Genomic DNA, 273,257 nt, shown 5'->3' on the forward strand with positions numbered 1-273,257 from the left:
GGTAATGTAAATGGATACAGCCACTATGGAGAACAGTATGGAGGTTCCTTAAAAAACTAAAAATAGAATTACCATATGATCCAGCAATCCCACTACTGGACATATACCCAGAGAAAACCATAATTCAAAAAGAGACATGCACCCCAATATTCACTGCAGCACTATTTACAGTAGCCAGGTCATGGAAGCAACCTAAATGCCCATCAACAGACGAATGGATAAAGAAGATGTGGTATATATATACAATGGAATATTACTCAGCCATAAAAAGGAATGAAATTGAGTCATTTGTTGAGATGTGAATGGATCTAGAGACTGTTATACAGAGTGAAGTAAGTCAGAAAGAGAAAAACAAATATCGTATATTAATGCATATATGTGGAACCTAGAAAAATGGTACAAATGAACCAGTTTGCAGGGCAGAAACTGAGACACAGATGTAGAGAACAAACATATGGACACCAAAGGGGGAAAGCCGCAAGGGGGTGCTGGTGGTGGTGTGATGAATTGGGCAATTGGGATTGACATGTAGACACTGATGTGTATAAAATTGATGACTGATAAGAACCTGCTGTATTAAAAAAAAATTATAAGTAGTTTTATGTGGAATACAAAAAAGAAAAAGAATCACCTGCCAATGCAGGGGACACAGGTTTGATCCCTGGTCTGGGAGGATCCCACATGCCATGGAGCAACTAAGCCCCTGAGCCACAACTACTGAACCTGCTTGCCACAACTACTCAGACCGAGTGCCACAACTACTGAAGCCCGCATGCCTAGAGCCTGTGCTCCACAACAAGAGAAACCACCGCAATGAGAAGCCCATGCACTGCAATGAAGAGTAGCCCCCATTTGCCACAACTAGAGAAAGCCCGTGCAGCAATGAAGACACAATGCAGACAAAAATAAAATGAATTAAATAAATAAGTAAAAATAAAACCACTGATCATTCCTATGAGAAAAAAAAATTAATGGATTTCATCAAAATTCAAAACATTTGTCTGTGAAAGAATGTTAAGAGAATGAAAAGACAAACTAAAGTCTGGAAGAAAATACTTGCAAATCACATATTTGACAAAGTACTTGTATCCAGAATATATGAAAAAGTCTCAAAACTCAAGCGTCAAAACACAAACAACCTTGTTCAGAAATGGCAAATGATTTGAGCAGATACTTCATCAAAGAGGACACAGTGATATCAAATAAACACATGAAAAAAAGACTCACATCTTTAGCCATTGGGCTAATGCAAATTAAAACTATGATGAGATAACACTAGATACCTGGCAAAGATACAGAACAACTGAAACTCTCATTCATTGCTGTTGGTAATGCAAAATGGTATAGCCACTCTGGAAAACAGTTTAGCAGTTGTTATAAAGTTAAATATACACTTAACATATGACCCAACAATTCCACTCTTAGGTATTTACTTTAGTGAAATGAAAACATATATTCACACAAAAAAACTGAGCATGATTGTTTATAGCAGCTCTATTCATAATCACTCCAAACTGGAAATAGTCCAACTGTCCTTTAACAGCTGAATGGATAAACAAACTTGAGATCCATCCACACAATGGCATACTACTCGGCAATGAAAAGGAGTGAACTATTGATATGTTAATTGGATGTCTCAAAGATATTATGCTGACTGAAAGAAGCCAGTCTTAAAATGTTATATACTGTATGATTCTACGAATACGGTATTCTTGAAAAGACAAACTTACAGTGACAAACAGATCAGTGGATGCCGGGAGCTAGGGATGGGAAGTGGAGTAGCTACAGAGGGGCATCATCAGCAGTTATTTAGGATGAGGGAACAGTTCTGTATCCTGACTGTGGTGGTGGCTAAATGAATCTCTACACATGTTAAAGTTCACAGAACTGTACCTAAAAAGTCAATTTTACCATATGTTAATAAGAAAAAGAATCATTAGGGGCAGCACCTTCCCAAGCTCTCTGTGTCACCAAATGCTGTCCTTGTTCTTGCATTCTGTTGCCACATTACCATCCTTTTCAAAAGTGATCTACGCCAATCTAAAATATAGCACAAATGTACCTATCCACAAAAGAGAAACTGACTCACAGACACAGAGAACAGACTTGTGGTTGCTGAGGGGGAGGGGAGGAGGGAGAGGGATGGCCTGGGAGTTTGGGGTTGGTAGATGCAAACTATTACATTTAGAATGGATAAACAACAAGGTCCTACTGTGTCGCAAAGGGACCTGTATTCTATATCCTGTGATAAACCATAATGGAAAAGAATATTAAAAAAATCATGTCTATATGTGTATAGCTGAGTCACTTTGCTGTACAGCAGAGATTGGCACAACACTGTAAATCAACTATACTTCAATAAAAAAATTATTGCCTAAAAAAAAAGAAAATTATAAAAAATTTGATAATACTCGGTTGGGGAGAGTATGGGAAAATATGTCCTCTTATACACTGCTGTATTGAAATATGGCAATATCTAGCTAAATAAAAATGCACATACACTCAGGAAAAAGTGATCCATATCCACTTCTTCTACCTACTCCATAATATTCAGCATACTGTTCTCTGTCTCACTAAAACTGCTCCCTAAAGGCACTCAAAATCCCTATTCCTCTGCCCACATGGACTTCCTTAATAATTCTGGCTCACTCTGCCATGTCATGTCTTGACTCTTATAACTCTTTCTGTATCCTTCTTCTTGGCACATATTCTAACACTTGTATTATTCAAAAAATGTCTCAGGTGCATATATTGATCTGTCATAACCAAAAGTCTTTTTCTTCAAAAAGCATGGAGATAGAGGATAAACCTCAGACTTGCTGGAGCCACAGTAATCAAAACGTTATGTTGAAAAAAGAGCCAATATTAACCCTATGAGTGTGAGACTTTTGGGAGGATAGCTTAGGACAAAATACCTAATTCTGATTGTCTACAAAATGATTAATTACAAAATTTCATTGAAGAATATACATACCATAACCAATCATGCATACATGTGCACACACACACTCATCTACATGAAGAATGCAATTATCATTATCCATTCAAAATGACTGGTTGTGGTCATAGCGAGGTGGGGTGATAGTTTTTAAATTCTTTTTTAGATTGAACACACTCATAAAATTTCATTTTCATATCTCTTTTACACAACTTCCAGCACGTTTGCTTTGGCCTCTCTTGTAATTTAATTATTTTGATCAGCTATGTTTTTGCAATCAAGTGCTGAAAGGGGCCAGAATATTTTGACATTGGTGAAGTTGTAAAATATTTTTACTCCAAACATTCTATCTTCAGCCAGACTTGTCTCTGTGTGGTTTTCTCTGCTGGAGTTGCCCATTCCACATTCATTCAATACACACTGATTGACAACTTACCATGTGCCAGGTACAATGTTAGATGTTGTCAGTAAAGTGATGAATAAAACAGACATGGCCACTGCGTTCATGGGGTCTACAGTCTAGTGGCTGTAAGCAGACAAATGAGCCAGTATTTGCAGGACCTATGTGTAAGGAAATGTAAGTTATGGATGCACATAGAAGAGGTGCCTGACCAAGTCACTGGAAGTCAGAGATGGTTTCCTGGAGGGAATGACTCTTGTCTGAGTTTTCAGAATAAGTAAGAGTTAAATAGGCCAAGAATGATGGGAATGGATTGACAGAAGAAAAACGTGACAACATTAGGTCCAACAGTCCTAGGATTCTGGTACCATTGTAACCTGACATCTCAGAAACATGACTTCATTCTCCTGTGAAGCCTTCCCTTGCTTCTCTGAAACACAGGATCTTCTGTCCTGTGAATGCAGCAGAATGTGTTGCCTGCGTCTATTTTTGGCACTTCTATGCTACCAGAAAGCAGAATAACTTTTCATATGGGTGATCCACTTAGGATCACAGGCTCTGGGATAAGAGTCCCTAAGTTTGCTCTGGGTTTGAATTCTGACTATGTGATATTTCACTACTTATTATCCTCTTTAGAGACTTCAGTTTCAACATCTATAAAATATGAGTAATAATACCTACTTTACAGGGTTATTATTGCAAAGGTTAAGCGAGCTCATAAATGCAACCATTCATTTCTTTAGAACAGTGCATCACTATTGCTAAGCACCCAAAATAAATGTTACCTATTACTAATATATGTGCATGCCATAGTTTCCAAGCTAAATTATAAGTTCCTGGAAGGCGAAACCAAGTTTTTATCAAAAAAGGCTAAGAGTATTCTACATAAAATTTTATTTAATTCCTTCAATAATTCCGAGTTTGATATTATTTTTCTTTTTTTTAGCTACATTTTAAAAAATTTATTTATTTTATTTATATTATTTATTTTTGGCTGTGTTGGGTCTTCGTTGCTGTGCGGGTTTTCTCTAGTTGTGGTGAGTGGGGGCTACTCTTCATTGCAGTGCACAGGCTTCTCATTGCGGTGGCTTCTCTTGTTGTGGAATGTGGGCTCCAGGCGTGTGGGCTTCAGTAGTTGTGGCACATGGGCTCAGTAGTTGTGGCTCGCGGGCTGTAGAGCACAGGCTCAGTTGTCGTGGCGCACGGGCTTAGTTGCTCTGCAGCATGTGGGATCTTCCTGGACTGGGGCTCGAACCCGTGTCCCCTGCATTGGCAGGTGGATTCTTAACCACTGTGCCACCAGGGAAGTCCCAATATTATTTTTCTCTTGTTTCAGATGTGAAGGCTGAGGCTCAGAGATGTTAACTTAAGGTTGACAGCAAGTAAATGGGAGAATTAATCCCATGTTCCTCTCACCATAAAGACCCTGCCATTTCCATAACATAATGAAATAAGAGAAGGAAAATGTGTCACTCTGGGGTTTTGGGTTACAAACAACAGAAATGGAGATTGACTTATTTAAGCCAAAAGGAAATGATTGGAAGGTCATCTGGTACCTCTCAGATTAGTGGGACGGCTGGAGGGCAAGGTCTGAGAAGGGAAGTTGAATGTCCAGAAACACAGCCTGTTTAGTATGCTACCATGGCCCTCAGTCTGGGGCACCAAGGCAGAATCTAAACAGTGCCTGCTTCTTCTTGACAATGCTGTGGTTTTATCCAAAACAATAAATACACTTTAAATCTAGGAAATGGTGATGCTGGCTTTATCTGTTCTGCTTGGTTGCACCTGGATTCCAAGCCAACCTACTGGCATAAGTGCAGAAAGGAAAGATTCAGGTTTCAAGTGTTGGGTATTTCTTTGTAGGCTTCTGGGAACTGAGATGATACAGAACAAGCACAAAGAGGAGAAGGGGGCTGGGATTCTAGTTGCCATGAAAGAATCAAGGAAAAGTTCAAGCATAAGGCAAAATGAGGAAAACAAGGAAACATAAACACAAATATTAAGTCTAGGAAAAGATCCTAATGAGCATTAAGAAAACAAGACTAGTTTTATATAGTTTGTGAATAAGAAAAGAAACAGAGAATCAATATCTAATAATATGGGAGATCCTGATTTAGAGATCAAAATAGAAACAACCAGGCTAATTACAGGAAGAGCTTAGAGGGGGCCAAAGGAAGAGACTTTTGGGGTACTGTGTCAGAAAGCATTATTCTAAAAGGAAATTAAGAGTTCCAGTTCTCCTCCCCCCTCCTCCACAAAACTAAAAGGCTGTTGGGCCTCACATTTTCCAGCAAGATCACAGATTCCTAACTGGGTCACATGAACACTAAATCCTTTCATATTTTCTTTGATGTGTGTGCAAGGTGGGGCGCCCAACCTCTCTCTGAGCCCATAGCTTCAGGGACAGACACACAGACAATGGACAGGGAAGACAATAACTATCTAACTGCTCAAAGTAGCATAATTTAACATTAGAGTTCAGTGCTGGGGTTTTTTTGTTTGTTTTTTCATGAAAATACATTTTATTTTAAATATAGCAGTGTGTACATGTCAATCCCAGATCAGTGCTGTTTTTATACAGATCCTTCACCATAAGCTGTGTCTGCAACAAGAGATATAATCAGGATTTTTCTCTACGTGAATTGGGGGAATTGTTAAAATCATTTTAACTATCATTTACGGAGGACTTCACATCAAGCATTATTCTATGTGCATTCATTAAATCCACATAGCAGTCTATGGGGTGAATAAAATTAGTCTCCATTATACAGAAGAGGAGGTGGAAGCTAGTGGGTTTAGATAATGTGCCCAAGTTCACGCAAAAAGAAAGCTGGGACTTTAACTTAGATCTGTGGAACACTTCAGCAGTTTAGCTGATTTCTGTTGCAGATGAAAAATACTGACCCTTTAAATCCTAAGGCATATGTTGTTCAACATAGCAGGGGATCTGGAGGGCAGACTGTTGAGCAGTACAGTGATGTCTTCAAGGACTGAAGTTTCTATCTTTCTACTCTGCTGTATGTGTTGGTGCTATCTCATGTCTAAGAGCATGAACAGTATGTAGCAGTTTAGGCATCCCATGAAGACATGACCACATTTGTTTAAAAAGAGGAGGGAGGGGTCTCCCCTGGTGGTGCAGTGGTTGAGAGTCCGCCTGCCGATGCAGGGGACACGGGTTCGTGCCCCGGTCCGGGAAGATCCCACATGCCGCAGAGCGGCTGGGCCCGTGAGCCATGGCCGCTGAGCCTGCGCGTCTGGAGCCTGTGCTCTGCAACGGGAGAGGCCACAACAGTGAGAGGCCCGCGTACCGCAAAAAAAAAAAAAAAAAGGAGGGGGGGATGTCCTCCATAAGTCTCTTTTTTATTAGTGAGAAAATCTCCCCCTGCCAATGTCTCCAGTAAGTTTCTCCACATATATACTATTGACTAGTATTAAGTCACATGTCTACGCCTAAATCCAGTCGCCTTCCAAGATCATGGAATTACTATTATTGGCTTAGATCAATCATGATTCACTGCCTGAGGCTGTTATAGGGGTCAGTTTCCCTTAGCAAGCAAAAGAAGGGGGTGCATAGGGAAATGGGTGGTGGTGACGGCGGTTGGGAAGGCAAGAAAATTTCTCTGCCACAGATACTACAAAAAAATTCTTGTTCTAGAAACTAATTTAGTTCTAATACGAGTGATGGAAATGGAGGAGAGAGGAGGAAAGGAAAGAAAAGGCAAGGAGGGGGAAGGAAAGGGAGGTAACACTTACTGAGCATTTATTGTATAAATTATGTTAGCCCCTTTCGCATACTTCACCATATATTCTTTCTATGGTACTTTTATTGTACCCATTTTCTAGAAGCTCTATAAAGACCTTCAAATCGCACTGCCCCAAATGGAGGAATGATCATTTTAATCCAACCTGATTGATTAGAAAGTACATGTTCTTTTGCTCTTAGGGGAGATTGATTAGAAGTTATTCACTTTAGATTCAAGTATAAAGGAGACTAATATCAAAGGAAAACTGCCATCTTTTCCTGGAAAACTAGTCTAATGCCTCGTGGAACCTTCAAATCTCTCAAAACCCCAAATTAAGCTAAGTCACTAGTTCATTACTTATATTCATGGCCTGCTGTGCCATTGTCTATGTTGTATTTCTTGGTATTGGGTAAGTAAGGAAGAGGAGATTTTTCTGACCCTCCACTGGATCCTTATTACCATATATCAGAAGCTATGACAACCATAGACAGCATTGGTAGGGAACCAAGAAAAAAAAGAAAATCAGAAAAATCACAGGCAGGAATGGTACAAGAACTCCAAGAGGGGCTTCTAATATTTCCTTGTTATTGAAAATTACACTTCATAAAAACTCTTGTTCATTTAAAGTTTGAAGAGTGACAGAAAAATGGCTTTCAGACTTAGGTCTGCTAAATGTAGAATAAATCAAAAAAGATGGAACAAGGAGAAACTTCAAGAAAAGCAAAACAGAAAGTCAGTATGCAGTATAAATAACACTTCATCAGTGCTGTAGTGTCTTACAAAACAGCCTAGAAAATTCCACGGTGTAATCGTAGTATACAGTGCAGGAGAGAATAATTTACTATCATTAGGGGTTTGTAATCCCCACCATGGAAAGGGGAATGTTCACATATAACTCTTTAATGATAGTGGACTTGCAGGCATAAATCCCTAAATGATGAGATGTGAATACATTTTAGAAATTCAAGTTTCTGTTGGGTAAGAAAAAGTCAGGCTGTCTGGTTTGATTGGCTTGCATATCAAAATCTGTTGCTGATCTGCTGAGAACTGCAACCTTGGGAGTGAGCTACATCCATTCTACATCTGAAGAAGGGCGACCCTCAGGGGTAGGGCATAGTGGTTTAATCTTTTACTCATCAGGTACACATCAACACTATAAACACACAAGTTCCAGTTAGTGGTAGTCTATGCCAAAGGCATGGCAGCCTGCCACACCATCCAAAAACACTCTCAGAAATAACTCAAGTGTTTCCTGTCAGGAAAGCTTTTTTCTGTGCTAAGTTTTAGATATTCAGCTTAGTGTGGATCTAAAACAAAAATGAGGAACAGGAAAAATTAATAATTTTACACTCCACCCTCCAAACTCCCTTTTCCTCTCTTAGCAAAGTTTCTTGTCTCAATGCTCTTTAATTCTCAAACTCTCTTCAATGAAATCATCTGTAAAGCAAAGATTTGAAACTTATTAACACGGAAGTGCAAATGAAAGACAGGAGTGTAAACGTTACTTCTCCCAGAGGCATTTTTAAAAAAAATTTTAACCTCCATCCAATCTTTAAGCTAAGCAAGATTTAGAAAATTTTCCTAAGGGGTGTTCACCAGACAAAGATGCCTAGATGTTGGACGAGAAGTAGGGAGTTCCCAGAGGCTGAATTAGATCATATGGGGTGTGTGTGTGTGTGTGTGTGTGTGTGTGTGTGTGTGTGTGTGTGTGTGTGTGGTGGTGCACATTGGTGGGGGGTGGGAATCATTACAGCAGGTTGTGTGTTCAGCCTGATTCCCACCCTGATTTCATCTTCTTTCAGCACCTGCAGCAGGATTGATAATGCATGTTCATTCCTCCCTCCTTCAAGTACTCTAAAAGAGGGAAAAACTTTTACTTGTAAAAGCTTAGTACTGCTATGCAATGGCATCCCTCTCTCTCCCCCGCTCCCCCATGAAAACGAAACTATGTATCCCACTGTTACACCCTGGAAATGCAGGTTGTCCCCAATGCCCCATCTCTGCTCTGCTGGCAGACCACCTAGTCAGCTGCAGTCTCATCTTTCAGATTTCTCAGGTGCGAGCCAGATGCCACTCTATGGGCTGAGCACCAGAGAACACATAAACACATATCAAACTCTCCAAAATGCCCGTTTCCCTAGAATTACTGTTGGAGACGTGGTGAGGACGGAATACACAGTACACTAATAGCACTTTCAAAAATCCTTTCTGATTTTACACTCCTCAGACACTTTAACTTCAAATGTTTTATGCAAACAAGTGGGTGCCAGGCGACGGTATTGAAGCCTGTAATTAGGCATCTTCTTGCAAACCCTGTTTGTATAATCTTACACTGGGGTATGGGAGGAGTTGGAGCCTATTTTCTTGGAGCCATGGGTAAAACTAAGACTGGAATCATTTCATTTTGACAACCTGTTACTTGTGGGTATGTTGGGGGTGGCACGGGGTCCCATGACTAGAAGCAGTGTCCACAGGAGACAAGAACCAGCCTATCAAAGCACAGTGTTCGGAAGAAATCAGTCCTGGAAGAACCATGGCTCCTTCTGGTTCTTTGAAAAATAGGCAAACATTTAGTTTACACCTGAAGAGGAGGCTTTCCTCGTCTGCATTTTACTGTTTCATGTTGGCTTTCCTCGTCTGCATTTTACTGTTTCATGTTGGCAAATTCAAGAGCACATGCTGCTTTCTTTATTGGACACTTAGAGTGGCACATCCCTGTTGATGGGGTACACATGGTGGGAAGGAGAGGCTGAAGAGCCAGAGGGGAAAAGAGGCAGAGGTGTTCCCAGAAGTTCCTTTGGAGAAACTTTTATGTTAGCCAGCAGGAGCAACAACAACGATAAACCATCCTGCAGGGGACTGACTTAGGTTTCTGTTCTAAAACAGAACTTTTGCCATCAGAGGGTTTTTAGTATTCCGGTCTGCAGCAGGAGTGGCTTGTGGTCAGTCTCAACATTGCTAGAGAAGCACAGAGTTTTCTTAAAAGTCCCAAATTGTTTGTGTTCTTTTTAAACAGAATCAAATATAGAGATATCTCACTTATCCAACCCCACAGGGAACTGGATAAGGCCATTCCACAGAAATGCATTTATTCAGATAATATTTAAGTCTGTGCCATGATTTAATAAAGTTTGTAAAAGTGTTTTTGGTGGGGTTTTTTTTTGTCCTCCCTATTTTATTCTGGTCCTTACAACAAGCCATAAAATAAGGCATGGGAGGCTTTATTATCCCACTTGTAGCCTGCCTTGCCCCCATGACACAGGCAGAATACCTCGTGTTTGCCTTCCATGGCTCTGGGTCTTCTGATCCCAGGTGTAGTTTAGAAGTCTTTTCAATATATCACATATAGGATACCTTGGTAAATCCCATTTTTATTCACTATTAGTGAAGAGAAGAGTTGAAGTAAATTCATTAAGTGTTTTCAGCCAACTTTTTAAGTGCCAAGTTCTATTAGGTACTGTTGAAGTTATTTAGGTTTAATCAAGAATAGAGAGAGAGATATTGGATTTAGAAAACTCTGGGACGCAATTAGTGGTGTGGCTGGAATGCCACTGGCTGTGGCAGAGGCTGGGAGGCAGGTCACTACTAGGGGGGCAAGTTAGGAAGGAAAAACAGAAGTGAGAATTGGATGGGCAGATCAGGAACCTGAGAGAGGGGGGCAGAGTAGAATGGAGTCTTTATTAAGACAAGCCAGAGCTTCTGGAGTTTTAAAAGGATACTTATAGAATGACAGACATGGTTCCTGATGTCAAAGTTTTTACCATCCTAGGCTGACCCAGAAATTTCTTATTTCCTATGACTATATCATCAAGTTTCATTAGCTTTTGAAAAAAAATGAAATTATCTTACTGGAATTTTTGGAAGTCTCTTTCTATTTTAAGTATTTTCAATACCCTCATTTGGAAACAAGTAAATCCTACTCTATCAAACATTTAAAGTTGAATCTTGCGTTCTCTATTGCCCTTTTGAGAGGTGGAGAGCAGAGACATTTGCTGAAAAGAGAAAAGGCAGTACTATATCAGACTTCAAAAGCAGCATATTCCAGGGAATTCCCTGGTGGTCCAGTGGTTAAGACTCCTCGCTTCCACCGCAAGGGGCTGGGGTTCAATCCCTAGTCGGGGAACTAGGATCCCACAAGCTGTGCAATAACCCTCCCCCACCGCCACAAAAAGCAGCATATTCCTGAGATAAATGTCTAAGCAGAAGGAGAAATAGGCGCATCCTTTGAACACCAAAGAAAGTCTGCCTTCGTCACACTTGGTATATTTCTTCCACATAAAGAAATCCATGTCTGCCATCTCCTGACCCCTCTTCTGTGCTTTTGCCTTCTCCTTTTCCTCCTCCCATGGGCCGGCTACATTCTTGAGCTGACTTAATCAGCTCCAGTGTTGACCGAAAGAGTTCCTACCTTAGTTCAGGACTCCCAGCTCCTTCCAACAGTGACTTCATACTGATGATGGAGCTTTGGGAGACTGAGGTTCTTGTTTTTGAGTCTGAGTCTGTATCAGCACTTTAAACACACCCTCCCAGCTATTATACTCTCTCGGAAACCTACCAGCTGTCCCAGTTCACTCTGGAGCTTCTGTTCTGAGCCTCCTACTGAGGAACTAGTTTCCCAGGTCCTTTCTTCAGATCCTGCCTTTTCCTTCTCCAGACAAAGGAGTTCTTCCCCTGAACCCAGGCCAGGGGCTAGTGCCTGGGTACCCAAGTACTCAGCCCCTGACAACTGTCTGCAAGTTGGTCTGTATTACAGGATCTGAGTGTCACATGTTGCCAGGATTCCCAGCTGTTGGGTCCTACAGGGTGCTGCATTATCATGTTGGGTCCTTGGTGCCAACCATGTGTCTGAAACTTCACTGAAGATCAAAATAATTTTTCCCTCCCCTATTTTAGTCATGATAAAACACCCCTTTTAGTCCCTGACAGTGGCATACCATCATCTGTCTACTGCCAGCCCTGGACCCTTCTCCTTATAGCTCCTATCTTACTTGTTTACTTAGAAATCCTGATGGAAAATAGTCTTTATGGGTTATTAAAATCCTCTCTCAAATGTCTTCTTAAAAATACAAAGACTTTCAGGAAAATATAAAATAGGGTTACTTTAGTGTTAACCGACATAAATTATTTTCACTGGAAAATTACAGGCAGCATTGAAGTGTAATAAGAAAGCTGGGTTTATGTTTGTGTTGAGGGATGGAAAGAAATCTGAAAAGATGAAAAATTGCAAGTATAGAAGATTGACTTTTCTCAATTTTGCCAACACTGGCATGAGCGAGTTAAATTTCTGCCTAATAAATGTATTAAACCATAAAAATACTTTTCTTGTCAGTTAACTTAGTGCTGGAAATTCTAAAGGGAGACTTTCAAATAAGCACAATTAATCACTCCCAATTCAGCCATTCTGAAACACTTAAAGTATTTCTGAAACAATGGAAGAGTCAGGTAATATCTTCTATGAAAGTTTTTGGATATAATTTCCGTACCCTAAATTGTAAACTACTTTAGAAGAGAGATAATTTCATGAAGATTTGCATCTTGAGAACTCTGGAATTGAATAGTACAAGTTCTATGTTGGGAAATGGGAGCTGTTTGTTTCTGGTTTCTAGTCTATACTTTGTCTTTTACTTTTTCTCTGCCTTCTATCCACTTCTGAGCTGAATGCTCATTTTAAAAATCCCCTTAGAGCACCTAGTTGTATGATTAAAACTTGGTAGGTGCTGAATAATGCTTGTTAAAATGAATTGAAGACAACATGACTACATATGGACCCATTTTACCTATAATCCTAGGGCAAGACTGACTTTTTGTGTTTCTGTTGTGTGATGAAAGCCAGTTGGCAGAGAGCTAGCAGCCTTTCATTCCATGGAATCACTTTTATTATTTATTTACTATTTGTAGCACAAACATGTTTCCAGGAACTTAAGCAACTAAAATGTAGTTTTCTACTTAAATTCAATCCCTCTGTTTAGAAACCTTCTATCTATCAGGGAGAGTTTGGCAAAATTCAGAAACTAGGAAGAAAAAAATGACTGCAACTATTCTTGGGATAGAGGAGAACAGAGAGAAGAAGTATTGATTGAATCCCTTCATGCTTAACAGACCCATAACTGTTTCCAGAACCAGTTCAAACTAATTCTGTGTCTTGCACTGTTTTATTTTGGGTTTAACAAACTTTAGGACCACAGAAGGGAAACCTGGTTTGGCAAAACATTTTAGACTATTCTTTTCTCTCCACTCTTATTCTCTCTTTTTCTTAAATAGTTTGGGTCTTGGCAAAACCAAAAAGTGTTTTTTCCTAGTGCTTTTTAGTTTTTTGTGTTTAATTTTTAAGTAAATGTACATTTCAAAGGAAATGTAACCCAGCTGTTTCTTATTCTTTTGCCCTCAACAAAATGGTACTTTGTAAAAGCCATTCAATGTCCAAGAAGCCATGAGCCCCTTTAAAAAAAAAAAGCAAGGCTTTCCTTTCTTTGAACCAAGAATGTAAGCTTCGCCAAAAGAGAAGAGCTGGAACCAAGAAAGACTTGGATTTTGTTTAATTTAAACTCAGAATTTATAAGTGAGAGAATGATTGCAGCCTTGGCCTGATGTAGGTATTTCCAGGTAACTGAAATTTAACTCTTTTATTTATGAGCCCCGACCACATCCAATAGTGGCACTTCTATATTCCCTTCCCTGGGGACTTAATAGTCTATGTGTCTGTGGATGCTGGGGGTGGAGAGGCATGGGAAGGAGGGTGTAGCGGGAGGGGTAGTAATCCTACATATACAGTTGCACTGGGGAAAAAGAAGTAGAACAAACCCTGATGATTATTATTTGTGTTTATTATCTTTATTTTCACAGAAATAAAGATAAAATTTACTTTTAAAGAGTTACAAGTAGTTTACTAAACAAATGTAACTCAATAAAAATGCAAAGAGATATGCTTAATTTACTTATGAGAGAGGAAATTTCCAAATTTTGGAAAGACTTATTCGTAATACATAAATCTGTATTTTGATTACAAACTTTTATGTTTTTACTAAAGTAGTTTGCTGAAGTTCCTCCACTTGGCAACATTTTGTTGTCCTAATTAGAAGTTATTGAGTAATTGGGAGAAAAAAATTATTTCTTTAAAGATATTTTATAATTCTAACTTTCACTCATGGAGAACAAACTTTCCTCATTTTCCTATTGCTCTCAATTAAATTTTGAGTTAAAAAGAGATGTAGAAAATATTCTTGCAGACTTTGCTTTGAAAAAATGTTGTTCACATGATAAACCCAAGTTTAGTAAGAATTCTGTTGATGCTGCGGCAAATTTTGCCAGCACACATAATTTCTTACTGGTATAATATAGGAGCACTCAAAAACATACCACTTTCTACTATAAGACTACTTTGCATCTCGTCTCTAATATTCTTTTAGTATCGTCTGATAATGTCTTATACTTGTTCTTACTTGTAAAACTTTTATTCTAAATGAGGTTCAGCACACATGTACTGAGAGGGCAAAGAGGTACCAGGGCCTCTAAATCATTAGACCTTTTGTGGGAAGTAGGAAAAGGTTCCCGTTCAGGTTACATGTAGCTGCCAGGCATGGTTTGCAAAGTGGACAGTGCCTACGTGCAAACAGAAAGGAGCTCATTCTTTTTGGTGGCTACAGCCCTCAGCTTTGAGAGGATTTCAGGGTTGGACTTCAGGCTTTGCTCACCCTACTGCTGAACTAGCACAACTGCTCAGACCTGAGAACTGCATTCACTGTCTGGGGAGATGAAAGGAATTTGGAGAAAACCCCTGTCTCATGAATAACTTTAAGAAGTTCACTTGTGGGCTTTAAGATTTAAACCCCCATATCAACCTCTCCTGCAAAAACCTCAGGAAAGTCTCTATTGTTCAATAACACTGTTGGTGCTGGGGATTCCTTTCCTCTGGGGAATATAAAGTAGTATTAAAATTTGCATCAAAATGAACTCAGTTTCAACTGAGGACAGGAGACATCTGAATCAGAAAGTTAACTAAGCCACTTTCCTGCCTTGGAGTAAATCACTGTCTAGTGATGGGAGATGGACAACCTAAACAAGTAATTTGAATCAACCTGGTAATATTCATATACTCCATATGCAGAGGGTATGCTCTCTCAGAGAGCAGAAGCCAGGTCTAAGCTGTGTCCTGGGCAACCCCTAGCAATGTTGCAGGTGTGTGGTAAATACTTACAGAACTGAATAAAAGAAATATTGCCATTCTAGGTCTATGTACTAATCCATGTTTCTTACCTTCAAAAAGTTTGCTTGAAGTAAATGAATTATCATTTTATTTACTTTCCCTCAGATCCAAAGGAAATGAAATATTTTGAGAAAAAAAGTGACTGGGCAACTCTGAGGCATTTTTGGAAACCACGTGTGTTTCCTTCTTTCCTTATTGCTTAAGAAATAAATACCTGAATGAAATTTAAATTTGATAACATGTGCAGATTTTTCTTAAATTAGAAATAGAAAGCACTATGGAAGCTTTGCATTATGAGAAATTTGGGCTACTTTGGGCATTTATTTCATAGTAATGAGTGTGTGACAGAAGGAAAAGGATAAAAAAGAGCTATGACAACATGGACTTATCATCCTTCCAGCCTGGTGCACGAGCTCCCAGAACAGCTTAGTGACAAATGTAGTGAAGGATGGAATCTGTTAGTAAAGGGACTAGGGTCGGTGGGGCCACATGAGGGCGGAGCAGGTTGGTGACAACTGGCTTGAGCAAAAACGGAGGATCTGGAAAATTTAGAGCCCTTGGGCTATCTGGCTAGTTGATATTGTGGAAAAGATGGAAAGGCTAGAAAGGGTCTGCATATAAAAAGTCTTTCTAAAACTTTTCATTATCATTATAGTGCCCATAAGTCTTTCCTTTCCTCCTTGGGGTTTTAAAATTCCAGTACCCTTGGTTTTCATAACCTTTTCAGCCATTATGAGTTAACGACTTAACCAAGTGTTGCTTTTTACCTGTGACAACAATTCAAAAAGGCAAGTCTGTGTGGAGGCTGGAAGTAGATGTGGCTGGATGGAGAAAGGAGGCTAAGAGGCAACATGGGAGGAAGCCAAAGGAAATCTATGCCTGCTTCACAAATTTATGCAAGAATAGACTTACTCTGCAAAACTGACACCACCCTTGTGATGTGACACTGAGATAATCAAGATTTAAACTCTAATTTTTTTCTGCTTGCTTGGAAAGAAGGAAGAAAATACACATATATTTAGCATCTGCCAAGTATTAGGTGCTTTCATAAATGATTTCTTATGTATTTCTCACAACAGCCACACGGAATGCATGTTTATCATTTCCATAGCGAGCAAAGAAGAGCTAGAAGTTAAACCAGGACTTCAAACTCTAAGCCCAATTCTCTTTTTGCTCTTCCAAGGTTTTCTGAGGCTAAAAACAAGCTTGTTCACCTCTGCTTCTACTTCTTTTTTCCCCTTTTGATTATTCTACTACTGGAATTTTGGAAATTCTTAGAGTGAAATTTTCTCAGAACAACTCCCTGAGTTAGGTATTATTGTCCCAATTTTTAAGTGAGGCAGTTGAGGCACAAAGATTAAATAATGGGCCCAACGTTGCACAGCTAGATAACAGTGCAGCCAGGACGCAGTTTCAGGCATGCTGACTCCAAAGCCCATGCTCTGAACCACTGGGGACTCCTCCACATTGATGTCTCTAGGGAGCCACCTCTCAGTGTTGACTGTGACCTCCCTGGCATCCTGGGGACCCACTAGCTGATTTGTTGTGTGTATCAGCACAGACTCGAGAAAAGTATCTAGTGACCTTCACACTGAGGCTTTCTGCACCTAGATGCACACAGCATGCCTATTGCACATTCCCTTTAGCCAGGTCAAATCAGTGATGGGAAAACTGAAGAATCTTGTCTGGTGTTGAGTTCCTATGACTGCTTTCACCCTTGTCTTGTCCAAGACGGATCCAGAATTTAATGGGAACCAGAGTGATTGGAAACATTTTGCAGAGAAAAGGGAACTATTTCAGACTTCTCATTTTATTATAATGAAAAAACTATCAAGGAAAAACGTCAGGGAGTGAACATTGCCATCTTCTCTCCGCCCCCATGGAAAGCAATCCAGCAGCAGGATACAGGGTGTCTCTCATAACTCTACCCCTCACTTGCACATAAATCATCCTCCAATTGCAGATCAGGCATAAATCCTTCCGAAACCACGGTGCTCACTAAATGTTATTGTGTTATTAAGACATAAATACTGTGTCAGCTTGATGAAATGTCTCAGGCCATCGAGTTAAACAAGTCAAGGCAGCTACCTAATGATTTCCAAACATTCGATTATTAAAGTTCAGACAAGAGGTTTGAGAGAAAAGCCATGTTAAGATGGACTCTACCCAGCTGTTTATCACATTTGTTCAGCGACCAAATAGCCATAATGACTCCCCAAACTCTGAACTCCATCTCAGAAAAAGGGTCTAGAATGGACAACATAGGTCACCAAGGAGAAGAAGCCCAGAATTTGGGGAGCCTTTTTTGACCTTTGCAATTTTCATTACATGAATCACAGGCTTGCTGCCACTCTCAGATATCTCTCTTTCTTAAGTCTGTCTCTAGGGCATCTTCTACAAGGTGGAGAGTGAAAAGTACTCATTTTGCCAAAGAGATGCGATCCTAATGAGCTGATTATAGCCCCAACTTACATAAGTACAAAATGGTGCCTTATAGCTGGATAGCTCCTTAGAATTTTGTCCACATCTTCTCCTCTCTCCCTGATACTTCACAGGAAAATTGAGATGATCAAAAAAGAACCTTCCTGACATCTTGCCTCCACAGTACAAATTTATCTGCATCTCCTTTTCCATCCCAGATGTCAGGATGGGAGAACTCTTCTTCCTCCTCCACCTGTTCCAGAATCTCATTATTTTTCCCCTTCTCTTTCCTGAGATAATTCACTCTATGAAAGAGTTTCTCTCCTGGCTCTATTTGCAGCCTCTTCTTTTTACTGGCCCCTTCCCATTAGCATTTTAACAAGCTCAAGTCATCCACATATTTGACTAAGCAATTATACTACTGTCAAACTCGATCCCCATCTACTGCCTTATCTATGTCCTTCTTTCTCTGCTAAGCTTTTTGAAAGAGGCTCTCTCACTGTCTTCTATGCTTCACCTCTCATTCAATCCTCACACCACCCCAGTCTGACTTCTGCCCCTAAAAACTCCTCTGGAACTGATCCTGCCAAAGTCACTGTGTAGGTTAGAAGTCTCTGGATGCAGGTAACAGAAAATCCAACGCAAACTGGGTTAAATCACAAGGGAGATTTGAGACTCATGTAATTGGGAAACCAGGAGTAGAACAATGGTCAGTGGCTCCAGGTCTATACTCCCACATGAATTAGCTGGGTGCAAAATGGCTGCAGTAGATCTGGACTTCACATCAACACACAATGATATTCAGACGAGGAAAAGCCATCTCTTCTTGCATCTCTCTTTTGGAGCACAGAATGATTTCCTAGAAACTCCTAGGAAACATTTTTTGTTATTTCTTAATGTGAATTTTATGTGTGATACTCATTCCTGAAACAAGCCTTAAGGCCAGGGGACTACCATGTGAATGCCTTATTTATACGTGCTGAAATTCTTCTAATATCAGTGGTTCTCAACCTGGAGTTTTTTGCCCCCAAAGGGACAAATGGTCATGTCTGGAGTCAGTTTTGATTGTTATGACTGTGACTGTGATGCTAATGGTATCTAGTGGGTAGAAGTAAGAGATGCTGTTAAATATCTTATGGTGCATAGGACAGCCCCCAACAACAAAGGATTATCTGGCCCCAAATGTCAACAGTATCATCATCTGTCTTTATTTTCCCACATCTCATCAATCACAGCCTCTGTCAATGCCAAATCCACAGAGTAGAAGGACTCGAGCTCACCTCCTCTCAGGAAAACACCAAAATCACAAGTAACTGCTGAAAAACTACTAACAAAAAAGACAGAACCTACCAAAAAAGGTACAGTCTACATCCAAAGACAAAGAAAAAGCCACAACGAGATGGTAAGGGGGCGAATTTGCGATACAATCAAATCTTATACCTGCCTGGTGGCTGAACCACAAACTGGAAAAAATTATATTGCAGAGGTTATCCCACAGGAGTGAGAGTTCTGAGCCCGACGTCAGGCTCCCCAGTCTGGGGGTCTGGCATCAGGAAGAGGAGCCCCCAGAGCATTTGGCTTTGAAGACCAGCAGGGCTTGATCACAGAAACTCCATAGGATTGGGGAAAACAGAAACTCCACTCTTGGAGGGCACACACAAGGTCTTGTGCACACCAGGACCCAGGCAAAAAGCAGTGACTTCATAGAAGCCTGGGCCAGACCTACCTGCTGGTCTTGGAGTGTCTCCTGGGGATGCGGGGGTGTGGCTGTGGCTCACTATGGGGACAAGGACACTGGTGGTGGATGTACCAGGGAGTACTCATTGGTGTGAGCTCTTCTGGAAGCTGCCATCTTGACATCAAGACCTGGCCCCACCCAACAGCATGTAGGCCCCAGTGCTGGAACATCTCAGGCCAAACAACCAACAAGATGGGAACACAGCTCCACCCATTGGCTGACAGGCACCTAAATTCTTCCTGAGCCCACAGCCACCTCTAAACACACCCACTGACATGACCCTGTCCACCAGAAGGTCAAGATCCAGCTCCACCTACCAGTGGGCAGGGACCAGTCTCTCCCACCATGAAGCCTGCACAAGCCTCTTAGACCAGCCTCACCCACCAGAGTGCAGACACCAGAACTAGGAGGAACTACAATCCTGCAGCCTGAGGAATGAAGACAGCAAACACAGAAAGTTAGAAAACTGAGATGGCAGAGGAATATGTTCCAGATGAAGGAACAAGATAAACCCCCAGAAGAACAACTAAGTGAAATGGAGATGGGCAATCTACCTAAAAAAGAATTCAGAGTAATGATAGCAAAGATGACCCAAGATCTCAGAAAAAGAATGGAAGCACAGACCAAGAAGGTACAAGAAATGTTTCACAAAGAGTTAGATTATATAAAGAACCAACAAAGAGAGTTGACTAATACAATAACTGAAATGGAAAATACACTAGAAGGAACAGCAGAATAAATGAGGCAGAAGAATGGATAAGTGAGCTGGAAGACAGAATGGTGGAAATCACAGCTGCAGAAAAGAATAAAGAAAAAGGAATAAAAATAAATGACAGTTTAAGAAACCTCTGAGACAACATTAAATGCATGGACATTCGCATTATAGGGGTCCCAGAAGGAGAAGAGAGAGAGAAAGGGCCTGAGAAAATATTTGAAGAGATAATAGCTGAAAATGTTCCTAACACAGGAAAGGAAACAGTTACCCAAGTCCAAGAAACACAGAGGTCCATACAGGATAAATCCAAGGAGGAACATGCTGAGACACATATTAACCAAATTGACAAAAATTAAAGACACAACAAGGGAAAAGCAACAAATAACATATGGGAGAATCTCCAAAATGTTATCAGCTTATTTTTCAGCAGAAATTCTGCAGGTCAGGAGGGAGTGGCTTGACATATTTAAAGTGATGAAAGGGAAAAACCTACAACCAAGAATATTCTACCCAGCAAGGCTCTTGTTCAGATTCAATGGAGAAATAAGAAGTTTTATAGACAAGCGAAAGCTAAGGGAATTCATCACCACCAAACCAGCTTTACAAAAAACGCTAAAGGAACTTCTCTAAGCAGAAAAGAAAAGGCCACAACTAGAAACAAGAAAATGACAAATGGGAAAGCTCACCAGTAAAGGCAAACATACAGTAAATGTAGGGAATCATCCACACACAAATATAATATCAATACCAGCAATTGTGAGGAGAGCACAAATGCAGGATATTGGAAATGAATTTGAAATTAAGAGACCAGCAACTTAAAACAATCTTGTATATACATAGACTGCTATATTAAAAACCTCATGGTAACTGCAAACCAAAAATCTACAATAGATATACACACAAAAAAGAAAAAGGAATCCAAACACAACATTAAAGACAGTCATCAAGTCACAGGAGAAGAAAATAAAAAAAGAAGGTAAGAAAAAAGACCTACAAAAACAAATCCAAAACAATTAATGAAATGGCGCTAAGAACATACATATTGGTAAATACCTTAAACGTAAATGATTAAATGCTCCAACCAAAAGACACAGACTGGCTGAATGGATAAAAACAGGACCCATATATATGCTGTCTACAAGAGACTCACTTCAGATCTAGGGACACATACAGATGAAAGGGAAGGGATGGAAAGAGGAATTCCATGGAAATGGAAAACAAAAGAAAGCTGTAGTATCAATACTCATATCAGAGAAAACAGACTTTAAAATAAAGACTGTTACAAGAGAAAAAGAAGGGGACTTCCCTGGTGGAACAGTGGTTAAGAATCTGCCTGCCAACACAGGAGATACTGGTTCGAGCCCTGGTCTGGGAAGATCCCACATGCTGTAGAGCAACTAAGCCCGTGCACCACAACTACTGAGCCCACGTGCTGCAACTACTGAAGCCTGCACACCTAGAGCCCGTGCTCTGCAACAGAAGCCACCACAATGAGAAGCCCACACACTGCAATGAAGAGTAGCAGCCAAAAATAAATAAATAAATAAATGTATTAAAAAAAAAAAAAGACCCTTCCTCGTTAAAAAAAAAAAGAGCAAAAGAAGGACATGACATAATGATCAAGGGATCAATTCAAGAAGATATAACAATTGTAAATATATATGCACCCAATATAGGAGCATCTCAATATATAAGGCAAATATTATCAGACATAAAGTGAGAAATCTACAGTCACACAATAACAGTGGGGGACTTTAACGCCCCACTTGCATCAATGGACAGATCATCCAGAGAGAAAGTCAATAAGGAAACACAGGTCTTAAATAACACATTAGATAGATGGACTTAACTGATATTTATAGAGCATTCCATCTGCAAACAACAGGATAAACATTCTTTTCAAGTGTTCATTAAACATCCTCCAGGATAGATCACATGCTGGTGACATGAGCCTTGGTAAATTTACCAACATTGAAATCATATCAAGCATCTTTTCCAACCACGACACTATGAGATTAGAAATCAACTATAAGAAAAAAACTGTAAAAAACACAAACACGTGGAGGCTAAACAATATGCTACTAAACAACCAATGGATCACTGAAGAAATCAAAGAGGAAACCAGAAAATACCTAGAGATAAATGAAAACAAAAACATGATGATCCAAAAACCTATGGGACACAATAAAAGCCATTCTAAGAGGGAAGTTTTTAGCAATATAATCATACCTCAGGAAACAAGAAAAATCTCAAGTAAACAACCAAGCCTTACACCCAAAGCAACTAAAGAAAGAAAAACAAACAAAACCTAAAGTTAGCAGAAGGAAAGAACTCATAAGGATCAGAGCAGAAATAAATGAAATAGAGATGAAGAAAACAATAGAAAAGATCAGTTAAACTAAAAGCTGTTTCTTTGAAAACATAAACAATTTTAGCCGGGCACATCAAGAAAAAAAAGTGAGAGGGCTCAAATCAATAAAATTAGAAATGAAAAAGGAGAAATTAAAATAGACACCACAGAAATACAAAGGATCATGAGATTACTAAAAGCCACCATATGCCAATAAAATGGACAACCTAGAAGAAATGGACAACTCCTTAGAAAGGTACAATCTCCCAAGAGTGAACCAGGAAGAAACAGAAAATATGCACAGACCAATCACAAGTACTGAAATTGAAACTGTGATTAAAAATCTTCCAACAAATAGAAGTCGAGGACCAGATGGCTTCACAGGTGAATTCTATCAAACATTTACAGAAGAGCTAACACCTATCATTCTGAAACTATTCCAAAAAGTTGCAGAGGAAGGAATACTCCCAAACTCATTCTATGATGCCATCATTACCCTGATACCAAAACCAGACAAAGATACCACACACACACAAAAGGAAAATTACAGGCCAATATCACTGATAAACTTAAATGCAAAAGTCCTCAACAAAATACTAGCAAACCAAATCCAACCATACATTAAAAGAATCATATACATGATCAAGTGAGATTTATCCCAGGTATGCAAGAATTTTTCAATATCTGCAAATCAATCAGTGTGATACACCACATTAACAAATAGAAGAATAAAAACCATATGATCATCTCAGTAGATGCAGAAAAAGCTTTTGACAAAATTCAACACCCATTTATGATAAAAACTCTCTAGAAAGTGGGCATAGAGGGAACCTACCTCAACATAATAAAGGCCATATATGACAAACCCACAGCTAACCTCATACTCAATGGTGAAAAGTTGAGAACATGTCCCCTAAGATCAGGAACAAGACAAGGATGTCCACTATCATCACCTTTATTCAACTTACTTTTGGAAGTATTAGCCATGGCAGAGAAGAAAAAGAAATAAAAGGAAACCAAATTGGAAAAGAAGAAGAAGCAAAACTGTCACTCTTTGCATATAACATCATACTATATATAGAAAATCCTAAAGATTCTACCAGAAAAGTACTAGAGCTTATCAATGAATTTGGTAAATTTGCAGGATACAAAATTCATACACAAAAATCTGTTGCACTTCTATACATTAACAATGAAAGATCAGAAAGAGAAGTTAAGAAAACAATCCCATTTACCAACACATCAAAAAGAATAAAATACCTAGGAACCTACCTAAGGAGGCAAAAGACCTGTACTCCAAAAACTATAAGACACTGATGAAAGAAATCAAAGATGACACAAACAGATGGAAAGATATACCATGGTCTTGGATTAGAAGAATTAATATTGTGAAAATGACTATACTACCCAAAGCAATCTACAGATTCAATGCAATCCCTATCAAATTACCAATGGAATTTTTCACAAAACTAGAACAAAAAAAGTTTTAATTTATATGGAAACACAAAAGACCCTGAATAGCCAAAGCAATCTTGAGAAAGAAAAACAAAGCTGCAGAAATCAGGCTCCCTGACTTCAGACTACACTACAAAGCTACAGTCATCAAAACAGTATAGTACTGGCACAAAGACAGACATTTAGATCAATGGAACAGTATAGAAAGCCCATAAGTAAACCCACACAACTATGGTTAATTAATCTACAAAAAAGGAGGCAAGAATATACAATGGAGAAAAGACAATCTCTTCAATAAGTGGTGCTGGGAAAACTGGACAGCCACATGTAAAAGAATGAAATTAGAACATTCTCTAACCCATATACAAAAATAAACTGAAAATGGATTAAAGATCTAAAGGTAAGACTGGGTACTATAAAACTCTTAGAGGAAAACACAGGCAGAACACACTTTGACACAAATCGCAGCAATATCTATTTGGATCCATCTCATACAATAATGAAAATAAAAACAAAAATAAACTAATGGGACCTAATTAAACTTAAAAGCTTTGGCACAGCAAAGGAAACCATAAACAAAATGAAAAAACAACACGTGGAATGGGAGAAAATATTTGCAGATGATGTTACCAACAAGGGATTAATCTCAAATATAAACAAGCAGCTCATACAGCTCAATATCAAAAAACAAACAATCCAATCCAAAAATGGGCAGAAGATCTAAATAGACATTTCTCCAAAGAAGACGTATAGATGGCCAACAGGCACATGAAAAGATGTTCAACATCGCTAATTATTAGAGAAATACAAATCAAAACTACAGTGAGGTATCACCTCACACCAGTCAGAATGGCCATCATCAAAAAGTCTACAAGTAATAACTGCTGAAGAGGATGTGGAGAAATGGGAACCCTCCTACACTGTTGGTGAGAATGTAAATTGATACAGCCACTGTGGAGAACAGTATGGAGGTTCCTTAAAAAACTAAAAATAGAACTACCATATGACCCAGCAATCCCACTCCTGGGCACATATCCAGAGAAAACCATAATTCGAAAAGATACATGAACCCCAATGTTCATTGCAGCACTATTTACAATAGCCAAGACATGGGAACAACCTAAATGTCATAGACAGAGGAATGGATAAAGAAGATGTGGTACGTATATGCATTGTAATATTACTCAGCCATTAAAAAGAATGAAATAATGACATTTGCAGCAACATGGATGGACCTGGAGATTATCATACTAAGTGAAGTAAGTCAGCCAGAGAAAGGTAAATATCATATGATATCACTTATGTGTGGTATCTAAAAAAGTTATACAAATGAACTTATTTACAAAGCAGAAAGAGACTCACACTTAGAAAACAAATTTATGGTTACCAAAGGGGAAAGATGGGAGGGAAGCATAAATTAGGAAATTGGGATTAACGTATACACACTACTATATATAAAATAGATAATCAACAAGGACCTAGTGTATAGCACAGGGAATTCTACTCAATACTCTGTAATAACCTATATGGGAAAAGAATCTAAAAAGGAATTGATATAGGTATATGTATAACTGAATCACTTTGCTATACACCTGAAACTAACACAATATTTAAATCAACTATACTCCAATATGAAATAGAAATAAAAAACTACACCTAAAAAAAAGAAGAATTCAGGGCCCTTTGGGAAGATGATTTTCTCCTAAAATAGTGGTTCCCAAACTGAATCCCAACAGAGTATTGAGAAGTGTTCAGCTCCTAAAATAATGGCTCTGTTCTCACAGTTCACTGAAAAAAAAAAAGAGTGAATAGAATGTTTTCCTTTTTAATTTGCCTTAAGCTTTTGCTCTCTTGGAAAAACAGAAAGTACCTATAAACAACCACAGGTGCTTAGCATAATACCTTGTTTTTCGGTGGACAGTGTGTTGTGGCTATGACTTCACATTGCTTATATATAACAGAGTCATTTCTTCTGATAGCAAAAATGTTCATATATGTTTGATGGAATGAGATAGATCAGTGTACGCTGGTGCTTTCTTTACACAGAGCATCATGGTTTCTAGGTATTTCCCTGAACAGGTTTGAGGATCACTACTCTACTTTAGAATCTAACGGATGTGGCTACTGAGTTTGCATCACACCCACCTCTTCTACCATCAAAGAGGTGTAGCTAAGCTCTTACCCAAGAATATTGCAAAGTACAGAGCCGGAGACAGCTCTGTGCCTCATTATGCTAATGCGACCTTGCACCCAGGATTTTTCCATTAGCAGTAAACTTGCTTCACCTGATAATTAGAGACTGTACCAAAGCTTCATGTGAACACTATCATTTACCATCCTACTTAATGGTTGTCTAGTATAAAGACCTGCCTTTGCCTTTCACCAGTTCTCTCACTCCTGTTTTCATTTGGAAAGTTATTTCTGACAATGTCTTTAAGTTTGAATTTATGACTTTGAGCTGAGTATTTACTAAAGGTCTCTTTTTTTGTTGCCTTTGCTAAATTAGAGGTTTATTACTCTGTGTAAACATTCTGAATAATTGCAGCTGATATAAAAACATAAAAATTTTCAAAAATAAAAATGGGGACTTCCCTGGCGGTCCACTGGTTAAGACTCCATGCTTCCACTGCAGGGGCCATGGGTTCGATCCCTGGCCGGGGAACTAAGATCCCACATGCAGCCAGAAATAAATTTTAAAAATGGAGGTTTATTTTAAAAAAATAAAATAAAAATGGAAAATTTCAAAAATGAGCTTGACACCTTATGCTATGCTATTTAAGTTTGAGGTTAGACGTTGGAATAACCCAACTTTGAGACACGCACATAAAACAAGTACAGGGAGACTTGGGGCTTCATAGATTAGTGGCTGGAAGATAAGTGGGCTGCACAGTCAGAGCATCAAGGGAACACATTCCCACTTTGGTCTTGATGAATCCCCTGTACACTAGAAGAGAGTTCATGGTCCATAGGACCAAAGTTATATACCGCCACCAGGCTTCAGCCCATAGAAGGGCAAGGTAGTGGAGTACAATAGAAATAGAAATAGAAATAGAAATAGAATAGACTGGGCCTCAGGAGGCCAAAGTTCTGGACCCAGATCTGGTACAACCAGAAAAATCATGGAATATCTGAACCTCACTTTCTTTATGTGCAAAATAAGGAATTTGAGCTAGATGACTGTAAGAGTCCCTTCCAGCCCTCAAATTCTGTGATACTGTTTTGTGATTTTTGACTGGATGCCGTTCATTTCTTATCTGAACCTAATTCCATGAGAATTAGAAACAGACTTAATTGCCAATTAATTAAATTGTAGTGAACATGTTTAGAGAAGACAAACTAAATTTTTCTTATAAAAATTCTCATACACTGTTCAAAAAAGGAAATTAGAAATTGGCCATAGAACACTGAGTCTTTTCTTATAGATCACTTATATCTTTTTAAGAGAAATAAATTATGGATAAAGACAATTTTTAATTGCTATTTCTGTGTCCTAAACTGGTCCAATCTCCAAGTGACCTGAAGTTTCACTTTCCTGCAGGTATCTTTCAACTGACTTGAAACAGATACCTAAAACACCCACTACGCATCTCTTATTTGTGCACATTGACTTCAAAAGACCTGGGTTGAATGTGTACAAGTTCCTTTCTCATACAAATAGTATGAGGATACATTGAATTGTAATTGTTTAACTTATAATGCTATCTGATGCCCATTAACAAGAGAATTAATAAACAGATTTATGGTTTATCTTTATAATGAAATACTACTCAGCAATAGAAAGGAACAAACTGCTTTAACAACATAAGTGAATCTTTAAAACATGCTGAGCAAAAAAACTCAGAAGAAACTCTAGAAAAGACAAGTCTAATCTTTGTCAAAAGAAATTAGCATAGTGGTTGCCTGAGGTGAGGTGGACAGGGGGCAGCTGGTAAGGAGCATGAGGGAATTCTCTGAGGTGATGGAAATGTTCTGCATCTTGTTTGGGGTGTTGGTTACACAGGTGCACACATTTATACAAACTCATTGAACTGTGTATTTAAAATCTGTGAATTTCACTATTTGTAAATTATAACATTAAAGTTGTTCATACTTTTTCAAAATGCTATCCTAACAGTCTCAGTGAATACATTCATACCCATCACTTTAATTCTACCAATGAAATTTTCTTTTTGATTTATCATATATTTATCCCACTATCCTTTGAAGTTAAAAGTCAATATGTGGAAATTTGACATTTTTTACAATATTGAGTCCTACCATTCAGGACTGGAGGAAATATTTTGAAACTCTAACAGATTTTTTTTTCTTCCTGTGTAATAGGATTCCACAAGTTTATAAATCCTATCATAGGTGACCAAAATATTTTCTTTTTTTTTAAAGGAAGGAAATTCTTTAATATTTATTTATTTTTTTGAAAAAATTATTTATTTATTTTTGGCTGTGTTGGGTCTTCATTTCTGTGCAAGGGCTTTCTCTAGTTGTGGAAAGCGGGGGCCACTCTTCATGGCGGTGCGCGAGCCTCTCACTATTGCGGCCTCTCTTGTTGCAGAGCACAGGCTACAGACTGCGCGGGCCCAGTTGCTCCGCAGCATGTGGGATCCTCCCAGACCAGGGCTCGAACCCGTGTCCCCTGCATTAGCAGGCAGATTCTCAACCACTGTGCCACCAGGGAAGCCCTATTTATTTTATTCTTGGCTGCACTGTGTCCTTGCCACTGCGCGCAGGCCCCCTCCAGCTGTGGTGAGCCGTGGCCACTCCCCACCATAGCGTGCAGGCCTCTCATTGCAGTGGCCTCTCCCGTTGCAGAGCACGGGCTTCAGGTGTGCAGGCCTCAGGAGCCGTGGCACATGGGCTCAGTAGTTGTGGCTCACGGGCTCCAGAGCTCAGGCTCAGCAGCTGTGGTGCACGGGCCTAGTTGCTCCACAGCACGCGGGATCCCCCCGGACCAGGGCTCAAACCCGTGTCCCCCGCATTAGCAAGCAGACTCTTAACCACTGCGCCACCAGGGAAGACCCCAAAATATTTTCTTAAATGTACTTATGGAAGTAGAATTGAATTTATCCAGAAAGAGATCAAGTAACTATCTCTGTGTTCTAATATAAGGGAACGACGAAGATACCTTCTGCATTCAGACACCCTCTGTAATCTTCCCTGTTTCCTCAAAGTTACACTAATAAGTAGTCATTCCTTTGAGTTAATGCATTAATTCTAGAGTTAAAAATATGACTACTTCTAGGAGAAAAAAACACATTAAGCCACTCTTGCTATCTACACATTTATACATTCAAATGAGCAGCTAGCTACTAAGCAGAAGGGGTCAAGGGAGTTGGGCAGGCAAGCTTTAAATTGGGAGGATACAAAGAAAGCTTGGCCTAGCACTGGTGAGTCAGAGTGGGGTGTTGGGCAGTAGGATTAAACCTATTTGGGTTTAACCATTTTGGGGGTGGGGAAACAAGGCATCAAAGTTCATGTAAGTGCTGAGGACATTGTAGTGTGGAGTTGGCTCTGTATTCTGGAAGGACCATCTGCAAGAATGAAAACATGATACCTAAACTTGTAGCAAAGGGTTTGTGGATAGTTAAATAAAGCTTTTACTTCCTTTGTAGTTACTAAAAAGTCTGGGCTACCTCCAAATGCTAAATAAATTATGGCTTGTGTTAGATATTTGGGGGTGCCTAGAGGTTGCAATCCATTTGGCTGAGTATTTCCTAGTCTGTATGTTATGTCATTTTGATTTTCTGTTGAAGGGCTGTGGGGACTTGGAATGGGCATCCTCAGGGGGTTCATAGGGATTTTCTGCCAATCTAATCAACAATAGCTCTGGCTTGGTTAGCTTGTTTTCAAAATTGTAGACACTTTTGTTCCAAAATTAATATTTTTGAATATTCAGCACATCCCTGGGGGAGAGCAAAGGGCCTCCCCACCTTTGTTTCCCCTGCAAAACAAGTTAAGATGAAGTCTTTGCTGATGAAACTCTTGGCTTCCTCTTATTCAGCTGTGCTTCATCCCTGCAGCTTTCCCTCTTGGAAATCCCAAAATAGTCATGGAGGCTGGCCTCCAAGTCTAGAGTTGACCCGGCCTGTCTGGCTGCCTTCCAAAAAAGATTTTTATGAAAATGTTACTTTGTTTTTTTTTTCTCATCAGAGACTTTAAAAAAATTGTAACCCATGCAAAGCTGTATCCTTCCCCTCTTTACCATTCTTTCACAGTTCTAAAGTCTTTTTTTACTTTCTTTTTTTATCAAGGATACAAGCTTCCTTCTCTAGGCCTAATAGTTTCTGAGAGAAAATTGGGCAGTAGAGAAGCATGATTCCTTGATCATAAAGATGTCAAGATATTTGAGGTAACGATAGGAAGATATTAAAACCCTGAAAAAAATTGTCCTTCTATCCAGCAATCAACTCCCTCTTTGCTTCAGTGGGAACTTGGTTATACTTTACTTTTCACACATACAAAAAAAAAAAAACATTGCTGTTGACAAAGCCTGGGATATAATAAGGAGTCCTACGACCTATACCTTTATCGTTCTGTTAAGGGAGACTTCATTTCCAAATTCCCTATCAGAATGCTGTGGTTGTGATAACTAAGAGGAATAAGGGCTTGGTACCTCCCACTGTAATTTTCTGGTGTATTTGGCTGCATCCCCTATTAGGCTATGAGCTCCTTGAGAAGCAAATCTGGGCCTCATCAACCTCTACATTCCCAGTCCTATCACAGCGCTTGACATATAGGAACTGCTCAACAAATGTTGAATTTGATCTACAGTTAAAAGATCAAAAATGTGGCTCTCCTTCATGGCTAACTAGTTAAGTATTATAGGGAGAGTCAGGTAGCCTTTCTGAACTTCTTTTTCATGTGAAAAATGGAAATAATATGACTGAATGCCTGCATGAGTTGTAAGAGGCTTAAATGAAATAATTGTATGTGGAAATGCTGTAATTATAAAGAGTTGTGCAAATGTTGATGTCATCATGCAGGCCCAGGGCAAGGGGGCTAACTGTTCTCCTTTCTTCCTGTTTGACTATCACTCCAGGAAGGTTGGGGCTCAAGAAAAATAGGGCGTTCTGGTGCTGACCTCAGTATGTACCCGTTGTGTGAGCTTAGGTACGTCACTTTTTAAGCCTCTTCTTCCTTCTCAGTGAATTGAGGAGATTATATTAAATAGACACATGGCCTAACACACTGCCCCCACCCATTGTAAGCTCTTAGGAGTTCGTCACGGAGGGGACTCAAAGTAGTGTTGTGAAAGTTACAGACTTTGGAGTCAGGCATACATGAGTTCAAAGCTCTGTTCTGCCACTGAACTAGCTGGGTAACCTTGAGCAAGTTACTTTTCAGTTTCTTCAGCTGTAAAATAGAGATAATATCAATATCAACTTCATGAGATGGCTGTGATGATTGCATGAGACGATGGATGTTTAGAGAGTTTCCTGTTTCCCCGTCCTTCCCCCCAACATCAACAGTCTATCGTCCTCTCAGACCTGACTTTTCCTGGCAGAGTGTTCTAACCCCAAACACAGTGAACAACAGAAAAGAAAGGCTGAGCCCCACCCACCTCAGGTTTCCAGATGTGCCTCCTTACTATTCCCAGGCCTTCATCTATATTCTACCTGATACCAACTACACTGTTCTCCTTTGGACCAAATCCCAACATATGAAATTATTAATGGCTCTACCAATTTGACTCGCTATATTGGTAAGCACCCTTCTCTTGCATGGACCAATTTCCTTGCAGCTGCAAAAGTCAGTAATCCCTTCCTGATTCTTTTGTCAGACCCTCTCAGGGCAGTGGCCAGGGCACATAGGGAGGTGGACAGGGAACACGACTGGCAAGTTCCCTTCTGGGTTTGATTTCTGCAGACGAGCCCAGGAGCTGCCGTGGAGGACAGGCCTACTCTCTCTGCTGGGGCATCTTCCTCTGCTGCCTGAGAATCCTGGGCTCACTAACTTGTAGTTACCTATTTTTGCCTCAATTACAGTTAAAGGCAGAAATTGCCCAAATTGTCTGACTTCGTTTACTTTGAGCAGATTGACCCAGGAGTCAATTACTTAAACTGTATTATCTTTTCACTTACATTCTGATATTCCACATACTTTTTAAGCCTGAATTAATTGCTTAAGCAAAGGACCACTGGGATTTTTATCTAACTGGTTTCTGGAATGTAAAATTATGAAAAATCACAAGGAGAGAAGAACTGAAATTCTGATTATGATGGTTTCATGTTAGTCCAGGGAGGGCTGTGTATGTCAATGAATAAAAGTAATAAGAACAGCAACAATAACCATAACTACTATTCATTGAGTGCTTATTTTGTGTACCACATGGTTTGAATAAAGCCATATTAAAGTAGTTGCCAGGCAAAGTACCCCAAACCTTTCCTATGTGCTCTATCAATAGTTTGAAGATGGATTTCAAAAAGGTCTGATAATTGTGCTATTAGGCTAGCCTATATCAGTCAATGGGAATAGGAACATATGGTAACAAGACAATTTTAAGTATTAAGAGGGCCAATGACAATTTTGTGGGTTAATGAAAGTTTTAATAGAGTTTTATTTTTTAGCACAAATGCTGACCTATCTTATCCATGCCAGCCAATCATTCCATACTCCAGAACTCTTCATTATCAGCAAATGCAATCCTCTGAAATTTCAATCTCAAACATACCATGCTTTAACCTAAATTCCTACTCTTTTCCTTTAGTACCCAAGTCAACCATCCTTCAATGTCATTTTTCCTTTAGTTTATTGACGCTATGAACTTCTCATTATTCTCACTCCCCTCCACTTTCCTTTGTGTAGCCTTAATTCCATGATCTATCATTATAAAGAGTCCCTTTCACACACTCTCAAATCCCCTGCCCCTCTCTTACTTCAGCATACTTGCTTGGCAAACCACAACCTTGGTTCTACCTAACACTCTGGCCCCTCTTCACCAGCACCCATGCAGCTAAGTGTGGCTGGAGAAAGACACAAGCCACACTGACCTGTCTTTGTTAAAGACATTGCCACCAGGTCGAGTGGATCCTTAATGCTGCTCAACAACCATATTTTATTTCCCTTTTCTATTCCCCCTCCTGGTCTCCCAAACAATGATCTTAACACTCTCCTCCCACCACTCCACTAAAACTGCCTTATCAAGGTCTCAAATGACCTACAAGATGATAAAACCAAAGATTCTATCTCAGTTCTCATCCTACTTGATTAAGCAGAAATATTTGACACAAATTTTTAAATTGGGCTTTTAGAATAGCTTTGATCCTTATAGCTATTCCTCCTCAGTTTCTTTTGCTGTTTCTTCCTCACCTCTCTGTCCTCTAGACATTGGAGTGCCCCAGTCTTCAGTTGTTGGCTGAAGTCACTCCCCAAGTGATCTCATTATCTCTAAAGGCTTCAGATGCCATTTATATAATGATGACACCCAAATTATTACCCCCTAACTTCCATCCCTGGCAGAAACTATCGTCACGTCCTATGTGGATGACTTCAGTAACTTCATAACCCCTCTCCTGCTTCTGCCCTTGTGGCTCCTTAGGCTAAAATCACCATGGTGGTCAGAATAATCCTATTAAAATGTAAGTCAGATGATGTCATTCCTCTGCTTAGAACCTTCCATACTTTCCCATACCATTCAAAGTAAAATCCAAAGTCCTTATTGTGGCCTATATGTCCAGTCTTCCTGCCTGCCTCACTCCACATCCCACACTCACATTAAATCTCCAATCCTATCTACTACTTTTCTCAGGCAGAGATATTTTTCTGTTTTGTTCTTGCTGAATTCCCAGTGTTTTGCATGTAGAGCATAATTAATCAATAGTTGTTGAATGCGCTAATCAATGGATCGGTGCTCAATCCTAGAAAGCTAGGTAAAGTGTAGGTTTAGGGCTCTTTGGGGAAATAGTGATGAGGTGCAAAGAGGCAGTGAGTTTTCTTCCTCTTCCCATCTTTACCGTCCCACTTACTTTCAAACACACAGTTAGTCAAGGAGCCTGAGTGTTCTATAATACCTGCTGCAAAGTTCTCTTTCCATTTATTCTGGCTAAGCTTCACTGACGTGTTACTGTGACCCTGCTTCATACTGTCTCTCTTCCTGTAAAAGAGGAGAGACCAAAGAAGATATACAGAATGCCAACAAACACATGAAAGAATGCTCAACATCATTAATCATTAGAGAAATGCAAATCAAAACTACAATGAGATATCATCTCACACCAGTCAGAATGGCCATCATCAAAAAATCTAGAAACAATAAATGCTGGAGAGGGTGTGGAGAAAAGGGGACACTCTTGCACTGCTGGTGGGAATGTGAATTGGTTCAGCCACTGTGGAGAACAGTATGGAGGTTCCTTAAAAAACTACAAATAGAATTACCATATGACCCAGCAATCCCACTACTTGGCATATACCCTGAGAAAACCAAAATTCAAAGAGAGTCATGTACCAAAATGTTCATTGCAGCTCTATTTACAATAGCCAGGACATGGAAACAACCTAAGCGCCCATCATCGGATGAATGGATAAAGAAGATGTGGCACATATACACAATGGAATATTACTCAGCCTTAAAAAGAAATGAAATTGAGCTATTTGTAATGAGATGGATAGACCTAGAATCTGTCATACAGAGTGAAGTAAGTCAGAAAGAAAAAGACAAATACCGTATGCTAACACATATATATGGAATTTAAGGGAAAAAAATGTCATGAAGAACCTAGGGGTAAGATAGGAATAAAGACGCAGACCTACTGGAGAACGGACTTAAGGATATGGGGAGGGGGAAGGGTGAGTTTTGACAGGGCGAGAGAGAGTCATGGACATATACACACTAACAAACGTAGTAAGGTAGATAGCTGGGGGGAAGCAGCCGCAAGGCACAGGGATATTAGCTCGGTGCTTTGTGACAGCCTGGAAGGGTGGGATGGGGAGAGTGGGAGGGAGGGAGACGCAAGAGGGAAGACATATGGGAACATATGTATATGTATAGCTGATTCACTTTGTTGTAAAGCAGAAACTAACACACCATTGTAAAGCAATTATACCCCAATAAAGATGTTAAAAAATAAATAAATAAATAAATAAAAATAAATAAATAAATAAATAAATAAATAAATAAAAGAGGAGAGAGCAGTTGTGGGGAGGGAGAAGTACAAACATACTGTGACGTGGCTGCTGCTGTGATACAAAGGTGCCATTACAGACAGTAAATCTTTATTATCCTGATATAGATCCAAGGGCTGTATTAGCTCATAATTGGACTCCTGGTAAGAAACGGAAAGGAATATGTAGAGACCCAAACATGTTGTCTCCCCGAGAGAGAGAAGCAGCTCACCTATGACCAAGCCTACCATGGACATCAGGTCCATGAGCCTTAGGTTGAGTGTGCCAAATGATACTTGTACCACATGGCACCTATATTTATTGCCACCACGTAATGACATACTTCTCTGCAAATAGGCTGTACAATTTATCTGATATACTTTCTTCTAACACAATTACCTGTTACATGAAAACTATATTTTCCCCCAAGTTTATACCGCTCCCTTTTGAAAATCAAACTTACTTCTAATCTTTCCTGATCACATGGTAGGCAGCGATAGGTCAGTGTCCCAGGCTGAAGGAAAGGAGAGCTGCTAGTCCTTTGAACTGCTGGTAGCAATGTCTGCATGTTCTTGGTGCACAAGTGAAGGATCCACTCAACACTTCTACCTGTCTCTCTGTACCCTGCTTTTTGTCTGTCCATACATAGAAAGGCAGATGAAAAGATCCTCTTTTTTTTTCATGCCTACACCTTGATTGTGAATTATGGATAAGTGAAATTTTATTCATAAACCAAGATTTGTATGCATTTCAGCATCAGGATTGGCAAGAAATGTGGAGGAACAACAGTCTGTTGTCATGGTGTTGTTCTTGGCTTGCTCTGCTTCAGATCTACTCCTAGGCTTTTTCCTGTTCCGGGTCTTGCCTTCAGTCTCAGCTGTCTATTGGATGGTGATATCATGATAGAATAATAATAATATTTGCTAGCATTTATTAAGCACTGACTATATGACATGAGCTGTGCTTAGCACTGTATTTAATCAATCACAAAACCTACAATTTGGGCACTATTATTATATGTATTTTACCTAAGAGATATGGAGATTTTGCAAAATCAGGCAATGTGTCCAAGCTCAGGCAGCTAGTAAGTGAGTAGGTCATTAACACAGTGACCAAAGTTGCCACCATTAAGCCTGTTCCCCTGCCCCCTTTCACTGCTGGCTAACCACAAATAAATGAGGGGAGATGGGTGCCAGGGCAGGAATAGTGGTGCTGGAAAAACAGGCTTGTTTTGAATGACTAGAAAGTCATGGGACAGATTTTTCAATTCCTTATATGTATCATTTGTGACAACACTACAGAATAGAATTACACGCAGATTCAAATTATGCCCATGCTGGCGATCTGCTGGAATGAACACAATTAGCCAATCCAAATCTCTGCTGACCAGGTCCTGGGGAAACACAACTGTATCCATTTCAGCATCAAGGAAAGAGAAGGGCTGAATAGGATTCCTGAAAATTGAATCCCAATGTGGGAGAAAGAAATCCACCTCAAGCAATCAGATATTAAGCCTGATACTTCCCCCCCACCAGGAATACAAATTACTCCCCACTGCAGTTCTCTTTTGAAAGGACTATTGTGTCATTCATCACTCTATCTGCATTAACTCCTGGCTCTCACAACACATATATTTTCTAGGGTTGCTAAATTGTGATAAGTTACAGTGTGTGTATAGTAAACACTGGATAATAAAACCAAGAATAAAAGTCTCTGATGTAGATAGCTCTAGGATACAAGGGCAGTTAGTGTAAAGAGTACATATGGGACCTGTGAGATATGCCAAAATGAATAAGAAGAAACATTACAGATAGCAAGAAAAACCTCCACCTTTTCCTGTCCTGCCCCACATGAGACCATCATGATTGCAATGCAATCAGATTTTAACTGTAGTGAGCAAAGGCACACTGGGAACCACCTGATAAAACTGTAGAGAGGTGAAATTACCTTTTTGATGTCTTCCTTCTGTACTCAATTGTGAACTCTTTGGCACAGGGGCTGTTGGTTATTAGATTCCCAGTTCTTTGAGTTTAGTTTCCTCATCTGTGAAACAGATTGAATAATATCTCAGAAGGTGGTCGTAGGAGAAGACGAGCCCCCAGAATGTTTAGCTTTGAAGGCCAGTATGGCTAACTTTGGGTAGAGCCAGAAGGCTGTAAGAAATAGAGACTCCTCGGACACCCCTGGCAGTCAAATGGTTAAGACTCTGCACTTCCAATGCAGGGGATGCAGGTTTAATCCCTGGTTGGGGACCTAAGATCTCACATGCCGCACAGTGTGGCCAAAAAAAAAAAAAAAAAAAAAGAAAGAAATAGAGACTCCGCTCTTAAAGGGTGCACACAAAATCTCACATGCTCCAGGGCCCAGGGCAGAAGCAGTAATTTGAAAGGAGCCTGGGTCAGACCCAACTGCTGGTCTTGGAGAACCCCCTAGAGAGGTAGGAGGCAACTGGAGCTCACCCTGGGGACAGAGATGTTGGTGGGCAGTCACTTTTGGCCGCTTGTTCTACCACAAAGACAGTGGTGCTGGGAAGAGCCATTTTGGTATTTTTCCTCTAGCTTATTAGCATCGGGGCCTGGTCCTGCCCACTAGCCTATGTGCACCAGTACTGGGACACCTCAGGCCAAGTAGCTAGTCAGGCAAGGACACAACCCCACCCACCAGCAGGCTGGCTGCCTCAGGACATCCTGAGCTCCCAGGCACCCCAGGACATAGCTCCATTCCCCAGAGGGGCCAGACAGAGACCTGACTACCAGCAGACAGACACCAATTCTGGGACACCTAGGGTCCCACGGCCAGAGGTGCCAACACCCAGCTCTTCATGCCAGTGGGACAGCACTGGCCCCAGGACCAGCCTCACTCATCAGTGGGCAAGCACCAGTCCCAGAACCTCCTAGGCCTTGGCCCTGCCCACCAGTGGGTCAACACCAACTACGGGACCCCCAGGGTCCTGCAGCCAGAGATCCTGGGACCCAGGTCTGCCCATCAGTGTGTCGGCACTACTTCCAGGACACAGCCCACCAACCAGCTGGCTGGCACCTACCCTAGACTCCAATCCTGCCCAGCCAGCCACCCTGGGATCCAGCCCCACCAATCAGTGGGCCTACACCAGCTTCAGGATACCCCAGAACCTGTAGCCAGCCATGTCAGGAACCAGCCCCTCCCACCAGCAGGCCAATACAGGCTCTGGGATACCCACGGCTCTCTAGCCAAAGACCCAAGGACCTGGCTTTGCTCAGCTGGCCCTAGCTCTGTGACCCCCTGGGCCCTGGCCTCATCCACCAGCAAGTCAGCAGCTTCTGCAAAAGGCAGGGCTTGGCAACCAACAAGACCAGGGTCCAGCCACACATACCAGACCTTCCACTGAAGTCACCCACTACAAAAGGAAGGTTCATGCAGCCCACACAGGGGCACCCCTAGAGCATATAGCTCTGGTGACCAGAGGGGCATGCACTGCTGGGATGCATAGGACATCTCCTTCAAAAGGTCACTTCTCCTTTGATCAGAAAACATAGCCAACCCACAAAATACACAGAATTAAAAACAGTGAATTAGGCAAAATGAGGTGATAGAAGAATATGTTTGAAACAAAGAAACAAGATGAAACCCAAGAGCTAAGTGAAGTGGGGATAAGCAATCTACCTGATAAAGAGTTCAAGATAATGACCATAAAAATGCTCAAAGAACTTGGGAGAAGAATGGTTGAACAGAGTGAGAAAATAGAAATTTTTTAACAAAGAGAAAATATAAAGAAGAACCAAACAGAGGTGAAGAATACAATAACTGAAATGAAAAATACACTAGAAGGTATCAACAGTAGATTAGATGATACAGAGGAATGGATCAGCAAGCTGATAGAGTAGTGAAAATCACCTAAGCTGAACAGAAAATAGATAAAAGAATAAAAAGAATTGAGGACAGTTTAAGAGACAATATCATGTGTACTATATTCATATTATAGGGATCCCAGAAGAAGGGGGAGGGGGCAGAGAACATATTTGAAGACATAATAGTTGAAAACTTCTCTAACCTGTGAAAGAAAACAGACATCCAGGTCCAGGAAGCACAGAGTCCCAGATGAGATAAACCCAAAGAGGACCACACCAAGACACATTGTAATTAAAATGGCAAAATTTAAAGATGAAGAGAAAATGTTAAAAGCAGCAAGTTACATTCAAGGAAACACCCATCAGGTTATTAGATGACCTTTCAGCAGAAACTTTGCAGAAGGGAGTGACATGATATATTTAAAATGAAGAAAGGGATGAAATTAAAACCAAGAATATTCTACTTGACAAGGCTTTCATTGAGATTTGATGACGAGAGCAAAAGTTTTACTGGCAAACAAAAGCTAAGAGATCAGAAACACCAAACCAGCTTTATATGAAATATTATACCACAACTAGAACTATAAAAAGTATTAAAGGAAAAAATATTATCAGCAAAGGTATGCAATAAATCTTATACAGTAAAGGTAGTAAATCAACCATGTATAAAGCTAATAGGAAGGTTAAAAGGCAACAGTAGTAAAGTCACTATATCCACAATAAGTCATTAGGGTATACACAAAACAAAAAGATATAATATATGACGTCAAAAACAGTAAACATAGGGGGAGGAGTAGAGTAAAAATGTAGGGTTGTTGAAATGCATTCAAGCTTAAAAGATAAGCAACATCATCATATCTCACTATATCTATCTACCTATCTATCTATCTATCTATCATGGTAACTACAAACCAAAAATCTGTAATAGGTATACAAACAAAAAGAGAAAGGAATCTAAACATAGCACTAAAGATATTCTTCAAATCACAAGGGAAAAGAAAAACAACGGAACAAAAAAGGACTATAAAAACAATTAACAAAATGGCAATAAGTACATACTTATCAATAATGACTTTAAATGTAAATGGACTAAATGCTGCAATCAAAACACATAGAGGGGTTGAATGGATACAAAAACAAGACCAGTATATATGCTGCCTATAAGAGACTCACTTCAGGTCTAATGACACACACAGACTGAAAGGGGAGGGGGTAAAAAATGGTATTCCATACAAATAGAAATCAAAAGAAAGCTGGGGTAGCAATACTTATATCAGAAAAAAATAGATGTTAAAACAAAGACTGTAACAAGAGACAAAGAAGGACATTATGTAATGATAAAAGGATTAATTCAACAAGAAGATATAACAATTGTAAATATATATGTGCCCACATAAGAGCATCTAAATACATAAAGCAAATATTAATAGACATAAAGGGAAAAATTGACAGTAACTCAATAATATTAGGGGACTTTAACACCCCACTTGCATCAAAGGAGAGATCATCCATACAGCAAATCAATAAGGAAACACTAGCTTTAAATGACACATTAGACCATATGGGATTTAACAGATATATAGAGAGAACATTCCATCCAAAAGCAGCAGAAAACACATTCTTTTCAAGGGCACATGGAACATTCTCCAGGATAGATCACATGCTAGGCCATAAATGCTAGGCTTCTCAGTAAAATGAAGAAGATTGAAATATCAAGCATCTTTTCCAGTCACAACATTATGAAACTAAAAATCAAGTCCAAGAAAAAAAAATTTCAAAAAACCAAACATGTGAAGACTAACCAATATGCTACTAAACAATCAATGGGTCACTGAAATCAAAGAGGAAATTTTAAAACACCCAGAGACAAATGAAAATGAGAAAACACAATCTAAAATCTATGGGATGCACCGAAAACAGTTCTAAGAGGGAAGTTTACAGAGAAACATGCCTACCTCAGGAAACAAGAAAAAGCTCAAACAACCCAAGCTCACACCTGAAGTACCAGAAAAAGAAGAAACCAAATCCAAATTTAGTAGAAGAAAAGATATCATAAAGATCAGAGCAGAAATAAATGAAATACAGACTAAAAAACAAAAACAATAAAAAAGATCAATGAAACTAAGAGCTGGTTCTTTAAAAAGATAAACAAAATTGATAAACCTTTAGCCAGACTCAACAAGAAAACAGAGAGGATTCAAATACATAACATTAAAAATTAAAGGGAGAAATTACAACCAACAGCACAGAAACACAAAGGATCATAAGCTATTACTACAAACAACTATATGCCAATAAAATGGACAAACTAGAAGAAATGGAAAAAAATCCTAAAAATGTAAAATCTCCCAAGACTGAACCAGGAAGAAATACAAAATATAAATAGAACAATTATCAGTAATGAATTTGAATCAGTAATTAAAAAAATTCCCAACAAACAAAGTCCAGCACCAGATGGTTTCACATGTGAATTCTACCGAACATTCAGAGAAGAGTTAACATCTATTTTTTTCAAACTATACCAATTTATTGCAAAGGAAAAAATATCTCCAAACTTATTCTATGAGGTAAGTATCACTTTGATACCAAAACCTAAGACACCTCAAAAAAAGAAAATTATAGGCCAATATCACTGATGAACATAAATGCAAAAATCCTCAACAAAATATTATCAAGCTAAATTTAGCAATACATTAAAAAGATCATATACCAAGGGCTTCCAGGAAGATGGCGGAAGAGTAAGACGCGGAGATCACCTTCCTCCCCACAGATACACCAGAAATACATCTACACGTGGAACAACTCCTACAGAACACCTACTGAACGCTGGCAGAAGACCTCAGACCTCCCAAAAGGTGAGAAACTCCCCACGTACCTGGGTAGGGCAAAAGAAAAAAGAAGAAACACAGACAAAAGGATAGGGACGGGACCTGCACCAGTGGGAGGGAGCTGTGAAGGAGGAAAGGTTTCCACACACTAGGAAGCCCCTTCGCGGGCGGAAACTGCAGGTGGCGGAGGGGGGAAGAAGCTTCGGAGCCACTGAAGAGAGCACAGCAACAGGGGTGCGGAGGGCAAAGCGGAGAGATTCCCTCACAGAGGTTCGGTGCCGACCGGCACTCACCAGACTGAGAGGCTTGTCTGCTCACCAGCCGGGATGGGCGGGGCTGGGAGCTGAGGCTCGGGCTTTGGTCGGAGCACCGGGAGAGGACTGGGGTTGGCGGTGTGAACACAGTCTGAAGGGGCTAGTGCACCACGGCTAGCCGCGAGGGAGTCCGGGGAAAAGCCTGGATCTGCCGAAGAGGCAAGAGACTTTTTCTTCCCTCTTTGTTTCCTGGTGCGCGAGGAGAGGGGATTAAGAGCATCGCTTAAAGGAGCTCCAGAGACGGGCGCGAGCCACGGCTAAAAGCGCAGACCCCAGAGAGGGGCATAAGACGCTAAGGCTGTTGCTGCCGCCACCAAGAAGCCAGTGTGCCAGCACAAGTCACTATCCACACCCCCCTTCCGGGGAGCCTGTGCAGCCTGCCACTGCCAGGGTCCCGGGATCCAGGGACAACTTCCCCGGGAGAACGCACGGCATGCCTCAGGCTGGTGCAATGTCACGCCGGCCTCTTGCCGCCACAGGCCCGCCCCACACTCCGTGCCCCTCCCTCCCCCGCGGCCTGAGTGAGCCAGAGCCCCCACATCAGCGGCTCCTTTAACCCCTTCCTGTCTGAGCGAAGAACAGACGCCCTCCTGTGACCTACATGCAGAAGCGGGGCCAAATCCGGGAGCTGTGAGAACAAAGAAAAGGAAATCTCTCCCAGCAGCCTCAGGAGCAGTGGATTAAATCTCCACAATCAACTTGATGTACCCTGCATCTGTGGAATACCTGAATAGACAACGAATCATCCCAAATTGAGGAGGTGGACTTTGAGAGCAATATTTATGATTTTTTCCCCTTTTCCTCTTTTTGTGACTGTGTATGTGTATGCTTCTTTGTGAGATTTTGTCTGTATAGCTTTGCTTCCACCATTTGTCCTAGGGTTCTATCTGTCCGTTTTGTTAAACAAATTTTTTTTCTTAATAATTATTTTTTATTTTAATAACTTTATTTTATTTTACCTTACTTTATTTTACTTTATCTTCTTTCTTTCTTTTTTCCTTCCTTCCCTCCTTCCTTCCTTACTCCCTCCCTCCCTCCCCCCCTTTCTTTCTTTCTACTTCTACTAATTCTTTTTTTTTTTTTTTTAAACATCTTTATTGGGGTATAATTGCTTTACAGTGGTGTGTTAGTTTCTGCTTTATAACAAAGTGAATCAGCTATACATATACATATGTTTACTAATTCTTTCTTTCTACTTTTTCTCCCTTTTATTCTGAGCCGTGGGGATGAAAGGCCCTTGGTGCTGCAGCCAGGAGTCAGTGCTGCACCTCTGAGGTGGGAGAGCCAACTTCAGGACACAGGTCCACAAGAGACCTCCCAGCTCCACATAATATCAAACGGCGAAAATCTCCCAGAGATCTCCATCTCAACACTAGAAGCCAGCTTCACTCAACAACCAGCAAGCTACAGTGCTGGACACCCTATGCCAAACAACTAGCAAAACAGGAACACAACCCCACCCATTAGCAGAGAGGCTGCCTAAAATCATAAGTCCACAGACACCCCAAAACACACCAACAGACGTGGACCTGCCCACCAGAAAGACAAGATGCAGCCTCATCCACCAGAACACAGGCACTAGTCCCCTCCACCAGGAAGCCTACACAACCCACTGAACCAACCTTAGCCACTGGGGACAGACACCAAAAACAACGGGAACTACGAACCTGCAATCTGTGAAAAGGAGACCCCAAACACAGTAAGTTTAGCAAAATAAGAAGACAGAGAAACACACAGCAGTTGAAGGAGCAAGGCAAAAACCCACCAGACCTAACAAATGAGGAGGAAATAGGCAGTCTACCTGAAAAAGAATTAAGAATAATGATAGTAAAGATGATCCAAAATCTTGGAAATTGAATAGACAAAATGCAAGAAACATTTAACAAGGACCTACAAGAACTAAAGATGAAATAAGCAATGATGAACAACACAATAAATGAAATTAAAAATACTCTAGATGGGATCAATAACAGAATAACTGAGGCAGAAGAACGGATAAGTGACCTGGAAGATAAAATAGTGGAAATAACTACTGCAGAGCAGAATAAAAAAAAAAAAGAATGAAAAGAACTGAGGACAGTCTCAGAGACCTCTGGGACAACACTAAACGCACCAACACGTGAATTATAGGGGTTCCAGAAGAAGAAGAGAAAAAGAAAGGGACTGAGAAAATATTTAAAGAGATTATAGTTGAATACTTCCCTAATATGGGAAAGGAAATAGTTAATCAAGTCCAGGAAGCACAGAGAGTCCCATACAGGATAAATCCAAGGAGAAATACGCCAAGACACATATTAATCAAACTGTCAAAAATTAAATACAAAGAAAACATACTAAAAGCAGCAAGGGAAAAACAACAAATAACACACAAGGGAATCCCCATAAGGTTAACCACTGATCTTTCAGCAGAAACTCTGCAAGGCAGAAGGGAGTGGCAGGACATAATTAAAATGATGAAGGAGAAAAACCTGCAACCAAGATTACTCTACCCAGCAAGGATTTCATTCAGATTTGATGGAGAAATTAAAATCTTTACAGACAAGAAAAAGCTGAGAGAGTTCAGCACCACCAAACCAGCTTTACGACAAACGCTAAAGAAACTTCTCTAGACAAGAAACACAAAAGAAGGAAAACACCTACAATAATGAACCCAAAACAATTAAGAAAATGGGAATAGGAACATACATATCGATAATTACCTTAAATGTAAATGGATTAAATGCTCCCACCAAAAGATACAGATTGGCTGAATGGATACAAAAACAAGACCCATATATATGCTGTCTACAAGAGACCCACGTCAGACCTAGAGACACATATAGACTGAAAGTAAGGGGATGGAAAAAGATATTCCATGCAAATGGAAACCAAAAGAAAGATGGAGTAGCAATTTTCATATCAGACAAAATAGACTTTAAAATAAAGACTATTACAAGAGACAAACAAGGACACTACAAATGATCAAGGAATCGATCCAAAAAGAAATAACAATTGGAAATATTTATGCACCCAACATAGGAGCACCTCAATACACAAGGCAAATACTAACAGCAATAAAAGAAGAAATCGACAGTAACACATTCATAGTAGGGGACTTTAACACCCCACTTTCAGCAATGGACAAACCATCCAAAATGAAAATAAATAAGGAAACACAAGCTTTATATGATACATTAAACAAGATGTACTTAATTGATACTGACAGGACATTCCATCCAAAAACAACAGAATACACATTTTTCTCAAGTGCTCATGGAACATTCTCCAGGACAGATCATATCTTGGATCACAAATCAAGCCTTGGTAAATTTAAGAAAACTGAAATTGTATCAAGTATCTTTTCTGACCACAACGCTATGAGACTAGATATCACTTACAGGAAAAGATCTGTAAAAAATACAAATACATGGAGCCTAAACAATACACTACTTAATAATGAAGTGATCACTAAAGATATCAAAGAGGAAATTTAAAACTACCTAGAAACAAATGACAATGGAGACATGACGACTCAAAACCTATGGGATGCAGCAAAAGCAGTTCTAAGAGGGAATTTTATAGCGATACAATCTTACCTTAAGAAACAGGAAACACCTCGAATAAACAACCTAACCTTACACCTAAAGCAATTAGAGAAAGAAGAACAAAAAAACCCAAAAGTTAGCAGAAATCATAAAAATCAGATCAGAAATAAATGAAAAAGAAGTGAAGGAAACAATAGCAAAGATCAATAAAACTAAAAGCTGGTTCTTTGAGAAGATAAACAAAATTGATAAACCATTAGCCAGACTCATCAATAAAAAAAGGAAGAAGACTCAAATCAGTAGAATTAGAAGTGAAAAAGGAGAAGTAACAACTGACACTGCAGAAATACAAAAGATCATGAGAGATTACTACAAGCAACTCTATGCCAATAAAATGGACAACCTGGAAGAAATGGACAAATTCTTAGAAATGCACAACCTGCCAAGACTGAATCAGGAAGAAGTAGAAAATATGAACAGACCAATCACAAGCATTGAAATTGAAACTGTGATTAAAAATCTTCCAACAAACAAAAGCCCAGGACCAGATGGCTTCACAGGCGAATTCTATCAAACATTTAGAGAAGAGCTAACACCTATCCTTCTCAAACTCTTCCAAAATATAGCAGAGGGAGAAACACTCTCAAACTCATTCTACAAGGCCACCATCACCCTAATACGAAAACCAGACAAGGATGTCACAAAGAAAGAAAACAACAGGCCAATATGACTGATGAACATAGCTGCAAAAATCCTCAACAATATACTAGCAAACAGAATCCAACAGCACATTAAAAGGATCATACACTATGATCAAGTGAGGTTTATTCCAGGAATGCAAGGATTCTTCAATATACGCAAATCAACGTGATACACCATATTAACAAATTAAAGGAGAAAAACGACATGATCGTCTCAAAAGATGCAGAGAAAGCTTTTGACAAAATTCAAAACCCATTTATGATAAAAACCCTCAAGAAAGTAGGCATAGAGTGAACTTACCTCAACATAATAAAGGCCATATATGACAAATCCACAGGCAACATCCTCCTCAATGGTGCAAAACTTAAAGCATTTCCACTAAGATCAGGAACAAGACAAGGTTGCCCACTCTCACCACTCTTATTCAACATAGTTATGGAAGTTTTAGCCACAGCAATCAGAGAAGAAAAAGAAGTAAAAGGAATTTAAATTAGAAAAGAAGAAGTAAAAGTGTCACTGTTTTCAGATGACATGATACTATACATAGAGAATCCTAAAGATGCTACCAGAAAACTACTAGAGCTAATCAATGAATTTGGTAAAGTAGCAGGATACAAAATTAATGCACAGAAATCTCTGGTATTCCTATACACTAATGATGAAAAATCTGAAAGTGAAATCAAGAAAACACACCCATTTACCACTGCAACAAAAAGAATAAAATATCTAGGAATAAACTTACCTACGGAGACAAAAGACCTGTATGCAGAAAATTATAAGACACTGATGAAAGAAATTAAAGGCGATACAAATAGATGGAGAGATATACCATGTTCTTGGATTGGAAGAATCTACATTGTGAAAATGACTCTACTACCCAAACCCATCTACAGATTCAATGCAATCCCTATCAAACTACCACTGGCATTTTTCACAGAACTAGAACAAAAAATTTCACAATTTGTATGGAAACACAAAAGACCCCGAATAGCCAAAGCAATCTAGAGAACGAAAAACGGAGCTAGAGGAATCAGGCTCCCTGACTTCAGACTATACTACAAAGCTACAGTAATCAAGACAGTATGGTACTGGCACAAAAACAGAAAGATAGATGAATGGAACAGGATACAAAGCCCAGAGATAAACCCACGCACATATGGTCAACTTATCTTTGATAAAGGAGGGAGGAATGTATAGTGGAGAAAAGACAGCCTCTTCAATAAGTGGTGCTGGGAAAACTGGACAGGTACATGTAAAAGTATGAGATTAGATCACTCCCTAACACCATACACGAAAATAAACTCAAAATGTATTAAAGACCTAAATGTAAGGCCAGAAACTATCAAACTCTTAGAGGAAAACATAGGCAGAACACTCTGTGATATAAATCACAGCAAGATCCTTTTTGACCCACTTCCTAGAGAAACGGAAATAAAAACAAAAATAAACAAATGGAACCTAATGAAACTTGAAAGCTTTTGCACAGCAAAGGAAACCATAAACAAGACCAAAAGGCAAACCTCATAATGGGAGAAAATATTTGCAAATGAAGCAACTGACAAAGGATTAATCTCCAAAATTTATAGGCAGCTCATGCAGCTCAATAACAAAAAAAACACAAACAACCCAATCCAAAAATGGGCAGAAGACCTAAATAGACATTTCTCCGAAGAAGATATACAGACTGCCAACAAACACATGAAAGAATGCTCAACATCATTAATCATTAGAGAAATGCAAATCAAAACTACAATGATATATCATCTCATACCAGTCAGAATGGCCATCATCAAAAAATCTAGAAATAATAAATGCTGGAGAGGGTGTGGAGAAAAGGGGACACTCTTGCACTGCTGGTGGGAATGTGAATTGGTACGGCCACTATGGAGAACAGTATGGAGGTTCCTTAAAAAACTACAAATAGGACTACCATATGACCCAGGAATCCCACTACTGGGCATATACCCTGAGAAAACCATAATTCAAAAAGACTCATATACCAAAATGTTCATTGCAGCTCTATTTACCATAGCCCGGAGGTGGAAACAACCTAAATGTCCATCATCAGATGACTGGATAAAGAAGATGTGGCTCATATATACCATAGAATATTACTCAGCCATAAAAAGAAACGAAATTGAGCTATTTGTGATGAGGTGGATAGACCTAGAGTCTGTCATACAGAGTGAAGTAAGTCAGAAAGAGAAAGACAAATACCATATGCTAATACATATATGTTAAATTTAAGAAAAAAAAATGTCATGAAGAACCTAGGGGTAAGACAGGAATAAAGACACAGACCTACTAGAGAATGGACTTGAGGATATGGGGAGCAGGAAGGGTAAGCTGTAACAAAGTGAGAGAGAGGCATGGACATATATACACTACCAAACGTAAGGTAGATAGCGAGTGGGAAGCAGCCTCATAGCACAGGGGGATCAACTCGGTGCTTTGTGACCTCCTGGAGGGGTGGGATAGGGAGGGTGGGAGGGAGGGAGATGCAAGAGGGAAGAGATATGGGAACATATGTATATGTATTACTGATTCACTTTGTTATAAAGCAGAAACTAAAACACCATTGTAAAGCAATTATACTCTAATAAAGATGTTAAAAAAAAAAGATCATATACCATGATCAAGTGGGATTTATCCCAGGGATACAAGAATCGTTCAATATCTGCAAATCAATCAATGTGGTTCACTACATTAACAAACTGAAGAGTAAAAATTATATGATCATCTCAATAGATGCAGAAAAAGCTTCTGACAATATTCAACATCCATTTATGATAAAAACTGTCAACAAAGTGGGCATAGAGAGAACATACCTCAACATAATAAAGGCCATATATGACAAGCCCATTGCTAACATCATTCTCAATGGTGAAAAGCTACAATCATTCCCTCTAACATCAGGAACAAAACAAGGGTGCCCACTCTCACCACTTTTATTCAACACAGCGTTGAAAGTCTTAGCCACAGCAATCAGAGAAAAGAAATAAAAGGAATCCAAATTGAAAAGGAAGAAGTAAAACTGCCACTATTTGCAGATGACATAATACTTTACATAGAATATCTTATAGATGCCACTAAAATACTATTAAAAATAATAAATGAATTCAGTAAATTTGCAGGATACAAAATTAATATACAGAAATCTACTGCATTTATATGCACTAATAACAAGCTTCCAGAAAGAGAAATTATGAAAACAATCAAATTTATAATTGCACCGGAAAGAAAGAAACACCTAGGAACAAACCTAGTCAATATAAAAGACCCGAAATAGCCAGAGCAATCTTGGGAAAGAAGAGCAGGACTGGAGGTATCACATTCCCTGACTTCAGACTATACTACAAAGCTACAGTAATCAAAACAATATGGTACTAAAATGTACTGAAAGGGGTTTCCCTGTTGGCACAGTGGTTGAGAGTTCGCCTGCTGATGCAGGGGACACAGGTTCGTACTCCGGTACGGGAGGATCCCACATGCGACAGAGTGGCTGGGCCCGTGAGCCATGGTCGCTGAGCCTGCACATCCAGAGCCTGTGCTCTGCAACGGGAGAGGCCACAACAGTGAGAGGCCCACGTGCTGCAAAATAAAATAAAATAAAATGCACTGGAAAACGAATTTCTTTTAAAGCACAAAAGGTGGGCTTCCCTAGTGGCTCAGTGGTAGAAATCCACCTGCCAATGCAGTAGACATGGGTTCGAGCTCTGGTCCAGGAAGATCCCACATGTCATGAAGCAGCTAAGCCCGTGTGCTACAACTACTGAGCCTGTGCTCTAGAGCCTTTGAGCCATAACTACTGAAGCCTTTGTGTAGAGCCTGCGCTCCACAACAAGAGAAGCCACCACAATGAGAAGCCCGCTTGCAATGAAGACCCAACACAGCCAAAAATAAAATAAAATTTAAAAATAAATAAAGCACAAAAGGCAAAACAGTGTAAATTGAAACGCAAAATTTCCATGCAAGAGTAAAATGTTAAATCACTTTTGCAGGAGTATAAGTTACCTATAGAGAATTCATCCATTATAAGTGAACAGTTCAGTAAGCTTTGACAAATATATACAGTCAAGTGATCAGACCATAATTAAGATATAGACGAGTTACATCAACCCTAAAATTCACTTAAGACCCTTTGGAGTATGGGTTATCTTTGATCGAATCGTATTCCAAATTCTATTCAAGAAAAAGGCACAGACTTGCTGAAGGATTGGGTGTAAAGTATGGGGTAGGTGAAACAAGGATGCCTCCAAGCTTTTGCCCTGAGAAACTGGGTGCATTGAAAGGCCACTATTTGATAGAGATGTTGGAAGGCAGAGCAGTTTTGTGGGTAAAGTCAATAGATTAATTTTGAACATTAAGGAAGAGTTAATTTATGCAAGACAAAATTTAAAAAGTGGATAAGCATTTAGTAGAAGGGTCACAATAAAAAAGAAGATTCTTACTGAAATAACAATGGGGTGCAATTTTACACCTGTTAAGTTATCAGTCATTGAAAGAGATGATGCTCTCCAGTACTGGTTGTGTTGGGAGAACTTGCACATGCAGAAACTGCAGGTGGCAATGCAGATAATAACTGTCATTTGAAGAAAAGTGGTCCAGAGATATGAAATGTCCATGCCTCTTTAATGCTCTCATTCCAGTTCTGGGACTTAATACTTTTTTTTTAAAACATCTTTATTGGAGTATAATTGATTTACAATGGTGTGTTAGCTTCTGCTTTACAACAAAGTGAATCTGTTATACATATACATATGTCGCCATATCTCTTCCCTCTTGCGTCTCCCTCCCTCCCACCCTCTCTATCCCTCCCCTCTAGGTGGTCACAAAGCACCGAGCTGATCTCCCTGTGCTATGCAGCTGCTTCCCACTAGCTATCTATTTTACGTTTGGTAGTGTATATATGCCCATGCCACTCTCTCACTCTGTCCCAGCTTACCCTTCCCCCTCCCCATATCCTCAAGTCCATTCTCTAGTAGGTCTGCATCTTTATTCCTGTCTTGACCTTAGGTTCTTCATGAGAACTTTTCTTTTTTTTTAGATTCCATATATATGTGTTAGCATGTGGTATTTGTTTTTCTCTTTCTGACTTACTTCACTCTGTATAACAGACTCTAGGTCCATCCACCTCACTACAAATAACTCAGTTTCGTTTCTTTTTATGGCTGAGTAATATTCCATTACATATATGTGCCACATCTTCTTTATCCATTCATCTGTTGATGGACACTTAGGTTGCTTCCATGTACTGGCTATTGTAAATAGAGCTGCAATGAACATTTTGGTATATGAGTCTTTTTGAATTATGGTTTTCTCAGGGTATATGCCCAGTAGTGGGATTGCTGGGTCGTATGGTAGTTCTATTTTTAGTTTTTTAAGGAACCTCCATACTGTTCTCAATAGTGGCTGTATCATATTACATTCCCACCAACAGTGCAAGAGTGTCCCCTTTTCTCCACACCCTCTCCAGCATTTATTGTTTCTAGATTTTTTGATGATGGGCATTCTAACTGGTGTGAGATGATATCTCATTGTAGTTTTGATTTACATTTCTCTAGTGATTAATGATGTTGAGCATTCTTTCATGTGTTTGTTGCCAATCTGTATATCTTCTTTGTAGAAATGTCTATATAGGCCTTCTGCCCATCTTTGGATTGGGTTGCTTGTTTTTTTGATATTGAGCTGCATGAGCTGCTTGTAAATTATGGAGATTAATCCTTTGTCAGTTGCTTCATTTACAAATATTTTCTCCCATTCTGAGGGTTGTCTTTTGGTCTTGTTTATGGTTTCCTCTGCTGTGCAAAAGCTTTCAAGTTTCATTAGGTCCCATTTGTTTATTTTTGTTTTTATTTCCATTTTTCTAGGAGGTGGGTCAAAAAGGATCTTGCTGTGATTTATGTCACAGAGTGTTCTGCATATGTTTTCCTCTAAGAGTTTGATAGTGCCTGGCCTTACATTTAGGTCTTTAATCCATTTTCAGTTTATTTTTGTGTATGGTGTTAGGGAGTGTTCTAGTTTCATTCTTTTACATGTAGCTGTCCAGTTTTCCCAGCACCAGTTATCGAAGAGGCTGTCTTTTCTCCACTGTATATTCTTGCCTCCTTTATTAAAGATAAGGTGACCATATGTGCGTGGGTTTATCTCTGGGCTTTCTATCCTGTTCCATTGATCAGTATTTCTGTTTTTGTGCCAGTACCATACTGTCTTGACTACTGTAGCTTTGTAGTATTGTCTGTAGTCAGGAAGTCTGATTCCTCCAGCTCTGTTTTCCTTTCTCAAGATTGCTTTGGCTATTCGGGGTCTTTTGTGTTTCCATACAAATTGTGAAACTTTTTGTTCTAGTTCTGTGAAAAATGCCAGTGGTAGTTTGATAGGGATTGCATTGAATCTGTAGATGGGTTTGGGTAGTAGAGTCATTTTCACAATGTAGATTCTTCCAATCCAAGAACATGGTATGTCTCTCCATATATTTGTATCACCTTTAATTTCTTTCATCAGTGTCTTATAATTTTCTACATACAGGTCTTTTGTCTCCTTAGGTACGTTTATTCCTAGGTATTTTGTTCTTTTTGTTGCAATTGTAAATGGGAGTGTTTTCTTAATTCACTTTCAGATTTTTCATCATTAGTATATAGGAATGCCAGAGATTTCTGTGCATTAATTTTGTATCCTGCTACTTTACCAAATTCATTGATTAGCTCTAGTAGTTTTCTGGTAGCATCTTTAGGATTCTCTATGTATAGTATCATGTCATCTGCAAACAGTGACAGCTTTACTTCTTCTTTTACGATTTGGATTCCTTTTATTTCCTTTTCCTCTCTGACTGCTGTGGAAAAAACTTCCAAAACTATGTTGAATAATAGTGGTGAGAGTGGGCAACCTTGTCTTCTTCCTGATCTTAGTGGAAATGGTTTCAGTTTTACCATTGAGGACAATGCTGTCTGTGGGTTTTCATATATGGCCTTTATTATGTTGAGGAAAGTTCCCTCTATGCCTACTTTCTGGAGGGTTTTTATCATAAATGGATGTTGAATTTTGTCCAACACTTTCTCTGCATCTATTGAGATGATTGTATGTTTTTCTCATTCAATTTGTTAATATAGTGTATCACATTGATTGATTTGCGTAAATTGAAGAGTTCTTGCATTCCTGGGATAAACCCCACTCGATCATGGTGTATGATCCTTTTAATGTGCTGTTGGATTCTGTTTGCTAGTATTTTGTTGAGGATGTTTGCATCTATGTTCATCAGTGATACTGGCCAGTAGTTTTCTTTCTTTGTGACATCTTTGCCTGGTTTTGGTATTAGGGTGATGGTGGCCTTGTAGAATGAGTTTGGGAGTGTTTCTCCCTCTGCTATATTTTGGAAGAGTTTGAGAAGGAGAGGTGTTAGCTCTTCTCTAAATGTTTGATAGAATTTACCTGTGAAGCCGTCTGGTCCTGGACTTTTGTCAGAAGATTTTTAATCACAGTTTCAATTTCAATGCTTGTGTTTGGTCTGCTCATACTTTCTATTTCTTCCTGGTTCAGTCTCGGAAGGTTTTGCATTTCTAAGAAATTGTCCAATTCTTCCAGGTTGTCCATTTTATTGGCATAGAGTTGCTTGTAGTAATCTCTTATGATCCTTTGTATTTCTGCAGTGTCAGTTGTTACTTCTCCTTTTTCATTTCTAATTCTATTGATTTGAGTCTTTTCCCTTTTTATTCTTGATGAGTCTGGCTAATGGTTTATCAATTTTGTTTATCTTCTCAAAGAACCAGCTTTTAGTTTTATTGATCTTTGCTATCGTTTCCTTCATTTCTTTTTATTTCTGATCTGATGTTTATTTCCTTCTGCTAACTTTGGGGTTTTTTTGTTCTTCTTTCTCTATATGCTTTAGGTGTAAGGTTAGGTTGTTTATTTGAGATCTTTCTTGTTTCTTAAGGTAGGACTGTATGCTATAAACTTCCCTCTTAGAACTGCTTTTGCTGCATCCCATAGGTTTTGGGTCATCGTGTTTTCACTGTCATTTGTTTCTAGGTATTTTTTGATTTCCTCTTTGATTTCTTCAGTGATGTCTTAGTTATTAACTAGTGTGTTGTTTAGCTTCCATGTGTTTGTATTTTTTACAAATTTTTTCCTGTAATTGATATGTATTCTCATAGCATTGTGGTCAGAAAAGATACTTGATACGATTTCAGTTTTCTTAAATTTACCAAGGCTTGATTTGTGACCCAAGATATGACCTATCCTGGAGAATGTTCCATGAGCACTTGAGAAGAATGTGTATTCTGTTGTTTTTGGATGGAATGTTGTATAAATATCAATTAAGTCCATCTTGTTTAATGTATCATTTAAAGCTTGTGTTTCCTTAATTATTTTCATTTTGGATGATCTGTCCATTGCTGAAAGTAGGGTGTTAAAGTCCCCTACTATGAATGTGTTACTGTCGATTTCCCCTTTTATGGCTGTTAGTATTTGCCTTATGTATTGAGGTGCTCCTATGTTGAGTGCATAAATATTTAACATTGTTATATCTTCTTCTTGGATCGATCCCTTGATCATTATGTAGTGTCCTTCTTTGTCTCTTGTAATAGTCTTTGTTTTAAAGTCTGTTTTGTCTGATATGAGAATTGCTACTCCATCTTTCTTTTGGTTTCTATTTGCATGGAATATCTTTTTCCATCCCCTCACTTTCAGTCTGTATGTGTCCCTAGGTCTGAAGTGGGTCTCTTGTAGACAGCATATATACAGGTCTTGTTTTTGTATCTATTCAGCCAGTCTATGTCGTTTGGTTGGAGCATTTAATGCATTTACACTTAAGGTAATTATCAATATGTATGTTTCTATTACCATTTTCTTAATTGTTTTGGGTTTGTTATTGTAGGTCTTTTCCTTCTCTTGTGTTTCCTGCCTAGAGAAGTGCCTTTAGCATTTGTTGTAAAGCTGGTTTGGTGGTGCTGAATTCTCTTAACCTTTGCTTGTCTCTAAAGATTTTAATTTCTCTGTCAAATCTGAATGAGATGCTTGCTGTGTAGAGTAATCTTGGTTGTAGGTTTTTCTCCTTCATCACTTTAAATATGTCCTGTCACTCCCTTCTGCCTTGCAGAGTTTCTGCTGAAAGATCAGCTGTTAACCTTATGGGGATTCCTTCGTGTGTTATTCATTGTTTTTCCCTTGCTGCTTTTAATATTTTTTCTTTGTATTTAATTTTTGATAGTTTGATTAATATGTGTCTTGGCGTGTTTCTCCTTGGATTTATCCTGCATTAGACTCTCTGTGCTTCCTGGACTTGATTAACTATTTCCTTTCCCATATTAAGGAAATTTTCAACTATAATCTCTTCAAATATTTTCTCAGTCCCTTTCTTTTTCTCTTCTTCTTCTGGGACCCCTATATTCGAATTTTCACGTGTTTTATGTTGTCCCAGAGGTCTCTGAGGCTGTCCTCAATTTTTTCCTTCTTTTTTTCTTCTCTGCAGTAGTTATTTCCACTCTTTTATCTTCCAGGTCACATATCCTTTCTTCTCCCTCAGTTATTCTGCTATTCATCCCTTCTAGGGAATTTTTAATTTCATTTATTGTGTTGGTCATTACTGTTTGTTTCATCTTTAGTTCTTGAAGGTCCTTGTTAAACGTTTCTTGTATTTTCTTCATTCTATTTCTGAGATTTTGGATCGTCTTTACTATCATTATTCTGAATTCTTTTTCAGGTAGACTGCCTATTTCCTCCTCATTTGTTAGGTCTGGTGGGTTTTTGCCTTGCTGCTTCAACTGCTGTGTGTTTCTCTGTCTTCTCATTTTGCTAAACTTACTGTGTTTGGGGTCTCCTTTTCACAGATTGCAGGTTCGTAGTTCCCGTTGTTTTTGGTGTCTTTCCCCAGTGGCTAAGGTTGGTTCAGTGGGTTGTGTAGGCTTCCTGGTGGAGGGGACTAGTGCCTGTGTTCTGGTGGATGAGGCTGCATCTTTTCTTTCTGGTGGGCAGGTCCACGTCTGTTGGTGTGTTTTGGGGTGTCTGTGGACTTATTATGATTTTAGGTAGCCTCTTTGCTAATGGATGGGGTTGTGTTCCTGTCTTACTAGTTATTTGCATAGAGTGTCCAGCACTGTAGCTTGCTCGTCGTTGAGTGAAGCTGGGTGTTGGGTTGAGATGGAGATCTCTGGGAGATTTTCACCATTTGATATTACATGGAGCTGGGAGGCTTCTTGTGGACCAGTGTCCTGAACTTGGCTCTCCCACCTCAGAGGCACAGCCCTGACTCCTGGCTGGAGCACCAAGAGTCTGTCATCCAAATGGCTCAGAATAAAAGGGAGAAAAGAAAGAAAGAAGAAGATAAAATAAAATAAAATACAGTAAAATAAAATAAAGTTATTAAAATAAAAAATAATTATTAAGAAAAAAATTTTAAGTAAAAAAAAAAAGGACAGAACTCTAGGATAAATGTTAAAGCAAAGCTATACATACAAAAATCACACACAGAAGCATACACATACACACACACAAAAAGAGAAAAAGGGAAAAAAATATATATATCATTGCTCCCAATGTCCACCTCCTCAATGTGGGATGATTCGTTGTCTATTCAGGTACTCCACAGATGCAGGGTACATCAAGTTGATTGTGGAGATTTAATCCTCTGCCCCTGAGGCTGCTGGGAGAAATTTCCCTTTGTCTTCTTTGTTCGCACAGGTCCCAGGGTTCAGCTTTGGATTTGGCCCCGTCTCTGCATGTAGGTCTCCTGAGGGCATCTGTTCTTCGCTCAGACAGGACGGGGTTAAAGGAGCCGCTGATGCGAGGGCTCTGGCTCGCTCAGGCCGAGGGGAGGAAGGGGCACGGAGTGCAGGGTGAGCCTGCGGCAGCAGAGGCCGGTGTGACGTTGCACCAGCCTGAGGCGCACCATGCTTTCTTCCGGGGAAGTTGTCCCTGGATCACGGGACCCTGGCAGTGGCGGGCTGCACAGGCTCCTGGGAGGGGAGGTGGGGATAGTGACCTGTGCTCGCACACAGGCTTCTTGGTGGCGGCAGCAGCAGCCTTAGCATCTCATTGCCGTCTCTGGGATCCGCGCTTTTAGCCACGGCTCGCGCCCGTCTCTGGAGCTCCTTTCAGCGGTGCTCTTAATGCCCCCTCCTCAAGCACCAGGAAACAAAGAGGCGAGAAAAAGTCTCTTGCCTCTTCAGCAGCTCCAGGCTTTTCCCCGGACTCTCTCCCGGCTAGCCGTGGTGCACTAGCCCCCTTCAGGCTGTGTTCACGCTTCCAACCCCAGTCCTCTCCCTGTGATCCGACCAAAGCCCAAGCCTCAGCACCCAGCGCCTCTCGTCCCGGCGGGTGAGCAGAAAAGCCTCTCGGGCTGGTGAGTGCTGGTTGGCACTGAACCTCTGTGCGGGAATCTCTCTGCTTTGTCCTCCGCACCCCTGTTGCTGCGCTCTCCTCCGCGGCTCCGAAGCTTTCCCCCTCCACCACCCACAGTCTCCGCCCGCGAAGGGGCTTCCTAGTGTGTGGAAACCTTTCCTCCTTCACAGCTCCCTCCCACTGGTGTAGGTCCCGTCCCTGTTCTTTGTCTCTTTTTTCTTTTGCCCTACCCAGGTACGTGGGGAGTTTCTTGCCTTTTGGGAGGTCTGAGGTCTTCTGCCAGCATTCAGTAGGTGTTCTGTAGAAGTTGTTCCACATGTAGATGTATTTCTGATGTATTTGTAGGGAGGAAGGTGATCTCCACGTCTTACTCTTCCATCATCTTGAAGCTCTTTGGGACTTTTATTCTTAAGGAATTATATTTTAAAATTAAACCAAATAATCATAAAGAAAAAGTTTTATTTGCACCAAATACTGACTGCAACTTTTTTATAGTAATAAAATATAGGTACAACTTAAATGTCTAGGAAAGGAGAGTATATAAGTAAGATGCATTTAAGTAGAATGCAGTAAAAGTAGCTAACATCTATTGATTGTTTACTATGTGCTTGCCACTGTTCTAGGATTAATTTACATTACTCATTTTATCTTCATAATAGCCTTATGGCATAGATTCTATACTATCCCCATTACACTATAAGTTATATTTTAAGTAACTTCTATCACAGGCCAATAAGTAGCAAAGATAAGATTTTATACCACTTTTTATCCACTTTTGTTTTTTTGGTAACTCTAAAGCCCAGGTTCTTAACCATAATTAAAACTATTCAATGGCATGCAAATGTTGAAAGTGATTATAATGGGTAGGGAGTAGAAGTAATGAAGGTAATAGTATTATGTTAAAAGGGAAATAAAATACAAAAAAATGTTTCTATACTATAGGTACAGCTATGTGAAACATATGGGGAAAGACCAGAAGAAAATACAAAAATAAGTTTTCATAGGAGACCATTGGATTTCTCAGTTAGAAGTTTACTACTGATTTTGCCAGATCAATTTCCTTTGAGAGGTAAAGGCAAAACCCAGGTTGAATAAGGGTGAAGAGTGAATGGAATTAAAAAGGGAGAGTAGAAGGAAATGAAAACCATGAGGGTAGACTGATCCGTCAGCTGTTGGTGGTGTACAGAAGAAAACTGCATATGTTCTTATATGAAAAGAGGTAGAATTAGGGGATTTGAAACAAGCCAAGGGGAAGAAATCAGAGGAGATAAGTGTAGGAAAGGTAGATATAGAAAGGCGATGAGAGGAAAGGGAAGAATAGGATGGGAAGGGAGGCAGAATGCTGAAGAGCTAAAGAAAGATTTAGGAATATAGTGCCTTGTACATAATATTTACTCAAAACTGTGTGTTAAATTAAGAGTTAAAGCCATTGGTTGAACAGTTCAGTTACCAGGGCTTGCTTATTATTTCCAAGAACTCAGTTTTTTGTGTTGTGTTTTGTTTTGTTTGCTGTGTGTAAAATAAAAATAGCTTTCTTTTATTTTTCTGAAGATATATACATAAATATACTAATGTATATTCTGAAAGCACAATAAACAATTAAGAAGAAAATAATCTATAATTTTATCTAAACAAAACTATGGTTAGCACTTTAGTATTGTAACCATTTTGGTTATTTCTATTCATATATGTACACATGTATAAATTCATATTTCTTTCTGCAAAGGTATCAACATTTGTAACCTTCTTTCATCACTCAAAACCATGCCACGAACATTCTCCATGTTAACAAATATATTCCCCTTTAGTTGTTTTATAGTATTATGTTGTATGGATGGATATAACTTATTTAATCAATCCTCTATTGACGGACACTGGGTTATTTTGAATTTTTAGTTACTATAAACAACATTGTGTTGAATATCCTTGAACATATATCCCTGTACAAAGGTCCATTTGTTTCTTTAAGATAAACTCTGGGGTAGAATTGCAAGGTCAAAGAGTTTGCACTTGGTTAAAGTTTCTTTTAACACAAATTACACAAGTGGCTTCCAGGAAGTTTGTGGAATATCTCCTTCCAATCAACAGAGTGTAAGAATGCCTATATCCCCCATAATTTGCCACTTGGGGCATGAGCCTTCTTTCTAACTTTTCAGAAGGACATTGTTGACATGCACACTCAAAATCTCCTCTTTCTCATTACATATTGCCTCATGAATATACAATTTGTCATAAGATGTATCTGGAAACTCTTCCAGAGGATATTTCTAGCAGTAAGAAATAAAACTCTATTTGGTTTTAGGGTTCTTCCAGAGAACAGAGAAAACCAACAAGGCAATATTTTATATGTTTTATACCCTGAAAACTAGTACCCTCTGATTGGAAAATAGAGCAATTAAACTTATGGAGATGCTTAACAAACATGCAAAAATAAATCTTTTTTTTTCCCCTTCCCATACATTTAATGTACATAAAATATCTTTATACAACATGGTGAGGAAATTGCTCTGACATTTAAAAAATTTTTCTTTAGTTAATGCTACCGTTTTAACTCTGATTTAAGTGCTGTACTTAGTTGGGAATAGGTTTTATATAACATGATGCAATCTAGGGAGCCACGGATTTTCCCTCATGTGAGTCTAAAATTATATGCAAGTTTTTTCTCCTTCCTTTTTTTAAAGAACAAATATAAAAGCATTGTCTCTCAACCCTTTGAAAATAAGCCTGGGAATCACACACAAAAAAGTTTCATTCTTTGAACTCTGATTTGAGTTTGGACAAACATTTATGTATTAATTTAATTTCAGACAAACTACAGAATTCTGTCAATTCATTATAGGTCTAATTTGCAATAAGGGATATCAGTAATATTTCTACCAGTATTTTAGTAGAAATGTAAAACGTATACATGCAACACTTATTCACCTCCCTTTAAAAATAAAATATTTTTGGCCTGCATGTAAAGTGGCCAGATGCCTAATTAGGAATCCTGAAATTCAGCTGTACTGAGTTAATAAGTATCTGTGGGACGTATTAACCAGAATTTCCCATTACTCAACATTGAGAAAAACTCTTGTTAAGTTCAGAAAATGAGCTATTAAAACTGCAAAATTTAAAATGGGGAAATTTTACGATATGTGAATTATATCTCAATAAAGCTGTTCTTTTATTTCATTTTTATTTTTTATTCTTTTGGCCATGCTGCACAGCATGAGGGATCCTAGTTCCCTGACCAGGGATTGAACCTGGGCCCCCTGCAAATGGAAGCACGGAGTCTTAACCATGGACTACGAGGGAAGTCCCAAAGCTGTTATTTTAAAAAGAAAAAAAAAATGATTTGGTAAATTTCTAAATAAGATCATTATATTTACAGGTCCTTGCTAACCTATACCGTGATTAGAAATGTATCTCCCTTATTTTTTTGCTGTTTCCCCTCAACCCCCCACTCCTCATTCCTATTTTTTTTGGATAGAAGGAAAGGCTATAGATTGTTGGAATTTATGGGGTTTTGTTTGTTTCTTGAAGATAGAAAAAGATTAGCATATGTATATATGTAATTTCCCTACTTTAAAGGCTTTGTGGTATATTAGTGAATCAAAATGCATGAAATTTCAGTAGTCCTAATCAGTCATTCGGCCACTCTTCCCACAGATTTTTTTTTATCTGAAGAGAAGGCAACAAAGATTACAAATATATATTTTTAATTTCTACTAAAATGCTGGATGAAATGGAACTGATATACCTTATGAGGAAAAATGCACACTCTCATGATGTTTAGTAAATTACTTGCAGTCTGGAGCCTAGTCAGGTCTGAAGTTAAATTAATAAATCCATATTTGCATAAATCTCTGTGTTTACTTCAAGCAATAGAGAGGTAGATGCATTTGTATTTTGTTAAGAAAGGCTAGTAAACTCCTACAGGAAATAAAAGTAACATAAAGATAGTGGTTAGTACTTAGTTGAAATTGTTAGCATGAAAATTAACTAACATAATGCATGCAAAGGGCATAAACACTTACTTGACGTGTGTCAGGTAAGTGAGTACTCAGTATCAGCTGCTATTATAAGTGGGGTCACACTACCTGCCATGACCTGGCCACCTAAATCCCCCAGGTCTCAGTCTCCTCACTTATAAAATGAGGATACTAATAGTACCTACTCTATAGGGATTCTTATGAGGATCAAATAAATGCTTAGAACAGCATCTAGCACACAGTAAATTCGCACTAAATGTTAGTTTTTATTTTTGACTATTAGTACCCAACATAAGAGCATCTTGCCTGAATTATTACTAGTTGGATTTATATATATTTTTTATTTTCCTAATTAGATTTCAAATATCTTAGACAATAAAGATAGGGTCTCATTTTTCTTTTGTAGCTCTGTCCTTTTCTAGCTTTGTATAATAAGCACAAAACTCAAAGTCTGTAAATGCCACTGTTTCAATACATAAGTGATTTAGTGAATTAATGTGTAAATTCAAGTGGTATGAGTCATGGTTAAATTGGCACTAACAGGAATCAAGAGAAAACAAAGGAATTCCTCCTCGGTTCATCCAGCGGAATCAAAAGGGGGAACGTTAGATATTTCTTATCATTTACTAATCCTATATAATTAAAATGACTCATCAGCCATATATGGCTTCTCAAAAACAAAGTGGTTCTGCAAAGAGGGATATCTGTGCTCCTCACATCTGTCCTATTCTTTAACAACAGGTGTAATTAAAAAACAAAACAAAAACAAAAACAGCAATAACAAAACCGATGTTGGTGGTTGCTTAGCCCCTGTGCTGGTCCTAAGGCCATTTATAAATCAACAATGCCACCTGTTGGATAGAAGAAGCAAGCCTGATACAATTTTTTGTTGTTCACTAGACAAGAGTTTATTTCTGCCTCCTCTAGGCAATGCACCATGTTGGACTGCAGTATGAGAAAGAAAGAAAAATAAAAACCAATCCCAACTTTCAATAAGCCTCCTGTTTAGTAAAGCAAATGAAAGGTTGTTTCCACTCGTAGCTAATAGATGGGTTTCTATTTTAAAACCTGATCTGATTATTCTCTATCTTGGCATTTGCTCTATTGCTCCTTCACGTTCCTTCATTCTTTTTATGGGACTGCTGAAAGAAAAAAATAGCAATCTCTAATATCTGTCACTTAATTAAGAGGAGATATTATTTTTAATAAACCAGATTAATTGCTTTAAAAAGTTAACAAAGGTGGTTCCATTTGTGGGGCTTCAGCAGCTATACACTGTCCTGTCCTTGTCATTTCTACATAGTCATAATCTCTGAAATGTCAAGAAAGAAAAATCAGAGTTTGATATTCTGATAGTGAGATGACATGTGGACCTTATTCCCTGACCTGGAAACTCAAAACAATTTCTTTCTAAAAACAGTTTTAGAACGTCCTCAGAGTTGGAAACTCATCACTACTGCTCAAGATGGCACCTTGTCACTCACTAATGCAGTAATCTAACAATGAAACACTCAATGCTATTGCTTTTCCATTGCTAGCAAGCACATGAAGTTAACTTTTGGTTTGGCTTCAGCAGCAGAGAAAATCTGCTGCCATTGCCACACTTATTGAAAAGCCTAGTGGGCATGGCAGGAGGGAAATAAGAGGCATATTATCAAAGAACAGAAGGAGTCTAAAGGAAACAGGCATCTCTGTTTTTTTTATCTTCAGGCAGGATAATTACCCTAGGACCTATTTGGATTGACTTCCCGGCTGCAAAGACCAACCTAGTGGGGTAAAGGAAAAGACAGGTGGCACACTGAGAACAGCACATGCCACTTGTGTGTCTGTACAAAAATAATGACAATATAAGGTAATGTGCAATGTCGTATGAGTGGCATAAGTGATTTGGGAGTTTATAGGTCATAAATATTCCAATTAAGATAAACAGGGAAGACCTATGCAAATGGAATGGTGAAAGCAAGGAAACTCTGAGATCCAATCAGAAATAGCAAGCCAGATTATGGGAGTCATTAGGACGGTTCAATTATTTTTCCACTTCCCAGTCTTTCAGGAACATGGTACAACTGCATTTTCCTGCCTCAATCAAGTGAGGCATGGCCATGTGACTTACACCAGTGACATATGAAGGAAAACAGTGTGTGTTATTTCTGGGCAGAAGCTTTCAAATCCAGTACAGCATTTTTCATGAATCCTTTCCTACCTCAGCAATTATAGATCCAAATGTTGAGATGAAGCTTCTCTCAGTCTGGTCTCTGGATAACGAAGAGGATCAGTTGCCTGCTAATCCACACTGGATATATACTTTTATGGTGTTAAATTGTTAAAATTTTGAGGTTTATTTGTCACTGACCCATTACCTAGCCCTTCTGGACTAATACACAGGGTTCCCATGGAATATATATAATAATTAGCTAAGAAAAGAAAAAGTCTTAAAGAGCCTAAAATTAGAAGGCATTAGTTTGGAGGGAACTAAAGGACAAGAATTTATTTAGTAACCTGTAGACAGAAGATAGATAGATAACTCTATATATACACACAATCTGTATATATATATATATACATATATATGTATGTATATATATATATATATATATATATATATATATATATATATATACACAGAGATTTATATAGAGAGAGAATATATAGACATATACTGGTTTAGATATGTATTTCCAAATCTTAGCCTTCCTCCCACTGAGTACCATATTGTTTCCCTATTTCCCTCACCCTTGAAATAGCAGCAGCAACAACAAAAACAATAGCCACAGTACCACCACGGGGGTATCTCTCTTTTCTGTTATAAAATATTCTTCTTCACTGCCCAGACTGAAATTATAGCATCAACTGGATCCCCTGCTTCTACTTTTGTCCACAGAGTCTCTTTATACAATAGCAGAGCAAGTTTACGAAAACATGAGTCAACTATGTCGCTCCTCTACATAACGCCCTTTGATAGCTCACCATGCACTCAGAGAAAAGGCAGTCCTTGCTGGAGCTTGTAAGGTCCTGTATGCTCTTGTCCTCAACTACTTGTGATTTCCTTTTCTTTCCTCTTACCCTGTGCATAGCTTTTCCTCAACACTATCAAGCACACTCTTGCCTAAGGGCATCTGTAGTTACCATTACCTCTATGAAAGGTGTTCTTCCCTTAGACGTCTACATGGCACACTTCCTGCCTTTTCTTCTAGTGTCTGCTCTGGGAGACCTTCTCTGATAGCTTTTCACGCTTGAGTGACTCTACCTATCAGACTTACCGTGCTTTATTTTTCTCTATAGTATTTAAGGCCATGTGATACACTATGTATTTGCTGTGTCTTTGTTAATAATCTGGTTCTCTTAACAACATAAGTTCCCTGGAGGCAGCTCTTGTGTTTGTTTTGTTCTCTATGGAATTCTATCACACAGAGGAGTTCCTGGCATGTAGCAGTTGTTCAATAATAATTAGTTTCCCAGTGCTGAATATCTCTGCTCTGCAGTGTGGCTTCTACTTTCCCTCTGAGTCCTTGAATTTGCCATTCAACATCCAGTATGCTATCGGGGGTCAGGCTCACGATCACAGCATGCCAGCATGATAGCACCAGAAGGGAATGTGAGAGAGCTTACTGCTGAGGTTCCCAAATGCAGTCCATGGCGAATGTGTACTTGTCCATGGAGGAAAGAGACAAAGAAGGGCAAATTTTGAGAGTTTTTAACATAAAGCTAATTTTTTAAATGTGAGATTGTGTCCTTACACTTTTGGTGCTAATGTGTCCTTTCATTTGTGAAATGATGATGGAATTTGATGACAGTTTTTGGTTTGCAGTTTGTTGGTTTCCTTTTTCCTTTTCATTGTGCTTGCTTGGCAAGGTTAAAAAATTTAGCATCCTCAATAATTTTCAATTTTAAAATATTCTAAAATGAGTTCTTTTATAAGGCAAGAAACTGAAGCCAAGAGGGACACCATGACTCCTGCAGTTTCACTGATCTGTGTGTTCACAGAACTGGAACTAAAACTCATGTATCCTCACTTCCAGCCAGTTCTGCTTTCTCTACACAAAAACTCCTTCCTCTGAGAAGCTGTCGAGAAAATCCCTTTCCCGACGTGGAGTGTTCTTCATCCCCTGATACTTGCTCTTTTGATTATTAAGCACTCTGGGGCTGTAGGAGAAAATCAAGGCTCCTCTTTCTCATTTTTCTTTTCTTATTCCTCTCTAGAAAAAAAAGAAGTTTAGGATCAAGACTGAATACTTTCATTTCTTGCCATGCCCCCAAGGATGAGGACTACTGCAATAAATCAGAGTGAAAGAACAGGCACTTTTTATTGGTAACTGCATAGGAAGTAGAGATTTTACTTTTCCCTTTTAGAAATTTTACTAATTTACCTAAATACGTCTTTGTTGTTTAAAATAATAACATAGAAGTGCACAGAATAAAAAAAAAAGTGCCAACACCCTTCCTTTTCCAGAGAAGACCACAGTTACCAATTTTTCATATATCCTTCCAGATCTTTACATATATAAATTAGTGTTCTAGGAGTGGCAAGTGAAAACCCTGTAAATTTGTGAAAGAAAAGAATACATATAGGGCTTCCCTGGTGGTGCAGTGGTTGAGAGTCCGCCTGCCGATGCTGGGGACACGGGTTCATGCCCTGGTCCGGGAAGATCCCACATGCCGTGGAGCGGCTGGGCCCGTGAGCCATGGCCACTGAGCCTGCGCATCTGGAGCCTGTGTTCCGCAACGGGAGAGGCCACAACAGGGAGAGGCCCGTGTACCGCAAAAAAAAAAAAAAAGAAAAAAAAAAAGAATACATATAGAAAAAACTGAGAGAATACACATCACTATGCTAATGGTGGTTATATCTGAGTGGTAGGATTAAGAGTGATGCATAAATTTTATACCAATAAAATTGTGATAAAAATGACTTCAACAGACAGCAAGCTAAGGTTACATGGAATATTTAGGAGAGTCAATTGACTTAAGAAAGTCAATTCTAATAGGGCAGAGAGAGTATCAGTGTTGAAGTGAATTGAGAGGTTAGGACAGGCTAGGAGGGGGAGTGGGAGGGTAGACTGTGTGTAATACATTTCTGGATGTCATATTGTCCAGTCACCCCCTTTACTGTTTTGGATGTTGTTCTGAACATTTCTCAAGTACCGTGTGTGTGCACATGTGTGTGTCTTGCAAATATTCCACTCTAAACTCTAAAGTTTATTGTAGGCCAGAACCTTGTCTCCATGTATTTATTATTCTCCTAACCACCAGAGGGCCTGTCCAGTCCCCAGTGCTAGGTAAACAATGAATGTCTGCCATATTGAGTTCTGCTTTTTTTTTTTTTTTCAGTACGCGGGCCTCTCACTGTTGTGGCCTCTCCCGTTGTGGAGCACAGGCTCAGCGGCCATGGCTCACGGGCCCAGCCGCTCCGCGGCATGTGGAATCCTCCCGGAAGGGGGCACGAACCCATGTCCCCTGCATCGGCAGGCGGACTCTGAACCACTGCGCCACCAGGGAAGCCCGAGTTCTGCTTTTGTTTATTCTCTTTCTTAAAGATTGTTTGAGCTAAAGATTATTCCAGCTGTTAAGAAATTCCTCCCCCACCTCTGGCACTATATTGGCTCATGATCTTCCTTCAGTTATGTTTCTTATTCTTTTGCCATCTGACTGTAAGCAGGCAGAGAATGCCAAGCCCATAGCAGGTGACAATCGGCAAGAACTGGTCATCACAGCTGGCGTGGAGAATGGAATGTGCTCCCTTCGTAGAGGCTATGGCCCTGAAAAGAAGGTTTGAATTTTCATGATTCAGACCGTTGACTCTAGCACCTTCCCACCACCTGGATGGTGCATGAAGAGTTGACCTTAACTCCAGTCTTAATACCATATCCCTTGCCAGGATTCCTAAGCTAAGCCTATCAGTGCATAGCATTTCATGGATGACGATTACTGTTTAAGAAGTGGGAACGTTATGAAGGGAAAAATTAAGTTCAAAGCTCATGAGTGGCAGGCTCTCTTTCATTTTCTCTTTCCAGAAATGAATAAGGAAACATGTAGCCTATTTTCTACTACTGAACGACTTATATCCTTAATGAAGCTGACACTGTTATCAAAATAGAGAGACAAAAAGAAACCTGGATCCTTGATCACGTTGTTGAACTGCTAGATCAACCAATTCTGACATACACTTCCAAGCATGTGAGCCAATAAGTGTGCTTACTTTTGAAGCCAGTTTGATTTGGGTTTTCTGTTACTTGCATGTAAAAGCACCTTAAGTGTTTAACTGCCTAAAGACTTATTAAAATGAAAGGGTGTGATGTCTATTTTTTTCTCCAAACAACCAGTCTAATAATTTTAAGAAGGGAAAGAAAGTTTCTTTGGTATTCCTTGTTTTTGTGAATCAATTATGGTTCCTTGTGTCCAAAGGCACATTTTCCTAAAGAAATGTTCTTGATTCACTTAGAGTATGGTTAACAGTTGGAAGCAATTCAGCTCCACAAGTCTTGATTACATACTACTCTTTGCCCTGCATTATGCTAGGCACCAAGGTATATGCAAAGTGATTCTGAACAAGATATGACTCCTTTCTTTAAGAAACCTAAAATCCTTTGGAAATCAAATGTAATATAAGGAACTTGAGCTTTGTTGTCATATATTCAGTTTCAAATCTTGTGCTGCCTATTATATGTCTGGCATTATACATATGCTGTCTCATTTAATCTTCGCATCAACCGTTAAGGTCATTATTTATGAATGAGGAAATTAAGTTCAAAGAGGTAACTAACTGTCCCAAAGTGACTTGTCAGACATAATGGCGCTGGGAAATGAATGCAGGACTGAGTCCAAAACCAGAGAGGTATGACCAATGTTTAGGTGGAATCTGAATGTGCCATTAATAGGCAAGCACCCCAGACAGCCAATTTATGTCTATTGTAGTTCTTCTGTCTTGGAGATATGCTCTGAAGTCAAAGGTGGTGATGTTGGTCTTGTAAGGGCAAAAAACCCCCCTCAAACCAGGCAAAAGCTCCATCTGATGGCAATTAGGGCAAAAGGCAAGAGCATTAAACAAGATGTTTTGGTAATTCATCCATTCAATGAAGATTTATTATACCTAATATATGACAGGCATTGTGCTAAACACAATGAAGAATACAAAGATTCACGAGATCTAGTTTCTGCTCTGAAAGAGCTATGGCCTTTTAAGTAACAATAGCTGCCCTGTATCATATGTCTACTAACTGCTAGGCATTTTTCATAAACTATCTGTAATCCTTAAATGGCAATGCAATGTAAGTATTTTTGTTCCCATTCTATGGATGGGGAATCTGAGGCTTTGAACAACTAGACCCAGGTCATACAAGCAAAGTCAAGATTTGAGAGCAAGTCTGACCCCAGAGCTTGTGTTCTCAGCCACACATATCTGAAGTCTAAACTTGATTGAGAGAAGCAACATCCAATAGGTCTTCTTTTTTATTCTCCTCTCCTACCATCTAACTCTCATTCCCCGCTGCACTGAGTGCCTACCAAAGTGCTAAGTCCACTTAGGGACTCAGTGAATTCATATCATGTGTTTCCAGCTCTGTAATAGAACTCTATCATCTTCTCCTGATGCTGTCAAATGACTGATCTTGAGAAATCTGAGGTCTGAGCATTATGTTTCAAGTTCAGTTGGCCATAATACGAACTCTTGCTTCTAGTGTAGAATTGGTTGTATTATTTAGAGTCAACAAATACATTTTAAACATTTACTATATATGCTAGGCACTTCCACACATGTTGTTTCATGACTTCCATTTTGCAAATAATAAATTCAAAGCTGTAGAAAAATTGTTCAAGATCACTCAAATTGTAAATAAGTCCAGGATTCAAATTCCAGTTCTCTCTGTCCAGTATAGTTTTATGCATATATCCAAGTTTTTAATATATTTTCAAGGATATGTCCTAGTCAAGTATAATTCTGCTATACCAGATGTGGATGCTGTTGGGTTTTGTATGGTGAGAACTACTTTTATTTAAAGAATTTACTCTCTTTCTTCCTCTCACTCCACTTCCATGATTGCTTTTGGAATATTTTATGTCTACACAACCTCTGCTTTTTTCCTTGGTGTCTCGTAATTGCTGGTCCTGGCTCCAAGCTCTCTCCCATAACTATTCCCAGAGGCCATCCCTCACCATGCTACTGTCTATCAGTTAAGTTTTCATGAGAAACGTCTCCTTTGTGGCATTTACCAAAGGAAAAACAAATCTCCCAAGCTTCTCTAAATAGCACAAAGTAATGTTTTTCTCATAGTCTTTTAAAAAATGTTTTTTTCCTTTTCTTTTTTTTTTTTTCAACTTGTATGACTTGCTTCATCAGTAGGACCTAGATAGCTTGCCACATGAAAACTTTTAAGTAAACTTTCTACAAGCCTTTGGTGTGACTGAGACAGAGATTTGCCCTCCTTAGCCCCAGGTAATCTCTTGGGAATAGTTTAGTATTTTCAGAAAGAAGAAAATATCAAAATAATGGGTGAGATTTATTTAAAAAAATGATGTTTATGATAAAACTCAATAGAGGTAAGGAGCTCATTTGGGTAAGACCACACTGGTTCTTATGTATGTTGCCTTATGAAGTTCTCGGCAACAAATTAGATCTTTCTACATTTCTTCCATAAACCCATCCTGCTTGAAGGCTTCAGTGTGGTGACCCTTGAATTGAACTGGAAGAGGGAATTTAAATAGGAAAAGAGCAGGAGTCACCCACTGCTACATTTAGAAGCTGTTAAGTGTTTTGGGAGTTCAATCAAGAGAAAGTTGGAGCAAAGTAAGGGTAAGACTACTCTCCACCTGTGGAAAAGACATGTAGAAAAACAATGTCCTGGGCTTAATACCTTTCAGCAAACTAGTGAAGATATATGGACCAGAAATAATAGCTTCCCACCCCTCAAACTGGGTGAACTTGCTCTGAATTTTAAAGAGCAGAGTTTTTAGCTAAGCAAGCAAGACATGAACTTCACCTAGTCAAGGAAGGCAGTCAACCACTGGGCAGACCAGCCATTGCCTGATAGCTGTCTCTCCATAGATTATGGAGAACCAGGGAAAGACAGCCAGAAAAGGATGCCCATTGCCAGCTCCACTCTCTTCCTCCCTCTAGACACCACCATTTCTTTTGCAATGCCTTAATTATCTTTGACACAATATTTCTGAACAAGAAACGACGCCAAGACTCAGTGGCTTAAAGGAACAATCTTTTTTTTTTCATGGGTCTGTGGATTGGCTGAGCTGGGAGTGAGACTGGGCTCAGCTGGGTGCGCCTGCTTCTTACTGCAGGTCTGTGGGCAAGCTGGGGTGGCTCTGCTCCATATGTCTCTCGTCATCCTGGAGTAGAGAGCTAGCCAAGCCATGCTTCTCTCATAGAAGGAGCAGAAGCAAAAGGAAGCAAGTAGCAGCATGTGAGGCCTCTGAAAACCTAGCTGTGGAACTGGTCCCTATCACTCCTACCCATGTGGTCAAAGCAAGTCATGTGGCCAAGCCCAAAGTCTAAGAAGCAGGGAAATTTGCTCCACCCACAATGAGCTTGTGGCAAGTGTATATAGATGCAGGGAAAATGGAAGGATTGGGGTCAATTTAGTCTACAAACCTGAATCACCCCAACCCTAAAAAAAGGTGCTTTACATGAAGAATTTGAACTTCCTTTATTAAAATGATTTTTCTTCCTCACTCTTTACATTATTATCAAGGTTCTAAATCCCTTCCACTTCTCCCTTGGCCAGAGTCCAGAATTCTCTCTTCTCTTCATTTCCTGCCTCAAATTGGAAACTTTCTCCCCTTATTGCTTATCAAAGTATGATCACTTTTTGTGCTGTATTTTCTTCATAATTCTTTGGGAACCAATCTGTATAGCATCTTATTGAACAAATAATATTAATATTTGTGGTACTGCCTGTTTCCTCCCCATAAATAATAAAGGAGATAGGGTGTGTGCACACACATGCACGCACACACCCACAAACTACGGAGAGCAGTCAAAAAGAGGAAAAGTTAATTATTGGGTGGGGTTAATCTGAATGACTTCATGGAGAATTTGAATACTGAGTATAGTTTTGAAGGAAATTACCAAGCTTCTTAAGGGCTTAATTACTCAAAAAAATTTTTTTAATAGTCAAAAAATCCAATTGCAACATCCTACTCACTATCCATGTGATGAGGAAATAGATGTGTGGACTGATTAGTATTTTGCTCTTGTACTTGTTACTCACCACAAGCCTTTGTCCAGCCTTCTCAAGAACAGAGACCATTAGGGTAAAGGCAAGTGAGTGAGAGTAGGGATAGCTCACACCTAACCCATCGCCACAACCAGACAGAGCTTAGAGCCCATGCAACTTTCGGGCGGTGGTGGTCAGTGGTACGGTTCGTGAGTGTCCTGTGTCTCTCTCCCCATGTGTGCACACATGTGTGTACATATAATAAAAAGTAAATTTATGCCGTGCTTGTTGATTAATTAATACCAATCGATGATCAATAAATTGTATCATATCTGCCAGATTGTTGTTCTCATCATTAGGAACTATTAGTACATCCAAAAGTATATGTGTTTGAGTCACTAAGGTGATGTATTGTACAGTTGCTTTACTATTCTGTTTCTAAACCCAAGTTTAAGGTAATAGGGTAGAAGCCTCTTCTTGGGTGAAGTACCCCTATTCAGTGTTTCTATGCCACCCTGACTACCCTTCATCATAGCATTTACCATCCTATATTGCAATTGTTCCCTTGTCTTTCTATCCACCATTTGATCATAAGCTCTAGGAGGGCAAGTAAACAATTGTATCTGTTCATCGTTTTATCTCCTGGTACAGTACCTGTCATGTGTTAGATGCTCAATAAATAAGAAAGTATTTATTCAGAGAAATAAACACCGTTCCAATATATTAAAAAAGGACAAGTGAAGCATTTTGTAACTTGCCAAAGTTATATAACTTCTTATAATTGTTATAATCTCCACTAAAATTACCTATTGAGAAAAATTACAATAAGCAAACCCCAGATTATGAATGTACCAGCCCAGGCAATCTGATGAGTTTGCATATTATCTAATTTGGGGGTTTTATGTATAGATCTCAACATGAATGTATTCAGTGTATACATGACAACATGGGCTACAGGGCATATACACATGCTTCATGGCGGGGGGGCAGGCCTGTACCCACTGCCTACACACGGACAGACAACCACAATAGGGACAGATAAGCTTGGAGTTAACATTGAGATGGTTTCACTATGAAAGCTCCTCAAAGTTGTAATATAGGACTGAGATTCAAGTGCAAAATAAAATACAAGTCTTACCAGAAGGGGAAAAAAGCAGTTTTTCTCTGCATTAAAAAAATGAGAAGTCTTTTTTATTTTCCCCCTGAATGATAGGACCATAATGATTCAATTTCTTTTGCACCAATCGGCATCAGCCGTGAGATCCAGACCTGGCACATGGAAATTTCAGCCTTAAGTCAAATATTATTTCAAAGTTAATGACAAAATCTATTTTTGCAGTGGTCTTGTTTAAAATATTTCCCCTTAATACTCTTGAAATGCTGTAATTGAAAGCAGTTATTTGAGATGCCAGTGCATACTTCTTTAATTATGTCCTGTACCATCTGTTTCCAATGAAAGGGCAGTATCTGTTTGCAGTTACCAATCTTATGAAAAACAGGCTTGTCCCAAAATAGATTGGAACTAAAACCAGAAAGCATTTCTTTCAGAGGCATCCTTTCAAGCCAATTAACTTTAATCATTATAGAAATGTTTATTTCCCATCTTAGTCTCTCTTCACATGTAAATTCCTTCAGGGGAAAAGATCCCTTTTTGTGACTGTTTGAATAGTTCCAATTTGGGTTAATCAGAACCTGCTGGCCTGTTTATTTTCCAATTGTGAATGCTGGCAGATTTCTTGATGAAGGAGGCACAGAGTCCCCAAGGGGAGCAGATCTAGAAAAGCAGCAGATACACACCTACTGGTCAGAGAAAGTTCGCTTAACCTCCAGGGTTCCATGCTTGACTCCATGTTGTCTTCTAGGGTGGGGACCAATGAAGTGATTTGATAGGTGGGAAACCAGGACTCCTAAGTTGCATCAGGATGAAGCCCATCTCCCCAAAGGAGCCAGACATTCTCTTAGACCACACACTCACATGTCATTCTCATACAAGCTGTAAGAAAGCTTGGTGACCTTGCAAAATGCAACATCTGTGGTGGTGGCTTATAAGTGGCATCACACTACCTAGGGAAGAGTTATTTCTAAATTGCTCTGTTCTTCAGGGAAATTTTCAATCCACAGGTCAAAAAAATGGTTCATGGCATGTTTTTGGATGTTATTATTAAGTAGCTTCGTTTGTCCATCAGAGAACTTTGACTGATTTGTCCACTGATATATCCCAAATACCTACAACAAACAGTACCTGGGACAAATAGATCCTCAGTGAATATTTGTTAAATTTATTCCCTCTTCTAGACCATAACAATATGTTAATATAAGACATAAAATCTCTGCTCTTATGATGTCTCGGAGATGAAAACAGAAGGGTCAAAGACAAGACATATTGACCATAAGCATCTTAAAGATAGAACAACAAGATCATCTCTGTGCCTAGAAGGTATCTGATGCAAAGGGTCTCGGTCAGAGTTGGTGTTTATTAAATATTTGGTTAATTTAGCTCAGCAAGCGTATGTGTCTTGGCCAACACCTAAAAAAGCTACCATTTACTGAGCCTTTAATAAGTTCCATTCACTGTGATGAATGTTTTATACACATGAGCTCCTATGGTCCTCAAAACAAACAAATAGACACCCTGTGAAATAGATATAAACTATTTCCAATGTTTAGATGCAGAGCTGAAGCTTATGTATGGACAGTAATTTAGTGAGATTGAGCAGTTAGTAAATGCTAATCTGAGATTAAGAATTCAGGTCCATCTTAGTTGAAAGTCGATATTCATATGAGCTCTCTATTTTCTCACATGCAAAGCTCAAAGTGTCCAGGAAGGCCTCCTTCTAACACACCAAAGCTTAGGGATTTCATGGTCACATATTTTAAAAATCTGAAACCATGTTATCATTTGGGAAACAACAATTTCCATTCCCATTTCTCCCTTGAAGTTTCTGGAGTTGTACATTGACTGGACCTCCTAATAACAACATCCTTCAACTTTAGCTTCCTGAGCATCTGTAGCTTTTGGATCTTATGGGCTCCATCCAAGCAGATATTTTCCTTGTTTCCCAAGAATCATGAGGGTAAGTAATATATTTTTTTCTGTTTGGAATTGAAATGTTATCCTGTCACGTTGGATGAACTTGGCAGGCTTGAATTAAAAAAACCACCCATATATCCCACGCTCTCTTCCTCTGATGATTTAAATGGAAGTGTAACAAAATCCCTTAAACCTTCATAATTTAATCCCATCCCCAACTTTTCAGAAAGCCATCAGAATTCCTGTGGGACTGTCCAGTGAGAGGCAGTACAGGATGATGCAACAATGGGAAATGTGGAGGGACGTGATGGAAAGTTGGGAAAGAGAACAGAGACACCCTAATTATGCAGTGGCTGAGCATCTTCACATAGTCACGCTAATGAGTGGCTTCTGATACTGTGTGGTCAAGGAGGAAGCTGGCCTCCATGTTCTTGAGCCTGACATTCAGGAGCTATGACTCATGCTGGATCTGTAGCAGACTAACTAGTTATGAACAAACTACTAACACTACCTCTACATTAGAGTTGCTATGATCTATTTGTCAACTGTTCATTTATCACTTAATAATATCAATCACCACTTCTCAGTCTTCATGCACAGTGTACTAGATGTTACCCTAGCAGCAAGTGAGATGTATCTTTATTCAGAAATGTCGCATTTAAGTTCATTAAACACACACATACATAAATATGGGATGAAGATAAGAGCTCCCTCAAAGAAAATAAGAATGTCAGAGTACAGGTCTTTTGCCTCCTTAGGCAGGTTTATTCCCTGATAAAAGAAACTGAAGATGACACAAAGAGAAGGAAAGATATGCCATTTTATTAGATTGGAAGAATCAATATTGTTAAAATGACTATACTACCCAAGGCAATCTACAGATTCAATGCAATCTCTAACAAATTACCAATGGCATTTTTCACAGAATTGGAACAAAAAATTTTACAATTTGTATGGAAACACAAAAGGCCCTGAATAGCCAAAGCAATCCTGAGAAAGAAAAATAGAGCTGGAGGGATCAGGCTCCCTGACTTCAGACTATACTACAAAGCTACAGTAATCAAAACACTATGGTACTGGCACAAAAAGGGACACATAGATCAATGGAACAGGACAGAAAGCCCAGAAATAGACCCATGCACTTATTGTTGTTTAACCTATGATAAAGGAGGCAAGAGTATACAATGGAGAAAAGACAGTCTCTTCAATAAGTGGTGCTGGGAAAACTGGACAGTCACATGTAAAAGTATGATATTAGAATACTCTCTAACACCATATACAAAAATAAACTTGAAATGAATTAAAGACCTAAATATCAGACCAGATACTATAAAACTCCTAGGCAAAACACAATTTGACATAAATTTCAGCAACATCTTTTTGGATTCATCTCCTAGAGTAATGGAAATAAAAACAAAAATAAACAAATGGGATCTAATTAAACTTAAAAGCTTTTGCACAGCAAAGGAAACCACAAACAAAACAAAAAGACAACCCACAGATTGGGAGAAAATATTTGCAAATGATGCAACTGACAAGGGCTTAATTTCCAAAATATACAAACAATTCATAAAACTCAATATCAAACAACCCAATCAAAAAATGGGCAGAAGACCTAAGTAGACATTTCTCCAAAGAAGACATACAGATGGGCAACAGATACATGAAAAAATGCTCAACATCACAAATTACTAGAGAAATATAAATCAAAACTACAATGAGGTATCACCTCACTCCAGTCAGAATGGCTATCATCAAATAGTCTACAAATAAAAAATGCTGGAGAGGGCGTGGAGAAAAGGGAACCCTCCTACATTGTTGGTGGGAATACAAATTGGTGCAGCCACTATGGAAAACAGTATGGTGGGTCCTTAAAAAACTAAAAATAGAACTACCATATGATGGAGTTACCAGCAACCCCACTCCTGGACATATATCCAGAGATGCACCCCAGTGTTCACTGCAGCACTATTTACAATAGCCAAGACATGGAAGCAACCTAAATGTCCATCAGTAGACGAATGGAGATATATATATACACATATACAATGGAATATCATTCAGCCATAAAAAAGAGTGAAATAATGCCATTTGCCACAACATGGACAGACATAGAGATTATCGTACTAAGTGAAGAAAGACAAATATCATATGATATTGCTTATATGTGGAATATGAAAAAAAAAGATACAAATGAACTTATTTACAAAACAGAAATAGATCCACAGGCATAGAAAACAAACATGGTTACCAAAGGGGAAGGTGGGGGAGGGATAAATTAGGAGGATGGAATTAACATATACACACTACTATGCACTACTATGTATAAAGCAGATAACCAGTAAGGACCTACTGTATAGCACAAATACTCAATATTTTGTAATAACGTATAAAGGAAAAGAATCTGAAAAAGAATCTATCTATTTATATCTGAATCACTGTGCTGTATACCTGAAACTAACATGACATTGTAAATCAACTATACTGCATTAAAAAGAAATAAATTAAAAAAAAAGAATATCAGGATAGGGCAAAAGTCAGTGTGTTAAAATGAAAAAACTAATAATTAACAATAACAAAATTAATATTTATTTAGTTTCTACTGTGTGCCAGGCGCAATGCTAGAAGTTCCATAGTAACTTTATAAGAACCCCTTTGAGATGAATATTCTTATCTATATTTTACAAATGAGAAAATTGAGACTCAAAGAGACTAACATTAGGTTCCAGAGCTAGTAAACGATAGAAGCAGAATTCAAACCAGCTCTTCCTGACTCCAAAACCTCTGCTCTTTCCATATCAATGCAGTTTGTCTAAAGGATCATTAGTAGAGAATGTGGTACAGAAAATTTTGTCCTCAAAATTTCATTCATAGTGGATGACACAGATGGAGGTGGCAGAATTAGAGAAGGAAAAAATGCATTTAAGAAATAAAATCTTATACTTCACAAATTTCCATGTCCTTTGAAGTCTTGAAAACGATTTTTATGAATCAATTTAAAAATTTCCTGTGATAAGTGGAAATTTTAAATATATGCACTTAATACTTATGGGAGCAATGAAATGAAGCATTGAAATTGCACCATCCTGAGCTTCCCTATGTAATCATGCCTCCATCGTTCAAGCTCCTGAGATTTAGTCCAATGGCAACAATGAAAACAGTCAACATGCCTGGTTACGATTCTCTCCAATATCACCCTTTAGGTCACTTTAAACTTGAGCCTTGTCATCCTGTTTTACTGATCTACAGGGAGTGTCCATTGTAACACATCAATGAGGAATCTCCAAACATTACCAAGACTGTCTTTTGGTTTTACTGAAGATGGTGGCAGAAGCAATGGCATCAGTTTTCCTATTCAGTCATCATAATCATTATCGCCAAATTAATATGCAAGTCATTTTGGGAGCTCTATATATTAGCTACAAATTTTCTATGCAGTAAACATGGTTTATATATAAATTGTAAATTTATCCAACTAATTTGTTGAAATAATTCCAATGAATTGGAACTGCTAGGACTAAGGATATCAAAAATTTATAGTTTTGAGTCCACACTAGATTTTCCCCTACTATATAGACAGGACCTCATTAATCTTGTCCCCCAGTGTTTATGTGGGTATGTTTCCTAAAACTGTACAAATGTTAAATATTTAATCTTTGGTAATATGATATTACAAAGAAATTGCTTTTCTTCTGTTACTGTTAAGCTCAGTCATCTTCATATATGCTTAATCCTTACTAGTCACTTGTGCTATTTCATTTTCTTCTGTTTTTTTCATTTCCCTTGGTATACCAATGTCTTTGTTACTGGTTACTAAGAACTCATTTATGACTAAGGATGTTAACCATTTGCCATGCAATGCAAATGAAATACCATATTTTATTGCCATCAATTTACTATGGTGTTTTGTACTTTGGTTGTGTACTAAAATAGAATCATGTTGTGTTTTTTAAAAAAAAGTAAATTTTGTTCTGTTAAGGAAGGAGATTGAGAAAATAGAGAAGTTAAAAGCTTACCATTGGATCCTGGAAATATTCCTGAGCTGGAAATTAAAGTTCTATTTTCTGCTGCTTCACTAATTAACTTTCTACTTGGGTGAAGTCACTTCACCTCTCTGGGCTTTAGTTTTATCAGGTATTCTATCAAATTAAGGAGATGAATTTAATGCTGTTAAAGATTTCAGTGGGAAGTTTTGGTATCCAAATCTCACCCTACTCCTACCTCAGGGTTCTCTGCTGAAGGAGATATTTCAGCAAGGCTAAATAACCAAATGGGAAATAATATGCCAGCATTTCAGGAGTGGAGCTCCTTGATTAAGTCATTCTAGAGCATCTTGGACTTTGAGACTATATTGGGCCTTCCTTTCCCTACTCCCATCTAGCATGACTGGATCTGGGCAGCATATTCCAAATTTACGTAAATAACTAACCTCATGGGTAATAACAGACAACTTGTCTCAGCCATCCAAGTGCAAGGAAACATTAGGTCAAAGTGTGGGTGAACTTTCTCTTCTGAATGGACCAAGGCAGAAGTAGTGGATGGAAAAGAAGAAGAAGAGAAGAATAATCTCTCTCCTCCAAAAATGACTTCTAAGGTCATTCCTGGTATTAAGCGTCCATGGATTGATGAAGCCACTGCCTATTAAAAAACCAGGGCTAGGGCTTCCCTGGTGGTGCAGTGGTTGACAGTCCAATCGCCGATGCAGGGGACACGGGTTCGTGCCCTGGTCCAGGAAGATCCCACATGCCGCAGAGCGGCTGGGCCCGTGAGCCATGGCCACTGGGCCTGAGCGTCCGGAGCCTGTGCTCCGCAACGGGAGAGGCCACAACAGTGAGAGGCCCGCGTACAAAAGACAAAACAAAACAAAACAAAAAAATCCCCCCAAACCAGGGCTAACATATAATGACTATCATTCAAACTGAGACATGTAGTGAAATTGAGGATTATATATAAAGAAATGAGAATGAGGTTAAACGCAGAGTTTTAATCAGGACAATAGATATCAGAAGACAATGGCATAATATATTTAAAGTGTTAAAGGAAAGTCAGTAAACCTAGAATTTTTCAGTCAGCTTAACTATTATTTAAGAGCCAAGGGGGGAAACACAGTTTATCATACACAGTCTTTCACTGAAAAAGTTATCAGAAGATGTGCTTCATGACATTATCACCTTTTTTTTAATCATGAAGCACTATGTAGCATTATACCAGGTTAAGATGGAAAGGAGAAGCAGGGGTACAGGTTTTCCCTCTCAAAATACCTAAAAATGAACAAAAATATTTTGAAAAGGCCAAAACTATACATAATACATATGTTGTGTGTGTTTAATGAAGATAAATTGTTACATTATTAATATAGCTTACATGTGGTCCTACAGGTAAAGAGGATAGACTTAAAATTTTTTCATGTCCATTCCAAGGCCTGAGTAAAAACAACTTAAAGCATTGTGTTATCTGAATTTTACAGTTGTATGTATGTGTCTATGTATAAAATTATCTGTTTCTATAAAGGTAAATTGTACAATCCAATATAATTTATTTTAATCTAGTTCAAGTCGTTTATACCAATTCAGTCCAGGTCAGATCAGCTCACTTAAATTTAATTGAATACAACTGCTTGCTCTAATCTTGGTCCACTTTCATATTAGTATGAGAAAGTAAAAATCCAGCCCCAGATAATAGCTCTCTGTTGCCAGTGTTTGTTCTAGCCACCTTCCCAATTCCCCTTTACTCACTTGACTAGCTTTTTCCATTTCTCATCTTCTGAATCTTTGATCTTTTGGCTTTGTGGCCCTGATCCTATTACCTGCTTTAGATCTCTCTTTATTTTGACAACTTATTTGGACCAGTTTCTGTGTCCCATTAATTTTAGTCTGTTGACTTCTTATGATCCGTTCAAGTTTGATGACTTTGCAAGTCAAAATAAGAGACACTTGGTTAAAGACTAGTTTTAAAAAAAGTCACCAGACTATGAGACTATACGTTGACCTCCCCACAAATTTATAATGCACTACTGTGCAGTGAGACATAAAATGGCAAAGAAAGACCATGTATATTGTGAACTAAAAAGACAATGATGCCTCAACTCGTTTACCTCTGTGCTTCTTTGTCCTTGATTCTTTATACCCATAGCTTCCCCTAACTGGATAGAGCCCAAAAGGCTAACCCAACCTAGAACTCTTTTTATGTGTGCCAGTGCAATTCCCAAACGCATTGGGAGAGGCAGGTGCATAAATGAGGCCCAGCATCAGTCCAAAGTTCTAAAAATAAATAACTTTCCAAATAGTTCAAAGAGATAAAGAAGGCAGACAGGCTCTATATGGCTGGTAAAAAGTTGGCATCAAGGGCAGATGATGGATTTGAACTACAGTTTGCTGTATTTTTATGCTTTGAGTGACAGCATAAGTATCTTCCTGCTATTCTTGGCAAGGCAAAAACTCAAATTTTGCCTTTGGTGTTTTTATCCTTACTTTATTATTTTTTAAACTGTGGTAATGCAAAACTGAGAAAAAGCATTAAGTCATCCTCTCTATTGCTCTGGCCAAAGAATTACTTCCTATGGTGTGTATTCTAGGACTTCTATGAACTAAACTAACCTTAAATTATGGTAATGTTTTCACTACTTTCTCTGGGACATGTCTCCCAAATCTAATTATTATTATGTATTAGATATTTATTTCTGATTCTGGTTTCCAAATTTTCTACTCATATTTCTCTGAGCTACATGTATATTATTCAGTAATCATAACATGGGGTTACAGCCTTCATATTAAGAAAGGCATTTAAGCATTTCCTCAGTTAATGTACTGAGAGTGGGGATAGGTACGTATAAGGGAGTGGGATGTTACAGAATCTCAGTGAGGACCTCTTAACCCCCAAGATGTGACATCTGTTTAAAGGTAATCATTGCATGTTATATTGAAAGGAAAATAAAACATCAAAAGATAGCTTGGTGGATGACTGAACTGGGACAGTTCCAACTCTTCATTATAGTTGAGAGAGCCGTTCACCAACTATCAATAATTAGGCTCAGCCTTTATTGGATTCTCAAGCTGTTCTATAAGGTCTTTCTATTCTTTCTGTCAAACCTTGAACATTTTCCACTCCTGTGTGAGCTGAGATGGTTTTTTAGCTCACAGCTTCTTGATAGTTGTTCTTCCCCCAGAAGAACGACTGTACTTTGCCCAGCATTGTAGAATCTTGCCCTAAGCATGCACAGCTTATGATTTGGCTAACTAAAGTTTCAAGATAGATTTCTGGAGCTGATAAAAAAGATATCCACTTTGACACTTCTATTTAACATTTTACTGGAGATCTCAGCCAATTAAATAAGGCAAGGAAAATAAAGATATGCATGTTGGAAAGGAAGCTATAAAACAGTCTTTATTTCCAGATGATATAATCACGTGCATAGAAAAATCATAACTCCTCAATGTATTATAACTAATATGTAAATTCAGCAAGGTCACAGAATATAAGGCCAATATACAAAAATTTAACTTTAAGTCTAAATACTAACAACAAAATATGGAAAATAAAATTAGGAAAACAATATTTACAATAGCTTTGAAGAATATAATATACTTAAAGACAAATACAGTGGTATATATGTGAGACCTATGCATGCAAAACTATAAATACTGCTGAAATTAGAGTTAAATAAATGGAGAGATGTGCTATGTTCATAGAATGAAAGACTCGATAGTGTTATGATACCAATCCAGAAATAAACCCATACTTTTACAATCACCTGATTTTTTAACTAAGAATCCAAAGCAATTCAATGAGGGAAAGAAAGTCTTTTCAACAAATGGTGCTGGGTCAACTAGCTACCTATATGAAAATAAGTGAGCCTCACTCAACCTACACCTTACACGATCACACAAGTGATTATTTTGAAATGGATCACACAAGTGATTATTTTGAAATGGACCACAGACTCAAATATAAAAATCAAGTATATATAGTTTCAAGAAGAAAACAAAGGAAAACACTTCCATGATGTTGGTGCAGGCAGTAATTTTCACTAACCATAAAAGAAAAAATGTGAAATCAACTTTATCAAAATTAAAACTTTTGGAAGATTCTGTTAAGATAATCTAAAGACAAACCACAAATTAGGAGAAAATATTGTGTGTGTGTATATATATATATATATATATATGTGTGTGTGTATATATATACGTGTATATATATACACGTATATATATGTATATATATATACGTATATATATACACGTATATATATACATGTATATATATAACTTTAAAAAAACAAAAGATTTGAACAGGCAGTTTACAAGGACAATATGCAAGTGGCCAATTTGTATATGAAAAAGTACAATGTACTCTACACCATCAATCATCAGAGAAAAGCAAACTAAAACCTCAATTAAATACTGATTGATACTCACTAGAATGGTTAACACTTAAGGACTGATAACGCCAATTGTTGAGGAGCACATGAAATAATTTAACCTTTTATACAATGCTAGTGGGAATATTATATGGTAAAACCACTTTGGAAACATTCTGGCAGTCTTTCATAAAGTTAAATATATACCTATCTATGATCCAACTATGTCACTTTTAGCTACTTACCCAATATAAATGAAAGGATAAGTTTTTAAAAGGGAATGTTCAGAGGCTTCCCTGGTGGCACAGTGGTTAAGAATCCACCTGCCAATGCAGGGGACACAGGTTTGAGCCCTGGTCCAGGAAGATCCCAAGGGTTGCAGAGTAACTAAGCCCGTGCACCACAACTACTGAACTTGCGCTGCAGAGCCCACATGCCACAACTACTACAGCCTGCGCACCTAGAGCCCGTGCTCCACAACAAGAGAAGCTACCGCAATGAGAAGCCCGTGCACCACAACAAAGAGTAGCTCCTGCTCACAGCAACTAGAGAAGGCCCGCGCAGCAACGAAGACCCAACGCAGCCAAAAATATAAATAAATAAATAAATAAATTTATTTATTAAAAAAAAGTGAATGTTCAAAGCAACTTTGTTCATAATAATTAAAAAGCTGAAAATAACGCAAATATCCGTTAACCGATGAATGAACAAACTGTGGTATATCCATGCAGTGGAATACTACATACAACACGGCTGGACCTCAAAAAAACAATTATGCTGAGTTAAAGAAGCCAGATACAAATGAGTATAGTTTGATTTCATTTAATAATGTGATTTTCATTCAACTGTTCTGTAATAGTGAAAACAAATCTACAGTTCCCTGGGGTGTAGCAATGGGTGGTTAGCAGGAATGGATTGTGAAGGGTCAAGGAAAGACATCTCTGGTGTGATTAAAATGTTCTACATCTTGGAGAGGGTAACGGTTACATGGGTGTATACATTTGGACAAATTCATCAATCCTTAAATCTGTCCATTTCATTGATATAAATTATACTTTAATATAATTTATATTATACTTTAATTTTAAGAAAAATTTATAATGAAAAAATTCATACTATAATTTTGCTCTTTGATCTCAACTCTCCATATATGCCTACCCCATATTTTTTCACTCTGGATGAGTACTTGAGTATAAAATTAAATTTTATTTACTTACAAAGTTTGTGGCCCTCTTTATTTAACCACAAGTATGCATTTAGTACCCACGCCAGGCATTGTTATGTGTCCTGGAAATACAGCAATAGTTTTTTCCCAGGGATCAGCCTAGAATCATCTTCAAAGAAGCCAATCTGACAGGGGCTGTAAACCAGAGATGTACTTGGCCAGCCAGAGGAAATGCTGACTACATTAAAGGAACTCTTGGAGTTTTGATTATTAAATGAAATTAGACAAAATAATTACTGAAATAAGTTTCGTGAGTAAAATCACATTTGAGAGTAACCAGAGAAGTCATGGGACCTGCTCTAGGTTTCATCCAAGAAGTGGGGAACAGCAAACCCCAGAAAGACAATTTTACCTAGTAGTGTAGGTAAAGGATAAAGACTGTTGTTAATATTGGTGTTAGTATTGATGGTGATAGTTGACTTGTTTGTTTATTTTGCACTTTATCAAGATCTACTCTTTCAATATAACAGTTATTTTCTGTTCATTCCTCATAAAAGCATTGTCCAATAGAACTTTCTGTAATGATAAAAATATTCTAGAGCTGAGCTGTCCAATTTGGTAGCCACTAGCCACATTTGGCTACTCAGCACCTGAACTGTGGCTTGAATGACTAAGAAACTAGATTTTAAATTTTATTTAGTTTTATCAATTTAAATTTAAGTAGCCATCTGTGGCTAGGGGCTACCATATTGGACAAGTTATTCTCAAAGGTACATGTGTACTGATTGATGTAGTTACAGTGCCCAAAGACCTGAAAGGCATTGGAGTTCTCTGTAAAATGTTGCCTTGGCTCTAGAAGGTGAATTAATACACTATTTTCCCATGCAAATGTACTTGGCTTTATTGGATAGCACACATTTTTAACCTCTACATCTCAGTCTCTGTAGGGTAGCTCATGACTTTTCTTTCCTCATTTCTCATAAGGCCACGGGGTCTCATTCCTGAGCAGTCAAACACTTACAACACTCATTGTTCCTTCAGTAATTTTTACTTGTGCTTAAAGCACTGGGAAAGCCATTGGTGATTATAACTGTGTAGTTCCTACCTTCATGGAATTTACTTCCTGCTTCAGAGGTCTTCTACCCAGTGAGCCTCAAGGAAAACCAGGTTAAGTAGTTCTACTCTAGACCTCAAGGAGAAACTTGTATTCTTCCCCTTCTACCTCTTTCTTCTTCTCCCTTTCCTTCACTCAGTATCCTTATCCTTAGGCTAGTCTTCATGGATTTTATTTTTCATCACAGTGGTACAATCTAAAGCAACGTTTCTGCAGGCTCTTTGTTGAACATTCAGTTCACACAATCATAAATTTTATATCAATTTAAAATTTAGTTATCAAAATTTTAAATAAAACTCCTAGTATTGAAAATCATACATTATAATGAGTACATTATTTCATTGATATTATTTACCAATTGTGATAGTACATGTGTTTACTTCTTGATCAGTGGAGTCAGCTTGACTCATAGGTCAGTTGATTCCATCCTAAATGGAATAAAACATAGTAGTTAAAAGCAGGGTGCATTTCTTAGTTCCCTCTCACATGTGTAGTTTTGTTTTCCTCTGATTTGCTTTGTTTTCCTCAGTTCTTTTTTTTTTTCATTGCTCATAGCAGCTTTAACTGTAATAGCCCAAATTTGGAAACAGCCCAGATGTCCTTCAACAAGTAAATGGTTAAATAAACTGTAGTATGTCCCTACAATGGAATTTTGTTCAGCTAAAAAATAAAATAAAATTTAAAAACAACAAACTACTGATACATGTAACAACTTGGATGGATCTCAGGGCATTACGGTGAGTGAGAAAAAAAAACAATCTCAAAAAGTTGCATAATGTATATTTCAATTTATGCATCATTCTTGAAAAGACAAAGTTAAAGAAATGGAGAACAGATCAGCGGTTAGGCAAGGAGGGAGGTGTGACTTTAAAATGGTATCTCCAGGGACTTCCTTTGTGGTGACATTAACAGTTCTATATCTTGATTAGGATGGTGGCTATATGAATCTAAACATGATAAAAATACATAAAGCTGTACACAAAGACATACCAAAAAAGGAATTTGTGCAAAAACTGGTAAAATTGGAATAAAGTCTGTAGGATAATTAATTGTATTTAATCAATGTCAATTTCCTGGTTTTGTACATGTATAGTACATGTATAGTATAGTATAGTACACGTATGTACTATAGTAATCTAAGATGTTACCACTGAGGGACACTAAGTGATGGGTACATGGGACCTTTCTGCACTACTTTTATAAGTTCTGGAGTCTATAATTATTTCAGGATAAAAGTTTTAAAGCATGATTAACTGTATAATTTTGAATACTAGAAAAACCAGAAAATGTAATTTAGAAAAATATATATATACCATAGCAATAAAGCATACATATTACCTTAATAATAACTATAAAAATATACTGAAGGGAAAATGAATCTATAAGACAGTTAAGAGAGAAAATCTTAAACCTTTTCTTTTTGAATTTATTTATTTATTTTTGGCTGTGTTGAGTCTTCATTGCTGCATGGGGGCTTTCTCTAGTTGCAGCGAGTGGAGGCTACTCTTTGTTGCGGTGCGCGGACTTCTCATTGCGGTGGTGTCTCTTGTTGAAGAGCATGGGCTCTAGGTGTGTAGGCTTCAGTAGTTGTGACTCACAGGCTCTAGAGCGCAGGCTCAGTAGTTGTGGCACACTGGCTTAGGTGCTCCGCGGGTATACCTGTATTCTTGCCAAAAATCAAATCTGGGCTTCCCTGGTGGTGCGGTGGTTGAGAGTCCGCCTGCCGATGCAGGGGACACGGGTTCGTGCCCCGGTCCGGGAAGATCCCACATGCCGTGGAGCGGCTGGGCCCGTGAGCCATGGCCGCTGAGCCTGCGTGTCCGGAGCCTGTGCTCCGCAACGGGAGAGGCCACAACAGTGAGAGGCCCGTGTACCGCAAAAAAAAAAAAAAAAAAAAACCAAACAAACAAAAAATCAAATCTGCATCTCATCAAGCTTCTAGATCAAATTTCCAGTTTGTAGAAACTACACGGGACAGAGGAACATGCTAGTGACACCACAGAATGCAATACGCAAATCCAGACTATAGGAAATTCTACCAAATAAACATCTCATTTCTTTCCACAAATATATGGCAAGGGAGAAAAAAAGAGGGAAGGGAAACCTGTGATTTGTAAGAGATTTAAAAGACATGTCAACAAAATGCAATGTACAAACACTTTGGGGTTCTGATTTGAAAAAAAATGTAAAAAATTTTTAAAATTGTGAGACAATTAGGAAAGTTTGAATACTAAGAATTTGATCATATTAAAGAATTATTGTTAGTTCTTTTAGGCATGACAATGGTATTGGTAGAAACCTTTTAGAGATACATATTGAAGTATTTACAAATAAAGGATATGATCCATGGGATTTGTTTCAAAATAATCTAGTTGAAAAACGTAAACCATATATAGATAAACCATATTTGGTTGTGTTTGATAATTACTGAGGCTGGGTAATAGGTATATGTAGATTTATTATAATGTTCTCACTACTTTCATGTATGTTTTAATATTTCCATAATAAACAGTGTAAAAAGAGGGAGAAAACAGGCAGAAAAGAATAACGGAAACAGTCTAAGCTTGTGGTTAAGAATGCACCTCTCTAATCGACTGCCTGAGATTGAATTCCAGCTCTCCTACTTATTAGCTGAGTGACTGGAGCAAGTACTAAATTTTCTTGTGCCTCAGTTTCCTCATCTGTTCAATGGGGTAATAATGGTACTTGTCTAACAAAGTTGCTGAGAGTCAGTGAATTAATACACATAAAGCACTTAAAACAGTGACACATACCTATATATGCTAATACATGTTAGCTATTTAATGAGAAGTCATCCTAATAACAAGGAATTAATTTTGAAGCTCAGCTAGAAAACGTTCCAACACCAATCATTTGGTAGTAGCTTCCTGAAGTCTTGAAATGAGTATGATTTTGAGACCAAATGTGGGCACAGCAAAAGATAACTTAGACTTCGGTCTGCAAGGGTGGGGAAAGTGGATGCATGTGGAGGTATTTACCAACTCTCTTCTGTGAAGCCCAAGAACCAATGACAGGACAGTTTCCATAAAATTACAGAATTTTGTTACTGGAATCTACTTTATCCTTTTCTTTTACTGAGGTGATAACTGGGGACCAGAGAGGTCAAGTAATTTGTTAAAAATCACACAACTGGCAATTAAACAGTCCCTAGAATCCAGATCTCAAGATTCCAGTAAGACAAGTTACGTTTCTTATATCCCAGCATGGCATGTGTGGGGAAGTCCATTCATCCGTGAAATCAATTATGACTAGAGCTGTAAAGTACCTTATTTGGGGAGTTCCCTTAGTATTGGGAAACAGAGAAAGAAATAAGTGTGGTAGGGCTGAATAGATCTAGAACAGACAACCAGACCATCATTTCTGGGTTTTTAGGAAACCAAATCATTCCCTGCCATTCAATTCTTTGTTTTACAGGATCAAGTTTCCAAAGGATTTTATAGGTCAAACCTTAGGCAGTAGTGCCCAAAGGTCCTACTTCAGGTCTCCGGTTTTCTTCATGGCTGATGAGACCCCTCCAAAAACTCAAAAATGACAGTGGTGTGGATCATTTTTGAGGTCTATTCAGAGACATCTGAAAATATCATTTATTTGCCTTGAAATAAAGGAAACATTTATTTTATTTGAGAGTGTCCTAACAGTTCACAGGGAACATCCAAAGTAAGCATATTCTTTCCCAAAAACAGTTTTCAAGAAGGGTGTATATTTCTTGCACTGCCAAGAACAAAACTTTCATCTGTGAGGAACTTGAGAGCTAAAGTGTATTTCAAAGACATATTAAACCTATGTCCTAATAGGTCAATTATTCTTGAGAAATTTCAGTGGCTGAATTGAAGAAATGTTCACAAGGAAATTAAAAATTGAAGTTGTTATTCAAAATTTTGCCTTTTAAATGCGCTGTTAATCAAAATGGGCCTTTACAAAAGTCAGTCAATGTTTTTTATGTCCCCTCATCGTGTAAATTGTTGATGGGGAAGAAAACCATGAAGCAGTTACTACTCTTAGCTACCATTTGCAGAGAAGGAAGCATTTTGTAAACTAAGCAGTAATTTCAACAAAGTAGTTTAGTGTCTTAAAGACAAATTTTTCAATAGCAAATATGCCTACAAAAGGACCACTGTTCGGGCTTCCCTGGTGGCACAGTGGTTGAGAGTCCGCCTGCCGATGCAGGGGACACGGGTTCGTGCCCCGGTCCGGGAAGATCCCAGATGCCGCGGAGCGGCTAGGCCCGTGAGCCATGGCCGCTGAGCCTGTGTTCTGCAACGGGAGAGGCCACAACAGTGAGAGGCCCACGTACCGCAAAAAAAAAAAAGGACCACTGTTCTAGTAATTATTGAAATACTTGTAGTCCCCTTAACATCATGTCTTTCCTTATACCTTTTCACATATTTGTGGTTATTCTTTGCTACTATACTAAAATTTGATAAGCAGTGATTTATTAAAGGTTAGTTACAGTGTGGAACTTGAAATCCTATCAAACTTTTCACACTCTTTTACATTAAAATCCATTGGTCTGTCTTGCACTTTGAGGAGATTTTTCACTCATGTCCAATTTTGTAACATCATAGATTGGTAATTTGGAACACACTGATTTACTTAGTTATGCAGATCTTCCAAATGCTGACACAAGGTCACATTTATTAATATCACCGCCAAGCACCAACTTCATCAGAAAAGTCTTTAAATATTGGGAAGCTGTCAAACTCATGGTGGTGGATAAAATTTTCCAAGATTCGAATTTTCTCTTTAAAACTTTAATTTTATCATTGGCACCAGATACTTGTTTTCCCCAAAGTGACATACTCACTTCACTCGTTTTTGAGAAAATGTCTGCCAAATACCCAAGTCTGAATAACCATAGTGTGTCATTCCTTCTTTCAAATTAAAAAAGAAAATGTGTTTCATGAATAAAACATTGAGTTCAACTCACAACTCAGATAATCGCACAAGTGCTTTTCCTCAAAAATAAGAAGTCATTGCATTTTACTTTGTACAGAAGTGTTTTATGCGTCCTTCCCATTTCATTACACAGAAAATTTAAAAGACTTGTACTAGCTTTGCCTGTTTTGTTTGTTTTATTTACTGTGACTACTAATACAGTTTGGTGCCACTGCATTGATTCATACTAAAGGACTTGCAGTTTTACCCATCAATGCTTTTGTACCATAAGTGCATTATTATGAAAATACTTTTGACCTCATGGACTCCTGATAGGATCTCAGGGGCCTCCAAGACTCTGCCAATTGCTGATGATGCTTTGAAAACTCCTGCCCTATAGTATATTAATTCTGATAGAGTACGATTTGAAGTAAAGATTACGGGAGAGTGGCAAGGAAGCAAAAGCTTAGGCTCTGAAAAGGAGAGCTTAATTCCTATTTGGTTTATGTTCAAAGTAACCTTGAATGGAAGATACTTAAAGAAGAGTATCTTAGGGGCAGGCTATAAACCTTATCACTGCAGTTAATGAAGGAATCGAATGAATAAAAATCTAATATAAAGTAAGAAACTAAATTAAATGATAAAAGCATTTGAAATGTGAAAAATACATTTGGATTCTCCCTGTTATTACTTCCTTACTACCATGGGAATAATCTTGATTAGACAATACCTCACTGGGCAAATTTAGGAAAGTTCTTGTAGAGTATACAAGAATGAGAATTCCGTTTTTTACAATTGCACTTTAATGTTTAAAAGAAATGTAAACCTGTGGCTTCGACTTATCAGTATTAGATAGCAACTAACCTAAGCATTTGGGGAAAATTTACCCACAAAGTAATGCAAGATATAAAGCCAATTTTAGTGCAAATGTACCTAGTTTGATAAAATAGGTGTGTGGATCAACTGGAAAGTACATTTTTGCACATTGACACATTAAATATTTATCAAGAAAACTTGGTTTTGAAAAGATTTCTCAGGTGAACTTTTCTCAAGCAGGTAATCACTTCCTATTGTTTAAAACTTTTACAGTTGTCTTTTCTGGGTACAAAAGTAAAGCCTTTTCCTTGTATGCAGAATGTGTTTTACATTTTTTTTTTTCTAGTAGAAAAAAGGAAAGAAACAAAGGGGGGAAAGACAATAGAAAATTTCTCCTAATGCCACATTACTATTTTGTATATTTTGGATCTTTTTAAGAGAAAAATACACATTCACTGTAAAAATAAAATAGGAAATATACAAATAAAAGTTGACATAAGAAAACAGGAATAATAAAAAAGTGGTAACCACTGTTAAAATGCTCTCTCTCTCATTAAACTAACTAATTAAATATTATGAACTCAGTAGGAATACAAAGCATGCAAGAGTTTTGTATTTTTTTTCCTCATCATTGCCTTCAACTAAGCTAGGAAACAGCTTTATTTTCTATCTCACATTGATATATAGAAGACACAAAGTTTTTCCATTTTAATCTCACAGCCAGTGCGCACTTCAGAACCTCCTGCCCCGCAGGTCCAGCCAGGTGAACGAAACTTGAAGTTGACTGGAGAGGGTATTCTCTACAGCTTCACTCCTTCACTACTTTGCACTTTTCCCCAACTATGGTCATTGCTAAGGTACTTTCTTGTGTTTTTGTTCTCCTTGCTTGCTCTTTCTCCATATGGAAAAGTTAATATTATCTAAGTGTTTTTCTTATGTCTTTAATATGTTTTGAGCACAATTTTAATGCCTATGTATTACACCATCTGTCACATGATTGTTCCATAACTCTCCATTATTGTTGTGTTCATAATTCTGACTTCCACTCATCAGATTTTTTGTTTAAGCAGGTATACTCAATGTGCATTGAAACCCTAGAGCACACTTCTGTGAACGACTCCTTCCCTATAAAACCTCAAGAGTTTTGCTGAGTGTTACGTGAGAAAAAAATTTAGTATCACAAAGGGAAAGTAAAAAAAAAAAAAAATCACTTTTAAAATTGCATCCAAAAAAAAAAAAAGTACTTAGGAATAAACATAACCAAGGAGGTGAAAGACTTATATGCTGAGAACTACCAAACGATGATAAAGGAAACTGAAGGTGACTCAAAGAAATGGAAAGATATCCCATGCTCTGGGATTGGAAAAACTAATATTGTTAAAATTGCCATACTACTCAAAGTGATCTACAGATTTAATGCGATCCCTACTAAATTACCCATGATATTTTTCACAGAACTAGAACAAATAATCCTAACATTAATATGGAATCATAAAAGACCCAGAATTGACAAAGCAATCCTGAGGAAAAAGATGAAAGCTGGAGGCGTAATCCTCCCAGACTTCAGACAATACTACAAAGCTACAGTGATCAAAATACCATGGTATTGGCACAAAAACAGACATATGAATCAATGGAACAGAAGAGACAGCCCAGAAATAAACCCATACACTTATGGTCAGTCTTCAGCAAAGGAGGCAAGAATATACAGTGGAGAAAAGATAGTCTCTTCAGCAAAAGGTGTTGGGAAAGCTGTACAGCCTCATGTAAATCAATGAAGTTAGAACATTCCCTCACATAATGCACAAAAAACTCAAAATGGCTTAAAGTCTTAAATATAAGACATGACACCATAAAATTCCTAGAAGAGAACATAGGCAAAATATTCACAGACATAAATCTTAGTAATATTTTCTTAGGTCAGTCTCCCAAGGCAAATAAATAAAAGCAAAAATAAACAAATGAGACCTAATCGAACTCATAAGATTTTGCACAGCAAAGGAAATCATAAAATGAAAAAGCCTACGGAATGGGAGAAAATATTGAAAATAATGCAACCAACAAGGGCTTAATTTCCAAAATATACAGACAACTCACACAACTCAAAATCAAAAAAAAAAAAAAAAAACCTAATCAAAAACTGACAGAAGACCTAAACAGACATTTATCTAAAGAAGACATACAGATGATCAACAGGCACATAAGATGCTCAACACCTCTAATTTATTAGAAAAATGCAGATCAAAACTAAAATGAGGTATCATCTCATTGGCCTCAAACAGCCATCATTAAAAAGTCTACAAATGATAAATCCTGGAGAGGATGTACAGAAAAGGGAATTCTCCTACTCTGTTGCTGGGAATGTAAATTGGTGCAGTCACTGTGGAAAACAGTATGGAAGTTCCTTTAAAAACTAAAAATAGAGTTATATGATCCAGCCATCCCACTCCTGGGCATAGGTCCAGAGAAACCTCTAATTCAAAAAGATACATGCACCTCTATGTTCACAGCAGCACTATTTACAATAGCCAAGACATGGAAGCAACCTAAATGTTCATTGACAGAGGACTGGATAAAGAAGGTGTGGTATGTATGTGTATGTTCACTTATTTTGTCAAGCAGAAAATCAATAATTGATACCGCAGATTTAAGCAAAAATTTATGAGAAAATTATTTCAAACTAAGGCAATGCTCTCCATGAGCCTAACTTTTATCTGCAAATTAGGAAAGACTGTTTTGATTCAATCAGTGATCAGACCCATGGATCATTGCCGCAGAAAGCGCAAGGAGCTCACTGTAACAGCCTAGGATGCAGAGGGTGCTATGCTAATACGTGTTAATAGATGCTATAGGATAAAAGCGTCCCAGGGCTTCCCTGGTGGCTCAGTGGTTGAGAGTCCGCCTGTTGATGCAGGGGACATGGGTTCGTGCCCTGGCCCGGGGAGATCCCACATGCCGCGGAGTGGCTGGGCCCGTGAGCCATGGCCGCTGAGCCTGTGCGTCCGGAGCCTGTGCTCCGCAACCGGAGAGGCCACAACAGTGAGAGGCCCGCGTACCGCAAAAAAAAAAAAAAAAAAAAAAAAGCGTCCCATAATCAAATGAGATCGGAAAACGCTAGGTTAAAGAAAGTTAAATACATTTCTGAGAGTATCTCAGGGGTACTCTGCTATTTAATATGCGAAAGTGCAATATGAATTTGCAAAAGGAGGCAGTGACTATAGAGGCTTGTTTTCATGGAGCATGTCCTTACCCTGGAAGTCACAGAGGGAAATATTCTCAGACTCTGACAGGTAATTCACCAGTTTAGGAAAAAAACCCTAATTTCCTATTATAACTTTTTATAACACATTACAATATACAATTTATCTAAGAGAAATAGAATTATAGGAAGTTAAGCATGAAAAAACTATGGTAACATTATTTACCTATTTATTTATTTATTTCCCCAGATGTCAAAGATATTCTTGGAATTTAATAAGAATAAAACAAAGGCTTGCTGCCTCAGAGAACAGAGAAGCAGCAGCTATGAAATGCTGGAGAAGAAATCAGCCTCAGGGTGTTGATCCAATGTCTGGTACAGGAAGGACAAGAAGGGGATGAGCGTGACCTCTTGTGGGCAGAACCTCCCTTATTTCACCTTTGTACACTCTTCTTCCAGAACCTCACACAGTGTCATGTACGTAAGGTGGTAAAAGTCAGGATGCATGAGTAAAGGCTATTTTTCTAATCTTGGCTTTATTAACAAAGCTTTCCTAAAATTAAATCTTATTTGTTTGTGTATTTCTATCAGTTGGGATTTTGTTTGTCTGCAAGTGATAAAAACTGAAAGCAGGAGACTAGAAGTTTATCTTTATGAAAAAAGCCTACATATCAATATACAAAGCTGCCAAGTCAGCTTCATGACTGTCAAGGCCCTTAGCACAGGGCTTCCACCTCATCGTCCAGTCTGCAGTGACCATGTCCTTTCTGCAGCCGATAGGAAAGAAGAAAGGAAAAACAAAGCAAGCGTCTCCATTTAAGGATGCTTCAAGAATTCGTACATGGACCATGATAAGGGAGGCTGGGAAAGGCAGTCCTATTCCAAGTCGCCATGGATTCAGCTTAAACTTGGGAATTCTATTATTATAGAAGAAGGAGGGTATGCCTCAGTATTTAATACAGAAAAGTATATGAAAGAAAAATTTTAACGTACAATAAAGAAAATAAAAGTATATGAAAACCTGAGAGAGAATGGCCAGCCAGAAGAAAATGCTTAGTTTGCATCTTTGGAAGTGCCATCAAATGTTTCTAGTGGGGACATCTGAATATCTCAAAAGCACCATTCAAAGAAAGATAATTTACTTCCCTCTTCATCTCTTCTTCTTTCCCACACTCTCCAAAGTATGTTAGGGAGTTGGGGAGGAGTTGAGTATGAAAAAGAAACATACTTTAGCCCCTTCTGGAAACTGCCAGACCACCACCAGCTCTAGCTTGGGGAGGAGAAGTTGTGATTTTGAGTGAAATAAGTAGCATTATTACATAAAATTGGACAGTTTTTATTACTAAATTGTGATAGTTCTATTACTTAAAGTGATCATAGGACATTTGAGTAGCAACAGGAGATCAGAAATGTTATATGTGCTTGAAGATTTTATCCAGGAGCAGGGAAAGAGCTTTCCTACTGAATAAAGTTTAAAGGAAAAATGAGAAATAAAAGTAAAGATTATTTGTCATTATATCTCATGAGTATTGCTTGTACGCAGCCATGACGACAATAATTACCTCATAGGATTTTTGGTGAAGAGTATGTTCAAAAAAAGGAATGCAAGAAAGCAGTAGAGAACAAGGTATAAAAAGCAACTAAATAAATGTTAGTTTCCTTCCCTTGTTTCGTACTATTCATCCAACAAATATGTGTTGAATTCATACTGTTTTCCAGTTATGTTTTTCAGAATAAAGACATAAAAGGGGGGAAATCATTGAGAAAAGTAGAAATTAATTTGAAAAAAAATCATATCTCAATTTTCCCTGTCTGAAGAGAATTCAATTTATCTGACTCACTGCCACCTGGGGGCAGCTGTTGAAACTTTAGACGCAAGTCCCAGGAGGACTCCAGCACTTGAGGCTTGGAATTTTAACCCCATTTTATTAACAGAGTCATTCTATAACATATTTCTTGAGTTTTATGAGATCATTTAGTTACTTTTCTGCTAAATGCTTTTGCCAGTCCAAATGGGTCCACACACAGATATGACAGGCTCTGAAACCATTTCCTGGGGGTATTGGGCTAGAGAGAAGCCACTTTCCATTGTGTCAACTGAAGGTGGAATTTTCAGTTTTCTCCATTAACATGATTAATTTCACTTGCCTTTTCTGCTTTCCTAGTTGTAATCTCTAATGAATACAAGTTTTATATTTAGTGACACCTAGTGGTTCCATGTGGTAATGAGAACACTTTGATGCTTTCTCTGGCTGCGTAAAAGGCCAAGAGGGGCTAGGCTTGGGTTTGTTTCTCATTTTTACCCTTGTCAAATAGTCTGTGAGAAAAATTACTTTGTATCATAGTAGATCAGATTCTCCCATTCCTGTCTGTAAAATAGAACTGATATTTGTGCTCCCATATCATCAATGGGATGTCAGAAATTTCTGGAAGAGAGGTGCTATGTTCTTTCAAGTTGTTATAAATTGTAAAGCAACTCTCTTTCTCTCTGCTGGAATCTATGGAGGTGCTACTAACCAAGAGTGTGGAGGAAAGAAGACAGATAACGTCAATTGTTTCACTTCCCTGACTGGAGCAGAGACATAGTATGGAGATTTTTAGGGAGGAAGAAGCCAATGACTCACATTTTTCTGTAATTTTTTAAAAGCAATATAAAAAGCAGAATATGACATTCCATATTTGAAAGCCATTTCAAAATCATTTTATAACAGACCCAATTGTGATTCAGCCAGGTATTTATCTTACTCTTGTCTTTTGTTTTCTAACCACCCATAGATTATGAAAAATTGAGCAGAGTCAAGTGAGTCCCCAGGGAACAGAAGAATCCAACCCATTATGACTTTCTTCTTTCTTCCTAAGTTTTAAATATATAAAAACACAAAAATAATATAGTATACACTCATGTGTCCATAGTTTCTTTAATAAAATAAATAAAAATATTATGGGAAAAGTTACTCTTATTTATTTCATTCCAAATCCCCATCACTATCATGCATAAGATGTTTATCCTCTCAGCTCATGTTTTGTAAAAATAATTTGCTTTCAATATATGCACATATCAAAAATATTAGTTGGTGTGTTTTATGTTGTAATTATGTAAATATTATTGTTCTGTAGGTATCATTCTACAACTTGTTTTTATAGCTAGCCATTTATAGATATATAATCTTAGTCCATTATTTTAACTGCTGAGTTCCATTGTATAAAGAGATCACAATTTACTTGTCCATTCTCTTACTATAACATATTGTTTCCAATTTTTTTCCTACTAAAAATAAGGTTGTGCAAGTACTTTTATAATGGTGGAGTAAGAACCTCTGAAAATCTTTTCCTCCATAAAAGCAATGAGAACACTGGCAAAATCAACATTTTTAGAACTTGTGGAATTAACTGAATGTTTGCAATCATCTAAGAAGTGTTTATTTTCAAAAATGGGTGAAAACCAAAAACCCCAAAACCACAGTAGCTGTGAAAATCAGAAGCCTAGCCACTGCTAGAGAGGGCAGAATATGTTCATAGATCCCACAAATCCTCCAGGGAACCATCATTATTTGACATTTTTGTTATCTCCTTGAAAAAGTACCATTCATAGAGCCTGTCATTATTTTACCTGACTCAGAGGTCCTTCAGTGCAAACTCAGAGGTCCTATTCTCAGAGCATTTGCCAAAACCAATCCATGGCAGTTGTCTAACACTGTAGCTCCCAGAGGTGGCAACAACAGTTGGAGCAAATAAGAGGCTGACCAAAAAAGGAAAAATAGGGAAATGAGGTGCCCATAGGACGCTTTGAAAGCTCTGATCTATTTCTGGAAATCATGTTCAGAGCTCTGCACACACCAAGGAAAGACATAAGAAGGTTCTAATCTCTTCCCTCTGGGCAACATTAAGGCTCTGCAATCAGGAAGCAAAGACTAAGGCAGTGTTGTAAACTGCTGGAAGTATGGAAAGCATTCAATAACAACAATATACACACACACACGTACAAACATATGGAGCTCCTTGGCAAAGGTTGGGAGACCTACTGGTTCAAAACACTTTAAAAAAACCTCTATCCAATCATTAGCTAACTGAACAGAGAATTCAGTGGCCATATATGACAAAAAAGAAAAAATACAGGCTTTACAGTATTAGTCCAGGAAAGTCACTACATTCACAAAATAAAACCACCATCAATAACAATAATGAGCATAACAACAAACTCTGAGGGGAGAGCAATATGATTTCTAGAGCTGCTATGTTAAATTTTTTTAAATATACAGATTTTAATAAAAATTATGACACATGCAAAGAAAAAGGAAATTATGGCCCATATACAGGAATAAAAAACAATAGAAACTGTCACTAAGGAAACCAGATGTTGTACTTACTAGACAATGACTTTTAACAAATGGTTATAAATGCAGTGAAAGAACTAAAGTAAACCATGTGTTTAAACAAAGTATAAAAACAATGTCTCTTACCAAATAGAGAATATCAAAAAGGAAATAGAAATTATACAACACAGCCAAATAGAAATTCTGGAGTGAAAAGTATAACTGAAATGAAAAATCTACTTAGAGGGGGATCAACAGCAGATTTGAATAGCAGATGGCAAAATCACCAAATTTGCCAATAGGTCAATCGATGTTATCCAGTCTAAAGAGCAGAAATTTAAAAGAAAGAGGAAAAATAAACAAAGACTCAGTGACTTGTGGTACATCATCAAGTATACCAAAATATGCCTAATATGAGTAATAGATGGAGAGGAGAGAAAGGAGCAGAAATAATATTTGTAGAAATAATGGCCAAAAACTTCCCAAATTTAACCCCAAAATCCCATTAACCTGCACACACAAAGCTCAAAGAATGTCAAGTAGCACGTCTAAAGCCAAAAACAAAGAGAAAATCTTAAAAGCAACAAGTGAAAAGCAGCTCATCATGTATAAGATATTGTCATAAGGTTAACAGCTGGTTTGTCATCAGAAACATGGATGGCAGAATGTAGTAGGGTGACATATGCAAAGGGCTGGGAGGAAAAAATTGTCAACCAAGATTGCTATATCTGGCAAAACAATGCTTCAAAAATTAAGAAAAATCTTACAGAAATTGAAAAGATTATAAGGGAATGCTCTGAATAATTGTATGCCAACAAATTACATAACATATGAAGTGGAGAGATTTCTAGAGAGACACAAACTATCAAAACTTGCTCAAGAAGTAGAAAAAATTGAATAGAACTATAAGAGATTAAATTAGTAGTCAAAAACCTTCCTACAAAGAAAATGTCAGAACCAAATGACATTAGTGGTAAATTCTACCAAGTATTTAACAAAAAATTGACAACTATCTTTATAAACTCTTCTAAAAAATAGAAGAGAATTGAACATTATCCAACTTATTTACGAGGCCAGCATTACCCCCGATACCAAAACCAGACAAAGACATCTCAAGAACACTACAGACCAATCTCTTATAAATATAGGTGCATAGATAGTGTTGATGGTTGTACCCGTCTGTAATTACATTTAAAACTACGGAGTTGTACACTTTAAAAGGGTGAATTATATGGAATACAAGTTATATCTTAAATTTGTTACCAAAAAATGCTGCAATGAACACACTTCCCCGTGCCTCCCAGTACACAAATTCTATAAATGTTTCTATGCCTATGCACCTACAGGTGGAAATTCTGGGTCACAATTTTTCAATTTTACTAAAATGTGACAAATTGCTCTACAAAGTAGCTATATCATTTGTACTTCCTCCAGTGATGTGAGAAAGTTCCAGTTTCTTTTATCTTTGCCAATATTTAAATAATCAATTAAAAATTTTTTATTTATTTGTAGTTATTCTTTTACTTATTTCTTGTGAAATGGTATTTTATTGGTTTGCATTTCCGTGACTTTGAGGACGATTAAGCATCTTGTAATATTTATTGACCATTCAGTTTTCCTCTTCTGTGAATTTTCTATTCATATCCTTCACCCAACTTCTAGCAAGCTTGTTGGTTTGCAGAGCTATCTTTCAGTGCTGACAACATAAGAACCAGAAGCTTCCCTCCTCAGGAGTGACAGTGAGCATTACCAGCCACTTGAGCATATCAGTACTTTCTAGGCAAGTACATCCATTCCAGAATGGAATCTTTGAAATATATGGTTGTCATGACGAATGACAACATCTCAAAGGATTCCTTTCGTTGTTAGAATATTTTACCTTTGGCTAAGAGGTAAGACACTTGAGTTTATCTTCACTACCTTGCCTCCTATCAATTGCAGAGAAGTCACACACGAGTAAGTGATTTTTATTCTATTAGTCCTTCAGTCAGTCAAAAGTCTGTCTTCTTTCTAACTTTGACTACTTTTCTTAGTTTTTGTTCTGTTAAAAGAAAGAACTATGGGTATATTAGAATTTACTTCACTATGGCCCTCCTCTAAAGTTCTTTCCAAATTTGCCAATTGGAAGAGTTCATCTTTGTTAATGAATCTCCTAACTCCATGTCTATCTTCTTTTCCACCATCTGACCACATCTCTCCTGCCTCGAAGGCATCTGGAGCACTTATCTTAACCTATGGCAGTCTACACCATCAAATTTTGGTCTCACCTCAAGCACTCAAGTTCAAAAATTGAACCCCCCTCCAGAAAACATTTTATTTTTCTCAATGAAGCTGGATTTCAAGGAGTCAGGAAATAGAAAAATTCATCAGGTGGTGAAAAGCTCATGAGACTAAATAGTTTACACATCAATTTTTTATTAAAATAAACCATGCACACATAAAAACACAGACTAGCAAAACTTGGGAAAATTCTAGATCTGTTCTAAAATTTCTTCACATATGTATTCAATCCTGTGAGAATTTTAAAGGGGAAACTTTTGCTAAAGCTAAATAAACATTTAGTAAATATGGAATCTTTGAAATTAACAATGAAAACACTCCAGTGGTGAAATAGCTAAATTGTGAGTAAATATGACATCTCTGGAATGAAGCTTTTGTTCAGATATTTGGATCCAGAGGTACTCCCTGGGAAGATGAATGATGCTTTTTGGTGGGGATGGAGGCACGAGGAAAAGCAAGGTGAGCAGCTTAGACAGAAAAACGGAAATGGAATATGCAACTGAACACCTTTCTTTCGTTCTGGTTTTCAACCAAGAATCTACTGTTGCAGGTAAGTCATGATAGAGGAGGTAAATTCTGAAGCTGCCAAGATCAAATAGCAAGGGTAGAATAAACCTGAAAGGGCAAATTTACACACACAGTTCTGGGTCAAGAGGAGAATTTCTCAATCTGAAAGTCCAGCAAACATTTGATCTGAGAGTAGCTCATCTCATTCAATACTGAGTAATCATCAAAATGGAATCAATAGAGGATGTAAAAAAAAAAGAAAGATTTTACAAGAAAAAAGCAGAAATGTAATATAAAAATAATGACAGTTAAATAATTCTAGGAAAATATCACAGAGCAGATAAAAAAGACTTTATAATTTAATGAAGCAATTTTATCTGTAAAACGTAATCTTGAAATAGAGATATAAGAATTTAGGAAAAAACAGTGCCGTTTAGGACAGAAGTGGAGGGGAAAGGATATTCTCACAAAAACAAAGGTCATGTTGGAAACGGTGCAAAGAAAATAAGCATTGCTGAAAATATGGTAAGGAGCATGAAGGACAAGACTGAGATAAGCTAGAAAGACATTAAAAAAGAGACCAGGGTTTCCCTGGTGGCGCAGTGGTTGAGAGTCCGCCTGCCAATGCAGGGGACACAGGTTCGTGCCCCGGTCCAGGAAGATCCCACATGCCGCGGAGCGGCTGGGCCCGTGAGCCATGGCCACTGAGCCTGCGTGTCCGGAGCCTGTGCTCCACAACGGGAGAGCCCACAACAGTGAGAGGCCCACGTACGGCAAAAAAAAAAAGAGAGAGAGACCAATATAAGCATAATTGGTGTCACCAAAGAAGAGAAACAAAAGAAGAAAATATTTAAATAAAATTTTTAATATAAATTTTCATGAAGATATAGGTCGAAAAGCAGACTATGTCCCTAGAAAAATTAACTCTATACAATCAAAGGAGCAGTATCCTAGTAAAATTACTGATTTCCAAAAATAAAGAATGCTTTGGAAATCCAGGAAAAGGAAAAGTATTCGACTAACCTTTCTAGGAGAAGAAAATATCCAGCTCACCATAGCATTTTCCACAGCAATACTGGATGACAGTGGAACAGAACACATAAAATTCTTGAGGAAAACATTGTGGCCCAAGAATGTTATACTCAGGCTAACTTTAACTCAGAGTGAGTGTGAGAAATGTTTTGTAACATGAAAGAACTCGAGGAATGTGTTTCCCTTCAAGAGACTAATAGAAAATGAACTTCAGCTCAACGGGAGATGACTAGAGAAGCCAATGCAGTGTGTACTGAATCTATTTAAAAGAAAGTGGGGATTATTGTTACAGAACTGAATATAAATATTATAAACTTTGTAAGTATGAAATTTATATAACTAATAACCCAGGAAAATTAGGAAATAAGGAGGACGGTAATGTAAGGACATTGATTCTTTATTATTAAAACTTGGGGATTAATAAGTCATCAAGTAGTATAAACAAAAAGGCATAAAGGTTTCACTAAGTAATTTAATCAACTAAAATCTATAGGGCTTAAGGTAGGGGAGGAAACAGAGATGAACAAATTTCATCTTTGCTCACAATTGGGAATCATATTTGGTCTAAAGTTTCGTCTACAGTTTTGAGGAATAAATATACTACAAAAAGTTAGAGTCATCTTAATCATAATCACAACAGGAATATAAACCTTTCATATAAAAGAAACACACAAAACACACCACTTCACACAAACACACAAAGAAAGTCAAGGAAAAAATACCAAGTAATAAAGGACCTAAAAGTAGCCACAGCTACAGAAAAAGCATAAAATATAGAACAAAATTAAGACCAAAATATGTTCCATAAATAAATCAAAATGGATTGAACTCATCTATAATGAGAAAGGAGTCTGGTTAAATTACAAATAAAACCCAGCAATATGCTACCTACTAGAGACATTTATAAAACAAAATACTCCACTGTAAAGCAATTAGACTCCAATAAAGATGTTAAAAAAAAAAGTTGTGAATAAAAAGATGGGAAAATGTATACCAAGAAAATGTAAACAACAACAATAACAACAAATTAGGAATCAGGATCTTAATTCAGACAACTTTGACTTTTAAGCTTGAATTAAGACTTAAAGAATTAAATGTGATTTTTTAACAGCATCACATAATGAGAAAGTCTATAACTCATAATAAAGATAAAATAATTATAAAAATTCATGTGGTAAGAAGAATTTTAAGATGTCCTCCAATATTCCTGTCTCTTGGTATACATGCCTTATATAAATCCCTCCTCTTGAAGCTGAAAAGTTAAGGAAGGATAAAGGCTGGAGCTCTGATATGATGGGATATGATTATGTTACACAATACGGCAAAAGGGATTTTATAGATGTAATTAGGTTACTAGAGAGTTGGCTGCGAGTTAATCAAGAGGAAAATTATGAATGGACCTGATGTAATCACGTGATCCCTTTGAATCTGGGTCTAGATGTTGGAGACAGAAGTCACATTGGTAGTGTGAGAAGGCCTTGTGAAGGGGCCACAGAGCAAGGAACTCAGACAGTTTCTACAAGCTGACAGATGCCCTCAGACTCAGCCAGCAAAAGAGCAGGATCCTCAGTCTTTCAGTCTCAAGGAATTGAATTCTGCCACCAACTTAAATGACCTTGGAAGAAGATCCTGAGCCTCAAGTGAGATGGCAGTTCATACTGACACCTTGATTTCAGCCATGTGAGACCCTAAAGAGAGCCTGACCTTCTTGACCCACAGAAACTTTCAAATAATAATAAATGGGTGTTTTTTTAAGCCATTACATTTGTGGTAACTTGTTACATAAACAGCAATCGAAAATTAATATGATCTACTTATATAATATAGTAGCATCAAAATTCATAAAGCAAAAAAAAAGCTATAGGAAAGTTACTGGTTTATGTACTAATACAAAATACTCTTTTGCAGCATTAGTAGTAGAAGTCTTTAATTCACCTTTGTCAGCGTGTCGTCAAGGAGTATTAAAGCAAGTATGAATTTAGGATGTACTTCAGACAAAGGTAACTGTGTGTATTTGTGTGTGGCGAGAGAAACCCATATATCAATCTCTAGCCCTGAATACAAAGAACATATCTTTTTTTCTAATGCCCACAGAAAGGTGTACTCACAAAAGATAACCATATGTTAGGCTAGAAATTTCTGTATAAATTCCAAAATGTAGAAACAGAAGAAATAGTCTCTAATCACAATGCAAAAAAAAAAATTAGCAGTCAATAGTAAACTTATGAAACGAACAAAAATCCTTACCATGTGTCATATAAGGTATTCTGTTAATTCTTAGGTTAAAGAGAAAATTAATACACAAATTACAGAATGTTGATAGCACTACATATTGGAACCTATAGCATATAGCTGAAAGAGTACACAGAGAAAAATCCATAGCTTTGAATACTTAGAATTATAAACCAGAAAGGATAGAAATAACTGAATCAAGTATCCACAGCAAGAATTTAGAAAAAGAACCTCAAAATAAATCTAAGGAAGGCAGAAGGAAAGGAGTACACAAAGATGAAGCTGCATCCCTGAATCTGATAAGAGAAAAATAGTAGAACTATTGAATAAATTCAAAATCTGATACTTTCTCATGATGAGAAGGACACTTCACTTCTGTGATATTTTTCCCAAAACCTATATTTCCAATCAAATCTTGAGAAAAACATCAGATAAATGCAACCTGAGGGGCATGCCAAAATATCTAACCAGGTACCCTTTTCAAAATAGTCAAATTCACAAACAAGGAAAGATTACAAAATAATTACAGAACAGAGGAAACAAAGGAGAAACGATGACTAAATGCAATGTGGGGTCCTGGTTTGGATCCTGGAACAGGAAAAGGACATTAGTGGAAAAATAGAGTCTACAGTTTAGTTGTTAAAATTGTACCAATATAACTTTTTCAGTTTTGACAAATGGTCCATGGTTATGTAAGATGGTAACACTATGGAAACAAGATGAGGGGTATATGAGAACTCTAAACTATCTTTGCAACTTTTCTGTAAATCTAAAATTATCCCAAAATAAAGACATTATTTAAAAAAAAAAAGAATTACAGAAGACCTAGAAAATTGAAACAGAACAATTAAAATGAAAGAAATAAAAATAATTATCAAAGGGCTACACCGTCAAAGAAAGACATATCAGGTTCTAAAGGTTTTCTAAGGGAATTTTACCAAACATTTCAGTCATTGATAACTCCAATTCTAGTTAAATCATTCTGATATCATAGACAAATTTAAAAGGCACTCATATTCTTTCCCATGAAGTAAATAATTTAAAAATAATATAGTCTTTTTCTTTCCAATTTTAATACACTTATTTATTTCTATTTTCTAACAATACTAGCTGGAATGTCCAGAAATGGCAAATGATAGTGGTATAATGGTCATCGTTGTCTTGTTCTCTACTTTAATGAGAATGCTTCTAATTATATCCTTATTACATCTGGCTCTGGCTTTTGTGTTTATAAGTCACATTAAGAAAATGACTACATATCAGTTTTATTAAGAATTTCTATCAAGAATAGATTTAAAATTTTATCATAATTTTCTGCCTCAATATAAATGATCATGTAACATTTTTAGCAATTAATATTGAGAATTATATTATGGGTCCTCCTTTATCTAACCATCCTTGTAAGTTTGGAATAAATACCTCTTGGTTAGGGTTCATTATACTTTTAATGTGGCTGTGTATTCTGTTTGTTAATCTTTTAGTTAAGTGTTGTTTAGTAATATTTGTAATGAATTTGTCTGAAGTGTGTGTGTGTGTGTGTGTGTGTGCGCGCGTGCACACACGTGCACGCATGCGCACGCACATACTATCTTCATTGGGCTTTGCCATTAAGGTCGTATAAAACTTTAGATTTGGGGATATGTTCCAACAGGTGGTAAAAGTTCATTTCCTTTTAATCACTCTCCCTCTTCTCCCTGACTAGCAAGTAATCTCCAGATTCTGCAGTCCAGTGTCAAATGGCACCGCATGGTAAGTGATATTCTATGAGGAAGTAATGTAACTGAAATCTCTTGGGGGGAAAAAACAAACAAATTTGTTCACTGTCTCCATTACAAGCCTGTCATAATTAATGTTTAAAATATATTTTAACATAGGTGAGTAGGTGGAACGGGGAAAAGGGCAGTTTGATTGAAAACTGTTTTTAGCTTTTTCTTCCCGGCAGAGTCATATTCGTGCTCACCCTTCTGTGCCCCTGCAATGACCTTCAACACTAATTCAAAAGGAAGGAAGTTTTGACCCATCCCACTATTTCCCCATCCACCCTCATCTCCTGATTGCTCTGCCACAACAGCTTATTATCCTTCCTCCTTCCTCACTGTGGAAATCCTTCCCACCAAAATGGGTCAGAAGTAATCACCACTCAGAAGAGGACAACAAGTCATGTCATGGGCAGATGAGAAAAGAAAAATATTTTTCCCAGGTCACAGCCACAACCTCAGAGAAATAAAGACAGGGGAGACAAGGGGAGCTGTGAGAGAAGGAAATCCCATTACCCACTCCAATAATAGTAAAAATAGCTAACACTTATGTAGCATTTATAACGTGTAAGTAATGCTCTGAGTGCTTTACATGAAAAACTCATTTAATCCTCACAAAAGTCCTACAGAGTAAGTGCTACTACTATCCCTGCTTGACAAATGAGGAAACTGAGGCAAGAGGTGACCTGCCCGTTGGCACATAATTTACAAGTGGCAGAGCCAGGGTGCAAATTCATGGAATCTGGTTCCAGAGTCACTGGTCTAAGCATCAAGCTGTAATGTGTCAACCCTAAAACCAAGAATCTTGCCTGCCCTTGGGATCAAGGAAGACCTGTGAATAAACTATGAGGTTGAAGATTTTAAATAAACAGGATTCAGTACTACTAATAATGGTGAAGCTGTTTTAATAAAGGGATGGAAAATTCATGGAAATCAGACTTAGAAGTCAATAAGGGAGACAACGATCTAGGAGGGAATCGAGGGTAGGGGATCAGTGAGAAGAAAGTGAATAGAGGACAGTGGAAGACTTACAGGAAAAAACAGAACAATTTCCTAGTTGTCTCAGCTGAAAAAATGTTATTAGTGCACCCATATCTGTGCATTCTGCCGCTAGATAGATAGAAGACAGACTTGGAATCTTTGTCTGCTATTTACTCTTTTGTGCTGTACTGTACATGTGTGTGCATTATTATTTTTTTTCTTTTTTTATACAGCAGGTTCTTATTAGTCATCAATTTTATACACATGTCAATCCCAACTGTCGAATTCATCACACCACCACCACCACCCCCCCGCAGCTATCCCCCTTGGTATCCATACGTTTGTCCTCTACATCTGTGTCTGAATCTCTGCCCTGCAAACCGGTTCATCTGTGCCATTTTTCTAGGTTCCACATATATGCGTTAATATATGATATTTGTTTTTCTTTTTCTGACTTACTTCACTCTGTATGACAGTCTCTACATCCATCCATGTCTCAACAAAAGACCCAATTTCGTTCCTTTTTATGGCTGAGTAATATTCCATTGTATATATGTACCACACCTTCTTTATCCATTCATCTGTCGATGGGCATTTAGGTTGCTTCCATGACCTGGTTATTGTAAATAGTGCTGCAATGAACATTGGGGTGCATGTGTCTTTTGGAATTGTGGTTTTCTCTGGGTATATGCCCAGTAGTGGGATTGCTGGATCATATGATAATTCTATTTTTAGTTTTTTAAGGAACCTCCATACTGTTCTCCATAGTGACTGTATCAGTTTACATTCCCACCAACAGTGCAAGAGGGTTCCCTTTTCTCCACACCCTCTCCAGCATTTGTTGTTTGCAGACTTTCTGATGAAGCCCATTCTAACTGGTGTAAGGTGATACCTCATTGTAGTTTTGATTTGCATTTCTCTAATAATTAGTGATGTTGAGCAGCTTTTCATGTGCTTCTTGGCCGTCTGTATGTCTTTGGAGAAATATCTATTTAGGTCTTCTGCCCACTTTTGGAGTGGGTTGTTTGTTCTTTTAATATTGAGCTCCATGAGCTGGTTATATATTTTGGAGATTAATCCTTGATTTAATTAATTTAATTAATCTGTTGATTCATTTGCAAATATTTTCTCCCATTCTGAGGGTTGTCTTTTCGCCTTGTTTATGGTTTCCTTTGCTGTGCAAAAGCTTTTAGGGTTCATTAGGTCCCATTTGTTTATTTTTGGTTTTATTTCCATTACTCTAGGAGGTGGATCAAAAAAGATCTTGCTGTGCTTTATGTCAAAGAGTGTTCTTCCTATGTTTTCCTGTAAGAGTTTTATAGTGTCTGGTCTTAAATTTAGGTCTCTAATCCATTTTGAGTTTATTTTTGTGTATGGTGTTATGAATTGTTCTAATTTCATTCTTTTACATGTAGCTGTCCAGTTTTCCCAGCACCACTTATTGAAGAGACTGTCTCTTCTCCATTGTATATTCTTACCTCCTTTGTCATAGACTAGACGACCATGAGTATGTGGGTTTATCTCTGGGCTTTCTATCTTGTTCCATTGATCTATGTTTCTGTTTTTGTGCCAGTACCATATTGTCTTGATTACTGTAGCTTTGTAGTATAGTCTGAAGGCAGGGAGTCTGATTCCTCCACCTCCGTTTTTTCCCTCAAGACTTCTTTGGCTATTTGGGGTCTTTTGTGTCTCCATACAGATTTTAAGATATTTTTGTTCTAGTTCTGTAAAAAGTGCCATTGGTAATTTGATAGAGGTTGCATTGAATCTGTAGATTGCTTTGGGTAATATAGTCATTTCCACAATATTGATTCTTCCAATCCAAGAACATGGTATATCTCTCTATCTCTTCATATCGTCTTTAATTTCTTTCATCAGTGTCTTATACTTTTCTGCATACAGGTCTTTTGTCTCCCTAGGTAGGTTTATTCCTAGGTATTTTATTCTTTTTGTTGTAATGGTAAATGGGAGTGTTTCCTTAATTTCTCTTGCAGATTTTTCATCATTAGTGTATAGGGATGCAAGAGATTTCTGTGTATTAATTTTGTATCCTGCAACTTTACCAAATTCATTGATTAGCTCTAATAGTTTTCTGGTGGCATATTTAGGATTCTCTATGTATAGTATCACGTCATCTGCAAACAGTGAGTTTTACTACTTCTTTTCCAATTTGTATTCCTTTTATTGCTTTTTCTTCTCTGATTGCCAAGGCTAGGACTTCCAAAACTATGTTGAATAATAGTGGTGAAAGTGGACATCCTTGTCTTGTTCCTGATCTTAGAGGAAATGCTTTCAGTTTTTCACCATTGAGAATGATGTTTGCTGTGGGTTTGCCGTATGTGGCCTTTATTATATTGAGGTAGGTCCCCTCTATGCCCACTTTCTGGAGAGTGTTTATCCTAAATGTGTGTTGAATTTTGTCAAAAGCTTTTTCTGCATCTATTGAGATGATCATATGGTTTTTATTCTTCAATTTGTTAATACTGTGTATCACATTGATTGATTTGCATACATTGAAGAATCCTTGTATCCCTGGGATAAATCCCACTTGATCATGGTGTAAGATCCTTTTCATGTGTTGTTGGATTCTGTTTGCTAGTATTTTGTGGAGGATTTTTGCATCTATATTCATCAGTGATATTGGTCTGTGATTTTCTTTTTTTTGTAGCATCTTTGTCTGGTTTTGGTATCAGGGTGATGGTGGCCTCATAGAATGAGTTTGGGAGTGTTCCTTCCTTTGCAATTTTTTGGAAGAGTTTGAGAAGGATGGGTGTTAGCTCTTCTCTAAATGTTTGACAGAATTCACCTGTGAAACCATCTGGTCCTGCACTTTTGTTTGTTGGAAGATTTTTTTTTTAATAAATTTATTTATTTATTTTTGGCTGCAATGGGTCTTCGCCACTGCGTGTGGGCTTCCTGTAGTTGTGGTGAGCGGGGTCTACACTTCATTGTGGTGAATGGGCCTCTCATTGTGGTAGCTTCCCTTGCTGCAGAGCACAGGCTCCAGGTGCACAGGCTTCAGTAGTTGTGGCTTGCGGACTCTAGAGCACAGGCTCAGCAGTTGTGGTGCACGGGCCCAGTTGCTCTGTGGCATGTGGGGCCTTCCAGGACCAGGACTCGAAATGGCGTCCCCTACATTGGCCGGCAGATTCCCAACAACTGCACCACCAGGGAAGTCCCTGTTGTAAGATTTTTAATCACAGTTTTAATTTCATTATTTGTGATTGATCTGTTCATATTTTCTATTTCTTCCAGGTTCAGTCTTGGAAGCTTATACCTCTCTAAGAATTTGTCCATTTCTTCCATGTAGTCCATTTTATTGGCATAGAGCTGCATGTAGTAGTCTCTTAGGATGCTTTGTATTTCTACGGTGTCTTTTGTAACTTCTTTTTCATTTGTAATTTTACTGATTTGAGTCCTCTCCCTCTTTTTCTTGATGAGTCTGCCTAATGGTTTATCAATTTTGTATATCTTCTCAAAGAACCAGCTTTTAGTTTTACTGATCTTTGCTAATGTTTTCTTTGTTTCTATTTCATTTATTTCTGCTCTGATCTTTATGATTTCTTTCTTTCTGCTAACTTTGGGTTTTGTTTGTTCTTCTTTCTCTAATTCCTTTAGGTGTCAGGTTAGATTATTTATGTGAGATTTTTCTTGTTTCTTGAGGTAGGCTTGTATAGCTATAAACTTCCCTCTTAGAACTGCTTTTACTGCATCCCATAGGTTTTTGACTGTCGTTTTTCAATTGTCATTTGTCTCTAGGTATTTTTTGATTTTCTTTTGATTTCTTCAGTGATCTCTTGGTTATTTAGTAATGTAGTGTTTAGCCTCCATGTGTTTGTATTTTTTACATTTTTCCCCTGTAATTCATTTCTAATCTCATAGTGTTGTGGTCAGAAAAGATGCTTGATATAATTTCAATTTTCTTAAATTTACTGAGGCTTGATTTGTGACCCAAGATGTGATCCAGCCTGGAGAATACTCCGTGCGCACTTGAGAAGCAAGTGTAATCTGCTGTTTTTAGATGGAATGTCCTATAAATATCAATTAAATCTATCTGGTCTATTGTGTCATTTAAAGCTTCTGTTTCCTTATTTATTTTCATTTTGGATGATCTCTCCATTGGTGTAAGTGAGGTGTTAACTTCCCTCACTATTATTGTATTACTGTCAATTTCCTCTTTTACAGCTGTTAGCAGTTGCCTTATGTATTGAGGTGCTCCTATGTTGGGTGCATATATATTTATAATCGTTATATCTTCTTCTTGCATTGATCCCTTGATCATTATGTAGTGTCCTTCTTTGTCTCTTATAACATTCCTTATTTTAAAGTCTATTTTGTCTGATATGAATATTGCTACTCCAGCTTTCTTTTGATTTCCATTTGCATGAAATATCTTTTTCCATCCCCTCAGTTTCAGTCTGTATGTGTCCCTAGGTCTGAAGTGGGTCTCTTGAAGACAGCATATATATAGGTCTTGTTTTTGTATCCATTCAGCAAGCCTGTGTCTTTTGGTTGGAGCTTTTAATACATTCACGTTTCAGGTAATTATCGATACGTATGTTCCTTTGACCATTTTCTTAATTTTTTTGGGTTTGTTTTTGTAGGTCCTTTTCTTCCCTTGTGTTTCCCACTTAGAGAAGTTCCTTTAGCATTTGTTGTAGAGCTGGTTTGGTGGTGCTGAATTCTCTTAGCTTTTGTTTGACCATAAAGCTTTTGATTTCCCCATCGAATCTGAATGAGATCCTTGCTGGGTAGGGTAATCTTGGTTGTAGTTTCTTCCCTTTCATCACTTTAAGTATATCACTCCACTCCCTTCTGGCTTGTAGAGTTTCTGCTGAGAAATCATCTGTTAACCTTATGGGAGTTCCCTTGTATGTTATTTGTTCGTTTTTCCCTTGCTGCTTCCAATAATTTTTCTTTGTCTTTAATTTTTACCAATTTGATTACTATGTGTCTCGGCATGTTTCTCCTTGGATTTATCCCGTATGGGACTCGCTGAACTTCCTGGACTTGGGTGGCTATTTCCTTTCCCATGTTAGGGAATTTTTCGACTATAATCTCTCAAATATTTTCTCAGGTTCTTTCTCTCTTCTGCTTTTGGGAACCCTATAATGTGAATGTTGTTGCGTTTAATGTTGTTCCAGAGGTCTCTTGGGCTGTCCTCGTTTTTTCTTTTTTTTTTTTTGCAGTACACGGGCCTCTCACTGTCACGGCCTCTCCCATTGTGGAGCACAGGCTCTGGACGCCCAGGCTCAGTGGCCATGGCTCACGGGCCCAGCCGCCCCACGGCACGTGAGATCCTCCCAGACCGGGGCACGAACCCGTGTCCCCTGCATCAGCAGGCAGGCTCCCAACCACTGCTCCATCAGGGAAGCCCCTGTCTTCATTTCTTTTCATTCTTTTTTCTTTATTCTGTCCCACAGCAGTGAATTCCACCATTCTGTCTTCCAGTTGACTTATCCGTTCTTCTGTCTCAGTTATTCTGCTACTTATTCCTTCTAGTGTAGCTTTCATTTCAGTTAATATATTGTTCATCTCTGTTTGTTTGTTCTTTAATTCTTCTAGGTCTTTGTTAAATATTTCTTGCATCTTCTCAATCTTTGCCTCCATTCTTTTTCCGAGGTCCTGGATCATCTTCACTATCATCATTCTGAATTGCTTTTCTGGAAGTTTGCCTATCTCCACTTTATTTAGTTGTTTTTCTGGTGTTTTATCTTGTTCCTTCATCTGGTACATAGCCCTCTGCCTTTTCATCTTGTCTATCTTTCTGTGAATGTGGTTTTTCGTTCCAGAGCTGTGCATTATTTTTTAAAATGTTTAAACAAAATGGGTATAATGCTTTAAAAGTTTATTCAAAAAGATGTTTCTATAGATAATCTAAGTTTTGTCACTGGATCAATCTATGCATTTGTATCTAAATTTGAAATCCATCTCTTGCTCTTGTAAAGGTGCTGTTTACTATGTATGTCTGTGAATGTCCCTCATCCTCAAATCATCAATTTTATCTTAATTTTTATCTTTATTTTAATTTTATATCATTGGATTTTTGTCTTTGCCTCTAAGCCACCCCCAATCCCTTTTATTTCTCTGGGGAAGAGGGATTTTAATTAATAAAGTAAGTTAATAGAGAGCAAAGTATCTTACTGTGTGAATTTGAAACTCTTTTTTGTTTTATTTTGTTTCTTTCCTAGTAGGGATTGCAAAGTGGATATTTGCCATCAGTGAGCAATAAATATACTTTGTTTTGACCTAGTGAAATATATACACTGTTAGAGAAATAGAGTAGTCTAAACACAGTCATTGCCAATAGAGTGATGAAGAGTTTTACTGACAATATGAAGTGAACAGAAAATCTAGAAAACATAAAGAGCTAATTTATGCCATTTATATTATAGAAACAAGTTTATTAGACACCAATTTATCTCTGGAGGCATAGCAGGAATCAGTAAGACAGCTGCTAAGCCTGTAAAGTAAGAATATGGTCCTAAGAAGGTTAAAACTGCACTACAATTTCAGTTCTTAATTTGTTTTTCAGAATCAGGGTTTATATTTCACTTAGCTATGGACAAGATCAAATCCAAAAACCAAATTATATTCAAGAGAATGACATATACTTAGGCTGCATATAGTTGTCAATAGAAAGGAGATGGTCAAATGGTTCATGGGACAAAAAGCAAACTCGTTTCATGTAGAGGTCACAATTTGAGCCTAAATTGAATTCTTGCTAGAATTCGGGTATGTCTGGACCACTCCAGATGAGACAGAACTACCAGGAATGAAGAGCCTGCAAGGGAAGAACATATCTTGTGTGAAGATATTATCAAGGTGCATAGTGTGATTCAAGGACAATAGGCTGGTAGAAGAGGGGGAAGTATCTCGCAATAGCACAGTCCCAGCTTCTGAGTCCCAGAAAGATTGGGCTGCTGTAAAAAAGAGAGAAACAATGAGTAGCTAAAATGTTGAGAGGGAATGAGGTCACCTGTGGCTTTTGCTATGAAGTGAGAGCATCTTTTGTGCAATCCTAGTTTTCTCTATCTTTTTAAATTGAAATATAGTTGAATTACAATATTATATTAGTACGACCCAGCAACTCAAATCCTTTGTATTTATTTGAAGAAAACAAAAACACTAATTTGAAAATATATATGTCCCCCGTGTTTATTGCAGCATTATTTACAGTAGTCAAGATATGTGAGCAACCTAATTGTCCACTCACAAATAAATGGATAAAGAATATGTGGTACATATATACAATGGAATATTAGTCCTAAAAAAGAATGAAATCTTGCCATTTGCAACAACATTGATAGACCTGGAGGGTATTATGCTAAGTGAAATAAGCCAGTTAACTTGATAATGGGTATCAGCAGTCATGGGACTCCATCAGCAAGCACTAGCAATATTACCAATGCCTTTGACAGGTGGCAGCAGCAGCTTCAGCAGAATCTTTTGGTTTCAGCCAGAATAGTCAATGTTATCTTACCAAATCACAGCAATAAAGAAACTGTCACACTTTTAAACTATTATAGATAGCTCGGCTATATAACACAAACTCTTTCTGCATCTAATTTGGTGAAAAAGAGTTATTCTTCTTTTTCAAAAATGTCTTGGCTAAAGTCATGGAAGCAACCTAAATGCCCATCAACAGATGAATGGATAAAGAAGATGTGGTGCATATATACAATGGAATATTAGCCATAAAAAGGAACGAAATTGGGTCATTTGTAGAGATGTGGATGGACCTAGAGACTGTCATACAGTGTGAAGTCAGAAAAAGAAAAACAAATATTGTATATTAACGCATATGTTAATGCGTTAATCTAGAAATCTAGGAATCTAGAAAAATGGTACAGATGAACCGGTTTGCAAGGCAGAAATAGAGACACAGATGTAGAGAACAAACATATGAATTGGGAGATTGGGATTGACATATATACACTAATATGTATAAAATAGATAACTAATAAGAACGTGCTGTGTAAAAATAAAATAAAATTCAAAATGAAAAGAAAAAAATGTATTGGCTAATTTTACTCATTTACACTTTCAGAAGAATTTCGGACTGTGCTTGTGAAATTTCTCCCAGAATGTCTTTTGGCATTTGATTAGAATTGTATAAATTTATAGATTAGTTTATGGAGAATTTATTTAAATTATTGTCTTGTCATCAGGAACATGTTTTTTTCTCTCACTTACTTGAATCTTCACTAAAGTTTTTTCTTCATGTATACCTTAAATATTTCTTAATCATTTATCTAGGTGTATTTTATAGATTTACAGTTATTGAGTGTAGAATATATGATTTGCAAATATTTTCTCCCAGTACATTGATTTTTTTTTCCTTTCCTTAATTGTGTCTTTTGAAGAGCAAAAAGTTTTAGTATTGATCAAGTCCAATTTATCTTTTTTTTCTTTTGACTGTGCTTTGGGGACTATACCTAAGGAAATTTTGCCTAAACCAAAAGTGACAAAGATTTTTTCCTATGTTTTCTTCTAAAGGATTTATAGTTTTAGCTTTTAGATTTAGATCTATTATCTATTTTGAGTGATTTCTGTGTAGGTGTGAGGTAGGAATATGAATTCATCTTTTTGCATATAGATATCCATTATTCCATTCTTTTATTTTTAACATATAATCTCATACCATTATTGCAGCAGAATGTGACCTGCACAATTTCTGTCTCTGGGAACTTAGAGATTTTTTGTTTCTGAAGTGGATATATGATCAATTTTAAATGCTTTTTTAGTTTTACAAAAGTACTATGTTTCCATTTTTAAAAATGATGCAATATAGATGAGCTTTTTAAAATACCACCATAAGAACAGCTATCATCAATTATGATTCCAGCCATTTCCCTAGGTTGCAGATCATTTTCTCTAAAAAATAAAATCTGAGGCATAACTTACATTTTTTCTGGTATCCAGTATAACCAATGAAGAATCTGACAATGATCTGATTCTCTAGCTTTTGTCACCTGTTTTCTCTTTCTGGAAGCCTTTAAGATTTTTCTTCATCTTGGCTAGACTGAAATTTCATAAAAATAGTTTTAGGTGTACTTTTTATTCAAATATGTTAAGCACTTACTCATGTTTCAGTCTAAAGATTCCAGCCATTTATCTTTGAGAAGATCTTGCATTATTTATTGGAAAATTTTCTTCCTTGTGTTTTCTTCATTCTTTCCTTCTGAGATTACTATTAGTTAGGCATTGTATTGTGACATTTTAAGAAATCCCAAGATCTCATGGCTTTGATCTGAGACACATGAAAACATACTGAAGAATCTACTCAGGACAGAACCAAAGAGTTTCTCCTTGTGGATGGATTGTTGTGTGTGTATTAGTGATCTGGCACATCAGAATGTTCACTGACAAGACAGTTTAAATAATGCTCTAGAAGGATGGTTTGAGGAGAGATTAATGCCTTAGGTATTCATATAATTAAAATGTACTTTTGTGGTTCATTCTAACTGCTATTGTTAAATGTCTACCCAATAATAATAGTAAAAAGAAATGTGCAAGTTTTTTTAATGTGTGCATATTAACATAATCACTGAGCTAATACTCTCTCTTTTGCCTTCAGGGGTCACTAGACTACCTACTGAAATGTTTGTGGTTCTCCGTGGGTTAGACTTACTAAGTCAGTGTTATCACTTCCAACAACCAGATAACATTGACTAATGAGGATAAAAATAAAGACTTTTTCTGCCCATTAGAGATCTATTCATTTAAAGGGGAACCTTTGGATACTGAATAGAGAAGCAGTTTGTTAATATGACCTATCCAGAATTATTAGTGTCCATAGATAACATTAATATTGTCAAAGTGGATAATAAAAGGCATAACAGATGGCAAATTAAAGTCCTAGATGGACTGGGTAAAGCTGACTTGAAATTGTTCCAAAATAAGGGCCTGTTCCATAGGCCTTTCTAAAATGTGGGGATTAGGAAACAATGTCTGTATCACCAGCTGGCTAAACCTTATTATTAGGAATAAAAATTTTGGGCTTCAATGGATATCATAGAAGAGTTGTGAAGAATGTTAATGTTATTACAATAATCCATTATGACCTAACTCAGAGGTCTAATCCAGGTCTAAATTAGGGATATATTAGAGAAAGGAGTTTTAAGTAGGCTTGGAAAAGGAAGAGAGTAACTAGGAATCCTCATCCTCTTGGACCACTGAAGTTGATGTGAACATGATGATTTTCATCACCTATTCTGCTCAGGGTTTTTAAAATTATATTTACAAACTAATAATACCAGGTATTACTAGTTCTGAGGGTTTATACAATTATATTAAAAAGATGAGAGGGAAAGAAACCAGTAAGTTTTATCAGCAGAATTCTATCAGATATTGAAATGGATATTTATGAATATAAGGCACCAAAGTAGGCAGTCACCAACAAGTTTTTGAATGAAGTCACATTGAGACTTGGACTTAAAACAACACTCTAGATTCCACAAGGTTGCCATAGGGGAGGGAGGGTGGAAAAGGGAAGCACTGGGAGCCTGGGATTAGTAGATGTAAACTATTGTATATAGGATGGATAAACAACAAGATTCTACTATATAGCACAGGGAACTATATTCAATACCCTGTGATAAAACCATAAATGTAAAAGAATATTTAAAAAAAGAATGTCTATATGTGTACAACTGAGTCACTTTTTTGTACAGCAGAGATTGGCACAACACTGTAAATCAACTTTACTTCAATTTAAAAATAAAATAAAAAAAAAACAACAACACACTACTAGGTTGATATTACTAGGCAGTGATACTGGACATACTACCTGGTTATGATGTCCATGTATACCTAAGCTTTAAAAAAGTTCCTCTCTTTGCTGTTCCCAATGAAAAAAAAGTGGAAAACTTCCCCATTAAGGAAATGAGAGATGTTTGGGTCTCTCTGTTCGTAGAGGTTCTCTGCTTTTACTGTCACGCTATAAATTTTGAGTTATCTCTATACTCTAGTGGCCATCAATAATAATGCAACTCAACAGAAGTGCTCGCTTCTCTGTTTTGGGTAAAGAAAGCACAAGGGGCAGAAATCCAGCAAAGAAAAATGATAAAGAGAAAGGTATAGGTCTCTAGGCATAGAATATCAAGTTTCAATGAGTATTAATATGTCACACCAGAATCAGTAAAATGACAAGTATTGTACCCAGCACACGTGGTTCTGAAATGGAAACAAATGGTTTTGCCTCAATTATACAATCTCACTTCTTTTTGACAGTCTCACTTGTTGACTTTGGTCATGTAAAAAGGAAAAGTAAGCTTTGGCTAGTAGAGTCTTTCTCTTTGTTCATTTGTGTCTGCAGATAACTGAGGACCTCACATCCAAATGTGAGACCTGAGCTGATTAGTCAGCATGATGACCTGCCAGCCTGAGCATCTACAGAAACCCTCTACTGAGCTACTCCCATCTAGGTCCCTAGTGGTTTTCATGTCTCAAATCCAAATAATAATTTTCTTTTTCTTGTGTGACCTTTAAGCAGCATTTGATATTGCTACCAGTCACTACTTATCTCTCTTTTTCCACTGCCAGTATTCTAATCCTAGTCTGTTACAATCTCTCGCCTCGGTAACATTCTCTTGGCAACAATTTTATCATATTCAATCAAATCTCTACAAAGCAGCCCTGTGATCTTGTCCCTCCTTCTATTAAATGCCCCCCATGGTCCTTAGAGATGAGTAGTAATCTTTATTACTCACAAAAGAGCTCACAAAAGGACCAGCTGTGATTCAACCTTTCTGGCCCCATGATTTTCCACTGTCCTTACTCTCTTTGCACCATCCACGTGGTTTCCTTTCACGTCCTCTGATATAATGGTTCTCAATCCTGGCTTCATATTAAGATTATGTGTGGAGATTTTTTTTTAAAATACTGTTGCTAGGGCCACACCTTCAGATATTTTGATTCACTTGTGTGGGGTGAAGTCTACGCATTTGTATTTTTGGAAGGGATCCAAATGATTTTAAGGCTCAGTGAGGGTTGAGAACGGTGTCTGTAATGCAACAAACCCTTTCTCAAGTCAAGTCGTTAACCCATAGTGTTTCTCTGAAAAACTCTTCCTCTGCTCTCCTGACCCCCATAATCTCTAAGTTTGAGCTTAAAACTTCTTCAGAAAACAAATTTTCCTTGATACCCTCTGCTAGTTTAGCTTCCCTTAATCATCCCTATAAATCCTCTTTTGTTGAATACTTACTGATTTCCTGTGTTTCAAGTTTGCTTTCCCATGAGATTACTGGCAGAAATTATCTGTCTTGCCCCTGTTCTAACCCCACTGCTTAACACAGCACCTAGTAGTACATAGTAGACACTAAACAACTATCTGATGATCAACTGAAAATGTTTGCATCCTGGGGATTCAATCTTGCAGAGATATTATATTTAGTTCTTCATCTTTCCATAACAAGATTTTTGGTTGAGAGGGGGGATTTGTACAGATGGCAAAGGATTTTTGATGAGGGAAGTGTGTATTTGGGGTACCCTCATGAGGCAAGATATGTTGATGCTAAGACCCTAAAATGTCTGGAGATTTGGTGAAGTAGGCTTTCCAGTAGTATGCAGAGATGAGGGCCCCACATCTCCCTGGAAAATAACTTTCTAAGGAAAGACAGTGGAGGCACAAAACTAGTTTAAAGAGAATGATTAATTAGAAAAAAAAAAAAAAAGGAGTAGGGCAATTCTACATAATATAACAGCACAGTAACTTTCTTTCAGGGATTTGTCCCATCAATCTTCCCCAGAGTTTAAGTCAAGCAAGGAATGAATATAAGAACAAGTAAAATCTGTTAAGAACTACAATACTGAGAGTGCACAGTGTAGTTACACTGGTTCTGGTGCTTTTTGCAGTAGTAGAAAATAATTTAACTGGATTTGGGAGTAGGCAGTGAATTTATTCTGGGTGTAGCCTTCACCTATCACGGTATCTGGCCTTGGCAGTGTTGGTAGGGACACAAGAGCATCAGCAACAGCAATCACTACCTTCAGTAAGGCACTAGCACAAGACAGAAAGCCTAAGAGGTAAGGGCATTGGATATTCATGCCCTCAATTCAGATGCCCCATCTCTCTGAACTTTTGACATTTTGCTATTATCAGAGAAAGGAGACATTCTAGTGAGCTAAGATTAAGGGAAAAGTTCAGACTCACATAGTATTCTAGAAGATCAAGTCCATAGCTCCCTTTGAACATTCCCAAGATAGTTTGGGAATTACCAGAGGGAATTCAAATTCCCTCAGAATAATGATTATTATGATAATACCATTTTCTCCCTGGCTAAGGTGGCATAAGAAAACACACATTATCCATATGTGATTTGAAACATCTGAGATTTAAGAAACTAGTCAAGTTGGCACAACTCCAATTCTTCTGGCCAAGAATGACAAGCGATATTGAACAAAAAATGTCAATGATATAAGATATATATAAAAAGCACATGGATAGTTTAGAGAACAAAGCCAAAATAATAAATATGGAAGCTTAAGGCCCACCAGACTGGCCCTAGAATCCAGTATGAAATATATTACAAAGTACAGATTTCCAGGATTGTGAGCATTTTTTAAAATTTATTTATTTATTTTTGGCTGCGTTGGGTCTTCATGGCTGTGCATGGGCTTTCTCTAGTTGTGGTGAGTGGGGGCTACTCTTAGTTGCGGTGCACGGGCTTCTCATTGCAGTGGCTTCTCGTTGCGGAGCACAGGCTCTAGGCGCACGGGCTTCAATAGTTGTGGCACGCGGGCTCAGTAGCTGTGGCTCGTGGGCTCTAGAGCGCAGGCTCAGTAGTTGTGACGCACGGCTTAGTTGCTCTGAGGCATGTGGGATCTTCCTGGATGAGGGCTCAAACCCGTGTCCCCTGCATTGGTAGGCAGATACTTAACCACTGCGCCACCAGGGAAGTCCCAGGATTGTGACCATTTTATCAGTTACTGCGGGTTTCCAGTGAAGACCCAGAGTGATTAAGGAGTCACTGAAAATGATATAAAAGAGAACTTATCCATATAATAGAAGTTAAAGCCAGAATGATAATCATATCTCCCCAGAGGAGGCACTGAAGAATTTCTGGGAACACTGGTGAGCATGTTATATATTTGAAACAATAACAAAAAGCCTAATTGGGAAAAGCAGGTGAAATTCCTGGCTAAATCCTATAACTCCCTATACCGACACCACTGGAGAATCAGTCTGTACATGTTAGACAATCCTTACTGCTTATCAATGTGTGCACTGGCTTTTGGAATTAGATAAACATTAGCAGTATATATGGCACAGGTGAAAGCATGCTTATAACAAGGAAGGGATATTGCTGTAAATCAGTGAATCAACAAAAGATGTGACACTAAAGTAATATGGGCAGAACAATAAACTGGTGATGGATTTGTGGTAACAAATTTGGCTCCATGAAAAAGAGAGATCCTAGCTAACAGAGGGGAAGCAGAGGTCCATGTTATTAGAGATCAACCTAATGACGATTATTACTGTACAAGCAAGCTACAGGCTTAAAAATGGCTTCTCAATTCTGGCTGTACATCAAAATTTTCTGGAAGGCTTTTTTTTTTTAATGTTGATGCCTGGTCTTGAATACAGACCATTAAATCCAGATCTCTGGAGGTGTGGCCCAGGAATCAAAATCAATATTTTTTAACCCCTTAATGTACTGCCAATGTTGAGAATCAGTGCTTTAAATTTAAAGTGTTACAAATTAATTTCTAAGGACTCAAGCCCAGTTAGAACATATTGTATAAGAAAAGTTCCCATTGAAACAATACTACCAAAGGATCATTGCTTATATCAAACAAAATGTTCAGTTAGTCACTGCCCAGAGAAACACAACTAGTAGATTTCTGGCTAAATTAGATGAAAGTGGTGACAAGGACAAAAATGTCTTTCCAAAATACACCAATCACCATTATTCTTCCATGTTACAGTGAGAGTTGTCTGCCATATAGAAGATTCCATGCTCTCTAAGTAATAATAATGTGCAGTATGTTAATAAATAACATAGCAAAGAATTATTCTCTCAAGATTAAGTAAAATCATGTTTGGCATTGTTAGGAATCAATGCTAGATATGAATATAAATATTTTAGAGAAAGGAGAATAAGTCCTCTGAACCACTCAGTCTGAGCACAGCCCAGAGAAGAGGTGTTAGACAATGATCAGTGTGGTGACTCCCAGGAAGGTCACGGCAGGATGCTTATCCCTAGTGGGGAGATGCCATTTTTTAATTCAGATCCCCAATCAGGAAGTTTCTCTGACTCTCTCATCTGTTTGGGCTGGTTTACCATGGAACCAGAGAATGGGTGGCTTAAGCAACAGAAATTTATTTCTCACAGTTCTGGATGCTGGGAAGTCCAAGATCAAAGAATGATAGATTCAGTATCTGGTGAGATTCTTCTTCCTGGGTTTCAGACAGCCATCCTTTCCTTGCATCCTCACATGGTGGAGACAGAAATCGCAAACAAGCTCTCTTATGTCTCTTCTTATAAAGGCTCTAATCCCATCATAGGAGTTATCTCTCATGACCTCCTCTAAACCTAATCACCTCCCAAAGGCCCCACTTGCTAATATCATCACACTGGGGGTTAGGGTTTCAACATCGAAATTTCTCAAAATTCAAACACACAGTCCACAACATGATCTTAATAGACAGGCATATAGCTGTATCCATCAAGATTGCTCTTACACTCCACAGAGGCAAAACAGAGATCCCACAGGGCACTCAATGCTGGAGTCAGCAAAGCAGCACTTAGCAAACAGAGAAGGGCTTTTTTTTTAATGTGCGAAGTATTCAGGGGCAGTCATTTGCCATGCACTAGAGGAATAAATTCCCTTTGAAATACCATTATTATACAGCAGTACCTAAAAGAGAACTTTGAGCTATTTCAGAAATAGAGGCTGAGAATTTCTATAAACAGCACTAATGGGCCTGATACAAGAAAGTGACATTGCAACAGAGGCTTGCATGAACAAGAGTGGGATGCACAGAAGAAAAGAGGTGCTATTCTATTAGGTCTTCTCCAGTTCTCCAACTTCTTGAACAAAGAAGTGGAGATTCTTGGGCTTCCCTGGTGACACAGTGGTTGAGAGTCCGCCTGCCGATGCAGGGGACACGGGTTTGTGCCCCGGTCCGGGAAGATCCCACATGCTGCGGAGCGGCTGGGCCCGTGGGCCATGGCCGCTGAGCCTGCGCGTCCGGAGCCTGCGCGTCCAGAGCCTGTGCTCCGCAATGGGAGAGGCCACAACAGTGAGAGGCCCGCGTACCGCAAAAAAAAAAAAAAAAAAAAAGTTGAGATTCTTAATGGAATCCCATTTATTATCATTTATAAATTTAAATAGTTATATTAGACAGCTATACATTGACCTGTACATGGTTCCCATTCTATAGTAGTGTGAGTTTGGACATTTTTCAGTAAGGCCTGATTTAAATCACCTTGCTGATATGTTTATGGATAGACTCCACACTGAGCAGATTGCACTTAATGTTGTATAGGAGGGCACCCGGTAAAGAGCATTCCTAATAAATTTTTGTCTGGAAATGCTAATTATATAAGCACAGTGGTTGGCTGTAAAAGGCCAGCATTTAATATCATGCATAGGTTTAAATTACAGTTTGTCTGGTCTCATCACTTCTATAAACCCTTGGGCTTATATTTCAAGTCCAATTTGGTCCCTTTGGTTTCTGTAAAAGACAGAATTACACATGATGTTATGAGCCCCACAGGTCTGTCATCATTGATTCTTTTCTCTCTCCTGGTACTTACAGGCGCAAACAGCTGCCAGCCTATGGGATGCATACTCAGGCCTGTTAAGTAATCAAGCCATGATCCTGGCCATGAACTCCAGGTATAATACGTTTTAATGCTTTCATATCACTGATTGAATACCTTTTTAAAAATGTAATAAATACATATCAAAAATATGAGAAATAAAAAGTTACTCCAAATTCCACCACCCTAATTCAGCAACTATTAGCTCTTTCTTTCTCATGTTCTTTTAAATCATTCTGTATTGCAGGAATAGGCAGATTATTTAACTACTGCAGAATCATAAGCAGGTTGCACATTCAATTTTCTATACTACTTTTCACTTTTGCTTTGTCTTAATTTTTAATTTCTCTGTAAAATCATATTTTCATTTTAATGGCAATGGAATATTCCAAAATTTTGACATTTTCTAAATTATATTATATTTTACCAACATTATGATAATCATCCTGGTACGTAAAAGATTGTATCTGCTCTGAACTACTTCCTTGAAATACCATTCTGAAAGTGAGGTTCCTGATTTAGGTGATAGGCAACCATGAAAATGCCCTGCTGTGGGGGAATCCTCATTGGTCAACAACTCCAGCCCTGCCTGTATAGATTCACCAGCACGGTCTGTGAGGTGTCACTTCCTGTAGGCTGATCTCACCAATGACCCAGAATGGTAGGACAAATAACTCCAATGGGTGACTTCAGCTTGAGGGATTGCCATCAGCCAAGCTGAACCCTCCTTGGAACTTGTTGCAGTCCAAGACTCTTCCTACCCTATTCCTCCTTCCTTCCTTCTCTTGGAAATCTCTTGTACTTCTAATCCTGTATTGGCATCTGCTTCCCCTGAACCCAAAGTAATGCAGATGAGATGAACCTTCTTAGAGCTTTTGATTGTGTCAACTTGTTTTCCAGAAGAACTGCACTTATTAATAAGTGTTTTGTCAAAGCCTAGTCACCTAGAAGATACATGTATACATAGATCCATATAAACAAAATTTGGCATACTGTATTATTTTACAGGGTTCATGGAAAGGCAGTCCCTGGATTAGAATCCCCTTCTCCATATTTTAATATTTTGGTCTACTTAAATGTCCTAAGAATCCCCCACCTAATAGTTTTTCCTTTATCCTTTAAAATTTGTTACAGATTTTGCTTTTCATATTTCAACCAAGTATAATTTGGTACATAAAGATTTACATGTGTTATACCTTCATATATACTTGTATAATTTAATAATATAAATAACTTTTATTTGTTACTATTAAACTCATATAATAGCTTACTTATTTTTTTGACTAATTTAGTCTTTATTAATTATTATTTAGTTTCTGCTTACTCTTTTGCTTGTCTTTTTTTTGTTGCTGTTATTGGAGTATAGTCAATTTACAATGTTGCGTTAGTTTCAGGTGTACAGTAAAGTGAATCAGTTATACATATATCTACTCTTTTTTAGATTCTTTTCCCATATAGGCCACTAGAGATTATTGAGCAGATTTCCCTGTGCTATAAGTAGGTCCTTATTAGTTATCTGTTTTATATATAGTAGTGTGTATCTGTCAATCCCAATCTTCCAATTTATCCCTTCCCCCCTACCCCCTGGTAACCATAAGTTTGTTCTCTACATCTGTAACTCTATTTCTGTTTTGTAGATAAGTTCATTTGTACACATTTTTAGATTCCACATGTAAACAATATCACATGATATTTGTCTCTCTTTGACTGACTTACTTCACTCAGTATGACAATCTCTAGGTCCATTGATGTCACTGCAAATGGCATTATTTCATTCTTTTTTATGGCTGAGTAATATTCCATTGCATATACATACCACACCTTCTTTATCCATTCATCTGTCAATGGACATTCAGGTTGCTTCCATGTCCTGGCTATTTTAAATAGTGCTGCAATGAACATTGGGGTGCATATATCCTTTTGAACCATGTTTTTTCTCCAGATATATGCCCAGGATTGGGATTGCTGGATCATATGGTAGCTCTATTTTTAGTTTTTTAAGGAACGTCCACAGTGTTCTCCATAGTTGCTGTATCAATTTACATTCCTACCAACAGTGTAGGAGGGTTCCCTTTTCCCCACACCCTCTCCAGCAGATAATGTTTCTAGATTTTTCGATGATGGCCATTCTGATTGGTGTGAGGTGATACTTTATTGGAGTTTTGATTTGCATTTCTCTAATAATTAGTGATGTTGAGCAGCTTTTCATGTGCTTTTTAGCTATCTGTATGCCTTCTTTGGTGAGATGTCTATTTAGATCTTCTGCCTATTTTTTTGATTGGGTTGTTTGTTTTTCTGATATTGAGCTGCATGAGATGTTTGTATATTTTGGAGATTAATCCCATGTCAGTTGCTTCATTTGCAAATATTTTCTCCCTTTATGAGGGTTGTCTTTTCATTTTGTTTATGGTTTCCTTTGCTGTGGAAAAGCTAAGTTTAATTAGGTCCCATTTGTTCATTTTTGTTTTTATTTTCATTACTCTAGGAGGTATATTGAAAAAGATCTTGCTATGATTTATGTCAAAGAGTTTTCTATGTTTTCCTCTAAGAGTTTTATAGTATCCAGCCTTTTAGGCTTATAGTATCCATTTAGGCCTTTAATCCATTTTGAGTTTATTTTTGTGTATGGTGTTAGGGAGTGTTCTAATTTCATTCTTTTACATGGAGCTGTCCAGTTCTCCCAGGACAACTTATTGAAGAGACTGTCTTTTCTCCATTGTATATTCTTGCCCCCTTTGTCATAGATTAGGTGACCATGGGTGCATGGTTTTATCTCTGGACTTTCTATCCTGTTCCATTGATCTATATTTCTGTTTTGTGCCAGTATCATACTGCTTTGATGACTGTAGCTTTGTAGTATAGTCTGAAGTCATGGAGCCTGATTCCTCCAGCTCCATTCTTCTTTCTCAGGATTGCTTTGGCTTTTGTGGTCTTTATGTTTCCATACAAATTGTAAAATGTTTTGTTCTAATTCTGTGAAAAATGCCATTGGTAATTTGATAAGGATTGCATTGAATCTGTAGATTGCTTTGGGTAGTGTAATAATTTTCACAATATTGATTCTTCCAATCTGAGAACATGTTATATCTCTCCATCTGTTTGTATCATCTTTGATTTCTTTCATTAGTATTTTATAGTTTTCTGAGTACAGGTCTTTTACCTCTTTAGGTAGGTTTATTCCTAGGTATTTTATTCTTTTTGATGTGATAGTAAATGGGATTATTTCTTTGATTTCTCTTTCTGATCTTTCATTGTTCGTGCATAGGAATGCAAGAGATTTCTGTGCATTAATTTTGTATCCTGCAAGTTTACCAGATTCCTCGATGAGCTCTAGTAGTTTTCTGGTAACATCTTTAGGATTCTCTATGTATAGTATCATGTCATCTGCAAACAGTGACAGTTTTACTTCTTCTTTTCCACTGTAGATTCCTTTTATCTCTTTTTCTTCTCTGATTACCATGGCTAGGACTTCCAAAACTATGTTGAATAATAGTGGTGAGAGTGGACATCCTTGTCTTGTTCCTGATCTTAGAAGAAATGCTTTCAGTGTTTCACCATTGAGAATGATGTTTGCTGTGTGTTTGTCATGTATGGCCTTTATTATGTTGAGGTAAGTTCCCTCTATGCTCACTTACTGGAGAGTTTTTATCATAAGTGGGTGTTGAATTTTGTCAAAAACATTTTCTGCATCTATTGAGATATTATATCATTTTTATTCTTCAATTTATTGATGTCATGTCTCACACTGATTGCTTTGCAGATATTGAAGAATCCTTGCATCCCTGGGATAAATCCCACTTACTTGATCATGGTGTGTGATCCTTTTAATGTGTTGTTGGATTCGGTATGCTAGTATTTTGTTGAGGATTTTTGCATCTATCTATGTTCATCAGTGATATTGGCCTGTCATTTTCTTTTTTGTGATATCTTTATCTGGTTTTGGTGTCAGGGTGATGATGGTGTCATAGAATGAGCTTGGGAGTGTTCATTCCTCTGTAATTTTTTGGAAGAGTTTCAAAAGGATAGGTGTTAACTCTTCTCTAAATATATGATAGAATTTGCCTGTGAAGCCATCTGGTCCTAGACTTGTGCTTGGTCTATTCATATTTTCTCTTTCTTCCTGGTTCAGTCTTGGAAGGTTGTACCTTTCTAAGAATTTGTCCATTTCTTCTAGGTTGTCCATTTTATTGGCATATAGTTGCTTGTAGTAGTCTCCTATGATTTCTTATCTTTTAAATCTTTTTTTAAACTTGCCATTATACTATTATGTCTCCTTTTCCTTTTTTTTTCATAATGCATTTATTTTGCTTATGTCCTTCATGTCTTTGATTGTATTTTTAGTCCTTTTAAAATCTTAAATTATATGTTTAGTTTATTATTTTTCCCTCATTTTAAATAAGAAAAATATCTTGACAGTATTTAAGTACTTTGAATTTTCTAATTTTTAAAATAGACTTCTCCTTGTGATTTGAGAATGAAATATATATCCTTTTATATTTTGAAACTTTCTATGGCTAAGTATATGGTAAATATTTGTCAGCATTCCATGATTATCTGAAAAGATAATCCTTGTTATCTCAATTAATACAATTTATACCTCCATATTAATTATATTAAAGGTCTCTCCTTTTGCAGAATTTTTATTTTTATCTACCATATACTAATAATTGAATGCTTAATCATCTCCTATATCTGTGTATCTATTTCTCCTTATATCTTTAATATAATTTTTCATAAAATTATTATATATATTAATAATTCTGTTTAATAATTTTTCAATTTTGTTTCTATGTGGTTTGAGAGCTTTTGTATTAATAACTATGTCTTTTATTATTTTATAATAATTGCATATATCTCTCTTAATACTCTTTCATTTGTATTAGACTTGTATCATATTGACATAGCCCTCCTGATTTATTTTTGATCATGTTTAATATAATTTTCCCATGCTTTTATTAGGAGGCATCGACTTTCCTTTATTCAACTGTGATTCTTGAAATTATAATTGTAAAAATTTTGCTTACTGATCTTATATAATACTTATTGCTTCATAATAGGAAGAAATAAAACATTTTCAAGAAATATTTTAGTACATTTGGCTTACCTCTACTTCTCACTTCACTCTAATATCTGAAAAAACATTTCACTCAAAAATTTAACAAAAGCATACAGTAATTTGTGAGGGATGCTTATTCTTTCTTCTCAAGTTTCTTTCTATACCACCTGGTTATATATCTTGGAATATAAGAAAGGTTTCACACTGCCATTCTTATTTCCAAGATGTCATTTTTTGTAAAACACATTAGTAATTTAATACTTGTTTTTTTGAAAAATCAATTACATGTAGCCCAAAAAACAATGTATACTTGCTGATAACTGCCAATGTTGACCTATATATTTACATTGGACTTTCTTTAGTATCACCGATATCTGACTCTCAGCATTCTTCACACGTAAAATGTGAAGATTCTTTAGTCCATCAGCAGTTATAAATGGCATCAGAGTATCACACTACTTTCCTAATCCTTGTTCATGACATGGACCATTTTAGCATTTTTAGGACTGGCAATATGATTTCAAAGTACATTAAAAGACAGTATTTTCTATTTTATCAAAATATTAATCTTGCATTTTTCTAAACAAAATCATATATCTCTAGAAACCTACAACTGAAAATACTACTGGAAGCTTTTGATAGGTAGCTGTTCAGAGTCTGAAAATCCATTGGAGCCCATGAATAAGTCAAATCAATCTTCTCAAGATTTGAAAATTATCTAATATAATCCAAGAAATGCCGTTTCAAACAATGGATATCAGATATTTAGGTCTTCTTCTCCAGTAGAGGAAGAAGATTCTGAGTTCAGCACAAGATTTCCTACCTTAACAACTATATTACCATCTTTTTTAAAAAAATTATTTTTAACACAAAAAAATCAGGAGGCACTGTTATCCAGAGGTCACACTTATTGAAGGAACAATAACTGTGTCACAACTTATCTTTTTAGCTGCTGATGGGAAGGTTTCTTTTGCCATAAATTGGAAGATGTATCCCAATATCAGAAACATTAAATGTAAGAAACATAGTATCATGGACTAGAGAAAATGTGGCAGTAATATATTTCAACTACCTAAATCTCAGCATGGCTTTACGGGCTTGGCTGGGTAGGTAACCACCCTTTACATTATGTCTATGCAGAAATATATTATGAACTCTAAATAACAGATTATAAATGATTTTTACCAAAAAATATGATTCGTTTATAGTTAAAGCACCATTGTTATTTTTACACTAATATTTAAAACCCTTGTTATATAAAGCCAAAAGTTGTGCCTCATTTTCTAGTACACTGTCTCTTAAACTAAGAAAAAAACCACTAAAGTTAGGTTGTATCTGTTCTTTTCTCAATTTAATAATTATACCTTTTTCTTGTCAGCTTTGTGGATCCCTTATTGCAATATAAAACTCAACTGAAGATAGTAGAGTTGTCCTTTAAAATGGCATTTGCTATACCAAGTCTTGACAAAGTGAAAGGAATTGGGAAGAATGAGGATGACCAAGAGGACCTGGAGGTAAGACTTGCTTCCTTTAGTCATAATGAGACGTCGTCATGCACCACAGCAATCCCACAGAAAGTCTGTCCAAAAGTTGTAATCTTTGTTTTCTCCTTCATTCTCTTTAGATATAATAGATAAACAGCATATTCTAGCACTAATCTCTATCCCTGGACTCCTTGCGAATTCTATAACCCATGGGATTTAAAGGATTGTATAGGATCTATAGGAACAAATGGGTGAAGAGATTTTGGTTAATTTGTTTGACAAAAACAGCAAGTTTACTGGCAAGTGTTGCAAAGAAGGAAACAGCAGCTAAGAAAAGTGGAGGTAGGAAGAATCCTGTAGTAAGATCAGCAACATCTGTGGTTTTTATTTCTCAGCATAGCTACACAGTTCACTTGCCCCGCAAGGTATTAAAGCAATTCATGGCATATTGTATTGAATGAGGTCTCATCTCCAGAGCTACCTCTCTCCTTTCTTACCTTCAGTTTATGGGGAGAACTCAGGACCCCAGGATGCAAAACTATAGGCGTTGGTAAAATTTTATCTAAGGCAGGCTGGCTGGTTGTGCAAATTTCTTGTTTTTCAGAATTTATACCGAACTATTTTAAACACATTTGAGGACACTCTTCTGATCTTAGTGTCTAAAGACCTCTACAAACTGCAAATCTTAAAGGTAAAGGGAAAATAAGTAGTCTCATTTTCTTGTCATAAATCTAAAGGGTATACTACATTTTACTTATTATTTACCATTTGCCATACTTACATCTCCTTCAAGTATTTGGCAGCTGAAAATTTTTCTTTACCTTTCAGAATGTGTCATTATCTCCCAAATAAAATCACTTTCTTTTATTTGAATTACAGAGACACAATTTTAAGAAGCCAATTTTGGGAGAATGGCAACAGACACTTAAGAAGCCAAGGGTTATGTAGCAATGTAAGAGTAAACACAATATGGGGTAGCAGAACATACGATGATTGGCCTAAACCACCTTCAGGTCCACCTAACAATGAGCCATATTTTGATAATATCTATATGCATGTTCTTCCCTAACAACCCTGGGCTAGGGAATCCCATGAGCATCCTATCTTCATGGATACCATAGTATCAAAGGAAGTTCTAATAACTATCCATAACCCTACTTTTCACATCCAAGATTTCACTGTGTTTTTAATGTGCCGGGCAGAGACAGAGACTGATCTGGACATTTTATGACCTTTAATTTTGCATTTTTAACATGATGGCATCAGGAGGAAGCTGTCTGAAAATACTGAGAAACTACATTTACTTACTGTACCATGAGAATCATGGGATTTGCAAATCATAAAATACATTCAAGGAAAGAAGCAGAACTGGTATATATGAAGATTAGGAGAAATGGGGGGAGGATAATAAAATATACTGAGGTAACTTGTGCCTAATTTTAGCCAAATATTTTCCATGCATTTAAAACATTTTAACCTCACAATCCTGTAAATTGGTTATTACCCCATTATTACAACCCTCTCCCCATGTGTGCTCTTTCTACCACCCTAGGCTACTTATTGAGGATTTACTCTATGTCAGGCACTAAGCTAAATACTTAATATATGGGTTTTTTAATTTAATCCTTAAAATAACCCTATGAGAAAGTTAAAATTACTTCTCTCATTTGCAGATAAGGAAATGGAAGCAGAGAGAGGAGAAATAATATGTGTGCATCTAATGAGTAGAGGATCTACTCTAACTTGGGAGCCTGTTACTTAACCACGTTGTTCTTATACATACCACATCTAGAAACTCCCCTGATCCTCAAAAAGAGGTGACCCTCACTCCTGGAAAAGGAATAGGCTGAGCCCCCTGAGATTTAGAGACTCTTCTGCCCTAGGAAACAAACTTCAGAGCAGTTTTACACAATGGGAGCAAGAGAAGGGGATGAGATTTGGCCAACCATTGGCATAAATACTAAGGACTCCAACAATCTGTCTTAAGAAGTCTACTAATGGTGGTTAACATGTAAGGCATATGCAGTCTTCTTCCTTCCCCAAGGTTGTAAATATGTCCCTGCATCTGAGGATTTAGAACAAATAGGTAGAAGCTACAGCAAGACAGACCATATTTAGCAATGAATCAAAATTAGCAAGAACTTTCTCATCGAGCTGGCTCCAGGAATATACTCTAAACCATGAGTCAGAAAATATCTGGATGGTAAACTTACAGAGGCAATTCTGGGATAAAATGACATTTCAGGATCAAATAACATTTGATTCTTTTTTAAAACTGCAAATCAGATCTTATGGCTTTGAAAAAAAGAGAGAATATGTATTTTGAAAGAAAAAGAGAAGGAGAAGCAGCTGGTGATAATCAGCCTCATAGCCTCATGTTAAACTTTTCATGATGCCTGGCAAAGTGACTGTTATAGTGGATATTAGTAAATACTTATTGGATAGAATTAAATAAAATAAAACCCAGGTGTAGCTATATGGCAGATGAAGTATTATACTAGACAGTAATATACCAGCTTATTGTCATATTTTTAAAATAAATATAGGATAGGTGTGAAACCATTGGGAGGACATGGGGAACCTTGACTTGGTGAAGGTGGTGATCAGAAGAAAGGGACCTGTGGAAATGGAAACACCATGGCTCTAGGATAGTTCTTGTGTTTTCAACAGGAAATGGCTGTGTGGATGAGTGAAGATAATTTGTACATGCAGGAGAGAGCCATGGTGATCATCAGCAGAGTGCTAAGCTTTGCATCCAGGAAAGTCAAGGGATGTGTAAGTCACAGAGTAATCATGCCACGTGCTTCTGAAGACTGCATTTCCGCAGTGCTGCTTTCCAAGTCTTGGGTCTAGAGAGTGTTAGACGCCTGTTTTGTCATACTAGTAGGTTGGGATACTGGGAAAGGAATTAATATCCTACATGACTTTATGTCAGTTAGAGCAGAGTTTCTCAATTGATTAAGATGCCTCATGCTTTCCACAAACAGTATGAGTGTGTCAAAACCAGGCTTTTGCTGACTCTCTGGATTCTCCTCTTTGGACCACAATCAATGTTATTTGTAAACTTACAAATTCTTCCATCCTTACTTTCCTTCTTATTTTTCTTTTTCCTAGAATATTTTTAAACCACCATTTATTTTAAATGTATAACAAGTAATTCTTGAGTACTTTCATTGTAAAACATGCTAAAGACATAGCAGAAGTCCTTCTTTACTATCCTCTCCATCCCAACCTCATCCCTAGCCATGTCTGTGTGATGTGTGTCCTGCCAAACAGCTATGTACACATACAAATATACAGGCACACGGATATACATAGATTTGTTACTTAGTTTTTCTTTACTAAAGTTACATCATATTTACATATGGTTCTGCAATTTTAGTTTTTCACTGAACAGTATGCCCAACAGATGCTTTCATAGATTTGCTTCATTATTTTCACTACAGCTTATATCTTATAGTGTTGATGTATTATGATCTACTTAACTATTCTTCAGTTGATGAACACTGAGGTATATTGTGGGTTTTTCTGCTTCAAACAATACAAAAATGTTCATCCTTTTGCATGTATGTGAGTATGTACTTAGAAATGCTAAGAAAAACAATAGGCCAAAAAGTATGAATAGGTTAAAACACAGTAATGCACAATTGTCCTTCATTCTGCATTCCTGTGAATATTAGAGTGCCCGTTTCCTCAACCTTCACAAACACCTGGATATTATCAGACTTTTTAACTACTGCCTTTCAGATGGGGAACAAATAGGTATCTCATAATTGCCAATATTTACTGAGGTTTTCTATATTTTGAATAACACTATTGCCTGCCTTCTAAGAAGCCTCACACTATCTCTGAACATTTTTCTCTCTTATGGATACTGTGTTTTCAGTCTCTGTTCCATAACTCACCCTTCACTGTGATTTTTAAACATACTCTACTAATTTTATATCTGATTGCTTAAATCAGTTCAGGAGTTCAGTATAAGGGGGTGAGAAACATGCATTTGTGACACTATCTTCATGTATCCATTTCTAATACTTGTACAGTCTCTAGACATATTGAGACGAAAAGCCTAAATCAGCCTTATAACATAGCTGAATTTTTATTATTTTATTTAAAATAAACTTTGGGAGATAAACCCATGCACTTATGGTCACCTAATCTATGACAAAGGAAGCCAGAATATACAATGGAGCAAAGATACCCTCTTCAATAAGTGGTTCTGGGAAAACTGGACAGCCACATGTAAAAGAATGAAATTAGAACACTCCCTAACACCACACACAAAAATAAACTCAAAATTGATTAAAGACCTAAATGTAAGGCCAGACACTATAAAACTCTTAGAGGAAAACACAGGCAGAACACTCTATGACATAAATCGCAGCAAGATCTTTTTTGACCCACCTCCTAGAGTAATGAAAATAAAAAACAAAATAAACAAATGGGACCTAATTAAACCTAAAAGCTTTCGCACAGCAAAGGAAACCATAAACAAGATTAGAAGACAACCCACAGAATGGGAGAAAATATTTGCCAACGAAGCAACTGACAAAGGATTAATCTCCAAAATATACAAACAGCTCATGCAGCTCAATATCAAAAAAAACAAACAACTCAATCAAAAAATGGGCATAAGACCTAAATAGACATTTCTCCAAAGAAGACATACAGATGGCCAACAAACACATGAAAAAATGCTCAACATCACTAATCATTAGAAAAATGCAGATCAAAACTACAATGAGGTATCACCTCACACAGATTACAATGGCCATGATCAAAAAAATCTAGAAACAATAAATGCTGGAGAGGGTGCGGAGAAAAGAGAAACCTCAGGCATTGCTGGTGGGAATGTAAATTGATACAGCCACTATGGAGAACAGTATGGAGATTCCTTAAAAAACTAAAAATAGAACTACCATATGATCCAGCAATCCCACTACTGGGCATTTACACAGAGAAAACCATAATTCAAAAAGTCACATGCACCCCAATGTTCACTGCAGCACTATTTACAATAGCCAGGACATGGAAGCAACCTAAATGTCCATCAACGGAGGAATGGATAAAGAAGACGTGGTATATATATATACAATGGAATGTTACTCAGCCATAAAAAGGATTGAATTTGTGTTATTTGTAGAGACATGGATGGACCTAGAGACTGTCATACAGAGTGAAGTGAGTCAGAAAGAGAAAAACAAATATCATATATTAACACGTATATGTGGAATCTGAAAAAAAAAGCATAAATAGAGACACAGACGTAGAGAACAAATGTATGGATTCCAAAGGGGAAAGGGGGGTGGGATGAATTGGGAGACTGAGATTGACATATATACACTATTTATACTATGTATAAAATACATAACTAATGAGAACCTACTACATAGCACAGGGAACTCTACTCAGTGCTCTGTGGTGACCTAAATGAGAAGGAAATCCAAAAAAGAGGGGATAATTGTATACATATAGCTGATTCACTTTGCTGTACAGTATAAACTAACACAATATTGTAAAACAACTATACTCCAATAAAAATTTAAAAAAAGAAAGTGAGAAAAAGCCAAAAGCTAAATAAATAAAATAAGCTTTGGAACATAATACAATTTACTTACATGGAAAATACAGTCCATGATGTTCTTTGCATCATGCTAATTCCCCATCTCAGTGTCCAAAAGAGAGACTGAGTGGCTTGTTTTAAATATTCTGATACTTTGGCCTGGGAAGTCAGCCTCCCTCTATTTCTGAGATGGTTTGGAATGTCCATTCAAATGGACACAAAATTTTGCAAGTGAGGCTTGAGATTAAGTGTAGTTCAACACTCCAGTCTGTTTTCTGTATAGTTCCTAACATGTTTTATATATTCAGCAAGCATTTGATGGAGACTATTCACACGCTTCTCTTTGCATTTCAATACACATATATATTTTCTATTTATATATCTAGTGTATATTTATATACTAGATATATACTATATGTGTGTATAAATATATATATATCTACTAGTGAGTTCCACTCAGGTAGCAGGTATGACATTTGGGGGTTTCATCTTCTGCTATCACCTCTACTCTCTTTCAATTACAGTTGTAAAGTTCATTCTCCCCAGCACATAGCCCACCCTTCAACTGTGAAACAATAAATGTGTAAATTCATATGTACAGCAGAAGGCTCTCATAAATCGTTGAGGGTTCCTAAGCTATAACTGAGACCTTTGAGAAGCCAAGTGGTTAACGTATTCCTCTGTTCTGCAATGCTTGCTGAATGCCACCAGGTGGAAGCACACCAGCATTTTCCAGAAGGTGGGAACTAAGCTAGCCTCAACCGGCTTATCACAGTCATGGAAGCATAAACCTTTACTAAGTTAATTTTCTCTTTAAAATAAGATAATTATCTTATAAAGATAATATAATTATCTTCTGAAGATAATTAAGTCAGTGAAATTAATGGATATGGAGGAACAAATATATAAAACAATCAAAAATATTATTAATAAATTAAAAGCTAAACTACCCACAAGCAAGGTCTGTATATCTCTATATTTGACACATTGTAAATAATAAATGAAGATTTGTTTTGCCATTCTCTAACTAAACGTAGCTACCTATTCTGTTCTCAGGTTCTGGCCATTCACTGGATAAAAACTATTTTCTTCATAAATTACCCTAGTCTATGTCTTCCAGACTCTGAGAGGCCCTTGTCCTATTGAACAATACTTTCATTTGTATTCTACCAGAATTTAAAGTGGTATTCCTCTTATATGACCTGTGTGCCCATCAGGATGAAGAAACTGCTACACTCAAAGAATATTTGTCCTTTCAATTAAACTGTTAATTTCCAAACAGGTGAAGAAATGTGAGCTAAACATGTCATATTATCTCATTAACAGATTTTTCCTAGGTTTGTTCCTTTGGCACATCAGCATTTAAAAGACAGGTGGAAGATTTCCAGTCAAAGCTAACAGATTGTCCACATGTCTATCTCCTCCCCCTCCACAAAACGATAGTATTAAAATTTGTTAAATGTTGCCATTGCAACAAAGAGAATTAGTAACGGGTTCTCAGTGGGCTAGTGAAGTCAGAAAACTTCGGCATGACAGAATAGATAGAAGATGGTAACTGATAAAGTCTGGCAGGGGAAGCTGAAAGGCAGGGGCATGTGAACATTAGAATGGAGGACAGCTGAAAAGGGAGAGAGTATCCCTATGGAACCCTGAAGAGTCTGGAGCTATGGAAGCCCAAGTAATGATGAAGAGTGGGAGGCAAAGGAAAGCTGAAGAGATACACATGCACTGAAAAGACTCATAGAAAGTTTATACAGAAGGATCTATAGTGCCTCCCATCCCTGTTTACACACACACTCTATATTCCACAGGGACATGAGTCCATTGGTAGGTAAAATTTGAGGACATTTTTCTCAAAACAATTGTATATTCCCTGAAACGATCATCTTGGTTCTGTTGTTTAGATACACTTCAGCATGACCCTAGCCTACCCACCCAACTACTCTAAAGCCAAGCCCACCAGTTGATAAGCCTTGGTCAAAATCCCACCAGTGGCATCACGTTCTTACATATGACTAGACAACCAAGAATTTGCCAGACATTTGAGAAAACCCTCCAAATACAAACACAAAAGAGATAGCCCCAAAACCCTCCAAATACAAGAGATAGCCCCAGGTAAGTAAAGAGAACAAAAATGATTATCAAAAATAGATAATTCTGAGTACAGATGAGAATTTAGTCTCAAAAGGAGTAGAGAGGACATATTTATATGCCAAAAGGAAATATAACTAAAAATGAGTATGGCCTATGCACTGATTCATCACAGCAGGAATAGATAGGCAATGTCCCAAAGTGATATTGGAACTGAAGTAGAAGTCCATTGTTTAGAGGTGTACAGTTGACTTCCAAAAGAAGCAGCTAAAAAACTTAGAAGTGGTTGCTTCTGGAATTTAGCACCTAAAACTGTCATAATTGTTAAGATAAGGAACTGGAGAGGCCAGATGTACACAGAAGAAGGAATCCAGTAAGAAAGGGCCAGAAAACTAAGCAGGAGCACTTAGACTTAGGAACAAATACAGAGAAGCTACTTTTCTCCAGGTCTTAACTCTCTCCTTCTTTCAGCACTTTAGATAGATTTTCTAAAAAAGCAGGACTATACTGTAGTAATGTTCCCAAAGTCTTGTGTTTGAGGGGGTGTGACTTGGTTGGCACACTTCTGAAGGGACTGTGCAGGGCATCATCAGTGTGCCCCATGGTTCACACAGCTTTATTCCTCTCTTGGCCTGTTCTAAGTCAGGTCTCCCCTCCTCCTCAAACACACTATGCAATCTAGACATGGCCACAGCTACTCTGCTAGAGACACACATCTAGACAGACCCTATCTGGCATCATTAGCAGCTTCCTTTACAAAGACACCTGCTAAGAGTTACACATCCACAAGTTCATGAGAAGGGATAATCAGAGAGAACGCTCAAGGCAAAAACTATAACACAATAAAACTTTAAAACCAATCCTCTGCAAATGGTCCCCAAGTTCAGTGAGCTAAGCTGTGAGAAGTACTCCCCTGGTTCTAGGTTCTTTCGCTATAAAGGTCTTTGCCATAGACATCTTTGTAGCATAACTAATTGGCCGTAAGGCAATTTTTTCATAAAAGATAAAATAACGAAAAATAAAAGGGGGACATTATAAAGGTCATAATGAAACATGAAAAATTAATAACAAAATTAAAAAGGCTTTCTTGAGAAATACAATTTAAATATTTACATACAATTTAAATATATTTAAATTGTGTGTAAATTCGTGGCAATCCTGCCAAATAACTGATTTTATTTTGTGGTTGTACTTAAGCACTTGTCTTTGAAGTCTTTCATTCATAATATGTTTTTTGCTTTTTGATTCATCTCCTCATTCAGCATGATAGTTTTTCTTTTTTGCTAAAACTTCTTCCTTCATTTCATCCTTCATTCCAAATACCAGGATGCATATTTCTAACTGAGCTTTGTATTGCATTATAAAAACCTCTGCACTGTGTTTTGTTCTTGGCATTTGCTACATGTCTGTTCATAGATGTTCCATAGTTCTATGGGAAATGTGGATTCAACTCTGCACCTCTGAGACCCTTAGCCTCTTTCCCCTCCAATGTAGTATGCTTCAAAATAAGAAACCAACTCTTGGGGCAAATCATTGTCATCTCTCAGCTCAATAAAGCCATCAATAAAATGGCTAACTGAAAGAAAGTCTAACTCATTTCAACCAGTTAAAACCAAAGTGTCAAACCAAACAGTCTACTAGTTATTTTATCTTTCACAGCAAAATTGCCTTACAGACAATTAGTCATGTATTAAAAGGGTTTGCAGCAAAAATGCTCGTGGCAAAGATGTTTATGGCAGAGAAGCTTGTGGCAAAATACTGGACACATACTCCTCATACTCCTCCATCATGCACAACAGAGAAACAGAACACCTTCCCCTTTTTCTTAAACCCATAATGCAAAGGTGGTTCTTAAAATCTTGCCATTTGATAGAAAAAGAAATCTGGAATGCACACCAAAAGAAGAGAATAGCCAGGAGAAAATAAAATACTTCTTCCTAGGGCCTAGAATAAATAGCAACCCCTACTGTCTGCTTCTAGATTCTTCTAAGTCATAGGACTCCTAAAATAGGGGGAGCCACAGGTACCCTTACAAAGAAATATAGGCAGAAAGAATCCAAGGAAGACATCCACAGAAGCAGATTATCTTCCCTTCGTCTACTAAGACCATCACTCTCAACAACCTAATTCAGTCATATCCTTGGCCCATGACCTAGGTCACCTCACATTCTTCGTCAGGAATGATTCCGTATGTGTGTGTGTGTGTGTGTGTGTGTGTCTGTGTCTGTGTGTAAGACTGAGACAGGCAGACAGACAGAGAGACGTGAGTGGGTCAAGCAACAAGAGAGGCAAGGATAAGGGTATATAAGAGTAATACAAAGAAGGAGAAACAGGTCTTGGGATCTCCCTGGAAGGTTGACTTGAACTCTAACTTTTAGCACCAAAGCATCTACCTAGGAAAAGTAATCATTTGTCTTAGAGATAAGAAGGTTCTGCAGGCCTACTAGTTTAGCAAACCTACATGTGGGAAGAGTCCTTTTTGTTTAAAGAAAATTGGTAATAATTCTTATACCTTCACAAAAGCAAAATGTCTCTTCCATCTCTCCTTTCTTCTTTTATGTGTCTACTCCTCTCTCTATTTGCATTTGATCTGGCTAAACAAATCAGTCAAGGTAAAAACCTAAATATTTGAGAAGCCTATGTGTCAAGGAAGTTGTGTGTGTGTAGGGGGAGAATATATAAATGTTCTGGCAGTAGGTTTGATACCAGAAGCAAATGTTGTGAGTTTTTTAAAAAAGTAATTTCCCGGGCTTCCCTGGTGGTTCAGTTGTTGAGAGTCCGCCTGCCGATGCAGGGGACGCGGGTTCGTGCCCCGATCTGGGAAGAGAAGATCCCACATGCCGCGGAGCGGCTGGGCCCGTGAGCCATGGCCGCTGGGCCTGCGCGTCCGGAGCCTGTGCTCCGCAACGGGAAAGGCCACAGTGGTGAGAGGCCTGCGTACCAAAAAAAAAAAAAAAAAAAAAAATTAATTTCCCTGGGAAGAATCAGAGCAATTCTCGGAAGAAAAGTTTTCTTCAGTGACTTACAGAGTCATCTGAAGTGTTCTCCAGTGACTTACAGAGTCATCTAAAGTGTTTCATACATGGAGAAGGAAGCATGAAAGTTTTTGGATATTGACTCCCCCACCCCAGTATCCTAAGAATTTTATACCTACAAATAGCTACCTAAAATATAGACTGGAAACTAACGTTAGTTGAGTCTCTATTATTGCCACGCACTTTGCTAGGAACTTTCTTTTTTGTCATAAATGTTACCCCCTTAGTTCCTACAATAACTGTTACAAGGTAACATTTGTTATATGCATTTCATAGATGAGAAAATTGAGGCTCAGTAACAGAGTGAGGATTTTAATACAGATTTTGCGAACTTTGAAGCTCAACTCTAACCGTAGTCTGATACATACATCAGACACAAACATTTAATGTTGACCGTGCATAGCAAATACATTTTTCTACTTTGTTTTTTCACTAGACAAGTGTTGATGTTCCATGTTTGGGTGTCCTGGCAGCAGAACTGTCTCTTTTGTGTTCCCATGCTGATCCCTCGATCACACAACAAGCATCCTTGGGAATGTATCACCTCCTCTGTATTGCAAAGTGTCAGAATGGTAAGAAAGATTCATCTTTTCTAAGGGTTACTAATGATCTGTTCCTAATTATTATACTTGTGGGTCCCAAGGGGGCTCTACGTCTGTAGATTTCAAAATCCTGGCCCAAGATCTATAGCTTCACTTTTTAAAATGTATCTTTAAATCTTTTTTAGAATTATTTTTATAATGTTATAGTTGGTTCTTCAATGTCTATAACATACTATATTTAGATTAGTGTTGGGTGTTAATGGTGGGAACAGGAATGCTGGGTGGAGGCAGAGAAGAGAGGAAGAAAAATTACCAATGGGACTTTTTAAAAAGAGGCATACTTTTTCTCTGTAATGGAGTATCAAATAGAATACTCAGATTCTTGCTTCAATGGTGGGGAAAAATTAGCCCAAGACCTAAATAAATGCTGCTCTGGTCTGCCTAACAAAGCATAAGAGCAAGACCTTATGGTATCAAACTATTTCCAAATACTTTAACAGAGAATAGATTTACTATCCCATAATAACTATTTAAAGATTATATATACTAATTGTTCTCAAGTCATTGGACATCAGGTAACAAAGGACAATGATTCCTAATGAGATGGGAACAAATGAACAAATAAGGCAGAGTCTACAACTGACTGAGTTTACAACCTAGAGTAAGTTTCTACGCTGCAGCCCAGAAAGGAATAACCCAAGAGTCTCACCAAGTTGAAGAGACAGAATTGGGAATCCAGATAGATCAAGATATTTAGAGTTCACAGGGCAAAGCGCCAGAAAGGAGTGCACAAAGAGAGAGCTCCAGAGATGTGCAGAGAGCCCTTTAACTATTTGGCTATGTAAGGATCAGAGCACACATGTGAGGAAACTACCTGAGGCTTGCAGGGGAGAGGGTGGGGGTAACACCCAAAATGGTTAAAGGATCCACTGAATCCCAAAAGACTGGAAATGGTGCCTATGCCTATAAGCTAGAATTTAAAACTTCATAATTCATAAGTAATGAAGCAGAGTACAAAGAGATTTTGTCTCATCAAGAGGAAAAAATTATCCCTGAATTATTTTAGTGCCACTTAACAAAAGTTAAAAACAAGACCTAAAATTATCAACTGATCTCCAAATACTTTAATTGCTTATCAGAAAAAGCTCAAGCTTACTTCTAGGAATACAAAAATTCCATCACTTAACAAGTTAAAATGAACAGTTTGGACAAGTTAAAATTAACAATGTCTGACATGCAATAAAAAATTACTAGGCATGCAAAGAAATAAAATACAACCCACAATAAAAAGTAGAATGAATAAAAACTGACCCAGAAATAATACAGATGATAGAATTAGTAGAGACATTAAAACAATTATTATAACATATTCCATTTAGTTAAGAAGTTAGAGAAAAAGATGAACATGTTAATGAGAGACAAAGAAAAGTCTCTAAAAGACCCAAATTAAACCTCAGAAGATGAAAACTACAATATCTGAGCTGAAAAACACTCTGGCAGGGATTAACGGTATAATCTTTTTTATTTAGGTATAGTTGATTTACAATATACACAATATACATTTATAATAGGTGTACAGCATAATGATTCAGTATTTATACAGATTTTACTCCATTAAAAGTTATTACAAGATAATGGCTATAATTCCTTGTGCCGTTAATATTTCCTTGTTGTTTCTCTTTTATACATAGTAGTTTGTATCTCTTAATCCCATATGCCTAATTTGCCCATCCCCTCTTCCTTCTCCACTTTGGTAACCACTAGTTTGTTTTCTATATCTGTGAGTCTGTTTCCATTTTGCATATATATTCATTTGCATTTTTAAATTTTTTAGATTCCACATATAAGTGATATCATATGGTATTTGTCTTCCTCTGTCTGTCTGACTTATTTCATTAAGCATAATATTCTCTAGGTCCATCCATTTTGCTGAAAATGGAAGAATTTCATTCTTTTTTATGGATGAGTTTTATATATCTAGATAGATAGATAGACGATATATCACATCTTTATACATTCAACTGTTTATGGGCACTTGGGTTGCTTCCATTTCTTGGCTATTGTAAACAGTGCTGCTATAAACATAGGAATGCATGTACTTTTTCAAATTAGTGTTTTCATTTTTTCTTCATTTTACTTTACTGGATATATACCCAGGAGTGGAATTGCTGGATCATATGGTAGTTCTATTTTTAGTTTTTTGAGGAACATCCATAGTGTTTTCCATAGTGGATGCACCAATTTACATTCCCACCAACACTGTACAAAGGTTTCCTTTTCTCCATACTCTCTCCAACATTTGTTATTTGTAGACATTTTCATGATAGCCATTCTGACAGGTGTGAGGTAACATCTTATTGTTTTTTGACTTGTATTTCTCTAATAATTAGTGATGCTGAGAATCTTTTCATGTGCAACAGTGTAATCTTAAAAGGAGCTGGGGCTGGGAGGGGGGGAACATTTCATTCAGAGTAAAGGTAAGGTAAGGATTATAGCAAATTTCTCATGAGACAATGCAAGCTATAGGCAATGAAGCAACCTCATAATGTACTGAAAGAAAAAGCTGTCAATCTAGAATTCTTTAACCAGCAAAAGTGGTACTCTTTCAAAAGCAAAAGTGAAATAAAGACTTTTTAGATATACAAGAGCTGGTAGAATTTATCACTAGCATATCTGCAGTATGAAAAATATTTTATGAAATTATTCAAGAAAAAAATGATGTCAGATGAAAATCTAGGTCTACATAAAGGAATAAGGAGCATTGGATTGCAACTATGAAAGAAAATATTAAAATTTTCTTCCCTACTTTTTAAATCTCTTTAAATGAGAATCAACTATTTAAAGCAAACAAACAAACAAAAACAATGTAAGAGCTAAATATGTGACAACAATATCACAGAGGCTTGAAAGAGCGTGAAATATGAGGTTCTTACCCATAAATTCATAAAATATCACTTCAAAGTAAACTGTGATAAGTTAAAGATGTATAATATAAATCCTAAAGGAACTACTTAGCTAGTATAACGAAGAGTTTTATATAATAAGTCAAAATGGAGATAAAATAGAATCATAAAAAATACTTAATAAAAATAGACAAAAAAAGGAGAAAAATATAAAGAAAAACAGATGGAAAGCAAAAAGTAAAATGAAGACTTAAATCCACTCATAGTATGTATAAATGCTCTAAGTATCTCCAATGAAAAGGCAGAGATTATCACACTGGATAAAGAGCAAGACTCAACTATATGCTGCCTATGAGAAATCTACCTTAAATGTAAAGACACAAATAGAATACAAGTTAAAAGTTGGAAAATGATATAACATGCTAACACTAGTCAAAGGAAAGCTGAAATGACTATATCAATATAAAAAAATACACACATTTCAGAGCAAAGAATGTTTCCAGGGAAAAAGAGGGTCATTTCATAATGCTAAAGGGGTCAATTAATTAAGAAGACATAATCCAAAACACTTATGTACTTGAAAACAAAACATACTAAAATAATCAAAATACATTAAACAAAAGCTGATAGGACTACTATGAGAAATAGATCTACAATTACAATCAGAGAATTCAATACCACTTTTTCAATAAACTATTACACAAAAAATCAATAAGGATACAGACTGAACCAGCTAGATCTAACTGACATTTATAGAACACTCTACCAAAAATGGAAAAATAAACATTCTGTTCAAGAAAAAAACAGAAAATGTACCAAAATAAACCATATTATAGACCATAAGACAAGCTTCAAGAAATCAACAGGTAGTTAAGTCATATAAAATATGATGAAAACAGAGTTAAATTAGAAATCAAAAACTGAATTAACACCATACAGAAAAATAAACTCAAAACGGATTAAAGATCTAAATGTAAGACCAGATACTATAAAGCTCTTAGAGGAAAACATATGCAGAATACCCTTTGACATAAATCGCAACAATATCTTTTATAATCTGTCTCCTATAGTAACAGATATAAAAACAAAAATAAACAAATGGGACCTAATTAAACTTAAAATCTTTTGTACAGCAAAGGAAACCATAAACAAAACAAAGACAACCCACAGAATGGAAGAAAATATTTGCAAACCATGCGGATGACAAGGGATTAATCTCAAAATTTATAAACAGCTCATGCAGCTCAATATCAAAGAAAACAAACAACCCAATCAAAAAATAGGCAAAAGACGATACAGATGGCCAACAGGCATATGAAAAGATGCTCAACATCACTAATTATTAGAGAAATGGAAATCAAAACTACAATGAGATATCACCCCACACCAGTCAGAATGGCCATCATCAAAAAATCTACAAATAATAAATGCTGGAAAGAGTGTGAAGAATAGGGAACCCTCCTACACTGTTGCTGGGAATGTAGATTGGTACAGCCACTGTGGAGAACAATATGGAGGTTCCTTAAAAAACTAAAAATAGAGCTACCATATGATCCAGCAATCCCACTCCTGGACACGTATCTGGAGAAAACCATGATTTGAAAGGATACATGCATCCCAATGTTCATTTCAGTGCTGTTTATAATAGCCAAGACATGGAAGCAACCTAAATGTCCATCAACAGATGAATGGATAAAGAAGATGTGGTACATATATACAATGGAATATCGTCCATTAAAAAGAATGAAATAATGCCATTTGCAGCAACATGGATGGACATAGAGATTGTCATACTAAGTGAAGTAAGACAGAGAAAGACAAATATCATATATCACTTGTATGCAGAATCTAAGAAAAAACATGATACACAAATGAACTTATTTACAAAACAGAAACAGATTCACAGACTTAGAGAATGAACTTATGGTTACCAGTGGGGAAGGGTGGGGAGGAAGGATAGATTGGGAGTTTGGGATTGACATATACACATTGCTATATTTAAAATAGTCAACAAGGACCTACTTCATAGCAAAGGGAACTCTGCTAAATATTCTGTAATAAACTAAATGGGAAAAGAACTTGAAAAAGAATAGATACTTGTATATGTATAATTGAATCACTTTCCTGTACACCTGAAACTAACAAAAGATCGTAAATCAACTATACGCCAATGTAAAATGAAATTTTTTTAGATTTTAAACAAGTTAAAAATAAATAGTAGTGGGGAAAGGATTTATTCAAGTTAAACTTTTATCAACTTTTTAATAAATGGAAACTCTGGAGATAAATTTTAAAAGAAAAAAAGATATCTGAAAATTCAAAATATTTGGAAGCTAGATAACCTGTTTCTAAATAACAAATGTGTCAAAAAAAAGAAATAAGGGAAATTTAAAGCATTTTGAACTAAATGAAAATGGAAATATAAAATTTCAAAATTTATGGAATACAACTAAACAAGATTCCAGAGGGGAAATTCTTAGCACCATATGCCTACATTAGAATAGAGAAAAGTTCTTAAATCAATGACCTTAGCTTCTGCCTTAAGAAAGTAGAGAAAGAAGAGCAAATAAAACCAGACATAAGAAGATGAGAGGAAATAATAAAGACCAGAACAAAACCCAATAAAACTAGAAAGCGGAAAAACCTTAAGGGAGCAATGAAGCCAAAAGCAAATTCTCTAGAAGATCAGGGGAGAAATAAGAGAAAAGACACAAATTACCAATATAAGGAATGAGAGAAATAATATCACTAAAGATTCTATGGGTATTAACAGAATAAAAAGTGACATTATGAACAACTTTAGACCAATAAATTTGACAAGTTAAGCAGACAAAATTGAAAGACACAAATTACCAAAGCTCACTCAAAAAGAAATAATCTGGGCTTCCCTGGTGGCGCAGTGGTTGAGAGTCCGCCTGCCGATGCAGGGGACACGGGTTCGTGCCCCGGTCCGGGAAGATCCCACATGCCGTGGAGCGGCTGGGCCCGTGAGCCATGACCACTGAGCCTGCACGTCCGGAGCCTGTGCTCCGCAACGGGAGAGGCCACAACAGTGAGAGGCCCGCATACCGCAAAAAAAAAAAAAAAAAAAAAGAAATAATCTGAATATTCTGTATCTAGCAAAGAAGTTGAGTTTGTAGTTTAAATCTTCTGCAAAGAAAAGTCCAGATCCACAGAGAAAACTCCAGACTGAAATGATCTATCAAACATTTATGAAAGAAATTATACTAATTCTATACAAATTCCTCCAGAAATGTGAGGATGAGGGAATACTTGCCAACTCATTCTATGAGGCTGGCATTATTCCAAAACCAAAATCACACAAAGACATTAAAAGAAAAATAAAAAACTACAGACCAATGTCCCTCAAGAACACTGATGAAAAAATTTAATCAAGCTTAGCAAATCAAACAGTACACTAAATAAAAAGAATAATATACCATGGCTATGTGGAATTTATCCAGAAGTGCAATGTCAATTTAACCTTTTGAAAATCAACCAATGTAACATACCACATCAACAGATGAAAAAAATAACCATATGATTATTTCAGTAGATACAGAAAAAGTACTTGACAAAATTCAACATCCATTCCTAATAAAAACTCTCAGAAAATTAGGAATAGAAAGGAAACTTCCTCTATCTGCTAAAGTACATCTATGAAAAATCTACACCTAACATCATACTTAATGGTGGAATACTGAATGATTTCCCCAAAAGACCTGGAAAAAGACAAGGATGTGCACTGTCATTAGTTCTGTTCAACATTGCTTTGGATAGAATAGAATAAAGAGTCCAGAAATAGATCCACACACGTATGGTCAACTGATTTTCGACAAAGGTTCAAAGGCAATTCAGTGGAGAAGGGATAAACTTCAATAAACATTGTTGGAAAAATTGGTGATTTGTATGCAAAAAAAGAACTTTGATATATATCTCATAAATGCATAAAAGCTAATTCAAAATGGATCATAGGACTACACGTAAAACCTAAAACTATGAAACTAGAAAAAATCTTTGTACCTTGGATTAGGCAAAGATTTCTTAAATATAACACCAAAAGCACGACCCATAAATGAAAAAAAATGATAAATTAAGTACCTCTGCTCTTTGAAAGACACTTAAGAGATAAGCCACAGACAGTGAGAAAATATTTGCAAATTACATATCTGATAGAAGAATTGCATTCATTATTTTAAAGGAACACTCAAAACTCAGTAAAAAAAAAAAAAGCAAGCAACCAAATTAAAACAATAATAGTAGATTTGAGTAGTCATTTCACTAAAGAAGCACAGATGGCAAGGATGCACATCAAAGGATGATCAATATACAGTCATAAAAGAAAGGTATATTAAAACTGCAATGAGACACCACTGTACTCCAGTTAAAATGTCTAAAATTGAAAAGACTGACCATACAATGCGTTATTAAAGGTGTGAAGCAACTGGAACTCTCATACATTGCTAGAGGGAATGTGAAGTGATACAACAGCTTTGGAAAATAATTTGGCAGTATCCTAAAAAGTCAAACACACATCTACCATATGATCCAGTCATTCCACAGCTTAGTGTTTACCTAAGAGAAATGAAAGCAAATATCCATTCAAAGACTTGTACATGAGTGTTGATAGCACCTTTATTTGTAATAGCCAAAAACTGGAAACAACCCAAATGTCTACCAAAAGGTGAATAAATAAGCAGATGATGGTATATATGTACAATGGAATCGTATCCATCACTACGACTACTGATACAAGAAAAAACATGGATGGATTGCAAATAATTTTGCTAAATGAAAGATTCCAAACAACAAAAGAGTATATACTAAATGGTTCCACTTATATAAAACTGGAAAATACAAACTTGACAGAATGTAGATCAGTGCCTGCCTTTGAATCAGGGAGTGGGATCTGGGAGCAGGTTTGATCAACTACAAAAGGACATGACGAAACTTTTGGAGGGAATAAATCTTTTTTTATTGCAGTGATGTTTATGGGCCCATACATATATAATAACTTACCAAATTAGACACTTTAACTATGTTGCATATTGGTTATATCTCTATAAAGCTGTTAGCAAACAAGCAAAGCCATTTAAAACCTACCTTCTCTAGAACAAAAGACATCTGCACCTGAAGCTTATGTTGAGGGCTTTTCTCTTTCTTGCTGTATCACTCCCCTAGCTCTTTGCAAAATGCCTCCAAGTCTGCTCTTTTACCAATAGACACCCCAACTTAGCAGTAGCTCTTCCATTGCACTGAACAATGCATTTGATGGCCTAAATGTACTTGATATTTGGTCAACTTATTAAAATTATCTATGTCCTTTATTCATATTTCAAAGAGGCCTCTCTTAAACACTTTTTAAACTCTGGGTCAATGTAGTCATAGTATTTTATGTGACTAAACTGTTAGCAGAGAGTTAAACATTCAGAAACTTTAGACTTCCAGAATTGGGCAGGAAGAGGAAATTGGAAATAGCAATGTTATAGAGGAACCAGTGATCAAATAAAAACCTTAAACTCTTTTCCTTAATACAGCGGATATTGCAAAAAATAAAAGTACAAAGTATGATAAGCCTGGAAGTCATTGCTTTCTGCCTTCTCCCTCTGATACAGAATTTCTACCCAAGATCTTGCAAAGAGACAAAAGTAAAATTGCTCAGGTAACTTAGCCCCCACTTTATCCTATGGCTTTTGTTTCATGTGTATTATTACTTTTAGTGGTAACTTATTTCAATAAAATTTATATTTTTAATAGATTTTTTTCTGTTTTATTTAAATTCAGTAAAGCAAAGAGTAAATGATAGAGTATTTGGCTTCCTGATTTTCATCTCTATTAATAAGAATTATGCCTATTATTCCAGAATATAGCAATTTATATTATTTTACCTAATCCTTACAGAATGCAAATGAGATAGGTGTTTCCTAGTTGTTATGCTTCTTATTGCTTGGCTAATAAGTTACTAAAGATGGGAAACCTCTGATTTTCTAGCAAAATTAATGAAGTCAACAATTAACAGCCTTTTCAATGTTATTATAATTTATTCAGCAAACATCAAAATAATGCAATTTACATTTTAAAAACCTCTTAAATTTGAATTTTTTTAAAAGTTCAAGTGATAAACCTCAGTACTAAGTAAATAATTTTTACATTGACCCAACCTTTGGGGAAAATCATGAGGCTCTATAACTGTATACATTCCCTCACCTTCTTCAAAGTATATGGGCTTATTCATACGCTTGAGAGGTCACTGGCGCCTAAGTTGTGCTGTCCGACAGATGGCTGTCTAGGTATACACATTGAGTCAACAGTTCAGCAAAGCCTGCTGGGGAGGCTCTTCAGGCTAGCTCATCTCTTGTGTTGGGAGGGTCTTATGGCTCCTCCTAAAGATACATGCATAAAGCAGTGCCTTGCCCTTCCATGGCTGAGGCAGATAGAATTGTGGGAGGCTGAGGAGATATGAAAACAATATACCTCAAATAATACAATCAAAAATACCACATAGATATCCTAAATATGCATCTTCATGATGATGCATCTTTCCAAAATCAAGCATTATTCATAATCCACCTCCCCTCAAAAGTCACAAACCTGGTTGACTACAAAGTTGTCTATTTAAGTGAAGAAACCAGGCATCTGTAGAGGTTTACTAGAAAATCCTTTTCCATCCTTCCATGCTTCACTCCAGAGCCCTAGAACTGAAATCCTGAGCCCCACAACTAGGCTAGTTAGGCTAAGACTGGCAGCTTCCTCAGGGTCTCTTCCAAGTGATTCATGGGTCTTACTATCTCCACTTACAGTTTGGCATCCTCTCTTTTCTGAGTTTAATGTCCATCAGATTTAGAAATCCTTGGATTTGGGGGAGGGTGTCCTGGGTCCTGTGTTCATGACCTGTTATTCAGTTCTCAATTGTGAGATCAAAGCAGGTCTAGTACTAGCACTGTGTGCAAGAGTGGTAGCTGGAAAATCCTGAGGTAGGTACTTTCAGAGGTAGATTGGGACAAATGGGTGAGAGAATCTAAGGTTGTAGTAAGGAAACCAAGAGGACCATATCCAAAGACAAAGTCCTAAGGATGCAAATAGGAGGAAAAGCATCAAGGTTTTTAGCCAAGAGAGCTAGATCACATTTTACAAAGGGAGCCCTATCATTTGATACTCTACTGTCATATCTATACCTTTGTTACTGAGTCCAAACTCATACTGTTCACTGCACAATAGACCAATAAATCAAAAGACAAGGTGTTGGGGCAAGGAATAGTGACTTTATTTGAAAAGCCAGCAGACCAAGAAGATGGTGGACTAGTGTCCCAAAGAACCATCTTACCCGAGTTAGAATTCAGGCTTCTTTTACATTAAAAGGGGAGGGAAGGTGTGACTGGTTGTTACAAACGAACTGGTGCTGAAATCCTTTGTTCTTGCAGCTGTCCAGATAGGTCTGGTAACAATGTTCCTGTAAACCTCCAACAAGACAACTATAATTTTCTATTCTGCACCTTTTTATCTCTGTATGAATGGAAACGTGTTATACATTTAAAGGTCAAGCCTGGGAGGCAGAATATTGAGAAAGGGTTATTATGTATATTCCAGGCTATAGGCCACATTCTCTTACTGTTTGAGACAAAGGTGCAAAGCTAGCATGACTAAGCACAGGCAATGGAGCACAAAGGCTAGAGCTAAAGGAATAGATCCAATATGGAGTCAGGTTTGTTCTTCTTTGTTCAACCTTGACATACCAGAAACCTCTAACACTATCTCTAAGTTTCACTAGGAATTGCTCCTTCTACAACATGTTACTAGACACCAAACTAAAATATTTTGTTGAATAAAAAAATATGCAAAAGAGAATATTCCCTCTTCCAATGATTTTTTAAAATTCAACATCTTATATAATTAAATCTGGCTTTCTCAAAGTAGAGCAAACTATTTATAATATTCAGTTCACCTCACCAAGCCTTAGTGACCCTCCTTTATCCATCTTTCATAGCTTTCCAAAAATACTATCCCTCACCCCTCTGTCCAGTAGGAGGGAGCCTGGTGGTCATCAATTTTCACTCAGACCTCAGTCCTTCCCTATTGACCAGAAAGAGCTATGTTCAATTCCTTTAATCGGGATGGAGAAAAGCTTTTATTAGCAATACTGAGTACTTTCTGTATTTTAGAGAATGGCACACACACACACACACACACACACACACACACACACACACATAAAGGAAAATTTTGAATATATATATATTTTTTGAATATATATATATATATACACACACATATACAAAAGGAGGAAATGTGGTTCATTCATCTTTCTTAATTGAGAGATCCATAATATTGTGATTTTTTTCACATTTTATGGCCCATGGATATTCCTCTAACTTCAAAGAGACTGTTTGAATTGTAGTTGTTGTATCTCAATCGTGGACATATGGGCCTTTTTTTCTCTTCCCGCTTCTTGATACTTCTCTGAGAAAAAGTCCACACCTTTGAATGACCCTGCCTTTCTTACCCCATCCTTTCCTTCATCTTCTACAAATCATGCTTGTTTCTGATCTGAGCAAATTCATTTCCAAAGCTGAAGTTCACAATAATTTCTAGTATTTGAATAGCTGAAATGGGATAAAATCAATATTTTATAGTTCTTCTGAATTGCAATGCCATGATTTTCCATTTCTCCCTGGCTTGCCCCCAGAGCTGACTTATTCAGATAAAAATGTTTTAATTGCTTTAAAAGTCAGATGAAAAAAATATATAATTCAACTTGAATTACAGTCATCTTAATAGCAACACAATTGTAAAATATAATTTTTAATATTTTTTAATGGAGGAAAAGGCCCATAGCAGCAAAGGTGCCTAGGGCCCACAAAATTCATATGGCCCTGCCTGGCCCTGAAGCTTCCCTCAAGATGTCTGGGTTCAGCTGTCTTGCTTCTCTTGATATAAGTAAGGCCTGAGATCATGACTCTCCTTTTTGGTTTCAGAGTGTAGGAAAAACCTTATTGCCATGCTTGCTAACTGACTTTGTGTGGAGTCTCCTGATGAAACTCTCTGCACCTGATCAAACAACTGCATCTGAGGCAGCAACCATACTGAAACTGACTCTGGAATATTATGCCCATAAGGTCACCATGGTAAGATACTTGACAATGAGCAGGGGAGTGCAGAATGTATTCTCTAATGGGCTCTTACTGCCTTTGTTTTATGCCTACTTCTTTTCATATATATTTCTTGCCATTGTTCATTATGTCACTTCAATAAAATGAGGCTTTTGTGTGAAATATTTCAAGCATACAGAAAAGTTTCAAAATAATGTAATGAACATTCACTCACCAATCACACCAAATTGTACATTTTGCTATACTTGCTTCAAATTTTAAAGAAATGCTTTAACAACAATAAAATAGTACAACTGTAATTGAAATCCCCTGTGTAACCATTAAGGAAAGTTTTAAGAACCCTCAGCTAGCTGTAGGGCTGGCCACATAATTTGTGGGGCCCAGTGCAAACTGAAATGTGGGGCTTCTTATTCAAAGCATAGAAAAAAACTACTATTAGATGTAGAAACATATGAAGATTTTCCTATCTCTCTCTCAATTCATCATGGTGTTGTTATTTTCTAAGTTAAAAAAAAAAACTAAAATTTTATAATATTAGCATGCATTTTGCCATCCATCTTTCTATTGTGCAATGTCAATCATAACTGCAAATATAAGAGCACACAACTTAACAAAATACTACAATTCAAATTTCATATTTCGTGCATGCATATGTATTTTATTCTTACCAGAAGAGTGGTAAACACTACACAAAACTACCTTAATTGTCTTTATTTCACTCCTTGTCATTCACACATTCTATTAACACTCTCTATCTTCATTTTGTTCGCGAGTAAGGAAAGATTGAAAGGAAAAGAATTTATGGATTGCCACATCTTTCTCTTTCCTTCTATGTCACCATTTTCAGCCTAAGTGGTTGAGGCATCAATAAATGTTTATCTTATACCTGCTTTGATTTCCCACTTAACCCCTGCACATCATGGGTCTACTGGAATTCTGTGTTCTTAGGGAATTGTGAATGCTGCCTCTGAATGAGGCTGCAGGAACCATAGCTGACTCTCATACTGCCACACACACACACACACACACACACACACAGAGGCTCCATTGTCCCATGGGACTTCACTTACAAAACACAAACTCAAGGAAAACCTTATTAAAAATTTCAATATGACGACAGCAGAGGTTTAAACAAAGTGAAGGACCTTCTGAATGTGGGACCTTGTGCAAAAGCATAGGTCACATGCCCATGAAACCAGCCCTGATGGAGACATAAGGGCTGAACTCCCAGTTCCCTCTCCTGACATAGCAGTGTTATGTGATTGTAGATAAACTGAGTGCTTGCACTCAAACTCAGAGAGCAGGAAAGGGGAAATAATGCTTCTTACAAACTCATGCTTCTACAGACAGGAGCATTCCAAAAGGCATGCAGACCAAGGGGAAAGCTGGAGGGCAACAGTTATTTCTTTAACAAAATAAAAGTTCTCCTCTCATGCAGTGAGAAAAGGAGGCTAGGTAAAACCATATCAGGTCCTAGAGAAGACAAGAAGCCAAATGGAAAACTAGATGTGTAAACCTAGCCTGTGCTACAATGAAATCATTAAACATGGAGAAATAAACTGAACAAAAATGGGGTTCAGCAACTTCTTTCCCCACCCCAGCTCCCACAAACAATTGAACTACTGAATACACTGGATTCTTGGCTTAAACAGGGTTGGATTCTAAAGTCAGTTATAATGAAAAATTGCATTAAAATTATCCTGAAAACCTGAAAATCTCCTAAATTACAAGTATAGTTTGTGGGCTTACTATTTCTAAATAAATCTAACACAGCACGTCTTTCCTTGAGGATTGAAGGAAATCATCATTTCTACAATGGAGCATACAGTAACATAGCTGGCTTGTTTTAGGGGCATGCCGCATTTAAAGTAGGAGGAGGAAGATGAGAAGAAAAAGCTCTAAACCCAATAGGTTAAGAGAACTCTGGAGAAGATCACTGGTTTATGTCTCCCATTTCATGTTTACCTTGGAGCATATGTGGTGGGATGAATGTTTTACAATAAACACTTCATTTTGTTTGTTTAGAGTAGAGGGTTGGACACAGATAATTCAATTGTATACGAGGCAATTGCAATGGAATGTAAATTTACATCAAACAACTTTTCAGCTTATGGTCTCCGAGAAGTACTTTCGAAATAAGAAGTGAGGTGATCTGGGTAGATTAAATTTGATGTTGAATATACAACCATTGGTTTGAGAAAAATTCCAGGTCTAGCTAAAACTCTCCTTATTCAAACATGAAGAGGGATTGGAGACAAGATGGTGGAGTAGAAAGACCCGAGTTCACCTCCTCTCACAAGTACACCAAAATCACAACTGCTGAACAACAATTGACAAAAAAGACGGGAGCCTACCAAAAAAGATATTGCAAGGCAGGAATAAAGAGGTAGACATAGAAAATGGACTTGAGGACATGGGGTGGGAGGGCGAAGCTGGGGCAAAGTGAGAGTAGCATCGACATATATACACTACCGAATGTAAAACAGTTGGCTGGTGGGAAGCAGCAGCATAGCACAGGGAGATCGGCTTGGTGCTTTGCGATGACCTAGAGGGATGGGATAGGGAGGGTGGGAGGGAGGCTCAAGAGGGAGGGGATATGGGGACACGTGTATGCATATGGCTGATTCGCTTTGTTGTGCAACAGAAACTAGCACAGTATTGTGAAGCAGTTATACTCCGATAAAGATCTATTTTAAAAAAGATATTCTACATCCAAAGACACAAAGAAGAAACCACAATGAGATGGTACAAGGGACACACTAGTGATATAACCAAATCCCATACCATCCAGGTGGGCGACCCACAAACTGGAGAATAATCATATCACATAAGTTCTCCCACAGGAGTGAGAGCTTTGAGCTCCATGGGAGTCTCCTCAGAATCAGGAGGTGGAGCCCCCTGAGTATTTGGCTTTAAAGGCCAATGGAGCTTGATTGCAGGAGCTCCATAGGACTGGGGGAAACAGAGACTCCAGTCTTGGCACACACAAGTTCTTGTGCATACTGGGACCCAGGGCAAAACAGTGATTTCATAGAAGCCTGGGCCAGACTTACCTGCTGGTCTTGGAGGGTCTCCTGGGAAGGCAGGGAGCAGCTGTGGCTCTCTCTGGGGTCATAAAAGCTGGTGGTGGACATATCAGGGAGTGTTCATCTATGTGAACTCTGGCTGGAGGAAGATATCTTGCTTGGGTCCTTGGCACTGAGATCTGGCCTCACCCAACAGCCTGTGGGCTCCAGTGTTGGGATTCCTCAGGCCAAACAACCAACAAGGTGGGAACACAGCCACACCCATCAGCAAACATGCTGTCTAAAGACTTCCTGAGCCCACAGCCACGAACAGACACACCCCTTGACATGGCCCTGCCCACAAGAGGACCAAGACCCAGGTCCACCAACCAGAAGGCAAGCACTGGATCCTCTCACCAGGAAGCCTGCACAAGCCTCTAAACCAGCCTCACCCACCAAGGGGCAGGCACCAGAAGCAAGAAAATTATGATCCCACAGGCTGCAGAACTGAGTGTGCAAACACAGGTCAGAACCTACCCTGGGACCCGCTAGTCCCTGGCCATTTGGTGATAAGAGTAAAGTGTATTGCTGTGACACAAAGGACATCCCCTACTGAGGGCCACTTCTTCAAGGTTGAGAAACATAACTAAGCTACTACATAAATAAAATACAAATAGAAATTTTTTAAAAAAAAAGAGATGGCAAAGGAATATATTCCAGACAAAATGAACAAGATAAAACCCCAGAAGAACAACTAAGTGAAGTGGAGATAGGCAATCTACCCAAGAAAGAGTTCAGAGTAATGAACTTGAAGATGATCCAAGAACTCGGGAAAAGAATGGATGCACAGAGCAAGAAATTACAAGAAGTTTCCATCAGAGAGTTAGAAAATAAGAATACAATAACTGAAATGAAAATACACTAGAAGGAATTAATAGCAGAATAAATGAGGCACAAGAATGAATCAGTGAGCTGGGAGACAGAGTGGTGGAAATCACTGCTTCAGAGCAGAATAAAGAAAATAGAATGAAAGTAAATGGAGACACTTTAAGAGACCTCTGGAACAAGGTCATAGGCACCAACATTCACATTATAGAGGTCCCAGAAATAGAAGAGGGAGAGAAATGGCCTGAGAAAATATTTGAAGAGATAATAGCTGAAAACTTCCCTTACATGGGAAAGGAAACAATCACCCAAGTTCAGGAAGCACAGAGAATCCCATAAAGGATTAACTCAAGGAAGAACACACCTAAACACATAGTAATCAAATGGACAAAAATTAAAGACAGAGAAAACATTAAAAGCAACAAGGGAAAAGCAAAAAATAACATACAAGGGAATCAGCTGATTTGTCAGCAGAAACTCTGCAAGCCAGAAGTGGGTGGCATGATATATTTAAAGTGATGAAAGGGAAAAACCTACAACCAAGAATACCCTACCCAGCAAGGCTCTCGTTCAGATTCAACAGAGAAATCAAAAGCTTTACAGACAAGCAAAAGCTAAAAGAACTCAGTACCACCAAATGAGCTTTACAATAAATGCTAAAGGAACTGCTCTAAGTGGAAAAGAAAAGGCCACAACTAGAAACAAGAAAATTATGAGAGTGGTAGCTCACCTATAAAGGCAAACTTACAGTAAATGTAGGAAATTATCCACACACAAATATGATCTCAAAATCAGTAATCATGAGAGGAGGAGAATACAAGTGCAAGATATTTTAAATGCATTTGAAATGAAGATATCAGCAATGTAAAACAATCGTGTGTGTATATATATATATAGAGAGAGAGAGACTACTATACCAAAACCTCATGGTAACTGCAAAACAAAAATCTATAATGGATATAAACACAAAAAAAGAAAAAGGAATCCAAACACAACACTAAGGATAGTCATCAAATCACAAGAGAAGAGAACAAAAGAGGAAAGGGAAAGAAAAAAGCCCTACAGGAAACAAATTCAAAACAATTAACAAAATGGCAATAAGAACATCCATATCAATAATTACCTTAAATATAGATGGGTTAAATGCTCCAACCAAATGACGCAGATTGGCTGAACGGATACAAAAATAAGACTCATATATACGTTGCCTACAAGATACCCACTTCAGATCTAGTGACACATAAAGACTGAAAGTGAGGGGATGGAAAAAGATATTCCATGCAAATGGAAATCAAAAGAGAGTGGGAGTAGCAATACTCATATCAGACAAAATAGACTTTAATATAAAGACTGTTACCAGAGACAAGGAAGGACACTACATAATGATCAAGGGATCAACCCAAGAAGAAGAAACAACAATTGTAAATTTTTATGCCCCCAACATAGGAGCACCTCAAGGTACAAGCAAACATTATCAGACATAAAAGGAGAAATTAACAGTAACACAATAATAGTGTTAAATGACTCATTAGACCAGATGGACTTAATTGACATTTAAAGAGCATTCCATCTGAAAGAAGTAGAATACACATTCTTTTCAAGTTTATATGGAATATTCTCCAGGATAGATCACATGCTGGGCCACAAAGCAAGCCTGAGTAAATTTAAGAAAACTGAAATCATATCAAGCATTTATTCCACCCACAATTCTATGAGATTAGAAATCAACTATAAGAAAATACTGTAAAAAACACAAACACGTGGATGCTAAACAATATGCTACTAAACAACAAATGGATCACTGAAGAAATCAAAGAGGAAATCAAAAAATACCTAGAGACAGATAAAAATGAAAACAACGATCCAAAATCTATGGGATGCAGCAAAAGGAGTTCTAGCAGGGAAGTCTGTAGCGATACAAGCTTACTTCAGAAAACAAGAAAAATCTCAAATGAACAACCTAAACTTACACCTAAAGCAACTAGAGAAAGAAAAACAAAACAAACCCAAAGTTAGTAGATGGAATGAAATCATAAAGTTCAGAGCAGAAATACATGAAATAGAGACCAAGGAAGCAGTAGAAAAGATTAATGAAAATAAAAGCTCATTCTCTGAAAACATTTTTAAAAGTGATAAACCTTTAGCCGCCTCACCAAGAAGAAAAACTAGAGGGTCCAAATCAATAAAATTAGAAATGAACAAGGAGAAGGTATAACAGACACCACAGAAATACAAAGGACCATAAGACATTACTACAAGCAACTGTATGCCAATAAAATGGACAACCTAGAAGAAAGGGACAAACTCTTAGAAAGGTACAACCTGCAAAGACTGAACCAGGAAGAAATAGAAAATATGAACAGACAAATCACAAGTCATGAAATTGAAACCGTGAATAAAAATCTTCCAACAAACGAAAGTCCAGGACCAGATGGCATCACAGGTGAATTCTATCATACATTTAGAGAAGAGTTAGCACCCATCCTTCTCAAACTCTTCCAAAAAACTGCGAAGGAAGGAACACTCCCAAACTCATTCTATTAGGCCACCATCACCCTGATACCAAAACCAGACAAAGATACTACAAAAAAAGAAAATTACAGACCAATATCACTGATGAATATAGATGCAAAAATCCTCAACAAAATACTAGCAAACAGAATACAACACCACATTAAATGGGTCATACACCATGATCAAGTGGGATTTATCCCAGGGATGCAAGGATTCCTCGATATATGCAAATCAATCAATGTGATACATCATATTAACAAATTGAAGAATGAAAACCATATGATCATCTCAATAGATGCAGAAAAAGCTTCTGACAAACTTCAATACTTATTTATGATAAAAACTCTCCAGAAAGTGGGCATAGAGGGAACCTACCTCAGCATAATAAAGGCCAAATATGACAAACCCACAGCAAACATCATTCTAAATGGGGAAAAGCTGAAAGCATTTCCTCTAAGATCAGGAACAAGACACGGATGTCCACTCTCACCACTATTATTCAAGATAGTTTTGGAAGTCCTAGCCACAGCAGTCAGAGAAGAAAAAGGAATCCAAATTGGAAAAGAACAAGTAAAACTGTCACTGTTTGCAGATGACATGATACTATACATAGAAAATCCTAAAGATGCCACCAGAAAACTACTAGAGCTAATCAATGAATTTGGTAAAGTTGCAGGATACAAAATTAATGCACAGAAATCGCTTGCATTCCTATACACTAATGATGAAAAATCTGAAAGAGAAATTAAGTAAACACTCCCATTTACCACTGCAACAAAAAGAATAAAATACCTAGGAATAAACCTACGTAGGGAGAAAAAATAACTTTATGTGGAAAACTATAAGACACTGATGAAAGAAATTAAAGATGATACCAACAGATGGAGAGATATACCATGTTCTTGGATTGGAAGAAGCAATATTTTGAAAATGACTATACTACCCAAAGCAATCTACACATTCAATGCAATCCCTATCATATTACCAATGGCATTTTTCTACGGAACTAGAACGAAAAATCTTAAAATTTGTATGGAGACACAAAAGACCCCAAATAGCCAAAGCAGTCTTGAGGGAAAAAAACGGAGCTGAAGGAATCAGACTCCCTGCCTTCAGACTATACTACAAAGCTACAGTAATCAAGACAATATGGTACTGGCACAAAAGCAGAAAGATAGATCAATGGAACAAGATAGAAAGCCCAGAGATAAACCCACACACCTATGGTCAACTAATCTGTGACTAAATAGGGAAGGATATACAATGGAAAAGAGACAGTCTCTTCAATAAGTGGTGCTGGGAAAACTGGACAGCTATATGGAAAATAATGAAATTAGAACACTCCCTAACACCATACACAAAAACAAACTCAAAATGGATTTGAGACCTAAATGTAAGACCGGACACTATAAAACTCTTAGAGGAAAACATAGGAAGAACACTCTGTGACATAAATCACAGCAAGATCCTTTTTGACCCACCTCCTAGAGAAATGGAAATAAAAACAAAAATCAACAAATGGGACCTAATGAAAGTTCAAAGCTTTTGCACAGCAAAGGAGACCATAAACAAGACCAAAAGACAACCCTCAGAATGGGAGAAAATATTTGCAAATGAAGCAACTGACAAAGGATTAATCTCCAAAATTTACAAGTAGCTCATGCAGCTCAATATCAAAAAAACAAGCAACCCAATCCAAAGATGGGCAGAAGACCTAAATAGACATTTCTCCAAAGAAGATATACAGATTGCCAACAAACACATGAAAGAATGCTCAACATCATTAATCATTAGAGAAATGCAAATCAAAACTACAATGAGATGTCATCTCACACCAGTTAGAATGCCCATCATCAAAAAATCTAGAAACAATAAATGCTGGAGAGGGTGTGGAGAAAAGGGAACACTCTTGCACTGTTGGTGGGAATGTAAATTGATACAGCCACTATGGAGAACAGTATGGAGGTTCCTTAAAAAACTAAAAATAGAATTACCATATGATCCTGCAAACCCACTACTGGGCTTATATCCAGAGAAAACCATAATTCAAAAAGACACATGTACCGCAATGTTCATTGCAGCACTATTTACAATAGCCAGGTCATGGAAGCAACCTAAATTCCCATTGACAGACAAATGGATAAAGAAGATGTGGTACATATATACAGTGGAATATTACTCAGCCATAAAAAGGAACGAATTGGGTCATTTGTTGAGACATGGATGGATCTAGATACTGTCATAGAGAGTGAAGTAAGTCAGAAAGAGAAAAACAAATATAGTATATTAACACATATATGTGGAACCTAGAAAAATGGTACAGATGAACTGGTTTGCAGGGCAGAAATTGAGACACAGATGTAGAGAACAAACTTATGGACACCAAGGGGGGGAAAGCGGCGGGGGGTCGGGGTGGTGGTGTGATGAATTGGGCGATTGGGATTGACATGTATACACTGATGTGTATAAAACTGATGACTAATAAGAACCTGCTGTATAAATAAATTAATTAAAATTCAAAAATTAAAACAGAAAAACTCCCAACAAACTAAAGTCCCAGACCAGATGGCTTCACAGGCAAATTATACCAAACATATAGAGAAAACATCTATACTGCTGAAACTGTTCCAAAAAAATTGCAGAGGAAGTAACACTTCAGAACTCATTCTATACTACAAAGCTACAGTAGTCATAACAGTATGGTCCTGGCACAAAAACAGACATATAGATCAATGTAACAAGATAAAAAGCCCAGAAATAAACCCACCTATGGTTAATTAATCTATGACATAGGAGACAAGAATATACAATGGAGAAAAGACAATTTCCTTAACAAATGGTGCTGAGAAATCTGGACAGCTACATGTAAAAGAGTGAGATAGAACATTCTCTAACACCATATAAAAAAACAAACTCAAAATGGATTAAAGACCTAAACATAAGATCAGATACTATAAAACTCCTAGAGTAAATCATAGGCAGAACACTCTTTGACATAAATCTCAGCAATATCGTTTCAGATCAGTCTCCTAGATTAATGGAAATAAAAACAAAAATAAACAAATGAGATCTAATTAAATGTAAAAGCTTTTGTACACCAAAGGAAACCATAAGCACAACAAAATAGAGCCTACAGAATGGAGAAAATATTTGCAACCAAAAAGAGTTTCATTTCCAAAATATACAAACAGCTCATGCAGCTCAATATCAAAAAAACAAATAACCCAATCAAAAAATGGGCAGATCTAAATAGGCATTTCTCCAAAGAAGATATACAGATGGCCAACAGGCAGATGAAAAGATGCTTAGTATCACTAATTATTAGAGAAATGCAAATGAAAACTACAATAAAGTATCACCTCACACCATTCAGAATGGCCATCATCAAAAAGTCTACAAAGAGGGACTTCCCTGGTTGTAAAGTGGCTAAGAATCCTCTCGCCAATGCAGGGGACACGGGTTCAAGCCCTGGTCCAGGAAGATCCCACATGCCATGGAGCAACTAAACCCATGCACCAAAACTACTGAGCCTGCACTCTAGAGCCCGCAAGCCATGACTACTGAGCCTGTGAGCCACAACTTCTGAGCCCACGTGCAGAAACTACTGAAGCCCACAAGAGGAGAGCCCATGCTCCACAACAAGAGAAGTCACCACAATGAGAAGCCCACACACCACAACAAAGAGTAGCCCCGGCTCGCTGCAAGTAGAGAGAGCTCACATGCAACAATAAAGACCCAATGCTGCCAAAAATAAATACATAAATAAATAAATTTATTTCAAAAAAAAGTCTACAAATAATAAATGCTGGAGAGGATATGGAGAAAAAGGAACCCTCCTACACTCTAAGTGGGAATTTAAACTGGTGCAGCCACTGTGGACAACAGTATGGAGGTTCTGTAAAAAACTAAAAATAGAGTTACCAGATGATCCAGAAATCCCACTTCTGGGCATATATCTAGATAAAACTGTAATTCAAAAAGTAACATGCAGCACCATTTACAATAGCTAAGACATGGAAGCAACCTAAATTTCCATCGACAGATGAATGGATAAAGACGTGTGGTGTATATATATATCCAATGGAATATTACTCAGCCGTAAAAAAGAATGAAATGATGCCATTTGCAGCAACATGGATGGACCTAGAGATTATCACACTAAGTGAAATAAACCATACAAGTAAGAGAAATATCATAGGATATCGCTTATATGTGGAATCTAAAAAAAAGAAGATACAAATGAACTTATTTACAAAGTTGAAAGTGACTCATAGATATAGAAAGCGAAACATGGTTAGCAAAGGGGAAGTTGGGGGGAAGGATAAATTAGGAGGTTGGGATAAATATATTTATACTACTGTATGTAAAATAGATAATCAACAGGGACCTACTGTATAGCACAGGGAACTATACTCAATATTTTGTAATAACCTATAAGGAAAAAGAATCTGAAAAAGAATTACTGAATTACTGTGATGTATACCTGAAACTAACACAAACTATATTTCAATAATAATTTTTTGGATTAAAGACCTAAATGTAAGGCCAGACACTATCAAACTCTTAGAGGAAAACATAGGCAGAACACTCTGACATAAATCACAGCAAGATCCTTTTTGACCCACCTCCTAGAGAAATGGAAATAAAAACAAAAATCAACAAATGGGACCTAATGAAAGTTCAAAGCTTTTGCACAGCAAAGGAAACCATAAACAAGACCAAAAGACAACCCTCAGAATGGGAGAAAATATTTGCAAATGAAGCAACTGACAAAGGATTAATCTCCAAGATTTACAAGCAGCTCATGCAGCTCAATAACAAAAAACAAACAACCCAATCCAAAAATGGGCAGAAGACCTAAATAGACATTTCTCCAAAGAAGATATACAGATTGGCAACAAACACATGAAAGAATGCTCAACATCATTAATCATTAGAGAAATGCAAATCAAAACTACAGTGAGATATCATCTCACACCAGTCAGAATGGCCATCATCAAAAAATCTAGAAACAATAAATGCTGGAGAGGGTGTGGAGAAAAGGGAACACTCTAGCTCTGTTGGTGAGAATGTAAATTGATGCACCCACTATGGAGAATAGTATGGAGGTGCCTTAAAAAACTACAAATAGAACTACCATATGACCCAGGAATCCCACTACTGGGCATATACCCTGAGAAAACCATAATTCAAAAAGACTCATGTACCAAAATGTTCATTGCAGCTCTATTTACAATAGCCAGGACATGGAAGCAACCTAAGTGTCCATCATCAGATGAATGGATAAAGAAGATGTGGCACATATATACAGTGGAATATTACTCAGCCATGAAAAGAAACGAAATTGAGATATTTGTAGTGAGGTGGATGGACCTAGAGTCTGTCATACAGAGTGAAGTAAGTCAGAAAGATAAAAACAAATACCGTATTCTAACACATATATATGGAATTTAAGGGGAAAAAAAAGTCATGAAGAACCTAGGGGTAAGATGGGAATAAAGACACAGACCTACTAGAGAATGGACTTGAGGATATGGGGAGGGGGAAGGACAAGCTGGGACAAAGTGAGAGAGTGGCATGGACATATATATACTACCAAACGTAAAATAGATAGCTAGTGGGAAGCAGCTGCATAGCACAGGGAGATCAGCTCGATGGTTTGTGACCACCTAGAGGGGTGGGATAGGGAGGGTGGGAGGGAGGGAGACACAAGAGGGAAGAGATATGGGAACATATGTACATGTATAACTGATTCACTTTGTTAAAAAGCAGAAACTAACACACCATTGTAAAGCAATTATACTCCAATAAAGATGTTAAAAATAATAATAATTTTTTATAAAAAGAATACTGCCAGAAAACAAGGAAAAAATAAAACTAACTTGGAGCCTATAAAGAAAATTTGAAAGATTATGATTCAGTATTTACCATTCTAGTCCACTCCCTCAACACCTAGTTCATTCCTTCAAAATATAGATTCATATCTCCTTTAATTGTCAAAATGTTTTCAGAAGTATATTGTTCTCTTGTTATTCTGTTCCATTATTTTGACTTTCTTTTTAAAGGACTCAAATTATATTGTACATTTGCTTTTTGAATTGAGCTTATATATTTTATACAATAAAGTCTACCCATCCAAAATAAACTTTTTTTACAAAAAAAAGGGTATTCTCCCACTATCCATAAATGCATATAGATTGGGAGGCAGCCAAGATGGCAGAATAGGAGGGCCCTAAGCTCACCTACTCCAACAGGTACACCAAAATTACAACTATTTACAGAGCAACTATTGATGAGAAAGACCAGAAAACTAGCAGAAAAAATCTACAACTAAAGCTGTAAAGAAGGAAGCACAATGAGATGAGTAGGAAGGGCAGAGACCCTGTATAGTCAATATCCACACCCCCAAGGAGGCGACCTTTCAGAGGTTCTGCCCAAGGAGCGAGGGGTCGAAACCCCACATTGGGCTACCCAGCCTGGGGGTCCTGCACCAGAAAGATGGGCCCCCAGAACATCTGGCTTTGAAGGTCTGTGGGGCTTGCTTTCACGAGAGCCAGAGGGCTGTTAGAAACAAAGACTTCACTCTTAAAGGGGACAGAGTAAACCTCACATGCTCCACAAGACCCAGGGCAGAAGCAGTAATTTGAAAGAAGCCTGGGTCAGACCCACTTACTGATCTTGGAGAGCCTCCTAGAGAGGCAGGAGGCAACTTGGACTCACCTGGAGACATAGACTCTGGTGAGTAATGGGGACAAAATGTACAGTGTGGGAAACTTATAAAATCAAGAATAATACAGTATCTTTGCACAGTGATAGATGGTAACTACACTTAACATGGTAAACATTTTGTAACGTATAGAAATACAGAATCACTATGTTGTGCACCAGGAATTAACATAGTGTTATAGGTTAATTATACTTCAAAAATAAATAAACAAACTCATTGAAAAGGAGATCAGATTTATGGTTACCAGAGGCTGGTGGGAGGGGTAATTTCCAGTTAGAAGATAAATAAGTACTAGGGATGTAATGCACAGCATGATAAATGTAATTAACACTGCTTTATGTTATATATGAAAGTTACTGAGAGAGTAAATCCTAAGATTTCTCTTCATAAGGAAATATTTTCTCTTTTTCTTTTATTTTGTATCTATATGAGGTGATAGATGTTTACTAAACTTATTGTGGTAATAATTTCACGATGTATGTAAGTCAAATCGTTATGCTATACACTTTAAACTTATACAGTGCTTTATGACAACTATATCTCAATAAAATCGGAAGAAAAAAATAAATGCATATGTTTATTTCTCATCCAAATAAACATTTTCATTGTGTAGTAATACACATAAATATGCTTTCCTCTAGTACTTATTTGTGTGTTAATTGCTGCCTTGGTCATTCTGAGAAAGACTGAATTCTTTTGTCTAAGAAACGCCTCGGTTAGAGGTGGCTGTGCAACTAGAGACTCTTGTTGACCTGTGAAATTGCTTTTCCAGGTGTCTAAAATTGTGGATGTTATTTATAAGCAATTGTGTGGAAATGCTTCTCCCATTTTGAAGCAAGTTATGTTGAGGGCCATTACCTTGTTGACACGTACTTCACCAAAGAAGGTCATCTTTCAACTTATGGACTACCCAGTCCCAGCAGACAAGTAAGGCCCCTCTCACCCCTTCCCCAGAGTTTGTTCAGTCTCCAGAGTCAGACAGACCTGAACAAATCAGATCTGGTTTCTTTTTTTCTGAAAGAGAATATCTATTTTTATACCACATAGGATGATTGTAAGGCTTAAATAAGACCATCTATAGTATTCATATCTTTGTAAAATATGTGGCACACAGTAGACCATCAAGAAATCATAATTGTTGCTATTATTTATCTGAGGATTTAAATTGTGTTCTGCTGCATATCCCACATTGAAAAACCTCTTCTCAAAGTTATAGTGGTTTTTTCCCCACATGTGATAAAATTCATAGTGTTTTTTTCTCATTTATGAAGGATAGACATATTTGCAACCACCAATTAAATCATAAAACATTTAAAATTCCCAGGTATAACTGGGAATTTTACCTGTCCTGTCCCTTAACTGTTTATCTGAAATTCATGATCCAGGGTCATGAGAAATATTTAAGAAGAAAGTATGCTAAGGTGAGCCTACGTGACACTATGAATCTAACAGCCACGTTAGAGGAGCTTATTAAATCACACCACTGCATTTCTATAGTTTGTACATTGGAAGGGAAGGTATTACTTCTCTACTATTAACAGTATGAAAGGCAGGAAATTACATTATGGAAAGGATTCAGGCTTTGGAAACAAATGAAAATGAATTGCATCCCAGCCTTGACCCTTATATCCTGTGTGACGTCATGTAAGTTTCATAAACTCCTTGATCCTCAATTTCCTCATCTGTGAAATGAGGAAAGTTCTTTTCATCTATAAAGCTGTTATATGGATTAAATTAGTTAATGTCTGTAAGAGGGCAATGAAATCAACAAAATGCTAAACAAATTATATGACCGACTTTCTATTTCCAACTTAAAGATTGTATTTTTTAGGAAGCTTAAACTCACAAAGTATTTTACTATTTAGAAAATTCTTGGAAACTAAAAATATTCATAAGACTCAGTGTTTTCTCATTCAGGAACTAAGTACCCACTGTGTGTAAAGTTACCAGCCTTCAAGCATTTTGTTGAGGAGAGTGAATATACCCACATGGATGTAAGATAAAAGCTTCCAATGAATCCATTACAAACAGTGTGTACTGAGGAGGTACAGAAAGCAAACATAATTAGAATTAGGTGAAAATTAAAATAGTCACTAGCAGGTCTTGTGCAATAGTAGGTGAGGATTGAGGTAGAAAAACTGGGATTTGTAGGTAAGCTTAAACAGAGAAACAGAAAGAAGGTGTGATCAAGAGGTAAGAGAATGAGACAGGGCTTGAGAGATTTGATGTCCATGTGGTTCTAAGCATGGTACTATGAATAATCCCTGCAGATAAAAGCAATTGAGTACTGGGGTTCTAGAGAGATAGGTGTGTCCATGTTCTGAGGGACCAGGCCCCCATATTAGGAACCTAAATGCAAAGAGAAAGAACGACAGAGTTCACAACCCAGCATGGCTTGACATATAGCAGTTTTTAAGATGAGCAATAGTAAGAATAATCTTGAAGTGTGACAGGTATGTAGGGAAAGGAGCTCAGGAATTGGAGATTGAGAAGTCAGGGTTCTAGTTACATCTGTGTCACTGACTATATGTGTGACATTTGGGGAAAAGGCTCAGTGTTTTGTTTTGTTTTTTTTGCGGTACGCGGGCCTCTCTCACTGTTGTGGCCTCTCCCGCTGCGGAGCACAGGCTCTGGACACGCAGGCTCGGTGGCCATGGCTCACGGGCCCAGCCGCTCCACGGCATGTGGGATCTTCCCAGACCGGGGCACGAACCCGTGTCTCCTGCATCGGCAGGCGGACTCTCAACCACTGTGCCACCAGGGAAGCCCTAGTTTTTAAATTTAATTTTCTAATTTTTAAGTTATGTAGTTTTTCTTTAATTTAGTTAGCTTTTTACCTAGTTTTTTAAATTGATATATTTATTTATATATTAATTTGTATTTCCGTACCAGTTTTTAAATACTCTATTATCCCTAGACAAACAAGGTCACAAGGTGGGAGGGAAGAGTATGGAGTACAGAAAGCTGATCAGTTCCTGATACTGAGCTGGACAGGTATTTAAATAGCAGTAGGAAATGAACTTGCAGACTTACAGTCTGTATTTTCCACAAGACCATATTGAAATTCTTCCCCTGTTTTCAAAGACAAGAAACTTAATGGGATCATTTGGAAATGGGAATATCAGTTAGTTTTGGACTTGTCTGCAGTTTCTTCACACTATAAAGATGTAAAACCAAGACTCTTTTCCTGATTTGTGTCACAGTGTTGAGTAGGAAATGAAAAACGTATGATTTTCATTATCGGGGATGGGGGGCTGTGTTTGCAGCACTCTGATGCTGATGTGGCAGGCGGCTGGTTCTGAGTCAAGTGTGGCTCCACTTGTGCTGAAGACAATCTTGTTGATACTGAAAGGAAAGCCTGGGACAATGGAAGAAAGAATAACGGAAAGAAGACATTTCTCTCTTGCCACTACTAATATGATGCCCGTGGTGGTAAATAATACAATGAGTGTTTCTTTTTCCTGGTGTTGTTTTCTTAGTCGTGAAAATCCCTATCTGCTCGCAGTCTCAGTCATACTTCCTTGACACAATCTGGCTCTCATTCATTCATTCATTCATTCACTCAACACATATTTATTGAGTGTCTACTACATGCCACACCTCGATCATGAAGCTTACATTCTTTTAAGAGACACAGACAATGAACCAAAAAAATGTGTTATGTGTCAGATGATATAAAGCTTAGAAGAGATATAAAGTGGGGTGGGGAAAAGAAAGTGGCAGGGAAGGTTTAGGTAAATTGGTCAGGGCAGGTCTCTCTGCTGCAGTGACATCGAATCAGAGACCTGAATGAGGTGAGGGAGTGATCCTTGCAGATATCTGGGCATGAGAGTTCTAGACAGAGAGAAAGGCAAAAGCCACGTGGTGACGGGAGCTTACCTGGTATATCAGTGAAGCAAGGAGGCCAAAACATCTGGAGAGTACTGAGCAGGGGTGAAGGTGTAGGAGATGGTATCAGAGAGGTAGCCACCAGCCAGATCACACAGACTCTTGATAGGCATGTGAAGGCCAAACCTCATTTGTGTCCATCATTATATATCTCCCAAGCACCCAAATCGCCACTCCTGAGAGTAAATTCAAGTCTTACAGACATATAATAGGGGAAAAACTGGATAATGCTCCACAAATGTGAGGTGGTGAGATGTGTTTCTCTGATAGAGTGGGTATTGTAGTGGTCAGTAGACCAAAAAATTTGTTAGTTGACCTGGCATGCCCCTCCTTAAATATTTCACTGCCCTGGATTGTTGAAGCACTGGGAAGACCTGGGTTACTGGTAAGACTATTCTTCATGACCACATAGGCATGGAGCCTTGGGAGGTATGCCTTCCTTGAGAATCAGCTTGCTTCCTGCTGGTTTGGCAATCAGGCACTGTTGATAGTGATTTGGGAGCCCATGGCCAGAGAATGCTTGGTGCAGTTCCTGCTTCAAAATGGACTGAGTAACTGTTATTGAATGAATGAATACACATGCATGTTTCAGGCTTCCTTCAAGGAATTTGGGGGAGGAGTTGCAGAGTCCCTGCCTTTCCACCCACCTCACCACTGCTGACTGGGTTTAAAGGGAGATGGTTACATTGACTCCTTTTTCCTTCCCTTATAGGCATCCCAGGCCCTGTGCACATTGCTGCCTATTGGTTCTTACAAGAAAGCAGTGGCCCAGTTTTTCCCTCAGCTCTTGATGGCCCTCATGCTTCAACTCTATTACACTAGCAACCTGAGACTGATGACAGAGGACAGGACTTTGTGAGATACTAGTGGTATAAGAAATGAGCTTCCAGCTGTCAAATATCTCTACTCCTTTGGGTTCATGTGGAACTAAATAATCCCTTGTGCAGTATATTCATTTATTACAGTTTTCTTTCCTCTGCAGGGTAGGATGCTTTTGGAAAAGTAACTATCCTAAGTACCTAGAAGTAAGCTGGGACCTTCCCTGAATGTGTATGCAGTGTATAAAAAAACCACTCCCACAGAACATGGTTTATTCCTGCCACAAAGGGAAGCCACCACGCAGAGAAAGAGTAGGGAGGAACAACAGGTCCAAAACCGGACATGTACTAGCTCTGCCATTTACTCTGATAGTGATCTCTCAGGGTAAATTACGTGTAAGGTAAAAATAATGTGCACAAATGTGCTTTGTGAACTGTAACTTTATTTTGCGGTTGGTGATGTGATGTGTGGGCTTATGATAGCATGCAGTCATTCTGTCCACATAAGGTAAGGTTCGGCTCTTCTCTTTTGCCCAAGAGATTACAGTAAGCTTTCCTGCTCTCCAGGGAAATCAGGACCCAACTTTCTGCTATTTGCCCTCATCTGGTGTGGACTTCTAAGTCAGGCAGGACTCTAAAACACAATCCCATTAAGATATTTAATCCACTCTCTGTCTTTCAAGCAGACAGACACCAAATCATACCAAGTAGATATGAATGTATTCTATTTATTTAAAGCATTCAAAGAAGACAATCAACAGGCACCTTTAGCATGTCTTCACATCACTTAACATCTTTTGCTAACAAGCTTTTCATAAATGAATAAGCTGCTCTATGATTAATCCTAGATTTTACATGCTACAATTTCAGTTTAACCCCGCATCCCATGTCCTGTTAATCAGGGGAGATGAAGAGAATTTAGTGGTCTTTTCTTTGAAACACCCCCCTTTCCCAAAACTGGCATCCTGCCCAACATAGAATGAAAAGGCAAATAATCACTTGTATCTAGTTATGTGAAGGCCACTTGCAGGTGATGACTCTCCTCTTCTTTGGGACCTTAGCTATGCTCAAGATGCACTGAGAGTTCTGCTGAATTGTTCTGGACTGCAACAAGTGGATATTGCTCTAAAGAGAAAGAATTGCTGGAACCAGTTTTCCCAAGCACTGTTTCACCATCATGGAGTCTACCTTGTTGCCAAGTAAGAACAGGGGCATTGAGAAATGTTCTCTCTTTCCCACCTGTTTCATCTTTCTTCAACTAAGCCACTGTGGGAACACAGTCAATAGCCACTCCAACTTCCAAATCTCTCCTAATGATCTGAATTGCCATTTGACTTCTTCTTTTTCACTTATTTGGGGGGATTTTACTTTTCCTTGCCTTGCTCTCTTACCTAGTGATGTAGACACCAAATTATTCTCCCTCCACAGAACAGATATGGAGAACTAGAGGTGAATCTGCTTTTTCCTTCCTCTGTTGTTAACTGATTCCTCCTCTGCAGGCATCAGACATGTGGTCCCACTTTAAAGAGGTCTGATAAAAACCTGGACCCAATGAGACAAATTTGGGAAAGTATAATAGAAGAGGACTTTTATCCACAGAGTCTGCGTAGAACTCATACTGAGCCTGCAGTTTACCTTGGATTAAGGAATATTCAAGAATATCTTTCTTTTTATCTGGTGATACAAAATATGAGGATAATGTTTCCCTCTTTTCTACCATTAGCATTTGCTGATGCAGAAAGTGTTTTCATCTTCTTTGCTAATTCAGTTCTTTATTCTTCTTTACAGAACTCTCAGTGACTATAACTTTCCACAGTTTCCAGACACCTTGCATTATCTCTATAAGCTCGCAGTGGAAGGTCCTAGAAGGTCAGAAGACAAGGTCATCACAATAATATTCCTCACTGAAGTGAGTTTTATTATGAGACTGTGAACAACCAAGTTCTCATTCCCTTTCCTTATCCAAACTTAAATCAACTCTCTAATGGTTTGTCTCCCTCTCCGAATATTGATTCTTACCAAAAGTTAAGACAATAACAGATAGCTGAAGCTGAGGGGCGTAAGGCGAAGATAGATTTATGAGAGGGTTGTCCCTTTAGACTGTTTCAGGAGTTGGCCTTTGTATTTTCCTAGGGGGTGCGGATTTGCACAAACTAATTATTTTTGTAGTCCTAGTTCATATTTCTTTACAAGCTTCTTAAAGTATATAGGGATAATTAAGTTTACTAAAGGTGGTAGGTAACATCTAGTGTCTAAACGATACTTCAGACTGTCTAGGGGAAAAAAGGAATGGGCTAAATAACTGGGTAACATGAAGATATAGAACTATATTACTTTGTATATGAATATTACATCAAATATTGGAATGCCATACCAGAGTTAAGCAAATTGAGGCAGTACTTTTGCTTACAAAAGGCATGTAAAAAGTTCTATAAATTGAAATTATCTGAGTCAAATCTAATTTTCCACAAAAGTAATATATAATAAGTATTGATCTAAGGTACGATGCCAAATATTTCCAAAAGTTTTACATTTCAAACTTCATGTCAAAATAGTTAATAAACTATAAAAGGCATATCCATACAGTATACTATATACTTCTTTTTTTCTTTTTTCTTTTTTTCTTTTTTTTTTTTTGCGGTACGCGGGCCTCTCACTGTTGTGGCCTCTCCCGTTGCGGAGTACAGGCTCCGGACGCGCAGGCTCAGCGGCCATGGCTCACGGGCCCAGCCGCTCCGCGGCATGTGGGATCCTCCCAGACCGGGGCACGAACCCGTGTCCCCTGCATCGGCAGGCGGACCCTCAACCCCTGCGCCACCAGGGAAGTCCTACTATATACTTCTAAAGCTTTCACAAGGATACATGAATTAGTTTAACTTAACATTGCAGTAGCAAATCAGTATTTTTCTAACTTGCTTAATCCATTTGAACCTCTCATTATTTTATTATGTGACTCATTATTTTTATTGTACTACCCTTTAAGTATGTACAAACACCAAATAGGTCTAAACATGAGATACAAAATCCCTTCCATAAAATGCTACATTTAAAAGAAATTTACAAACTACATAAGATTTATGTAAGCATCATTAATATACCTAGATGGAAACCTAGTTGCCTCTCTCATCATGAATGTAATGCTTCCTGCTACTGGAGACTGGCATGCCTGTCTTTCCAGGAACTCAGCAATGACCACACTCTCCCACCACTTTCTCTGTTTAGAAATTCTGGGCAATCGTCAAATTTCCAGTTCAACTGTGAGGTCCCTTGGCATTTTGTTGTTCTGAACACACAATCTATGCATTTTACCTTATTTTGGTCTTATCAGCCAGTGATACCTAAGATAGTATTACCAATGCCTATGCCATTTATTTATATATATTTGTTATTTCTAGTTTTCTACTGATATAAATAGCAATCAAGTTCTACTGATATAAATAGTAATCAAGTTTACATCTTTGTGCCTAAATCTTCTTTCTTTTGGTATTTTAGATTATTTTCTTATAATAGATTCCAAGAATCTGAAATAATAACCAAAGGGTATAAACATTCTCAAGGCTAAGGATTTTTAATGCCAAACCGCTATCTGGAAAGCAGTGCCAATCAGAGCTCCCCACACAGCTCATGGGTATGCTTACCCCACGGCACTCTCACCACCAAAAACAAGCTTTCCAATGTGAGAGGCAGATGTGATGTCCTGTGGGGTGATTTGATTTGTACTTATTGTTTAAAATTTTAGAGAGTTTGAACATTTTTAAAATATTATTTATAAATTAAAGTTCCATATTATGAACAACCTGATCTTTCCTTTACCTATTTAACTATTATGATCTTAGTGTCTTTCTCTGTGAATTGTATGCTTCTCTCTTCTCTCTCTCTCTCTCTCTCTCTCTCACACACACACACACACACACACACACACACACACATATACACACCCCACAGATTTGTGAAAGATCAAGTAATACATGAACACTGTGCTTTGTACATCCTTAGTGAGATAAATTGCAAGGACAAAAAAAATCTGTAAAGAAATATTTATTTTTCCTCAGGAGGTTTATTGATGTTATATGTGTTGATATCATAATTTTAAGACTAGTGTATGCATTATATGGTAGAAAACGAATAAGTAAACATATTAATGCTATTAGGCACCGAAGTTTTCCAGGTAAGAGAAAGATGAGGCAACATAAAAGTATAAAAAGTTAACGTAAACTCTGTTATTCCACGTGTAAAAATTTCTTTCATCATATATATAAAACAAAGCATGTATTTCCTATTCCATCTGCTACTTCTCCTTCCCTCTATGGGCACAGAAATATATGTAAAAATATGTGTAAGTATTTAGAGTTTTAGTGTGATTTGTGTTTGTTTTACTGAAAATGTCTTGATTTTTATGACTGAAGCAAGAACAATGCCTGGCCATTACTCTGCCTATGAACTTAATTGTTTTCTTTTAGCTTCTCAATAATTTCTTCAAGGACCCATTCCCAGAAGAATTTTTGGTTCTCTTCAGAAACTGGGTCAATGACTCTGATCCTGCAGTTAGCAAACTGAGCCTTCAGAAAATTGCCAGCATGGCACCGGTTATCAGTGAGGTATGTGTGTGTGTGATCTGTGTCTGCCAGCACCATCGAAGTCATAATCTGAGATTTGGTAGAACTCAGTATCCTTACTGACAAAACATTGATTATTTTTTAGTTTATACATCACCAACACAATATCAAAGCTGAGTGTTTTATCAATAAGGAAACTGGGTTGAATGGAAAGCATGTGTTAAGTCAATTTATTGGCTTTATCACCTTATTTATATTTTTCCCAGAAAATCACTCAGAATTTATCAGCATTGCTCTACATAAACACTCTTGTTACACTCTAAACCACACATATGTTATTTTCCACTCCAACATACACACATGCATACACATTAATTTCCTGTCTCAGAGCACTCGCTCAAGCTTTTTCTTCCTTTATACCACTTTCCTCCTTCACCCATTCACATTTTTCTTATTTTCCAATGATCAGCTCAAGTCGAATTTCACTGGATATTCTGGTCTCTAGCAGCCTCATCCCTTTCAGGGCCACACCAACTATAAGCATTTGCTTATATAATATTTCATATTTATGGCTCTCTACCTATGACTCTTGAACCAACAGCATCAGAGTCTCTTGGAAATTTGTTTAAAATGCACACTGTCGGGCTTCCCTGGTGGCGCAGTGGTTGAGAGTCCACCTGCCGATGCAGGGGACACGGGTTCGTGCCCCGGTCCGGGAAGATCCCATATGCCGTGGAGCGGCTGGGCCCGTGAGCCATGGCCGCTGAGCCTGTGCATCTGGAGCCTGTGCTCCGCAACGGGAGAGGCCACAACAGTGGGAGGCCCACGTACCGCAAAAAAAAAAAATGCACACTGTCAGGCCCTATCACAGGCCTATGGAATCAGAAATCCTGGGGGTTGCGCCCACCAATCTATGTTTTCAAAAGTCCTCCAGGTAATTCTAATGCAGGTTGAACTTGAGAACTACTGTCCTATATCATTTCCCACTAAGTCATGTGATACTTCTTGCCTTCCAGGAAGAGTGTGTCAACGCATACACCTATGTGTTGTAATTATTTTGTAAATTTCAAAGTAGCCTGCACAATGCTGAGACTGTAGATATTCCATAAATTATTACTGATTTAATAATAAATCCTAGTATATCCATTAAGCATAGTCTCTGAAAGCTTAAAGCCTGTCAGTGGGCACTCATTTTGCATTTACAACAAAATGAGCCATAGTTTATTTGCTTTAGATAAATCATACAAGTCAGTAGGATGTATTGTGAACAGAAAGTTATTTATTGCCTTGTCTAGTCCTCTTACCAATGCGATTAACAATGTAACAAAGTTGTCTAGGAAAGTGGGAGAGAAACAGTGGAGAGGGATCTGTATTGAGGTTTCACGTACTATCTATTGGTAAAGACTCCAGCCAGACACAAGTGTCCTCTGGCTGTTATTTTGGCAAATATTATTTATTTCTTTTACTTCCTTTCTTTCCAGCCTTTCTTTCACTCCTTTTGTGTCTCCTTTTCATGCTTTAATTGCCTGATATTCTGCTTGTCTCTGATCTGCAACTGATGCCCATGACCTAGCTCAGCAGCTCAGGGGCTCTCATGTCCAAACAGGTCATTGTCACCTAGTTTCGAGGTTATACTGCCAGTGGTGTGTTGGTAAATGTTTAAACAAGCAGCTCTGTGAAAATAAGACCAATTTCTCTGGTGTAAATACTCCCACTATGGATGATTTCAATCTATCAAAGGGACATCAGTAGACATGGATTTGGGAGGAGATGCACAGTAGTGCATCATTATTTAATATCCCCACCATACAGATACACTACGTGTAAATAAGCTCAAAGGCATAAAAGAGCAAAATGTAGCAAAAGAACAGGAAGTGATGAGTCTTCAGTATTTATTACCATTGTTTTTATTTATTTCTAAATTTATAAAATTTAATTTTTAATAGTGACTTTTAATGATCAGCTTGCAAAATTTTTGACAATTTGGCAATTGACTCTTGTAAGCTAGCTCCAGCACATCACTGCATGCTGCCCAAACTCAGAGGCGTGTGTACCAAATGCTACCTCAAGTCTCCTTCTAGTTCTTAAATCCCACCATTTTCTTCCTTTTATATATAGATAGAAAATGTCTGCAGCTTATTAATAGCCATCTTGGATGCCTTCCTTTCCCAAGACAAGACTGTTGTAATTCGGGCCTTGATGACCCTTCGAAGACTTTTAGGCAAACTGGACAAGGTGACCTACTCCTCCCTGTGTACCAGAATTGCTTGCAGCTACTGTCCTCTGATGGATCATGTGAGTTACACAGTTAGATATGTGAGATCATTAGGTTTTATCATTAAGCTGAAGCCCCAGGTAAGGCAATGCTATTACATCCCAGAATAAGTCAACAGAAGGCAGTCATTTTGTGCAGAGCTACCTTTTTCTTTCCAGAGATAATAATATTAATCAAGTAAGCTCTATGTTTGTTTGTTTTTAAACTACACTATGAGAACCTGGAAAAGTCTGCCCATAGGAAAAGAGAATCAAAATGTAGCCTCTGTTCTTAGATGAAAGAGGAATTATAGTTTAGTGGCTGTGTTTGTTAACCCTGAATCTGGACTTCCTAGGTTCAAATCCCTGTGCTGCCACTGACTAGCTGTGAAATCTTGAGCAGGTGGTTCAGTCTCTTAGTGCATCATCTGTAAAACAGAGTGAATAGCAGGCATATTATGGGTATTAGAGTTGACATGTGTAATGCCCCAAATGAATATGATATTTTCATAGAAAACTTTAATTAGAAAGTATTTCATCAGAAAGTTGTGCATTTTGAAAATTCTCATTTTTTACGGTAAACGTGTTCCAGAAAAGTTGGATGACAGTAATATAGTATTTTAATAAACAAGAACATTTTGGTATGCTATGGGAAATCTATTTGCTTTTAAAGATTCCTTTGATGAGTGTTTGTGAACCAGAGAATTATTTCATAGTAAATTATCTTGCCAAAATGTGTAACTTTTTAGTTCTGCAGATTTCATTGAAGAAAGGCCCAATATTATTAAATTATAGAAAAAGGAAACAGTGGCAGAAAATATTTTCATAAGGACATAATGATAAGAATAGTAATAATAATAGTGGCTAAAATGTATTGAGCATTTACTATGTACCAGGCACTATTTTAAGGGATTTACATGGACAATTTCACATAATCCTGTAACAAACTCTATTGCTATTATCCAGTTTACATATAAGGAAACTGAGGAAAACTGAAATGAATATTTGGCCAAGTTCACACAGCTAATAAGTAGTTGGCATGTCCACGTAAAGAATTATTTTCAAAATGGAATCATAAACTTTTTTTAAAAACTGAAGGTGATATTATATTTTTAAAAATTAACCTCTTCCTCTGACTTGCAATTTTTCTCTTCTAGAATCTTTATAATCCAATCACCTTCCTATTTGGCATAAGTAAGCCCTTGGAAACCTAATACTATGCCATTATGCAAAGAACTTGCATTGGTATTCACTGGCAATTCTGCAAAGTCCTCCAGCATTTGAAGACATCATGGTCATATTACCCTAAGTATTATTATAGAAATCATCTCCAAGTTATATAGATTTTTACATGTTATAATTTTAGGATGTTATTAAATACTATCTTCCTAAATTTAAGAAACTCACTTTTCACAGGGGATTTTCTTTAAGGTAATCTGAATTTTGGTAAGCAAGTCTTATTTTAAAATCAAAAGACAAGCTTAGACCCAAAGTGAATCTTCTTAGACCCTTAGACTTCTCAGACCCAAAGTGAACCTTTTCTAAAAATAAATGATAATAATTATATATATACGGGCTTCCCTGGTGGCGCAGTGGTTGAGAGTCTGCCTGCCAATGCAGGGGACAAGGGTTCGTGCCCCAGTCTGGGAAGATCCCACATGCCACGGAGTGGCTGGGCCCGTGAGCCATGGCCGCTGGGTCTGTGCATCCGGAGCCTATGCTCTGCAACAGGAGAGGCCACAGCAGTGAGAGGCCCGCATATCGAAAAAAAAAAAAATTATATATATACATATAGACACATCATATATAGTATATATACGTATAAATATATATATACTATATAGTGTATATAAGTATACATAGTATATATAGTATATAGTGTGTGTTCATATATATAAATATCCTCAAATGAGGTCTTTTCTGTGTGCATATTTCAGAGTAATGGAGGCATTCGGAGTATGGCCATTCGACACTTTGGTGAGTTACTCAGGGACATGAGTCAGTACACATGGATGCTGAATGATGTGGTTTTCAGAGGCTTGGTGCCTCTGATGCTGTTCCTGGAAGATACAGAGGCAAGAGTAGTTAAAGTAAGTCCTGTGATTTTGTTTTTCTTAGTTTTGCTGAGAATCGCAGTGCTTTATGTAACATCAGATGAATAGATTTTTACTGACCTTTTTCTACTTCACAGGCATGTAAATATACATTAGAAATCTGTGCCTCAGAATTAAAATGGCCAATATCATATTTGCTCAAGGATGAACATTGCAGTTTTGAGCTGGTAGTGCTCAACATCTGTAACAATCTTGTAAGTGACCCCTCAGGGTTTACTACCACAAGAGTTATAGAAGGAACTTTAAAGGATATCCAAAGTGATGAAAAGCATGATGAGCAAGGAATATAAAGAAAAGATAAATGAACAATTATAGCTAGAACTTGAGACAAGAGAAAATTAAAAATTTCCACTCTCTTTTCCTCAACATTTTCCATCTATCGTTTCTTCCTCCAACCTACCTACTTTGAGCAGTGTAAAGGTAGGAACAACATTTCAGATCACCAGAAGAAAAGCTGGAATTTCTTTTCCATGGCTGAATGAGCCGGTTCTCTGAAAACCAGCATAAACTGCAATGATAGACAAATGGGGATGGAAGGATGTTAAGCAAAAGTTGGAAACCCAAAGTTTGGATATCATGTAATAAGCTGAATAATACCTGCAAACAAAAGAATAACGTTCATACACAGAAACCCCCAAGTTTTAAACTGGCCCTGATTTGGTATAAGCAACCAAGTTCTTTTCCCTGAAAGCCTCTCTAGAGAGAGCAAATGTGCTCTTTCAATAAGTGAGAGAATTTTTTTTCCTTTTTTATTCTCAGCTTATTTCTCATCAGAAATATATTATAGATTTGATATCTGATACCTTAGGATTCCTGAGGAGTTCCAGAACATATCTGAGAAGAGGATCAGTTATTTTAATAGGTAAATAAAATTCAATTCTAATTTCCTAATTTGTCTTAAAAGGTAAAGAATGGGGTAAGCAGCTAGAAATTTTCCTTGAAAAAATTATAAATTTTCTTTCTTTATGATAGACAGTACTTTTCATGGTGATATCTAAGATGAACAGAAGTTAAAATATATCATGAGTATAGAGTTCTACTTTATAATACACAGTGGGTATAGCTGTGTGATTAAATTATCATACAAAGTACATTCAACAGGATGAATTTCAAAATTTTAGATGGTGGCAAACCACTACAGTTTTCCTTCACTGCTTAAAAATCACCCCCCAAAGAATAAGAATAATGTATTTTTTAAATGTCATCTTCAACAAAACATGAACATCTATAACCACAGACTACAACAGATGAGGAAGAGCTACCAAATCCAATAAAGTTTGAAGAAGAAAATGTAAAGTTGTGGGAGTGCAGGAAGATTCTAAAAGAAAACTGTAATTTTTGACCTTGGACAAACCTGACCAATCAGTTTTTTCCCCCTAGATTCTCGCCATGAAGATCAAAACTAATAATCCTTTATTTGGAATGACAGGAACTGAATTCCCAACTTGGTAGTGGGATATTCCCTTGACCCCATTTGGCATCCTCGAATAGCTGGGGCCCCAAGGAATGAGGAAATACTTAGTCACATTATACTTGTACAGAAAAGTCTGTCATTAGTCAGGGTAGAAGACAAGTTGTATTATGATCAGCACTACAGTTCATGATCTGTGTTGATCAGAGTGGAGTAGAGGAACACACACACACAGAGAACCCTGTATTATAAGAACTTTGTTTCAAACCATAAAGAATTCATGCTATTCTGAATTCTACACTGGAAATTTCCACAAACTTTCCACAAAGAAGAAAATCAAATTTTAGAAAATGTTTCTACAGAGTAGTTGAAAATCATGGTAAATATATTCATGAATCCAAAACTTTTTTAAATAAAGATATAAGCACACAGGGAATATATAATGGGATAACGGGAATACATGAAGAGTAAGCTTTGCATTTCTCTAGTAATTAGTGATGTTGAGCATCTTTTCATGTGTGTGCTTTTTGGCCATCTGTATGTCTTCTTTGGTGAAATGTCTATTTAGATCTTCTGCCCATTTTTTGATTGGGTTGTTTGTTTTTTTGATATTGATCTTCATGAGCTGTTTGTATATTTTGGAGATTACTCCCTTGTTGGTTGTTTCCTCTGCAAATATTTTCTCGCATTCTGAGGGTTGTCTTTTTGCTTTATGGTTTCCTTTGCTCTGCAAAAGCTTTTAAGTTTAATTAGACCCCATTTGTTTATTTTTGTTTTATTTTCATCACTCTAGGAGGAGATTTGCTGTATACCTAAAACTAACACAACATTGTAAATCAACCATAATCCAATAAATTTTTTAAAAAAAAATAGACAATGGAAGGCGAACATCAGGAGATCCAGATACTAAAGTTATCTGACATAGATGTGAGACATATGTTTTTAAAACTGATTAATATGTTCAAGAAAATAAATGGCAAAACAGAGAATTTCAAAAAGTAAAAGAAGCTTTCAAAGCATGATGGAAAGTGTAAGAAAAAATACATAACCATTGCAAAAAACTACATTGCAGCCAATGGAAGAGCAAATATATATTGTAGATAACCCAGTAAGGAACAAGGAGTAAAGGGTTGAAGAATGTTAGCAAAATAAAATATAAGCCAACAAGAAACAGTTTGAAAAATTAGGGAGCAATGATAGATATAGAAGATAGATGAAAGAAATGCAAGTATGCATAGATAATATCCACAAAGAAAAATGAACAATTAGACAGAAAAAAAGTATTCAAAGATAGAATTTAAGAACTAAAAAAAATTTGATTAAATATATTGATGGTATAAATTGTTCAAGAAATATTTTATACAGAATGAAACATTAAGACATTTCCTAACAAAGTTATGGAACTTCAGAGTTAAAGAATTCGTTGTGCAGTTGAGCAAAAAAAAAGTCACCTATATGTTACAAAATAAATAAATGTGGCATTAGATTTCTCCACTTCAGTATTCAACTCTAAAATGTAGTAGAATAGAGCCTATAACTCGTAAGTAGAAAAAAATTATGACTGAAGAATTTTATACTCATCAAAATTATATCCAACTATAAAAATAATAAGAAAACATTTCTAAAACATAAAAACTCAGCATAAGTTCATTACCATGAATCCTTCTTGAAGAAATCATTGATGGATGGAATTCAGCCAACTAAAGAAGGAATGGATAAACTATCACATAAGGACATACAGTATCTACTTAACTGTAGGACTTCCAGCTCCCAATCCATTCTTCACTATGTTTTACATTTCTCTATGCCTCAAAAACTGACCTCTATGGTCTACTTGCTTTCAGGTTGGTATAGCATTTAATGTCCATTAATGCATTTAATGTTACAGGAGTATGCTTAATATTCATCAGTAATAATTGTAACAGTGTTAGTCACAGATTATCCCATCTAGAATCCCCAGAGCCCCTACTGAGAAATACTGATCAATAAGTTCAATCCAGTTATAATAAAAAATACCAACAGATAATTTCATAGATCTTGACAAGTTGATTCTAAATGTATGTGGAAGAACAAAAGACCAACATAAGAAGATATAACTAACCAATTTTAGACAATCCGTTACTCACTCAAGGAAAGACAAGACCTGTGAAACTGTAATAGAAAGCCTAGAAACAGATCCACACATATACAAACACCTAATATAAAGATCAGAACTGGTAGTATATATCAGATCAGAAATGATGGGCTGTCTAATAAAAGGTGCTAGGACAATGGGAATACACACACACACACACACACACACACACACACACAAATTCCTACCTGACACCCTACACAAAAATCAATTCTAGGTGTATGAATTCATGTATTGAATAGATGGAAGGAAGGAAGATCTAAAAAGAAACTTTAAAATGTATGCAGTATTTCTATGAAGAAAACCTGCAAACATTACTGAAAGACACAAAAAAATTTTAAATAAATTGAAAGGTACAAACCATATTTTAGGAAAGAATCAAAATTGTAAATGTGCCAGTCCTTTCCTAAATTAATCTATACATGGAATAAGATGCCCATTGAAATATCAATAGAGCTTTTTTTTTCAAAATTGACATCCTAATTTTAAAATTAATATAGAAAAGTTACCATGCAAGAATATCCAGGAAGTTCTAACCAAAAAAGAATGAAAGAGGACTAGCCTTATCAGATATTAATATAGCTACAGTAATTAAAATCACATGGAATGAATAGATAGACAAATGGAACAAAATACCATCTAGAAATAACTGCCAAAACATGCAATATTTTACAGTGAATCACTGGCTTTAACTAATAGTGATGAAAATATGGAATATTCCTTAAATGGTTTGGGGACACATGGTGAGCCATCTGGAATTTTTTAAATTATTTTATTCCTATCCCACTCTTTACACTAAATAAATTCCAGATGGTCAAAGGCTCAAATGCTAAAAATAAAACCATAATAATAAATAAGATTAGATAAAATAGTGTAGAAGAATTTGCTTTATAATCATGGGGTAGGTAAGATCATTCTAAGTAAAAGTAAAAATCATAAAAGATTGACAAACTATGTAAAAACAAATATTTTTGCAAGGCAAAACCACTATAAACAAAGTCAAAAGCCAAATTGTAATAAAATATTTATGGCACTTATCACATATAAAGGGTGCATGAATTCTTACTGTCTAAAGAATCCTTACAAATCTGTAAGAAAAGCCAAACAACCCACTAGGAAAATGGACAAAGTACATGAAGAAAATTACTTGGCTCATATACATAAAATTTTCACAGCCTCATCCAAAAAGTGATGCAAATTGAATTGATAAAGTGCTTCCATCCATCAAACTGACAAAGAACAAAAATGATTATACTACATAGTTTTGTCCAGGTTGCAGGAAGTAGGCAATCACTTATATTACTGGTCAGAGTGTAAATTACTACAATCTCAGAACAGTTTGGTAATTTCCATCCAAATGTGAAATGTATATTCTTTTGACTTAATAATCTCTTCTCAAGAGAATTTATCCTCTGATATAGTCACATATGAGAAGTGATGTGTGCATGTAGATATTCATTGCATCATTGGCTTTATAATACCATCATCCTTAGCATGTGACTTGTATCCTTATTTGTGTTTTCTGATTATCCTCAGCATTTTCACAGTGTTACACCAAGGAGAAAGAAAAACGTAAAGAGCAAAAGGTGTCTCTGGGTCAACCTAATTTTACAAAGCTTTCTTCAAAATCCCAACCAGTGATTCATCTTATACCTCCCAATGACCAGAACTGTCACAATGCCACCATCATTTGCAAGAGCTGCTTGGCACTTTTTTTATTGGGCAAGAAGGGGACAATGATATTAGATTGACAGCTAGCAGTGTGTCACAATTGCCAAATTTAAAATTTAAGAGTTTTCGCATAACTATCTGTATTTCCAATTATTTGATAGGGGGAGGAGATAAGGCTACACTGAACCTGCATTTCTGCCTGGTAGCAACTGAGCAGAGCTGACTGCTTGTGGTTGGAGCTTGTAGTTTCTGTCTCCACGCTCCCCACCACTACTAACTGTATTCTTCCACGTGCACCTTGTTGGCATTGTGGTTAGTCTGCCGTGTTTCAAAACTTTCAAAACATCAAATTCTATTTGAAAGTTCATTTGTAACTTTCAAAAACACCATTTCAGTAGAGTCATTTAATTTTCAGTTGTTTTTGCCAAATTTTACCACCTGTTTTGCTCCTTTGGTGGTAATGTTGTATTTCTGAAGTTCCTACAGTATAAGAAAGACCCAAATATAATTACGGCTTAAACAAAATAGTAGCTTATTTCTCTCTCATTTAACAATCCAAGTATACGTAGACTAGTGTCAGCTCTTCTGTTGCTCTAGTATTCTCATCACACAGTTTCCTACTCCTGCAACCACTTCTACATACCAGTCAATTGGAAAGGGGAAAATATCAAGAGGTCACAGGCATCTCTTTAAAGAGCAACTGTAACTTCTGCTAAATGATCATTAGCCCGGAACACAGATGTGGCCATACCTAGCTGCAAAGAAGTCTTAAAAGTCTAGTCATCTGCTAGATGGCCACGTGTCCAGCTAAAAATTGGTAGTTTTAGTAAGAGAACTAAAGATAAAGAAGTAATGTGACAACAGGGGAAATTAGTACTCTCTAGCATAAGAAATTTTCATTCATTATTTGTACCCGCCATCTAATTCTGAAAGGAATTGCATTGATTTACAAACTTAAGCAAAAGTATGCCAATTAAGGATACCTCCACAACACAGGGCTTTGTTTTTAAGCATTATTCTTAAATTTTTTTTTTTTTTTTTTTGTACGCGGGCCTCTCACTGTTGTGGCCTCTCCCGTTGCGGAGCACAGGCTCCGACGCGCAGGCTCAGCAGCCATGGCTCACGGGCCCAGCCACTCTGTGGCATGTGGGATCTTCCCGGACCGCGGCACGAACCCGTGTCCCCTGCATCGGCAGGCAGACTCTCAACCACTGCGCCACCAGGGAAGCCCTATTCTTAAATTTTTAAGTCCATGTTCCACCTGTCAATAAGAATATCTTGAGCTTTACTATCTGTAAATTGTATTATGAAAATAATGTATTATTGTGATTTCTGTGGTCACTATTTTGACTGAAGCAGAGGCAGTGTGAAATATTGGTGAGAGTAGATACGTTTCCATTGAAATCTCAGAATGAACACCCACTAGCCGTGTGACCTTCACCAAGTTACTTAATCTCTATGAACTTTTATTTTATCACACGGAAAATGAGGATAATAAGAACAGCAATAAAAATATTTCTTAAATCTATCTGAAAACATGTAAGAGCTTTTATAAAGGCAGTGAAGAGAAAGTAGAAAAACCAAAAGAAGTAGGCCTGAGATTTGGGGATTATTTTCCTTTATAAATTTTCTTTTATAAATTTATAGATCAATTCTAAATGCAAAAAGGGTATTTGGGAGGCTGATAAACTGTGCAGAAATTTTAGCTGTCTCACTGAGCTGGAGGAATAAAACTTGGAGTGGACTGACAATGAGGAGGAACCCTGGTAAATACCCCCAAGTTTTCAGCTGGGATCCCTGATGTCTCTACCCTAAGAGTGAGAGTAAACTAAAAATAGGCCAGCTCTTAAAATTACTGAACCTTTGAATATCTAACTCCCTGGTTGGATTAAGGGGATATACCTCTAGCCTAACTGCCTGCCAAAAAAGCAAAAATAAATCCTCTCTGGAAGAAGATAAATTGCCCAGAGCCTAAAAGTATCTACACAAAATTGTATACACAATAGCTGAGATTTAATCAAAAATAACCAGAGGTTTAGATTTTTTTAATTACAAGGAAAAAAAATAGAAACAATCTAGTATATGCAATTATTGAAATTTATCAGATAGGAACTTTAAAATAAATATGATTAGTATGTTCAAAAGATTAAATAATGAGATGGAATGCAGAACTCAATGGGTAAAATTAGCAGCAGACTAGAAAGAACTGAAAAGAGATAAAGAGAATTAGAAATGTCAGAATAAAATATTCAGCCTCAAGATCAAAGCTCAAAGAGTTAAAAATGGAAAATATGAACAGAGCATAATAATATGAGATATGGTTATAAGGTCTAACATATGCATTCCATAAGGATAGTGGGGAAAGAATGAGACAAAATAAATAGTTGAGGAGATAATGACCAAAAATTTTCCAAAACTAAAATAAGGTAATAACAAGAAATAAAATGTATAAGTCTGGAAAAAAGAAAATAGAACTTCCAAAATTTGCAGATAAATAACTGAGTATTTAGAACACTGGAAAGAATTCAGAAAAACTATTGGAATTAAATAAATTTAGCAAGTTTTCTATATCAATATACAAAGATCAATTGGGTTTCTACACACTATCAATAAACAACTAGAAAATCGATTTTTTGATGCCTAATGCATTGTACCAAAATTCATCAAATACCTCAAAATAAAACTAAGGAAAGATGTACAAGACTGATACACAAAAAAACTAGAAAATGTTGAGAAGTTTTTAAGAAGACTTAAATAGAGTGATATATCATGTTTATGGATTAAAGAATTAAGTATTGTAACAATGTCAACTCTCCCCAGACTGTTCAGTATATTCAATACAACCCCAAACAAAATTTCACCAGAGGTTTTGGGTGTGTGTGTGTGTGTGTGTGTGTGTGTGTGTGTGTGTGTGTGTGAAATTTGAGAAGTTGATTCTAATTTTTACATGAAAATTTAAAGATTTGAGAATAGCCAAGATAATCTGAAGAAGAATCATAAAGTTGAAGAACTTATACTACTGGATATCAAGACCCATTTTACGTTAAGGTACTATGGAAGTGGCACAATGTTAAGAATGGAGTCAAGACACTGACCCCTGCACAATTCACGATATAAATGACCCTGCAAAGCATTAGGGAAAGGACTTTGTTTTTTTTCTCTTAATGGTGCTCAATTAATTTCATAGGTAAGTAATCTCAACCCCTATTTTATGCCATATAATTCCAGTTGGGCTTGCAATCCAAAAATGTGAAAAGGTAAAACAATAAAATTTCCAGAAGTAATATGGGAGAATATCTTTATGACCTTCAGACAGCAAAGATTCCCTATCAGGACTCCAAAATTCACTAACCATAAATTGGACTACATTAAAATTAGGGACTTCTGTTCATCAAAAAAAAAAAACCAAAAAAACAATACAAATGGAAAAGTTTAGCCCTGGGGTAGGAGATATTTGTAATGGGTGTAATATCCTAAGAGATTAGTATCCAGAATATAAAATGCCTAAGAATAAATAATTTAAAAACACCTCAATAACAAGTGACTTACTAGAACAGACATTTCACTAAAGAAATATCCAGGGCTTCCCTGGTAGCTCTGTGATTGAGAGTCCGCCTGCCGATGCAGGGGACACGGATTCGTGCCCCGGTCTGGGAATATCCTGCATGCCGCGGAGCGGCTGGGCCCGTGAGCCATGGCCGCTGAGCCTGCACGTCCGGAGCCTGTGCTCCACAATGGGAGAGGCCACAACAGTGACAGGCCCACGTACTGCAAAAAAGAAGAAATATCCAAGTGGCCAATAAATATACAAAAATAATACCACCAAACCCATGAGACTGACTGAAAGCTAAAAGACTAACAATTTCAAGTGTTAGAGAGGATGTACAGCAATGGAAATGTAAGAGTGAAAATTGGTACAACCACCTTGGAAACTGTTCTGCAGTAATGATTAAAGGTGAACATAAGCACATCCATTAGCCAATAAGTCCACTCCTAGCTATGTACCAAACAGCAATGCACACAAATCTACGCAAAAATTCACATACAAGAATGCCCACAATAACCTCATTATTCATAATAGCCCAAAATTGGAAACAACACATTGTCCATCATAAGCAGGATGGCTAAAAAGTGCTGCATTAATAAGATGGAATATCATATAAAAGCATTCTGCAAATTCTTTCTGTAAAGAACCAGATAGTAAATATTTCAGGCTTTGAGTACCATATGGTCTCTGTCGCAACGATGCAACCCTGCTGTTGGAGGGTGAAAGCAGCCATAGATAATCCATAAGCAAATGAGCCAATAAGCATGGCTGTGTTTCAAGAGAACTTTGCCAACCTCTGTCATGTAGCAATGGAAATGAATGACCTATTGCTATGTTTAAAAACATGGATGAATCATACAATATAACGTTGAGCAAAAGAATGTATTCTGAAAGGTGAAGGAGGAGGCTACAAAGGGCATGAGGAAAATAGTAATATTCTATTTAATGACCTAGGTGGTAGCTAGACGTATTCACTATGTGGTCATTTATTGAGCTGTACAATTATGATTTCTGCACATTTATAAACACATGTACATCTCAATAAAGAATTTTATTAATTATTTGAAAGCACTAAAAGATGATTCAAGGATAATCTAGAGATGCTTTGCTTTGAAGAAAGCAATGAGGGTAGCCAGATAATATCAGATGATGTATTTTCATAACGTATTTTGGAGTAACTTTAATTTTACTTTGTGCATAGGGTACTTGGCAAAATTGGGTGGCCATTTACTGCTCAGAGATGAAATTCAAGTCATGTTTGAGGGTAAGTGTTGAAGTTATAATGAAATCTTTATGTATAGGCCTAAATAACTTCACTGTTTGTGATTCAGTTTATATCTGAGCTCTATAGTGATGCCAGGGATGGGAAGAGGGTGGTAGACGTAGCTAGGCAGTTAAGGGGAAATCAGTGGAAGGAATGGGCTAAGGGACATCTTCTTTATTTTTTATTCTTCCTCTCTCTGTTTCAATCTCTCCATCTGTCCCTCTCATTAGTTGAGACCTAACTATTATCCTAGAGTCCTTAGGATACAGAGAGTTAAGAATTCATTCACTGGGGCTTCCCTGGTGGCGCAGTGGTTGAGAGTCCGCCTGCCGATGCAGGGGACGCGGGTTCGTGCCCCGGTCCGGGAGGATCCCACATGCCGCGGAGTGGCTGGGCCCGTGAGCCATGGCCGCTGAGCCTGAGCGTCCGGAGCCTGTGCTCCACAATGGGAGAGGCCACAACAGTGAGAGGCCTGTTTACCGCAAAAAAAAAAAAAAAAAAAAAAAAAAAAAAAAAGAATTCATTCACTCATTAATCCATTCAACAAACATTTTTCCAGCATCTACTATGTGACAGGACTATTCTATCTGCAGGATATACAGCAGCAGACAAAGCAAAGTCCCTTCCCTCAGAGGATTTACATTTTAGTGGAGAGCAATGTACACTTGCACCAGAAGAAATTAAAGAAGGGTAATGTTTATCCTTTCAAAATGTTTGGATCTTCAGCATCTCTCTCTTAGCCTCTGCCTATTTCCCCTTCAGGATCAGAATTACAAACAGGGGAGGCAGAAAATAAGGTGGCTGCCTTCCTTCCCTTTTTTGGTAATAGACTTTATATTTTAGAGCAATTTTAGATTAATAGAAATATTGAGTGGAAGATACAGAGGTTTCCTGTATACCTCCTGCCCCCACACATGCAGAGCCTCCCCCAATTACCAACATCCCCCAGCAGAGTGGTACCTTTGTTACAGTTGATGAATCTACATTGACACATCATTATCTTCCTTTTTTATCCATTCATATTTATTGACTGCTGGCTAAATACTAAGCACTCCCTCCATGTCACTCAGAATATTTTTCTTCTTTCGCTCTTCCTCCTCCTTCTGTTCCTTCTACTTTTTCTCTCTTTTCTAAATCTGTCCTTTTTTCCTTCTCTATTTCTTTTTATTAAGAAAGAAAATAATAACTTCCCGCAAGCTCAACATATGAATATAATGATATTAGCATTTTGGTATATATCTTATTGCAGATATTTTTAAAGAATATAAACTATTACCTATTTATTTTTAAAACTATCCTAACTGTTTTATAACTTTTTCACTTACTCATGTATCAGAAACATCTTTTCATGCCAAGAAATATGGGTCTACATCATCATGTTAATATGTATGTGCTACTTCACTTTATGATATCTCTAATTTTTAAGCACTTTCATATTGATGAACATTTAGACTGATTCCACTTTTTTCATTATTATGAGCAATATTGAACCTCTTCATGAATATATGTTTATGCTGTCTACCAGAATGCTCAGCACATAACAGGCACTCAGTAAACACTTAGTGACTATTTCCTTTTTTCTTTTAATGAGGTCTGGTGAGGATAGAGCATAAAAAACTTCCTGGACGCTATTTGTCAAAGTAACAAAAATTGGGGGAGGGGGGCTTTTGTGAAAGGTGGTGAGGCTATTTAGGATTAGAGCTTCTCAGACTATGAGAGTGATGCCTTGAATTAATGGCCTTTCTGCTGTTACAGCTATTGACCAAGTGCTTCGGGATGAAGATCCTGTGATCAGGGAGTTTGCAGAAATAACAAACAAAATTTTTATGGAAATAGCCCATAGATTGACCTCCTCAAATATTAAACAAAGCTTCCAAAGACTGTTTAACTTAATCTACATCAAAAAATTGAAGCCTCTTTATAATTATAACCTTCCCAAGGACCTGACAGGCAGTCCTATGGGGATTAAAGAAACCAAGAATGATAAGCCATTACAGACAATAATTATGAAGACGTATTGGTAAAGAACGAAGATGTATCGGTAAAGAATGCAAGGCTCACGAGTGCCTTGGAGCACACCTCCGAAGAGGAATGATTTTCCTTTCCCTCTTGATAACTTGAGTCCGTTTGTAGATGCTTTTCAGAAGGACACTAGAAGCCTTTACTGTCTCTTCTTGATTCTCTACTCAAATATAGAAATGTGTTGCCTCTCTCTGTCTGACAGTGATTAGAAGACTTACTTCATCAAAGCAACTAACAAAATTGAAAAAACATATAAGCAAAGTGTTTGATGAGAAGCTCTTGGAGCTTGAATTAATCAATACATAGCTACTGAACATCTTCTAAGTGCCAGACACTATGCTAGATAGTGAGGATATCTGGATGATGTAAACAAGGTTCCCATCCTCAGGAAGGCCACAGTCTAGTGACACACAGTGTGGTTATTTACACCCTGCTCTGAATGCTGCCGAGGGCAGTATTTACAAAGGAAGAAATGGGGCTTGCAGGGGAAGAGGATTTAAAGCAGGCAAACTATTCCAGGTAGAGACACTGAGGCAAGAAGAGTGTTGGGGGAAGCTGGAGAGTTTGTTGTGGGTACAGGTGGTTAAGGAAAGAATAGGGAGAGCTGAGACCTGAGGGGAAGATTGTGCTGTGCCAATGGTTTTAAACTTTTTGAAATGAAAATTGGAGAGTCAACATAGTGGTTCCCATGGCCGTCAGGATCCAGTTTAACACTTCGTCCTGGTTTATAAGAAAGTTGATATATAAATGTTGAACTGCAGTGATCTTGCTTGACTTAAGGCTCCAGGCTCATCTTTCACTCATCTCACCTTACCTTCCCTCCCACCCCTGCATCCCACCCTAGCATAAACCACTTCAGCCACAGGGAATTACTTGCTGGTAGATGAAAGCCCCATTTCCTCTGTTGACTCAGATGTTGTGGCTTTGGAATGTGTCAACTTGCAGTTCACACATGTTCTCATTTCTCTGCCAGCTCGCCTTGCTGGGAGTTGGGGCAGCAGCCATTCTACCTTCCCTTGGGTCCTTCTTCAGCTTCTCTGACTTCTGGGCCAGGTGGGTTTAGTAATGTTGACAAAGGACACCAGCTTCTCCTGCAGGACAACTGCATCATCAACATCATCAGTGTTGGAGGCAATAAGAGACTGATACAGTCACATGCTTGTGGGTTCTACCTTGTCCCTGCTCTCCACTTCACACACACACTCCTTTCCCAATTGCCTGCCCTGCAGACTTTGAGCTCCAGCACAAGGTGTGAAGATGACAACTTTGCAGAGACTTCTTAACCCGCTCCCACAATTGCTTAGTCAAACCTCTGGTTGTGCCTCTCTAATTGAACCCTTATATATCTGAGATACATTTCCAGTCCTCTATTTTTCTTTTAATTGGGGTAGAGTTGCTTAACAATGCTGTTAGTTTCTGCCATACAATGAAGTGAATCACCTTTATGTATACATATATCCCCTTGCTCTTGGACCTCCCTCCCACCACCCTCTATCCCACCCATCTAGGTCACCACAGAGCACTGAGCTGAGCTCCCTGCTCTATACAGCAGGTTCCCACTAGCTCACTGTTTTACACGATAGTGTATATATGTCAATCCCAATCTCCCAATTCATCCCTCCCCTCCTCCCCCCACACTGTGTCCACACGTTTGTTCTCTACATCTGTGTCTCTATTCCTGCCTTGCAAATAGGTTCACCTGTACCATTTTTCTAGATTCCACATATAAGCATTAATGTACAATATTTGTTTTTCTCCTTTTTTTAAACATATTTATCGGAGTATAACTGCTTTACAATGTTGTGTTAGTTTCTGCCGTATAACAAAGTGAATCGGCTATATGTATACATATATCTCCATGTCCCCTCCCTCTTGCGTCTCCCTCCCACCCTCCCTATCCCACCCATCTAGGTGGTCACAAAGCACCGAGCTGATCTCCCTGTGCTATGGGGCTGCTCCCCACTAGCAGTCTATTTTACATTTGGTAGTGTATATATGTCAATGCCATTCTCTCACTTCGTCCCAGCTTACCCTTCCTCCTCCCTGTGTCCTCAAATCCATTCTCTACAACTGAGACTTTATTCCTGTCCTGCCCCTAGGTTCTTCAGAACCATTTATGTTTTTTTAGATGCCATATATATATGTTAGCATATGGTATTTGTTTTTCTCTTTCTGACTTACTTCACTCTGTATGACAGTCTCTAGGTCCATCCATGTCTCAACAAATGACCCAATTTCGTTCCTTTTCATGGCTGAGTAATATCCCATTTTATATGTGTACCATATCTTCTTTATCCTTTCATCTGTCGATGGACATTTAGGTTGCTTCCATGTTCTGGCTATCATAAATAGTGCTGCAATGAACATTGGGGTACATATGTCTTTTTGAATTATGGTTTTCTCAAGGTAATGGCCAGTAGTGGGATTGCTGGGTCATATGGTAGTTCTATTTTTAGTTTTTAAAGGAAGCTCCATACTGTTCTCCATAGTGGCAGTGTCAATTTACATTCCCACCAACAGTGCAAGATGGTTCCCTTTTCTCCACACCCTCTTCAACATTTATTGTTCGTAGATATCTTGATGATGGCCATTCTGACTGGTGTGAGGTGATACCTCACTGTAGTTTTGATCTGCATTTCTCTAATAATTAGTGATGCTGAGAATCTTTTCATGTGCTTTTTAACCATCTGTATGTCTTCTTTGGAGAAACGTCTATTTAGGTCTTCTGCCCAGTTTTTGATCAGGTTGTTTGTTTTTCTGATATTGAGCTGCATGAGCTGTTTTTATATTTTGGAGATTAATCCCTTGTCAGTTGATTCTTTTGCAAATATTTTCTCCCATTATGAGTGTTGTCTTTTTGTCTCATTTATGGTTTTCTTTTGCAAAAGCTTTTACATTGAATAAGGTCTCATTTGATTATCTTTGTTTTTATTCTCATTACTCTAGGAGGTGGGTCAAAAATAGATCTTGCTGTGATTTATGTTAAAAAGTTTTCTGCCTATGTTTTCCTCTAAGAGTTTTATAGTGTCTGGTCTTACACTTAGGTCTTTAATCCATTTTGAGTTTACTTTTGTATATAGTGTTAGCGAGTGTTCTAATTTCATTCTTTTACATGTAGCTGTCCAGTTTTCCCAGCACCACTTATTGAAGAGACTGTCTTTTCTCCATTGTATATTCTTGCCTCCTTTGTCATAGATTAGGTAACCATAGGTGCGTGGGTTTATCTCTGGACTTTCTATCCTGTACCATTGATCTATATTTCTGTTTTTGTGCCAGTACCATACTGTCTTGATTACTGCAGCTTTTTAGTATAGTCTGAAGTCAAGGAGTCTGATTCCTCCAGCTCCGTTTTGCTTTCTCATGATTGCTTTGGCTATAAGGGTCTTTTGTGTTTCCAAAGAAGTTGTAAAATTTTTTACTCTAATTCTGTGAAAAATACAATTGGTAATTTGAAAGGGATTGCATTGAATCTGTAAATTGCTTTGGATAGTGTAGTCATTTTCACAATACTGATTCTTCCAATCCAAGAAAAATCTCCATCTGTTTGTGTCATCTTTGATTTCTTTCATCAGTGTCTTACAGTTTTCAGAGTACAGATATTTTACCTCCTTAGGTAGGTTTATTCCTAGGTATTTTACTCTTTCTGTTGCTGTGGTAAATGGGATTGTTTCCTTAATTTCTCTTTCTGATCTTTCATTGTTAGTGTATAGGAATGCAAGAGATTTCTGTGCATTAATTTTGTATCCTGCAACTTTACCATGTTCATTGATTAGCATCATTGATGGTGGCATCTTTAGTATTCTATGTATAGTATCATGTCATCTGCAAACAGTGACAGTTTTACATCTTTTCCAGTGTAGATTCCTTTTATCTCTTTTTCTTCTCTGATTAACATGGCTAGGAATTCCAAAACTATGTTGAATAATAGTGGTTGAGAGTGGACATCTTTTTCTTGTTCCTGATCTTAGAGGAAATGCTTTCAGTTTTTCACCATTGAGAATGATGCTTGCTGTGGGTTTGTCATATATGGCCTTTATTATGTTGAGGTACGTTCCTTCTATGCCCACTTTCTGAAGAGTTTTATCATAAATCGGTGTTGAATTTTGTCAAAAGCTTTTTTTGCATCTATTGAGATGATCATATGGTTTTTATTCTTTAATTTGTTAATATGGTATGTCACATTGATTGATTTACATATATTGAAGAATCCTTGATAAACCCACTTGATCGTGGTGTATGATCCTTGATCATAAAACCCACCTGTTCATAGTGTATGATCCTTTCTGTGTATTGTTTGATTCTTTTTTTAATAAATTTATTTATTTATTTATTTTCTTACTTATTTATTTTTTGCTGCATTGGGTCTTCGTTGCTGTGCACAGGCTTTCTCTAGTTGAGGCGAGAGGGGGCTACTTTTTCTTTGTTGTGGTGCGCGGGCTTCTCATTGCAGTGGCTTTTCTTGTCATGGAGCATGGGCTCTAGGCACATGGGCTTCAGTAGTTGTGGCACATGAACTCAGTAGTTGTGGCTTATGGGCTCTAGAGCACAGGCTCAGTAGTTGCGGCACAGCAGCTTAGTTGCTCCGCTGCATGTGGCATCTTCCTGGACCAGGGATCAAACCCATGTCCCCTTCATTGGCAGGCAGATTCTTAACCACTGTGCCACCAGGGAAGTCCTGGATTCTTTTTGCTAGTATTTTGCTGAGAATTTTTGCATCTATGTTCATCAGTGATATTGGTCTATAATTTTCCTTTTCAGTGATATCTTTGTCTGCTTTTTAGTATCAGGGTAATGGTGCCCTCAGAGAATCAGCTTGGGAGTGTTCGTTCCTCTGCAATTTTTTGGAAGAGTTTGAGAAGGATGGGTGTTAGCTCTTCTCTAAATATTTGGTAGAATTTGCCTGTGAAGCCATCTGTTCCTGGACTTTTTGTTTGTTGGAAGATTTTTAATTGCAGTTTCAATTTCATTACTTGTGATTGGTCTGTTTATATTTTCTATGTCTTCCTGGTTCAGTCTTGGAAGGTTGTACCTTTCTAAGAATTTGTCCATTTCTTCCAGGATGTCCACTTTATTGGCATATAGTTGCTTATAGTAGTCTCTTATGATCTTTTGTATTTCTGAGGTGTCAGTTGTAATTTCTCCTTTTTCATTTCTAATTTTATGATTTGAATCCTCTCCTTTTTTTTCTTGATGAGTCTGGCAAAGGTTTATCAATTTTATTTTTCTTCTCAAAGAACCAGCTTTTAGTTTCATTGATTTTTGCTATTGTTTTCTTCATTTCTATTTATTTCTGCTCTGAATTTTATGATTTCTTTCCTTCTACTAACTTTGGGTTTTGTTTGTTTTTCTTTCTCTAGTTGCTCTAGGTGTAAGGTTAGGTTATTTGGATTTTTCTTATTTCTTGAGATATGATTGAATTGCTATAAACTTCCATCTTAGGACTGCTTTTGCTGCATCCCATAGGTTTCGGGTCATCACGTTTCACTGTCATTTGTTTCTATGTATGCTTTTATTTCTTTCATTTCTTCAGTGCTCTTAGTTATTTAGTAGTGTATCATTTAGCCTCCATGTGTTTGTGGTTTTTACAGGGTTTTTTTCCTGTAATTGATTTCTAATCTCATAGCACTGTGGTCGGAAAAGATACTTGATACAATTTGAATTGTCTTAAATTTACTGAGGATTGATTTGTGACCCACGATGTGATCTATCCTGGAGAATGTTCACGTGTGCTTGAAAAGAAAGTGTATTCTGCTGCTTTTGGACAGAATGTCCTATAAATATCAATTACATCTATCTGGTCTATTGTGTCATTAAAGCTTATGTTTCCTTATTAATATTCTGCCTGGATGATCTGTCCAGTGGTGTAAGTGGAGTGTTAAAGTTTCCCACTATTATTCTTTTACTGTCAATTTCCCCTTTCATGGCTGTTAGCATTTTCCTTATGTATTGAGGTGCTCCTATATTGGGTGCATAAATATTTACAATTGTTATATCTTCTTCTTGGATTGATCCCTTGACCATTATGTAGTGTCCTTCCTTGTCTCTTGTAACAGTCTTTATTTTAAAGTCTATTTTATCTGATATGCGTATTGCTACTCCAGCTTTCTTTTGACTTCCATTTGCATGGAATATCTTCTTCCATCCTCCACAGGATCCTCCAATTCCTAATCCCCAGAATCTACGAGTATGTTACCTTACATGGAAAAGGAAGTTTACATATATGATTAAATAAAGAATCTTGAGACAGGGAGAGGAAACTGTATTATCTGGGCTGGCCCCATGTAATCAGAAGGGTCTTTATAAGAGGAAGGTGGAAGTTAGAGAGGAAAGATTTTCGAAGATGCAATGATGCTGGCTTTGAAGAGGGAGATGAGGAACATGAGCCAAGGAATTCAAGGAATGCAAACCTAGAAGCTGAGAAAAGCAAGGAAATGGATTCTCCCCTAGTGCTCCCAGAATGAGCATAGTCCTACCGACACCTTGGTTTCAGCCCAGTGAAAGCCAGTTTGGACATTTGAACCCCAAAACTATAAGATATTAAATTGCTATTGTTTTTAGGCATTAATCTGTGGTAATTTGTTAAAGCAGCAATAGGAAACTAATATACCTACCTAGATTTCTACAAAACAAAGCAAACCAAACCAATTCATAACTCCTCACCCTTCTCCAACCCCCACCCTCCCAAAGAAACAGACATAGCAACAAGTATAGTGGACCTTATACAAATGTTGAGGGTTTTGTAAAAGGTCAGATATTCTGTGATATTTACATGTTCTTCAAAGTCCTTTAGGCTGGTGACCAAGGATTTCTTCCTCACTTTCAACCTACTACAGTAACCTCCTCCATCATCTCCTGGTTCTCTCTGCTCTTTCTCCTTCTCTAATTTTTGTCATTTTAATTACAATGTGTCGAGCTGTATTCCTCTTTGGGTTAATCCTGTATGGAGCTCTCTGCACCTCCTGGACTTGGATGTCTATTTCTTTTCCCAGGTTAGGGAAGTTTTCAGCTATTATGTCTATGACTATCATAGCAACTGAGATATCTTCATTTTTTTCAAAGAATAAAAAATATAACTTCTGAATATGGAGTGAAGTGGTGGTGGAATATATAAGGCAGGTCTCAGGAAATAATTCAAGGCAAAGGAAAGCCCTCCATAGCTGAGTCAGCTAATTACCCAGCATAGGCACATGGCTAATCAACCAGAGACCAGTCCCCTTTGGTCTCTGGATGGCCAAAGTTCTCACCAATAGAAGGTGAGCAGAAGCAAAGTATAAGACTTTAATCACTTGCTTAAGAAGGAAATCTGCCTTATTCCTTCCTGATGGTTGAATGTGGATGTGGAACTCAGCTTCAAACTTGCAGAAAATAATAATATACTATGCCCTTTGGAATATGGAAAAGCCCCTAACAGCCTGGATATCTGGATGGCTTCTCAGAGCAGGTCCTACCCATGCTGGACTTTTACATTAAAGGGAAATAAATGACTACCTATTTTAGTCTTTGCATTTATAGATCTCTCTATTGCAGTGATTTAGTCTTCACTCTAATTAATACAGCCCCTCTCCAAACTCCCAGGTCCCTAAAGCCTGAAATTACACTTTTAAATCTTTACCCTTTGCCACAAAAACAACTCTGTTAAAATGCAAACACTGTATCTCAAGAAGCAGTAGCATAATGAGGTAGCATTCAATTGTGTCTACAAATAAATGAGTCTAAAGGATCCTTTCTGGGGGAGAATGTAAAACACAACACAACTCTTCTATTCAACCAAGACATACCCCTTCCCTGAGGAAGACAATGGTCTCATCCAGTTACTGCTCTTAGCTCCAATTCTGTGACCTCTGAGTGACACGATACCCCCACTCCTTAGTCAAGTGTGGTTTCCCATGGTCTGGCCCAATATACAATGGAAAAATTCTTCCACTGGACTGACAAGAGTAAAGTTGTATTTTGATCCTTTTTTTTGTTTGTTTTGCTTTTGCTTTTAATGCTCTAGTTTCACTAGACTCTGCTGATTCCTCTTCAAGGAAACCTCCCTTCCTGCCCTCTTCCTTCACCACTTCACCAAGACATAGACAGAAAATCTAGTGGAACTATGAATCTATAGAAAGGAGAATGGTAGGAAATATTCTTCTTGGAGGTCCTTTGTCAGAGGACATGGGAACTGCAATTCTATAATATTATATTGATTGCAACTGGATCACCACTTAGAAATATATTCATGAGGCCAGAAACACCAAGCTGTCCCACAATGTCAGGGAATTTAATTGCTGATATTTTGGAGTCCTATTTCTTTACAGCTTGATTTCAGTTAATGCCTTTCTCCATTCCTTTTATTCTCCCTTTTTACCACCAGCATATATGAAATTTGTCCCAAATATGTTCACAAACTATCAGCTACAGAGGAAAGTATTCCATTAAGGGGTGTAACTGTGGCCAAGTGTAACCCCCCAAAAAATGACTTTTTAATTGAAGAGAAGGGATGAATGGAGGAAAACCCACAAGTAATAGTCTTCTGGGCCAACAGTGGCTAAAATGAACATGACAACCACTACAATAAATGAGTTTGGTAATTCACAGCGTTCTTCAGGAAGATACTGAGGATATAAATCAATAAGGCCTGATATGCATGCAACATTAATTGAATAAATCGTTACAAAACATCTTGGAGTTTCAGAGTATATTAGGTCATTCCTTGCTCTTAAACTGTTCTACACTTTACAGATGTGTTTACTGAAAATCATAAAATAACCCCAACAATGAAATATTATCTAACTACTTCAGAAAAGTTTAAAATAAGCAGAATCCACACATTCAGAGGATATTACAGGTATTTCAAACACTTGTTTTTACTAAATGAAGGAATATATTTTTAATACTATTCTCTCAAAGCATTAACATTGACTTCCAAAATTTCTTCGCAATTTTTTTAATTTGCCACAATTACAAAGTAACAGATACCTGCTTGTCTTTGTAGGTTCTATTGGTTTCCCACTCCCTTCCCCAAATTATGTTTCTATATCTAAAGCTGAGCCTAAGGAACTTTTATTGAACTCTTTGAGTAAACTCTTCCCAAGAGCCAAGCACTTTATATGTATTATATGATTTCATCCCCAACCTCTGAAGGTAATTTTTTTGTTCTCTTTTTATAGACAAAGGAATGAAAGCACAAAGACAGAGATTAATTTGCCCAAGGATACACGACTAGTACATGAAGTTCAAGGGTTCAAACCCAGAGTTCCTGCCTCTAACCCACCCAACTCTTGACTGATAAGCTCTGTTGCTTCTAATCTTATGAGGCTTATCATATGAGGTCATCACACTTTGTGGTTACAGTATCTTATTCATACAAAGATCCTGATTATCAAAAACATTTTACATCTCTTACCTTCACAACAACTTTATTCATTGTAGATAGGATATATCCCTTTTTAAGATTTTTTTAAAAATAAACTTTAGGTTTGTTACCTTTCCTAATTAAGAGCTGGTCACAGACTGACATAGCCCAAGGAGATGACATAAACTGGTTAGAACCAACAGGTCCAAGATGGTGGACATTTTGACTTCCACTAGACATTGAGCCTCAGTATATGCTCATTGTAACACATCAGCATGCTAAATGACACACCCACAGTCACCATGACAGTTCCAAGGCTGACCATAAAAAGTCAAAAAGTGGGTAGCAGCCCAATTCCTGGAAGTCCCCACCCCTTCCCCAAAATAGCTGGAATACTTCTCCCACTCATTAGCCTGTGAAATTACCCACCCCTATACCCTGAAAACCCTATACCCTGGTGCCTCTCACCTTCTGAAATGGCCCACACTCTGTCTGTGGAGTGTTTCTCTCTAAATAAATCTACTTCTTAACTATCACTTTGTCTCTCACTGAATTCTTTCTGCAACAAGAACATCAAGAACCTGAGCTTCATTACGTCCTGAGACCAGGTGTGTGATCTCAGTTAAAAGACCGTGGGTTCAAGTCCCAATCTGGGTTTTGGCTGGGTTCAAGTCCCAATCTGAGTTGCACGGTTTCAAGTATACAATTATAAACTGTTAACATATGCTATGAAAGGAAATACATTGCACTCTGTGATCTAAAGGGACCTACTATGAAAGGTGGATTTGAGAGGTTTCTTTAAGTTGAGATATGGGGGTTATAAGGAATGTAGCAGTGGAAGAACTGGAGATCACTCAGGCAGCTGGAACATGTGTGAAGGGATGGAGGCAGCAATGAGTTGGCACATTTAAGAAACAAAATAAATCAACTGCACTCCAATAAAAATTAATAATAAAAAAAAAAAGAAACAAAGACGGCCAGGGTTGATGGAGCACAGTGTGTGCAGGAGGAATAGCACAGGATGATACTGGAATTATTGACAGGGGTGAAGTCTGTGCCAAGAATTTGGTGTTTTATTTCAAGTTTAATGAGAAGCCATTGAAGAGTTTTAGGCAGGGAAATGACATCCAATCTGAGGTTTTAAGAAAGATCGCTTTGGCTGCTTTGTCAAGACAGCACTGGAGGTGAGAAAGTGTGAAATCAGGGAGACTAATCGGGCTGTTACACAAGGCCAAGAAAGAGGTGGAGGTAGTGAACTACGCTGCGACTCATGAGATAGATAAAGCATCCCAACTAGGATGTGTACCACAAACCAAGGTCAAATAGTTACCAGCTCATTGCGACCCACACGCTCCAGGAGAAGACCACTGATTAGCTGTTCTAGCAGTAACTGCATAGACCCATGCTTTCCTAAGACCAGCATCTCCTGCCAAGTTCACAAATTCGGACCAAGACCTTGCTTTCTTCTTCTGTCTTAAAACCTCCCTTTGATAATTCCAGCACCTGAAATGTGTAAGTACCTTTCGCAATTCCCCCCTTTTAAGACATTGTGAAACTCTGTGAAGGCAGACCAGCTTTCCATGGTCTGCAGGCTTCCCTCTGGTATGTGGCAGCTTTGACAGTAACGTGGGCTGTGTGCTATCAGGGAAAACAGAAAGAAGTGGATGGAGTCAATGTGTATCTTAGACATAGACTCCATAGGTCTTGAAATCGAACATAAGGGTAAGAGAAGCAAGGTGATAAAGATCAGTCCCAAATTTCTGCTATTTCAACTCTAAGAAAATAAATCTGAGGAACTGATATAATATTTAAGAGCAGATGCTTTGGATCTGGTGAGACAGAAACTGACTCCTTACCCTGTGACCCAGTTGTAATTTTGGGAAAGTTACTTGCCTATTACAAGCCTCAATTCCCATAAATGTGAAATGGGGGAACACAAATAGAACCCCTGTCCTAAATTCATTATAGGACTAAATGAAAAAACTATTATAAAGTACTTGGCACAGTTCTTAGCATACATCCAACAGTAAATGCTACTTACCGTACTGAAGGATATTCACAAGCACAAATTCTAATAGGCAAGACATTTAGTTTAATATGTTACCTGCATTTTTGTCTATAACAACTTAATTTTTATCACAAGCCCTCCCTTTTCTGCCTGGTAACAGAAACGTCTTCTCAGTTAATTCAGGTTGCTACCCCAGCTTCATTCTGTGGGTCTGATCTTTAGGGGCTCATGTGGCACCAAGCCATCAGGTGCTTGGGCAGGGGGCACAGAAGAGTGATGCAGCTGGTCCTGAGCCAGCATCTCCACAATGTCATCTCTGAGACTGCCTCATGTCTGTTAGGTGTTCAGTCATTCCTCCTGATGGGGAGGAAAAACTGCTTCCTCTATCCTTCTAGGTTTTTTTGACTGGTCTAATAATTAAATTGACATTAGACAAATTAAGAGGAGAAAATAAAATGTTAATTTCATATGTACAGGAGTTCATAGAAATGTGAAACTCGAAGAAATGATCAAAGCAGGCAGCTTTAATAAGTTTTAGACAAAGAAACAATAAATTTGTGAAGAACTGACAAGACAAAGAAACTTAGGCTTGGGTACTAATTATTGAAAAAACTACGCAGAGATACCTAACTTCACAGCCCTGAATTCCCTGTCTCTGGCAAAAGGAGGTCTCTCTACCTCCTAACGCAGGAAGGGTAACTTTCACATGAGAGATTTATTTTCTGCTTTCAGGGGGACAGAGAGGAGGGTCGGAATGTCCTTTCTGCACCAGCTGTTTCTCAAGTAACTTCAATTAACAATAATCAATATGCCAAAGTGATATATTTGGGGGTGGCCTGCCCTGAACCCCATCAATCCATTAGGTCACCACTGCGCCCTGTTCATTCCCATGCCAAGATCTCATGACACTCAGCTCTCTCTGCCACTCATGCCTCTTTGACATATGATAAAGAATCAGTTCCTGCTGCTAACCACCACTGTGAGAAATTAGGTAGGGCTGCCTAAGGCGTTTTGCCCTTTATGCTCTACTGTTCCCACTCCATGTTGGGCCAGGGAAGGTCTGGGGTCTTACCAGCTTCCATGTACTTTCCTGGGTCTATAAGGATGGGTGCGAGGCTCAGGTTCTCTGTCACAGATCTGCATTTCTCCCTCTCTCCCATGGAGGGAACTTAAGGGACGGGTGGCTAGAACCAGAGGTTCCAGTTCTCTCTCCTCCACTGAGAAGACAAGCTCACCTGGCCTGATGGATGAGACAAAATTATGTCCTTTCATATCTTTTATGTCCGGAGCTCACAATTTAATTTTTGTTTATTGTGTTCTATTCTGTTATGCCTTTCCTGAGGGCACTAAGTTGTAGCTGCTATTGGAAGGAGGGAAAAGATCATAAAGCTCGGGGGATATTGAGAACAAAAAAAATTGGTTAATTATCAAAATATTATCCCGTTATATAGTTATTATCATTGTTCATATTTACTGTGAATTCGTTGATTTAAGGAGGGTTTATAAAGTTGTGAATAAGCACTTAGGCTCTGGAGCCAAATCGCTTGGGTTCAAATCCTAGCTCCACAGCTAATTATTTCTTTGGGTGACTATGTTTTTAGTGCCTTGATTTCCTTATTTGTCATCGAGATGATCATGGTACCTTCCTCCCAGTGTTGTTTTGCGTGTTGAATGATATAACAAAGGTAAAATGGTCAGAACCGTGGGCATAGTAAATGCAGTAAAAGTGTTTGCTACTATGACTATTAAGCTTGTCATGCTCTTCTAACACCTGGCACAGATTCACTGAACATATGGGAATTGGTTCTATAACTATTGGGAGAAAACAAACCACTGTGTCACTCCCCAAAGAAATATGGTATATGAATCCATAAGATGGGACTAAAATCTCTGTTCTTACCAGCATTAAAGTCAGATACGAAGCATAAATTTAAACTATTTAACTAAATACAGCTTGAAAAGACTCCTCATCGTCATTTATTTGTTCTATTTTTATTCAATTAAGTATATGTTTACTAGCACTAGCCACTGCACTAGAAACAGGAGGCACAGTTTAGATTTCATGGTTCTCACAATCTCCTGGAGGAAGACAAACATAAATAAACTGAGAAAGAAAAAACAGCCCTGACAGCTTCCCAGCCTTTCATGGTTCACAGTTCCAGGTGACCAAAATGATACTAAGTCTGTGCTAAAACAATAAGGTTCATTCTCTGCTCTTTCTCTAAGAAATTCTATAAGTTTTCCATAATCTTGACACCAGTGACCAGACAATAGAGAAAAATTTGTCAAATCCAGCCGTGCTCTACCGGGGAGGATGAAGGAGTACTATTCTTAAAACGATCAGATTTGAAAAGAAGACAGATTTCCAGATTCATTACACACATTTTGGCATAGCTTGTGGTCCATTTGAAATGTTAAGCTAGCTGTGGCTTAGTAATATTTAGTAGACCACAGGGCCAGTCTAGTTAATGTAAAGTATCTGTGCCCAAAGTGCTGAGATTTAACATTAACAATGTGAAAAAGAAGAATGAAATATTGCCATCTGCAGCAACATGGATGGACTTACAGATTATCATACTAAGTAAAGTAAGTCAGACAGAGAAAGACAATATTATATCACTTATATGTGGAATCTAAAAAAATAATATAAATCAACTTATTTATAAAACAGAAACAGACTCACAGACATAGAAAACAAACTTATGGTTACCAAAGGGGAAAAGGAAGGGGAGGGATAAATTAGGAGTATGAGATTAACAGATACATACCAGTATATATAAAATAGATAAACAAAAAGGATTTATTATATAGCACATGGAGCTATATTCAGTATCTTGTAATAACCTATAATAGAAAAGAATTTGAAGCTGTACACCTGAAACTAACACAACACTGTAAATCAACTATAGGTAAATAAATTTTTAAAAAAATAACTGTGACTTGTGAAGTCATTTAAACTGCTCTGAGCTATACTGCTTGTTTGTAAAATGGAAGAGATAACATCTATTTTGCAGGACTATAGTGAGGATTAGAAGCAATGCATGTACATCTCTTAATATGGTGTCCGGCACATGGTAGGGACTCAAGAATTGTGTTCTACTCTGAATGCTTGTAGGGTACTGGGTAATGCCACATATACCTCATTTAATCCCCAGGGCATCATTGTAATATAGGTATTATTAGCATGGTTTTGCATTGGAAGAGACTAAGACTCAGAGTGAATTGTTACAGACCCTTATATGCTCTGATATGCTCACAGGTCACTGTAGGGAAACATACTTGCTACATAAATGAAACAGTTCCAAGTAGCATTGTGGCTCCAGTGCAAGCACAGCATTAGTCCTCTAAAAACTTCAGAATGCCTCACTTGGCTTAACTCTTCCTCAGACCCTAGAGAGACCCAAAAACTAGCTCCCAAATCAACCTCCTGGTGAATGGGTCAAAATGGACTCTTGGAGTTGGGGGCAAAGGGAAATATTTTCTTAGGGTTTTCAGCTCACATTACCATTGAGTGTTTACTGTATGTCCAGCACTGTTCTAAGTGCTGGGGATACAGCAGCAAAAAAAACCCAAAAAAAACCCTCGCCTTGATGAAGTTTATATTGTAGCAGAAAATAGGAAAATAGACAGTAAACAAAATAAATAAATAAAAGATAGACAATGTTGGCTGACGGGGTGTATTGTAGGGAAAAAAAATAAAAGTAGGGAAGGGGGAGAAATGTGAATGAGAGTGAGCTGTTCCAGCAGCCTCTTTTACTCTGCAGGTGCCTAGGGTGTAAAACCAGAAAAGGACATCTCAGTACTGGATGTATCAGAGCAGGGCTCATTTGCTTTTTCCCTACCACAGAAGATTATGGCTAAGAGAGCTACTCTTCTTGGAGTTGCTTGGATGAAGAATTTGAGCCTACCTGCTTGAGAAATACAGTGGCATCAGGCGACTGTGGACATTCAGGATGGAGGCTTTGCTTACGTGGGTTGGTAACTTTCTGTTATTGCTAAGGTTGTTTACTTTAGGTGGCCCAGATAACTTGGCAAGCATACTACTGGAAGGGACAATTTGAGGGCACTCTCCTTGCAGAGTCACCTACCAGTTCAACAAACACACCATGCTCCATGCCAGGCTCTGTGCTGTCCCTGGGAACTCTCTACCCATATAATTTAGTTGCCCTATCAAACCATTTAAAGGCAAGGAGAAGTCGAAGGAAGAGAGTACTTTATAAGGCAAATAAATCAGTTCATGCTATACTGGTGCATACCAGGATTCAGAGATTTTATTTTATGATTTGAAATAAAACAGCACTTTCACATTTATTATCTCATGACCATTTTTGTTATAAAAGATATTTACAAAGCACATTGTAAACTGATCCCTCAATTGCCATCAATTAACTTTCAGTTTCTTACCTCATAATACTGGTTTTGAATTATTTACCTTTATACTGTCTGCTTTGCTCTCTCTGCAGCCAGTGACTTTCACCTCCTTATGACTTCAGTCCCCAGTCCCACAGCAACACCCTGGATGTTGTTATCACCAGGAATTACCCCACCACTCGTATAAACACAAGCAATCCTGCTTTGGGACCTCAACTTCTTATCTTTCCAAAACCCTGACACCTTCTGTATTAGCTGTTAAAAGCTGCCATAACAAAGTACCGCAGAATGAGTGCCTTAAACAACAGAAACTTATTTTCTCACACTTCTGGAGGCTACAAGTCCCAGAGGAAGGTGCTGGAAGTTTTGATTTCTTCTAAGGCATCTCTCCACTGGATTAGTCAGGGTTCTTCAGAGAAACAGAGCCAATAGGATATATGTAGATCTGTACAACAGGAGATTTATTGTAGGAATTGGTTCACATGGTTGTAAAGGCCAAGAAGTCTCACTGTCTGCTCCCTGCAGGCTGAAGAAACAAGACAGCTGGTGGGATAATTAGGTCTGAGCCCAAAGGCCTGAGAACCAGGAGCTCCAACGTTGGAGGGCAGGAGGAAATGGATGTCTCAGCTCAAAAAGAGAGAGCGAGGGCTTCCCTGGTGGCGCAGTGGTTGAGAGTCCGCCTGCCGATGCAGGGGACACGGGTTCGTGCCCCGGTCCGGGAGGATCCCACATGCCACGGAGCGGCTGGGCCTGTGAGCCATGGCCACTGAGCCTGAGCGTCAGGAGCCTGTGCTCCGCAATGGGAGAGGCCATAACAGTGAGAGGCCCGCGTACCACAAAAAAAAAAAAAAAAGAGGAAAATTCACCCTTCCTCTACCTTTTTGTTCTATTCAGCCCTAAATGGATTGAATGATGCCCACAGGCATTAGTGAGGACAGGTCCTCTTTACTCACTCTATTGATTCGATAGTAATCTCTCAAAAACACTCTCACAGACACCCCCAGAAATCATGCTTTACCAGCTATCTGTGCATAACTTAGCCCAGAAAAGTTGATACCTAAAATTAACCATCACAGGGGCTTCCCTGGTGGTGCAGTAGTTAAGAATCCGCCTGCCAATGCAAGAAACACGGGTTCGAGCCCTGGTCCGGGAAGATCCCACATGCCACGGAGCAACTAAGCCCATGCGCCACAACTACTGAGCCCACGTGCCACAACCACTGAAGCCTGTGCACCTAGGGCCCGTGCTTCGCAACAAGAGAAGCCACCGCAATGAGAAGCCCGCGCACCGCAATGAAGAGTAGCCCCCGCTGACCACAACTAGAGAAGTCCGCACGCAGCAACGAAGACCCAACACAGCCAAAAATAAATTAATTAATTAATTAACCAGCACAGTTGCTTTCTCTCTGTGTCTTCACATAGTCTTTCTTTTGTGTGTTTCTGTGTCCTGTCTCCTCTTCTTATAAGGGCATCTATCATATTGCACTAGGGCCTGTACTAATGACCTCATTTAACTTTAATTAACCTCTTTAAAGATCCTGTCTCCAGATAAAATCACATTCTGAGATCCTGGGAGTTAGGACTTCAGCAGCCGAATTTGGGGGGACACAATTCAGCCCATAACCTTCATTCCTACTACACTTGGTCTTTCACTTTAGTAGGACATTCAGACTCGAGCCCATCCTCTCACATCTTCATTTTCTTCTTTGCATGGGTAGGACTCTTGTCTTTCATTTCAGCCACCCTGCTAACAAAAGCCACAGTTCCACCATCCCTCTTCCATTGAACCCATCTAAGAAACACATACCATGGATCAATTCATCTGTTGTACCTCCCTTCTCTGCTCTCAGATTGACATTGCTCCTGGAGAAAAATCACACAAGCACATCCAAAATGGTGCTACTGCACATGGACAAGTCATGTTCTGTTAGAAATTCATGCTCCTCCACCCCAACTAGACCCTGGGGCCCCAGGCACTCCTTACAGCTACTTCCTACATTTCGCACTCTCCTGAAGTCTACTCTTCTACCACTTGCCACTCATTCTCAACAGATGACTTTGCTCTCTGCATTGAAGAAAAAATAGGAGCCATCACCCAGGAAACCACTCAACTCCATGCTCCTGATCCGTGAACATTTGTTCCTATTCCCATTCTTAACCACCAATCTACTTGACTTGGAATCAATTTTATTCCAAAATTCATGCATTCTATTTCTATTGGAGGGAGGGGGTAGCAGAGGTGGTAGGAGAGAGGGAGAAAGGAGTTAGCAAGATTATTTCTAATCTGAAGTCAAGCATAAAAATAAAATATTGTGTTCATGTTTTAATGCACAGTTTTGTATTTTATTCATTCTGTTTTAGGAGCTTTGATATAAAATCATATCCTATCAGGATTAAAATATGTAGGTTTCTTCTTTCTTAAGAAGCTATCAGAAGGTCTTATAAAAGTTACAAGTCAAATTTGAAAACCAACACTTAGGAAGTTGAGCAATGTTTGCATATGTGTAAGATATGCACTTGAAACAGTTATCTACTGGGCCCTGGAACTACTTATAGGTCCAACATCTAAGCCTATTAGACCAGGTATCAATTGTGTAGCAGTTGGATGAGGATTCCAGGTGTCCCTGGCCCATCCCTCCAGGCCTCTCCTTCCTTTTCAGCTCTTTCCGCACCCTTTGCTTTTCTTAAACTTATTTTAAAAAAAAACAACAGAAACTTCCATTCTAATATTTAATAGCTCCTTGTACTCAGTTTTCTTAGAGGTGATCACACATAAATCACTTTTTATCTCCAGTATAGCCATCAGCTTAAAGATATAAATATGAAATAATTTAACTCAATTATTATGTTAGAAATGAAAAAAGAATCTGAAAAGAAGTTTAGCTGCAAACTTGGAGGAGTTTTTAGATTGCATACATGATATTTTATCAATCACATATTTTTTATAGTCAAAATTTATCTTCTCAACCAAGAAAAATGATTCTTTTCCAAACATTCACCATGCATTATTGCAGATCTACATATCACTAACATATGAAAAATCTGGCAGTCTTTTCTAAAGTCAATTTCAATATCCACCACATTTTTTACTGACTTTGTTTTTTATTCCAAAACTTCTTTCCATCTGTTAATTTCCCTTCAATATGTACACATTCTGTGCTTATTTTTAAGGCTACATCCTTGTAAGGAGAGCCTTAAAAAAAAAAAAAAACTCAGAAGTAATGTTTCTGATTGTCCTTCCACACCTGGTCAAGGAGAGATCCCCAAACTCCATACACAGATTCCTCATGTTAATACCACTGCACTGTCCCTAGTGCCTTTCTATTTTCAAAGGCCTTACGTGTAATATCTCATTTTACTGTTACACTAACAGCATGAGATACATTCTAATGAATGAGGAATCTGAAGTCTAGAGAATCTAAATGAGTTGTGCATGATGAGGTAGATAGCTGGTGAAGAGAGTTAAATCTTTTAACTCCAATTTCCAAGGTTCAATCTACTAAATTCATGTTTCCAATTTGAACTTTATTATAATTATTATTTTAAAGTGTGGTGATGCCTTTACCTGTCAGACTGTTAACTGATAAAGAGGCATAGTCTGAGACTCTAAACATCCAATAGGATATCTGGATAGTCTATCACCTTTTCTTGAAAGCTAGAAAATCGACAATTATGTGTTGAAGAAAAACTTTATTTTGCTATCCTTAGTCTCCTAGAGCAGCTCTAATGGAGGACAGAAGTATATTAAGTACCTGCAACTCAACCTTCAGCATATATAAAGCAGCCAGAAATGGGTTAGAACTAAAGATCCTAGAACCAGAGAATGTCAGAAAGTAGAAATAGTACCAACCAAGTCTTATGTATACTTATCAGACGCTTTCACTTTTCCCAGCTCTTGTTTCCCATAAATTAACACAAACTATCTGACATTTTATTACTTCCTACACGAGCGTGATACCAAGGACAGAGCCAGAGGGCTGCCATTCATAAATCTCTATTATCACCTCTAAGGAGATGATGACTTCTAGGAAACCATTATAGGTCATCATTTCAGAATATTATCCTAGTTACATGCCTAATAGACAAGTCATGAGGGATTTCCACACATATGCCAAGCACAGTGGCCTACTGACATATATTCAACTTAAGGGAAGACAAGGAAGAATTTATTAATAAAAAAATAATAATAAATCATAATATACTTGATTAAGGACTCTTCCATTTACAGTGAAATTATATTAGTTTCATTTACAGCAATAAAAGCACTAGAGACTTGGCATTTTAGTTCAGGGTTCTTCTACATGAAGGAACAGAGACGGTGACCTTCCTGCAGGCAGAATGGCTCTGAAAGAGAGAGTTCAAGGGGCTAAACCCAGCAGGCTCAGTTCTTTACCCCAAATGCTACTGGGACTGCATCTCTCACTCTCACTTCCTGGTCTAGGTTAAAGTGCAACTCTTCTACTTCCTTATAACTTCAATTCTGGCACTGCCTCACCATTACCACAATGCCACTGACTGCCACCAATGCCTATAATCTGACATAACAGCACAGGCAATTGTGTCTATGTGACCCACTCATAGGACTACAGGAAAAATCACCCAAATGCCTGCCCTCTTTTGGAGTTGTGCCTTAATCTTTTCATGAAGGAGAACATATGTTTTAAACAGTGTGTAAAAGAGTTGTACCTACTGACTAGATGAGTAAAGCACAATTTACACCTGAATGAAGAGCCAATACATCTGGAACCCCAGACACCTTCTCTCTTTAATTTCAACAAACAAGCTGCCCAGAAATTTCCCATAGTAGTAATAATCATCCCAATGCTATTCTCTCAGGCTGTGTTATCACGAAGTCAAATACAAAGGCCTTTACAGAAACAGTAACACCTTTGAAAGTGGCACAAATACGGAAAACACTGATGCTGTCATCTTTGCCACTGGTGATCCCTTCTCAGGTAAAGCGTCATCTAGTCTAAATCCTCTCCTATGTCCAATTATACTATTTGCCTGCTATATACAGCTGACAAGAGTTATTCCACTCCTCAGGATCCCATTTCCACACCCCCATACCCTCAGTTTGGGCTGATCATTCTCACCAACTGCATCCATGACAGTCTGAATTTCATCAGTCTGAACTCTTCATCCAGTTCCTGCCTTTGAAATCTAGCAAGCCTTGATCCTCCTTGTTCAATTATCCTCCTGTTGACAGCCTTTCACCATATTCCCTATCTATGGGAAGATTTTGTTGGCACTATCCCTGTTGGTCTTTTCTATATTTGTATAGTCCTAGAAGGATCTCCCACCACCCTGATTTGCATTGACACAAAGGCACTTTAATGGAAGAGATGATTTTTTTTTTCTTCAAATGGAGATGAGAGTGGTACCTTCAATGTAACTGAATAAATGATATTTTTTTCTTTCAAAGACATTTTTCAACTTTCCTCTGTTCTGCTAATCTGACTAAAAATGAAAGAATGTTTCAGAAATTACAATTCTTAGTAGTGAGCCTACCTACTTTTATAACCCAGCTTCATAAACAAATTTTATCTGAGTCATGTTCTTCCCCTTCTTTGAAATAAGACATTTGATTCAACTCAATTTATACAATACTTTCATGCCACTCAATTGCTGGCGGTATATCAAGTATAGGTGTATCTGCCTGTCTACACGCCCCAGGTCCAATCTATCATATTTAGCCATATTTAGTAATGTTAGCTATATTTAATTTAAAATTATTTATCATAATTTTAGCTTCTAATATGTATCTTTTGAAAATATTTACACTATTTAAATGCTTTTCAAATATGTATTTAAATTAGGTGATTACATAAAGTTTGGGTAATTATGATAGGACTTTGCAGAAGCCAAAGCCTAGCTGTTGGGAGAAATTAAACATCCCTAGCGTTAGGCTACTCTGTATCTGACATACTTAACTCTGCTTACCACAAACTCCTGTCTTTCCTTTCTATTATTCTTTTTTACTATTTTTATCCCACATCAATTGACACTTTTATTGAGCACTTTCCGTTTCAAGGTCCTGTGCTAGGCACTGGGGATATCACCATGAGTGCAGTATGTATTCCCTTCCTCCAAAGAGTTTAAAGGGTAATTTAAAAGACAAGACAAATAAGAAATTAAACAATACAAGAGATAATAATAACTCAGTACAAAATAACAAGCAAGGCAGAACATAAAAAGTTGTCATGAGTTAGGGAAAGGGAGTCATAGAGAGAACTGGGACTTCTGAGAACCTGCTTTATGGTGGGCTCTGTACTGGGTAGTTTTACAATTTAAAGCATCTCTAATTGGCAAACAAATTTTGTTAATCAGCATTACATAACTAATGCTGCTTCCTTGAGTTTTACCTATTTGAGACTTCAAATTACTGATTGTAATTGAAAATAGTAATTTAATGTAGGAATTTACTATTATAATACGTTCCTATCTAGCTGCTACTATTAATATCCTCATTTTATGAAAGAGAAAATTGAAGCTCGGAAATACTAAGTAATTTGGCCAAGGTCAAATATCCAATCGGTAGAAAAAGCAATTTTTTAAATTCTAGACTTTATGTAAGTCACACAAAAATTTAAGAGTATCTCAAACCCACACTCTGGAATAGGAACCAGATGACTCTCCCTGTAGCTAAGATAAGCATAAATATAAGTAGCATCACGCTAAAAGACATGAAGCAGAATGATGATATGAATGTGCAGTACTCCTTACTAAGATACTGGCCAAGGAAGCCATAACTCCTAGCCTGTGTGAACAAGGGAACCAAATCTAGTGTGGTCTGGTCAAGTTTATGTACTTTCCCTGATCCTTAAACTCAGCAGTTCTCACATCCAGGGAAGGTTTTTTTTCTTTCAGGGCTAGTGGGTGAGGTCAGGTACTATGGGGAAAGTGATTAATTCCTGGGCTTCACCCTTCATTTTTGATCTAGTGATCAGAAATGAAAACTAATCATGGTAATCTGTTTTATTTTGATTTGTAATCCATTCAAGTTATCTTGATGTTCACTGCTGTTTAAGAACAGTTGCTCTAATGCATGTTTCAGGGCAAAACAGATTAGGTTTGGCTTTGGCTTAAGTGACTCAATAAAGATGACTTACAGTGATTTATCACTTGATTTCTAGGGCTGTTTGCTTACTTCTACCAAGAGCTACAAGGTGCACTGCCTTAACCTAAGAAAGGTTCTCTTAAACAGAAAAGTATACTTTTGAGCCTATATTTTTCTCCCCAGCTGTGCTTTCTTCCAGGAAGATCAAGTTTTGCTGCTAAATGAGTATGTGTGCAAAAATACTCTCTGACAAGAAGCTTATGCTTATGTTCCATATATATCAGCTTATTTGTCCCTGTGGCCACATTTTACAGTCATCATATTCCATACTTTGCTGATTAAGAAATATACAAATGAAATCACTTTCTTAAGGTCATTCTGCTGAGTTTATATATGCTGGAGCTGAGTTTCAAAACAGCTCTGTCTGACTCTAAATCATCCTCCTTGGATTCTTCCCTCTTTGTCTTCATTTTCTCTCCTGCCCTATTCCCTGTCCAAGTCTTGGACCCCATAATATTAACCACAAGCATAGGACTGAAGACGTTGTCAACCTTGGTGTTAGGGAGATTTCTAAACAGACTTTCTGCTCATATATGAGTGTTTGGAATAATTTATTGATTTAATGCATACTAAAAAGACCAACAAGATTGTTGTTTGGTAACCTCAAGTTTCGTTATAGAGATTATGCATAAATGTTGTCTACTCCTCATTCATTCATTTCACGCTTATCCAATAGTATGCTTCTGAGACCAATTCTGACATGTGTAATAACATGCAATCTATTTTTATAAATGAAATATTATTATTCAATGGTAGTAATAACTAAGACATCATAGTAAATGACTCTGATAATAATAAGCAAAACTGTCATCTTCCTAAAATAGTATAAGATAATCACTTTTAACCAATCCCCTGCCACCTGGAAACCCCTATTGTAACCATCATCATCATCATCATTGTAAAGATTAAACACCTTCCTCGTCTTCACTTTATAAGTCATCCTGTAACATCCTTCCTGTGAGCTTCATACCACTGTTGAGTTTGAAGTCTCCCTGTTCAAGAAAAGTTTGCTTCTCACACAATAAAGTATTAACATCAAGCAAAGCTCTCTGAATTTTATTTCAACAGTAGATAATGGGTACAGTGATAATTCAGATGTCAAAATAAATGGGTGTGTCTTTGAGACTAAGTAATTCCTTGGAAAGAAAGAAAAAATCACTTTACTATAAAACAGGGATCATACAACAACTTTAACTTTTTAAAATGTTTTTCAATTGAGACATAGTTGATTAACTTTAACTTTTATCACACCAGAAAATGCTAAGTTTTGTGCTTTACAGGGGTTCATTTTGTTCTCTGATGAGAGATCAAAGAACATTTGATCCCCCAGCACCTTCAGAAATCAAGCCAACAAAACTAGTTCACAAAGTTTCATATAAACAAATGGAGCTAATCTTCAGACCAATTTAATTAATCTATAGATAAAATCCACAGTAATCATAACTATACCATTTTTCTTATTATATGTAACATTTTCATAAACTTATACTTTCTAAAGCAATTTCAAAACTTTTTATTATAACTTCTTCCTAATTGCTTCTGTATTACTCATGGACCAATAAGTGATGGGTCTCCTCCTCTTGATGATATTCTGGGGTTGCAAGAGATAGTGAAATTAAAGAACACTTATTTTAAAACTTACTGGAAATATCCTAAATTTTACAGATGTACCACTGTTGTCAGTCATTTAGGAGTAGAACTGGAAAAGTTGCAACAAAGGAGCTCACTCAGATGTAAGCTACATGAGGGAATGTATCTCTAATGCTTAGAACATTACTGGGCTCACAGTAGGCACTCATTTACTAGATTAATGAATGAAAAGTACATATTAATATAGTTTAAGATACAGATGAAAGATATCATGTGCATTCCCCATGGTTATAAATTCCAACCAGATCCATGAACCTTATCTATTTGCTATTTTGCCTATTTAATATGTCATCCAACTCGGCACACTGGCAATGTGTGTGTGTGTGTGTGCGTGTGTATGTGTGTATGTGTTTGCCATGTGTGTATGTGTATGTGTGTGCTCTGTGTGTGTGTGCATGTGTATGTATGTGTGTGTGTATTACAGTGAAGTTAACTATTTATGTGTCTGCCTCCTCTGCTAGGCTCTGCACTCTGTCTTATAAATCTTTATATCATCAGCATCTAGCTCAGTTCCTGACATGTGGTAAGAATTATGAAATATTTGTTGAACTCGTCAGCTAAGATTTGAATAAATCAATTAACATCTTTCACATTTTTTGTCTCAAAATAAAATAAGTGGGTTGATCAATAGGTGATTCTCAGTGGCAGCAGTACTTCTACATAGGATCACCTGGTAATGTATGGAGACAGGTTTTTTGTTTTCCTAATGCCAGAGATGTATCACTGGCATTTATTGACGGAGTACCAGGCAAGCTAAATACACTGCAATCACTAAGATAGTCCCACGCATTGAAGAATTGCCCTGCCCAAAATGTCATAGTGAGGCCATTCAGAATTTTAATCCTTAATGTCCTTTCAAACTCTAAAATTCTATAATTCTAAGTGGAAAGTAAATTTTGAAAATTATTGTTTTAAAATGCAGGCATGAGTATCAAGGTAACATCAGCTAATAAGGTTCCTGTTTTGCTTCCTATTTGCCTTTAGGTATGTTCCTAGCTGGCGTATTTCTCTCAAGTACAGTATATGGACTCTATGAGTGAAATGGCCAGCTTTTCTGGTGAGAACCTCAAACTCATGTCCTTGTTCCTCACGGATCAAAAACCAGCCTGGGAAATCTTTTTGGCCCTTGTACATCAACCCAGTTCCAGCTGAGAGAATCTGGGAAATGGAACAGGGCCAAAAGGCTCTCTTATTCTCCCAACCCCCCCAAAATTTATCAAAGCCACCAAGACAAGGAATCTCCCTCTAATGAGTCATAAAAGTGATGATCCGTATTCCTCAAGCCTCCTGCTCTAGATGGAAGGCTGGTGGTAATTGCTGCCATTTTCCTGGTGACTTACAGTTATTTGTAACTTGTGCAACTGATGGAAACTCAGAGATGCACGATAAGCTCTTTTTTATTTAGCTTCTTTCATAACAACCCTTTGATTTTCCTGCTCCTGGGGTAATATTAACAGTGTGAGTAACAGCAACCTTGCCCTTTTGTAAAAGAACACCAGGTAGAGGAACGACTCAGTGCCTGTGGTTAGATCCAACTTTCAAGTCTATGTTTCTCAACAGTGCACCCAAGGGTCAAAAATCTGTGCAAATCACAGCCAAACTTTGTCATGGACTCCTGTTCTAATTTTTACCTATTTCTTAGCTCCCAGATGAAATGTAATCTTTTATTACCTAAGTTCTAGAACATTTTGGTTTTATTATTTTCCTGATCAAAAATTTTAGTTCAGTTTTATTTTTTAAAATTTTATTTGTTTATATATTCATTCATTCATTTTCTTAGTCTTAGCTCTTTCATCCATTCACGTATAATTACCCCCCAAGGTAAAATATGTATACAACTTGGTATATATCCATTCACATTTTTCTCCCAAATTAAAATCTATTACAGATTATATCAATCCTTATCACCACGTTTCTCATAGCCATTATCTTTCCTTAATTAACAAGTTCTGAGAAACCAATAAGTCGTTTGGGTTATACCCCTCTTCTCTCTCCGGGCCCAAAATATGTGAAGGTTCTAACGGGAAACTATAGCTAGCATATGGTTCTTACTTCAGGATCATTCCACTTAAAATTGTCCATCCATTCCCTTAGATAAGACATCTCAATGGACTAATGACTAACCATGCCAGGCTCCCATGTAACTGTGGTGTCATGCATTTGGTATCTTTTTTAATTTGAGGGGATGCTGTGACTCAGCTATGACCATCAAAGGCCTTAACACAGTCAAGCAATTTGTAGCTGAGCTTAAATTGAACGTTAATTACCAACAGCATAACCATAAGGGGTTAATTAGTCAATTCTTGTAAGATGTAAAAAATGTAATTATAAACTTGCACACATATTATCATCAAACGAAATTATCTTAGCAAGCCCTCTTAACCTTTAGCTGTACATATTGTACAGGTATCCACCCTGCTTCTCGAAAGTTTGTTTTATGCCACTTTGCCTTTACGAAAGACCTACAAAAGTACCTGTCACTAACCAAAAGAAATACAAAGAAGATTTTCACTTTTATAAAGAAAGACAGGAAGTGAAAATAGCGTTCAGCATTTGTTTTGCAGGAGCCCTTAGAGAGGCAGCACGCACCCCAAGCAGAGAGAGTGGCACTGGCAAGCTCCTTCCCTGGGAACTATACTCAGCATCTCAGCATCAAGCCACCATAGCTCTGAACTGTGTCTGTGAGCATCTGTGCTTCATCTCTATTTATTTTGTGCATCCATTAGCAAGGTAATTGCTTCTTCCCTTTAAGCCATTGGCTTATGAAAGATTTCATAGGAATGCTCTATTTCTGAATAAGGGGACCTGTATAAGTTTATCTTGCCAAACCCCCAAAACAAAACTCTATAACAACTCATACAAAGCCTAAATAATGTTAATTATTCCATAATTTATAACATATTTTCTCCAGTTATAATCTCAACCAAACATATTCTAGCCTAACTCCTAATTAAATGAAATTTTAAAATATTTCTAAAAGTTAAATTTAATGGGCTAGAATTTTTTTTATTCTCTAATAGGTTTAACATGACCCCTCCCAATACTGACACAGCATTTAAAATTTCAAGATTTTTATGGAAAGGAATTTCTTTAGATCTGATTTAGTTAATGTAGCTTAACAATTAAAACAAGGCACCGAAAAATGCCTAGATGAGTTTATAAAACTTCATTAACACACAGGACTGGTCCTAGTCTTTCTATTAATTTTTAATAAAATTACACATGCAAGTATCTGTATCCCCTTGAGAATGCTCTCCAGATCAGTAAAAATTAAAAGGAGCAGGAATCAAGCACAATAATAAACAGTTCAAAACGCCTTGCCTAACCACGCCCCCACGGGAGACGTCTATAATCAAAATTAAGCTATAACGGAAAGTTTAACTGTTATATTAACTTAATGTTAGGGTTTGTAAATTTCGTGCTCGCTACCACAGTCATGCAATTAACCCAAATTTTTAAAAATTTGTCATAAAGCATGTTTAAGATAATTTAATGCTAGTTAAGTTTTAATTAAAACGCTCCAACTAAAATTAAAACAACCTACAGGGGCTTCCCTGGTGGCGCAGTGGTTGAGAGTCCGCCTGCCGATGCAGGGGACACGGATTCGTGCCCCGGTCCGGGAGGATCCCACACACCGCGGAGCGGCTGGGCCCATAAGCCATGGCCGCTGAGCCTGCGCATCCGGAGCCTGTGCTCTGCAACGGGAGGGGCCACAACAGTGAGAGGCCCGCGTACCACAAAAAAAAAAAAAAACAACCTACAAAAGTGACTTTAATATTTCTGGTTAAGCTAAGCTACAATAGCTAAGATTCAAGCTAGGATTAGATACCCCATTATGCTTAGACCTAAACTCAAGTAATTAATATAACAAATTTCTTGCCACAGTACTACTAGCAATAGCCTAAAACTCAAAGGACTTCACAGTGCCTTTTACATTCCTCTAGAGGAGCCTGTTCTATAAGTGATAAACCCAGAAAAGCCTCACCACTCCTTGCTGATACAGCCTACATACCACCATCCTCAGTGAATTACAGTAAGCACAACTATCAGCATAAAAACACAAGGTCAAGGTGTAGCTGATGGGTGAAAAGAAATGGGCTACTTTTTCTACTTTCAGAACATTGAAAATTATATGAAAGGCTTTATGAAGCCAAAGACTAAAGGAGGAGTTAGTAGTAAATTAAGAATAGAGAGCTTAAATGAATCATGGCCATGAAGCATGCACACACCATCCGTCACCCTCCTCAAATATTAATTTCATATTTATAATTAACACATGAGACAAGTCAATGTACAAGATAACATACTGGAAAGCGTGCTTGGACAAATCAACGTGCAGCTTAAGTCAAGCATATAGTTGCAACCCAGGAGGTTGCATCTTCAAATGACCACTTTGAACTAAAGCTAGTCCAAACTTAACTAAACTTAACAATTGTATTTAAATTAAACATTTTTTTACAAATAAAAGTATAGGCAATAGAAATCTTAATGGGTGCTCTAAAGTACTATAAGAAAATGATGAGACAAGCATTTAAAGTATTAAAGAGTAAAGTTTACCCCTTTACCCTTTGCATAATGAATTAAATAGAACAATCTCAGAAGGAAGACTTAAGTCAAATACCCCAAAACCACATGAGCTACCTAGCAGGCAGTTTAAAGAACACACTCAACTACGTGGCAAAACAGTGAGAAGATGTATTAGTACAAATGAAAAGCCTACTGAGGCCTGGTGATAGCTGGCTATCCACAATAGAATTCCAGTTCAACTTTAAATTTACCTAAAAAAAAAAAAAGTAAGTCCTATGTAAAGTTAAATGTTATTCAAAAAGGTACAGCTCTTTAGACATAAGAAATAACCTTCCTTAGAGAGTAAGTATTAATAAATCCATAGTTGGCTTAAAAGCAGTCTTCGGTTAAGAAAGCATTCAAATGCAACAATTTTAATATCAGTAATAAAAATTGACTCAATACTGAATTAATCAACTAATAGAAGAGAACTGTTAATAACAGTAACAAGAATTATTTTTTTGTAATAAGCTTAGATGAGATAACTATTGATACCTAACAATAAATTTAACCTAATAATTAACTATTAAATCAAGTGTTAATTCAACACAGCATGTGCCTAAGAAGATTTTTAAACATAAAAGAAACTCTGCTAACATAAACCCTGTCTGTTGACCAAAAACTCTACCTCTAGCATTTCTAGTATTACAGGCATTTCCTGCCCAATGAAATATGTTTAACGCTGCAGTATCCTGACCATGCAAAGGTAACACAATCATTTGTTCTCTAAAGACTTGTATGAAAGGCCACGCAAGAGTTTTACTCTTACTTTCAATCAGTGAAATTGACCTTCCTGTAAAAACAAAGGCATAACAAAGTAAGATAAGAAGAACCTATGGAGCTTTAATTAATTAATCATCCAAATACAAACGTTTTAACCAAACTGAGGAATAATAAAAATTTAAATGGATTAATAATTTTGTTTGGGGTGACCACAGAGTATAAAAATAATTTCAGAGTGGTTTAAATTTGGACCAAAGTAGTCAAAATACATTTTGTCCCTTATTGATCCAAAAATTGATCAACAGAACAAGTTACTCCAGGGATAACTGCAATCCTGTTCAAGAGTTCATATTGACAGTAGGGTTTATGACCTCAATGTTGGATTAGGACATCCCAAAGGTGTAACCCCTATTAATGGTTCTTTTGCTCAAAAGACTAGTATCCCACATGACCTTAGGTCAGACCGGAGTGATCCAGGTCAGTTTCTATCTATTTAATATTTCTTCCAGTATGAAAAGGCAAGAGAAATAAGGCCAACTTGACAAAAGTGCCTTCAACATAATAAATGATATAATCTAAATAATTTCTATCAACCCTGACCAAGAACAGGGCTTGTTAAAGTGGAAGAGTTCAGTAACAGCATAAAACTTAAACCTTTATAACTAGAGGTTTAATTCCTCTTCTTAACAGTATGTTCAGAATTAATCTTCTGTTAATTGTTCCTATTTCACTTGCCATAGCGTTCCTTTATGAATCAAACAAAAAGCACTGGGTTATATATAACTTCATAAAGGACCAAATATTGTTGGTCTCCATGGTCTGCTTCAACCCACTGTCAATGTTTTCAAATTATTTATCAAAGATATAACCTCACACACGTCAGAATGGCTATCATCAAAAAGACAATAACCAGTGTTGGCAATGATGTAAAGAAAAGGAAACACTTGTACACTGTTGGTGGGAATTCAATTGGTGCAGCCACTATTAAAAACAGTATGTAGGTTCCTCAAAACATTAAAATAGAACTACCATATGATCCAGCAAGTCCACTTCTGGCTATTTACTGGAAGAAAACAAAAACACTAATTTAAAAAGATATACACACCCCTATGTTCATTGTAGCATTATTTACAGTAAACAACTGCCATTTGCTACAAAATAAATGGACCTATAGGGTATTATGCTAAAGTGAAATTAAAAAAGAATATTTGGATATTTTTGTTATAAAACTGGTCACTAAAATTAGCTCTTATACATTTTTAAATGGCTAGGGATCAGCAGGTGTGTAAATGAATTCATATAATGTTGATTATAGAGGAGTTTTGTCATTTTTAAATTTGTAAAGGTGACATGAAACGTGTTTATAAATAAAAACAGCTACATAGCAAAAAAAGAGGTACAAATTTTCAGTTGTAAAAACATGTCATGGGGATGTAATATACAGCATAAGGAATATAGTCAATAATATTGTAATAATTTTGTATGGTGACAGATGGTTACTAGACTTACTGTGGTGGTTGTTTCATAATGTATTTGATTGTCAAATCATTATGTTGTACACCTGAAAGTAACATAATATTGTGCATCAACTATACTTCAATTTTAAAAAATGGGAAAGATGGAAAATAGTTATTAGTCAAAGAAATTTTATGACCATTAACATCATCAATATGAATTTCACTATGCATACCATATCCATTATTCAACAAATTTAGGTGTATTATTCTTATTATCTGTATCAAGTTTAGCTATTTATTCTCTGATCAGGATGAGCTTCAAGTTCAAAATAGCCCTGAATTGGTACACTCTGAGCCATATCACAAACGATGTCATATGAAGTTGTTGCACTAGCGATTATTCAATTAACTGTACTACTTATAAATGGATCATTTCCACTATCAACCCAATTATTACTCAGTAATACTTATGACTAATTTTTCCATCGTGACCACCAGCCATAATATGATTTATTTCTACCTTAGCAGAAACCAACCGAGCCCCTTCGTTATTAACAGAGGGAGAATCAGAATTTGTCTCCGGTTTTAACGTCAAATATGCAGCAGGCCCCTTTCCCTATCTTTTCCAGCAGGATATGCCAACATTATCATAATAAAAATTTTACCTCTCTCTCCCTCTCTCTCTCTCTTTTTCTCTCTTACTCCTCTTCCTCTCCCTCTTTCTCTTTCTCTGCTATGTGAGGACACAACAAGAAAGCAACCATCTGCAAGCCAAGAAGACAGCTCTCACCAGAGCCCAACCACGCTGGCACCTTGACCCCAGACTTCCAGCCTCTAGAACTTACGCGGGCCTCTCACTGGCGTGGCCTCTCCCGCTGCGGAGCACAGGCTCTGGACGCGCAGGCCCAGCGGCCATGGCTCGCAGGCCCAGCCGCTCCGCGGCATGTGGGACCCTCCCGGACCGGGGCACGAACCCGCGTCCCCTGCATCAGCAGGCGGACTCTCAACCACTGCACCACCAGGGAAGCCCTGACTGTGGATCTTGATGTTTGAATATGTTTTAACCTTGCACAATGTCTGTACTAACAATGTATGGGTTGTCTGATAAATATTTAAAACTATTAAAAAAAAATTTACCAAAAACTGTTTTCTGAGGAACATTCTGCAATCCCTATATACCAGAAAATTATACAATTATCTTTATTATCAAAACCCTTCTATTGGGCTTCCCTGGTGGCACAGTGGTTGAGAGTCCGCCTACCGATGCAGGGGACGCGGGTTCGTGCCCCAGTTCAGGAGGATCCCACATGCCGCGGAGCGGCTGGGCCCGTAAGCCATGGCCGCTGAGCCCGCGCGTCCGGAGCCTATGCTCCGCAACAAGAGAGGCCACAACAGTGACAGGCCCGTGTACCGAAAAAAAAAAAACCTTCTATTTTATTTTTATGAACTCAGGCATCTTACCCACAGTTCAGATATGACTGGTTTATGCATCTCTTATGAAGAAATGTTTACTCTAACACTAGCCTCATGTACATGGCATATGTCAAATACCGTTACTATAGCAAGTATTCCACCACAAAGAAATATGCCTGATAAAAAAGTTACTTTGATAGAGTAAATAATACAGGCTTAAACCCTCTTATTTCTAGACTTTTAGGAACTGAACCTAGTCCTAAGAAATCAAAAATCTCCGTGTTACCATATTACATCACACTCTATAGTAAAATAAATCTTCGAGCCAATACCCCCAAAATGTTGGTTTGTATCATCCTCATACTAATTAATCCTCTTATCTTTATTACTATTTCATTTACCATTACTACAGATACCATAATATTATATTAAGCTCACACTGATTAATAATCTGAATTGGCTTCAAGATAAATATAATTAATATTCCAACCCTAATCAAAAATTATAATTAGTAACATTAAATCCATGACGCATCCACCAAATATTTCCTAACACAAGCCACTACTTCTATACTTCTCATAATAGCTATCATTATTAAAATAATATATTCTAGTCAACGAACAACTACTAAAATTTTTAATCCAACAGCATCTTCTATTATTACAGTGGCCCTTATTTATAAAACTTTGACTTTCCCCATTCCATTTTTGAGTACCCGAAGTTACACAAGGTATTCATTCCGTTAATATGAAGCTCAGTCTTATCAACATGACAAAAACCTGCACTCATGTCAGTTTTATATCAAATTTCATCATCAATTAATCTAGATATATTCATTATTGCTATAGTATCAATTACAGTTAGGATACTGAGGAAGGCTCAACTAAACACAACTGCAAAAAATGTTGGCCTATTTACCAATTGGCCATTTAGGCTGAATAGCAGCTATCATGATCTATAACCCAACTTTTATAGCTCTTAATCTATTCATTTATATTATGTTAACATTCACTACATTTGTATTATTTACAGTTCATCCATCACAACACTTCCACACATATGAAACAGAATACCTTTAATTACTACCATAGTTCTTCTAATTATATTATCCCCAGGAGGCCTCCCACCAAAAATAGCAGCATTATTATACCAACATTAATACCTATTGTAGCATTACTTAATCTACATGATTAATTTATTCTATCTAACGTTATTCCTATCAGTAAATAAAAATAAAATAACAATTTGAAAATATAAAGCAAATTTTTTTTTAATCTCTATCCATTACTGTATCAGCATCAATATTGCCCCTAACGCCAATATTATCAGTACTGGCCTAGGGATTTAGGTTAACATAGACCAAGTCCCTTCAAAGCCCTAAGCAAGTGTTATCTACTTTGTTTCTGAGACATGGATTGCAAGACTCTACCTTGCATCAGCTGCATGCAGATCAAACACTTCCATTAAGCTAAATCCTCACTAGATGGGTATGCTTCCATACCATGAAATTTTAGCTAACAGTGAAATACTCTAGTCAGCTGGCTTCAGTCTTCTCCAGCTGCTTAGGGGAGAAAGGTAGGAGAAGCCTGGCAGAATTAAAGCTGCCTCTTTGAATTTGCAATTCAATCTGTTATTCACTATAGGGCTTGGTAAAAAGAGGATTCAACCTCTGTCTTTAGATTTAGTCTAATCCTTACTCAGCCATTTTACCTATGTTGATAAACCTCTTATTATTCTCAACAAACCATAAAGATATTGGCATATCATATTTACTATTTGGTGCTTGAACCAGAATAGTAGGAACCTTCCCAAGCCTTCAATCCATACTGAATTAGGTTAAATGACAGCTTTATTAGGAAATGGTAAAATTTATAATGTTATTGCTTACACATTCTAATAACCTTTTTTTATAGTAATATCTATTATGATCAGGAGCTTTGGCAGTTGATTAGTAACATTAGTCATTGAAGCCCCTGATATGGTAACTCCTTGAATAAACAATGTAAGCTTTTACATCTCATATCATCACTTTTTTTTTTTTGGTTGCACCAGGTCTCAGTTGTAACAGCCAGGCTCCTTAATTGCAGCACATGGGCTCCTTAGTTGTGGCACGTGAACTTCGGCATGCATGTGGGATCTAGTTTCCTAACCAGGGATCGAACCCAGGCCCCCTGCATTGGGAGCATGGAGTCTTTTTTTTTTTTTTTTTAACATCTTTATTGGAGTATAATTGCTTTACAATGGTGTATTAGTTGCTGCTGTATAACAAAGTGAATCAGCTATACATATACACATATCCCCATATCTCCTCCTTCTTGCGTCTCCCTCCCACCCTCCCTATACCACCACTCTAGGTGATCACAAAGCCCCGAGCTCATCTCCTTGTGCTATGCAGCTGCTTCCCACCAGCTATCTATTTTACATTTGGTAGTATATAAAAGTCCATGCCACTCTCTCACTTTGTCCCTGTTTACCCTTCCCTCTCCCCGTGTCCTCAAGTCCATTCTCTACATGTGTCTTTATTCCTGTCCTGCCCCTGGGTTCTTCAGAATCTTTTTTTAGCTTCCATATATATGTTAGCATACGGTATTTGTTTTTCTCTTTCTGACTTACTTCACTCTGTATGACAGTCTCTATGTCCATCCACCTCACTACAAATAACTCAATTTCATTTCCTTTTATGACTGAGTAATATTCCATTGTACGTATGTGCCACATCTTCTTCATCCATTCATCTGTCAATGGACACTTAGGTGGGAACACGGAGTCTTATCCACTGTGCCACCAGGGAAGTCCTCTCCCATCATCACTCTTACTTGCTCTTGCCTCATCTATAACTGAAGCAGATGTTGGAACAGGATGAACAGTATGACTGCCCTGAACTGGTAATTTAGCTCACAATGGACCTTCTATAGATTTGACTAACTTTTCATTACCTTTAGCAGGTGTCCCATCAATTTTAGGTGCAATCAGTTTTATTATTAGAATTATCAATATAAAACTACCAGCCATATCTCAGTATCAAACACCACTATTTGTTTCATCCATTCTAATTATAGCTGTACTATTATTACTTTCACTCCCAATGCTACCAGCTGATATTACTGTATTATGTATCTTTCCTTCAATACTGAATAATAACCTTGCTGGGTAGAGTATCCTAAGTTGTAGGTTTTTCCCTTTCAGCACTTTAAATATATCATGCCACTCCCTTCTGGCTGCAAAGTTTCTGCAGAAGAGTCAGCTGATAGTCTTATTAGGGATCACTTGTACGTGGCCCTTTGTTTTTCTCTTACACCCTTTAAAATTCTCTATGTATCTTTTGCCATTTTAATTTTGATATGTCTTGGTGTTGGTCCCTTCGAGTTCATTTTGTTTGAGACTCTCTGATTCATGTACCTGGAAATCTGTCTCCTTCTTCAGCATGGGTAAATTTTCAGCCATAATTTCATCAACTATATTTTCTCCTTTCTCTCTCTTCTCCTTCTAGTACCCCTATTATGCAAGTGTTAGTAAGCTTGATGTCTTAGAGGTCCCGTAAACTATCCTCATTTTTAATTTTTTTTTCTTTTTACCGTTCTGATTGTGTGTTTTTCGTTATTCTATCTTCCAGATCCCTTACATGTTCTTCTGTATCACTTAGTCTGTTATTAATTCCTTCTAGTGTGTTTTTCATTTCAGTAATTGTATTCTTTAGCTCTGACTTTTTCCTTTCTATATTTTCTAGTTCCTCGTTAAAATTCTCACTGTGTTCATCTCTTCTTTTCCCAAGTTCAATTAGCATTCTTATTACTAATGCCTTGAACTCTTTATCTAATAAATTATTTATCTCTGTTCCATTAAGTTTTCTTTTAGGGTTTTTTTCTTATTCTCTCCCTTGAAACATGTTCTTCCGTCTTCTCATTTTGTTTAACATTCTCTATCTCTACGAATTAGGTGAAAAAGTTACCTGTCCCAGTCTTGAAGGAGTGTCTGTGTGGAAGCATTCCTATGCAGTCCACGTGTACTCAGTGGCTTTGGTGGGAGAGCGGCTGTGTTAGAAATCAGTGATCTCTTACAAAGTAGGATTCAAAGAGTTTTCTGGGATTCAACTAATCTTGAAGAGAATGTATAAACAGTGGAACATGTTAATTAAGGACACATTTGACTTGGATTTGTCTTTATTTTGTTGGACTTTTTAAACTTTCATTTTACATCATCCTTGGCCGTTGTCACAGCCTGTTGGGATTCATGATCTCTGTGTATAAGCAGATAAGTAAATAGATGGAACTGATAACTTAATTATAGTCCCAGAGAATGGGTAAAGTTCCCAGCCATTCCTCAACTGAAGGGTAATTCTGCCTCTTCTCATTTAGGAAGCAGGCAGGAGTGTGAGAACACCTACTACAGAGGAATACATCAACATAGGTACATTGAATTCGCAAGAGGCATATCCACTTAGAAATTCTCTTCCCTAGGAAATTTCTTAAAAACACAACGACATCCTCACACTTTGAAGTTTTTTAGTAAGATCACCTCACAGAAGACCAGTAACACCCTGAACAACAGTTCACTCCAACAATGTTGTTTCTCTAAAGCAGGGGTAGAGCTGTAACCAAATCTGGTCCCATTTGTTTTGCACAACTTGCAAGCCAAGAATTGTTTTACATTTTGAAATGGCTGGAAGAAAATCAAAAGAAGAAGAATATTTCATAACACATGAAAATTATACAAAATTCACATTTCAGTGTCTAGAGATAAGTGTCATGGGATTACACCCATGCCCATCAATTTTCTATGGCTGTTTTCACACTACAGCATGGTGTGGAATAGTTGCAACAGAGACTTTATGGACCACAAAGGCAAAATATCTGCTATTTGGCCCTTTGCAGAAAAAGTTTGTCAACCTCAGCTCTAGAGCTCATGTGAGGAAAGGAGGCGCCGAATCTCCCTGGGTATGTACAAAATGAGCATCTCTTTACAAGCTTGTATGGGCATCTTTGTATGCAGTTATGGGGATTGTACAAGACAAGGAATAGAGAAGAGAGTGAGCTAGCAGGGTCGAGGTGCTTAGTCCCAACATTCCTTCAGGAAATCAGTTGTCATTCCTCTCACTGATGCACCCACTTTTAAACTACCTCCTAGAACCTTGAAACTACAGGATCTGGGAGAAGAATAGTCGAATAGTGTGTAGGGAATGTGGCCAGGAATCAAGAGTAATCTTATGACCAACGAGGGATGCCTCCTTGGGGTGCCACATGCTCTAAGCTAAATCGTTCTTCCTAATGTTCTCTCTCACCCAGCCGTACTCCAGAGAACATGGAGGAAACCATGTAAAAGAGTGTGGAAAAGAGGGGCAATGAAGCAGGTAGTGGCCACTCCCCCAGCCAGGTCCTGGGCATCTGGCATTCTGAAGATGAAAGAGGTCTTTGCAGAAAGATGCAGCAAGTAAAAACTAGGCAGAGGTGTCCAGGAGAGGGACTGGGGTTAATAAATGGGTCTGTTACAGATGAAATATACTCCTGCAAAGGGAAGAATTGGGAAGAGTAGCCTTTTTTACCTTGTGGAGAGAGACAATAGCATTAGAGGTCAAGCTAGAATTGGGTGTGTTCTGCTCATCCTTAGATGAATAAAGCTATAGGAATGGTACTGCTTCCTAAGGAAGGTATCCAGAATCACTATAGTTTGAGTAGCATTAAAAACTAAAAAGAGCTCTATGTAAAATGAGAGGAGATAAAAACATGTGATCCGAATTGCAGCTTAGAAAATTTAGTGAGCCTGTGATTAAAAAAAAAAAAAATTTTACCTACAACATACATTTACCATTTGGTAATTGCTAACTACATGCCATGTTTACATATGCATATATATAAGTGTATAGATATAAATACATGTGTATATATATATATATATATATATATATATATATATATATCCTCTAAGCCTTGTAACAATTGAGCAAGATAGATAGTATCCTCATTTTATTAATGAAGAAAACAAGAATTGGAGAGGTTCAATGACTCACCCAAGGCCACACAGCTCTAAGTGACTGAACTAAGATTTGAAGTGTCTCTGACTCTCCACTTCACCACATTTACTTTATAGATGAGCATCACCACCTCCAAGAAACATAAAAAGGCAATTCCTCCAGAATTAAATATATGCCAGTTTATGCTAAGTATTACCTGCTTAATGAGGGGACTCACTGAGTCAAATAATTGAGGTATCATCATTTTAAGTGATAGAGGAATATGGCTGGTAGGGAAACAATTTTTAGAAACTTCATTGACCGGGAGTTAAGTACAGTTTATTTAGTCTCATCACCAACATAATTTTACCTGGTGCTAATGGATCAATTTATGGAATTTGATCTTTTCCATGACTACACACTGACCAAAATCAAAGAAATACAAATTTGAGAAATCTAGGCTTTTGACCACAAAGGTCCAAAGAGAGGATAAGAGGAAAGAGAGAAAACCCATCTTCACTGCTGGGATATCTCAATTAAACAGCTAGTTTTCAACAGTATTGGGGGGCTACTATGAGATACCCAGAGAAGAATAAGAAATGAGAAATATAAGGTAAATTTTGAATAACACATCATAAAATGGAGCAGAAAACTGCAGAGTCATCTATCTGGGACAAATGCCGGAGTCCCAGGCCAAGAGTCCAAGAGTGTAAGCAGTAGATTGGGTTTACTAGGACTAAAGGGAAAGCAGGGATTGGGCAGCCAAGAGACTAGAGCAGAGCCCCACCCTTGGCAGGGAGCTGATGGTGTCCTCACTTGCTGGAGGACTGGGAAATGAGTTCCTCTTTAAGAGCAGCTCCTCCCATTTTGCAATAATCCCCCCTGGAGTGTTGGTTCAGGGAAGCATTTTTTCTTTCAAACTGCCCCAATATCTTGGACAAGACTTAAACCTTCAGAAGAACAGAAGATAAAGAAAAGGTAGAAAAAGAAAAAAAGGATGATACTTAATGATTGTGAGAGGGAGGAGAGTGGGACTGGTAAATGGAGAAGGCGCATGCTATATTTATACCAAATATGGCCAAAATGAGAATGACGTATAATTCAAGTAGATATTTTTTATTTTCTGAGAATTAAGGATTATGACTTTTGTCATCCAAATCTACTTCTCTGCATATCTATGTGATTTTGTCTAAAAAGAAAAAAACAGAAAAGTAATAGTCAGGTCTAAAGATATTGTCAGGAATAGGAAAAGATTAGTAAACATAATTGTTTTTAGAAGAGAATGGAGGTTGAGGGTAGCAGCTAGAGGGAAGAAGTTGTTTTTAGATAAAGAGACTTGACTTTTCTTTTTAATTGAGAAGGTGAAGAATATTATTAGGGGAGAAAAGAGGGTGACTTCCTGGCATACCAAAACACAGATATAGCCAGACCTTATTCCTCAAGGCTTATGTTAAAGTAGAAAGAAGAAATAAATGTGTATTTATATGTGTGTGTGTATAGGCATTTATATACATACACATATATATTTTTTTCTTCCTTCATACATACATAAATGTTTGTGGGTATAAGCGTGTGTATATGTGTTTTAGTGGTGAATCTCCTCTTTCTCCCATTTACTGTCTCTAGTACAGAGTAACTGACAAAAGGCCAAAGGCAAAGAAGACAAATATTTTGCCAGATCACCAGCCTCTTAATTTTGGAGAGTTGACTGAAAACAAAGTGTTTCTTTTGGGAGGAAAGAATATTCTCTTTAGAAATTAAAGAGAAATGCAAAGTATAGTTAATAACTAAAAAAAAGTTCTGATCTATTTTCTTTTAATATTGCTTTTCTTGGTGCAAAAACAAAGTTGCTTATTAAGTCAAAAAGTGATACCAAAAAAAAAAATCCAAAAATGAGTCTTCAGCAATACTGTTGCTGGAAATGTTCCCTGGGCCTTTGCACAGGCAACCATGGTGAAGAAAGTGGCCATCATTGGAGCTGGCATCAGTGGCTTGGCCTCCATCAGGAGCTGCCTGGAAGAGGGGCTGGAGCCCACCTGCTTTGAGAAGGGCGAAGACGTCGGGGGCCTGTGGAAATTCTCGGTGAGTGGGACGCCACTGCAATAGACTGGGGAGTGAAATGGGAAGTGTGAGAGCACACTGCTTGAACACAGCCTTCCAAACAAGCTGTCGTGGCAGTTACACTCACTCTATGAAACACAACATCAGAAGCAGGTTGGAAAGTAAGTCCCTTACTTACTTCAAAAGTAAATGAGGTAGTGGGCTGGTTAGTCTCTGTGTACAGAGCTCAACTCCAATAAATCATTAATAAGTGAGCCACTTGGGGATAAAATACATGCTCAAATATTGGTTAGGTTTATGTAATGGAATTACATGAGTTATTCATTTAAAAAGCAACGGCTCTTTCCATTCTTTTGTTGGGGTTCTGGAACATCCTCTTAGTGATTCAGACCACAGATTTTAAGATTTCAGGTGCTGACTTTGGTCTTGCCAAAAACGCATAATTCATGAGATAGCTACGAGAGGAACCAAGAATAGGACACACTGATTTGAAGTTCTTCAATGACTTTTTACTTCTATGCATTTATATTGAGGACTCCGTCAGCAGACATGCTTGTAAGCTGACGTTAAATCACTTCCTGCGTTGTCTGACAAGCATATCATCCGGTGTGCGGGCTGCCTTGTGCCCCCAACTCCCTCAGTGTCTCCAACCTTAGGAATGCTATCTGGCTAAGCCTACTCCTGTTTTCTTCTTCTTCTTCTTCTTCTGATAAACCATTAACACATATGCAAACACAGGAAGATCATTAACCCTTTTTAAGCCACCATTTCCTTCTCAAATGCAAAATTAGTATTAAACTTTATAACTTAATAAAAGGTTGTATTTAAGGAGACAGTGTTTGTGACAGCTCTTTAAATATTATAAAGATATGAGAATTATTCTTATTAATGTAGATATTTTCTAGGCTGTAAAGAACTCTTCAAACCATGCAGTATCTTTTATAACATTGTGGAGCCCAGCGTGTCACTGGAATGTGCTGACAGATCTTCAGATTAGCACACTGATGAATCTTAGGGCTATTTTATTGAGCACTTTCTATATGCCAAACACCTTTCCCATCTAATTCAGTCTTTATAATAATCCTATAAGCTAGGTATGAGTTTTTCCCTTTTACAAATGAATCTGAAGCTTAAAAAGAAAAGAAAAAATGATAAATGGCTGGTAAATGGTAAAGACAAGACCCCAATTCAATCTGACTTGTCTCTCCAGCCTGAATTCTTAACCTCTTTTTAAACTACTGGGTGACATTTCAACAAGTGGCTTATTGAGCAGGCAAGTCTTCTACACAGTGATCTTAACCAAATCCTCATATTCAAACTTACTTTGCGGACTTCCCTGATGGCTCAGTGGTTAAGAACCTACCTGCCAATGCAGGGGACACAGGTTCCAGCCCTGGTCCGGGAAGATCCCACATGCCACAGAACAACAAAGCCCATGTGCCACAACTACTGAGCCTGCGCTCTAGAGCCTGCGAGCCACAACTACTGAGCCCATGTGCCACAACTACTGAAGTCTGTGCGTCTAGAGCCCATGCTCCGCAACAAAGGAAGCCACTGCAATGAGAAGCCTGCGCACCAAAGCAAAGACTAGCTCCCACTTGCTGCAAGTAGAGAAAGCCCATGCGCAGCAACGAAGACACAACACAGCCAAAAATAAATAAATATAAAAAAATAAATAAAAACTTACTTTGCAAAGCATTGCTGAAGAAAGACACTGCTGATATAGCTTTTGAGAGCAGCTGCCTCTCTTGTTATTCAAGGAAGACTTTAAAAATTTGAACCTAGCATCATAGAGTGATAAAACTACGCAGCTGCAAATATGTGCTACTCTTCAAGAAAAAGAAAATTTACCCCAGAGGCTGCAACCTCAAACACAGAAGCTGAAGCCTTGAGACACAAATGCTTATTACCAGGTCTTGAAACCTAATGAAACTTGCCCTGCTGGATTCCAAAATTGCTTGGGACTGGTGACTCCTTTTTTCCTTCCATTTTCTTCCTTTTGGAATGGGAACATTTGTAACTGGTACCCTGTGCCTGTCCCATCACTGTATTTTAGAGGAAGACAACATGTTTCCTTGTTTGGTAGGTCCAGAAATGGAGAATTTTATCCCAGCGTGAATCATACTCAATCTCATTCATACCTGATTTAGATGATGAGATTTAGGACTTTTAAGCTGATGATATATAAGTTAGATTTGGGACTTGATTTGATGTTGCAGTGGATTGAAACTGTGGGGATGTTGGGCTGAAGTGAATGTATTTGGCATGTGGGATAAATGTGAATCCTTAGGGGCCTGACAGTGGACTGTGGTAGGCTTTTCAAACAACGGCACCCTCAAAGATATCAGGTCCTGATTCTAGCACCTGTAAATGTTCCTAATAAAGACAAAGGATATTTACAGACATGACTAAATTAAGAATTTTGAGATGATGAGATTATCCTGGATCATCTGGGTGGGCTCAAGATGCCATAACATAAACCCCTAAAATAGAGAGGCAGAGAGAGATTTGACACACAAAGATAGAAAAGAAAATGCGACCTCATCAGAAAGAGAGATTTGAAGATGCTATGTTGTGACCTTGAAGATGGAGAAAGGGGACATTAGCCAAGGAATACAGGTGGCCTCAAGATGCTAAAAGAGCCGAGGGACGCTGGCATCCACCAGAAGCTGGAAGAGACAATGATTCTCCCCTAGAGCCTCTGGAATGAACATGGTCCTGCCAGCACTTTGATTTAGGCCCAGTGATACTGGTTTCCAACTCCTGGTCTCTGGGATCATGAGGGAATAAATTCCTGTTGTTTCAAGCTGTCAAGTTTGTGGTAATTTATTACAATAGCCTCACGAAGCTAATAGAAACTAATATACTTGGTTATTCGGAGTTTCCAAACTATTTCACCTCTGTGAGAGGACTTAAAGATTACAAATGATATTGTGACTTGCCGTGTTTCTCAAATACCTCTGGAGTCTGTAGCAGTACACCTAGAATTCACATCATGGGATTATATTATAAAATCAGGTTAAATTTTGTATTTTCATTATCTTTAGTTTCTAAAGACAGCACTTTACATTCTCTCAACTTTTTTTTCTTTCAGAGAGATCCAAATATTAGCTATGTGTAAAAAGGGTAAAGTGCAGATAATTCAAACTTTTGTAGCTGTTTCCTATAGCACTTTCCTATAGCCCTTCTAGTTCTTTCTTCTAACCCCAATCTAAAGGCAAGAAGATGTATTTCCCTCACCTGCTCTGATCGCTGAGAAAATAAAAGTACGTTGTGACTAGGATGCAGGTCTAGGGGAAAGGTTTTTCTTTCTCAGGAGTCCCCCAAACAATATGTGAGTAAACTGGATTTTGGCCTGAAGTGTCATGAATAAAGTCTGTTTTTTTCTGGTCATACAACCCATTATTCACTTCCCCTGATTTTTTTCTAGCCTACGTATCTATTTGATCTTTAATATTTAGTCTCTCCTTGTGTTAATTATAATCACTATCAAGCTTCCTAAACTCACCCAAAGCTATGAATCCCTCCACCTCTGCACCCCAAATGCACACTAGCAGAGTCAACAACCCAAGGGAGCAGCAGAAAACTCACGCCATATTTCAAGATCACATTGCTTTCTGATGCAAACTTGGCAATTAATCTACCACTGAATTACTTGTCAAGAACAAGGCCACAGCCACATTGGCTTTTGATGTGATTGGAATATTCTAGTATTATACTAAAAATTTATATTCTACGGGCCTGAAAACTTTGAGTTATATGAGCCCTAATTCTAAATTTCTAGTGCTCAGTGCTTTTCATTATGAACTGGCAACTCTACATAGAGATCTACAGTTTGATCTTTCATCAGAGGGAAAATCATTTCAGATAGAAAACAATGTTAATTTTTTTAAGGAAAGAAATGTTTTTCTTTGGAGCCCCTTTTGGGTATTTTTTAAATTTTTTAAACTTTATTTATTTATTATTTTTGGCAGCATTGGGTCTTCGTCGCAGTGCACGGGCTTCTCATTGCGGTGGCTTCTCTTGTTGTGGAGCATGGGATTTAGGCACATGGGTTTCAGTAGTTGTGGCACGCAGGCTCAGTAGTTGTGGTGCATGGGCTTATTTGCTCCACGGCACATGGGATCTTCCCGGACCAGGGCTCAAACCCGTGTCCCCTGCATTAGCAGGCAGATTCTTAACCACTGTGCCACCTGGGAAGCCCCTATTTTGGGGTTTTTTTAATTGGCTCTTTAAATTTGAAAGTGCAATCTGAAGAATTAGACTAATGTTTACTTTGTTATTTTATTTTTAAGGATCATAGTTTTGGTCAAATAGTAGCTTAACAACTACTGCATCTTGTACTTTGGTCTGTCACTATTTGATATACAACACTATAAAAAGATGAAATATGCCTTATTTTCAAGTGCCCATGGAACATTTCTGAAACTGACTCAACCAAAAAGCCTCAAAATTTTTGAAAAAATGTATAAATAAAATGAAATTCTCTGTTGCCAATACAATAAAACAGAAATTTATACCAAAATGATGGAAAATACTGCCTCCAGGAAATTTTTAAGTTCTCTCTTAAAGATCTATTGATTAATGTTCTTTTAGAAGTTTGAGCCAATTCAATAAGACAAGCGATTGATAATAAAAACGAGAAACTGGAAAGGAGGAAAAATTATCAGTTACTGTCTATCTGATTTTATACCATGAAGGACATCAATTAGAAAATGGTTGCAAAAAATAAGATAATACAATAAGGTTGGAATTACCAGACAAAAATCAATAGTTTATACATGTTTTAGAGTTAGCAAACTGGCTCTTTCTATACTAAAGCTGTTCTGTTTTATTTGATCTATACATTTTTTAAATTTTTTGATCCATTATTTTAAAATCATGATATTTCACATAAAAATCTAGGGATATATCTTCTTTTGAAAAACAGAAAATCAGGCAACACTGTGTCTCCTCTTACTCTAATACCTGGCCTCTTTTAGGCTAAATTTGAATTTTCTGTTTCACCATATTCATTTTTGACCCATTTCTTGTAACTTCCTCTGTATTTATAGAATTTTTTTTGATTGGTGCTATGTACAAACAACAATCCCTTAGAATATTTCAAACAAAAGGCACACCCATTTACAAGATTCTCTATCTTCTCTTGTTCATATAGTTATACCGTTCTTTTTGTTTAAGTAAACCTTCATGTTTATATTATTATAACCATGTAAATACTGTTCATTGCTATATTTTCTTTCTTAAATAACTTTGTTTTCACTGGAGCTAATAACTGCCTTGTGTCCTTTGTTGGTTTAATTTTATAAATGCTATCTCTAATTCAAACCCCAGACCATCCCACAGAATTCTCTCAACATGTTTAAACACACAAGGTGTTTCACCAGCTTAATTCTTCTCTCAACTATCTCTTAAAGATACTCTTTCAGATTGTCTTCCTTCTTTTCCCTAGGCTAGCTACACTGCTTTACCCTGGGTAACCCTATTTTCTGGAAACCTTATCTTTCTACTATTGTATTTATTCTCTCATTTTAGTAGACTATATGAGAGTACATCCTCAGTAGTTTTCTGAAAACTTATATATGTGAAGTAAAAGATTGTAGACTTTGAATGTCTTAGAGTATCATTATTTGATCCAGATTCCCAGTTGATTAGATCTAGTCTTAGCTTTCACCTTTCTTTGGTCTGTTAAGTCAGTTATCACTCATGCATCTATGTTCTACTTTCAAAATATTGTTGCTATTTCCTGTTTGCTTTTACTTTTTTTTCTTTTTTTTCCTTGTGGGTTCATACCTCTGGTATCTTTACAGTAATTTTAGTGGGAAAAGAGTTAAATGCATCTACATAATCTTTCATGTTTAATCAGAAGTCTGGATTACTTTAGTAATCAAAAATAAATAAATAAAGCTACTTCCATAAATAACCAAGGTTTGGTTCTTTGTTGAACACTTGCCCCACAAAAAATTTATATTTGAAAATGCAATTTATGACTCTATAGTCATTCTCTTATGAACTTCTTATACCATCAACTTAAAAGAATCAGTCTATAAACATGGGCTCTGAGATATACTATAATACCAAATAGGAACAGTAAGATGTTCATGACATATTTTTGTGTTTTTTTTTTTTTTTCTTTTTTAAGCAAGTCACAAATGATGTGGTTAGTTGATGCTGCAACTCCTCTCTCATTAATCATGGCCTTTTCGGAATCCAAGAAAAACTGAAGACCAATCAGCTCAGCATTGCTAGGGGGATTTACTGAATATTATCCTGAAGCAACCAAAGTTGCAAAAGCACCTCAAACCTGTCTCAAAGGTTTGCATCATTTTTATTATATGAAACTCCTCCCTTGTTGTTACATTACATAATTTTCCCCGAGTTTGGCTTGCTCCAAAACCTTACCTTTGGCCTTGTATTAGTTTTCTATTTCTGCGTAGCAAATTACCGCAAACTTTAGCAGCTCAGAACAACACTTATTTATTACTCTCAGGTGTACAGATCAGAAGTACAGCATAGTTCAGCTAGGTTCTTTGCTTAGGGTTTCACGAGGTCAAAAATAAGCTGCTAGCCGGGCAGGGCCCTTATCTGGAGGCACAAGGGAAGAATCTGCACCCAAGTTCATACAGGGCGGTGACTGAATTCAGTTCCTTGCTGTGGTAAGATTAAGGTCTTTGTTACCTTGCTGGCTGTAAGTTGGGATTCCTCTCAGCTCCTAAAGGTTGCTAGTATCCCTTGGCATATGGCACCCTCCATCTTCAATGCCACGAACAACAAGCTGAATCATCCTCATACTTTGAGTGATATGATATTTACAGGTTTCACCTAGACTCAGAGGGCAAATGGCTGTACAAGGCTGAGGAGCACTAAGGGTCACTCTTAAAATTCTGCCTACCAAATGCCTCATGCTATAAGTTGAGGGAAAGTCATGAAGCATGTCAGCGAACCCTAAAACTCTCACTCTGTCCTGGGAGATCCTCTCCCATTTTCTCCTATGAGTTCTTGATATGTTGCAATGTTTCGTCAGTAAGTAACACTAGACTACTAAGTGTTCAGGTCACTCGTTTATGTCTAGCATAAACAGGACAACAGACAAATGTCCAGAATTACATAGAGAGAAGCATAAAAGCATTCTAAGACACAAGGAGTACCCCCAGTTGGCACAGCTTAATCTCTAGGTCTCTTTTGGATCAATGCTCAGTCTTTCAGGTCCCCTCCTTGCCCCTCAGCTCTTTCCAAAATTGTATCTGGGCTTATGGAGAAGGAGAACTTAAATGACCTTGGGGTAAAGGGAAGCCAAAGTTTCCCAGATTCAAACACAGGTCTTGGGACTGTCCTCTGGCCACTCTGGTCTCCTGATGTTTCTATTCTATTTGGTTACCATTCACACTCATCCTTCAAGAGGATAAGACAGCAGTTGATGAACCTGGAGACTGTCCTCTCTTAACTTAATCAGGAGCCACTGAATCTCCTTGCTGAATAGACCTCACTTGCCAGGTCCAGTTTTCTCACTGAGTCCCTGACTCAAGTGGTCCACTCTGCATCTCTCCTAAAATGTCACTTAGCTTCCTCCATGGCAACTCTCTGGTAAACTACGTACTAAGATTCTCAGATAATTTCTGCATCCCTGTTGGGAGCAAGCAGGAACTCCTACGTTTTGTTCAAACTGAATGGGTTCAAGAGAACTAAACTAAACTAAAGTTCTACCTCTTCCTAATCATTGCTACTTGACTTTCCTGCGTCAACCTCCCCCTACCCAGGCTGGTTCAGGGGGAGGCTTTAATATGTATTCTGATATCTTACCAGAATTTCAAATGTGAAAACAAAAGCCCCTCTTCCCTCAGTGTTCCCCTCAATGTTAATTTCAGAATTCCAGGATAAAGCTTAGGACTTAAGTAATCCACCATTACCCCTTTTTCTGCCTCTATTCCCCTTTCTCCTTACCCAGTTCCTTTAAACCAATGTTTTTCAAACTGGAGATTATGACTCATTAGTGTGCTATGATATAAATTAATGAATCAATCTGCATGTTTAAATGGAATGTATAGAAAGTATGTGTGCAACTCAACTTGTTGAAAAAGATTTATTTCATAAAACTTTTGTCCCCACTGTGTGTGTGTTTGTGTGTGTGCATGCACTGGGTTGCAATATAAAATATATTACTAACTATAGGGTATGGGCAAAAACATTGGAAAAACACTGTTCTAAACATAACCAAACTTCTCTCTGCCCTAGGTACATAAGAAAATATCATGATCTAATCCACCAGAACTACCTCATGACATGCTAAAGGAAATTTTTTTTCATTGTGGTAAATAAACCACAATAGAGATCTGCTGTTTAACCGTTTTAAAGTGCATACAGTTCTGTGGCATTAAGTTAATTCACGTTACTGTGCAATCACACCACCATCCCTCTCCAGAACATTTTTAATCTTCCCAAAGTAAAATAATACAGAAATTAAACAGTAATTCTCGATTCCCTCCTCTCCCTGGTCCCAGGCAACCACTGCTCTCTCAGTCTCTATAAATGTGATCACTCAGGGTACCTCAGCTAAGTGGAATTATACAGTATTTATCTTTTTGTGACTGGCTTATTTCATTTAGCATATGTCCTCAAAGTCAATGCCTATCACAGCATATGTCAGAATTTCCTTTCTTTTTAAGGCTGAATAATACTCCATTGTATGTATATATCACATTTTGTTTGTCCATGCTTATGTGTTGACACACTGAAATCATGCATGGGTGAATTCTGGAAAATATCTATCACTGTATTTAATGGCTAAAAGGAATAAAATTATTCCAGTTACATGTTCTTTAAAGGACATGATGGAAACCCTACAAGCCAGAAGGGAGTGGCAGGACATACTGAAAGTGATGAAGGAGAAAAACCTGCAAGCAAGACTACTCTACCCAGCAAGGATCTCATTCAGATTTGATGGAGAAATTAAAACCTTTACAGACAAGCAACAGCTGAGAGAGTTCAGCACCACCAAATCAGCTTTACAACAAATGCTAAAGGAACTTCTCTAGATAAGAAATGCAAGAGAAGGAAACGACCTATAATAACGAACCCAAAACAATATAGAAAATGGGAATAGGAACATACATATCGATAATTACCTTAAATGTAAATGGACTAAATGCTCCCACCAAAAGACACAGATTGGCTGAATGGATACAAAAACAAGACCCTTATATATGCTGTGTACAAGAGACCCACCTCAGACCTAGAGACACATACAGACTGAAAGTAAGGGGATGGAAAAAGATATTCCATACAAATGGAAACCAAAAGAAAGCTGGAGTAGCAATTCTCATATCAGACAAAATAGACTTTAAAATAAGGACTATTAAAAGGGATAAAGAAGGACACTACATAATGATCAAGGGATCGATCCAAGAAGAAGATATAACAATTGTAAATATTTATGCACCCAACATAGGAGCACCTCAATACATAAGACAAATACTAACAGCCATAAAAGGGGAGATCGACAGTAACACATTCATAGTAGGGGACTTTAACACCCCACTTTCACCCATGGACAGATCATCCAAAATGAAAATAAATAAGGAAACACAAGCTTTAAATGATACATTAAACAAGATGGACTTAATTGATATTTATAGGACACTCCATCCAAAAACAACAGAATACACATTTTTCTCAAGTGCTCATGGAACATTCTCCAGGATAGATCATATCTTGGGTCACAAATGAAGCCTTGGTAAATTTAAGAAAATTGAAATTGTATCAAGTATCTTTTCTGACCACAACGCCATGAGACTAGATATCAATTACAGGAAAAGATCTGTAAAATATACAAACACATGGAGGCTAAACAATACACTACTTAATAATGAAGAGATCACTGAAGAAATCAAAGAGGAAATAAAAAAATACCTAGAAACAAATGACAATGGAGACACAACGACCCAAAACCTATGGGATGCAGGAAAAGCAGTTCTAAGGGGGAAGTTTATAGCAATACAAGCCCACCTTAAGAAGCAGGAAACATCTCAAATAAACAACCTAACCTTGCACCTCAAGCAATTAGAGAAAGAAGAACAAAAAAGCCCCAAAGCTAGCAGAAGGAAAGAAATCATAAAAATCAGATGAGAAATAAATGAAAAAGAAATGAAGGAAACGATAGCAAAGATCAATAAAACTAAAAGCTGGTTCTTTGAGAAGATAAACAAAATAGATAAACCACTAGCCAGACTCATCAAGAAAAAAAGGGAGAAGACTCAAATCAATAGAATTAGAAATGAGAAAGGAGAAGTAACAACTGACACTGCAGAAATAAAAAAAATCATGAGAGATTACTACAAGCAACTCTATGCCAATAAAATGGACAATCTGGAAGAAATGGACAAATTCTTAGAAATGCACAACCTGCCAAGACTGAATCAGAAGAAATAGAAAATATGAACAGACCAATCACAAGCACTGAAATTGAAACTGTGATTAAAAATCTTCCAACAAACAAAAGTCCAGGACCAGATGGCTTCACAGGTGAATTCTATCAAACGTTTAGAGAAGAGCTAACACCTATCCTTCTCAAACTCTTCCAAAATATAGCAGAGGGAGGAACACTCCCAAATTCCTTCTACGAGGCCACCATCACCTTGATACCAAAACCAGACAAGGATGTCACAAAGAAAGAAAACTACAGGCCAATATCACTGATGAACATAGATGCAAAAATCCTCAACAAAACACTAGCAAACAGAATCCAACAGCACATTAAAAGGATCATACACCATGATCAAGTGGGGTTTATTCCAGGAATGCAAGGATTCTTCAATATACGCAAATCTATCAATGTGATAAACCATATTAACAAACTGAAGGAGAAAAACCATATGATCATCTCAATAGATGCAGAGAAAGCTTTCGACAAAATTCAACACCCATTTATGATAAAAACCCTCCAGAAAGTAGGCATAGAGGGAACTTTCCTCAACATAATAAAGGCCATATATGACAAGCCCACAGCAAACATCATCCTCAATGGTGAAAAACTGAAAGCATTTCCACTAAGATCAGGAACAAGACAAGGTTGCCCACTCTCACCACTTTTATTCAACATAGTTTTGGAAGTTTTAGCCACAGCAATCAGAGAAGAAAAGGAAATAAAAGGAATCCAAATCGGAAAAGAAGAAGTAAAGCTGTCACTGTTTGCAGATGACATGATACTATACATAGAGAATCTTAAAGATGCTACCAGAAAACTACTAGAGCTAATCAATGAATTTGGTAAAGTAGCAGGATACAAAATTAATGCACAGAAATCTCTGGCATTCCTATATACTAATGATGAAAAATCTGAAAGTGAAATCAAGAAAACACTCCCATTTACCATTGCAACAAAAAGAATAAAATATCTAGGAATAAACCTACCTAAGGATACAAAAGACCTGTATGCAGAAAATTATAAGACACTGATGAAAGAAATTAAAGATGATACAAATAGATGGAGAGATATACCATGTTCTTGGATGGGAAGAATCAACATTGTGAAAATGACTCTACTACCCAAAGCAATCTACAGATTCAATGCAATCCCTATCAAACTACCACTGGCATTTTTCACAGAACTAGAACAAAAAATTTCACAATTTGTATGGAAACACAAAAGACCCCGAATAGCCAAAGCAATCTTGAGAACGAAAAATGGAGCTGGAGGAATCAGGCTCCCTGACTTCAGACTATACTACAAAGCAACAGTAATCAAGACAGTATGGTACTGGCACAAAAACAGAAATATAGATCAGTGGAACAGGATAGAAAGCCCAGAGATAAACCCACGCACATATGGACACCTTATCTTTGATAAAGGAGGCAGGAATGTACAGTGGAGAAAGGACAGCCTCTTCAATAAATGGTGCTGGGAAAACTGGACAGCTACATGTAAAAGAATGAGATTAGATCACTCCCTAACACCATACACAAAAATAAGCTCAAAATGGATTAAAGACCTAAATGTAAGGCCAGAAACTATCAAACTCTTAGAGGAAAACATAGGCAGAACACTCTATGACATAAATCACAGCAAGATCCTTTCTGACCCACCTCCTAGAGTAATGGAAATAAAAACAAAAATAAACAAATGGGACCTAAGGAAACTTCAAAGCTTTTGCACAGCAAAGGAAACCATAATCGAGACCAAAAGACAACCCTCAGAATGGGAGAAAACATTTGCAAATGAAGCAACTGACAAAGGATTAATCTCCAAAATTGACAAGCAGCTCAATAACAAAGAAACAAACAACCCCATCCAAAAATGGGCAGAAGACCTAAACAGACATTTCTCCAAAGAAGATACACAGAATGCCAACAAACACATGAAAGAATGCTCAACATCATTAATCATTAGAGAAATGCAAATCAAAACTACAATGAGATATCATCTCACACCAGTCAGAATGGCCATCATCAAAAAATCTAGAAACAATAAATGCTGGAGCGGGTGTGGAGAAAAGGGGACACTCTTGCACTGCTGGTGGGAATGTGAATTGGTTCAGCCACTATGGAGAACAGCATGGAGGTTCCTTAGTAAACTGCAAATAGAACTACCATATGACCCAGCAATCCCACTACTGGGCATATACCCTGAGAAAACCAAAATTCAAAAAGAGTCATGTACCAAAATGTTCATTGCAGCTCTATTTACAATAGCCAGGACATGGAAACAACCTAAGCGCCCATCATCGGACGAATGGATAAAGAAGATGTGGCACATATACACAATGGAATATTACTCAGCCTTAAAAAGAAATGAAATTGAGTTATTTGTAATGAGATGGGTAGACCTAGAGTCTGTCATACAGAGTGAAGTAAGTCAGAAAGAAAAAGACAAATACCGTATGCTAACACATATATATGGAATTTAAGGGAAAAAAATGTCATGAAGAACCTAGGAGTAAGACAGGAATAAAGACGCAGACCTACTGGAGAACGGACTTGAGGATATGGGGAGGGGGAAGGGTGAGTTTTGACAGGGTGAGAGAGAGTCATGGACATATACACACTAACAAACGTAGTAAGGTAGATAGCTGGGGGAAGCAGCCGCAAGGCACAGGGATATTAGCTCGGGGCTTTGGGACAGCCTGGAGGGGTGGGATGGGGAGAGTGGGAGGGAGGGAGACGCAAGAGGGAAGACATGGGAACATATGTATATGTATAGCTGATTCACTTTGTTATAAAGCAGAAACTAAGACACCATTGTAAAGCAATTATACCCCAATAAAGATGTTTAAAATAAATAAATAAATAAATAAAATAAAGGACATGATGAAATTCAGAATTTGTTTCCCTTAGAAAAGCAAAGATGTTAAGAAAGATGTATTTTTCCACATTCTAAGTTCCTTTGATTATCATCAAATTGTTTAAGTGAAGTTAATTTATGCCTCATCTTATTTCACTTACTTGTGGGTAAAGGCCGACTGAAAATGAGTGCTAATTATTTGGAACTGGCCCTGACTGTGATAAGTATACTCATTCACAAACTCTCTTCCATTTAAAACCATACTTTCACAGGACCATGCCGAGGAAGGCAGGGCCAGCATTTATCGGTCAGTCTTTACCAACTCTTCCAAAGAGATGACATGTTTTCCGGACTTCCCTTTTCCTGATGACTTTCCCAACTTTATGCATAACAGTAAGCTCCAGGAATACATCACTGCGTTTGCCAAAGAAAAGAACCTCCTGAGATACATTCAACTTAAGGTAAGATGTTATCAAGAAATTAATTCGGGGCACTGCTGTGAGGAATTTTCTTTTTATTAGTAGATTCCCATTAGTTCTTTCAGTGTCTCTTTCTTATTTGTCAACGTTTTTAACAATGTGGCTTCTCTGACCCTAGATTTAGAGAATACACATTCTTCTCAAGAATATGTAGGAAATTTACAAAACTTGACCACATTCCATTAACTTAAGAACTCTTTTTTCCTAAACAATTTATGGGTCAAAAAAGAAAATGCAATGGAAGTTTTAAAATATTTAGAGCTGAACGATAATTTAAATTCTACATATCGGTATTTGTGGGAAGCAGAGAGAGCAAAACTTTCATGAAAATTATAAGCTTAAATGCTTATATTAGAAAATAAGCTGGGGCTGGGGCTGGGGCTGCTTTCTCCTTTTAGGCTCTGAAACTCCCCCTCCATCCAGTCTAATTTCTCCACTGGTGAGGAGCCTTCCCAAGGTGTGGGAACCTTTCCTCCTTCACAGCTCCCTCCCCGGGCTGCAGGCACGATCCTGATTCCTAAGGTTTTTCAGGTAATCCTTACACACACTAAAATTTGAGAAGAACTTATGCTGTGAATACAGACAACATCTTTCATTTTAAGACAATAATGTTAAAAATAAAACGGCTAATGAAATACGTTAGGAAATGTTGTTACTACAAAAATTATTGGCCACCAGATTATTTACTGCATGTGCTACAGGCCTCTTGTAAACTATGATTCAATTCACTGTCATAGCTCCGAAAGGAATCACTCTTCTACTGCAGAAAATACTGGTCATACACAAGGAACCATGTGGGGATAAAAAAACATACAGACCATTTAATGTTTTGAATTATTCTGAAGGAATTTTGAATTTGTAATATGTACCTTCATAATGAATTAAGTATTTTTCCTAAGACACTATTAAAGATTTTTTTCATCCTATTTGATCAAGTTGGTGCCAAACCTACCTGTTAGCATAGAAAAAAAGAAGGCTATCTTTCTGTGTTTCTCTTAGACACTTGTATCCAGTGTAAATAAACGTCCTGATTTCTCAGTCACTGGCCAATGGGACGTTATCACTGAAAAGGATGGTAAAAAAGAATCAGCTGTCTTTGATGCTGTAATGATTTGTTCTGGACATCATGTGTACCCCAACCTACCAAAAGAGTCCTTTCAAGGTAAGGCCAAAATTTAGGGTGCCATCTACAAATCTGACATGAATGAATAACCTTGATAATGTCTTTCTTACATATATAAAAGTACAAATTATAAAAGTACACATTAAATTAAAATATGCTTCCACTGTATCTAACATACCTGGTGTGCTAAAATTCCAGATTACTGCAACTATATTCACCCACAAGATCTGTTACAGCAGTTTTTTAAATGAAAATCAAATGATTCATATGTTTCCCACTTTTCACTCAGGTCTACAACTTTTTAAAGGCAAATGCTTCCACAGCTGGGACTATAAAGAACCAGGAATATTCAAGGGGAAGCGAGTCCTGGTGATTGGCCTGGGGAATTCGGGCTGTGATATCGCCTCAGAACTCAGCCACACAGCTGAACAGGTACGCCTCCCAGATACTAAGGGAGTTCTTTAAAGGGACAGACACACCATTTGAAAGGTATGATAACGAAACGGGAGAAGAGCAGGGTGCTTGATCGGAAGACTAAGTAGTGTTTCATATAGCTCAACTTCCCTGCTAACTTGTGAAATTTTAAATAGCTTGTATGGCAAAGGCAGAACATCAGCAAGGAGTGATGTTGCCATTCAACAATCTTCTTCTTTGGGACATTTAGTGTCTAACATGTGTCATGTGTCCAGTAAATTCCTCCGAAACTAATGGGATCATTTTGGGATCATCAGATAAGCACTAGAAGAAATATGACTACAATTCAGTTATTGGTCATCAACACCAGAGAAGATTTGATTAAGATATGAAAATTTGCCTGGAGGAGTATAACAGAGTGTTGACCCTAAGATGTAGATTATAATGCAGGGAGTTTATTTGGGAGAGCTCTCTGGATGAATACCTCTGAGGGAAGGGAAAGAAGTTTTCCTTTACTTACTCTGAAGCTAGGATAGTCCTTTAGAATTGTCTCTAGTTGAAGTGAGAGGCTGGGCCTTTATATCCTTCCATTAACCAGTCACTGAATGCAGGGAATCCAAAAAGAGTATAAGTTACCAAACTAACTGCCAAAGAGGGCTGACAGCTGAGGGTTGCCTTCTGGCAACACTCCCAGAAGCTGTTATAATAACTCCATTCCTAAAGGCAGATCTGGGGGATATATCACAATATCCAGTACAAATGGTCACCACTTTAATGGTTGAAATGGTGTTTTTTAAGGTCATCGTCAGCTCCAGAAGTGGCTCCTGGGTGATGAGCCGGGTCTGGCATGGTGGCTATCCATGGGACATGATGTTTATCACTCGATTTGAAACCTTCCTCAACAACAACTTACCAACAGTCATCTCTGACTGGTGGTACGTCAAGCAAATGAATGCAAGATTCAAGCATGAGAACTATGGCTTGATGCCTTTAAATGGGTAAAGTAGAGTTAAACATGATATGCCTGCTAATTTTTATTTCAGTGTCAACAACCCTAATGTGTGTTGTAACCCCCAAACAAATCAAAGTGAAGTAATCACCTCTCACTTTTCAGAGGATAAAGAATTGCAAAAGTTAGGGGTATTTTCCTATTTACAATCCTCCTTACCAGATTTGCACAGCTGCGAAGTTATATAATATCAATACCTCAGGAATTAGTCCCTAGAGTTATGATAATAGTAGTCAACACGTTTTAAGCCCTTAATACATGTCAGAGTCTCGGACACGCATTAGCTCCCTTTATTCTCACAACAACTATGAGGATGGCTCTGTTATAATCTTCATTTCACAGATGAGAAAACTGTGGTTCAATGTAGTTAACTTTACCAAAGCCACACAGCCAGGAAGTTAAAGCCATGTCCAGATTTGCTGACTCTAGAGTCCCTCACTCTTAGCCACCTTGCTCTACCGCCTCTTTCTTAATGACAAAGTTAAGCAAAGCAGAACTTTCCCTGTGCTTCGCTCTCAACACCTGCCCCTTAATGGAGCCCTCGCACTGAACTATGGCCACAATGTTTACATCTTCAGTCTCCTCCTCACTCTCTCCTATAACATCCCCCCAAGCCAGTCACATGATAAGAAATTACTTTGACGTGGGTGAAAAACCCAAGTTATAAGCTGTTTACATCAAAGTTAATTCATTAATTCAACAAATATTTATTAAGCATTTATTACGTGCCAGGACCTGTGTTAAATCCTGTGGATATAGCAGTGAACAAACTCATAAAATCCCTGTCCCACACTCTAGTAGTGGGAAACAGACAATAAATAGTAGAAAATCATACGATGACATGTATCAGGGAGGAAAAACAGAGCAAGCAAGGGTAACACGGAGTGCCATCAGGACAATTTTAAACACTCCATAGGGGAGGTCTCACTGAGAAAACTTTTAAGCAAATTCCTGAAAGAGATGAGAAAATGAGCCATGAGGATATCTGGAGAACAGTATTCTGGACAATGGGAACAGCTAGGACATCACCTCTTCAGGGGTATGACTGGTATGTTCAACAAACTACAATGAGCTTCTCTTCCCGGAGAAGAGGGCTCAGGAGAGTAGCAGGAAATGAAACCAGAGACATCAAAATAGCCAGTTGATGTTGGGTCCTATAGGCCACTGTAAGGAGTCTGGCCTTTACTCTGCAATTGCAGTGGGAAGCAATTGCAGGCATCTGAGTAAACTGAAGACAAGATCTAAGTTAATTTGAAGAGATCACTTTGGCTTTTTTTTTTTTTTTTTTTAAACATCTTTATTGGGGTATACACTTTGGCTTTTATGGTCATCACTCATTATAGATGGGTGGGTCAAGGAAGGAAGTGGAAACACTGGGTAAGAGACTATTGTCAAAGAGTGTTATTCCTATGTTTTCCTCTAAGAGTTTACATTCTCTGATATAAATCACAAGATCTTTTTTGACCCACCTCCTAAAGAAATGGAAATAAAAACAAAAATAAACAAATGGGACCTAATGAAAATTAAAACCTTTTGCACAGCAAAGGAAACTATAAACAAGATGAAAAGACAACCTTCAGAATGTGAGAAAATATTTGCAAATGAATCAATGGACAAAGGATTAATCTCCAAAATATATAAACAGTTCATGCAGCTCAGTATTAAAAAAGCAAACAACCCAATCAAAAAATAGGCAGAAGACCTAAATAGTCGTTTCTCCAAAGAAGACATACAGATGGCCAAGAGACACATGAAAAGCTGCTCAACATCACTAATTATTAGAGAAATGCAAATCAAAACTGCAATGAGGTATCACCTCACACCAGTTAGAATGGGAATCACCAGAAAATCTACAAACAACAAATGCTGGAGAGGGTGTGGAGAAAAGGGAATCCTCTTACACTGTTGGTGGGAATGTAAATTGATACAACCACTATGGAGAACAGTATGGAGGTTCCTTAAAAAACTAAAAATAGAATTACCATATGACACAGCAATCCCACTACCTGGGCATATACCCAGAGAAAACCATAATTCAAGAAGACACATGCATCCCAATGTTCGTTGCAGCACTATTTACAATAGCCAGGTGATAGAAGCAACCTAAATGCCCATCGACAGGCAAATGGATAAAGAAGATGTGGTACATATATACAATGGAATATTACTCAGCCATAAAAAGGAAGGAAACTGGGTCATTTGTAGAGACGTGGATGGACCTAGAGGCTGTCATACAGAGTGAAAGTCAGAAAAGAGAAAAACAAATATCGTATATGAACGCATATATGTGGAATCTAGAAAAATGGTACAGATGAACCGGTTTGTAAGGCAGAAATAGAGACACAGATGTAGAGAACAAATGTATGGAAGCAGGGGTGGTGGTGGTGGTGGTGGTGGAATGAATTGGGAGATTGGGATTGACATGTATACACTAATATGTATAAAACAGATAACTAATAAGAACCTGCTGTATAAAAAATATATATTTAAAAAAAGAGGTTATTGTCAAACATCCAGATGAGAGGGGTTAGGTGGCTTGAACTAGGATCGTCAGTGCTCAGAAGTGGTCAGATTTTGGATACAGTTTGAAGGTAAACCCAAACAGCATTTTCTGTTAGATTGAATAACAGATGTGAAAGCAAAAAAAGGGTCAAGGATGTCTTCCAGACTTTTGATCTGAGCAAGAGGGCAAGGATGGAGGTGACATCTATTGAGACGTGGAAAACCATGGGAGGAGCGGAAATTTAGTTTTAAACGTATCAAAGTTGGAATGTCTATTCGATATTTGCACAGAAAAATGTGGAAACGCAGTGGGATACACAAGACAGAAGAGACATTCAAACCATAAGTTTAAAATGTGAACTGAAACAACAACAACAAAAATGTGGACTGGTCAGAATATAGATAGTACTTAAATGAAAACTAGATGACGTCTCTTGAAGAATGAATGGAGATGGAGAAGACAAAAGGTATGAGGGCTGAGTCCTGGGGCACATCATCGTTTAGAGGTCAGGAAGAGGAGAAGAATTCAGCAGGAGACACGGAGAAAGAATAGCGAGGTAGGTAGAAAGGAATCAAGAGTGAGTGATGACCTGAAAGCAAAATGAAGACAGTATTTCATGGAGGAGGACACCATCAAGTGTGTCAAATGCTGCTAATAAGTTGAGTAAAGTGAGGAGTAAGAGTAGACCATGGGATCTGGCAGCTTGAAGATCCTGGTGGCCTTGACAAAAGAAGTTTCAACACGGCATTGGGTTTAGGATAAATGACAGGTAATTCGAGCAGTTGAATCCAGCCTTTTTCCAATCAGCATTCCAACCAATCTCATTGTCTGGCTCAGTTTCCTCCCCAGTGGAGTCTACCTATGGCTCTCTCACAGCTCTCACCGTCCTATAAGAACAAAGTCTTTTCCTTCAACACTATTCAGTTCACCCCTAACTTCAGATTTATGTGCACTCACTAGAGATGTTACTGAATAAAAAGTAATCAGAAGTTCTCTCTTTCCAGATTTCCAGTGGCCTCTTCCTGCTCCTGGCCTCATTTAAATTCCTAGATGCTCCCTCCCTCACCTGACTTGTGCCTTGTCTGCACGGGGCTCACACTTCACATTTTATGATAGAACCTGACTGCAGTCTTCCCACCTTTAGCTTCCTTCCACCTATTTGATCTTCTTTACATCACGATGACCATTTTGGAGTATGCTATGTTAAGAATAATGTCTAACATTTCGAGCACTATGTATGTGCTACAAACTATGCCAAATTCTTTATATTACTTAGGTCTCCCAATGACCTGTGGTAGGTATAACTTTATTTCCACTCCAGATGAGAAAGATGAGGCAAGAGAAATTAAGAAAACTTAATTTGATCAAGGTTCACAGTTGATAAGTAGCAAAGAAAAAAATTTAAAGACCCAGGTACTCTGACTTTAAGAGTTTTTCCTGATATAGGTTTTAACAGGCGGAAGGGCCTGGGTGCTTATTCTGGGATTTAGAGAGAGCTCTGTGGAAGAGAAGAGAAAGATCACAGGAAATAGAGAAGGGATCAGCAAAAAAACAATTTCTCTTACTCCACAATGTTGCCTTACATCAGTTTTGTTCTTCAACCATATTGGTGACACTCCATGGCACATTAAAAAATCTTGAGTCGTTTTCTCCTTCCTTACTAATTAACTATTAACAATCATTAATTAATTATTATGGACCAATAAAAGAAACAGGAAATGTTACTGTTCTAATGGTCATCTCTGTTTTCCATACAGCACCCTGAGGAAAGAGCCCGTGTTCAATGATGAGCTCCCGGCTCGCATTCTATGTGGCACTGTGACCGTTAAGCCAAATGTGAAGGAGTTTACAGAGACTTCAGCCATTTTTGAGGATGGGACAGTGTTTGAGGCCATTGACTGTGTCATCTTTGCAACAGGCTATAGTTACGCCTACCCCTTCCTTGATGACTCCATCATTAAGAGCAGAGACAACGAGGTCACCTTATTTAAAGGCATCTTCCCACCTTCACTGGAGAAGCCAACCATGGCAGTGATTGGCCTTGTCCAGTCCCTTGGAGCTGTCATCCCCACAACTGACCTGCAGTCTCGCTGGGCAGTACGAGTAATAAAGGGTAAGTAGACAAAGAAGCTCATTGACGGGAAAGATGGAAGCCAATGAGAATGGCTTTGAGTCTGTGAAAACAATAATCCTAATAACAAGGGACAAATCCTAGGTCCCATCCAGTTTCCAGAATCTATAATTCTACATTTTTTAGTATTATATTTTATAAACAATTAAAAATATATTACATTGGATTGTCATAAACAATAGTACAAGGTATTATTCAAGGAGTAGTTTGTGATTACTAACTCCTTAGAACTGTTAATTACCCAAGACCTTTCATTAAACTTGAGAACACCAGAGACTCTCATCTTAAATGCATGACAACTTTATAAAATTAAGATTTCAAAACTCAATAGAATGACATTTCTTGAAAGGTTAATAAAAGATGTTTCAAAGCCAATATCCAGCCAACTTTAAACATCCACAGTCATGAAAAAAAATTATCATTGCTAGAGAGGAAGTGGATTTCCTGCTCTATTTTCTTCCCTGCCACGGATCATTAGAAGCAGAAAGCACTTGGTGTGGTAGACAGTCAGTCTCTAAGGAATACTAAATCCCTGTATTTTAATAAGAAAAAGGAAACAACAAACATGATTGGGGCCAAGCAAAGAAGGCAGACAGCATCATCCAGCCCTAGGCACTGGGATCAGATTCACACTAGCTTTAAATGCAGTCGTGGGCCAATTCAGATAATACGACCAAACAGGGCCATTGTTAAAGAACAAATAGAGATGTCAAAGTTTAGTGTGCAAAGTCTAGTTGGTCTTAAAGTATGAAAATTATGGATAAGGAATCTTAGCTGGTCTGCTTCCTTTGAAGCCACATCTAAGGCTTCCAGTCCTACCTGACTTGCTGGGGTTTAAATGTTCTTTTATACTGGTGGTTGGAACCTGCAACTACATAGCCTGCATCATCGCCCACCACCAGGCTACTATCCACATCATTACAGTCCTTTATATCAGTGATCTCTCTGAATCTCCTTCACTCCCCAGTCCCCAAGCAGAGATGTGTTGCAGGATGATGTTACTCCAGTGAGGCAGCAGCCAGGAAGGCGAGGGCATGAAATTCTACTTAGAAGGAGCTAGGCTCAGGGTCCAGGTTCAAAGAGACTGGCATTAAAATGTGGGACACTTACTCTCTGTGTGGACAAGAGTTGTAACCTGGGCTCTGAAGAAAGGAGAAAAGGCAGATACCCGATCAACAGAGAACTGATGCACAAGGCAAAGACTCAGTCTTGGGAGAAATGGAAGATAAGGCAAACAATCCAATTTGGGGGAACCAGGGTACCAGGACAGAGGGGTCAGCTACAAGCAGCCCAATGGCAATAGCTGGTGGGCTATAGAATATAGCCTCTTCTCCATCTCTCCTCCTGCCCAAGGACAGAATGAGTTCCAAGGTTTGAAACAAGGCCATGTCTACAGACTGTTCACATGACCCTGTCTATAAGGATTTCAGGAATAGGGAGTTAGGCAAGTCATTGTAGGTCTTGAGCAATCAGAGCTAGGCTGGGAATTCTGGTTCCAGGTGATCCCAGAATTGCCAAAGAAACCACACTAATTTGAAGCATCTGGGTACAAAAGTTTGGGTCTAGATTTCAGAGAATTCTGTAAATTGATGCCAGAAAGAGCCTGAAATCTTGGGGCAGCCCCAACTCAGATTTGGTCTCCTGGGACTTCCCTATATCCTTGGTGACTTATGGACAGTACATATCCTCAGTCTCATTCAGGAGCTATTGGCTTTTCAGAGAGAACCCTGCGGCTTCACTAAATTCTCTATCTTATCTGCTGGAAATTCCCTTTCCTGGCAAAGCAAGATAACTTCCTATGAAGATTTTTTTTCTTAAATCTTAAAAAAGAGATGCCTATTTACCTTGGGCTATAATTTATTAGATAACATACTTAAAAATAAAGCTGAGAGATTAGCATATATAATCTAATATTTTGAAATTGATTTTTTAAATCCGATAACTGGTTTAAGTGCAAAGATACAAAGATAAAAGATTATTTGGGTAATGGCTTTTAATTATTGTGACGAGTATCATCACTGAGAAGACTGGGAATGACCTGTATGTTTGTCTCAAAATTTTATTTTGCTAGACAGTGACAAAAAATTTGGAAATACTAATGTGATTCATAACTCACTATTAAAAAGGAAACATCGCAAGCTGGTCCTGTGCCAGACTTATTTAACTACTATCATGTCTTTCCCTTTTTATAGGAACTTGCACTTTGCCTTCTGTCAAGGACATGATGAATGACATTGATGAAAAAATGGGGAAAAAGCTCAAATGGTAAGAGCAGCTATTGTAAAGGGGATGTAGAATTTTCATAGAAAAAGCAGAATTTGTGAATACTTGGGACTGTTTCAGTTTTAAATGGCCCTGAGTGAGGTCATTACATTGACAGCTATGAGCTAAATTCAGCCATTCAACAAATATTTATATCCAGGATCTATTTTGCACCTGATACCCCACTAAATCCTGTTTTAACCCTCCATAGCTCCTGCAATATGTCATAGAAAGGAAACCCAGAAAGATTAGAAGTTAGAGGAGTTTGGGAACATGTGGATGTGGACTTCAATTTTCTAGCCCATAAATCCTCTAAGATGTAAAGGATGCCTTCCAACAGATGGCTCTAATAAAATGAGAACTAGTCAGAAGAACCGGGCTCCAGTCCTACCTCTGTCACTAATTAGCTCAGTGGCCATGAAGTAATAACCTCACTTGAGCAAGAGACAATTTACCTACTTGTAAATGTGAATAAAAATGCCTTTCTCAGCTTCCTTGCCGTGTTGTGGAATGTCCAAATGAGATCAGTATGAAAGTCCTTTAGTAACAACTACGAAGTACAGGAAAATGAGCAATAGTCCCCTTTCCAACACAAAGGATAGATGCTGATTCCCATGGATAAAAAGGTGTGAGGCATTTTCCCTGTTCTTGTTCCTATACAAAGCGTGGATGACCACAGTCTTGTTTCCTCTCCCGCCCCTAGGTTTGGCAAAAGCAATACCATACAGACGGATTATATCGTTTATATGGATGAACTTGCCTCCTTCATTGGGGCAAAGCCCAACATCCCATGGCTGTTTCTCACAGATCCAAAGTTGGCCTTGGAGGTTTACTTTGGCCCTTGCAGCTCGTATCAGTTTAGGCTGGTGGGCCCGGGGAAGTGGCCAGGAGCCAGAAATGCCATCCTGACCCAGTGGGACCGGACATTGAAACCCACGACGACAAGAATTGTTGGGAGTCCTCTGAAGCCTTGCTTATTTTGCAGTTGGTTCAGGCCCGTTCTTATTTCTGTTCTGTCAATTGCTGTTTTCCTTGTGTTGTTCTAATCATCATTCCATCTAGGATTCTGAAAGTTACTAACGCTACCTGGGAAGAAACTTTGCTATTTAAAAATTAGGAATTGCACACCTCCTACTTTCCTATTTAGCAGGCGTTAGTCAGTAAGACAGTACTATTTCTAGGCCTTTAAATAAGCCCCTGTAAGAATCATGTCATGATCTAAAGAACATTAATCAGTTCTCTTCAGGTTCCACTAACATTTTGTAATTCCATAACATTTCATAATTAGATATATCCTCTGTATCTCTAACCTAAATCATCTCCTGAAACATTTGACATGATTCCTTTTCTCCTTAAACAATGTTTGAAATATGTATTTCAAATCTAAACAAAGAACAGATTAAGCAGAGTAGCTGCAATATGATAGTCCCAGCCTACTTCTACAAACGTTTTGCAGGATCAAGGGGAGAATTTGGCTATTATATTCTATTTCTGTCCTCCAGGCGATTCCTCCTGTCCCCTGGCCAAGAAACATAGCATGGAGACCCCATTTATAATGAAAGTTAGCAAGAAGTAACTCATTTTATTTAGATTCTCAATAAGGAACCAACTTTCCAACATGCAGCAGCAAAATAATGACAACAATAACAATAATAATGAGTAGAGCACCAAATATACCTTTTAACTGAATGGACAGTCTTTTAAAAAATTAAATATTTAGCCAAAGCTATGACCCAAGCCTAATAAAACCTGATACAGATCATATAAAATTATATACCCTTATAGAATGGGGTACCAGAATACATACAAAATTTTATTTTTTGAAGTATTATTACATGTTACAGTTAAATTTTGATAGCTAAAGATTTTCAAGTTTGACATTATGGAGCAGATAAAATAATCTGTCAGCATCACCAGCCACCAGAGGGCTCTGCATGTTGTTAAACTCCATATTTCTTACTACACCTTCATTTCTTTTTTTTTTTCCAAACAGACTTTATTTAAAAAAAAAAAAAATCTTGTGTGCTATACTTGGTTATAAAGGGACAGTCACAAATTTGGGGGGAAATACCATTTTATCTTTCTTATTCATTATTTCTTTCTCTATTATGCTTCTTTAGACGAAATACTCCTTACAAAATCCTGGAATCCATATTCCTTATGAAATACTTACAAAATTTCTAACTGAAGCCATTAGAGCAACAAGAGAAGGAGGAGATCACATTTTTCTCTTTTCTTTTCTTTTTTTTTTAAATTCTCTTGATATTTTAATCTTTGGAGCTAAGATTTATTATGGATGTTGTTGTAGACAACTTTAAATCGTTCCCTTCTCCTAATTGTTTAAGGCAGCAAGATAATATTCTGCTTTTAAGGTCTTCTCACAGATGTGAAGTATTCCCAAATATTCCCAAGTGAAACAGAACTTTTCTTGAAACCCTGTGGCCCACATGGAATCAAGTAAACAAATTAAATACAGCACATAAAATTTATTTTGTTTCATGTTATGAATGCTAGTATGCAAAATAAATTGAAGATTAAAATTGATATGATACAGTTTCTTTTATTCTTTCCCATATGATTCTTTAAGTTTGTGTAAACATTAATTGGCTCATTAATAGTTTTCCTAAACTACTGTAGCCAACATACTCTATTAACATCTATCTATTCCCATACTAAACTGAACTATTATCAATGGCTTAATTACTTTGGTACATAACAATAATTCTCAATCATTCAATTCCACAAGTTACTCTGATAAGACTAAATATGTGTGTGTGTATGTGTGTGTATTTCTACTGACACACAATTTGAACATTTGAAGCACAAAAGATTTTTTTCACTCCCAGTTTCATCTAGAAATTCTTACCAGTTCTTAAAAGTGCATAGTCAGATATTAAAAATAAAAGCAAATAAAATTTTTTTTGTACAGCTGTCATAGCTATGCTGATTAGATATGAAGCTGACCTGCAGGATCACAGGATTATTGGCCACACCCACTTTCCGCAACGGGAGGAAGGACCTTGAAATGGATTTCGGCAATTTAGCCATTCAGAGGTTTCCAGCTTCTGAAGCCAAGTAGCAGTTTTTAGCCAAATACTGAGACCAAAGTCAGTCTTCAGTGTATTTACCTACCAATCTTCTTCACTTCCTCTTTTCCTTCGTGTCTTCTTCCTCTTTATCTTCCTCTTCTTTCTTCTCTGTTACTATTCTTACTTCTTTTTTTCTTTCTCTAACTTCTTCATCTTCCCTCTTCCCCTTCCTTCTTCCTTTTTCCTTTTCCTTCAGCAGAAATGATTGGAGGCAGGAGTATTCACTTTGAAGGACTCTTGGATCTTCTGGGATGGTGTTCCACATGCTAACCCCAAACTGTCTTCCAAGAAGTGAGCATGCTCCCCTAGACACAACCATGCTACATGCTGTGATGAAGATGCTGAGTTAGATATGGTCCCTGTCTTCAGTCAGGTACAGTCTGGTATGTAACAGAGAACTGAAAAAAAAAGAAAAATCTAACTTTGCCTTGAGCAAGCAAAAACTTCTAATTTTTTGTTGAAATCCAGCCTCTGTGTTCTCAGTTGCCCAAGATTTTCAGAAATTGCTAGCATCTGCTATGTTAGAGTTTAATTAAAGTATTGAAGCTTAATTAATATTCAGAATAACCCTTTAACACAGGTCTTATCACCAGGGCTTCTCAGAAGTCAAGAGAAGCCTGAGACTTTTTTCTATCAGAACAATTTTTTAAATGAAGAAATGTCAAAAATATTATAAAAACTGTAATTTATTTTAAAAGTTTATATAGGACAAACTAAAACTTTAAAGCAAAAGATATGACACAATATTACATATATATTCACAAGATAATTATAGGTTTTATTACAAAAATAGGAATTCATAATACCCTAGCTGTGCCCTAAGACACAGCTGCAAATTCAATGTTTAAAGATAGAAAACGTCTTTCAGTTCTATCATTGTGAATCTCATTTGGAGACAGCATCAAAAGAATAAATGTGAGGTCCTTTATGAATATGAGTCTTCGGCCAAGTGGTCTCTCTGATGGCCCTTCTGATCAAGATCTTAAAAGTCAACAGTCCTCAACACAATCTAATGCAATGTCCCCCTTTTAATAGTAAGTATTTTACAATGCTCTATTTACAGTCCTGAAGTGAAATTTATAGACAATATAACCTACATACACATATAAAAAATATATCTTAACCACTGTAGCCCCATTGTAATGTTTAGGACCTCTTTGTGTTTTTTACCTACAAATACACAACCACTGGGTTTCAAAAGTTGCTTGAAATATTGGACAAATCACTATATAGGACTTAACAGGGTATCTAATGTCTAGTACTCCCCAATCATGCAACAACAGAAACTGCCCCTGCAAATTTCAAAAATGTCCTAAATGGAGTGAAATCACCCCTAATAAGAATCATTATAAAATGGTTGAAAAATCTGAGTCTTAGAGATTATAATCCAGGATTACACACTCATCCAGAAAGGGCACAGTTCAAATCCAAAGCCACATCTCATGACATCTAATCCAGTACATTTTTTTCAGAATGTCACAACTGCTCCTAATTTGGAATCGATTTCAAGGTGACATCTGACCTTATTGTGTCTGTCCAAGATCTGTTGATCTTTGAGACCCAGGAATCATGCATCACATAGTTCCCTTCAGTACAAATAATATACAAATCATAGTCCAACTTACCAACATTGATAAATGATATTAGTTCTGTATAACAAGCTCTTTGTGTTGACATCCAAAAGTGATGAGGAATGGTTCTAAATTCCTTTATATGAACCATTTGTATAACCGCTTCTAAATTTTCTAGGTTTACATATACCACTGCCTACTTGATATATTTTCTTGCATGTGGATAGTCATCTCAAACATGTAGTTTTAACTACTAAATTTCACTCTTCATTTTCCTCACCACCAACACACCCATGTATACCCCAAATTGTTTCTTCCTCAGCCTTACTCATCCTGGTAATAAGATGTCTAAATATTCAGTTTCTCAAGCCAAAAACCCAGGCATGATCCTTGATTCCTTTCTTTGCCTCAGGTATTTGTTTGCTAGGGCTGCCTAACATTTCAATTTCTATGTAGCAGCAAAGGTGATCTTTCTCAAACACAAATAGAATCTTGTCACCCCCAAGATTAAATCCCTACAATGGTGAGCCATTGCAATTAGAATAAAATTAAAGTCCCATCATGACCTACAAGATCCTGCTCTACCTTCAACCCCATCTGATACATTTTCCTACCCTTCTGTATTCCCACCAGACTGGCTTTCTTTCAGACTAAATTCATTCCCAACTGAGAACAGTTACATTTGCTGTTGCTCTGCTTGAAATGCTTTATCTCAAGATCTCTGCATACTGACATTTTCTTATGGTATTCAGATCTCAATTGACATAGGACAATCTCAGGGAAAAAAAAAAAAAAAACGCCTTTCCTGGCCACCCAATTTACATCAGCATAACCCTCTTTCAAACCATCCTGCTTTATTTCCTCCTTGGCACTTCTTTTTTCTTAAATCATCTTATTCTTTTTTTTTTTTTTTACTTGTTTCTTATCTATCTTCCTCTTTCTCACTCCCAGCTACAATATGAACATAAATCCCACCTGTTTTATTCTCCACTGTATCCTCAGTGCCTTCACTGTGTCTGGTACTAGTGGATACTCTAAATTAGTAAGTAAATTTGCATGTGTATTCACTACACTTCATAAAAACATGCATTTTAATACATTCTTAATATATATTTATTCAGTAAAATTCTTTAACGTGTTCCCTTCAAAGTCATTTTTATTCTGTAAAATAAATAGTATTGTTCATTACTCTCAAATTGTGATATATTCATTATATAAAATGATACATCCATTGGCATTTGGGTAGTGCAATAAAAATTTACTTTTATAGGTCTTAAATAAGTATTATAGTTACCTTTTATCAAGATGACTAGTATCAAAATTAACCTATCATATCAATATTAAATGTTAAACCAATTAATATTAAATCAAGAAATATTATGTTTTTTAAGCAATTCTTTCTAATGTCCAATCTATTGTTCTTGAAAAGAGGTTTAAAATAGACCAGGTGATAGATCAGGTTAAGTCAAATTTGTACTCTGTATTTGATACATTCACATTTATAGAAGCAAATGGGAATACTTGAAGGACAAAGGAATCGGATTCTTAAAAACAAACCAGGATATTATTTATTTTGAAGCTGACTATTTGGGGGTTAATAGTCAACTAATGGAAAGAAACCCATGTTACTAATTCGTGAGGCTAATCAACTTGCTGCATAAACTCCAGAGGTACATGGTTGCCCTTGTTCATTATTATTACCATTCCTATCCAGATAGCATTACCTTGTATTTTTAGGGCATCACAGTGTTCTCCAAGTGCATTCAGATTTACTTTTATCATCCTCTTTTCATGAACAGCATGTAAGCTTACCAGGACATTCTCCATGCCTATATTGCAGATGGGGAAATAAACATGCAAAGAGGTAGTGGTAGAGCCAGGGGTCTTCCAATCCCCTTGCAGGGTGCAGGTTAATTCTGTGACAAAGCACAAGAGGAAAGCAACTATAATCTAGAAACCCAGTTCTCAGTTGACTGTTTTCTTGGGTTAAGAGAATACCATTTAACAAAGAAAGTTCTGAGTACCCTTTCTAATCTTGAGATGGTACCTACATTGCTCAAACCTTTTCTTATAGGCTTTTGTACCTACTGTATTCACAACTGCTTTTCACAAGACTCAGCTACCAGGCTTAGCTATGGAGGAAGGCCTGAAAATATACAGCTTACAAACTCAGAAACACAAGTTGGTCAGAATAATTGTCCATTTCTTCTTGCCAGAAGGATTAGTTGTAATACTATACCCCACATGGAAATGTATAGCCTCCTGCTGTGGTGTAACTGTGTGGATATCTGGCAAATAGAGATTTCAACTCAAGAGAGAAAGTCCAAGGTCCCTGACATTGGGGAAAACTGTGGAGGCAATGAGGTTTGCTTTGAAGTACCAGGTTTTCCTTTCTGCTTTTGTGCTCCTTGGAATATTTGCCATGTTATTCAAATACCCACTGCTTTCATATTTCTCCTGCTTTCACAGTAATCTCAATAAAGAATCTGTAATTCACTCTCATTAAGGATTACTGGAACCAGCTGAAAATATCACCTCTACTGGGGTGTATATTTCAACATCTCATTTAGATGAGTGGTACTTTAATTCTTGATGTATGGGACGCTAGGACCTCAACTGCAGGCTGGTGTGGAAGGCAACAAAGCCCAAAATCATGTAGGCTACAGGCTTGTGCAATTTACCTGCTCATCCTAGGGCTAGCACCACAGATATGTGGCCAGAGGTAAAAATTCCAGAGTCCAACTTGCCTTAACTAGCTGTTGGTATCCAAAAGGAGGACAAGTTGGTGATTTCTTGGTCATAGCAACAATGAAGACAAGGCAGTGAATTTCTACGTGGTAGCAATAGTCAAAGTCTTACAGGTGGTTCCAAAGGACACTGTGATTCTATAGTGTCCACCTATTCAAGTAAGACTTGAGCCAGAAGCAGATGACATGAAAAGATCCAGCTCCTAAATGGAAAGGAGGGAATATTGCTAAGAACCAGACAGGCTATCAGAGTCCCAATAAAGTGGCCTGGAGATCAGAATAGGGCTTCACTTTTGATTTTAAAAACAAAGAAGAAAAAGTCCAGTCATACAGAAAGGGTATGTTATTCCAGGGTTCTCAAGAAGCATATGCCAAGACAGGACTAAATGAACACAGATTTTATCAAGAGAAAACTGTGAAAGATAACAGGGAAGAAACTGGAAGACAGGGAGAGCTGTCACACAGGGAAGCAAGTCTGGGCCAAGCAAAGGAAAGAGGGGAAGAGGGTCGGGTGAAGCATCCTAGGCTATAGATTAGCCTAAGAAAAGTTTGGCAAGGCCAGGCCATAGGAGAATTACAGATTCAAAGTTGGGTATCAGAGAGCCCTGTGTCTACAAGGAATGGACTTGCTGAGTATCCCTGCCACACTCAGTCATTGGCTGGGAGCAGCCCAATAAATATGGCCTCAGTTCCAAGGCAGCGAGCAGTGATCAGCTTGAGTCCTTGATCAGTTATGTTTCCTATAGTTGGAGATCTGTTCATTCTTGTGTCTGCCAGAAGGCGTCAGCCCTGTAGGATTTACAGAAGGTCTTGGTGAGGGACCAGGTAAAGACTTTACCAATATTAGTAAACCAATACTCATTCTAGACCCTGCAGGTGGCCATGTGCACCTTCCACCTTGGAAGTGAATTGGCCCAGGAATTGGGGGCAGCAAAACCAACAGATTGAAAATTCTGAGTGTAGGTAAACAGGTGCCTCTGTGTGAAGGCGCAACTGGCAATTATTAATCCTCCTTTCCTAAGCTTATGTAAACTGAGGAAAGGCTGACCCAGACCCAGAGACTTCAAATAAGAAAATTATAACTTGAAATTTTTCCAGCAAGATAATGGTAAACTCTTATCTAAACTTCACTGTGTCACTTACATCCTTCCAACACTAATCCTGTCCAGTGTTTTATGTGGTTCTGCCAACCTCTCCTCTTTTTTTTAAATTTATTTATTTTATTTATTTATTTTTGGCTGTGTTGGGTCTTCGTTGCTGCGTGCAGGCTTTCTCTAGTTGTGGCGAGTGGGGTCTACTTTTCGTCGCGGTGCACGAGCCTCTCATTGTGGTGGCTTCTCTTGTGGCGGAACACAAGCTCTAGGTGCACGGGCTTTAGAGCACAGGCTCAGTAGTTGTGGCACACAGGCTTAGTTGCTCTGCGGCATGTGGGATCTTCCCAGACCAGGGCTTGAATCCGTGTCCACTGCATTGGCAGGCAGATTCTCAACCACTGCACCACCAGGGAAGCCCATCCCCAACCTCTTCTTAATCAGTAGTCTTCTGGAAGAACACTAAATACTATTAGTTGCAACACTATTAGTTGCCCCAGCTAATAGTGGAAGCAACATAATCTGCTTATTTCTCAGACTGTTACTCTTACTGTAAATAGTATTCCAATGCCAGTGTTTTCAACTCCAAAATAATTATCATATTTTCTAGTCCAAAGGTTTTAATAAAAATGATAAGAGTAAGGAACAAATAGAATTTATGCTTTCCACCAATAATTATTGAGTACTTATAATGTGCAAGGGTTATACTAAGCCCTGGGGACTCAACAGTAAATTAGATAGAAATTATCTCTACTCTTAAGAAGATTACATTCTACTGGAGGAAAACAGTCAATAAACAAATATACAAATTAATAAAAATAAAATATCTTGTATCTATATGAGATGATGGATGTTACCTAAACTTATTGTGATAATCATTTCACAATATTTGTAAGTCAAATCATTATGCTGTACATCTTAAACTTATATAGTACTGTATGTCAATTATATCCCAATAAGACTAGGAAGAAATCCAAAAAAAATTTCATGTCGTAGAATAATAGAAAATAGAGAATAAAGGCCTAAAATGTCATCTAGTCCAGTCCTCTAGCTTCAGACCAAAGTGACCCCCAAATTATGGAAGGTTGGTGGTTACCAACCCCAACCCCATTTGAATCCCAGGTGTGTCTTTTTCTTAGCTACTGCAGCTATATTCTTCAAGCATATCCGCCCAAGACCTGATGGATTTCTAGTCAATTTTTTGGTACTCTAAAGTCCCAGTTTCCCCAGTAATATCTCTGTAGAGATTCATTCCAGTGTGGAAACTCAGCTGCAAATACATCTATTTTCTCCCAGTAGAATCACAGTCTGATTCAACAGAATGCACCTTTTTGGGCATCTTCACTGCTTATTCCCACCCCACGTTTGCCTTTACCTACTCATTTTCTCATTTACTCCCTCTCTTATATTCGTCCCTCCCCCCCACCTTGCGCGGACTCACATTCACGCCACCAGTTACATAGACTCAAAATTTCACCTCATTTTCCTCTTCTTCCTAGAATCCCCATCTGCAATGTAAGAATAGATCTTATAAAGTCCACCTTCTATGTGTCTTTTACCTGCCCCCACCTTTTTAATTGTACCTTTATTGTGGAGCACTTGTAGGCTCACAAAAAAATGGAGAAAAATGCACAGAAATTTCCGATATATTCCCTATCCCCACACATGCATAACCTTCCCATTATCAACATCCCTGACCAGATTGGTACATTTATTACAATTGATGGACCTACACTGACATATCATCACCCAAGATCCATAATTTACATTATGGTTAATTCTTGGTATTGGACATTCTGTGGGTTTGGGCAAATGTATAATGACATGTATCCACCATTATAGTATCATACAGAATAGTTTCACTGCCCTAAAATTCCTCTGTGCTCTGCCTATTCCTCCCACTCTCCCTATAACCCTTAGCAACCACTGATCTTTTTACTGTCTACATAGTTTTGCCTTTTCCAGAGTGTCATACAGTTGGAATCTTATAGTATGGAACCTTTTCGGACTGGCTTCTTTCATTAAGATTCCTCCACGTCTTTTCATAGCTTGACAGCTCATTTCTTTTGAGCACTGAATAATATTCCATTATCTGGATGTACCATTGTTTATTTATACATTCACCTACTGAAGAACATCTTGGTTGCCTCCAAATTTGGGCAATTATGAATAAAGCTGCTATAAACATCCATTTGCATGTTTATGTGTGGACGTTAAGTTTTCAATTCCTTTGGGTAAATACCAAGAAGCACGACTTCCGGATCGTATGTTAAGTATGTTTAGCTTTGGAAGAAACTGCCAAATTGTCTTCCAAAGTAGGTACACCATTTTGCATTCCTCTCCTCACTTTTTAACTCCTACTGCCAACAAGCTAGATCCAACTACTGTTATTTCCTAAACTATTGAAATGGACCTCTAACTGGCCAGCTAGACTAGTTTCCCTGTCACAGTATATACCCTGTACAGCACTGCCAGGTTACCTTTCTGGGATGAGCCCCTAAACACATTACTCCTACTCAAAATCCTTCACCACTTCTTCCTTCCTCCATTTTAATCACATGCAGGGTGCCTCCCAATATAGCTCAACCTGCTTTCCTAGTCTTACTTTCAACCACGTTCCAAATTAACTAGATTATTTACAGTTTGATCTCAGAATAGATCCATCTTGATGCCTATAGCTATAGTTATTTTCCTGCTTGGAGTCTAAGCTTCTTTCAAACCCGTCTTAAATCTAAACTCTTTCCTCCTGGGTCAGACTTTGTACCTGCTGAGGTTAACTCTGATTATGTGTCTAATGGCAACAAAGAAAGGGTAGATTGGGGTAGAGAATAGAGAATAGTCATCCTGTTGCAAAGTTATTACTGCATCTTTAAGCATCCTCATATATGGGAGGTAGGCTGCTTCCACCATAAGAGAGGCTTAGAGTGACTCAAAAGTTCAAGGTTCTCAGGTTTATTGAAAGACTTGATGAGGCTGGGGGTTCCACTTATGTTATAATTCTGAAGCCTGCAAAAGTTAAATTTGTTCTGAATTTCAACAAAGTTAGCCCTGAAGAATAAGAGATCCTTTTAGGGTCACCACAGAAGCTCTGCCTCTCTGACCATGCATTGAGCTGAGAGTCTAAAGACCGGAGCCTGTCATTTTCTTTCTTAAGCACTTCAGTGTGCTCAGAGTAGCCATCCCTCCCCGTGACCTTTCAGTCATCTTTGTTGCCACACAGGTAAGTGCAACAGCCACTTGTTCCTCCAAGGCACTTGCTTTAGTACGTACTTCCCCACAATCAAACATAGGTGATAATATGGTTAGTTGTGATACCACCATTTTCCATGGATCACTGCATCCCAATTCACAATTGTCAAGGGGCTCAGCACTGCATTCAAGTTCAGGGAGATGACCAAACCAACTCCCAAACCTCATTTTTGAGTGTCCATTTCCTTGGACCATTCCTGGCACCAACTTTTGTATCAGTCAGTATCCAGTCAGGAAATAGAAACATCACCACTTATTTTAACATAAAGAATATAATATTAAAACTTGTTGGTGAGGGCTTCCCTGGTGGTGCAGTAGTTGAGAGTCCACCTGCCGATGCAGGGGACGTGGGTTCATGTCCCAGTCCGGGAAGATCCCACATGCCGCGGAGCAGCTGGGCCCGTGAGCCATGGCCGCTGGGCCTGCGCGTCCGGAGCCTGTGCTCCGCAAACGGGAGAGGCCGCAACAGTGAGAGGCCCGCGTACCGCAAAAAAAAAAAAAAAAAAATTGTTGGTGAGATATCAGAAACCCTAAAGGACAAAAAGAGAACACAGAATATCATAGAGGTAGCAACTGCCGAAGGAGCTACCACCTCCAGGCCTGAAGAGACAAAGGGGAGAGGCTGGGATTATTGGAATTGAGAAGCTTAGAGGGAACTTGCAGAGCTGAGATGGTACCTCTGAGGAGGCTGCCAGCTGGCTGGTGTTGGTCTCTTTGAAGCAGCATAAATAAATTGGTTCTAGGAGTGTTAGAACAACCCGGACCTAGCTATGGCACCAGCATTGCTGCCAGGGGGAAGACATAATGCTGCAGCAGTGCTGACAGGAACAGGAAGCAAACAAAGGAGCAAGCCCCTTCTTTTCCAGGTTCTAGACCCCCCCAAACAAGGAGCCAGCTGGCAAAGGAGAATGATGTTTGCAGAGTCCCAGGCCCAGCTTCATACAGCAGAGCATGAAAGAACAGGTTTGAGGAAAAGACAACCTACTGAATGGGAAAAAATGTTTGCAAATGATATGACTAGTAGGGGATTAATATCCAACATATATAAACAGTTCATACAACTCAACGTCAAAAAAACAAACAACCTGATTAACAAATGGGCAGAAGAACTGAATAGACATTTTTCCAAAGGGGAAATGCAGATGGCCAACAGACACATGAAAAGATTCTCAACATTGCTAATCATCAGGGAAATGCAAATCAAAACCACAATGAGATATCACCTCACATCTGTCAGAATGGCTATCATCAAAAAGAACACAAATAGCAAATGTTGACGGGGATACAGAGAAAAGGGAACCCTCATACACTGTTGGTGGGAATGTACATTGTTGCAACCACTGTGAAAAACAGTATGGAGGCTTCTCAAAAAACTAAAAATAGAACTACCATATGACCTAGCAATTCCACTCCTGGATATATACCCAAAAAAAACAAAAACACTAATTCAAAAAGATACATGCACCCCAATATTCATAGCCAAATTATTTACAATTGCCAAGACATGGAAGCAACCTAAATGTCCATCAACAGATGAATGGATAAAGAAGTTGTGATACATATATAATGGAATACTACTCAGTCATAAAAAAAGGACAAAATTTTACCATTTGCAGCAACATGGATAGAGGACATTATGCTAAGTGAAACAAGTCATACAGAGAAAGATAATTACTGTACGATATCGCTTATATGTGGAATCTAAAAAGTATAACGACTAGTGAATATAACATAAAAGAAGCAGACTCACAGATACAGGGAACAAACTAGTGGTTACCAGTGAGGGGGAGGGGCAAAATAGTGGTGGGGGAGTGAGAGGTACAGACTATTGCATGTACGATAGGCTCAAGGATGTATTGTACAACATGGGGAATACAGCCAATACTTTTTAATAACTGTAAATGGAAAGTAACATTTAAAAGTTGTACAAAAATTTTAAAAAATAAAAAATTTTTAAAAGAACCTGTTTGAGGTCAAGAGAAAATAATAATCAATCAGCCAGCATTCTTTAAACCCATCTCAAATACCACTTCCTCCATAAAGGCTCTCTTAATTTACCCCTATATAAATGTGTGTTCTCTCTCATTTGAATCCATATAGTAACTTGGTTTCCTTTTGGTGTCACTTATATTTTTCCCTGCACTAGAGTTATGCCTGCACTTGTCTTAATCTCTCCCCCCTCCACCGTCCTTCTCCTCCATACACAAACACACACATGTTAGAGATCTGTGAATGCTGGAACAATAACCATTTCTCTCCACATCCCCTATGACTTCTCAATAACTAGTTGTGCTTATTCACTGCTGAATCCCCAGTGCCTACAACTGGACCTGGCACATAGTAGGTATACATATTTTAATGAAAGACTAAGTAAGTTAGTAAATGAATTTAACTGAACTAAATATCAGTCTAGGCAAATCAGGCTTGGATAACACTAGGGGCTTTTGAATATAGGAACACCTTGGTTAAACAGTATGTCACTTGAGGAAATAAAAGAAAATGTCTTCTTTGTGGAGTGATTGGCCTAATTTCAAACTTAGGAAACTTCTCAGCTTCTAATTCACTGCATTCCCCCACTTCTCCCCCTGACCATATCAGAAGGGAGATGTATGCCAAAATCTCATGGACTTAAGTGGATCCAAATCCTGAAGCCAATTTCATATAACAAAATAAATAGAATGTATTTTGCAACCAGTACAAAAAACAAACAAACAAACGCATCTGGCGTAGACTTGTCTGAAAAGTTAAGCACAGAATATTACATTCAAAACCAAAGAAGAATGGCTCCAAGCATTCCTGTGGAAAGAGATGAAGTCTGTTCCAAATCCCATGATACCAGAGTACTTCTGGCAGATGAATTTAATCACTGTTCTGTGTTACTAATAAGAAAACACTTAGAACGGGGTCATCAAGTTATATCAACATTTACTTATAGATCTCCTACTGAATACCCAACCCTCTACTGGGTGTTGAGGAAAATAAAATTTAAAGTACACACAATGGTCCATGATAGGAAATATGAAATCTAACAGAGATAAGAATTAACACTCATGAGACAATGAGCACACAACCCCAGAAGTCTACAACATTACGTAGTGTGGGACATCGTATTTGATTTACAGAAACTCAGCAGCAAAGTGTTCAGGTGCTAGGAAGCCTTCTTGAGGAGAGTGAAGTTTGTTCAGGGTTTCGAGATGCACAGGACTTGGTACGGACCAAATGGAAGTGGAAGAGTTCCCCCACTCCCGATTTCAGAGGCCTGTGCCAGGAAGGAGCATGATCACAGGCAAAGAGATGAGAAGGAGTGGGGTGTGTGTGATGGACATTAAGGGTGCCAGACATCCTGGCAGACAGGGTATGTGCAGGAAAATGGTGGGATGAGTAAAGCAAGGCAGAGCGTGCGTGCCAGCAGGAAGTAACCGTCAACTCCTAAGGAGGAACACGACATAATGGGTGGTTTAGGATGATTAATTTCCTGAAGTCATTTGAGGTCCCAACTTCAGAAGAATGGCCCCTGAGAAAGAGCAAAAGAAATCACTTTGCTGTAGAGATTGGCACAACATTGTAAATCAACTATACTTCAATTAAAAAAGAAATTGAAAGAAAGAAAGAAAAAGGGAAAGAAAGAAAGAAGAGAGAGGGAGGGAGGGAGGGAGGAAAGAAAGACTGCTAACAGCAGAAGAGCTCCACAAAAAGAATGGAGTTGGGCCTAAGTTCATTCAACAGGGCAGGGTGGTGGCAAGATGAGGTCGTCACTGAAGAAAGGAACAGGGATCCTGCCATTCTGACCCTTCAGCCTTCCTGACTGAACACCTTTCCTCCGAGTGACCCAGGGCCTCCTCTTGGCTAACCTGAGGGGTCAACTTCAAGGTGATGCACCATAATATCCTGTTATTGAAGGAAACTTCCAGGAAAGAGAAGCTTAAACTTTTTCCCTGTCTTCCTCTTCTATCCCTGGGGTAAGCCAAGCAGAGCTAGGCATCAGCCCAGGCAAGGGAGTAAGGGAATATCTCTGTGATCAGAGCGGACCCAGAGATGCGATGGAATGAATCCCAGGGATCTAGAATCACAGTAAAGCAAGGCCTCTGGCTACATTTATGGGTCCCTCAAGACTCCCATAGGTTCAGCAAAATACAATAATGAGAATTTGAAGATGTAAAGTAAGCTAGACCATCTCCCCAAACCCTCACATGTTCTGCAATAATCGGCCTGTCTGTCAAGCATCAGCACTTCTCACATCTTATACAAGATTGACAGTAAATTTTCTCATTCCCCCCACCCTCCTAACATTCTAGTCTCCTGCCCAGAGAAGCCAGATAACAGGCAGCCTATTCAAACCACTTCTGCTCTGTTCGGTATTCAAACTACGAACCACCTATGGAATTTAAAAAGTGGAGTACTGAAGTCTATAAAGGTTTAAAACTAGTTCTTACTTATACAGATGTTTCGGCTTATACTTCAGAGGCCCCAAAACAATGGAGGTCTCTCCCCAATAGTTCCTTTGACCCAGAAGAGTGGACCCTATTCTGGAAGACACTTCCTCAGCAGCCACTCCTCACACTGGGGTCCCATCGTGCCTCTAGGCAGCCCTATTGGACAGGATCTAATATGACCCCATGTTAGCTCATCTTGGGTGGCTCACATCTGGCCCTCAGGAAACCCTTACACATGCTTTGTCTCAACAGCTCTGGGAGTGCAGGCCAAACCCAGCACAGCAGCAACTGTCCTTCATAGATAGCCAGTCAGAATCTCATCCTCTAGATTTCCCAGGTAGGAAGAAGGTAGACAAAGTCCCCTCAAGCCTCCAATGTCTCTCCAAGTGGTCGGATGGAGCCCCTCCTATGCTGTGGCAAGAAGCAAGTCTTCTGATCCAGTCTCTTCATGGGATGGGAAAGGGACACACAGC

The 273,257-nt window shown here is 37.7% G+C and overlaps 2 protein-coding genes across 2 annotated transcripts; both read left to right on the forward strand.

Moving 5' to 3' along the window:
• The first annotated feature begins 67,177 nt into the window (after positions 1-67,177).
• MROH9 (maestro heat like repeat family member 9) lies at positions 67,178-194,041 on the forward strand. The gene is made up of 21 exons (XM_065901292.1): positions 67,178-67,324; positions 124,165-124,244; positions 130,603-130,738; positions 131,313-131,399; positions 133,379-133,483; positions 141,834-141,969; positions 150,380-150,504; positions 153,815-153,964; positions 167,853-168,007; positions 170,347-170,512; positions 171,681-171,823; positions 172,848-172,985; positions 173,575-173,695; positions 176,247-176,384; positions 178,461-178,637; positions 180,533-180,685; positions 180,787-180,903; positions 181,469-181,571; positions 190,674-190,736; positions 192,492-192,756; positions 193,732-194,041. Exons 1-21 carry the CDS (start codon positions 67,178-67,180, stop codon positions 194,039-194,041), a joined length of 3,015 nt encoding a protein of 1,004 aa, XP_065757364.1.
• A 39,258-nt stretch (positions 194,042-233,299) lies between these two features.
• Positions 233,300-259,148, forward strand: LOC136134908 (flavin-containing monooxygenase 3). Its single transcript, XM_065892687.1, has 9 exons — positions 233,300-233,431; positions 246,956-247,144; positions 248,162-248,324; positions 248,575-248,717; positions 249,498-249,697; positions 253,969-254,324; positions 256,535-256,607; positions 257,308-257,685; positions 258,913-259,148. The coding sequence occupies exons 1-8, from the start codon at positions 233,300-233,302 to the stop codon at positions 257,648-257,650; spliced, it is 1,599 nt and encodes a 532-aa protein (XP_065748759.1). The 3' UTR covers positions 257,651-257,685; positions 258,913-259,148.
• The last annotated feature ends 14,109 nt before the right edge of the window (positions 259,149-273,257 follow it).

Source organism: Phocoena phocoena, chromosome 1 (assembly GCF_963924675.1).
Source record: "Phocoena phocoena chromosome 1, mPhoPho1.1, whole genome shotgun sequence".
NCBI classification, from domain to species: Eukaryota; Metazoa; Chordata; class Mammalia; order Artiodactyla; family Phocoenidae; genus Phocoena; species Phocoena phocoena.

Coding starts and splice junctions, on each gene's coding strand:
- MROH9 (XM_065901292.1), top strand. CDS start 67,178: ATGTTTCTTATTCTTTTGCCATCTGACTGTAAGCAGGCAGAGAATGCC. Junction 67,325..124,164: donor GCTATGGCCCTGAAAAGAAG/GTTTGAATTTTC, acceptor TGGTACTTACAG/GCGCAAACAGCTGCCAGCCT. Junction 168,008..170,346: donor TACCCAGTCCCAGCAGACAA/GTAAGGCCCCTC, acceptor CTGTGTTTGCAG/CACTCTGATGCTGATGTGGC.
- LOC136134908 (XM_065892687.1), top strand. CDS start 233,300: ATGGTGAAGAAAGTGGCCATCATTGGAGCTGGCATCAGTGGCTTGGCC. Junction 247,145..248,161: donor TGAGATACATTCAACTTAAG/GTAAGATGTTAT, acceptor TGTTTCTCTTAG/ACACTTGTATCCAGTGTAAA. Junction 248,325..248,574: donor ACCAAAAGAGTCCTTTCAAG/GTAAGGCCAAAA, acceptor CTTTTCACTCAG/GTCTACAACTTTTTAAAGGC.